Source organism: Lissotriton helveticus, chromosome 7, assembly GCF_964261635.1.
Source record: "Lissotriton helveticus chromosome 7, aLisHel1.1, whole genome shotgun sequence".
NCBI classification, from domain to species: Eukaryota; Metazoa; Chordata; class Amphibia; order Caudata; family Salamandridae; genus Lissotriton; species Lissotriton helveticus.
This window is the reverse complement of record NC_136068.1, coordinates 113,525,040-113,768,832: the sequence shown is the minus strand read 5'-3', so window position 1 is coordinate 113,768,832 and position 243,793 is coordinate 113,525,040. Positions and strand designations below refer to the sequence as shown.

General features: G+C 44.5%; 1 protein-coding gene across 1 annotated transcript; it reads left to right on the top strand.

The window, feature by feature from the left end:
• Nucleotides 1-283: 283 nt before the first annotated feature.
• Nucleotides 284-178,600, top strand: PTK6 (protein tyrosine kinase 6). Its single transcript, XM_078651643.1, has 8 exons — nucleotides 284-1,064; nucleotides 95,336-95,457; nucleotides 96,149-96,312; nucleotides 145,590-145,764; nucleotides 149,018-149,176; nucleotides 160,748-160,929; nucleotides 166,990-167,143; nucleotides 175,836-178,600. The coding sequence occupies exons 1-8, from the start codon at nucleotides 655-657 to the stop codon at nucleotides 176,030-176,032; spliced, it is 1,563 nt and encodes a 520-aa protein (XP_078507769.1). The 5' UTR covers nucleotides 284-654; the 3' UTR covers nucleotides 176,033-178,600.
• The last annotated feature ends 65,193 nt before the right edge of the window (nucleotides 178,601-243,793 follow it).

Sequence of the window (243,793 nt, the reverse complement as noted above, 5' to 3'; positions counted from 1 at the left end):
ATGCAACCCCAATCGCTCCAACTTTAGTATGCAATTTGTAATTTCTTTTTTTGTGTGAACTACTTGTAAATATGTAACCCTCACCATGAGTAACATAGCAGACATACCTTTTATCACCTCTACCATGGTAATTGGAGTTTCTTATGTAATGTACTTCGCTCTATTGTAAAGCGCTCTGACACCTCTGGAAGTATGCGCGCTGTATAAAAAACACATAAATAAATGAAAGGTGAAGTCAGGGTGATCCCGCCCCGTCGGCTAAAAATCAAAGCTGGCTGGCAGCGTGCCCTGGGATGGATTCCCCGCCCTCTCAGGTGTGTTCCGGTACCAGTGCTGACTGGGCTGACGCACCGGCTCTGGCCAAGAATTCGAGTTCTTCTTTCTTTGTCAGACTGTCAATAACTTGACCAAATCTTTCCCTCCTTCCTCGTAAGCTGGCAGGGCGGCCAGAGAGGCGGAACTTGTCGAGTGCGGAGCCCTTGGAATGAGGAAGTGTCGGTGGCAGAGCCTGGTCCGGGGCAAGAGGACAGGTGCAGGAGCGCCCTGTCCCTGAACGCCCTGGGAGCCTCGCCTCCCTACGCCCCCTAGCGGCGGGGGTATCCGTGAACCCTTCCCGCTGCTGTGCCATGTAACCTCACCCGGACGCCCCTCGCCATGCGGAGACGCTGTGCCTGCTGCCCTTGGCGCTGCTGCAAGGATGAAGAGACGAACAAACCCCTCGGGGACCTGGTCATCGTGAACCCGCTCTCGCTGGGGGAAGTGACCCCGACACCCCCGGCAAGAACAGTGTCCGCGGCCCCCACACACGCGGGGAAAACACCCCCCACCCCCTCACCCGCGGCGAGGAGGGCCGCGCTCGGCCAGCTCTACGTCTGCCTCTGGGACTTCCAGGCGCGGACGGGGGAAGAGCTCAGCTTCAGGGCCCGGGACCTCCTGCTGCTGCTGGAGCGGCACGGCGGCTGGTGGAAGGCCGAGGCGGTGGACGGGGCCGGCCGGCGCACGGGCAGGGTGGGCTTCGTGCCTCGGAACTTCCTGGCGGAGCGAGAGACCGGGGATGCCCAGCCGTGAGTACAGCGCCTTTAAATCTGCGCGCGCTTCTAGGCGCTATGACTGCTAAAACGAATGTTCTCTAGAGTTTCTGACAGGCGCGACGAACTCGAATGGCGTCCTGTGGCTTGAATAACAGCTGGCATTGTTTCCCAGAGCAGTTGCAGTCTTTTTATCAACCGTGGAATGGTGAAAGGATGAGCCTGTCTTGCTGAGCTACAACACCGTGCCTTCCAGGAGCTATAATAGAGGGCCAAATATCGCGCCAAGAAAAGGCACATTATAGGTCACATTCTCGGACAGCATTATTTCGCTATTCCATCGTTTTAACACTCAATACTGAGAGGGGAAAAGTCTCACCAAAATAGTACAGATTTGACCCTCGAATACAACGATCAAACAGATTACATACAGTAAAATACTCCACCGAAAGGTGGCCATTAACGTTTACAAAGGGTCTGTCACTTGTTAGTGCCAAGTGGGTGCACTTTTAAGTAATTTTCGATCTGTTCTAAATACCTTTTTTGTTGTAATCTGTAGATTGTGTGGCAGATGTTGGATTAGGGAGCGAGACTGTCAAACACACAATTATGCGGAAAAGATATCAGTTGCCCAGGGCAAACACTATCTCTGTATTCTTGCCTACAGGGAGGTACACATCCTTGTAGTGGTCTGACAGCCTGACGGCAGCGCCCCCTTGCTCTTCCCGTCAGGGGTCTGATCCCATTTTGGGGCGGCGGTGCCATCTTCTGACAGGGCTACTTCGAAGGTGAGCGTGTGTGCTCTTCATATGGGCCCTTCAAGCTTTGCCCTGCCTAGCATTCCAGGCTTTAAAGGTGAGGGGTCATGGGGCTCGATTCACAGAACTAATTTAAGACAAAATCCTAAACTTACTACCATTTTGGTATTCACAGAAGGCACTTACTCATTTCGGTATTCACAGAAGTTAGGATTCCTAACTTTAGGACTCCTAAATGCCTTCTGTGAAAACCGAAAGTCTTAAAGTTAGGATTTTTCTCAATTTAGGAGTAGTAAAGTTAGGACTCCTAAACTGAGAAAAATCCTCACTTTAAGACTTTCGGTATTTACAGAAGGCATTTAGGAGTCCTAAAGTTAGGAGTCCTAACTTTACTACTCCTAAACTGAGAAAAATCCTAACTTTAAGACTTTTGGTATTCACAGAAGGCATTTAGGAGTCCTAAAGTTAGGACTCCTAACTTCTGTGAATACCGAAATGAGTAAGTGCCTTCTGTGAATACCAAAATGAGTAAGTGCCTTCTGTGAATACCAAAATGAGTAAGTGCCTTCTGTGAATACCAAAATGGTAGTAAGTTTAGGATTTTGTCTTAAGTTAGTTCTGTGAATCGGGCCCTGTGTGTTTTCAGTCTCTATGCATGGGGGTCGACTGATAGTGTTTTCAAAGGCTGTGTAAAAAGCCAAGGACTCGATGTCTAAACTACAGAATCTCTAGAGGTGCGTAAAAAATGCACAATCCCACAGAGAGCGAGATGGACACCTGGTCTCAGCTGTCACCTCCTCTGCTCTACCCTGCTTAGAGGTGACAAGCATTGGTGGACACCTAGTCTCAACAAGTATTTGCAATGCAATATGTCTTGCAATTTCACAAGGTTAAGTTATTGGCATTGTAAATGACAAGGCCATTTATTTATGTTTTAAAAACAAAAACAAAAATAAAAGGAATTGTTAGTTGCAAAGTCAATAGCTCAAACTCACGTAAATATGAGACCTATTGCATTGCAAATGCTTATTAGATTAATAAATAGAAACGCTCCCTTTCGGCCCACGCGGCAAATTCATTAAATAAACAAGCACGGCCGCTAAAGTGAAAGTGAAAGTGCTTACCGACCTATGAAGGAGACCGTGTAATGCCACAAGTAAAAGATCCAGTCCTCATGGGAGATAACACATGGCAACACAGTGGTAATAAGGAGGGACTAACAAGCCTCATTATCAATCAGAAACCAGCATTTACCAAGGACAATGACACCAGCCAATCAAAAATATGGGCTGAGAGAAGGCGAGGCTAACACAGCATATTCGACTACTGAATGCCTCACAGAGCGAGCAGGGCATGCGCGCTGCCGCTAGGCTTGACCTAAAAAATGACATTTCGGATCTCTCCTTTGTTCAGCAGACCGGCATTGGAGGGCATGTCCCTTCAACTTCCTCGGATCTCTCCTCCTTAGAGTTGCTCAACACTGGTGGGTAAGTAGTCTCACAACTACCACCTCTGTGGCCCTCTCATAGTGGTGTCCAGCACTGGCCAAGGGACCATGACTTGACAGTCCCATATACACAGCCTCTAACCCGGGCAAACCTGGGCCTATCCCAGGAGTGAAGTCTCAGATCTGCATTAGGAGGTGGTATAGTGGTTACCAGGGCTGTGCACGGCGAACGCCATATTGGTCACCTCTATCCGGCTGTGCAGTTCATACTCCTTGAACAACCTCTGTGGGCCTCTGTAGTTGACACCCCATCATTAGCTCGAGTTGACGTCCTTTGAAACGTCATAGTGGTCACCTATACCTAAATTTGCAATTATGACTTCTTTCCAAATGTTATCACTTATAGCGGGCGTTGTAGTTGAGACGTGGCTGAGGCTACAAATGGCCTTTTCTGTGTCAATGTGAACAGAGACCAACACAGCCTGGCTTTCTTCAGTGATATTCTTAGCTAGAATTTGGAACATGATACAAAATCAACAAAGATTGATAAATCAGTCAACGTGTAATTTTACGTGAGCAACATGTATACAGCCCTTTTTTCCAACATAGTATGGAAGTTTGCGCCCTTCTTGTACAATCCTGAAATTTCCATGGATCAGTTGTTATCAATCCTAGTCATATCTCACAGACCGAGAATGGTGTGGACTGGATAAGCATTAACCTAACCCTGAGCAGTCTGCGAAGGACAAGTGTGTGATAGCTGGGTGAGGCCCATTTCTAGCATTCCAAGACACCACCGGTGGATATCGACCAATCCAATGCACTGGCTGTGGATTTCAACCAATCAGTCATATTAAAAATTTAACTTGAGGAATGTCACGTGATTTACAACCAATCCAAGACACAAGGCATGAACTTCAACAAATCTAAGGCAGAGATGCACAATATCAACCAGTCCAAGACATGGCTGTGATTTTTAACCCTTCCTGATTGTTTGGAACTGATAGTCCTTCCCTTAGGCTGGAATTCACATAAACATGTCTGGTTTTTATCTTAATCTCTTATTTTTAAGTGGGTGAAACTTGCAACACCTACTATCGATTTGTTCGTGTTTACACACAATCTTTGATTGATTTGGCGTTTATTTACATTTTCAGGTCGAAGCCTACCAGACAGTACAACTGTCTGGTTTTATAGAATTCTTAGGGACATTCTGAAAGCTGGCCTACAAATGCATTGCTTACCACTGGCTTTGTGGTTTGTAACTTACATTTGCTTGCTTTCTATTTTCTGGCTTTATTTGTTTTAGGGTGTCTAGCATGTCTTTGTCCCTCCCGTGGATCATAGCTGTGTACTGTACTCTTCCAAAAGTGCTTGTGTTGGGAAACAGGCCTATACATTTTGTTCTTATCTTGTCGCATTTGCTGTGCATTAAAAACAAAGGTTAAATGTCAGACTGTGTTCTGATGGCGCTTAGTGTTTACTTTTCTTTCTCTAACTTCAAAGTGAGAGGGGTTTTCTGACAATTTTGTTGTGTGAAAGGAAAAGCTTTTTTCTAGCACATAATACTAATTAAACCTGTTAATGAAATGGGCAAACATTTCAGAATATATCCGAATTTGGAAAGTACAAATGAAGTACATTTTTTATAATTCTGAAGTGTGCTGGAAACAAATATTTTAATACGATCAAAGGAAATCAATACACTAGTGATGCCAATTCCAGACATTATTGTTAGTACGCTGTATAGTTTTATCAGTAAAACTGCATGCCTGTGCAAATATAATGGTAATTCCAACTGAAAATGTTTTGTCTGTAATGGCAGTAAGCTACCACGCCATGCATACTCCACTCTTCTCCACTCTTTGCAACTCCACTCTATGGAGAGGTGTGGCGCCGCGGCCAGGGCGACTGACGCTGGAATCTGGGGATCAGGGTTCGATCCCTGGCTCCGGCGGCAGGTCAGTCCAGCACCATGTGACTCTGGGCAATAGCTTGCTTAATCTTCCTGACGGCCCCCAGCGCCTAGAGACCCTTACGGGTGATTGTGCGCTTTACAAATGTTGACTTTACTCCACACTACGACACTCTACTCTATGACGCTTCACTCTACAACACTCTACTCAACTCTGTGGTACTCTACCCTACAACACTCTATGCTACTTCACTCTAGGCTTCTCCACGACACTCAAATCCACTCTACAACACTCTATGCCCCTTCTCTATACAACACTTTACTCCACTCTCCACCCCTCCACTCTATGTCCCTCATTTCTATGCCCCTCCACTCTACCGCACTCTGCTCCACTCTGACACTCTACTGTGACCAGGGCCGGACTGGGAACCAAAACTGGCCCTGGCAAAGAGCTTGGCTGACCCCCCTGGCAGCGGCTGAGCTGTTTGCCAGGGCCGGTTTCGGCCGATTTTGTTACAGGGGCCGATTTTGCAGCTATGCTGCAAAAACGGCCCTGTAACAAAAACGACCCCCAAGCGCCCAAAATCGGCCCCCACCCTAGCGGCCCACCGGGGAAACGCCCGGTGCCCGCTATGGGCAGTCCGGCCCTGACTGTGACAATCTACTCCACTGTGACAGTCTATTTCACTCTACAATACTTGACTCCACTCTATGGCCTTCCACTCACACTCTACTCTAAGACATTCCACTCTGACACAGCGCTCTCAACCCACCCCCCATACCTCTCCACTACATGCTACTCCATGCCTCTCCTCTATAAACACTTTTCTCCTCTATACGCCCTCCACTCTACATCCCTCATTTCTACGCCGCTTCCCTGTACCACACTCTACTCCACTCTTACACTCTGCAGCACTTTACTCCCCTCTATGAACCTTCACTGCATGACCCTCCACTCTCCACCCCCCACTCTCCACTCTATGGACCTCCACTCTATAACTCTTCACTCTACGACCCTCCACTCTGATGCTAACACTACACTCTATGTCACTCCACGCCACTCCACTCTACAACACTCTAAGACACTCTTTGCCCCTCCACTCTACGACACCTTACTCCACTCTATGCCATTTGAATCTGATACTCTACTCTATGCAACTCCATCTATGCCACTTTAGTCCACTTTACACCACTCCACTCTGCGCTACTTTGTGCCACCCCTCTCTATGATCCCCTATGCCACATTCATTGTACGACACTCGAGTCCCCTACTCTCCATACCACTCCACAACACTCCACAACATTCTGCCTCATTTGTCCCCACTCTATGCCACTCTCCTCTACACCACTAACTTTTGGTCATGTTGAACTGCAGCCATGCTGGTTTACAACGTGGCTGAAACACATTGATAGAGCCAATAGCTCCTGCATATACGAGACCTATTGGATTTGCCAATGCTTGTTAAACTAGAATGCTGTTCTAGGAGACCAGATAAAGCTTAGAAAATTCATCAGTTACCCCATGCAAAATATATATTGTGGTGTGTCAAGTATACTCATAGGCAAAATATGTAATTATGGTAATATGTGGTAATGCTTGGTCTGTATTAATGCTAGCTTCGTCTTAGTAGTAAAGATTTTCTCTTTAGGATCTCTATTTTACATTATTTCTTATGTGAAGAATATGCAGTGAAGAGTGTGCACTAAAAAGGAAATCTAAAGGCACCATCTTGGATGGATTGGAATTTTCAGACCTGCGCCAGGGCCATGAATTCCAAGCATTCCACTGGAATGACTGTAAATTCCAAGCAATCCAAGATGGTGCTCGTGAAATACCAAGAAGTCAATGTCTGGTGGCCATAACATTGAACTGATGTAAGGTGTTGCAGTGCAGTCAAACAGACCTATCATGAATTTGACCCAGTCCATTAAAGGGATTGGGAATTTCATCAAATCCAAGCTTGTAGTTATTAATTCCAACTCATCAAAGACAGGCATTTCATTTTCAACCAATGTAGAGTGGGATCTTGAGTTCCAAAGAATCAGAGTTAATGTTTGTGAAGCCCGACTTAATCCTGCGTAGGTGTCGTGAGCCGATCCAGCACAGGGATACTGAGTTTTAAACAATAATAGTTAGGGGTGGTGAATTCCATCTTTTTTCATGATAGGTCTGTTCGAATTGTTGCAAAATCCAGCCAGTGTAAGGGAGGGGTCATGAATCCTAAACAATGTAAACTAGGGTCTGCAAATAATGATTAATTGAAGGTAGGACCTGTGACTTCTAACCGCTCAAAAATAAGGGTCATGGATACCGACCAATCTGAGGGAGTTGTTGTTCCCTTTAACCCGTCCCCTGCTGGTGACGGAACCACTCCGTCATCAGCTGCGGTCGCGCTGTGCGGATGACGGAGCGGTTCCGTCACGGCCCGTTCGGCGCACCTGCGCGGCGCGGATTCCGTGCCTGCGCTGAGCGTTCCATTGAGCGGGCGGGCCGTGACGGAACCGCTCCGTCATGAGCACAGCTCAACCGCGGCTGGTGACGGAGCAGTTCCGTCACCAGCATGCGGCCGCCGCGCGGCCGCCCCGCCCTCTTAGCACTGCGGCGGAATAGCCGCCGCAGTGAAGGGGTTAATCCATCCAAGGCATAGTCAGAAACTTTCAGGAAATATACAATACACACAGTAAACTCCTGAGAATTCAAAAGAGTAGCCGTGAGTTTAAGAGATTCCAAGTCTGTGCTCTCCAACCCTTTCTGTACTAAGAGCTGCTTATGTCCAATTGTAATCACCTGGAGCCACTACTAACCCAAATGATCATTGTTGCAAAGGTGGCCACATCAGACAAGATTCCATTAGTGGCCATTGCATATAGAATTACTTGCAGTCACCACCTCAGTGCATCAGACAAGGTCACCAGAATAATGTACAAAAAAAACTATATCAATTTTAATTTTGAATACCTCTACAATAGCAGTCATATACTCAATGTCCATGACACCCAATAGAGAACATTAATAAAAAGACTCCCCAATGCAGCACGAATTACCATTTAAATGTCAACCTTAAATATAATATCTCTGCAAACATCAGCTATCCGTTCTGAAGAGACACACATTTCATTTTTAAATATATCTATTGTAAATTTTGGAAACCTACCCAATTCATCAGCACAAAAACCTTTCTTCAACCTAGGATGGGCTACACATACCGAGTTACTCACAGTTAGCTGGAGAGCTACCGGTACCTCTGCGCTACTCGTCGGAGCACCCTGTTCTAAGTCGTGCGTAAACAACAGCCATTCCAAGGTAGCAGCCATGAGTGTTTGCCAGTCTAATGTTTGGAGCTTGAATTGCAGCCAACTCGAGGCAGAGGACAGGACTTGCAAACAATTTAAAGTAAACTTTGAGCGCCATCCAACAAAATCAAGGTATTCGCTTCAACCAGTTTAGGATCTGTAAATAACAACTAGTCGAGTGTACCGGTCTTAAATTTTATCCTTTTCACAGAAAAGACTGAGGAATCAGGCAGATCCAATGAAGAATGTGTACATTTCAATCCAATCTATGATTGTGAGTTTTAGAAATGTAAGCATAGTGAGTGACAACCTGTGAAAGGTGGATCCCTGCTAAGCTAAGACCAGAGTTTGTATCTTATAGCTAAATAGTAGTTTCTTAATAGGTTTTGATTTTTATCAGAAGAATAATTATAATGTCACTGATGATCGAATTAAGAAAGGTTCTCCCACATTTTAATAACAAATATTGGCAAAGCCATTGAGTAGGCTGTCACAAACATAGGTAGCCACCTTTATATGGTCAAGCATGGACAGCATTTTAGATGCTTTGTTTGCTAAAAAGTAATGTATTATACATTAGCAGCGAAAGGGAAGCTGCTGAGACCTCGCAAATGTTTAAAAAAAAAAGGCAAAATGGTATATATTTTCATTTCTCAAAAAAGTACCCATTGGTTCAATAGTGTCTTGTACTCTAGGGGCTACTTTTTGCTGAAGGGGACTGACCCAATATACCCTATTGTATAAGCTTGTGTGCTGTGGAAGAAAAATATGAATGACAGAACAGATTAATGGATGAAGTGTTCTGGCTGAAAGCCCATTTATCTAAGTATAATATTTAATTTGACTAAAATTAAAGGGACTTGGCTTAAAAGGTATCTTAGTGCATACATTGCAGAGGCGCAATAAAGAAATAGTTGTTGGTTGACAGAATTTACCTTTTGCATCTAAAATAGTCCCTTATGCTTTCCAGTGGAGGCTGAAGGATACATCCAAATTGTCAATATAAAGAAAGTAAAACTAGAAAACTCCAATTGACTGATCATAGATGTCATTGACAATGTCTCAAGCTAGTGTTTGAAGGCTCCTGAGCCAAAGAAACCAAAGGCTGTAAAAAACGGAACTAAAGCCCATGGGAGTGTGTATAGAATCAAATATGTTCGCTGTGAATGCGGCAAGTGCCATTTTTGAACATATTTTGGAAATATATTATTTTCGGGGAGTTATTCTTAAAATGTCTCAAATAAAATCAGCTTAAGCGGGGTGGTGTCGACTATTATATTATTTATAAGCCTGCCCGGTCTGAAGCCCTGCAGACAAAATCTCTTAAGAAATCAAAAATAAAGAAAAACGATAACGAAGATCAGGGGTTAAGCACAGCACAGGAAGTAATAGAAAAAAGAGGGAATGAAAGAGATGGGTGAAAGGAAGAGCGAAAGGAAGGACATGAAGATAAGGCAGAAACTGTGGACGAAAGGATGGATGTAAAGGTAAAGGGACTGCTGGATGGAAGGGTAAAACAAGATTTGCATTGGTGGGTGAATGAAAGTGGCTGGAATGATGAAAGGCCGGATGAATGGATAGATGAATAGACGGCTGAATGAAAGGGTGAAAGGATAGGTTGGTGGATTGGTTAATAGGACGGTGAATTGATGCATGGATGGGAAAAGTATAGATGAATGGTTGGACGTGTGAGTGGAAGGTTGAAAGGATGATGCAAGACTGTAAAGATGAAGGGGAGGACGGATGGAATGGAGAAAGGATGGGTGGACACATGAAAAGATGGATGAAAGGCTTAAAGGATGGAGCGATAGATGGATGGAAGGCAGGAGGAAGGAATCAAATGTACGTTGTTACGACGTGTGGTATTACCACGCATTCCGTTACAATGCGTATTTTACAACGCAAGTCGTTACCACGACTTGCGCTGTAGGTGTGCGGACTTAGTAATAGTTAATTTACTATTCCAACACCAGGGTACGTACAGTAGGGAAGGTGTTGGAATAGTAAATCTACTATTCCTTGTCCTTTAGCGCCCTCCACTGCAAGTCGTGGTTACGACTTACGTTCTAAAATACGCGTTGTAAGGGTCCTGCGGGGTAACATCCGCGTCGTAAAAGATGTTCCCCATGGAATCTCATCTAGAGTGAGTAGAGTTTAGTCGCTTCACTCACTTGATTGCTTCTAAGGGATGGAACACAGTGGGGGTTATTTACATTTTCTGGCTACTCCCTTGAATCCAGTGAATCGTGGCCAACCCAGGGGAATGTCGGTGAACCTTAGATAATCCAGTGATGGGATATAGTGTATCTGGCTTCCATCCGGCTTCCGGCTCTGCCATTCTCTGCCCCTCCACAACAGGACCAATAATTCGGAAAGAGACCTCTCTTACAACCAGGAGAGTTGACAACACATCAATAAGGTGCAACGGCGGCATGACGTATATGTATAGCTTTTTATTGGGTTGGAGACAAAGGTGTAACTCTATTGGGTCCCAAGCACAGTATTTGGTAACATTTGACAGCAAAGCCCTCTGAGCCATTGTCTAAGAGGGGGAAGTTCCAAGGCCAGGAAACCTACAAAGCCCTGGAAATCCCAGGAGGCCTGGGTAAATAGCACGCGCCCTTTCACCCTTGAAGGCAAACAAATAAATGAGGATTATTTCCTTGTAGAAGTGAAACCAGAGCTGGGCGTGCGTGGCGCCTTCTGTAATTAAGTGAAAGGCCTTGTAGGTGCAGAGGGTGCCGCCTGTTGCTCTCAGTTTGGTATGCACTGTTTGATGTGTGTTTATTTTTAGATACACAGGCTTTTTTCCGGATTGCACAGGGCCCTGACCCCTGCCTGTGTACCTGAAACGAGTGGAAGGCCCTGCACGTGAGTGGGACAGGCGTGACCAAGTGGAATCCACGTGGATGTTAAGGAAATGCCTGGGCTCTGTGTTTGCTCTTATAGGGTGATTTTTGGGGCTAATGAGCAACTAAGTTTCAGAGGCAAGTTGTCGATATTCTGGTCACAAGCTTTGCACCCCTGGCAGCTGACAGTTGTAGAGCTTGACCCCAGGGCCTTTGATCTAACTGTGTATCTTCGGCAAGATGAAAAGGATACATTTCTGACTTATTTCCATGAAATAGCGGTGAGGGAGCCAAGAAGACCTTTGAGGGAGAGATTTGGATGCTCTGATAAGAAATTTTGTTTTTTTGTGCCTTTTTATATTAGAAAGATTGTATCAGTGCTCCATATCAGACAGTATTACTGATTGAGTAAAGTTGAGTGTAGTCAGCATTGGGAACGAACGAATGAATGAATGAAGAATTACGAAGCACAACAGAGACCCCTGCGAGGTAAAAGCAACCAGAAAGATTAATTAAATGCAGGGCCACTGGAATTATGCGGCATGGGAAGACCATTACTAAATTATGCAGGAAGAGAAGTCAAATTATACGGAGTAATGTGACACTTTTCGCGAAAGTATATATCCTTATTGTGTTACACAGGTTAGCGCTGTCTTGACAAAGGCTTCACAGTCACCACTACCAATTTGACACCCAAACAGAGCAATAAGCAAAATAAAGAGGACCAGGCAACATCTTTCAAAGGGTTTTTCCCTGTGCAGCAACAAGTGTTGCCAGGTTTTAGTAACTTTTGATCTGTTTGAGGTTGAAACATGATTTTTGTTAAAAATCTGCAGATTTTTCCGCCATTGATGGATTATGCAGCAAATTCATAGTTATGTGGAAAATGATGCGATCTCGAAATCGCCTAATTCCAGTGTGGCCCTGGTGAACTACTTCATGTGTTAACAGCCAGGGGTTCGTACTTTCCCGAAAGGACAGGTGGTTAGACGTTTGTCAGAGAGATACATTGAAGGCATTTCAGTTTTTTACTGTCAGGCAGGATAATGACCTATATGGGAGGACGGGTTCACTCTATGGTTACACATAACTTCAAAAAGGGATATTGTGTAGCGCCTTCTTCTCCAGTAACACGAGACGCTACATTGTTAAGGGCCCCGGTTTCCATTTTGTTACTGATTTTGGCATAGACAATACAGCCGGAAAAACAGGCATGCACAAAGCTGTGCATATTGGTGGCATAAACAGTTCAACACATTGATGAGAATTTTGAAGAAAGATTAAATAGCAGCAGGTGTTTAGTGCTGCAAGCTAATGTTTTCATGAGTTTACTGTTTTATTATATACTAGCAGCCCGTCCCGACGTTGTCCGGGTATGAATTGCTGCCGGCCAGTAGTACATTGTTTTGTAGGATTTCGTTTTGATAGCATTTCTTATCTGTGACAGGCCTGTGAAACGCTCCGATTCACAGTGCACTGCTGATGCACTTAAGAGTGCGCGTTCAGTAGTGTGTGAACTCGAGTTTCCCTACTTTATTTTTCCTTGCAATATTATATAGCGCGAACTCGACAACTTGGCATGAGCACAATTTACATTACAGAATGACACATTCATTTGTGGTAGGCACGGGGAGACAGCGATTTGCCTGGAATCACAGGATGTTGAGCTGATGCCGAGATTCGAACGTAGCTCCCCAGCTCTAAAGTTCGCAATTCTAGAACTTGTGTCTAAAAGTGTATGTCGGTGCTGAGCATCAATGAGAGAGACCTGTGCATTTTTCAAATGGGTGGTGAAAAAATATGAGTATGTTGCTGGAGATGTGGGCCGCCGTGCCACCAATGTACTTATCGGGGGAGAGTAAACACCCATTATTCCGCAACTTTCTTTCCGCATACCATCACTCCGCATACTTTCATTACGAAAGTACCATGACTCCGCAATGCCATTATAACGCATGGCATTTCATTTTATATGCTTTTACTACGCATACATTTACAAAAAAATTCGTTGTAAATGCATGAATGGTAAAAGCATGTTTTTTTAAATGTTTGGATAAGGTAAGTATGGGTATAGGGGTATATGTTTTGGGGTACTGAGGTATATGTTTTGGGGTGTTTGGGTATTTTAAGGGTTCAGATATAGTTGTGGGTTATGGGGTACAGGGGTAGTTTTAGGGTTTAGGGATAGGTATGGGTTTTGGGGTACAGGGGTATTTTTAGGGTTCAGGGCTAGGTTTGGGTTTTGGGGTATAGGGGTATTTTTAGGGTTCAGGGCTAGGTTTGGGTTTTGGGGTACAGGGGTATTTTAGGGTTCAGGGGTAGGTTTGGGTTTTGGAGTACAGGGTTATTTTTAGGGTTCAGGGCTAGGTTTGGGTTTTGGGGTACAGGGGTATTTTTATGGTTCACAGGTAGGTTTGGGTTTTGGGGTACAGGGGTATTTTAAGGGTTAAGGGCTAGGTTTGGGTTTTGGGTACAGGGGTATTTTAGGGTTCAGGGGTAGGTTTGGGTTTTGGGGTACAGGGGTATTTTTGGGGTTCAGGGCTAGGTTTGAGTTTTGGGACACAGGGGTATTTTTAGGGTTCAGGGGTAGGTTTGGGTTTTGAGGTACAGGGGTATTTATAGGGTTCAGGGCTAGGTTTGGGTTTTGGGGTGCAGGGGTATTTTTAGGGTTTAGGGATAGGTTTGGGTTTTGGGGTACAGGGTATATTTATAGGGTGAAGATGGGTTAGTGTTTAAGGGTGTTGGGGTATTTTAAGGAGTAAGGGTGGGTTATGATTATGGGGTGCAGGGGTATTTAAAGGGAGCAGGGTGGGATTCGTTTTTAGGGTGTAAAGGGTAATAAAATAAAATAATAAATAAAAATAATATAAATAATGCAATTTAAAAGAAAATGTTTTAATTAAATTAAAAAAATTTGCGTGTGTCCATATATATATATATACTAGCAGCCCGTCCCGACGTTGTCCGGGAGCAATTAGGCTTCAGGGCCCCCGCTCGCCCCAACGTTGTCCGTGGGTCCCCCGGAGCCTTCCTCCATATCTTGCAGTATTATACCTCTATGTTTACTTTGTACGCTTTTGTAACCTGCACACGTCACTTTTTCCTCCTGTAATGCAGTATTATACCTCTATGTTTACTTTGTACGCTTTTGTAACATGCACACGTAACTTTTTCCTCCTGTAATGCACCGTTTGGCTCACTTTTGTAATGCTCCGTTTGCTTCCTCTTGCTCACGATGTACGCTTTTGTAACCTGCACACGTAACTTTTTCCTCCTGTAATGCACCGTTTGGCTCACTTTTGTAATGCTTCGTTTGCTTCCTCTTGCTCACGATTTTCATTTTTGCTTCATTTTTCCGCCGCTCACCGCTCCTAAATAAATAAATAAATAACCTACCTCATCTGCCGCTCACCGCTCCTCCCCGCCTGTCTGCCGCTCCTCACCGCCTGTCCGCCGCTCCTCACCGCCTGTCCGCCGCTCCTCACCGCTCCTCCCCGCGCCATGTCTGCCGGTCCTCCTCGCGCTCCTGGACGCCGTTCCTCCCCGCGCTCCTCATGTCAGCACGCACGTCGCGGCCGGCGCTTCTTCCAAGGGACTACTTTTTATTTTCTGTAAATTTTTTAAATAACGTATATTTATTACGTTTATATAGCCTATATCCATCTGCACACCCTGACGATTACAATGATGTATTGGGTGTGTGGATTGGCGCTGTGGTTCCCGAGTTTACCCGCCTCAAAGGTTCAAAGTTCTTCCTTTATAATAGTAGTATATATATATATATATATATATATATATATATATATATATATATATATATATATATATTTCTGTACGTCACTGCATTCTCCTCAGGAGCATCACATGAGGCGCACACAAGAGGGTAGTTTCAATTATTTATTCCACAACAAATGTCCCGACAGACGCGTTTCAGCTTCACGCCTTTGTCAAAACGCGTCCTGTTGTTTGTGCAATAAACATTATTTGAAAATCTCCACGCGAGTGCGGCCGCTTCCTCCCCTGGCTGGGGAGGGGGATTTTCGGAGCTGAATATATATATATATATATATATATATATATACACATATATACAAACATATATTTGATGTTTTAATAAAGTACTTTTACAATGTATATGACTTTACCAGACATGCATTTGCGTTATAATGGCATGCGTGATAAAGTCATATGCGTTGTAAAAGTTTTAGAAATTATGTCTTTGCGGAGTAATAGTCCCGCGTTATAAAAATTGCGGAGTGATGGTATGTGGGATGTTGGTTTGCGGAATATCATCACATATTCCCGGGGGAGGGATAGTCCCTTTCTTGCTATTTCCGTGGAGGCGGGCCTTGTGTCCGGATGTGCGTTGCGCGAGGCCTGTGCGCAACAGAAGTGGAAAATCTCCAGTGTGCGCTTCAGGCGTCACCGGAAGTTAAGGCGAGATTACATTTCCTGCACAATGGCCCCTGTTTGCGCTCCTTCCGGCCCTTGGGAATAGCGCCATGCCTGACCTCCATACAGTAAAGCAGGTGCACGTCACTGGTAGCGCGGGGCAAGCACACCCGGAGCTGGAATGTACAGAACCTGGGAAGAAAAAACAATGAAATATTGGGCACAACGCTTGCTTTTTTTCTCCGTAATCCCGCGCCCCGCACACGCCCACGCCCCCAGCACACAATATGAGACATGGCATGAATGGCGAAACGTACCACACGCCCTCAGCGTTTGTCACGCTGTAACTTTATTCAGTTTGGAATGGAGGAAAACTAAAAACAGTGTTGTGCGTGAATAGACAAGCTACTAGTCTTATGCACTCAATCATCCATACAAGCGGTTGACATGTTTCAGCCCCATAAAATGCCCAAGCGGGTCGGGGGCCTTCTTCAGGACCTAGAGTAGGTTCTGAACTGAATAAAGTTACAGTTCAGGCAATGCAAGAACCTTTTAATTCACCACACTTGAGCACCCCCATTTTTTGTCACTGATCACTACTGCTATAACCAGTGTTTTTCCTCCAGGTGGAGGATAGCTTATCAAAGAAACCCAATGATGATGTTGTCACGTTTGTAATAATTTCAAAAAGGGGGTGGTGATGGACAGAGTATCTGAGTTAATCAGAACACTCCTACCCAGTCAAGAGATCAGGGCTTGATCCATCACCGTTTTTTAGCTCACTGCACCATCCCAGTTCAGAACCTGGCTACATGCAAATTAGTCTGTCCCTGGCCCAGTGCATCATGGGAACAGGGCAGACCAAACTACCAAGCCAATTCTTTACTGGAAAGGAAACAAGCTTCCAGGGACCGGTTTCTGGCATTACAGCCGTCTTCGGCCCGGCTTGCTTGAATCCTGATGGTGCAGTGAGCAAGGGACTCATGTCTGAGCATACCCTTCCACACTTATGGTGGCCAAAATAATTTCAAAAAGGGGGTGGTGATGGACAGAGTATCTGAGTTAATCAGAACACTCCTACCCAGTCAAGAGATCAGGGTAGGAGTGTTCTGCTTAATTCAGATACTCTGTCCATCACCACCCCCTTTTAAAACGTTTGTAATAAGGCGGAGAATCAAGATATACCGCCTGACGGCCTACGTATGTGAATGAGGCTTTTTTAAGAAAAGACGGCAAGAAAACTTACCCTGGTTACACAGGTACAAGTGATCCATTCCCCATTGATATTTGTTAATTATAAAGAACGCCAGAGGCGATGCTTAATTTGAACCAGTGTTTGCAGATGAAGCCCATCGGCAATCATTTTTAGAGACCAGCACTTAGTTTTCAGCATCAGGTTTAATCTAGCACTATTGGGATAAAACACAAATTGGGGAAAGAAGGAGAAAAAGAAAAATGGTAAAAACAATGAAGGAGAAAGCAGGGATAAAAAAGAGCTTGTAAGAGTGAGATTAAGAGGAGAGTCTGGTGGGGATTAAAGAGGCACGACGTGGAATTACGACTACACAACCTCTGTGCTCTGCACCTCCCCCTGCGGTAGCTTCGGCCGCAGGATCTGGAAAAAACTTTGAGCCCTGGCACTAATTGCTTGACAAACTAAATACTGGCTGGAGGCACCAAAAAATGTAGGTGCCTGTCAAAATAGCTTTGAACGTTAAACCAAAATAATGGTTCCAACACAGTTTCAAATAATCCCATCTCGTTATTGCTTTCAGATTAATATCCAGCTGACACATGTTTCACAAAGAATTGACATTACAAGGCTATCCTATTCTTTGCTCTAGTTCAAATCAGTAAATGTGTTAGAAATGGCGATGCGGGGTGTCAACCATTACAATGACATACATTGACTGTGCAGTACCCCTTTCAGCAAACCGTGGGTAGCAGTCTACTAGGAGGTCAGATAAACCAGGCTTGAGAAGGATCCGAGGAGTGGCAGCTACAATGGAGACAGTGGGTTATGGTGTATTTTACCAACTCGTAAAAATGCTAACGGTTCATTTCTGCGTACCTCCAGATGTTACTGGCGGGAAGGGGGTCAGTTCCTATTAACTGGGGCGGAGAGTTTATCTATTTATTTCCCCTTTTGTTCTCTTGCATCACTGCGTTGCTAGGCTGAAGCATCAACATATCTGACTTTTGTAATAGACACCACAGCATTACCTTAACCCTTACACCAGCCGTTAAGGCATGTAATTTAGTATAGATTCCATTGGAAACCAAAATTTGAAGTTATATGTATCGGGGAAGAGGGTGAACTCCATCCACCTTCCTCGATCCATGTCTTTATCAATGTAGTTCCTACACTGTTATAGTGACCCAAATGTTGTGACATTCAATCAGCCAATCAATCAGGGGTTTGTAAGGCGACGACTCAAGGTGTGGATGGGGGTAGGCAAGGAAGCTGCTGGTCCTTCTGGGTGTGGAGGATCATTCGAAGAGACATGTCTTGAGGTACTTCTTGAATTGGGATAGCCTGAGGTGGATGGGCAGGGTGTTCCAGGTCTTGGCTGGGAAGTAGGAGAATGAACTTCATCCGGTTCTGGTCTTGTGGATCCTGGGGACGGAGGCTAGGGTGCGATGGACAGAGCAGAGAGTTGTCTGGTGGGTACGTGGCATGCGAGGTGTGGTTCAGGTATGCTTGTCCTATGTTGTAGTGAGCTTTGCAGGCATGTGTGAGGAGCTTGAAAGTGATTCTCTTGTTGACTGGGAAGCAGTGGAGTTGTCGGAGGTGCTGCGTGATGTGGGTGTGTCGGGGGATGTCGAGGACCAGTCTTGTGGCGGCGCCTTGAATATTCTATAGTTTCTTGAGTTGTTTCTGGGTGACGGCGATATAGAGTGAGTTGCCGTAGTCGAGCCTGCTGGTGATGAGTGTGTGGATGACAGTCTTTCTGGATTCTGTGGGGATCCATCTTAATGTCTTTTTGAAGTAGGTGTAGTGTATAGAAACAGGCTGATGAAACTGAGTTGATTTGGCGGTTCATTGAGAGTGATGAGTCCAGTATGAGGCCATGGTTGTGTGCATGGTACGTAGGGGTGAAAGGCAGTCCCAGATCGGCTGGCGGCCAGGAGTCATCCCAGTCTGAAGGGGTGGGACCCAGGATGAGTACTTTGGTCTTGTCCGCGTTGAGCTTGAGGCAGCTGTCTTTCTTCCAGGTGGCGATGGCTGTGGTAGTTGGTTCTGGCAGTTGTGGATTCATTCATGAGGGAGAGGATCAGCTTGTTGTCATCGACGTAGGAGACAATGTCGACTCCATGGCTTAGCAAAGATATTGATGTAGTAGGGTGTGTACCACCAATGCTGTCTTACCTATTAGATACAAAATCAAATCTTGAAGTAATATGTTTCGAGGAAGAGGGTAAACCCCATCCAGTTTCCCCAATCCTTGCCTTCATCGATGTAGTTGCTACATCGATATAGTGACCAAGATGTAGTAACATTGATGTAGTAGGGTGTGTACCACCAATGCTGTCTTACCTATTAGCAGTCAAATCTTGAATAATCTGTTTCGGAGAGGAGGGTGAACCTGTTGGACTTGGCCCTTTTTGCAGGGTCACCCCTGAGCTTTTTGCCTTCCTCCTGGTATTTTTTTCTGACCTGGTGTTGGTGGTTTTAGGACTCTGGGCACTTAATCACTGCTGTTCAGTGTCCGGTTCTTCAATGTGCTCTCAATGGTAAACTTGGTAAGATTGGTCTACACCTGTTTGGCATCTTTAATTTACCTATCGGTCCCTTGTAAAGTGGTATCTCATATACCCAGGGCCAGTAAATTAAATGATACTGGTGGGCTTGCAGCGCTGCTTGCACCACCCACCAATGTAGTCTTTCAAACCTGTCTCAGGCCTCTGCTATTGCAGGGCCTGTGTGCGCAGTTTACTGCCACTGTGACCTGGCACATAAAGTCAGTGCCACGTCTGTGACTCCCCTTCTGCTACATATCAGTCACCCCTAAGTTAGGTCCTAGCTAGCCCTATGGGCAGGGTGCACTGTAGGTAAAAGGTAGGACATGTGTCTTAACTGTGTGGCATGTCCTGGTAGTGACAAACAGCCTATCTGATTTCTCACTACTATGAGGGGCTGCCCTCTAATAGGAATGCATTGGGGATTTACTGATATGTGTTTCAGTGGTAATTACTGACATGAGAGGAGTAGGGTAATCAAGTTTGGTATGTTTGGAATAGTGGTAATAAATGCTGCTTGCAGATTTATTACCACTATTTTAGAAATGCCACTATTAGAAGTGGGCATTTCTGTGTGCTATATGTCTTTTTACCTGCCTGTTGTGTATTGCATGTCTGGCTCTGGGTGAGAGGGGCTGGGGAGGTGCAGTGGCTCCATAGGGGCTAGGTGGAGTCAGCACTAGGCTGAATAGGCCAATCTGCATTTGGAGTAGTGGGAGGAGTAGCACCTGACCCTGAATAGGACGGTGCCTGCTTTCTACAATGCTGGCTCCGCCTCCCTTGTGGTGTGTCTGGGACCAGAGCCTACACTAACAATGAGGGTGGTGGTGCACATGAAAACATGTATGTAAGTGCCCCCCAGAACTGGTTTGGACAGCGCACAGAGCCCTGTGCCAGGGGGAGATCAAAGACGTTTTGCAGTATAAATATTGGGGCTGTGACCCCATGTTTTTGGGACCTGCTTGGAGCTGAAGGACTGCTGGGCGCAAGTAGGAACCGACACGAAGGACTGCCCCTCTGCTGGAGGGCCCTGTGAGCTGGCGTGCATGGGCCCAGCTCTGCCCTGTGGGACTTTGGGGACTGAGCATGTTGTGAGCGCTTAAATTTTCCTGGCAAGCCATCCAGCACTTTGGAGTGCCCTGTTGTCCCCTACAAGTAGAGTGTGGCGAGCTCTGTGCCGCAGGAGCCGTTTGACTACTTGTTTCCCCACAACGGGGAGGGTGCTGGCCAATGCTGTTCTAGAAGCCCGGGAAGTTCTCTCAACTTTCCTCTATGCGGCGGGCGCAGTGTGTGTTCGCGCTGTGAGGAGATCACCTTGGATTCCCCTTGATTTGTGCCCAGAACAGCGCGTGGCCATGCTGTGTGCGTGGTGCTGCCTTCCCCAAACCAAGAAGTTGCCGAAGCTTTGCTCCGTATTCGGTGGCAGAGGACGTGAGCAGCCAGGACAGGTGGCAGTTGCCTGACTGGGGGCGGGGCTCCCAGTCAGAAGGAGGAGAGTCCCGCATGTCTGATGAAGTTGTTGGAGGCTGGGCCGGAAGCCGGTCCACAGCCTCTAGGGATGATGACTGGAGCCATAGCGATCTTCGGACCCTGAGTGACCCTGACGCAAGGAGGAGTCCCAGAGGGCGAGACTCAGCAAGAGCCGTGCCAGCCCCAGATACGGCTGTGACAGCGGGTGAGTGCGTTGGGAACCAGAGGGCCTTTGGTCCCGGGCCACGCAATCCTTTTCCGCCCCCCGGGTCCATTAGCAAACCTCACATGGGTGTGGAGGGAGCAATGATGTTAGACCTGCACTTGCTCCCCAAAGGGCAGCTGTGCCACATCGTCCCAGGCAGCTGCGCGCTTTCTAGTCTCGGGGGCAATATTTGTCCTAAGGTGGTATTGCAGGGTGAGCTCAGGATGGGCTCCCATGCTTAGGAAGGTGCTGACTTTGGAATTCACAGTGATGTGGAGGGAGTAATCCCCATGTGTACGTGGGTGCCGGCAAGGTTATAATTCTCGCAGGATCAGGATAAACGGCACTCGTCCAAGGGGTACCCTATATGTACAGTGAAGTACTGGTGATTCTCGGGAGTATGCCCTCTACAAATGCTACTGGGTGCACAACTGAGGATATGTGTTGCATAATATGCTATACGATATGATGCTATGATGTTCAGGCCTCATGCTTGGTGCTAAGTTTACCCTTACCAGTAGTTACTGGTTGTTTTACCAACTGTGAGTACTAATGGTTATGACAGAGACCCGATTGGCCCTGTCGTGTATATAATCCATGTAAAGTTATACCGAGTGCCAGGTGGTACAGTGTATATATGTGATATGTTCTAATGTGTTTTTATGCTAAAACAAAGGCTATTTTCTGTGGAGTTTCTTTTGTGGTGTGCCTAGTGTTTCACTGATGTGTGAGTGTGTTGCACAAACACTTTACACTTTGTCTCTGGGATAAGCCTGACAGCTCGTGCCAAGCTACCAAGGGGGCGAGCAGGGCTTATCCTCAGTGAGTAACTCCCTTGCCCTGACTAGAGTAGTGGTTTCTGCCTGGCTTTGGCACATGCCCAAGCCAACCAGAAATTCCATTTCTAACAGAACCCATCCACATTCCACGATCCTTGCCATCATCAATATTGTTGCTACACCATTTTAGTGACCCAGATGTAGTGACATTAATGTAGTAGGTTCTGTATCACAAAGGCTGCCTTATCTCTGAAAGCATCTGCATAACCCAGGCCTTTCCATGTGTCCTTGTTTTTGCAGGAACTTTCTTTCTCTGCAAGTTGGTGAATCTACAGCACATAATTGTTTTGTGTTGTCTACAGAGGATTCAAAGACTGGTATTTAAACGTGTCTTTGCTACGCTGCGAAGCTCAAGGAAGAGAAAATGAGAGAAAACACTTCTGTATACTCTTAGTCATGTTAGATCAGCTCTGCAGTAGGTCATTTCCGGTGCAGGAAGTTGAAATCACCAGTCTGGGTGCACGATACTGTAAGTGTACTGGCCCCCTGTGATTTCCCTTTTCTTGTAATGCAGTTTCCAAATTTGTGGTTGGCAGGCCATCTGAGGCAGTGGCGGCCACAAACTATAGTTTCATCTACTTTATTGCTGTGTACAACGTAATTGTGGTGGAGAAACATCAGCGATGTCCCAACTCATGTCGGTGCAGGACTCTGGAGTTCCTGCAGTATTGTCCAGTGCAGTAGCCAGCGTTCTCTATTGGACTTGATGGATAGTTAGATGAGTTTATGTGCAGCGCAAGCTACAAACTGGAATACCCTGTATCAGAATTTAGAGTAACTCTGCAGAGGAGGAAAGTTGGAGGACTAATGGAACTAGGGCTAGAAGTCCCTTTGAGTGTTTCAAGAGTCTGACACTAGCTCAAGGGCCAGCGCCTCACAGTGCCCTCAGGCCAGACCCTAAAACTGCCCACCTGTGCCAGCGTTTTGCTGTGGGTAGCAGGGTGAACGTTTCACAGTGTTACCCCATGAACTGAAACTTCTCACACTGCCCACAAGTCCAGCTGCCCATGTTGTGTTACCAATGAAAGCTATTATTGATGGCTATCACTACCAGCTTCTCATTGCTCCCTATCCAGTGCAGCTTCTTTCACTGCCCACCAGCACAAATTCCTGACAGTGGCTATCAGCCATCGTCTCCCATTGCTGCTGCACTGTGGTGCCAATGTCCAACATTGTCCCAGAGTGCCAAGCGCTCACATTAACTAAAAATGCAATCTCCTGTCAATGGTCGCCAGTAACAACCTCTCAAATCCATCACTACCCCAGGTTCTGCCTGCTTGCCATTGTGAGGGGACCCTGTGTGATACTTCCTCTTACTTGGACTGCCTCATTGCTGGGGGTCTGTGTTGCTTGCCTTGTTTCCCTCCCGCCGCCGCAGTGTACCATCGCGGCTGCCGAGCAGAGGGAGACTTCATTTCCCAGGTTCCCTAGCACCGCAAGTGGCGTGTCAGCGCCCGGAGGCGCCCTCAAAATCAACAGCAGCCCCGCGTCGCGGGAGCGCGCGGGAGCGTCCGGGGCTAAGCCCGGGCAAAGGGCGGGCCCAATGTGGCCCTCAGAGGCCTGAGGAGGCCGGGCAGGGCCACCCCTCTTGGCTTTTGCCACAAAAGGAGGTAAAGTGACTTAATCATTCACCGGAGATCATCTATATTTTCGTCTGGGCCTTCTTTGAGGGATTTAATATTGCTTAGCAAGAACACTCCTGGTGTCTTTTTGTTGCCTTCCTACTAAATATATAAAAGCCAGATACACCATGACTTGTAAGGGGGTTCCCAAAAATACCATCACCAAGAGGGACCCGCTAAAGGGGACACTGGACCATTACTTAAACAGAGCTACATCGACTATTGACCAAGAAATAGAGAGAACAGAACGATGTCTCTCTACAGACATTACATCTACCAAGCTATCTCCTTTATTGTCAGCTGATACAGCACAAAACTCTTCTCTCCTGGAGGAATTAAACAAGATGTGTAACACCACATACGCTTCTTTGGGACCGGGAAGTGGGCAAATCAGAGTCCCTACCTGCCCTATAGAAAATACAATTCCCCAGTCTAGTATATCTTCCCAAACAAACGATAGTCCCCTGGGTACTCCCCTCTTACCATCAGCTAAAGATAACAGGCAATCGATAGTGCTGCCTCAGGTCCCTTCTGTTAAAAGAAAGCAAAATGGGACTAAACATACGGAGAGTTCAGCAAAACACCAAAAATTAAACTCAAGCACCCCCCTGGCTATTAGTACCACCATTAAACCATCTAAGGCACATTTAACACTGGAATCTCCCCCACTTTCTCCACAGGCAACTCTATTGGTCCAGATTGAACACCTGTCTAAATCTATAATATCACTGCTGATAGAAAGAATGAACAGCTATGGGGAAAGGCTCACGGGCATAGAGGAAATGACTAAGGCAAACTCACTACTAATACAAAGCATGCTAGGATCAAAGCAATTACAGTCACGAGCTGCCACCGCAGCGCCTAAAGCTACTGCACATAGTATTACTGTACACAATCAACCACTAGTCCTACACACGTCACCTTCAAACACCCAGAAGGCTACCCTAAAACCGGTAATAGTACCGAGTTTTGCTCCCAGAGAAGGGCAGAACAAAAAACTCACACTCCACGAGGGGTCAGTTGATAGCCAAGTCAATATACCAAGAAAAACCAACCATATACACTTACCACCGGAGGCCGCCCCATTTGTGTGCATCCTCTCGGGAGTGCCTGTATTGACAAATGGAAAAGCCGAAAGGCAACAGGACCTAAAAAACAAGGTAATGTTCTGGTTAACAAAAAATAGACCCCTGCCACCAAACATTGATGGAAGAATATTAAATGTTAGAAGGGTGAGTTGGCTAGGACCCCTACCAAAGGATATAGCCGGAGACTTGGTACTAGTAAATTTCAGGGATAAGCATGTCATTCCATATCTTCAAGCCTGGCAGCCACAACTAGGAGACGGCCCTATTGTAACCTGGGAACTGCGTGACTTTTACCCCAGTACATCATACTACCCACTATTAAGATCAAACGCAGAGAGTAACTATTTGAGGGGCAGTAGAGGACATGCATTGAGTGGCTACAATATTCCCACCTCCAACCGTTTTGACTTATTTTATGGTCTAGATTCATAGCTGATTTGTTCCATTGATTTAATTCCATTTTAATGTAATGTTATTTATTGTGAATGAAATATAATGGTGTATATATATGTATTGTTGCTTTTATGATTTTTATATTGCAAAAATCGAATAAAGCTAATCTGAATCACTACCCCAGTTCCACTTTCTCATACCACTTCTACTGCCACTAGCTCACACTGTCATCCACGCAACACTGGCAAAGGATGGCACCTACTCGCACCTTTGTTAGGTGCCATCCATTGGCCAGCATGTTCCCCTCAAATTCTTACAGTGTCCACTCGTGGCAGCTCTTAACACTTCTGATGAGTACAAGCTGCTTTCGCCGGCTTCTAAAATCACCTTTTTTGATCACCTCCCCACTACCCGCTTGTCACACTGCCCACCTGCGCCAGCTGCTCCTAACAAGGACCAGGGGACTCCTAGAGTTCAGAAATTCTTTTAAGCAGATAAAGGAGCAGTTGAAACTCTAATACCCTCAAATCTTTGGCATGCCTGCTGAGAGCCCCAACAGCTGCAATAATTTTGTAGTCGTTGTATAAGTGAACTTTTTGTACAAGAGTCAGAATAAGCTTTATTCAGGTATACAAAACCATAAAAGAATACTCAATATAAAAACATAATTACAATACATTACAGTATCTACTTCTATTAAAAATAACATATCCATTGTCGTACAAAATGTAGGCAAGCAAAGTAAAGAGAGGTGTAAAGATAGACGTACAACCATGAAAACAGTAAGTTCTGCATATACAGGGTGAGTTATGGCTCATGGTGTATTGTGTGAGAGAGAGAGAGAGACAATAATCTCCTTTAGTGACTACAGTGCATGAGAGACCAATCAGCCGGGCTCGTGGAATACCTGTGAGGTGCTTTTGTAGGAGGTTTGTCTCATGACCAACCAATCAACATGCTGTCAGCCAAATGCAGAATGTGTGGACCATCTCTGAGATGCTGTTGGATTGATGGTCCTTAAGACTTGAGATCTCCTGCTCCAGTTCTTGCCATGCGCGTCAGGATCCCTGCTGAGCTGTGTCAGGAATAGCTGCTATGATGCGTATAACATGGAGTAACTATAGTTTAGAATTAAGCTTGTGATGACAATTAGAGTACACTGGGCAGGGCATGCATAAGACCAGAAGCCTGCAGTGAAGAGGGATCTGCTTGACTGGGTGAGGTTAAGTAATTTGGCCCGCTAAATTGATTTAAACTGCTCTTTTTTCACCATTTGAATGGCTTTGGGCTTTTTTTCGCCTCTTAGGTTATTTGGTGACTTTTAGCAATTTTATCCCTTACCTTTTCAAACTTTTTTTTAAGCTATTTTTCCTAGTTTATTGTGCCTTATTTAAAAATGTTTTAAAAACGTATTTTTGATCCCATGTGGTTTGGACCTGAGAGCTTTTTACATCGTATATGTATTGTCGCCTTGCAGTTCACACACACTTTCACGGAGGATGTTTAAATGAGGTTGGCGAATAAACTAAGTCTGGGTTATGTCATGTATAATATTGAGCCAGTTGGAGGCTACTTCATGTACAGGTGTCATCACATTTTAAAGAGCCAGATTGTGTTTTGTAACTCACATGCTTAGTCATTTTTTACGTTTTTTAATTTTTCAGACAATTTGCGGTCACCTCGCAAATCGCTAATATTCTTACCACAGCTAGTAATTGAGTTGTTTATCAAACTATCGTTAGCAAAAGTATTGTTTTACAGAAATGCCATGTCAATGAAGAACCGTGTCCTAAATATTGTGTATAAAAATATTGCCCTGCTTGATGTATATTTTCCGTTTGTATCTACAATGGGGCAATACTGTTAAAAACAATATTTACTTCACAATAATAGTGTCGGAGTATAATTTGGTTATAATATTCTGATGTGGTAACAACAATAACAATGGGTGGAGGGTCCAAGGGACTGCATTTTTAGGTTTCGCCTGGCGATCCGCTGCGTAGCAGCGTTCGCGCAGGCGAAATCTTTTGAGAATAGTATGTGGTGGCTGTCCCGCCTCTGTCTTCCATTGGCTAGCTCCATAAATGGAGGCTAGCCATTGGAAGAGAGAGGCGTCCGTCATTGTGCGAGGTGATTCGTGGGCGTTCCGTCGAATTGTTCTCATCCCGCCCCTTTGTGACGTTATTCCGGCGGTGGGCGGATGTTATTATTTTTTTTTTGGATGCCATGTTTTGATCATTTGCCGCCGGAAGATGTCCAGGTGAGTGCTGTTTTATTTTTCTTTGCTTCTTGTGCCCGTTCCCGCCCCCCCTCCCGCTGCCCGTTCCCGCCCCCCCCTACCGCTGTCCGTCTGCCGCCCGCGCTATGCTGCAACCTCCCACGCCACTGCCCCCCGGCCACCGTCCCTGCGAACCACAGAGACATGTTTCCAACGGTATGATTTAAGCTGCCGGAAACCCGATTGCTAAGTGTCGGTAGGAGCATAAGTTTCTAAAGACAACACTGAATTCCGCTTGTTCTTCCTCCCGGTCCCTTCGTCTCACTCTTTCACGTTCTTTCTCCTCCTTAATGTTTGCTAATGTCACGGGTGTTCGCCCCACCCCATGTTTGTCTCTTGCTCGGAGTCCGTTGAGGTACAGTAAGTGCCATTGCTTTGTGCTGTCGAGCCCTCTGTGTGTCTCACGCCCCAATCACTCTTTTTATCCCACGCGGATAAGAGACGGGCCGCCGCTCTCAGAAAAGCGCCGAAGTGCTTCAGGAGCTATGAGGGGGCGCGGGCTGGGGGTAACCATGGCGCCGTCCCACCGCCGGATCCTGCTTTCCCACAGTGCTTCCAGGGGCCCGTGTCTGTTTCTAGCCCGACTTTTCCGTAGGGGGGGGCGCACTGGTGGGGCGATGTGTATACAAAGAAGTCAATTTATCGGGCCACGCCACTAGTGTTGGCCCTCATAGATGTCGGTCTGCCCACCACAAAGCTGCCACGTTGAAATCTCCCTCAGTTGCTAAAGGAGGCTGTGACCATTGTCTAATAAATGTATGTTCAAAGCTGTATTGTGGAATGAGAAATGCCCCCCTTACCGATATTCAGGTAATAAAATACATCAATGTCTCTTGTTGAGTCTCTCTGGCGCCACTGTACAAGCTGCGCCCAGTGCGTATCGGGCGGGGGGTGGTGGGGCGCCATATACTTGCCAGTCCCCCCCCCCAACAAGTTCTGCCACCTACTACGCCACTTCTATTTACGCCCCCCCCGTTATAAGGTAAGCTCAGAAGTGAGCATGTAAAACGGGTAATTTTGAAAGTCGCCTATTGGCGCGTTTAATCGTGTGTAGCAGATTCATTCATAGGCCTTGTGTGTTCTCTGAGACTCAGTGTTAGGGAAAGGTGTTTAGTAGTTAATGGTATATTGCCTCAGTCAGTTTCACTGTATTGTTACTAATGACCACTGTCTATGAGGTCGCCCGAGTGGGCGAAGCAAAGGTATGCAGTCCCAGAGTGCGGCTGGAGAGTCATGGGGGCATTGCATCTACTTTGACTCTCATAGCGTCTGCTGACCAAGTTTTCCCCTGTCAGTTAAATACTAAACCCTCTCGCCCACCATAACAATGCAGGGTGGGAGAGGAGTGGGGAGTGGCCAGGGCAGGTGGATTAATTTACAAATATATTCGAAATTCTCCCTTCTTTATTGATGTGAGCACAAACATGCATACACTCACAGCAATGCATATTGAAAAAGAAGAACTACTCAACATATGAGCTCTTACACCTGTTTTTTCGATTATCAGGCCTCATGTCTAACAAGTAATGGGATCTTAGGTGAGAATGATGGCAGCACATTCCTGGGAGAGAATAAAAGTGACATGTGGAAATGCCATTTATTTATAAGTAACAAAGAAATGTCATGAGCAATGCCAATAGCTCTAACTTTTCCAAAGGCGAAACCATTGCATTGTAAATGCTTGTTAAGACCTGTAAGGGAATAATCCCCTTCCTATTCAAATAAACAACACCGAAATTCCTTGGATCTAAAATAACGGTGTGTGCTAGAAATAACAGATCATGTTAAAGTATCTACTCTCCCAAAGTGGGAGAAATACCTTTAGGACAAATACCCTGAATGAGGTTAGGTGCAAAAAAACTGCAGCGCAGAAAAATAAGAAAATGTGATATTAAAACTACCTAGTGACAACAAAATGATTTTTATTAGCTTGCTCTCGCTGGTAGGGTTAAAAAGCAGTGCAAACAGCAGTATGGAAATTAGACTGCTGGCTCTCAACACATTTTCTTATTTTTCTGCGCTGCAGTTTTTTTGCACCAAACCTCATTCACCACGGGACACTTAGGATCCCAGAGAGTGTAGTAGCTTCTATACAATAACACATCCCATAGCTCCTCCCTCACAGTGAGGGGGTTGTAGCCCTCAGTGGAACTAGGAATTTCCACTGGGAGGAGATACCCAAATGATGAAGCATGTCACCTATGGTGAGTGAGGGTATTCGTCCTAAAGGGATTTTTCCCCCTTTGGGAGAGTAGATACTTTAACATGAACTGTTATTTCTAGCACACACCGTTATTTTAGACCCAAGGATTTTTTGTGTACAATATTCTGATACCACACCAGTTATTGTGCTATTTCTGCGAATTTCGTTTTTAAATGGAGGTTGTGTGCAGAAGCAATCTTTCATTGAGTATTACTGTGTTGACTGAGTACCGTCCAATGATTTAATGCTGCTAATGAGTCTGGAGTTCACACACCATCCTCTGCAACTATTACTTTTTAAGCACTTATACCACATTACTATAAATAGCAAAAAGGATGACGGAGCCAAGATGGCGGCAATGTGAGACATTTGTGCCTCTCCTCTGCCTGGGTCTGCTGAAGGCATCCATCATGCGGACCCACCCGGAGCACTTTGGTTTGTGGAAGCAGTGGGGACTTGCCTCTTAGTCTTAACTCCAAGATGACAGCTTGGCAACTGCCCGACAACTCCATAACATTTGCAGCTTCCAAGGTTTACTGCACCAGGAGAGAGGTGCACAATATGGCAGCCATGAGCTGAGAAGTCATCCGTGAAGTTGAAGAGTCCACCAGGGATCTCCAGAGGATTTCTAGGTGGGGCCTAAAAGCAGAGTGCTGTGGCACAGCGGACATACATCTTGAACCGATCAAGGTAGTAGAGGAGCAGTGCGGGCATTAGCAGTAGGCAAGGATACCCAGGCATGGCAACAAATTACTTGAGTGATGCCTCCTGCAGCTAGTGGATGGTGGTTCCCTAAGAGCAACGTAGGCTTTGAGGCTGCCACTGAGATCATATAGAGGGGGCAGGAACCATGTGACATCTAGAGCCCCAAACCAAACAGCGACTTCAGAGCACCTGCTTTCTCGTGGCTTAGAGGCACTCAAAGTCTCAAGCTGCAAGCACGACCCATTCCCAGACCCAATGATACTAGAACTTAAATGATGTAAGAACCCCACTACAAGTGCTTGTCACTAGAGAAACCTTTTGCATTAAATTAAAGGGCGTATCCCGCACCACATATCTGGAGATAGCCCAGAGAAGTTCAACGGGACCACATGAGAAATGGCAGAGTCACTGACATTGTGAGGCCACAGGCAGCGATGAGGTTTTTAAGTGAGACCCACTTTGATCACTCTAGGAAGCTGATGCAAACAACATTACCACTAGGAATAGTTGTGATCACCAAACAATAGCACACAGACTTGACTTAAAAGAGGTCAGTCTCTGTAGGTCCCACCTTTTGACTCCCTCCTCTGCAGACTCTAGCAGGACAGTTGAAGAAGGTTGCAGTCGTGATAAGGAGAGGACAAGTTTGATGAGCGAAAAACATCCAAGAAAGTGGTAATGCTAGGCAGGTTGGACTAGTTCCTTACAGACGTCTCAAGTTAAAGAAAGAGGCCTCCTTGAAGAAGATGCTAACCAGAGCTTCATGCCAGCCAGTGGTCTCCCACACAAGATATAATCTTACGCCCTAGCTGGATGAATCAGAGTGAAAGAATATGATGTTGTCAGAGCAAACCACCTGTAATGGAAGAACTGTTCCGGTGTATCCACAAAGACAAATCCTGATTGAGAGATGCCACCTTGACAGACTTCCAGGATATCAAACAGGATGTGACATAACTATGACACAGGATTTCTGGGATGTGAGAAACAATGATGTCCAGACCCTGATTTATCTCACTAAAAGATCAACACCTGGACCTGTATGCTCTCCTAGAGGATCTCAAGAACCCCTTAGGCTGGCAGAATATTAGAATTAGAGAGGTACCAAGAGATGCATAAGGTGGAGATATAGAGGGCTACATAAGGAGGCTCACCAGATACTTTGACCTGCATTGATTACTTCTAGCAAAAGGAGTCAATCATGCAAATAGCTAGGGCCGCAAGCCCAATCCCATTTGAGGGTCATACTATCAGCATTTATCAAGACCTCTGCAGAGATAATTGCATCTGAAAGGACAGCTTTAGTGTCCCAGCTGCAAGATGTGGGCTCCCTGCTAACATTCCAAGCTGAATTAGAATGGCAAACTGAGTTACCTATATGTAAAAAATGGGTTAAGAGGTGGTATTGATCATTGTGGAGTTTGGGTGGCAAGTGAGAAGCTGAGAATATACAAGTGTCCGGGCAAGGGGGGAGGGGGGAACTGCGTTATCAACTGTAGGTGTGATTTGCGGTGGTAAATATTCAAGTAGGAATAAGATGGGGATTGTCTCAGGTTGCTCACTTAGTTCCAACAGTGGGGTTGAGAAGATACATTGTTGTTCATGTTTGTTTGTTGTTAGAGGGAAAGGTAAAGGGTAGGGTAGCACATCACGCATATCCGCTATAATTAGCACACTCTAGCTCTTCTAAACAGGTAACATACTCAATAAACAGTGCTAAACACACAGGACACCCAGCTGTGAATACTCATCCTCTAGGCTACAGGCAGGTGGCATTGTCTAAAATAACAACCCTCAATGTAAAAGGCCTAAAAGCTCTGGCAAAGTGACTTGCAGTGCTCTCCTGTTTGAGGGGCTCTAAAAGTGACATTGCTTGTTGCAGAAGATCCACCCCATGAAGAAAGGCTGGACACTCATGCCTTAAAAATTAGTCATGCTGGTTTGTCATCTGATCATCAGGAAAAGGGAAGCGTCAACGTTCTCTTGTCAAACAATCAAAGGTGATGCCAAAGAGGTTGATGCTGAATCAAGTAGGAGGGTCTTTGCCATTAAAATTGAATGGGAAGTGTGAAGAAATGGGGTGTATTATGTGATGTGGTTGTGTGACCTCATCGTGTAATACACTTACCAGCCCCCTTTGGACCAGTAGGTTTATCTGTTAAGCTTTCAGATGAACCATGGGCAGCTGTGGCTTTCAGCGGCAGGCTTATACAAAGGAACAAGTGTCAAGCATTTTAACATATGAACAACAATGAATATAGGCACAATGGAAACTATATTTAGTTATGACATGTCCAGCCGGACAGAGGTCTCAATTTTTTACTTTAAAAAGAATCACACAGGATACCTTCAACAATTCTTCGGAGTAGGTCACAAGCCTGTACCCTAACACATACAGATGGACATCGTGCAATTGCCAAGGAAGACACTTCTGCCCATTGATACGGCGGACTTCCCCCACCGAACGCGACCGAGCAATCTGCTGGCACGTTACCTTGAGTCTCCCGCAATATGGGGTGACGGGCCAATTTACCTTCTCCTCTCATTAATACACAACTGAGCCATTGCCGTTTTGTGTTCCGAGGCTCCCTTATTACGGGTTGTCCTGTAACTTGACCTTCCCCAAAATCCGGCTATTGAGGCTTATACTGTTTAGACATTACTTTGTCCTGATGATGATCCCTCTGATTTTATAATGGGATCGAAACGCCGTCGACCTTTCTAAACACTATATACTGTGGATGTATACCTTATGTGATATACTCGTAATGGTGTGAACTGAATTTCTGTCACTGTTTTACTTACAGAAATCCGTAGCTTTTGCTTAAAAGCCTTGTCTTGTTTGTTTGTTAAATTCTTCACGATGTCCATCTGTATGTGTTAGGGTACAGGCTTGTGCCCTACTCCGAAGAATTGTTGAAGGTATCCTGTGTGATTCTTTTTAAAGTAAAAAATTGAGACCTCTGTCCGGCTGGACATGTCATAACTAAATATAGTTTCCATTGTGCCTATATTCATTGTTGTTCATATATTACTTATGCATGGGACTACTGTTGTTTTCATAAATATGTTCCCCGAGCTCCTATGCTGACTCGTATGGGTGCCCTTGTTGCTTTTATACACAAGCATTTTAACAGCACAAGAACTATTGAAGAAGAAATCGAAAAGACACTCAAGAAATTTAACACCAATTTATAAAAATACAGTGTATTTATGAATTTTTAGACCTCACAATTTAAACCATCCGCCGGAGGGTTACAGGGATGTAGAATTTGCAAGGTATAATACAATAAAGCATTTCACTCAACCACAAACAAGCATGCAATGCGTTCCACAGGGACCTTCCAGTGGCTACCCCTCGGTCCACGAAGGGGGTGAGATAATCCTGGTCACATGGTCTACATCATTCAAAGTAATCTCAATACTGGTAGAGGTCCAGTTGCCACTGGCCTACCAGTCGCCTGATACCGCAGACACAACCAAATCCTTCCCTGGGCTTAAACTCTGCTTCTAAGTGACATAGCTGCGCTTTGATGCCTCTCCCGGTCTTATCGAGCTCGGGTGCAACTTTGAGCATCGGGTCATTGTCTCTGGTGCTACACGGCGGCAGTCTGAAGATTCCGGTATACCAACATGCCCCAGTAGGCTACATAGCTGTTGTGGCGTTGTGCTGTGACCCTTGGACTCTCTTTGCTTTGGCGGGGCTCCGGAGTTGACTTCTCCATGAACAGGACACAGCAGGCACAGTCCCTCTTCTTTAGTAGTCACCTGATTCAGCAGAATCAGTCCATGCGGGTGCAGCCTTTCTTTGCTGGCACCATGGTGCAGCAGGGCTGTTCTTCTTCGATCCTTCTTCAAGTCCAGTCGAGATCTGCGTTCTGGGTTCTCTATTTATGCTCAGAGAATGCTCTAAGAGTAGGATGTGGTTGGTAGCCAATGGGCTACCAAGTTATCTCCCTCCTGATGACCACTTCCTGGGAAATGTGCCTTCTGGCTTTCCCAGAATACACCATTCTCCCCACTCCCAAAATGGCAGAACCCCTCTCTCGGTAGCCAGAGCTCCCTAACCCAACCCAGAGATGTGGCTACCAATGGGGCTACGCCCCTGGAATACCGACCTGACAACAGGTTTCCCCTTTCCTTCTAGGGTGCCAGCTAGTCTGCCTAAAGAACGGGGTTACCCCTCTCCCAAGTGTTCCTTATTTGCTCTTCAAAGGCGGATTCAGCTTTAAAGCTCAACTTGTGGGTCAACACCCATGTGGCTTCCTACAGGAGGGAGGTAACACCTCTCTTGAGTACAGACCCCTATTGTCTCCTTTCCTGGGAGTCATTAGCACGTCTCCCACGGAGGGCAGAAAGCTGTATCAGGCTGATAGTGTAACCCTTAAAGGCACAGGAGATTGAAGGCAACAAAGTGGCTATTTTGTAAAAGTAGCACACTGCTACTTGTTACATTAATTTCCGCTGCAGAATCCAATTGGGCTACTGTAACAAATTGTTTGACACCTTGGAGAATCAACTTTGGTCACACCATTCAGAAGTTAGCACAGCGGAGAGATCAGCGTGTAACTCTGTACTCACCAATGGGGCAACCATGTCTCTCTGCAGTCAAAACAGCAGTTTTGCATTTTAACTGCCACCCAGGGTGACTCAGCCAGTTCTGCAGTCCGTGGGGTGACTCTCTAGGGGCCAAATGTAGGTAGGCTTTTACTGGTCGGTAACGGCCGAAATCGGATTATTGAGAGGTCGTCGGAAGCCTCCCTCCTTTTGTCCATCACTACTATTTGGGGAATGAAGTAGTGCTGGACAAAAGGAGCGAGGCTTCCGACGATCTCGCAGCAATCCCGCTGTGTGAGACTTACTGCTGGTAACAGGAGGAGTTCTTGGCCCCCAAAGACCCTCAGCATCCAAGGGGACTTCATTCCCCAACCGGTAGTGCACTAACAGGTGCATTTGCAGAGTGGTGGAAAAAGGGGGCAGGGCCTCCAACCAGCTCTCAGCAATCCCACTGTGTTCGACTTACTGGTGGTAACAGGAGGGGTTCTTGCCTCCCAACGGGGAGAGGATTTGGTCCTTCGGCTAGATTGCCGACTTTGGTGCTGGAAACCAGGGTTCGAGTCTCAAGGTCGCGTCCGCATCCTGTGAATCTGGGCAAATCACTTAATCTCCCCGTGCCTGAATATGTAACCTAACCGGTGCTCATGTAAAGCGGTCCAATACCTTCGGGTCAAGTTTACGCTATATAAATCTGCATTAAAAAAAAACGATCCTCAGCATCCAAGGGGACTTTATCCCCCAACCAGTAGTGTGCCAGGAGGCATGTTTGGAGAGTGCTGGACAAAGGGGGAAGTGCCTCCAACGAAATCCCAGATATTCTGATGTGTGGAACAAACTGGTGTAACAGGAGGGGTTCTTGGCCCCCAAGGAACCTCAGCAATCAAGTGGACTTCATTCCCCAGCCAGTAGTGCGCCAGGAGGTAAGTTTGCAAAGTGGTGGATAAAGAGGACGGAGCCTCCGACGAGCCCTGAGCAATCCCACTGTGTGGGACTTATTAGAGTGGTTCTTGGCCCCCAAGAACCCTCAGCATCCAAGGGGACTTCATCCCCCAACAAGTAGTGCGCCAGGAGGTGCATTTGCAGAGTGCGTGAGAAAAAGGACAGGGCCTCCAACCAGCTCTCAGCAATCCCATTGTGTGGGACTTACTGGTGGTACCAGGAGGGGTTCTTGGCCCCCAACAATCCTCAGCATTCAAGGGAACTTCATCCCTAAACCAGTAGTGTGCCAGGAGGCGTGTTTGAAGACTGCTGGACAAAGGGGTCATGGCCTTCAACGAAATCCCAGCAATCCCGATGTGTGGGACATACTGGTGTAACAGGGGAAGTTCTTGGCTCCAAAGTCTCCTCAGCATCCAAGGGTACTTTATTCCCCAACCAGCAGTGCACCAGAATGCCCGTTTGCAGAGTGGTGGATGAAAAAGGTGGGGCCTCTGATTTTCTCCCAGCAATCCCACTGTGTTGGACTTACTGGAGGTAACAGGAGGGATGCTTGGCCCCCAAGTGCCCTCAGCATCCAAGGGGATTTCGTCCACCAGCAAGTAGTGCTCCAGGAGGCGCATTTACAGAGCTGTGGACAAAGGAGGATCCATGGCCCTAGATAACTATATTTTTTGCCCTTTAATATCTCTAAAACTACTGAACAGATTTACGCCAAATCAAAAAAGCCGGCTTTCTGGGCCAAGAGCTAGCTTTCTGCCAAATTTGGTGTTATTCCGTCCATCAGTTCGGGCTGTAGTCGTGTTCGGAATCCCTATGGGAATTAACACGGAAAGCGTGTTTGCCACCACTTTTTTCTTGACCCCTGCTTCACAGATCACACTGAAACTTTTAACACAGCAGCTGAAACAAGGAAAGTATATGTTTTGAAAATGTTGTGAAGATTCGTCAAGTATATATATATTCCAAAACACCACTTCACCAGGCGGCCGAACACAGCAGCGGGTGCTTCCGTGACGGTAGGTGAACCCGTCCTGCTTCACAACAACTCCTCCAAACACACCGAGCACTCGGGGATCTTTTCAAAATGGTTTATTTCCGCAGATGCATTTCGGTATTATAACCTTCTTCAGTGCTAAAACTATATACATTTTTTTTGCTCAGCTTCCAGTTCTTTTATAGTATATTGCACTCTATTGGTGGGGGTTCAACCAACCTGAAATGGCACATCCCACATTTGGCAAGGATAACGGATTGACGGGGCCTCAATGTCTTAAAAATGCACCATCATCACAAATAAATGTCCGTTCTCCAAGTGTCGAAGTTAAAGGCTTTTTCATCATTTTGCCAATAAAAGTGTTGTTTCAAGTGTGAGACCAATTCATGTTTTGGGAAACTGTGCATAATCCCTTCGCTTCCCGCTGTTTTCAAATGCACAGACACTCGTGGGTGACCCTCACATGGTTGAGGCACCCCAAACTGATTAGTCGACGTCTTCACAAGACGACCAGCGCTGGCAGCGGGGGTTCAGGCACACCAATTATATTCCAACACACCACTTCACCATGTGGCCGAACACTGCAGCGGGTGCTTCCGTGACGGCAGGTGAACCCGTCTTGCTTCTCAACAACTCCTCCAAACACACGGAGCACTCGGGGATCATTTCAAAATGGTTTATTTTCGGAGATGCATTTCGGTATTATAACCTTACTCAGTGCTAAAACCATATACAAATGTTTTGCTCAGCTTCCAGTTCTTTTATAGTATATTGCACTCCATTGGTGTGGCTTCAACCAACCCGAAACGGCACATCCCACATTTGGCAAGGACAACGGATTGGCGGGGCCTCAATGTCCCATAATGCACCATCATCACAAATAAATGTCTGTTCTCCAAGTTTCGAAGGTAAAGGCTTTTTCATCATTTTGCCAACAAAAGTGTTGTCTCCAGTGCGAGACCAAATAATGTTTTTGGAAGCTGTGGATAATCCCTTTGCTTCCCGCCATTTTCAAATGCACAGACACTCGTGAATGACCCTCACATGGTCGAGGCTCCCCAAACTGATTAGTTGACGTCTTCACAAGATGACAAGCGCTGGCAGCGGGGGTTCAGGCACATCAATTATATTCCAACACACCACTTCACCAGGCGGCCGAACACTGCAGCGGGTGCTTCCGTGACAGTAGGTGAACCCGTCTTGCTTCTCACCAACTCCTCCAAACACACGGAGCACTCTCTCTGTGTATATATATATATATATATATATATATATATATATATATCCATATATCTATATATATATATCTATATATCTATATATCTATATATCTATATATCTATCTATCTATATATATATATATATATATATTACCTACTGGCGGTCGCCAGTAGGTAGTTATAGTTAGGATCGTTTTCCATAGGAAATCCGCAACATTCTATTGGGAATAACTTTGGCGCCGAATAAGGGATCTGCCTCTAATTTTCCTTAACTTTGCCTCGCTGCGCTCCGCTCCTTCCCTGAAAGTTTCGGGGGGATCCGTCAAGCGGGGGCCGAGATAAAAGGGGGGTCCCAAAACGTGTTTTCCCCATGTTAATTTCCATAGCGCGGTTGGACTCACTTTTAGCCCGAACGGCTGAATGGATTTCCACCAAACTTGGCAAAATTGTAGGGACTGGTACCCCGATGTGCCTTTGCTATGTCTCAAGATATATGCTCCAGTGGTTTTTACGAAAATTAACTTTGAAAAAATATATATTGGGCTACATTGGGCTATATATATGTTAGAGCCCAAATGTAGCCCAATGTACCCAATGTAGCCCAATGTTGCCCAAAGATGGCCACCAGAGACAAAAAAAACAAATGTAGCCCAAATATCAGCCAGATGTAGCCCAACTATAGCCCAATGACAGAATGTCCCAGAGTGTTCTAAAGAACAACTAGAGCGCTAACAGTCTTACTTATGACAAAAGTATGGCACACCTGAAGTCATCTTGATTGGAATAAAGTGTTAACACTTAAAACATTTATCTTGCAAAGGAACAAAATGAGGGGGTTCATTTTGCCATAGAAAGTATGATTAGTGCTGAAGAAAGAAAAATTAGGGCACATTTTGAGTGACTTCTCAAATCCTCTTATATTTCATTAAAAAAATTCTGATATGCAGTCTCCCAAGATGGCCACCAGAGACAAAAGAGCCCAAATGTAGCCCAAATATCAGCCAGATGTAGCCCAACTATAGCCCAATGACAGAATGTCCCAGAGTGTTCTAAAGAACAACTAGAACGCTAACAGTCTTACTTATGACAAAAGTATGGCACACCTGAAGTCATCTTGATTGGAATAAAGTGGTAACACTTAATACATTTAATTTGAAAAGGAACAAAATGAGGGGTTTCATTTTGCCATAGAAATTTTATATATATATATATATATATATATATATATATATATATATATATATATATATATATATTCACTGAAAAAACCATAGGTTTCACACCAGTTATAGTTAGGAATTAGCATTTAAAAAACCTATTAAATTCACTGAAAAAATCATAGGTTTCACACCACTTATAGTTAGGTGGAAATTTTACTCGCATAACACCATTGAAATTCCCACGTTATAGTTAGTTGGACTCACTATAACTTGCGCGTGCAATGCACTGCTGATGACGTCACATATTATATCACTCATGACATGGTCAGTGACATCACTCATGACATCACTGATGACATCTCAAATGACATCACTGATGACATCATCCAGTGAATGTGTATCTTTCTGAAAAAAAAATATTTTTTAAATATGTATATCTAAAGGTTGATGGAAGAATAAATGGGTAAATAAATGTCTAAATGGATGTTTTTTTGTGTAAAATTGATTGGTTAACTGACTTATTAAATGTATCTTAGTGAATACATATATTAGCGAGTAATGTTTAAATATTTAAATATCTGTATCTGTGTCTCACTTTGTGTATAAGTGGCTGCATGGGTTGGTGAGTAGCTACATGAGTGTGTATATGGGTTGTTTTTTTGAGTATCAGTATCAGTGTCTGTATGGTTCGGTGGGGGATATTACTTAGAGCACAGATGCATGAATGAGTGACTCACTATTTGTATGTATTTTGAAGACAGCATGTGTGCAAGACTGTATGGGTGGATGATTGTGTGTATGGGTGGGTTAGTGAGTATGTGTTTTTTATAATTGATTGTTTAAGAGAGTAAATATGTTTCCGTTTCTATAGAAGTATGTGTAGTGGTGTGTATATAGCAGTATAATCAAGTAAATGTTTTTTTGATAGTTTATTTGCATGTGTGAATTTGTGTGTGAGTAACTATATGGATGAGTATTAGTGTGTAACAGGATGTATAGGTGTATGAGTACATATGATGAGTAAGTACATGCATGAGTGACTATATAGAACTGTTGGTGAATGAGTGGATGTGTATGTAGATGTTGGAATTACCTAATAAGTTGTTGTAATTGGTATTGGTTTCTCCTTTTTTAAGAAGATGTTAGTTTCTATTTTTGAATGTGTGTGTCAAAGGTTATTTTATGCTGATAGGAGGTCTGCCACTTTGTCACAAGGATGTTGTCATCAGTGATGTCATTTGAGATGTCATCAGTGATGTCATGAGTGATGTCACTGACCATGTCATGAGTGATGTAATATGTGACGTCATCAGCAGTGCATTGCACGCGCAAGTTATAGTGAGTCCAACTAACTATAACGTGGGAATTTCAATGGTTTTATGCGAGTAAAATTTCCACCTAACTATAACTGGTGTGAAACCTATGGTTTTTTCAGTGAATATATATATATATATATATATATATATATATATATATATTTGCCACCAATACGTTCTTTAGAAGGTGCACACCTTGTCAGTCGGTGCCAGACAGCAGAGATGAACGTATCCCTACATAAAATCTTTTCACCAAGAATAAATATGTCTGCACACGTCCAGTTGCTTATATTAAAGGGCTTTATTCAAGAGACTCAAGGAGCCCCATTCACCACCATCATTGCAAGATAAATTAGTGAATAGTCACTTTAAAATGAAGAAAAAAGAGGACTGGTTGACTACTCAACAAAAAGGCTTCACGAAATGCTTAGTATGTAAAGCATGTACAGTAGGCTCATCCCTCAAATCCTTAATGGATCCACAAGGAAAGAGATTCAATATAGAACAAACTATAACCTGCAAGACAACTTATGTAGTTTATATTCTCGTGCTTGTGGTAAGAACTATATTGGGATGACGACCTGCCCACTACACAAGAGAATCTTGGAGCACATCCGAGCCATCCAAAATGGGGACATGTCGTATGCCATAGCGAAGCATATGGCGATGCATAGTGGAAAAACCTGGAAAGACATACGATATAGTGGGATAGCAACAATACTCCCACATGAAAGAGGTGGAAATCGGAAATTGCAATTGAGGAGATTAGAGTCACGTCTAATCATACGGTTTCAAACTAAGGCACCGAGAGGATTGAACATGGACGATGAGATGTATGTTCATCTCTAGTAACTTTGAATGGACAATTGGGAACACTAAATAGACATGAGAAATTCAGAATTGAACCTTTGAAACTTTATGAAGAATATCCCTTCTAATTTAATAATCTTTTTGTACTATAACTTTCTCATAACTCCAAAATGGGCACTGAGCCCGTTATACTAACTTACGAAATGTGGGAATATCAAAGGAAGGTGCATTATGGCACTTAGCCTAGAATGAAAATGTACTCGAGTGACATTATTTAACTAATTGCTTGTAAAATAGTGCACTATCGGTCTAAGCAACATGGAGTTGTCTTTGGAAAAACAATTTTCCGTTTAGAACCGAATTTTGTGTATTTACAGTAAACCTTCTATGATTTAACCACTTTTTCTTTACAATATTATGAGAAGGTATCATTTACAGAAAGATATAAGTAATGTTTTTGCATATTAGGAACGTTTTATTTGTGTCAAAATTGTTAAACTACATATCCCAAGATGCTTCATTATGAGCTGATTGGGAGTGAGATTATAAATAATGGAAAGTGAAAATGGACCAGTGGTAAACACTGTGAACAAGACCTGCGGTCGAAACGCGTAGGTGAATGGGGCTCCTTGAGTCTCTTGAATAAAGCCCTTTAATATAAGCAACTGGACGTGTGCAGACATATTTATTCTTGGTGAAAAAAATATATATATATATATATATATATATATATATATATATATATATTACCACAGTTTCTTCTTTCCACATGAAGTAGATCAAAGGACACGGCACAGCAACAGATGGCTTTAGCGTTCTTTTATTAACACAACAGTGCAAAAGTAACGTGCATCAAAAAAGGACGGTCTACGCGTTTCGGCTCCTGCCTTCCACTGGATATATATATTGAACCTCCCCAATTCCTACAAAGATAAGTCCAGCCACTGCAGATTAGTGGTACCATTTTATTGGCACACGAGGATTACATAGTTCGACTCCAGAGAGTCTACTTCACATGACCACAGTAGGCATTATTCAAACATAAATACTACATCAACCTGACGTGACAATATTAACAGAACTAGACAAAAGACTTTCGCTCTACACCCTTACGACCGTTACATTGTACATACACTCCACAATTAATGTACTTATATTTTGGCTTTAAAATTAAGTATGTACATTATAGTAATCAATTTCACAGTGTGAGCAGGAAACAAAGCGAGATCTTTAACAGCTTCATTTTAGGTTGTCGGTAGTCCCTTTGGCCTGGAACTATATTTCCCATGTTTACCCTCGGTATACCAGGTGGATGTCTGATTTTCTGTAAAAAGTCTTTGGTGTCTTTGGTATAAGAATTGAGATTTAGTACATAGGAAACAAAAAGTGATCAATGAAGATGGAAGTATTCCCAAAAATAAAATTTTGGGAGGAAGCAATTGGTTGGCCAGGGGGATTGTTTTATGTACCTTTGAAAGTAAGTATACAGTGGGAATGGTGGGTGTAGTGTTCTTCAGAAACTGGAGTTCATTCCAGTTTAGTAGCTGGGTATCATACCAGCCGTGCAGTAAATCATGGTATTCTCATTCTAAATTCTTTGCATAATGCATCTCTACCCTCATGTAACATTAGATTTTTCTCAGCTGTCTCTGGGCTTCTCTAATGCAGTACTCCCTATTCATTAGTACTAAATTACCTCCTGTGTCGTAGGGTTTGATTATCACATCAGGCTCTCTTTGTAATGCCATCACTGCTTCTGACTGGTCCTTGCACATCTATATATATAAAAACGAAAGTATGTCTGTCTGTCTGTTTGTCCTTTATGCACTACTACACCATTCATCCGATCGCCATGAAACTTTAGGACGTTGTTGAGTACACTCCCGCGAAGGTTTATGTCAAACTTAAAAAAGAAAAATCGGCCCCCCAGAGCCCTCATAATCTTTCGAATACTGAAATAGACAGCAAATTTGCGAGCATTTTCGACAGTTATAACCCCCAAACGGAAATCGATTGGTCAATCTACATCAGAAGCACGAAAGAAAAAGGCATTGCGAGCTTCAGAAACTGAAGAGCAACAGGAAGCAAGCTTAGAAGCTGTTCGAGTACAAACTGCTCAAGCCCGTAATTCTCAAACGAACGAGCAACGAGAATCAAGATTGGAAGCCGATCGAGTACGCACTGCTCAAGCCCGTTCTTCTCAAACGAACAAGCAACGAGAATCAAGATTGAAACAGATCGATTACGCACTGCTCAAGCCCGCTCGAATGAAACAGGAGAGCAACGAGAATCAAGATTGGAAAACGATCAATTACGCACTGCTCAAGCCCGCTCGAATGAAACAGGAGAGCAAGCAGAATCAAGATTGGAAGCCAATCGAGGACGCACTGCTCAAGCCACACATAGAAATGTTTTCAAAAATAAAATGAATAGGTTTTAATAACAATGACACAATTTAAATTTAATTTTATCATAACGAGTTTCCTTGAATTTCCTTTCTTCTGAGATCGCAGCAACGCGCGACTGGTAAGCTAGTATTAAATCATTTCCTGTTGGTTTCCCCGCTCAAGGAAAGTATGTAATATGCAACCACCTCTCAAAACACATCAATGTTGTCCCTTGGTATCTGTGGGATAGATCGCAATGGGATTCTAAAATCTGTGTCATCTGTGGTCCTGGTTTCTAGACCATGGGTCTGTGTCAAATCCCGTACATGTATGGTAGCAAACACATCCACTGCTACTCTCTGTGATGGTACCTAACCTGGCCTATCAATGTGATATAATGTATGTAGTGTCTGTCATTAATGCACAGATTAGATCTTGTAGGTGTAGGTAATGTGGGGCTGGGTCTAGTGGATTGTTTTTGTCTCAGACAATGCATTTTGAGCAATTTATGTTTGCGAGCAAACTCAATCAGGTCTACCCTAAGTTGCACAACATCTTCTCCCATTGCAGGGCAAAAAGACAGTCCTAATTTTAGAGTCTGACATTCATCTTCTAATAGTTCTCTTTCCAATAAATTAATTACCGTACATTCTGAAGTTTGTTCTTCCATTACTCTTTCCTCTGTCCTTGGCTTCTTGTTTCTCATAACAAATGTGTTTTCTTGTTTTCTGCCCTCTCTTCGTTTTTTGTTTTGGGTTGTCCGCTTTTCAGCTGACTTTTTTGTGTTTCCCCTTGATAGATTGTTCGTGGTCCCACTGTATCATCCAGTATTCCTCAGAAAAAGAAATTTGACAGATTGGTTGTTAGATACTCCACTGATCCCACGTCATAGTTGAGATCTCTGCGGTACTCTCCTCGTCCTCTGTCAAGAGCCCCCATTGTTTGTCCTTTGCTAGTTCCAATCTTGCCTTGCCAAACTACCTTGTGAAAGTTAGAATTATTCCAATCGCATAGTCACTCTTGTCCTGTTGAAATTTGTTTTGTTTTCTTTGTATCTTATCCTTTTCATGTATTTTGATTCTATTGTGCACTATTGTTAGGTTGCTGGAGACTTGCTCTTAGTTTTCTTCCATTATCAAATCATCCAGCAAGGCTTGGATTTGGGTTAGGAGGTCTTTATGCTCCTCCAAGGCATGCCGATTAATATTTCTAGCATCGTTTTGGAACACCCAGTGGTATTTTCCGACCACTCCTTCAGTAGCTGTGGTTTTTGGTTTGCTAGAGTCGGTATAAATATTTTTAGGCCGTGTGGAATGCGCCCGACTTCAATGTAGTTTGAGAGAAAGGTTGCCTACCACTAGCGGCGGGAAACAACCTTTACAACGCAACTTTTACAACGCACTACCATGACAACAAAACTTTTACAACACAACATCCATTACATCGCATGCCATTACAACGCAACCATTACAACGCATGACACTACAACGCATACCACTACAACGCATGTCATTACAACGCATACCATTACAACGCAAACCATCACAACGCATAGTACCCTTACACTATCCAACACTTACCCTACTGTTGCACCCCCTGGAGTTAGAATAGTAATTTTTACCCCTACACTATCCAACACTTACCCTACTGTTGCACCCCCTGGAGTTAGAATAGTAATTTTTGCCCCTACACTATCCAATACTTACCAAACATGCAATTTAATGGTATGCATTGTAATGGTATGTGTTGTAAAGGTAGTATGCGTTGTAATGGAATGCGTTGTAAAGGTAGTTTTTAAAAATTCATTGTAATGGCATGCGTTGTAATGGAATGCGTTGTAATGGATGTTGCGTTGTAAAAAAATGCGTTGTAAAGGTATGCGTTGTAAAAGTATGCGTTGTAACGTCATACATCCCTAGCGGCTGATTTCTCTTTGTCGTAGTTTTTAGGTCGAGCCTAGAGTGCTCGACAACTTATGTTATCACTCTGGGGGGAATGTGGACAGCAGACTGACACGCGCTTCTCCTGCCGGAGATTTGACCTCGTGGGCGCGCTTTGGCGCCTTGGCTGCTTGTTGCGCTCTCATTCATGTGTAACATGCGCGTGTCAGTTCCGCTTTCATTTATGTGTCATCAAAGGGGCTGGCGTCAACAACGCGGAAAAGGCTTGAAGAAAACGTGCTCGCACTCTACAGCCCCCGAAGCCACACCGCATGTGAGGATTCGGGTGCACAAGGCATTCTGTGAAGAATCGGGACCGGTGCATGACACACATCAGGTATCTCAGAAAATGTAGCGACACAACCCACAGGCTCTTGTTTTTTAATCTTGTGCCTCTCCCGGCCGTGTGAAAGTTGTGCGTTTGAGGCGCGCGACCCGTGGCATTTGCCTTCAAAGGCTTCAAGTTAATTTGCTTTCTCGCCCCCGGTGTTTCTGTCTTTTGTCTGCTCTGCCGCCCCTCCCCGGTGTTTCTGGCTATCGTCTGCTGTTCCCTTAGGCTCTTTACACCCCCTTCCTCTGTTTCAGTGCGCTTACTGCGTATTTTAAATGCCTATGGCCCAGCTGGACTTAAAAAAAAAGCTGCTTTACTGCCTGCAGGTTGCTGCTTAGAGCAAAAAGCCGACCATGTATAGGCACTGCTGAATGTATGTAGTTCCTACGTGCCAGGCTTGGCGCAACCCATACATAGCTGCTAGACCCCTTCATTTCCGGCACTGACTGATGAGCGGACGCCTGACCGAAATTAAACGTCTCTGTGATGGTGAGGGGCTGTCGCAACCTGCAGCTTGTAAATTCCATTCACGGCAAAGTGAGCAGCATATTTGCAGGTAGCGTGTGTTCATTCGGAGAGAGTGCCTTTCTCGATCGGGTCAGGAGTCGTGCCCCCTGCCCCTGCCACTGGGTGTGGAAAGATACAGCGGTGAATGTGTGACCTACAACTCAACTGAGAAGGCAGGGCGTGTTAATTTACACTAGGTTATTGGGTAAAATTGTCTTGTACATTTTAATGCAGTGTGTTGCAGGCCTGCCTTTTCAGCTCTGGTTACGGAGCATCTGTATAAATAAATAGGGTATCTGGTTTGAGAGCAGAGCCAGTGGCTTACTTATAATCCCCCCATATCGCTGGTGGTACTGTCCGTGAACAGTCCACGCCCTGGTGTCTGTCGGCTTTTCTCGGGCTCCGTGCTGACTGGCCCGATGGGTGGGACTGTGCAGCCCCCAGGTTAGTCTGTAGCTTTATTGAAGAACACAATCCGCTTCAAGCATGAGGTAAAGCGCCTCGGTGCTGTGCTCTACAGGGAAGGCACCTACCAGCAGATGGAGAGCAGCTTTTCACCTCAGTGGCAAACCTAGTTGTCAGAAAAGAAGCGTGACCACGACAAGATCACACATCCATATTCGATGCATACACCCATCAACTTGATGCTGAAACCTCGCCTTTTTACGAAGAAATCTCTTCAAGGTCAAACTGGTTCTTTCAACCACTCTTAATTGCAGTCTCCAGGGCATTTACACCCGTGAGAGAAGAGTTGAGAATTACTTTTGTTGTAGATATCTGTATGATAAAAAACAGAATAACATGGCTTGCATCACAGATGCTCTCCTCAAACTGCAGTTATTTGAGCTTTACAGTCACACTAGAGGAGTCATAAGTATCAGAAACTTACGTAACGAATATGAACTTTAATATCCTTTCCCTTTCACAAAATGGTTGTTTGCGCTCTAGCAGAGACTTCACAGAGCGAACATCCACTAAATTATAGTACAGCATTATTAAAGACGAAAGGGGGCAACTCGGGCACCATTAGCATTCAGGCATTTAAATTTGCAGCCTTCTATACCCTGATATATTGCTGAGGGTGAGCACTTACAAGCCACATCCCTAAACAAACTCATTAGAATTCTAATTGGCAGGAGATGCATGTGTCTTTTAGCAGATGTATGAACGGGGCCTCGCGCAGCCTGCTGGGATTTCGCCATGTTTTCACCCGTGGCCTCTAATCCCCCTCCTTTTCATCATGTCACACACTCCAAATGCCACTCAGTGCACATAATTACACATCACATAATTACACAGCACTCAATGTAACATACACTCCAAATACCACTCAGTGCCACATAATTACACGCCACATAATTACACTGCACTCAATGCAACACATACTCCAAATACCACTCAGTGCCACATAATTACACGCCACATCATTACACTGCACTCAATGCAACACACACTCCAAATACCACTTAGTGCCACATAATTTCACGCCACATAATTACACTGCACTCAATGCAACACACACTCCAAATACCACTCAGTGCCACATAATTACACGCCACATAATTACATTGCACTCAATGCAACATACACTCCAAATACCACATAATTACACGCAACATAATTACACTGCACTCAATGCAACATACACTACAAATCCCACTCAGTGCCACATAATTACACGCCACATAATTACACTGCACTCAATGCAACACACACTCCAAATACCACTCAGTGCCACATAATTACATGCCACATAATTACACAGCACTCAATGCAACATACACTCCAAATACCACATAATTACACGCCACATAATTACACTGCACTCAATGCAACATACATTCAAAATGCCACTCAGTGCCACATAATTACATGCCACATAATTACACTGAAACATACACTCCAAACAATAACACTTTATTTAAGTATTAATTATTAAAAAAAATAAAAGACATTGTTATTTGTAATATCAATACATCTAAGTCACGTAAATACAACACATATTGCATTACAAATGCTATAGGTGTCACATTTGCGAAAGTTAAAACTATTGGCATTGTAAATGACAAAGCTATTAATTACACTATTTTCAAAACCAACACGTAAATAAAAAATCTGTCATTTACAATAGCAATAGCTCAAACTTTCCTAATGCGAGACCTATTGCATTGCAAATGCTTGTTCTAGTTGGTTGCATTTCTGTCTGATTCTGGTTCCGATCACTGTTCTTCCGGTTCCCATCAGAGTGGTGATGTTATCACACCCGGATGGTATGAAAATCTTTAGGGCTGACGCCTTCCGTCCTTTCAAAAACTCATCTGCCATTGTTGTGTTTACTTCTCAGCAGTTCTGCACCGAGTTTAGTTCTCTGGTATACCCTGGTGCATGGATAGTCCTAAATCATCATGTTGGCACCCTTATGAAAGTCTGTGCGGTCTCGCACAGTTGGCCGCCACTGTGTCCCAAGTCGTAGTTTTCGTTCGAGAGTGGATTTTACCATTTCCGTGCAACTGGCGGGCATCTTGTTTTTTAGTTTCCAGACGATAGTGGTTTCAGAGTACGCCCAGCCAGACGGGTCGGGCTGGATTCAGGGCCAGACTGGCCACAGTGAGCGCCGGGCAATCCCCTGGTGCGCCGCACGGGTGTGGGCCGGTTTTTGGCCCCTGGGGGGTGTTTTTATTACAGGGCCGTTTTTGCAGCTATATATGCATACATTGTACCTCCCCAATTCATGAAAAGATAAGACCAGCCACTCCGGTACTGCAGATTAGTGGTGCAAGTTTATTGGTACCCGAGGATAACTAGTTTCAACTCCAATGAGTCTTGGTCACTTGACCACAGATGGCATTATTCTAACATAAATATGGCGTCAACCCGACGCGACAACATTTACAAAAATAGACAAAAGACTTCTGCTGTACAACCTTACGAGCTGTAATGTATTTATATTTTGGCTTAAAAGCAGCCTAAAAGTAAGTGTGAACATTATAGAGACCAATTTACAGTGTGAGCAGAAAATAAAACGAAATCTTTAACAGCTTCATTTTAGGTTGTTGGTAGTTCCTGTGGCCTGGAACTACTTTACCCATGTTTACCCTTGCTATACCGGGTGGATACTTGCTATGCTATTCATTGTAATTGTAATTGTAGGCATACTTATAGAGCGCAGCTGTCACCCAAAGGGTTTCCTGGCGCTTTGACCACAAACATTCCTACAGTAGTCCACTACACTGCTCTTGGGAAAAGGTAAGTTTTAAGATCCTTTTTAAAAGACGAGAGATCCTGCTTACTCCTTAGGGACAGAGGTAGGGAGTTCCAAAGCTTGGCGGCCGTAAAGCTGAATGAGCGGCTGCCCATCCTCACCCTTTTTATCTTGGGAACTGTCACCAAAAAGGCCGAAGAGGATCTCAAAAGTCTGGCAGCAGAGTACCAAAAAAATAGATCTCGCAGCATCACTGGGCCCAGCCCATGCAAGGCTCTAAAAACCAGTCAAGCAAATTTGAAACAAATCCGTTTTTGAACCGGTAGCCAGTGTAAGTACGAGAGCGCGAGGGAAGACGAAGCAGACCATGGCCGCGAGAGAGCTAATTTAGCTGCCATGTTCTGCACCCACTGTAACTTCATGACCAAGATGTTAGGGGCCCCCAGAAGCAGTGCGTTACAGTAGTCTAATCAACTGAGGATGATACTACGCACTGCTTCCGTCCTTGCTGAATGGGGAAGTAGCGGAAGAATCTTCCGCAGCATGCGTAACAGTAACATGCAAGTCGCTGTGGTTTTGTTGACGAAGGCATCCAGCTGGAGACTAGGCCCGAGCAGGACACCTAAGTTGCGGACAGAATCTGCCGCTGCTACTGTGCCTAAAGTAGAGGAAAGCCAGAGCCCCTCTGGCAAAGGACGGGGCGTTCGGTCTACTGAACAATAGAGGACTTCAGTCTTTGCTCCATTGAACTGTAGCGAGTTCTGACGCAGCCAATCCGCTGCTGCAGTCATGCAACGGTGAAAAGATTCCATGGAGACCGCATCCCTGCCCCCGATGGAAAAAATAAGTTGAGTGTCATTGGCATAATTGATGACAGACATGCCGAATGACTTAATCAAACTTATTAGGGGGCGAAGATATAAATTAAAGAGGATCGGGCTGATTGCGGAGCCCTGCGGTACACCCTGTTTTACATCTCTTACAGCTGATCGAAAAGGCGGCAAGGCCACAGATTGCTGCCTGTTACAGAGGTACGAGGCCAACTAGTCCAGGGCCAAGCCGGTCACCCCGGACTCCCGGAGCCTGCCGAGTAGAACCGCATGGTCAACCATGTTGAAACGCTGCTCCTCCCCTGTCGACACGCGAACGCAGGTCGTCCAAAACGGTCACCAAGGCAGACTCCGTACCGTGGGCCGGCCTGAAGCCGAATTGGGCCACGTCCAAAAGGTCATTAGATTCAAGGAAGCTGGACAGGGCCCTAGTGACCAATTTCTCTAAGATTTTTACCGAGAAAGGCAGAAGTGAAATGGGCCTATAATTGGTCGAACATAAAGGGTCCAAGGTGGCCTTTTTTAGCAGTGGGGTGACCACTGCCAGTTTCCAGCTATCCGGGACCATGGCCGTGGCCAAGGACTGGCAGCAGATGGAATGGAGTGGTGGAAAAAGCTCCCCCTGAAACAACTTCCAGAACTTATGTGGCAAAGGGTCTAGCGGGGAGCCAGATGACACGCCATTAGCCAACAAGCAGAATTCCTCCAGGGAAGGGGTGGCAAAGCAGGTCATCCGAGGTTGTACTGCTTCCTCCACAAGCACCTCCCGAGTTGCTCCACTGACCCGGTGTAAGAAGCAAGAAGCAGGGAGACTAATTAGATTGGGGGCAGAAAGTCCATTCAAGATGGTATTAATTTTTTCCTCAAAAGCTAAGGCTAATGAGTCGCACAGTTCCTGAGAGGCCGGGATGGCAGGTGTTGCGCAGGCTGGGTTTGAAAGATTTTTAACCAATTTAAACAAGGTTTGCGACTTGTTACCTGCTTTAGCCAACGTGGCCTCAAGAAACGTAGCTTTGGCCAGCCTAATCTGAACTTTATACTCCTGGAGGGTTTTTTTATAAAGCAGTTTATCTGATTCTGAATAGTGCCTTCTCCAGACCCGCTCCGCCTGTTTACAACGAAGTCTCTGTTGGAGGAGGTCACTAGAGAACCAGGGGGTGGCTTTTTGCGGCTTATCTTTCACCTTACGCATTGGAATCACCTTATCAGGCGACTCAAGGAGCTGCTGACAGAGAGTGGAATAACTCTCCTCCACATTCTGACCCAAGGCAAAAGCCCTAGGCAGAAGTGTGGGTAGATTGGAGCCCTTAAGTAGCCGAGCCCATTGCCTCCTAAGTATAGGCCTGACCGGAACGCTATTACTCAGCGAGCCAGCTGGTAAGAGAATAGAACAAGCATTTACAATGCAATGGTTTTGCCTTTGTTAAAGTTAGAGCTATTGGCATTGCTCTTGACATTTTTTATTTATTTATTTTTTAACATAAATAAATGGCATTGTCATTTACAATAGCAGGGCAGGGCACAGGGAAGGGGGCGAGGAGAGAGGAAGGAGAGCTGCGGGCTCAGGGAAGGGGGGGGCGAGGAGAGACGAAGGAGAGCTGCGGGCTCTTGTTGTAATGCTTGCATGGATGAGTTGGTGGATGCATGCATGGGTGCATGCATGGATGGGTGTATGGATGGGTGTATGGATAGATGCATGGATGGGTGGATGGATAGATGCATATATACAGCCAATCCCTCAACAATTTATGCAATCCACCAACCCATCCAACCAACAACCCATCCATGCATCCACCCATACATCATGCATACATCCATCCATCATGCATCCATCCACCCACTGTGTCCCACTCCGACCCCTCTAAATATAACTCATTTTTTTCTGTATATAGAGATGACTGTATTCACTAGTATATGCAGTAGACCTTTCTACTCTAACATTCTTATGTGACTCTTGCAGTACATCTATTCATATCCCTTCCATATGTATATAGAAATATAACGAGAATCAACAGTCTCTTCTTTGTGTGACTACATCTAGTACATTTCGATTGTTTTCCTGTTTGTATCTTTTACTTAACGCATGTAAATCAAAGTCCTTAGGTTTGGCAACTGGTTCTTATGTAAAGCGCTCTGACACCTTCGGGTAAAGTTCGCGCTACATAAAATCACATTAAATAAAACTTTACCCCACAAATCCAACCATCCATTTGTGCCTAGGCTTACATTTTACGGCCTCGAAGCACACTGAGAAGGGACAGTTTACTACGTCGAGGCTTTGTAGGGTGCATGGCAGGGGACAGTTTTAGGCGCCAAGGGAGGGTAGGGAGCAGAGTCAGAGTACTTCACGGAGGTAGGGGGCAGTTTTTTATGGTTCAGGGCAGGGGGCTGCGGTACTTTTTGGAGCATGGTCTTATTTTAAAGGGCTCAGTTCAGGTGGAGGAACGGCACAAAACACCAGGCAGACAGAGGGAAGAAGGACACAACAAGCCCCACACACTGCAAGCTCCACACACCTCATTCGTAGCATCTAGCACCGACCCATCCCAGCTGATGAGGTACGACCCTTCAACAAAAAAACACACACACACACACTAAAAGTCCGACTGCCTGCACATTTAGTAGCTGTTAAATTAACTAGATCGTCCAAAAAAAAAATCAATGAAAAGAGACAAGCTGGACCCTGTTGAGGGCGATCTGGCCTAAGTGGCAGACATTCAATAAATATACACAGAGGTAGTCAATGCATCAGGCTCCTCAAACTACCCAGAAAGTTTCTGGAAAATCACTTTTTGCAGCAGGGCTATTCGAGGGAGTTGCACCACAGGAGCGGCAATGATCATGTAAACAGAGGCTGACAAAATATGAGCAGTTACAATCAAAACAATATTATATAACACAAAACGCATGCTTTCTACATATAACATTGCACTTCCCCGTTTATATCCAAACACAGCTTTCTGAAAGGCGAAGACTCAGCATGCCCCTCATTTGAACCCAAACACGCCCCCTCACGTTGTGCAGCTGTGCTGTCACTTAAACAACTTGTAGTGTCTGGACCTAACAAGAGCCGTGTCAAAACGAGGCACTCGGGCAAAACAACAGCACGGCTTTCTCTCTCGGTACATTTGCAAGTCAAGTAGATTAACGTCAATAGGTCCCGGGAATTGACATGTCATAAAACTCTGCCCAGGCGGCTCGATAGCCTCATGCTTGGCCCCATCAACCTTCCTCCTCCTGAAGTCCCCAACCCCAACAAACCTGGTCGGAAGACAAACCAGCTGCAGTACATGCAAAATGTGGTTGTGAAGACTCTGTGGAAACACCAGTTTGCATGGCCCTTCTATCAACCTGTAGATTCTGTGAAATTAAATTTACCCGATTATCATAAAATAATTAAAAATCCAATGGACATGGGAACGCTCAAGAAGAGACTTCAGAATAATTATTACTGGGGTGCAAGTGAATGTATGCAAGATTTCAACACATTGTCGAAGTATCCCTCCTTCTCAGGGTCTGCCCCAGCCACTGCAAATCGCGCACACATGCTGCAATCAGATACACACGAAGCATGCACAACACCAGAAGGCAAACTTGTTTCAACTGAATCCTGATTGCCGTCATCTATCTGGAAGGAGTGCACTTGTGCATTTTTTGCGTTTCGTGTGTGTGTGTGTTCGTTCCACAATCCTGAACTCGATCAAACTCACGATCTTGAAAGCAGGTACGGACCACAAAAGTAGAGAATTACTTTTATTCGATGCAGATTACAAAGTGCAAGTGCAGTGTCATTAGAAAGCTAGTGCCCAGCCTATATATATTTATTTTCAGAGACCCCCGAAAATGACAAACATATTTTTTCCCAATTATACTACAAAATGTCCAGCTCTAAGCATTGCAGTTATGTTCAGCTGTCCCTTCTGAAAGTGCAATCAAATACAGGATTACTCAATATACTGTGTGCAGCCTGGTTTTCCTAAAGTTTAAAAGTATCCACACTGTGATCCTTTATCAGAAATTGCATAACTCCCCCCTTTATATCTCCTCCCAGTCAGCACATTAGTGACAAAAGATGGCGCTGATGGCCCATTACAGAGTGACTTCACTAAAAACAATCCTCTGTTCTCAGACTGAAGCTCCTCTTGCACACTGCTTGGCACCTCCACATCAATGTAAGACCCCACTAAGGGTCCCTGTCCCGCATTTTAAAGGCTCTTCCTTTTAGAACATTTCAACCCATAGTGCCTTCTAAAGGGATAGTCCCTTATCCAGACAAACCTGCAGAAGGTTCACAATGCCCATCACCTCTAACTTTTCAAATTGTATAGGTATTGAGGTAAATCATCTGTCTTATGGCCATCTAAGTCAGATTTGCTTGGTCCGGTCCATTCTGTACTCCAGACACAGTGTGAGGCCAGAACCTGTGCTGCGCCAGTGGCCTTCATCCTTTGAGACTTGCTGTTCATCTTCGATAAGCTGGCCCATTACTCTACCTTTGCACTTTATGTGCTGCACCTCCAGCTGGGTTTTATTGGCATTGATTTTCATATGAATAGATGAAATGAATGGATTTTCATGGGCATTCGAATCAAACTAGCGCGCTCTGATGACTCCATCACCAGTATCATTTGACAGTGGCTTAGGAATGGTGGCATGGCACTAATACAGGTGAGAAGATGCTCTAATGTCCCTTAGTTAGCTAAAGGCAACCATCATTCAAGTGCAATGGGCTCCTCACATCTGTGGGCCCTGGTGCCACTGCACCTGCTGCTCTGAAAGCTGTGCTCCCAGGGTATGCCAGTTAAAGAGCAGCAAGCTGGGTATTGAGTCCTCTGGGATATTGCAGCATGAAGGGAGGATCCAGACACTGAAAATTATTCCCATCTTCAGGATGTGCTGCCACATGTGGAAGACATAGATGTTACAGGCCTGAAATGCAGAGTTAATGGAGCGGTTAGCAAAGGGACCGGGATAGAGACTCAGAGGGCCTCCTAAAATATTCATCATACGTCTAGTGACAACACCATGAAATGAAGCCTACGATTATGTAGGATTGCAGTTATTTAGGCTTAGATACTGTAATGAAAGGCTCCTTAGGCGATGACACAAACTGGACAGTACCTTTGAACATATTCACTTCAAATGACATATGGCCTTCCTTATCAATGTACAAGCATTGCAAAATCCTGCTTCATAGTTTGCCATGACCCAGGATGTCTGTGCCACAAATCCAAAATGCAAACACTCAAACACGCCTCCAGCCAGAGGAGTGGTAAGGAGCACACCATGTGTGCACCAGAAGTATGGCCATGTAAACATTAAAACAAACCTTAAGCAAAGAAGCTATGTTTAAAGCACCAGAGGCATCTTAGCTGTAGCCCTGGAGTGAGGTTGAAGAGTAAACCTGGAAATAAGCTGCTCTAAGTGCATTGCAAGTCTCAAGCACAAGGAGCGCGAGCTCGCGCTACTGTGGGGGAGGGGCGGACACCGACAATGTGTCCCGGCGCCCCTCCCTTTCGTGAGCTCACTCACCGGTCGGCGGCTCTCTTCAGCCGGTGTCAATACCGGTTGCTGGGTGGCCGGCGATCTCACTCGGAGACTCACCCCCGCAGGCACGGCCTCCGTCGCGGCTTCTCTGCTCGCGAGCGGTGGTCCAATCCGGTCGCAGCTTCCACTGGCCTCCGATGACGTCGAGGGGTTCCCCGGAGTCAGCCACTCACAGCGCGGCTCCCGGGGCAGATCCTGATGACGCGGCGATACTTCAACCAATGGTGGCGCAGCTCACGGGGACAGGCCCACTGCAGTGGCCAATCAGAGCGCGCCTCTGCCGACGAGCCTCCAGGAAGCAACCAATGCGGTCGCGGCCCCTTCGTGCATCGGCCAAGATGCCGAACAGCGGAGAGTGAAACCACGCCCATGGAAAAAATCTCGGGAACGCCCCAGAATCTGGTCCGAGATTGATGGACAGAGCCTTCTCCCAATGGCTAGCCTCCATTTATGGAGCTAGCCAATGGGAGGAGGATACCCGACCCCACAGAGAAAAACATAAGATTTTGCTAGCGCATGCGTACTTCGTACGCATTGGCTAGGCAAAACTTAAAAATGGATCAATGCATGATCTGTCCAGCATTGGGCCGCAACCTCCTTAATCGAGACTAGCGGCTCAGCTGCAAAGATCATATCCAAGACATGGCCTTTAACATGAGTAGGGGCGGACACCAGCTGCGTAAGGTGCAGATTATTGCAAGCTTGGTGCAGATCTCGATATGCAGAATCATGAGGACCACTGGACCAGAGATTAAAATCGCCCAGGATTAAGAATCTAGCATGGGAGTTAGATAGATCATAAATCAGATCTATCAAGTCTTGAAGAGATGATATCGCACTGGTGGGAGGGCGATAAAAAAGTAGCCCCGCAACCAGTGTTCCACTCTGATCTTTCAGAGAAAAGCCCATGAGCTCAAAGCCCTTGACTGATTTAACTTCAAGCTGAGAAAACGAAAGAGAGACCTTAAAAATAAAGCCCACTCCACCGCCTCTCCCATTAGTTCGCGGGATGTGCCTGATAGAATAACCTGACGGGCAAGCCCAGCCAAGCTCCACACTACTCTCCGTCCTGGTCCAGGTTTCAGTCAAAAACATGATATCAAGCTGCAAAGAGTCGATAAGAAGAGCCGTCTCTGCATGATGTTTGCAGAGCGAGCGGACATTCAGTAGTCCGCAGTTTACACTCACCAAAGGAGCCGGCGGGGGGGCCAATTGTTCACCCATACTGGGGAATTGGTTCACCAGACAAAGTTCTTCCCTGGAGTATGTCAGGCGAGTTGACGCAGCGTGTCTAGCGCTAAGCGCGTCCGGAGCGCGAACGGGTGCAAACGGGCTTACCTCTGGCGCACCTCCGGCGCCCCGCCGGCGAGCCCGCTGCGCGCTTGCCTATACATCTCCTCTTATAGTGTACCGCGCGGGAGTCCTGAGAGTGAAGCCACTGGACCCACTTAAAGATGGCGCCTAAAGTCGGCCCGAAACGAAAACACCCCCACCTAAGATGGCGGCCAAACACCGCAAGCAGCGCCCTAACTAAGCCCCGCAAATGTGGGTGGATCAACAATTACAGTGCAAGTGAGTACCTGACTGTATGCCCCCTAGATACCCCCTGAGTACAGCCACAAGCACCCACAAGTAATAGCGCTGAACGCAATGACGATTTAAAAAGCTTAAAATAGGCAGTTACAGCGCTGAGGAGCGCGCGCGTGGTAAATGCAAGTAGGTCTGTCAAGGAAAGAAAGGGAGTGGTTTAAATACCCTTTCCAGTGCGCGGGAGTCCTGAGAGTGAAGCCACTGGACCCACTTAAAGATGGCGCCTAAAGTCGGCCCGAAACAAAAACACCCTGTAGCCGGGGTGCGGGATCTCGCCCTATTGAGGGGCGCCTTTTAACAATGTGCGACCCCCCCCTCTTGTCTCCACAGCCTCTTCCTACCCCGGGATGGTCACCTGCAGAAAGATACAGCTGTGACGAAGAGGACGAGGTAGGATGGGGCCCCTTTAACTGGACGGCCACCTTCAACGAGGAGGCGGAGTCAGGAGAGCCCGTAAATAGCAGCATCGACAAGCCACAGGTGTGTTATTTCACCGGAGGAGCGGACAGAGTGCAGGAGAGCGGAGAGGCGGGAATCAGTGTAGCGGAGTGGAGCGTTGGAGAGAGCGGCGACGGAGAGGAGGTGTGGAGCGGAGGACAGCGTTGGCTGAGTGAAGAGACCATTGCTGAGGAGGAAGAAGATCCCGACCGGCGCGTTTGGGACGCTGCATCTACGGATCGAGTACCGGCGGCGAGACCCCCCAGAACGGCTACTGAGAGAGAGGACACCCGACCGACAGGAGCTGGAAAGCCAGGAGGCCAACACCACGAGCCGCCCAGCCGTGCGTCTGGAGGTGTACGGCTAGCAGAGGTACGGGAACGGGTCCTGGGGTGGTGGAGACAAAAAGGCAGACGGCTAACTTAGCAGGGCAATACCTAGTGATAACCTGCCCCTCCGTTTAGCGGATCACTGTAATTGCACATTCACCGACCCTGAGGCTACTGCACCGTGTGTCCCCTTCACTGCCCTCACCCCCCCTGTCCTCTCAACCCGCTATACCAGAAAGCCTGAGCACTTACTTTGCCTCTCTTTTGTTTTACCTTCTCGGTGACCGGCGAGGGCGTGCACTACGGAGCCTCCGGAGCCCAGCACCAGCAGGAGGAGGAGCCCCGTCAGAAGGAAGGAGGAGGGAGTCCTCCGCAAGAGCAGACAAGAGAGAAGCCGATCTCCGAGGAAGAGTCATCATAGGAAGAAGTGTACCGATGACTTGTTGTTGCGAATAAAAACTACTGCCACAAAAACACGTCTTCTGCCCATTCCCCGTCCCGCGACTACACACCCCCACCTAAGATGGCGGCCAAACACCGCAAGCAGCGCCCAAAGGAAGCCCTAAGCTCTAACTAAGCCCCACAAATGCGGGTGGATCAACAATTACAGTGCAAGTGAGTACCTGACTGTATGCCCCCAAGATACCCCCTGAGTACAGCCACAAGCGCCCACAAGTAATAGCGCTGAACGCAATGACGATTTAAAAAGCTTAAAATAGGCAGTTACAGCGCTGAGGAGCGCAGGTGTGGTGAATGCAAGTAGGTCTGTCAAGGAAAGAAAGGGAGTGGTTTAAATACCCTTTGCAGTGCGCGGGAGTCCTGAGAGTGAAGCCACTGGACCCACTTAAAGATGGCGCCTAAAGTCGGCCCGAAACGAAAACACCCCCACCTAAGATGGCGGCCAAACACCGCAAGCAGCGCCCAAAGGAAGCCCTATGCTCTAACTAAGCCCCGCAAATGCGGGTGGATCAACAATTACAGTGCAAGGGAGTACCTGACTGTATGCCCCCTAGATACCTCCTGAGTACAGCCACAAGCGCCCACAAGTAATAGCGCTGAACGCAATGACGATTTAAAAAGCTTAAAATAGGCAGTTACAGCGCTGAGGAGCGCGCACGTGGTAAATGCAAGTAGGTCTGTCAAGGAAAGAAAGGGAGTGGTTTAAATACCCTTTCCAGTGCGCGGGAGTCCTGAGAGTGAAGCCACTGGACCCACTTAAAGATGGCGCCTAAAGTCGGCCCGAAACGAAAACACGCCCACCTAAGATGGCGGCCAAACACCGCAAGCAGCGCCCAAAGGAAGCCCTAAGCTCTAACTAAGCCCCGCAAATGCGGGTGGATCAACAATTACAGTGCAAGTGAGTACCTGACTGTATGCCCCCTAGATACCCCCTGAGTACAGCCACAAGCGCCCACAAGTAATAGCGCTGAACGCAATGACGATTTAAAAAGCTTAAAATGGGCAGTTACAGCGCTGAGGAGCGCGCGCGTGGTAAATGCAAGTAGGTCTGTCAAGGAAAGAAAGGGAGTGGTTTAAATACCCTTTCCAGTGCGCGGGAGTCCTGAGAGTGAAGCCACTGGACCCACTTAAAGATGGCGCCTAAAGTCGGCCCGAAACGAAAACACCCCCACCTAAGATGACGGCCAAACACCGCAAGCAGCGCCCAAAGGAAGCCCTAAGCTCTAACTAAGCCCCGCAAATGCGGGTGGATCAACAATTACAGTGCAAGTGAGTACCTGACTGTATGCACCCTAGATACCCCTGAGTACAGCCACAAGCGCCCACAAGTAATAGCGCTGAACGCAATGACGATTTAAAAAGCTTAAAATAGGCAGTTACAGCGCTGAGGAGCGCGCGCGTCTGTTACGTCTCCACTCCATATTTCAAAGAGTGACCTTGAATATTCTGCCTGTGTCAGCAAAAAGTGAGTCATTCCTGGGGGGACACACATCCCAAGTGGGGCTTTACTTGGTTTGAGTACCCAGATGCAGGTATATCCTGCGAGCTGTGACACACACACACACACACACCCATGCACACAAACACACACACACACACACACCATACATATATATATATATATAGCATGTGATCAAGGGCCCATGGGCCCGAAACGCGTCGTGCTGCTGCTGTTTTACCTGCACCATTAAAATCACCTAAAAGCCAGATCTGGTGGTCTGTCTCTCTCTTCGCTTCGCCGATCGGATCGATTGGAGGTGGCTTTGTGAGCCTTTCTTTGTATATATATCTATATATATATATATATATATATATATATATATATATATATATGTATATATATCCAACAATCCTGTCAGATCAGCTGCCACGTTTTCAATCATGCGCTGCCGCCAGCAAACAGGACACGGACCCAGTATCGGTGCTTGAATTATTTATTCCCCAAAAGTCAAAGACGCGTTTCGCAGCTTGACGCCGTTTGTTCACTCGACAAATGTTGTGGATTTGGGAAACATTTTTAAAGTGGCAGTGCATAATTAAAGTGAATCACGTGATTACCATTCTCAATCGCAATGTAAAAAATACTGTTGCGTACTTCCTTCACAATGTTGTGTGCAAAACTTTACATTATTCATGTGCAAAATCGCAATAAATAAATACATGTAAATAAGTAAAATACTATATAACATTTGACCCTATATTACAAAAATGCCTTTTGCCAAGAATGAGTCCGTTTTGGAATTACTCTACTTCCAAATCAAAGTCAGTATTCCACTTAGTGAAACACTAAATCCTGGCCCATCTCAAATGCCAAATATTTACAAATCACAATATTATGTTTATTTACCAAAATATAGTGTGACATGCCCATTGAACTTTGCGTTCATGATCGTTCTAATTTGGCCTCGCCTGTTTATTATGCTTATATAGTAAAACGCGGGTTTGAGTAATGGCATATTTGGTTGGGTCACTGCCATTTTGCTAATTACACTTGTTGATATCTTAGTTAAATACATAAACAACTTTCTTGTTGTAAGTTTAAATCTCATTGCTTCGAGGTAGTCTATAAAAGTGCCTAATGTGCTGGTGAAAAATTAAAACCAATATATTACATTTATAAATTCTTACGAACCTATTGTGCAGTCTGGCCTTTCTATATATTGTTGCCTTCTTTGATTTATGCACTTCTTTTCATAGATCACATTCTCATCATATGATTTTATATATATTCAAGTTTGATTCATGTAACAAGTTCTTCAAAGTTACTTCCCAACTGACCACTCAAAATCTATTCCACAATTCCTTTGATGAGAGACTCCATAATACTCTATTGTCTTCGCTTTAAAATGTGTTTACTATATACATTGTTGACATTGATACTTTATATCCCATTCAAATGTATCAATGTCTCAAATAAATACTATACAAAGGTAAAAATATTTAAAAAATCCTTAATATCTTGATATTAAAATTCATTCTATTTACAAGATATCTATTTTTAAAGAAATGCTGATGTTTTAGACAGTAATTATTATTCTTCTCAATTAATCTCTCTAGGACATACAGGTATGATTATAATTATGAATTATGCTCACTGTTACTCTAAGCATGTGTACATGTCCTCAGTTATATTCAAGCCCTGTGGGTGTTTAGAATCGAGTAATAAAATATATCTAGTCTCCAACCTGCGTAATTTACTTTCTCTATCTCCTCCGCGTCTATTTGGGGAAATTGCGTCAATTAAATAATAGGACAACCCTTTGTTGTTAGATCCACGGCGTTCCTTAAAATGTCTCGCCACCGGATAGGTGTTGTCCATATTGGTTATTGCGCGGAGGTGTTGGAGTATTCTAACGTGTGCTTGTAACTTTGTACTGCCCACGTATGTGAGCCCACACTGGCAAGTTAAGGCGTACACTGTATACTCAGTCTTGCATGTTAACATTTTCGTTATTTTGTAAGGTTTGGAGCTAAATGGGCTAAAATAGGTCTTGGTGTTGGCCCTATGGGTACAGGCCTTGCAAGTTTTGCATTTTCTGAATCCTTTTAAATTCTGGTACCAAACAGGATTAGATATAATTTTTGGATCGGATACCACTAGGCAATCCCTCATTGAGGGGGCTCTACTATAGGTAATGGACGCCCTCTGTGGTAGCAGGGGTCCTAATACCGGGTCGTTGAGGAGTATAGGCCAGCTTCCTTGAATGATTTTTTGAAGTGCCTTACTTTGTTTGCTGTAACCTATTATAAGGCGAAAACTCCGATCATCCTCAATCTTTACTCCTTCATTAGGATTAATGGCCTGATCCTTTTTGTTGCTTTTGGTCAATAGGTCATTTCTGACTAAAATCTCTGTTTTGGCAATGGCCTGATCTACTATTTGTTGGGAGTAGCCTCTTTCTAAAAATCTCTTTGCTTTGTTGTGCCATTTTTAGTTCCTCTGGTGTACTGCATACCCTCTTTATTCTAAGCATTTCGCCATATGGTATACTACTTACCAGGTGGCGAGGGTGAGCACTTGATGCGTGTAGCACCAAATTTCCTGCTGTTTTCTTACGGTACTAAGTGGTTTCCAGTTTATTATTGCATATATACACTTTAGTATCCAGGAAATTCACACTTGTTTCACTTATTTCTGCAGTGAACCTTAAGTTTAAATCATTTATATTAATTTGTGCCACAAACATTTTAGCTTCTTCCCTGGTTCCCTGCCATATAACAAAGAGGTTGTCGATAAACCTAAGCCAAAGCTTCACCTTGGCTGACATTGTATCTCCGTGTTTCTCCATGAGGACTAGCTTCTCCCATTTGCCCATATGGAGGCAAGCGTAACTTGGGGAGAAGCTAGACCCCATGGCCACACCCTGAATTTGGCAGTACAGCAAATTATTAAACATAAAGATGTTATTGTAGAGGCAAAATTCTATCATGGCCAAAAGCATTTCATTGTGTTGTTTATAAATTATTTCTCTTGTCCTTAAATAGTACTTCACCGCCTGGATACCATCAACATGAGATATACTCGTGTATAATGATGACACATCCAATGCCATCAGTAAATAATCAGATTTCCATGCAAAGTCTTTGACTTTATTTATAAAGTCACTTGTGTCCCTTACGTATGAGGGCAAAGATTTAACATAGTCTTGCAGGAAATAATCAACATATACAGATGTCTTTTCCAAAATGCTATTCCTGGCACTGATTATAGGACGTCCGGGAGGTGTTTTGTTGTCCTTATGGATTTTTGGGATGAAATATGTCGTGGGTACAACCGGATTGTCATTTTTCAAGTAGTTATGTTCATCCTCACTGATCAATTTCTTATTGCGCCAACTTGATAGTTTTTTGTAGTATATTAGATACATTTCTTTCAATGTTTTTGCATCCGTACGTGTGTAGCATTGTCTGTCATTTAATTGGCTCATGGCCTCCTTTGTGTAATCTTCGTGTGCCCATAGGACTATATTTCCGCCCTTGTCACTGTTTCTTATTACGACATCTTTGTTGTTTTTTAATTTTTTCATGAATTGAAAATACTTGTGGTCCTGATTGCTGTGCTTTTGAGTGGTCATGCCGATTTTTTTATTGAGTTTTTTAATTTTATTAGTGACTAGCAGCCCGTCCCGACGTTGTCCGGGTATGAATTGCTGCCGGCCAGTAGTATATTGTTTTGTAGGATTTCGTTTTGATAGCATTTCTTATCTGTGACAGGCCTGTGAAACGCTCCGATTCACAGTGCACTGCTGATGCACTTAAGAGTGCGCATTCAGTAGTGTGTGAACTCGAGTTTCCCTACTTTATTTTTCCTTGCAATATTATATAGCGCAAACTCGACAACATGGCATGAGCAAAATTTACATTACAGAAGAACACATTCATTTGTGGTAGGAACGGGGAGACAAAGCGATTTGCCTGGAATCACAGGATGTTGAGCTGATGCCGAGATTCGAACGTAGCTCCCCAGCTCTAAAGTTCGCAATTCTAGAACTTGTGGCGGGAGGTGTGTCTAAAAGTGTATGTCGGTGCTGGCCATCAATGAGAGAGACCTGTGCATTTTTCAAATCGGTGGTGAAAAAATATGAGTATGTTGCTGGAGATGTGGGCCGCCGTGCCACCAATGTACTTACCGGGATAGGGTAAACACCCATAATTCCGCAACTTTCTTTCTGCATACCATCACTCCGCATACTATCATTACGAAAGTACCATGACTCCGCAATGCCATTATAACGCATGGCATTACATTTTATATGCTTTTACCACGCATACATTTACAACGAAATTCGTTGTAAATGCATGAATGGTAAAAGCATGTTTTTTTTAATGTTTGGATAAGGTAAATATGGGTACTGAGGTATATGTTTTGGGGTGTTTGGGTATTTTAAGGGTTCAGATATAGTTTTGGGTTATGGGGTACAGGGGTAGTTTTAGGGTTTAGGGATAGGTATGGGTTTTGGGGTACAGGGGTATTTTTAGGGTTCAGGGCTCGGTTTGGGTTCTGGGGTATAGGGGTATTTTTAGGGTTCAGGGGTAGGTTTGGGTTTTGGGGTACAGGGGTATTTTAAGGGTTCAGGGCTAGGTTTGGGTTTTGGGGTACAGGGGTATTTTAGGGTTCAGGGCTAGGTTTGGGTTTTGGGGTACAGGGGTATTTTAGGGTTCAGGGATAGGTTTGGGTTTTGGGGTACAGGGTTATTTTTATGGTTCAGGGCTAGGTTAAGGTTTTGGGGTACAGGGGTAGTTTTATGGTTCAGGGGTAGGTTTGGGTTTTGGGGTACAGGGGTATTTTAAGGGTTCAGGGCTAGGTTTGGGTTTTGGTGTACAGGGGTATTTTGGGGTTCAGGGGTAGGTTTGGGTTTTGGGGTACAGGGGTATTTTTAGGGTTCAGGGCTAGGTTTGGGTTTTGGGGTACAGGGGCTTTTTTAGGGTTCAGGGGTAGGTTTGGGTTTTGAGGTACATGGGTATTTATAGGGTTGAGGGCTAGGTTTGGGTTTTGGGGTACATGGGTATTTTTAGGGTTTAGGGATAGGTTTGGGTTTTTGGGTACAGGGTATATTTATAGGGTTAAGATGGGTTAGTGTTTAAGGGTGTTGGCGTATTTTGAGTAAGGGTGGGTTATGATTATTGGGTGCAGGGGTATTTAAAGGGAGCAGGGTGGACACCCGGAGCTGGAATGTACAGAACCTGGGAAGAAAAAACAATGAAATATTGGGCACAACGCTCGCTTTTTTTCCCCGTAATCCCGCGCCCCGCACACGTCCACGCCCCCAGCATACGCCCACAGCACACGATATGAGACATGGCATGAAGGGCCGAACGTACCACACGCCCCCAGCGTTTGTCACCCCCCCCAGCACACGCCCACAGCACAATGCAGACACGCCCACAAGGGACTACTTTGCTGGCACGGTTCTTTTACCTTTTAAATGTGTATGGTGGGCGTCTGCATAGCCTAGGTCCTTCTGCTGCAACTGCCCTTTCCAACGCTGTATTGGGTGTTGAGATTGGTGCCGTGGTTCCTGAGATTACCCGCCTCAAAGGTTTGGGCTCTCTCTTTATTATATTAGTATAGATTATTTCGTGAAAAGTGTCAATGGCATCGTGCAAAGTGATGAGACAAATTTTTGATTTCTGCTTGAACTTGGTCCATCCCGCTCCCCTAGTTTCCACATTTCCATTATGCGGGTTGGCAGTTCCAACGGAATCATTCTCCTGATTTCACATGTCTTCAAGTTCTGCAAAAGTGTTGGATCCCGGGGGTGTGGATTCTATTAGAGGATCCACATGATCGCCTGCATCAGTTTGTTTCTTTTTGATTGCATATAATTTCTTTAATTTTAGTTTCCTTATTCCCTTGTACACGTCCATCCGGACGTTGGGATAATCAAAGTTGTTGGGTGGACAATAAGACAAGCCAAGACTTAAAGTGGTTTCTTCGTCATTTGTTAGACTTGTTTTTGAAAGATTTACAACTGTTTGAGTCATTTTTTTCTCCAATAGTTCCTTTTCTTTCTTTGGAGATTTTGGTTTCCGTCTGGCTGCTTTGCGTCTCTGTTTGCGTTTGACGTTTGCCCGCTTCCGTTTGTCTGAGATCGAGTTATTGGTCTCAAGGTTGCCAGTCTTTGAACCGCTAAAAGGTTCATTTCTTCCCCCGGCGATGATTTTGCTCCACTTGTACCACTTGGGGGGTTCCTTAGGTCAGAGTCTTCATCACTGTTAGATGTTAATTGGTCACTAGATGTTGTGGCTGTATCTTCTCCTGCCCTTCTTTGATGGCTGATAGCCCTGATATTGGTGGCTGGACCCTGTTTCTGTTGAGATTTTTGGACGTCATCGTATTTTCTGGCAAAGGTGAATATTTGCCCCACCTCATAATCAACTTTGTCACGTTGAAATTTATGTGTCTTACGATCTTTAATTTTCTCCTCTTCTTTTTTCAAGCGAGCTGACATTTCTTTACGCAGTTTACTTATTTCTTCCTCCTGCCCCATTGCTTCCAACTCTTCATTTAAAGTGTCTATTTCAGTCAATAGACGAGCCCTGTCGATATCTGCATATTTTATCAACAATAGGGATGATCTTTTTGAAGAGTCCAAATTGAATTCTTCTCACTCACGCATGAGATCAGGATGCGGTTCCTCGTAAGTAGGGGCAGTTAAAATTCGTAGTCCCCGTGGGATTCGTCCTACCTCAATGTAACTTTGGAGAGACCTAGATTCCCACCATTTACTCATTTCCATTTTCATCTTTTTTTCAAGAATTTTCATTTTGTATTGTACCGAGTCAGGTTTAGCCGTGCACACTGCTTCATTAGGTTGTGAGGTTAGGTTCACGTGAGGGGTATCTTTCGACATTCCTGTGGCTGTCGCCTCCCTCTCTTTCACGATGTTGCTCGACATCTTGGGGTTTTAAATATATAGATTTTTGTTCGCTTTGCAAGAGAAACGGGCAGTTTATATTGCCGATTTGTTTCTTGCTATGACTTTGCACACTCCTCCGCCCCACAATACCGATGTCTCTGTACCTGGTAGACGCTTGTACCGGGGCTTCTTGCTGTGTGGGCTTGAATCGTCCACTCAACCGTCTTCCTCGTACTGCTACCGGTTAGTATCTTCGGTGCGGGGGGGCTTGGCGGTGATTCCTTCGTGGATTTGGAATTGTCTTCCAGGTTGCCCCGGAAGGAGTTTCCGTTGTGCCGCTAGCCCAAATGTGAAGGAGGGGTCAGTGATAAATCGATTAAATCCAACAATCCTGTCAGATCAGCCGCCACATATTCAATCACGCGCTGCCGCCAGCAAACAGGACACGGACCCAGTATCGGTGCTTGAATTATTTATTCCCCAAAAGTCAAAGACGCGTTTCGCAGCTTGACGCCGCTTGTTCACTCGACAAATGTTGTGGATTTGGGAAACATTTTTAAAGTGGCAGTGCATAATTAAAGTGAATCACGTGATTACCATTCTCAATCGCAATGGAAAAAATACTGTTGCGTCCTTCCTTTACAATGTTGTGTGCAAAACTTTACATTATTCATGTGCAAAATCGCAATAAATAAATACATGTAAATAAGTAAAATACTATATAACATTTGACCCTATATTACAAAAATACCTTTTGCCAAGAATGAGTCCGTTTTGGAATTACTCTACTTCCAAATCAAAGTCAATATTCCAATTAGTGAAACACTAAATCCTGGCCCATCTCAAATGCCAAACATTTACAAATCACAATATTATGTTTATTTACCAAAATATACTGTGACATGCCCATTGAACTTTGCGTTCATGACCGTTCTAATTTGGCCTCGCCTGTTTATTATGCTTATATATATATATATCTATAAACAAATCCTGAAAGACACCACTTCTCCACAGTGCAGAAAACAGGTACGGACCACTCAGGGGACAATGTTGATGATTGAAGTGCTTTTATTTATTCATTTTGGCATCCAGTCAGTCCTGGCCAGTGCCCCAGCATGACGCGTTTCGACAGAACTAGTCTGTCTTGTTCATATATATATATATCTATACTACTATTATAAAGCAAGAACTGGGAACCTTTGAGGCGGGTAAACTCCAGAAGTACACCACCAATCACAACACCCAATACAGCGTTGGAAAGGGGAGGTCCACGAGATGGACATAGGCTATACATTTGTACAACATATACATTACAAAGGGCAAACAACATTCGGGCAAAAGTAGTTCCTTGTGGGCGTTGTTCTGCTGTTAGGGAGTAGCATGGGCGTGGCAAACTAATGTGGGCGGTAACATTGGCAGAGGGGCATGTCCCAAAATTCATGACACTTCACTCGCTTACAGGGGCTGCGAGCTTCAACCACACATAAAACACAGCCCCTTCACAAAACACAGCGACTTCAGGAAGTTCAGGAAGAAAAATTCAAACCTTTATACACATGTCAGTGGAGACATAAACACCGTTTTGTACACAGCGAATTCAAAAACAAACCTTTATACGACTGCCAATGGTGACATAAACAGTGTTTTTGCCATGTTACTGAGGACCGTGTCCATGTGCAAGTAAACATGTTGGCGAATACATTGTGATAGGGGCATGCCTAAAAACATTACAAGTTCGCTGTGTGGCATGGGCTGGGTACTCACTTCAGTCCCAACATCGCTAACACATTCCGCGATACATTCAGCAGGGTTCGGATCCGACATAAACAAAGGGGCGCGGCTTCGTAACCAAACAACCAATCACGCTACAACCAATCACGCTACATTAAACAACCAATCACGCTACAACCAATCACGCTACATTAAATAAATGTTGCACAGTACTTCCCAACAACAGTATGCTACACTTTCACACATTGGTCCAACACGCACGTGACTAAAGAAAAAAAACACACGGATTGCTTGACGCACTCGACACATTATTGCTGTCGTAGGGACAAACGCGTTCGAGGAAGGGAGCACTCGATTAGCTGCGCAAAAGCTGAGACAGTTTCACAGTTTGCAGTACAACAAAGTTTAAACCAGGGAACACATTACTAGTGTCGTAAGGACAAAGCCGTTCACGGACGGCTCAATGAAATTCATGCAACTAAGCCGACACATTTTCACAATTTAAAGTACATTAAACGTTCGCACAGGGGGCGGCCAGGAAAACAAAAAGACGCCGATTTTAATTAGCATCATTTACATTGCCGACGTGATGTATGGTAGTTGAAGCCTCATTTACATTGCCGAAAGAGGCATGATGTATGGTAATTGACGCCGCTTTCCGTTGCCGAGCCAAAATTGAATAAGCCTCATTTACATTGCCGAAAGAGGCATGATGTATGGTAATTGACGCCGCTTTCCGTTGCCGAGCCAAAATTGAATAAGCCTCATTTACATTGCCGAAAGAGGCATGATGTATGGTAATTGACGCCGCTTTCCGTTGCCGAGCCAAAATTGAATAAGCCTCATTTACATTGCCGAAAGAGGCATGATGTATGGTAATTGACGCCGCTTTCCGTTGCCGAGCCAAAATTGAATAAGCCTCATTTACATTGCCGAAAGAGGCATGATGTATGGTAATTGACGCCGCTTTCCTTTGGCGCACAGTTAGGTCGCAACAAGCCTCAAACTTGATTGTAAAAGCACAATCAGTGCTTTACTAAGTGCGCACATCATTTAAAGAATAAACACTAAAACGTTTGCGCACTCATCTGTGTCATTGCAGCAGAAACTAAAAAAAAAAACGTTCACACTTAAACATACATCAAAGGTTCTCGCAGGGGGCTGGATAAAGGCGTACTCGGAGGCCTCGCTGTAATTGCTACGCATAGGTGGACAGACTTGCACAATTTACACTTTCACACCATATATAATGCACACTTCGGCATGCTCGCAAACATAACTATTAGCCCGTACTGACGCTGTTTGGGGGCAAAGTTTAGCACTTCTCTCTTTATAATAGTACTATACATATTGCTTTTATAAAGGACATGCCTTTAACATACTGTACTCTACTGCTAACAGCCACTGTACTACATTTGCTACATTCGACTGTTTCATTACACTTTCACATCAGAGCGCAAACTTTAACAGTTCTCTCTTTATAATAGTAGTATACATATTGCTTTTGTAAAGGACACACCTTTAACATACTGTACTCTACTGCTAACAGCCATTGGACTACATTTCCTACATTCTACAGTTTCATTACACTTTCACACCATATCAAAACCACACTTAGCCTATTCCAAAAAAGGTGAACAACATCAACATTCAATACCAACTACACTATTGCAAAACACTATTCAAGTTAACTCAAATATCAATACACTTTTTTCAACAATTACACTCACTTTGGGAAAATGGTCAAGAGGAAGACACAACTATCAAGGCCAACATATAAAACATGGGCACAAAGGAATAAGCGCATACGACAAACACAGCTACATGATCAGGAACAGTTAACAAACATCGCTGAACCATCTACTTCTGAGGTTTCACAGCCTATTCAGCACAACACTGACCAGCCCTCAACATCCAAAACTATACACAACAACACATTTGAAACACGCATACCTCACATTTACCATCATCCACCACAACTAAACAATGATGACATACCTCATACTTCAACTTTACAAATGACAACAATAACACCTCAAACACAAGTTACAGAACAACCTTTACTACAGCTTCCACAACCAGTACATAGCCTCAGATCAGCATTCAACTACAGCCCACTTATTGAGTACATCAACAATGCACATGTTATAATTGGCAACATGGACAGTGTCTGTAGCAAGTGCTACGCACAGAAATTGGAGGCGGAACCTAAAGGCCCTGGTTGCGCATCAGGAAAGATCACTATCAAAAACATACAAGAACCACCTGTAATCATTAAACTACTACTTGATGGCACACACCCACTTTCTAATCATTTCTTAACAAACACACGCCGTTACAATTGTGTAGGGATCTATGCTTCATGGAACTGTGAGCAAGTTGCTAGGAGCTTAGAATGTTATGATGTGAAGGGGAGTCAGTAAAGAGGAAGCTGTGGAAGGAGCTGGAGGTCTCTTTACTACTGACCATTAAAGATAAACTTTAACTACTAAAACAGTGTTGAAGTCATCTTTACATTGGCGACGAGGACCAAAGAACTCTGGCAGGGGACAGATGCCTTGACCTCCACCCCTGGATGATACTACTTGGTAGTAGTATACATTTTTACTCCTTCAAACTGGACTTACTATGAATAATGGATGTGGATTCTTTCTGGTATGTACATTTTCATACGCTATTCTGAGGATTTTGAACCCATCCTTTGTTTATTTACAAGAAAAAGCTCTGATTTCTTAACTTTTGCCGTTTGATGGATTCATTGAGATTCTTCTTGGATCCTACATTGTGAAGCTGCGTTTTTTACTGTAGACTACCACTTGAATTATTGGCTATTATTTTTCTTGTGATTTTTCGTGCTATTTATCGAAATTGCACCTTCCGCGACTCATGCGCATCATTCAAAATCTTCAGCCGTCTTACCAGCTTTAGCGTATCTCTATACATGGGCAAGCTAGTAATGTCTATGAGATGAGTATGCAAATGTTAAAGAAGAGATTTGTGACGAAAATCAACACTGTTTTAGAAAGGCATACATTTTTCTGTTGTGTACAGAAAAGCGATGAAGATATAGCAACTTATGTGGCAGCCTTAAGGGGCTTATCTCTAAATTGTCAATTCAAAGATTTAGGTGATTCCCTCATTTGTGACCAGATCGTTAGGTGCACCAATAATAAGAGGGTAAGGGAGAAATTACTTATAAAGGATTGTACATTAGAAGAAGCAATACAAATTGCTAAAGGTTTAGAGAATACTGACTTGTGGATTAAAGAGATGGATAAGTGCACCAGTTCTATAGTGTCAAAAGACAGTACGGTGAAGGAACTTGAGCTTAATACAAAAAGTTCTCAAGTTCAAGCTTGTGTTGATGAAACAAAAATTGTTAAGGGGAACGGGAAGTTTGATTTTAAACCCATGAATAAGCCATCAGGGTATCGTCCTATTAATGTTGGGCAGCAAAGTAGCCCTTGTGTGGTGAAAGGTTACAGGTGTGGTGCTCCCGGGCATATTGCATCCAGTACACGCTGTACAGCTAGAAATGCTATCTGCAGAGCTTGTGGAAAAAGAGGCCATATAGCTAAGGCTTGTAATGCTAAAACACAGTATGTTAATGAGATTGATGATTGTTGTGAAAATGTTGAAAAATTAATGTTGTGTGTTGATGGATTAACTTTGAGTGAGGATAGTGTGTGTACCCAGAAGCCTGTATGTCTTGTTGATATAGCTACTGAGAGTTCAGATAAGTTAGAAAAACCACATTGCTTAATCAAATTTGTCTGTAGAGATCCTAAGCATCCTGAGACTAAAAATGTCAAGATGTTAATTGACTCAGGAAGCTTATACACATTATTATCTAAGGATATGTACATCGAAATTTGGGGGATTGACAACGATATTAATTTTTGGATTGCACCAGACATAAAGGCAGTGGGGTATGGCGGTAAGACTATAGACATTCTAGGGCTAAGGTGGATGGTAATAACTTTTTGTGGTAGAAAGGTATTTAGACGAGTTTATTTCACAAAACAAGGATCCAACTTACTTGGTTGGCGTCACCAGAAGGACTTGGGTATTACGTTAAATCCTAAACCAGTTTCTTTGCTATCTGTCCTTAATGTTGACAGTTTTGAAACTGATATTATGGAAAAATTTCCTAATGTCTTTTCTGAGAAGTTAGGAAAACTCAAAGGGTTTTCTCACAAAATCATCCTCAAGAAGAATGCGGTGCCGGTAGTCCACAGAGTGAGAAATGTACCACATTTAATGAGGGGGCCTCTGAAAGAAGAATTAGATAAGTTGTTAAATTAAAAAATTATAGAACCTATTGAAGCCTCAGAATGGCTCGTGCCCATTATAGTCTGTGGCGGATCAGAAGGAGGGACTGAGACAACTGGACTGGGTAAACGCGGTTTTATTTTTATGAAGGTCTTTTTCTTTCTCTGGGACTGTCTTTCCCTCGCTAGGGTAGCGGGGTCCAACGTGTCGGCTAGGGCACGGAATCTGCGGGGGCTTGTTCGTCGCCTTTCCTCCTCTTCGGGCGCTTCTCCACTTCGGTCTCGTGCCGGGTCCCAACGCCACATGCGGGAGATAAGAAAAGGCTATTAGCGGTCTATTTGTTTAGAGCGTACCCAGGGGAGGGAACCCTTGTGTAAGTGAGGACACCAGTGGCTTGCACTATGATACAGTCGGTGCACGACTCGTGAGGGGCAGGTGAGGAGAGGGAACAGGCTAGGGTGAAGGGCGGTGAGGAGGACGGGAGAAGGGTGTGACAACAAGCAGGGGCTATGTACACGGCTATTTACACAACTAACGCCGTCCCAGCCAACCCGATACCCGGTCACGCACCTGGGTAAGCCACACTCCTCCGTGGGTGTGGCTGGGCGGTGCTTGAGAACGTTGGCCTCCAGGCTCAGCCGCTCCTGGTCCTGGCTCCTCGGGGACGTTCTTCCTCGGCTCCTCTGGCTCTTCGGTATATCCGCTCCGATCTCCGTACTCCCTCCAGGTGTCGAGACACACCTTCCTGTTTTCTTCCGGACTTTTGTGTCCGCCTTCCAGTGAGGGCGGGTATCTGTCCGCCAATCCGATGCCTTGACCAAACAGAGCGTCATATGGGGGAGTGCCTTCGTCGTCAACCTCGCCTTCCTTAAAGGCACAGTCTTCCCTAGAGGCGTGTCCTTGGTTCCACCATGCATCGGACTCGGTTTCCCATGTCTCCTGGGGCGATGAAACAGAAGAATTATCGTCGGTAAGTTTCCACCAGTCTTTCTTTTCCTCTGTCCCCGCCACCCCGCTACACTCCTCCCCCCCTGGATTCTCCCGTTCGGGGAGAGGGCTGACTCTGGAGAGGAAGTCGGCGTTGCCGTTTTCTCGGCCCTTTCTATGATGGATGGAAAACGAGTAGGGCTGCAAAAACAGGAACCATCTAAGGACCCTCTGATTCTGAGACTTCTGCTTGTACATCCACTGTAGTGGAGCATGATCTGTATATAGGGTGAAGTGACTTCCTTCAAGGTAATATTTCAGTTTCTCAATAGCCCATCTTATAGCTAGACACTCGCGTTCGATTGTTGGATACTTCATTTCTCTGGGATGGAGCTTCCTGCTGACATACAGTAGGGGATGTTCTAGCCCATCTTTCCCTATCTGTGACAGGACCGCCCCTATTCCCCTGTCGGAGGCGTCAGTAGCCACAGAAAATGGTTTGTTGAAGTCTGGGGTTATCAAGATAGGGCTGCTGGTTAGAGCTGTTTTCAGCATTTGGAATGCTCTTTTGGCTTCTTCAGGGGGTGTCTGGAAGAGAGAGGGCTTTACTCCTTTCTGTAGGAGGTTGGTCAAAGGGGTTGCTACTTCTGCAAAATTGGCGATGAACCTTCGGTAATAACCGATCAGGCCCAGAAAGGCCCTCAGTTCTTTCTTGTTGCTGGGGAATGGTGTCTCTCGTATTGCTCTCACTTTCTCCTCTTGTGGTGCTATAGCCCCCTCCCCCAACATGTAACCCAGGTACTTGACCTTGGTGTAAGCTGCTCGGGATTTTTTTGAGTTTATGTGCAGGCCTGCCTCTCTCAATGCCACTAGAACGGTCTGCAACTGTTTCAAGTGGTTCTGCCAGGTGTCACTGAAGATCACAATATCATCCAGATACACCGAACAGAACCTTCGAAAAGGAAGGAGGATTTTGTGCATCAACCTTTGAAAGGTTGCGGGAGCCCCGTGTAACCCGAAGGGCAACACGTTGAACTCAAATAGACCCTCATCCGTGGAAAAGGCAGTTTTATGGCGGTCCTCCTCTCGTAATGGCACCTGCCAATAACCCTTTGTCAGGTCTAAGGTAGTTATGAACCGGGATTCGCCTATGCGCTCAATCAACTCATCTACCCGTGGAATGGGATAGGCATCAAAGGTGGAAATCGCGTTGAGAGCCCTGAAATCCATACAAAACCTTGTGGAGCCATCAGGTTTGGGTACCATTACGATCGGGGAGGACCAACTGCTCCGGGATGGCCTGATCACTCCCAGACTCAGCATATCCTGTACCTCTTTTCTTACCGCTTCTCTCCTTGCTGCGGGTATTCGGTAAGGTCTTAGTTTTACCGACTTTCCTGGTTCTGTGTCTATTCTATGCTCTATCATAGATGTGCTTCCGGGTTGATTAGAGAATATGTCTGCGAAAGGCAGTAAAGTCTCCATCAACTCCTTTTTCATACCGTTAGTGATCTCCTCGCTGATAGGCAGTTCTTCGAGGGTAGTGGTCTTGGTTTGAGTGGGCAGACTCAAGTGAGCGTTCCTGGGTTGTGGCCCTATCCACTTCTTGAGCATGTTAATATGGTAACATTGTTTTCTGGCCGGGGAAATCTGAAGCCTATAGGTAGTGGAACCCAGTACCTCAGTCACCTGATAGGGACCTTTCCATTCACGTTGGAACTTGTGGGCCGTGGTTGGTAACAACACCAATGCCCAGTCACCTACGTTTAGAGACCTCCATTTTTTTCCCTTGTCATAACAGGTTTTCTGTCGTGTCTGGCTTCTCACCAGATTGGAATAAGCCAGATCTCTTAACTTTCCTAACTTACTACGCAAGGCTTGCGTGTATTCCAGCAACGACCTAGTCTCACTCTCTTCTTCTTTTTCCCAGGCATCTCTCGTGATCTCGAGCAGGGATCTAGGTTGTCTGCCGGTGAGGAGGACGGGAGAAGGGTGTGACAACAAGCAGGGGCTATGTACACGGCTATTTACACAACTAACGCCGTCCCAGCCAACCCGATACCCGGTCACGCACCTGGGTAAGCCACACTCCTCCGTGGGTGTGGCTGGGCGGTGCTTGAGAACGTTGGCCTCCAGGCTCAGCCGCTCCTGGTCCTGGCTCCTCGGGGACGTTCTTCCTCGGCTCCTCTGGCTCTTCGGTATATCCGCTCCGATCTCCGTACTCCCTCCAGGTGTCGAGACACACCTTCCTGTTTTCTTCCGGACTTTTGTGTCCGCCTTCCAGTGAGGGCGGGTATCTGTCCGCCAATCCGATGCCTTGACCAAACAGAGCGTCATATGGGGGAGTGCCTTCGTCGTCAACCTCGCCTTCCTTAAAGGCACAGTCTTCCCTAGAGGCGTGTCCTTGGTTCCACCATGCATCGGACTCGGTTTCCCATGTCTCCTGGGGCGATGAAACAGAAGAATTATCGTTGGTAAGTTTCCACCAGTCTTTCTTTTCCTCTGTCCCCGCCACCCCGCTACAAGTCGCACCTAAGGATGGTGGTACTAAGATTCGGCTCTGTGTAGACTTGCGCGTTTGAACAAGAACATATGGGTTGATAGACAACCGTTGCCAAACATATCCGAAATGTTGAGTGCAATGGGTGGAGGTGTGCTCTTTAGTGTAATCGACATGTCTGCAGCCTACCACCAGATAAACTTGGATGAGAAGTCTAGACATCTTACCTCGTTTGTAACACCGCTGGGGGCATTTCACTATTGCAGAATGCCTTTTGGTTTGGCGTCAGCATCAGCGGTGTTCCAGAGAGTGATGCAGCAAGTCTTGGTTGGTATCGATAATATTCTTTGTTTTCCAGATGCGATTTTCACAATAATGGTACCACCAGTACCATTACACTCTAGCCGACTATAGTCTACCCACCATGCACTATAGATCCGGCCACCTATATGTTTTTGACCTTGTGCCTTAAATGCCTTTTGACTCTCCTTTATGTACATGTCTTGTCCATGTCCTAAATGTCTGTATGTACAGGTATGCATGAGAACGGAATGCCCCTTCCACTCATAGATAAACACCTTACGGAGTGTAACACATAGTCTGCATTACACCCCCCACTTTCATTTTATTCACCACCACACTTATTTTTAAGGTTCTGAGGAAAGCCAGAATAATTTAAGGCACTGGCTGAAACATGTCGACCAACTAAAGGATGTAGGTGGTAGTAACTCGCCACCCTATAACGTCCTGTAGCCTTAATTTTAACCGCTGACGACGGCCCAGTCATTAAAGTCTAATTTACCCTCGGGTACTGGGACCCTCGCCAAGCCGTTTAAACCGACACTTCACCAAACACCCCACACTGCATTCTCAGTAACATACCAGCTCCGCTGTAATCAGGCATCGTAGCACACCCGGGACATACTAGGTGTCACTGGGTGGGCCCGATGATGAAGCATGCCACCAACTAGGTTGGTGGGTGAGGGCTTCATGATCACACCTAAAAGGTGCCCGTTACATAATAAGCAAGAGTCCTTTAATTAATGGTCATTTTAAGCTAGTCTTCTTTGATTATTACATATTGTCTTGTGGCGCCTCGGGGTCGGGGTGAACGTCTAGGGGGGTCGGGTCTACCGCCCCCTCAAACAGACTCACAGAGACCGGTGTGTGGGGTAACGCAGGTTTTATTGTTTTAAATGTTCGTTTTCGAGGTGCAGTCTTTCTGTAGTATGGCAGCGCGGTCTCCGCCTCCTCTGTCAGTCTCTGTAGGCGTTTCTCCGCGGCAGCTCTTCGCACGTCCCGGTGGCTTCTGGGACTGGGAGTCCTGGAGCCGTCCTCCACGATGCCAAGTCGTCCGCCGTGCAAGGGAGAAAGAAGAACAGCGTTTTAGCTGACTGCCGGTGTCGCAATCACGGGGAAGGGAGTGAGGGCTCACACGTGCACAACTCCTAAGGACTACGGTGGTGAGAGGTGAGGGAGGGGTAGTGCGGCAGGATGTGAGTGTGTAACTACTTTCGTGGTTTAAACCACTTTAAGCCCGCCCAACCTGGAAGCCGTGCACGTACCTCTGGGAGCCACACTTCCCTTGTTGAAGTGTGGCTGGGCGAAGCGCCTTCCTGGTGGCCTCCTGGCTTGTCGGTTTCTCCCTTCCGATGTCGACCCTCCGTGCGTCCTTCCCTCTCCTCGTCTGGGTTCACCTCCGCGCTTCTCCTCCGTTCTCCCGCTCTTACTTCGGCCTCGGGTCTCAGATGTTCTTTGGTTTCCCGGCTCCTCTCTGCTCCGATGCCTCCCTCGCTCCTTTGCTCTCGTCTCTCCTCCGCCTTCGTGCTCCTCTCGCCTTCGTCCTCGCCTCTCCAACCGTCCGCCTCTCCGTCTTCACCTCCGGGTGTGTAACACACCTGTGTGGTGTCTTGGGCGGCTTTTACCTGCTCAAAGGGGGCGTATGAGGTGACGTCTTCACTGTCCAGCTCCGCCCAATTAAAGAAGCAGGACTCTCCAGCCTCCTCGTGATCCAGACCGTCCGAGTCTTCCGCGCTCCTCCAGGCGTCGGTATGCTGCACAAAAAGAGGGGAGACAGGTGACTCAGGCCACCCCGGACCCACCCCGTCACATGTCTAAACATACCACAAGCAAACTGCGCTAAGAACAAAACTGTTACATGCATGCAGTACTATGCCTATACTCTAATGGTTAGATCCACAACTTTCAATACCTTACATTGGTTCAGAAAACTTTTTAATCAATATATTGTGGATATGATGGCAAAAATGATCACCGAAAGGCTCGACTTCATACGCCGCAATCAAACACAACTACGTGCAGAAAACTACATAAATTTAAAAGATGCACTCAATCAAGATCACCACCTTCAAGCGTCGGATATTGGACAACACGTAATTTTACCGGCTACCTTCACTGGCTCACCAAGGTACATGCACGGAAAAACACAAGATGCAATGACATAAGTTAGGCACAATGGGAGACCTGATTTGTTCATCACTTTCACATGCAATCCAGAGTGGCCAGAAATTAAAAAATAATTATTTCCAAAACAAAGATCATGTGATAGACATGACATTGTTGCACGTGTATTCAATTTAAAAGTTAAAGCACTCATGAAAATATTAACACAGAAACATATTTTTGGATATGCCAAACCTTACATATTTACCATTGAATGGCAAAAGAGGGGACTACCACACGTGCACATCCTATTGTGGCTTGAACCTAAAATACAAGCAGACGAAGTGGACCTCATTATATCCGCTGAACTGCCAGATCCTGTCAACGATCAAGAACTATTTATGATTGTTAAAAAAAACATGTTGCATGGCCCATGTGGTGAACACAACGTTCTTTCACCATCTATGAAAAATGGTATTTGTAGTAAGAAATACCCACGCACTCTCAGTAATGAAACGGAAACTGGTGTTAAAGGTTATCCCATTTACCGTAGAAGGAGCCCATAACATGGCGGACATACAATCACAATGACTGTTAGAGGACAGGAAATTATTGTCGATAATCAGTGGGTGGTTCCTTATTTACCTGTACTGTGTCGCACTTTTAATGCACACATTAATATTGAATACTGCCAATCTGTGAAAGCTATCAAATATATTTGCAAATATATAAACAAAGGCTCGGATCAAGCCACTGCTACTATTGAAAACAAACATAATGACATTGAAACATATCTCAATGGCAGGTATATTAGTACTTCTGAGGCTGTTTGGCAAATTCTTCAGTTTAACATTCATGAAAGACATCCAACGGTCACACATCTAGCTGTTCATCTGCCAAATGGACAAAGAGTATATTTTAATCAAAATACCATGACACGCGTAGCGCAAAATCCAACACCCACAACACTTACTGCCTTCTTCCAATTGTGTGCCACCGACACTTTTGCTAAAACATTGCTATACCAAGAGGTTCCACAATACTATACCTGGGGGAAATATACATTTACACAGAGGAAACGTGCTAATGACGTATTAGGCCACCCTGGTGTAAAAAAGGACTCAGCTCTTGGGAGAATGTACACTATTCACCCAAACCAATCAGAGTGCTTCCATTTACGCATTCTTTTACAACATGTTCGCGGACCTACATGCTTTTAAAGTCTTTTAACCGTTCATGGACAATTAATGCCTACCTACCAGGCTGCATGTAAATCACTTGGACTCATTGAAGACGACCAACATTAGAAACTTACTTTAGGTGATGCTGCCCTTTCAGATTGCCCAAATCAACTATGGCAATTGTTTGTTACTATTCAGTTGTTTTGTAACCCATCGGATCCTATGTCTTTATGGGAGGAATACAAAGAACATTTATGTGAAGATATACTACGCAGTAAACGACAACAAACACATAATGACTCAATACCATTCACTAAAGACATCTTTAACCAAGGACTCATAGCAATAGAAGACTCCCTCTATGAACTAAATGAAAAATCTTTAAAAGATTTCAAACTGCCAGAAACGTATCGAACTATACATACCTCAAACAAAGACACTGAAATACTAAATTCAAATTATAACATCCATCAATACGTTGAACAACATTTACCAAACTTAGTTCCGGATCAAACTGTTGCATACAACACCATTGTTCTTAGTGTGGAAAGTAAACAAGGTAAAATATTCTTCTTAGACGCGCCTGGAGGAACAGGGAAAACTTACTTAATAAACCTCATACTAGCTAAAGTCAAAGTCAAATAAGTCTTTATTTCGACAATTAGTCATAAAAGACAACACAATAAAAACAGTAAAAACAACATTTCATACTTGTTACATGCATTGTTCACAGTTTACAGGGAAAATTCATTAATTAATCTATCCAATCGTTGCTATGTACACGGTGTTCCAACACTACCATTTAAGAAAATAAACACTGTGTGAGTATAAAATACATTAACATTGTAGTACCATTTTTACCTATCATTCATTTTTTGGGTTTCAGGGCCAGATTAAAATAGTGCAGACTACAGTAATTTCAATTTATTCCTGCGTATTGACCACATCCATTTTAAAAATTTTGCAAGTGCAATTACCATGCTATCAGTGCAATCTGTTTTAACAATTCTTAGTGCCGCAGTACCACTTTGGATGCCTTTCTGTATGCAAATTGGTCTGATCCATTTATGGCGCGGGGCTTTATATGCTGGACATATAAACAGAACATGAGCTAGACTCTCAGATTGGGCTACACAAAAAGGACACAGATGGTGATCTTTGTTACTTGACCATTTGCTAGTAAATGTATTGATAGGAAGGGTTCCCACCCTGTATTGATGGAAAAGATTCCTATCATTTGGGATGGTGATGAGGTCCCAATATCGCTCGTAAGCAGGAGTGTGTTTTTGTTCCAGAAAAGCCCTAGTGAGTGATGGATCAGTATGTTTCTGAAACTCCCTCTGAGTTATGTACGCCCAGTACAACTCTTTTAAGGTCTTTTGAGAGGGAAAGATATTTTCTGAAGGGTTTTCCCATAGTTCCATCATTCCTAAGGCTTTGAAAAGCGACTTGACCTGTCTGAACCATAGTATTTTACCCCCTGAATCCATATTTCTGGTTTTGAGAAGCGCTAAAGCATAATGGGAAAGTTCGGGTGTAACCCATAGCCTCCTCCAATATGCGATAGGTCTAAAGCTAGATATGTCCTGTATTTTCCGACATCCCAGATCCATGTACAGAGGTACCAATGGTGTAGATTGCGGAAGCCTTGTTAGGCACCGCAAAAATTTGTTTTGTGCATTAGTCAAGGCTGTAACGTCGGAAACCCCCCACAGTTCAGCCCCATACAGCATTGAGGCCCTAACTTTTGTGTCGTATATTTTAAGGGCTGGGGCTATTGGTTGTGTGGCTGAGGATTTTAACTCTCTCAGTAGGACACCAGCCAACTGTGCATGTTTAGTGGTTAAATAAGTCATGTGTGGCTTCCACTCTAACCGAGACCCCAGTGTGATACCCAAATAACTGAAACTATCTGTTTGTTCTAAGAGCTCGCCATTCATAAAAACTGTGCCCCTTACTTTCTTGTGTCTATGCATTACCATAAATTTTGTTTTCGACACGTTAATGACTAAGCCATAATCATTGCAGAACATCTCAAAACAACCAATTGCTTTCTGAAGCCCTTCTTGCGTTTTGGAAACTATAAGGGTGTTGTCTGCAAACATTAATAGGGGAACTGGGATGCCATTTTGTTTGGGTGCATCTGTGTGTACTTCCCTATAATATTCGGTGACCCTGTTTACATATAGCGTAAACAGTGTTGGTGCCAGGACGCACCCCTGTCTGACTCCCCTTTCTGTTGCAAATTTATCAGTAACCTGGCCCTGGTTTCCCCACCTAACCTGGGCGTAGTTATTTTCATGAAATTTGATCAGGAAGGCAAGGAGTTCATGTGGCATACCTTGCTCATGAAGCGCTCGCCACAGCCTAGTGCGTGGCACAAGATCAAAAGCCGAATTTAAATCGACAAAGGCTGCGTAAAGAGTGCCCCCTCCAAGGATAACCCATTTCCAATATATGGCAGAAAATCTAAAAACTTGATCCACGGTACTCGTAAATGGGCGAAAGCCTGCCTGAAGTGCAGACATGACCCCTGAGTCGTCTATCCAGTTCTGGATCCTAAGGAGCACGAGCCTGGCCACCACCTTCTGTATACATGCAATTAGGCTAATTGGCCTATAGTTCGCAGGATCGGCACGATCCCCTTTTTTAAAAATTGGAATTATTTCAGCTCCCCTCTAAACTTCTGGTAATGGGGAGCCCCTGAAGATGGCATTCGCCAGCAGCTCTATATACGGCACCCAGACCTCTTTACTTTAAAGAAAAAGGTCTGCCAGAATCATATCCGGACCCGGGGCTCTTCCTCTCGGTATTGTGTTTAGAGCTTGTTCAATATTTCTCCGACTAAACACCAGCGGGGTAGTAGCTGTGTAATTTATAGTAGGATCCAGACTTTCTGCGCTTACCCCATCGGGCGTGCAAACTGTAATTTAAAGTGCGATACCCAGCGTTCAGGAGGGACAGAATTTTCTGGCTGGGGCCTATGGTTCTCTTTGGCCCATCTAACTAGATTCCAGAAGCCTGTCATATTTCTGGACTTACTTGCCTCATATAATTCTTCCCAATATTTATTGTCCCAGGATTTTTTTGCTTCCTGCTGGGTCATTTTGTAATGGCGCCTAGCATCGCGTATTAAGAGCCTGTCCGTTGATCGCACTGCTAGTGCTAGGGATTTGTAGGCAATTCTACAGCTTTTGCCATACCAGGAGTCTTGCTTCCTTCTACCTTTACGGAGTGGATCATTTCTTACCTTAATAAAAAATGTACTGAGATTTTAAAAAAAAGAGTTGTATGAATTGGAACCACCCTGGTCACATAATCATCATCGGATAAGCAGCCCTGTAACTCAGAAATTGCACCCGATACCAATGCATCCATTTCTGTGATGCAGTGGCAATCACCTAGACATTCACCCCATTTTAGTCGCCTTGTATCGTTAGCAAGAACGATATCGTTTGTTGTTTCCCTGGCGACTTCTCCCTTACCCTTGAGGAGCTGAATCTCTAAACTGAGGGGATTATGGTCACTCTCAATTCTTTTAGTAACGGTCATGTCCCGGATAGCTGACCAGAATTCCAGATTAACTAGAATATAATCAATCCTACTTGAGCTATTGCCATTGTTAAATGTAGGACTTCCGTGCTTATCCCCATTTGTTCTTCCATTTACTGCTCTAAGTCCACACTCAAGACTTAAGGTTTTGAGTTGGAGAGCTGCTTGGGTCCACCTCTTTATGGGGGGTATGTTTAGTTGGGGGATTTGCCAGCTATCGTCTTCTGCCTCTGTAAGATCGATATCAAATTGGTCCAGGGGCTCAAAGGAGCAATTAAAATCACCACATATCAATACATTTGCATTTCCCCTAAGCGTTTTTACATGGTGACCCAATTGGTCAACTGTCTCTGACGATTTACCTCCCGGTTTCCCCCTTGCGTACACATTGAAAATTATTAAATCTCCAAACATAGGGGAATTTAGTTTTACAATTAGAATATCCTTGGAATTGGAGTCTAATTGCGCAGCAGTATACCTATCATCCTGCTTAACCCAGGTGGTCAGGCCCCCCATTGGCCTTCCCCTGTTTGTGTGGGTTGCTGGTAACGAAAAATTTAGGTAGCCCGGCCTATACTGGGATTCCACTGCCCAGGTTTCCTGCATGATGATTACAATATATTTGTCAATAAAGTTTGACCAATCCCTGGAAGCCATCTTGTTCCTAAGACCAGCTACATTCCATGACACTAAAAACTGTCCAACCTGGTCTTTACTTATTTCTCTTGGGGCCTGGTCATACTGTAAATACACTTCCCTCTCAGAGATTGTAAGTCCGGGGGTGTGGTTGGTCTCAGCAAACCCATGACTCTGCAAACTATCGTTGGGTCCTATGATATCTACTTCTGTTGTTCCTATCACCCTCCTAGTTAGTTTGTGAGACACTAAACCATGTTTAATTGTATCTTTCACTATTCCCCCCCTGCTAACTACCTGAGGGTATATTGTAGTCATGTCATATGGTCCCACTGAAGCTTCTTCCAAAGCCGGGACTTTTTGGGCCATTTGTGTGCTTGAGAGTTTGGTATGTGATGATTCCTCATGAGTATCACCCTCAGAATAGGGTGAAAATACACTGCTGTGTTTTCCCCGGTTATAACTGGCTACATTGATTCCCCCCAGAGGCTGATGTAACACCAAGTTTGATGTATTTACCATGGAAAACCCACGATCTTTGACTGCTGGGCTGATAGTGTGTGTTCGACCACCCATACCCCATGTAGGCTGTAGTCTTCAATCGCAATCTTCCATACCAGTAAATACATCAAACCTGTTGGCTGTCTCTAGGGGTGTAAAGGGTCTCAAATGATCGATGCTCCTATTAACATTTGTATTAAACCTGGGAGGTACAATATTCCATCCAAAGGGATCAGCAGCGGGTACTGGGTATTGTGCATGTAATTGATGCCTGGTGTTATATGAAGTTGGAAAATAAGTATTGGTAAATAATTGACCGCTTGTGTAAGTTGGGGCGAACACTAGGGATCTAGGATAGAAATACGTCAGGGCACGAGGGATGATGTACTTATTGCCATTGCCTGGGGGCCAGTTTAGTATAAAATTGACCGCCTGCGGGTCTCTAAAGTTAACTACAACTACATCTCCCTCAATGTCTTTGCCTCTGCCACCCAGCCATTGAAGTCGGCGAACATGTACTATTTCACCATCGATGTTATTTGCAATTGGTCTGTATAAACTGAGCCAATGCATAATTTTGTTCTTTAGCTGGGCCTACCCTTCCCTCTTGTTTTCTGCCAATTCGGGGACCCCTGTAAGGACAACTACAAAAGGCACAGCTTCAGGGGGAAGTTCTGCTAGTGGACCCCTATTCATTGGAACCCCTGCATACCTAGTGCCTCCCCCCTCCTCTCGTGATTTCCCCATGCGCACCTTAGCTAAAGTACGCTCTTTGGGACTATTGGCTCTTGCCGTTGCATCTTCAGGAATAGCTGCTACTTTGCTAACTGGTGGTAAAACTGCACATTCAACTTTTAAACTGCCTTTAAATGTTTCCGTTGAAAAAGAATCTACGTGCTCTTTACGCAAAAATGGACACTTAGGAAAACTGCTTCAAAGGGTCTCTCTTATCATGTGGGACGAATGTACTATGACACACCGCGCACATATAGACGGCGTCAACAAAACTCTCCAAGACATTCGAAATGTGAATACCATAATGGGTGGTGTAACTTTTGTGTTTGCTGGAGACTTCAGACAAACTCTTCCTGTTGTTCCAAGAGAGACACGTGCGGACATACTAAAAGCATGCTTAAAAGCATCACAACTCTGGAACTGTGTTCAAACTCTCACATTACGCACTAACATGAGGACACATTTGGGAGGTGGAGATAGTCACTTTGCTGATCTTCTACTCCAACTTGGTAATGGTGAGGTTCCTAACAATAATGGTAATATTAATATTGACAACTTTGGTACGCCAGTGTCTACCTTACAGGAACTCATACAACATGTATAAACTTTGTACTTATATAGCGCACAACTACCCAGAGGTTTCTCAGCACTGTACTCATACCGCTGTAGGAACCCTTCCTGGTTTTTCCCTGTGAAGTGTCCACTCCTGGGCACCCCCATGGTGAAACCAGGCATCCCAGCGCTGTTGGGGCCATTGTGGAGATTAAGCAAGCTATTGCCCAGAGTTGCAGCGTGGGACCCATGATTAGAATAGGCACTGAGGCGAGAATATCACGTTCGAGATAATTTTGAGCCCGAGACCCGCCGAGGCGGGAATCGAACCCTAGTCCCGGGCCAGAGTTCTGCATCAAGGTTTGCCACTCTAATCATTGAGCCACACTTCTCCTACATATATACCCGGACATAGAGCATATTCTTACAAAAGACTTCCGTTGGATTTGCGAAAGAGCTATAGTTGCACCCAGAAACTCAAGTGTCAACCATATCAATGAACACATACTACTACCAATACCAGGAAACACAAAACTCAATAAATCCATTGATACAGTATTAGAAACTCAAGACGCCGTGCATTATCTTCAAGAATTCCTACACTCACTTAACCCATCCGGACTTTCACCTCATTTACTAAAAATTAAAGTTGGGATTCCCATCATGTTATTACGCAACCTAAACCGCCTGATCTATGCAATGGGACACGACTACAAGTTATAAGTCTTTTACCCTATGTCATTAAAGCAACTATTCTCTCTGGGCCTGCCGCAGGACACTTAGCTCACATTCCACGCATACCCATGATCCCAAATGATCTACCATTTCAATTTAAATGCTTGCAGTTCCCTATTAACATTGCTTTTGCTTCTACTATTAACAAATCTCAAGGACAAACATACAAAGTTATAGGCATTGACTTACGAGAAGACAGCTTCACTCATGGGCAGTTATATGTTGCTCTCTCTAGGACTGGAAATGTGCAAAATCAATTTATTCTACGTCCACAATCAAATCAAACCAAAAATGTTGTATACCGAGAAATATTGAAAGCTTTATAATTTTTTTTCACACATTACTTTTCTCCCCCGAACAACGTCGGGACGGGCTGCTAGTATATATATATATATATATATATATATATATATATATATATATATATATATATATATATATATATATATATATGTACCAAAAAATGCCCAGCATTTGAGGCCGCACAACACTGCGATGAAGGAAACATCCTTAATTAGAAGAAACAGGCAGCTTCCGATTCCGTAATACATCCTGTGGCCTGACGCGTTTCGATGGACTTTCACCATCTCTTCAGAGGCCTCGTGAGCAGGAAAAAATGACGTGCATGACTCGCCGCCCATTTTATTAATTGGCTTCCGAATGCCGAATTTGTTGCATTTTGGGCAGCGTAGTCCATTTAAGCACTATTTATCCCCTCCAGTGGGTAAAATGCCCACGATTGATTGCAGGATAAATGTTTTTCAAGCCCTCCATTAGGCTTCCCGAATCGGACTTTGCCTGTTAAATTACAAATCACAGTACCATTTACAGGGGGAGGGGTTCCCCCTGTCCGCATCCATGAAGTTCTTCAGATGGTGCGATCCCTCTACGGCGTGGAGCAGCCGTATAAATATGTACCAAAAAATGCCCAGCATTTGAGGCCGCACAACACTGCGATGAAGGAAACATCCTTAATTAGAAGAAACAGGCAGCTTCCGATTCCGTAATACATCCTGTGGCCTGACGCGTTTCGATGGACTTTCACCATCTCTTCAGAGGCCTCGTGAGCAGGAAAAAATGACGTGCATGACTCGCCGCCCATTTTATTAATTGGCTTCCGAATGCCGAATTTGTTGCATTTTGGGCAGCGTAGTCCATTTAAGCACTATTTATCCCCTCCAGTGGGTAAAATGCCCACGATTGATTGCAGGATAAATGTTTTTCAAGCCCTCCATTAGGCTTCCCGAATCGGACTTTGCCTGTTAAATTACAAATCACAGTACCATTTACAGGGGGAGGGGTTCCCCCTGTCCGCATCCATGAAGTTCTTCAGATGGTGCGATCCCTCTACGGCGTGGAGCAGCCGTATAAATATGTACCAAAAAATGCCCAGCATTTGAGGCCGCACAACACTGCGATGAAGGAAACATCCTTAATTAGAAGAAACAGGCAGCTTCCGATTCCGTAATACATCCTGTGGCCTGACGCGTTTCGATGGACTTTCACCATCTCTTCAGAGGCCTCGTGAGCAGGAAAAAATGACGTGCATGACTCGCCGCCCATTTTATTAATTGGCTTCCGAATGCCGAATTTGTTGCATTTTGGGCAGCGTAGTCCATTTAAGCACTATTTATCCCCTCCAGTGGGTAAAATGCCCACGATTGATTGCAGGATAAATGTTTTTCAAGCCCTCCATTAGGCTTCCCGAATCGGACTTTGCCTGTTAAATTACAAATCACAGTACCATTTACAGGGGGAGGGGTTCCCCCTGTCCGCATCCATGAAGTTCTTCAGATGGTGCGATCCCTCTACGGCGTGGAGCAGCCGTATAAATATGTACCAAAAAATGCCCAGCATTTGAGGCCGCACAACACTGCGATGAAGGAAACATCCTTAATTAGAAGAAACAGGCAGCTTCCGATTCCGTAATACATCCTGTGGCCTGACGCGTTTCGATGGACTTTCACCATCTCTTCAGAGGCCTCGTGAGCAGGAAAAAATGACGTGCATGACTCGCCGCCCATTTTATTAATTGGCTTCCGAATGCCGAATTTGTTGCATTTTGGGCAGCGTAGTCCATTTAAGCACTATTTATCCCCTCCAGTGGGTAAAATGCCCACGATTGATTGCAGGATAAATGTTTTTCAAGCCCTCCATTAGGCTTCCCGAATCGGACTTTGCCTGTTAAATTACAAATCACAGTACCATTTACAGGGGGAGGGGTTCCCCCTGTCCGCATCCATGAAGTTCTTCAGATGGTGCGATCCCTCTACGGCGTGGAGCAGCCGTATAAATATGTACCAAAAAATGCCCAGCATTTGAGGCCGCACAACACTGCGATGAAGGAAACATCCTTAATTAGAAGAAACAGGCAGCTTCCGATTCCGTAATACATCCTGTGGCCTGACGCGTTTCGATGGACTTTCACCATCTCTTCAGAGGCCTCGTGAGCAGGAAAAAATGACGTGCATGACTCGCCGCCCATTTTATTAATTGGCTTCCGAATGCCGAATTTGTTGCATTTTGGGCAGCGTAGTCCATTTAAGCACTATTTATCCCCTCCAGTGGGTAAAATGCCCACGATTGATTGCAGGATAAATGTTTTTCAAGCCCTCCATTAGGCTTCCCGAATCGGACTTTGCCTGTTAAATTACAAATCACAGTACCATTTACAGGGGGAGGGGTTCCCCCTGTCCGCATCCATGAAGTTCTTCAGATGGTGCGATCCCTCTACGGCGTGGAGCAGCCGTATAAATATGTACCAAAAAATGCCCAGCATTTGAGGCCGCACAACACTGCGATGAAGGAAACATCCTTAATTAGAAGAAACAGGCAGCTTCCGATTCCGTAATACATCCTGTGGCCTGACGCGTTTCGATGGACTTTCACCATCTCTTCAGAGGCCTCGTGAGCAGGAAAAAATGACGTGCATGACTCGCCGCCCATTTTATTAATTGGCTTCCGAATGCCGAATTTGTTGCATTTTGGGCAGCGTAGTCCATTTAAGCACTATTTATCCCCTCCAGTGGGTAAAATGCCCACGATTGATTGCAGGATAAATGTTTTTCAAGCCCTCCATTAGGCTTCCCGAATCGGACTTTGCCTGTTAAATTACAAATCACAGTACCATTTACAGGGGGAGGGGTTCCCCCTGTCCGCATCCATGAAGTTCTTCAGATGGTGCGATCCCTCTACGGCGTGGAGCAGCCGTATAAATATGTACCAAAAAATGCCCAGCATTTGAGGCCGCACAACACTGCGATGAAGGAAACATCCTTAATTAGAAGAAACAGGCAGCTTCCGATTCCGTAATACATCCTGTGGCCTGACGCGTTTCGATGGACTTTCACCATCTCTTCAGAGGCCTCGTGAGCAGGAAAAAATGACGTGCATGACTCGCCGCCCATTTTATTAATTGGCTTCCGAATGCCGAATTTGTTGCATTTTGGGCAGCGTAGTCCATTTAAGCACTATTTATCCCCTCCAGTGGGTAAAATGCCCACGATTGATTGCAGGATAAATGTTTTTCAAGCCCTCCATTAGGCTTCCCGAATCGGACTTTGCCTGTTAAATTACAAATCACAGTACCATTTACAGGGGGAGGGGTTCCCCCTGTCCGCATCCATGAAGTTCTTCAGATGGTGCGATCCCTCTACGGCGTGGAGCAGCCGTATAAATATGTACCAAAAAATGCCCAGCATTTGAGGCCGCACAACACTGCGATGAAGGAAACATCCTTAATTAGAAGAAACAGGCAGCTTCCGATTCCGTAATACATCCTGTGGCCTGACGCGTTTCGATGGACTTTCACCATCTCTTCAGAGGCCTCGTGAGCAGGAAAAAATGACGTGCATGACTTGCCGCCCATTTTATTAATTGGCTTCCGAATGCCGAATTTGTTGCATTTTGGGCAGCGTAGTCCATTTAAGCACTATTTATCCCCTCCAGTGGGTAAAATGCCCACGATTGATTGCAGGATAAATGTTTTTCAAGCCCTCCATTAGGCTTCCCGAATCGGACTTTGCCTGTTAAATTACAAATCACAGTACCATTTACAGGGGGAGGGGTTCCCCCTGTCCGCATCCATGAAGTTCTTCAGATGGTGCGATCCCTCTACGGCGTGGAGCAGCCGTATAAATATGTACCAAAAAATGCCCAGCATTTGAGGCCGCACAACACTGCGATGAAGGAAACATCCTTAATTAGAAGAAACAGGCAGCTTCCGATTCCGTAATACATCCTGTGGCCTGACGCGTTTCGATGGACTTTCACCATCTCTTCAGAGGCCTCGTGAGCAGGAAAAAATGACGTGCATGACTCGCCGCCCATTTTATTAATTGGCTTCCGAATGCCGAATTTGTTGCATTTTGGGCAGCGTAGTCCATTTAAGCACTATTTATCCCCTCCAGTGGGTAAAATGCCCACGATTGATTGCAGGATAAATGTTTTTCAAGCCCTCCATTAGGCTTCCCGAATCGGACTTTGCCTGTTAAATTACAAATCACAGTACCATTTACAGGGGGAGGGGTTCCCCCTGTCCGCATCCATGAAGTTCTTCAGATGGTGCGATCCCTCTACGGCGTGGAGCAGCCGTATAAATATGTACCAAAAAATGCCCAGCATTTGAGGCCGCACAACACTGCGATGAAGGAAACATCCTTAATTAGAAGAAACAGGCAGCTTCCGATTCCGTAATACATCCTGTGGCCTGACGCGTTTCGATGGACTTTCACCATCTCTTCAGAGGCCTCGTGAGCAGGAAAAAATGACGTGCATGACTCGCCGCCCATTTTATTAATTGGCTTCCGAATGCCGAATTTGTTGCATTTTGGGCAGCGTAGTCCATTTAAGCACTATTTATCCCCTCCAGTGGGTAAAATGCCCACGATTGATTGCAGGATAAATGTTTTTCAAGCCCTCCATTAGGCTTCCCGAATCGGACTTTGCCTGTTAAATTACAAATCACAGTACCATTTACAGGGGGAGGGGTTCCCCCTGTCCGCATCCATGAAGTTCTTCAGATGGTGCGATCCCTCTACGGCGTGGAGCAGCCGTATAAATATGTACCAAAAAATGCCCAGCATTTGAGGCCGCACAACACTGCGATGAAGGAAACATCCTTAATTAGAAGAAACAGGCAGCTTCCGATTCCGTAATACATCCTGTGGCCTGACGCGTTTCGATGGACTTTCACCATCTCTTCAGAGGCCTCGTGAGCAGGAAAAAATGACGTGCATGACTCGCCGCCCATTTTATTAATTGGCTTCCGAATGCCGAATTTGTTGCATTTTGGGCAGCGTAGTCCATTTAAGCACTATTTATCCCCTCCAGTGGGTAAAATGCCCACGATTGATTGCAGGATAAATGTTTTTCAAGCCCTCCATTAGGCTTCCCGAATCGGACTTTGCCTGTTAAATTACAAATCACAGTACCATTTACAGGGGGAGGGGTTCCCCCTGTCCGCATCCATGAAGTTCTTCAGATGGTGCGATCCCTCTACGGCGTGGAGCAGCCGTATAAATATGTACCAAAAAATGCCCAGCATTTGAGGCCGCACAACACTGCGATGAAGGAAACATCCTTAATTAGAAGAAACAGGCAGCTTCCGATTCCGTAATACATCCTGTGGCCTGACGCGTTTCGATGGACTTTCACCATCTCTTCAGAGGCCTCGTGAGCAGGAAAAAATGACGTGCATGACTCGCCGCCCATATATATATATATATTAGACAAATAGGGACCCTTGCTTCTAGTCAGAGTAAGGGGGATACACTTCTAAAATAACCCCTGCTCACCCCCTTGGTAGCTTGGTACGAGCAGACATGCTTATCTCAGAGGTAGTGTGTAAAGCATTTGTGAATACATACAGTAATACAGTGAAAACATAACAATGGACACCACGCCAGTTTAGAAAAAAAAGTAATCTTTATCTAAACCAAACAAGACCAAATGACAAAAATCCAAAATACAGTCATAAAAATAGGACTTTCAAATGGTAAAAATAGTTCAGTTCAAAGCAAATTACAGATGCAATACTTTTCACACAAAGTACCTTAGGTGTGTCACGCAAACAAACAAAAAGGGCTGCAGGGAAGGTGATGCGTCGGTTCCTTGATCAAGGGAAGGCGATGCGTCGGTTCCTTACTACTGCGCAGGGGGCCCGGGAGTGGATGCATTGGTTCCTTACCGGAGTGTGGATGTAATGCGTCGATTTCTTACTGCGTGGAGAGGTGATGCGTCGGTTTCCTACTGCGTCCCCCAATGATGTGGTAAACTTGGTGCCTTGATGCGATGCGTCAATCTGGAACGATGCATGGATTCTTGCAGCCAAACAGCAGGCCTGGCGGTAAAATCGGTGCAGTGATCCAAAACAACAGCAGGTACCTCTGAGCAGGTCAGAACTCCCAGAAAGGAAGTTCAGGGGAGCTAGTGGTGATGTCTTTGTGCTCCTGGGACTTCAGAACAGGAGGCAAGCTCAATTCAAGCCCTTGGAGATCTTCCTCAAGCAGGGGACATAGCAAACAGCAAAGTCATTTTCTTCTTTCCTTGGAAGCAAGTAGCCACTACAGGCCAACCCCAGACAGCAAACAGCACAGGGGCAGTATTCCTCCTCAGCTTCTCCTGCTCATCTCCTTGGCAAATGTTCTTCTTGATTACCAGAAATTATCTAAAGTTCTGCGGTCTGGGGCCCAATATTTATACTACAAAATCCTTTGTTCTCTGGTGGCAGAGAAGCCCTGTGCTTGGTCAAACCCAGTTCTGTCCTCTCTGGTGCAGCTTCCCGGCAGGAGGTAGAGACAGCATTGTGGAAGGCAGACCAGGCCCATTCAGTTGAAAGGAAATCTCCTCCCCTTACTCTAAATGCAGCCGAGGTCTATTCAGCCCAGCAGTGACTCATCAGACTCTCTGGAGCCACTGCTCCTCCCAGTCATTCAAAGCCAGACAAGCAATACACAAACCTAGCAGATGCACACTGGATGGTTCAGCAAGAAAATACCTACTTTCTAAAAGTGGTATTTTCAAACACAGATTGTAAAAATCACCCCACTAAAAGATGCATTTTAACATTCTGAGTTCAGGCATACTAAACTTTATTTGCCTACCTTGTTACCAGGGGTAGTTATGCTTATTAGATATTATAAGCCAACTCCCCATTCTATCCTATGGGAGCAGGTAGCCTTGCAATAGTGAAAAACGAAATTCACGAACAGGACATGCCACACACATCAGGGCATGTCCTACCTTATACATACATTGGACCCTGCCCACAGGGGTACCTTGGGCCTACCTCAGGGGTGACTAACATGTAAGAAAAAGGAATGTTAGGGCCTGGCAAGTGGGTGCACTTGCCAGGTCGACATGTCGGTACCAGACTGCACACAGGCTCTGCAATGGCAGGCCTGAGTTACATTTACAGGCTGCTTATGTGGGTGGCACAATCAGTGCTGCAGGCCACTAGCAGCATTTGATTTACGGGCCCTGGGCACACACAGTGCACTATACTAGGGATTGACTAGTAAATCAAATCAGCCAATGATGGAAACACTAATCCATAACAACAATTTAAAAAGGGAGCATTTGCACTTTGGCACTGAACAGCAATGGCAAAGTGCCCAAAGCATCTAGACAAGCAAAACAGAGTCCAGCACACAGCAAAAACACGGGAGGTCAAGGCAAAAATGCAGGGGAGACCCGCGCCAATGGTGCCAAGTCTAACAATATGTATATATAAAAATATTCATTTGATTGCGCAATTGCAGCACAACTATGCAGGAAGCTGATTATATAATTGCAATGTTTTGCATCTGTCTGTTTTTAACGCTTGGACTTTCACACCTGTACATTGTGTAACTATCATCTGTTGCAATTATAAACATGAGGGGGTGAAATATTTTACCTGATTCACCGAGGTAACTTGCACTTTTGAGTAAATGTACACATTTGAATACGTTTAATACTTTTTAGTTTTCACAAACTGCACTTTTGTTGTAACTTACACTTTTGTAATAAGTCCAGCACTACACATGGCCTACCACTGGTACTACAACACCCTCTCATAGAAAATAATGAAGGTACGGACTTGTTACAAAAGTGCAAGTTACTACAAAAGTGCAGTTTGTGAATAATGAAAAGTAGTAAACTTACTCAAAAGTACAACTTTGTGAATAGCACTTTGTATTAAGTTTTGTAGTACTACTCTTCTCCTACAAAAGCTATCACAAAATGCAGTTTGTGAATCAGGCCCATGTGTGGAGGATAAAGTTGCTAATATTCACCAATTTAGAAAATCAACAAATATTGAATGTTAACCTTTCTGTTGGCTTACAGTATTACTCTTTACAGAATAGTAATGTTGTACTTTTTTGCACAGTAGATTGTTTTTGCAAATTTGCTATAGAATTCACTATAGTATAAGCTGTGTGTTTCGCTTAGTATGGTGTGTATAATTAATCTATTTTTTCTACAGATGGTTTTTTGGAGAGCTGAGTCGTACAGAAGCCGCTAACATTCTAATGTCTCCAGAAAACAGGAAGGGAACTTTTCTGGTCCGGGCAAGCGAAAAAAATGGATTTGACTATGCTCTTTCTGGTAAATAACATTTAGCTTGGTCTGGAAACTGCTCAGCAAAACAACAGATTTTTAATTATTTTGTTAAATTAGGTGTATGGTGCAGACCTAGCCATAAGGGCAATAAAGTGCGTCACATAAAGCAGGAACAGTACTGGAAAAAAGTAGACTTAATCAAGTCAAGAAAGGAGGAAAGGGAGAAACTGAATTAGACACTGAGGTACATTCTGAACAGATGTATTTTTGAGTTCTGGAAGTTGGGGACCTACAAAAGGCCACCCTGCAGCCACTGCTCATCTTCATCAACTCTGGTTCCATCATGTGGCAAGCACAAGTCTGAAGGCTTTGCATGCTCCTCTTTCTCTGGTCCTTTCAGCACTCCTTTCCTTAACTCACATCTTTCAAGTCCATTCATGCACTTAACTGTCTCAATGTAATGCCCCCAGTTTCCATCATTTATGCAGAATGGTATATGTGACTGGCAGTAGCCCAGCCCAGTTGGTCTTTTAAAGGCATAGCCATGCTGTTAATTCCCCAGAACTTCCTATTAGCAAGTGAAATTCTGGCCCCAGGTGTAGTACAATGTAGGGTTTGACAGGTAGGACCTGTACATTATCTTGCCTTGCTGTCAGCCCATCACTTCCACAATATCACCTGCAATCTGTTTATTTTTACAGTCTTAAGGTATTCTTCTGTCCTCTTTCCTTCACAGTGCGTGATGAGAACTTTGTGAGACATTTTAAAATCATGCAGAACAAACAGGGACAATTCCATGTGAACTCCATGTCCTTCTTTCAGGATCTGGAGAGTCTTCTCCAGCACTACAGAGAAATAAGCCTGATGGGTGGCCTGGTGCTTACGACGCCATGCATGAAGGTACGGGTTGGTGGGTGGAAGGGGTTGTTGAAGAGGAACCACCAAATCAGTAAAAATAGCAAAAGTTGAATAAAAGTATCATTCAGCATTTTTACTTACTATAGTTGATTCACTTTTCTTCAGCCAACCATGTCCAGTTCTTTCTCATTCGTAGGCTCCAGTGGGTAACTGAGCAATAAAGATACCTCTTACATTTTTTGTTTCTTGTCACTGAGGTCAAATATAAGGCTCTGTCTTCTGACAAAGTACTGCTTATTCTTCCAACATGGAGATTGGTGTTTATTTTTCTTTCTCGGACTGCAAATTGAGAGGATTTGGTAAAGTGAACTATGTGACAATCTTCCAAGCATACATCAGAAGAGATAAAATCAAACTTTATCTGGGGTTACTGAGCAAGCTGCCACAATCCTTTCAGGTCTCAGTACCTCTCACAGGTGCACAGGTGCATCTCCAAAAGCTCGTCAGCTCATTGGCTCAAGGGAGCCTTGTCAAACAGAAGGTGGATGGGAACACACTGCTTCACCTCCCAGCACAGTCCACCCCTAAGCATTATGGTAGATGCAGTTCATTTAAGATGCTTACTTGAGTCTATGCTGAAGGGTTTCAGCAAAGTTGGTTGTTCTGGTGTGCTTCCTAATCCTATGTCAAGACCAGAGGTGCAGTTTAGACCTTTTTACCTTTATTTAGCAGCTTCCCAGCCATTTAAACAAAAATTAAAAATACCATCAAGAAACATAAGACTCAAGTTCCATGAGTCTTTCGTATATTATGTCACAACATCCAAACGGGGTACCCAATCAGGGTGTGGCGAGGCACATAAAGAGCTCCACAAAAACCCAGTCGTTCTGTTTTCTAGCTGCTCTGCAGCTGCGATAAGTGGTGTGTTTTGTGTTCTTATTTTCTTTGTATTTATTAGCATGGTTGGTGTGTGCTTTCATATATATTCTTGTTCTCACTACTTTTCCCACAGCTGTTCTGTCACCCCTTGTCTGTCAGGAGGGCTAGCCCTAAATCGGATTGACCGGGACAGCAACCCGGGCAGAAATAAAATGTGATGTTTGTTATGGGGATGCGGGTCATTGCAGTGTGATGGCAGGAGGTGTGAGGAAGATGGGAGGAGGGCAAGGGGTGCTAACAATTACGCTGAGGTACATTAAGGGCTGATTACAAAGTCTTAAACAAGACCCGATTGAGACCAAGTGGGATGGATGAGCGGCTGTTTGCATAACATTGTCAGGCAGTTCCCTGCTGCGCCTCTCGGAATATTGATGCCCCTGGCCTGGGCCCAGGTCGACCCATGCCCAAGGCCATCCCCGTCTGTCAGCGCAACCGCGCGACATTCAAAGCAGGTGGCCCTTGTTTTGGGGCACCCACTCCCACCTCCAGAATCCACCTTGTCGCAGGTAAATAACTGCTCATTTTCCTTGGGACTCTTCAGCCCATCAGTACCTGGATGTGTTTTGGTGTGCTGGGGATGCTGGGCCAGCCCAGTGGCTTAGTGACCCCTTAGGGCATCCATCCCACTGATGTGTGCTGTGCATTTCTCCTTAGTACGCGGGTTTATTTAAATTGTCGCAGGGACAGAGGAGCGGTAAGATGCATGGTGGACTTGCTACTCTGAACTTAGGCTCTGTGATGCTCTCTGAAGGTTGTGAAATCTTGACTTGTAATGCTTCAGAGAGGAAGGGAATATGGGCCAGCGACCCCACTGTGAGGTTCTGCCTCCTTACAGCACCTAATGTCTGGGACTGCTCTTTCCCCATCCTTCTGTAAAGGTTTCAAGCAGAGACTCCCATATACCTAAGGGGTGTCAACTAATTTATTTCTAAATTGCTGGTCAGGGCACAAGTTCTACAAAAAGGAGTGAGGGTGGGGCTGACCAAGTAAGGCAATATACAAGTCAAATCATGCCACAAGATATCACGCATGACATTACAGGAAATGGCGTCACGACCCATGACCTCACAGGAAGTGAAATTATAAGAAGCGACCTCAGATCTTAGGACCTCTCACATATGTTTAGCAGGTCTATCATGAGTACATTTGAGCACATTACAAGATGTAACAAATGAAAACTGATCAGTACTTAAGACTGTTTCTTGAGTTCCCTGTCTGAAGAAATCAACAGCCTAAATGTAGATGAAGTCTGGTGTCTGACTAACTACAATAGACAAACCACTAAGTGCCACAAGCTAAGCTTGTGTCCTGGGGTCACCAGCCCGCCTCTCGCATCACGTCGACCCCCCTCAGGACATCCTCCATCTCGGCGATGGCGAGCATTCTCTGGTTTCACCGCATGCAACCTGGCTTCGGACTCGCCCAGCAACCTCATTTTGCGCCTTATTGTGAACGCTCCCTTCTTGAACATCGCAGCCATCTTATCAGTGGGGATCGTTTGGTACGTGATAGCCATTTTGTCTCCATCTACTGTCCCTCTCTGCAGCCTGGTCTCTCCTACCCGGTGAGGGTTGCCCGCCACTGATGCTGCGCTGCCGTGATCCAGACCTGATCAAGGCTCTGCCCACATGATCTGATTGAGACCCTGATATTCTCCTTTTTTATTTACAGGTATTGTGGGACTCTTTTTGAATTAATGCCTTCTTCAGCCTCATTCCACATCCCCCTCCACCCCTTTGTACACCGTTTTCCTGCTTTTATTTTACCACTGCATTACTTTTGTCCTTTATATATTAACCATCACTGGCTAATCATGTGCTGTTGTCTTGTATTCCACTCTTTCCTATTTATTTCATCTACGCATATGTAACTATTGTAACTTTTGTCCACCTCTATGTAAAGCGCCCCGATACCTCTGGGTCTAGCCAGCGCTACATAAAACTCTGCAAATAAATAAATAAATAGATAAATAAATAAGCACACACAATACTACCAGAAAGTTGTCACCTCTACATTTAGCAGCAGATATACTTCATGTTGTTATTGCTGGCATTACCATATCTAAACCACCCTCACATTCACCAGTCCTACCGAAGAGTGCTCACCCTACACTCTGTACCACCAGAATACCCACGCAAAGATTGCCCACACAGTAAGAGGTTTCAGCTCCACATTAAAGTACATGTAAGCCGCTTAGTGTCTAAGGATGAGAAGGGAATGATAATAAAGTTACCTCACAAGAAAAGAACATCTACAATTCCAGTACCAATTAGCACTTTAAAAAAATGTTGGCCTTTGCAAAGAAATATTGCTAGTCTGCATAGAAAAGCTACGCTAGTGTGGAAATGTAGGAACAGTGAGACACCCCAAGCTACAGCCATAATCAATATCTACATTAGACTGCGCTCGCTAATAAGAAGTTTGCACATCCTAAAAATGTTCCACTACCATCAAGTGGCAAGGGAGAAGGTCTACTTGTTTACAGTAACACTGCCCTGTTGGCTTGCCTATTCACTGTAACCTCAACAAGAAGAAGCCACCCCTGTGTAAGCACACCTGATCTTTCATCGGATACATAGCATAGCTCTGAAATACATCAGCCGGCCAGACCTAACAGCATCATAAAAGCAAAGCTACCCTGTATTACTGCATTATTATACAGTGCATCATGAAATGTGCACCATCACAGCAGTAGGTAGTGGCAAGACGGGCAAAGAACAAAACCACCCACACACCATGGCGGGAAGCAACCCGGCAAACTTTAATATGGCCATATCCAACACTCTCACATTTCCAGAGTTATAAAAGAGCAACTTGTCTTCCTTTTAAGGAAAACAGCTCTTCAACATTCTATGATTGGAACTGGTAAATAGAGCACATATTTTTAAATGTTTGGATATACATTTTTGGTGTGTTGTGATGGTTTTAGATACTTTTGCACAAAACTGAAATGTTTGGGTCATGAAGGAGAAAACAAGATTATGTGTGACACTTCCTATTTGAAGGGGAAAATGTACAGATGTAGCATAGATAAGCGAAGACATGAGCACATGATTTCCACAACTGATGCTGCAGTCGGAATCACATAATTTAGAAGCCAACTTCAATTGCTGAAGCACTTCACAAAGCGTTAGAGGGGCGTGTAGGTCTAATATTGTGCATTTATCAGATCACTGTAGTCAGTATCCCAGGAATAATTGGAATTGAAATGTTTCACTTCTTAACATTTGAGACTGAATTACACATTGCTACTATCTGTGGAAGGGGAAGTGGACTTCAGAGTGTCTAAGTCACTTCCGGTCCCTTTTGCAACACTTTCTTCTGCTGTCTGTCACCAGGTTAAACACTTCCTTTCTTTTTCTCTCCACATCTTCCAGAAATCATCTATGTGCATATCTCACACATAATGATGTTAGTAAGGAAGGTTATAAGCGGACCGATGCAAATATAACTGCACTTTTTGTGTTTGATATACTTGCTCCAAAGTATCTAAATACAATATGGGGACTGGTCTTCATAATGCACCGGTTCTCACAAAGATAGTGTTTGTCTGGTTCTGTCATTGGTTAACCCACTCTACAAGGACCGATCAAGTCCTCACAGTGTGGATTACACACACTCACACACAAAACAGGCAAGATATCCATCTGGTAGCTGAATTGCACAATGCAGAACCAGAAACTTTGGGATAAATCCTGCCTTTTCCGCTTGAAAATAAATGAAATCCAAGACAAATATTTCATTTTTAGCAAGCCATGATTATCATATGTGGGAGCACCTTCAAATGTGTGAATTTAGGAAGTGTGCTGCACAAAAACATCTTGTGTTTGATTTAACAGGCTATAATGTTGCTCCATCTGTAGTAAGAATCTAGGCCACATATCAGGTACACATGACAAATGACTTGTCTCTGATTTTACTAGTGTATACAAAAAGTGATGGATGGAATGCTTAACATCATCTCAGCCACTGGTAGTTACTTGGAGCCACGTCCCAGTCCATCATTATTTTCTACACCTTGCCACCTCAGTTTGAACCGGATGTATGATGGAACCACGCAAGCCTTTTCAATCCATGGCTTTACAGCGCGGTCTTTACAACTACTTGTATTTATCACAGCCACTTTGTTTTAGGGGAATATGCTGGACTTTGGCATGGTATAAATTACTTTTCCAACTCCAGTCTGCCCAACGGTAGGTAAAGTGTTGGACTTTGAAGCCCGATGCCTATGTACTGATCACGTTGTAAAGGTAGTGCATGGGTTAGACTTCATGTTAAATGATGTTTCCCGTTTGAACCCAGTCATATGTAAATCAGCCTTGACCCTGGTCCACCAGGAACAGTCAGTCCGAAAAGTCAGGCCAGGTCTCTCTGAACCAGAACAGAAGCAACCCAAGTCCGGGTTCACACTTATTAGGGTTCATCAGTCTTACTTAGGGTGTTGCAATGAAGTATACAAAAAAGTGCTGGAAGGAACGCTTAAATTAATCTCCGCCACTGGTAATTACTCCAGGCTGCGAGGGTCCCGTGCACATTGTTCGACTGGAAGTTCGGGCTGGCCTGTTAACACTGTAGCAGAGTCAAGACTGATTTGCACATGGCTAGGTGCAAAAAGAGGTTGCATGGTGTGCAAAATGACAACGGACTGGGATGCTGTCCGAGTATATACCAATAGCTGACATTAATTCATGCGTTCCATCCATCACATTTTAGTATACCTCAGTGTGGTGCCCTATGTGGGACACATAAGCCCAGACGTGCGTCCCATGCACACTGTGCCACTAGAACCAAGCTATACCGGACTGATGAGTCATAGTAAGTGCAAAATCGGTCTTGGGTTGCTTGTGTTCCGGTTCGGGGAGGACCCGGCCAGGCAGTTCATGCTTGACTATTGCCATTAGGGCAGTGTCAATACTGATTTGCATATGGGTATGTCCAAACTGAAATGGCAGGATGGGCAATCTAATGATGGACTGGGATGTGGCCATAAATTACCATTGGTTGAGATTAATTCAAGTATTCCATCCAGCAGTTTTTTTTGTATACTTCAGTCTGATTTCACTAGTGGCATTATCATCAGGATGGGGGGAGTTGTCAATATTTCTTAAGTTCATGTTCTCAAACTATCACTTTTAAGAAATAAAGTGGGTATAACCTGAAGTACTAAGGTGAAAAGCTTCAACATACTACATGTTTTAAAAAAACATTTTCAAGCAATCTTACCATATTTTTACATGATGTTTGACACATGCTTTATTTACGTGGCAAATTTTTTTCATGGCTGTGCTCATGTGGGGTTACTTCAAAAAAGGGGGAGAAAGAGGGAAAAGAATAAGGCCAGGTTCACCCTCCTATCATTAGCAATAAACAAAAACACTTTTGTGAAACAAAAGTCAGAAACCTGGCCTGTGGGTAAATAGTATTTAGTATTCACAACACTCGTTGGGGTTGGAATATCTGTGTGATGTAGATGGAAAGAAAATGATATTTCTTTTTTGAGTCCCCTCACTCACCAGGGTTTTCCCACGGTGACATGCTTCATCATTGGGGCCATCCCAGTCCTCTACGGACTGAGGCATGCTACGACTTGCAAACTACGTAGGAGAGCTTTAAGTGATGGACTATGTGTGGTGTAAGTGGTGTTTGTGAATCTGGAGTGGTATGTTCTATGTGGGTTAAAAATACCTGCCTAGTGAGCTATAAATGATTTATTCTTGCTCCTAGGTGGTATATTAAGAGTGGGGTAGAGAACTAGGGATCCTACTGTCAATGAGTTAGGTATGCCTATTCACTTGTGCCAACATGTTTCGAGATTCCCCTATCTCTTCATCAGGACTACACAGGGACCAGCCCTGTGTACGCCACTCCTAAACCGTGCTATATTAAGGAAAAAGTGAATAAAATCAATTAAATTAATGCTGCAGTAATAAGGCATGCATTAGTACATACGTCCTAATGGTCACGTTGTACATTGATCGGGACCTATCTGTGCCCCATGGTGTGCAGAGGAAAGCTCGTATCCTGAACAATTTGGTTATCAGGATTACGTGGCTCTATCACCTACAAGGCTTCCTCCGGACCGCATCCTTCTCAAACCAAGCCAGACCCTCGGCTCAGCAAATCCTATTAACATAGTGGCTCAACCATCACTACCCAGTCTGCAGCAACAGTGATTTGATGTCACAGTTGCTGCAGGTGGTAGATTAGACTTTCTCTGCCAAGCCAACACCTGACTAAACAAGCATTTACAATGCAATAGGTCTCGCATTTACGCGAGTTTAAACTATTGGCATTGTAAATGACAATGCCTTATATTTATGTTTAAAAAACTAGAACATATAATAAAAGGCATTGTCATTTGCAATGCCAAGAGCTCAAGGTCGCGTAAATGCGAGACTTTGTTGCATTACAATGGCTTGTTGAAAATGCGAGCGAGGGGCTTTGGCTGGCTGTATGGCGTAGGGAAGCAGGGACAGTACCCAGGGGGTGCGCTGTGCCAAGATTTCAGCCAATCAAACGAGGCGCACTAGGAGCACGTGGAGATCCCGCAGCCAAGCTAGCGCGCGCCGCAGCACTCAGGGCCAAGAGCACTGTCAATGGGCAAGAGGGAGCCAGGGCTGCGCGCGCTCGGCAGGACGAGAGGAGACATAGAAGAGGGACGACACAAGCTGTGACTACAGAGACCTGAGGACGCTCATTTCATTCACATAAACATACTAGGCTGCGCCCATGCACGCGCCCTGGGCGTACTGACGTCAGCGCCGTAGTAGACCAGAAGAAGAAAAAACAAGCGTGAGGGAAGCCCCGCGTATGGTGATGCACCGAAGAAAACACCAGAGGAGTGCGGAGCCTGTAGAGCACAGCGAGGCGACCTGACAAGAGCACGGTGAGTGGAGGGGGGATATGTGTGTGTGTCTGTGTGCGTGTGTATGTGTGCGCGAGAGCCCGTGAGTGGGGGGGTGTACGCGCGTGTGTCTGTGTGTGTTCGAGTCTGTCTGTGCGTGTGTCTGTGCGTGTGTCTGTCTGTGTGCGCGGGGGTCTGTTAAAGGGGGGGTGCGTGTGTGTATGCAGTGTGTGTGTGCCTGTGGATGCGTGTGGCTGGCACGAGAGGGGCACGGCACCGTACGCGCCATAAATGACAGCGCAACAAGCAGCCAAGGCGCCAAAGCGCGCCCACGAGGTAAAATCTCCGGCAGGAGAAGCGCGTGACAGTCTGCTGTCCACATTCCCCCAAAAGTGATAACATAAGTGCCTCGCTTGACGCCCTCATTCCTATTAAAACAGTACAAAAGAGGGAGAAAAGAATTGGTTCCGCTCCATGGTACACGGATGAGCTTCGCCTGCTTAAAAAAGGATGCAAAAAATTGGAGAGGGCTTGGAGGAAGAAATTCGATGCAATTAAGCGAAAGGAATATTGGGCAGCGATGCGGGGCTATAAAGCTGCCCTTCGACTGGCAAAAGCCCAATTCTTTGAGGAACGCATACGATCAGCATCAAATTCTTCTAGGGAAACCTTTAAAGTGGTGCAAGAACTCCTTAAAGTTCCCGAACCGATAGCCACGCATGACATTCAGAAGTGTAAGGAGTTGGCAGACTTCTTTCATACAAAAATAGAGAGGATACTTAATTCCCTACCCCAGAATACACGACCTCAAGTAACCCAGGAAGAGTACTCCTCAACTCAGCCGAGAGAGCGATCTATCTTTCTGGATACTTTTGGCCCAGTCTCAGAGGCTGAAACATTGAAAGCTCTTGTCTCCATGAAAAGTGGCTCCCCCATGGATCCGGTCCCTATTAAATTTTTAAAGCAAGTAGCAACCTCCATTGTGGCGCCCATCACGGACTTGATGAATGCATCTTTCTCCCAGGGCTTGGTGCCACCAAGCTGGAAAACAGCAGTGGTAAAGGCACTGTTAAAAAATCCTAATTTGGACATGGCGGAGTTGGCAAACTATAGGCCTATATCTCTGTTGCCAGGCCTCAGCAAAATTGCTGAGAAGCTAGCAAATTACCAACTGTCAAACTTCTTAGAGTCGAATGGTCTGCTCCGAGACTCGCAGACCGGTTTTCGTCCAGGCCAGAGTACTGACACGGCCCTCCTGGCAGTCGTAGAAGAATCCAGACGCATCATGGATTCGGGAGGATCAGTGGCAGTGATCCTCCTGGACCTGAGTGCTGCGTTTGACACCGTGAATCACCAGGTGCTCATTCAGCGACTGTCAGAGGTGGGGGTGGCAGGGGCCGCCTTGAAGTGGCTTAGCTCATTTCTTGACGGTCGGTCATACCAGGTTTGGGAAGGCAGCAATCGGACTACATCTATCCCCCTCCAGTGGGGTGTGCCACAGGGCTCCTCCCTGAGCCCGACATTGTTTAATGTTTATATGGCCCCCCTGGAGGATGTGGTGGCCCCTTACAACATCAAGATCATCAGCTATGCTGATGATACTCAGTTAGTGGTCGCCCTTCCTCAACTGGTAGATAACCCCGATTTGTTGCACTCATGCCTGGTGGAAGTCCACACCTGGATGGACGAATCAGCTCTTAAGCTGAACAGCTCTAAGACAGAGATTATGCTGTTAGGGAATAAAGCTCCCTCATTGCCATTGACCTGCTGGCCGAGCTGTATGGGTGATCTCCCCATTATGAAAGAGGAGATTAAGAGCTTGGGGGTCTGGCTGGAACAAGATCTTTCCTTCAGGACCCAAGCCAAAAAAACGGCAGGAGTGTGTTTCGCCCTGCTACGTGCAGCTCGTAAAATCTTTCCGCTTCTCCCCTTTCCATCGAGGAAGCTGCTGATTCAGGGGCTTATAACATCTCGCCTTGACTACAGTAATGGCCTTTTTCTGGGTGCCCCTAAATCCACCTTTAACAAATTACAGCAGGTCCAAAACAAGGCGGCCAGATTGCTCATGGGCATTCCCAGAACTGACTCAGCTAGACCCGCCCTCAAGGCGTTGCACTGGTTACCAGTGCGTTAAAGAGTAAAATTCAAGGCACTTTGCATAGCCCACAAAATTCTTCAGGGTACAGGACCACCTATTCTAAGAAATCTAGCAGTGCCTTACAAAGCGAATAGAACGCTGAGATCCGACCAGAAACATCTCCTCCTTGTCCCCAGAGTAAAGAGATCGCGTACGGACGGGAGAAGATTCTCGGTGAACACAGCTACGCTCTGGAACTCTTTACCTTTAAAACTTCGCGCCGAGACCGGTACTTTGCGCTTTCGCAAAGGTCTGAAAACTTATCTGTTTCCTGCGTGATTTGTCCTGACTAACTGACTGTTTTATCTGTTGAAGCTCTGTTCAAGCGCCGGGATGCCCAAGGGTAACTGCGCGCTATATAAAATTTTAAATAATTTAAATAATAATAAGTTGTCTCGCCCTAGACAGCAAAAGCTTCGCTTTTGCTTTCGTCTAGGCGAGACCTAAAAATGATTAATGGGTGTTCCATTCCATAATCCCCCTTGAAGCTACGCCCCAGTGGGCGGACACGAAACTGGTCTGTAGCAGTTTTCTAGCTTTGCTACTGCCCTATGCGTGATCCTTACAGCAGGGCTGGAATTGGAGAATCTTAACTTTCAGAACACCTTCATTTGACGGTGAAGGTGTGACAATGAAAAGGGCGTGAAGTCACAAGGGGCAGAGTCATGGAAATGTGCTCTGACAGTCATCTAATACATTTGTTTTGTTTTTTAAATCTGCCACAAAAATGGCAACAAGGAGAAATGTAACAGTAAATCTGCTCTGGCTGAATTGGTTGCAAAAGCTGCATTTTTAAATACCATAGGAGGGTAAGGCACTGCTGGAGAGATCTTTGCGTTCGCAGTAAATCTCAGGGAGTAATAGTAATGGTGAGATAACTCTAGTGGTTAATGCACTTGCTTAAGAGATCTATGTATTGTCTAGTCACAGTTTTGACTCGAAGTAGCATAGAGGGTTAATGTCTTTCCTGTAAAGCACATTTTGAAACGCGCAGATAACAGATTTTTATTTTATGTAAATAGGTAAGTGCGTTACTGATTTTAACACAGAGATTCTTTTGTTACATGCCCTTCTAATATACCACAATCATCTATGATGGACAATATGTAACTCCTACACCCTGTAACCCCTACTGTCTTATGTACAGGGCCACTGGAATTAAGCGTCAGGGGGCACCAATTACGCAGCAGGGTTGATTAAATTATGAGGCCAGAAAAGGCAAATTATGCTGCCTAAAAAGCTGCACTTTTTCATAATATTACTTTGTTATTTTGTAATTTTAAAACCTGGTAATACTGCCTGGGCAACATTTTCACTTCATTAGTACCAGTTTAACAACCAAATACCAGAAATAGCAACCAAAAGATCACCAGTTAACCTTTGTAAAGGGCCTTCCACTGCACTCCTACTCAAGTCACCACTTTTTTAGTAACTTTTGATCCATTTGAGCTAGAAACAAAGGGCCCGATTCACAAAAGTAATTGGAGACAAAATCCTAACCTTAAGGCTGTCAGTATTCACAAAATGCATTTAGGAGTACTAAAGTGAGGAACCCTAACTTTAGTAATGCATTTTGTGAATACCAAAAGTCGTAAAGTTAGGATTTTGTCTCAGACTACTTTTGTGAATCGGGCCTGTTATCTTTGAGGGATAAAATCTGCAAGTTATGCAGCAGATGATAGATTATATGGCAAGTGCAGCCAATCCATAATTATGCAAACAAGTTGTGGCTTCGCATAATTCCAGTAGTAGCTTTGCTGATGTAAGACATCATGTACTTTGATCTATAGCCTTGTATGGTTTATTGCCAATTCAAAGTGTGTGTATTATTTAAAGCACTCAGACACTCTAACTGGGATGAGTAGTGCCATAAAAGAATTAAATAAAAAATGACATTTTAATTTTTGTGTGCAAATACTTGCTAGACTGATATATCTGCCATTGCTACAGTAGATGCATATCTCTTAGATACAGCAGTTGAACAAAGTCAAAAATGTGCCCCCAAATCATAGTTTCTTTTACATAATTATGAAATGATAACAGGCTGGCTGCCTTTGTTTGGATCCATTGGAATGGAATGGAGTGTGTGAGGCTTAGACAGCTCCTAGCCAGGATCACACTGAAACTTGAGAGCTGATGGCCCCTCACATTCTTCTTTTGTTTTGGACCCAGCTGAAATACTTAAACATGAAAGCCCCCTCGCTCCCTGCATGTTGCTGCTGGGAAGGAAAAATACCCAACGTGCAGGCGTTTGACTCCCGGTGGCGGCAAATTACAGCGGGACAATTTCATCATATTACACTGGCACCAAACTTCTTGACGGGGGGAGGGTGTGTGGGGGGGGGGGTGGGTGTGGGAGGGGGACTGCTTCCATCCTGTGAAAATAGTGGGTGAACGCGCATATGCCCTACTGTTGCTGGTAAAGGCATAGCTGTTACTCTGAACTCACGGATTTGAAGAAAAAGGAGGATTGGTCAAATAAAATATTTGCCTAAGATCACACAATTTGGTTAAGCAAGGAAGTTGCAATCATCCATGTTTTCGTGTTTCACTTTGTACAAATCAGCAAGTAAATGGGCATCTATTTGTTTCTCCTTTTTACCTCAAATTGTAATGCTTTGTTTTACCTCTTTGTTTATGAGACTAGAGCAAGGGTTTCCTGAGTTTTTTATTCTAAAGCCTGGTACCAGCTATACAGATCTTTGAGATTTGTGGAGAATTAATCTATTTTATAGAAAAGTTTGAAAACCTGGCTCTTTTCCTTACCTGATGACTTATGTAAACGGCTTACTGAATGACTTTAGTTGTCTATTTTTATCCTTGGTGTATGAATCTTATTGTATATTTTTTTCTCTGTAGATTAAGTAAATCGGCCTGATATCTGAAACAGTGCCAGGAAGCTCTGGTTTGAGTGACATATAGAGACTAAGTATGGGCGAAATTTGTGAATTCGTGGTACGCTAAATCCGCGAATTTGCGAATTATTTTTTTTGCGTGCTCGCGGGGCTTTTTGCGTGTTCGCGGGGCTTTTTGAATGTTTGCAGGACTTTTTGCGTGTTCGCTGGATTTTTTCAGCGCGGCTACCGCGAGGTTACCCATGCGGTCGTACATGGGCTAGTTGCATGCTCGCGTTGTGCAATTGCGTGTTCGCGTCCGTTTTTGCGTGCTCTCGGACAAAAAGTCTCACGACCAAGCAAAAAAATCCGCAAGCTTGCGAATTGCGGATTTTTTGACAAATTTGCGCGATTCGGGGAACGCGAATTTGTCAAAAATTCGCAAATTCCGCGAGCGGAACGGATTTTACACCCATGCTTAATAGAGACCTCCATTCCATTCCATTTCATGAAAGCTCGGGTCTTCATGGGCTTGAAATGCCGGGGCCTAGTGATGAGCCAGAGCCAAGCTTCAAGTTAGAGCTTAACTCGAGCTTTTAGCGGCTCACCCACCTCTACAGAGGAGATTTGGCAACTTGTTCCATTCTTGGGGATGGAGCAACGGATGTTGATTCCCAAGAGGGAATTCCAGAGGGCCTAACAATGGAGTCTACATTGAAGGACTTATAAGTGAGTATCATTCCGTATTCACAAGTGCGTCTGGAATGTCGGGCGAAAAGGTTTGTGCATCGTTGCCGAAAGCTGACAGCAGATGCATGGGTTTTGCAGACTATGCTGTTTCTTTTTTTGCTGGAGTTTCTGGGTTCTCCACCGCAGTTCTATCGGCCAACACCAATGAGCTTTGCTACTCCCCTGAAGAGTGCTCTCTCTCAAGAGGTCAGACAGCTCTTACTCAAGGGAGCTATCCAGAAAACACTATCTCATCCCTCTGTATTCTTAAGCAATATTTTTGTCATGGACTAAAAGGTAGATATGCACAGCGTGGTCATAAACCTGAATGAATTTAACTCCTGGATAAAGTAACAACATTTAAATATGAAGGGAATTCATCACTTAAGAGACAATTTGCAAAAAGATGACCGGATGGTTCCTCTTGACTTGAACGGTACTTCACTGGCCATTTCTACTTTTGAGCCCCATTGCAGATTCCTGCAGTTTCTGAGGGGTAATGGTATGTATGACGTCTCAGCTCTCACATTCGGCCTCTCCTCTGCCCCTTGGTGCTTCACCAAACTATTCAAACTGGAAACTTTGAGGGCAAAAGGGGTAAAGAGTTCCACTACAAAAGCATAAAAATACCTAGGTATGTGACAGGTTCACCAGGACGATAAACTTCGTCATCACATCCACTGAATGACTGTGTGCAACAATGCTGCAGTAGCAGTTTAAGTTGTGACCCTTTATCATGAGCTCCATAGCCCAACACATTCATCTATATTAGCCTTATAAGGGCCAAAGTTCATTTAAGGCAAAGCTGAGCTCAGATTCTGAAAAAAATGTTCTCTGCAAATAGTCACAAGATTTTCCTTTTTCTGAAATGCACACACCATTGCAAACTAAGACTGAAGTTTGGCTTGATGGCTCTCGGTTCCTTGAGGGATCTCCAGTTTCTGGAATATTGCTTCAGTTTGAGATGTACAGAGGGTGAGTCCTTGAATAATCTCCTTTGGAGGGAATTGAATGGTCATGCCAAAGTGTGTACCTCCAATGAAATTGTCTGTTTTCACAAGTTAGAAGACTCACTGCCCATTCAGGAAGAATGGCAGGGTAGTACTCAATGTGATGCTTTCACAATAATCGCCAGAATGGCAGCTATTGTGTATTCTCATAATAAAAATGTGATTGACCTCCGCAAGCAGTCACATGGCACATTACTGTTGCTAACTTATATGTCTCTAACTGTCCAGCCTTACATGTAGGTGCATTTGAAACATAAGGTTAGAAACGTGTTTATGAGGTTTAGTTTCCTCCTAGTTAAACCCTCCTCCCTGAAATATGGCTAGAGTACATTTCAGTTCAAGAATTGAATATGTTGTGGTTTCTGTAAAGAGTAGGAGCACATTATTTGTAATTGTCCATATTTGGTACACCTGCGTCGAAAACATCTACGTCCCTGTTTTCACAGATTGGGCACATGAACAATTGGATCTGCATTTTTGATGTGCCTGCTGGGCATCGATAGTCAGATGACCTGCTGGTTAGTGCCGTCACAAAGCTCTATCACCATGGTAACTTATTGCGCTGTGTGCCTTGCAGAGAAAGGTAATGCTGCTTGAGTGGTTATTAAGCTGCGGGCAAACTATGAGTCACAAACTCGCAGCTCTTCAGCTTAGATTCTGCCTAGACAGTTCAAATTTTGGCTTTTATTGAATTAAAGTGTTGGAGAATTTGTCTTTTAAATATATTGGATTACTAGACATTTATTATAACTTTTTAAAAGGTTTTTAAGAACTAACATAGGGGTGCGTCGGTTAAGTTTGAGCACCGTATGTAAAGTGAAGTTAATTTTCATATAATATTATGTTGTTGAGTTTGTGGTTTTTATTATATTAAATGAACTTTGTATTGATTGTTAATGAAATTTGTAATTTTCTTCTTTTTTTTTGTTTTGAATATTTTTATTTTATTTTCTGTTAGTAACCAAACAATCAAGAGGATACACCAGTGATATGTTGACTACAGGAAAATTAGTACATTTTTGATCACAAGATTTGTCAACCCTTTTTGGGTGCTGCAAACTCAACATTGATCGCAGCATGGTCATAGTAAATTAATGCATTGGTCGTCACACCTTGGTAAATTTCCATGGAAACCCTCTGGCTTAATATGTGACTTTTTCAGCTGCCATGAAGAGGCCCATCCTGGCTTTACATTCTTGGAGTGTGGGGGGACTAGGTATACCCCAGTGTTGAGCTATATTACATTTAGCTACCACAAGGCCTAAATTGCTAAACAAACATTTTGCCCTGGGGAGGTCTACTTCCATGAGGATGCCCAGTAATATGTATTTTAGATCCATTGGTATTGTTTCATCCACTATCCCATTGAGCTCATCCACAATTTCTGCCCAGTATCGTCGAATGCTAGGGCATTCCCATATTGTGTGCATATATGTCCCATGCTCCGCCCGCAACAAAGGTAGCTAGGTAAGTCAGTTCTGACGAAGCTGTGCAGACGGGCCCTATCGTAGTAGACCCTATGAAGAAGTTTGAACTGGATCAGGTGAAGCAGTGCTTTAATTGCGACTTTCCTCAGGTGCATTAAGGGGGAATTCAATATAGATCTTCAAATTACCCCACTTTGCCTTCCCATCATTATCTTCGCTTCATCAGGTATTTTCGGCTATTATTAGTAATCGTTGTAGATCGGGTAATGCTATTCCCCTGTTATATTGGTTACTTCGTAGAGTATTTAATGCCACTCTGGGGTGTCTTCCATTCCAAAGGAACGTCCTGACCTCTCCCTCAATTTTAGCAAATATTTCTTTTGGTATTTTATTATACATATTTTTCAATGCTTAGAGGAGTTTCGGCAGTCTTATCATTTTAAACATTGCTGCTTTGCCTAAGATCATCAGGGGCAGTAACTTCCACCTCTTTACGTCTTCATGAAACTCTTTTAGGATTCTGCGGATGTAAAGGTCTAGGCTTTCTCAATTTAAGGTCACATTTATCCCGAGGTATCTTCCAGTAATTTTCTCTGGACTTACTGGGGTTCTAGTTGTCTATCTGCTGGGTGTAGGCTAGACTTATCCCAGTTGATCCAGTAGCCTTCGTTTGGCCTGTATGTGTCGAATATGTGGAAAAGCCTAGGGAGAGTTTGCAAAGGATTAATTACGTACAGTAATAGGTCATCGGCTTATAGGGAGATTCGTTCGTCACAAAGATTGCCATCTTGTAACCAGAAACCTTTGAGGTTCGGGTGAGTTTGTATGATGCATGCAAGTGGTTCCAGCACTATAGCAAACAGCAGCGGGGACAAGGGGCATATCTGACGGGTGCCTCTCCCGATGGGGAGTTCTGATGATATTTCTCCATTTACCTGCAGACTGGCAACTGGATCCTTGCATAACAGGGCTATCCAAGCTCAGAAACATGGGCCGAATCCATATTTCACTAGGGCTCGCCTCCGGGAAATCTGTAATGATTTTTATTAATCAAGCAAATAAACGTCTAAGGCATTGCCTACTTGATGATATTTCCCTGAAGTTGCACAGTTGGGAGCTCGTCATCCATCACCTTTACATGATGATTAATCTTTTTGTTTCCTAATCAATATTTTGAAATCCAGGCCTTTATGGAACAAGAGCTGTGTTTGGGATTTCAGATTGATCTAATGAAAGCATCCCTCTCTATTCCCATTTCAAAGATTTCACTCAATAAAAGAGATAAGAAGAGTCTTAGTGAAATAGCAGTCTTCTCTGAGACAAATTGCAAAGATTGTCAGACTCATCTCAGCTTCGATCAAAGCTATTGCTCCTGCCCTCTTCATTGCGGAGCTCTTCAGCGATTGAAGATGGCTCACTTCCAAAAAGGCCTTTCTTATGGTGATCGGATTCCACAGTCGGAAGATTCCAAGCACGAGTAAAACTGGTGGCTATCTTGCATGGAAGCATGAAAAGGCTGTCACTCCTTGGTACTCTCCCAGCCTGGATGCCAGGTGCATGATACTCTTCACATGAGGGAAATGGTCGCCAAATTAGCGGGAAATACATATTAACTGTCTGTAGTGCCAAGCGAGATCTTTTGAAGTGAAGTCTCAGACAAAAGGCAGGTTGAAGTGTTGTGGCCTTCTAAAGATGGACAATATTTTGGCGGTCAGGCAGATATTCACATTTTAAACTTTCTTTCAAAGCCGGCGTATTTGAGCACGATGCACAGATTGATAAATCATTTTTTTATCAGCCATTTTAGCAGGTCATGCTTCAATCTCTCATGTTCCAGTAGGACAGCATCCCTTGAATTGCAAACTTCTAAGAGCATTTGGATATACACTCTCACTTCAACCAAGTTACACTAGGCTCTCTGATGTTATTGTGGTGCTACGGTACTTGCAAAAGTGGCCCTCGAAGGATGATTTGTCTAAAAAACAGTAATCGGTTAAATTGGCAATGCGGCTCTGCCATATTTTCCACAGGGGGATTTCAGACGTCAGGGCATTGGAAATCTCAGGTTGAATTTTGAGTCCTGAAGATGGGACTTTCAATTTTGGAAGACAAACATCTAGATTGATTTGCTCATCTGAACGTCCCAGATCGGAATCTCTCTGTGGTTTGATGCCTGAAGTAACATGAAGCATGTACTAGTGATTCCAGACCGCGTCATACAAAAAAGCTGATGATATGCTTCAGGACACCTTTCGCTCTGGTGTCGGCAGCCATGTTAGCCAGGTGAGTAAGATGGATCATATCTGAAGTAGACTGTCATGCCTTGCTGTACGCACTCAACTAGGGTCACCATGGTTTCAACATCAATGATATATGGTATCCGTCTAGAGGATACAATGAAATGTGTGGTTTGGCGGCGGTCCTCAAGTTTTTCTGCTTTCTGTTTTTCTGAAACCACGATTGTCGGAATTGGCAATTTGAAAGCTTTAAATGGGCATAACCCTCACCTCCAGTCCTGAAATAGAATGAAAAATGTGTTCGCTTTCACGTCTGAAAGTTATCATTCTTATTTAGGACATATAGGCGAGGTTTGTTTCTCCCCCAGTCTCCCTCCCAGAAGTTCCTATGGCCGAAAAGGCTTGCTACAGGAGTGGTTTTAGAGTGGTTTTAGAGAGTGGTAGATTTTCTCTAGGTCAGGGATGGCAATTACATTGTTTTATTACAGTCAAGCTTCTTGGTGATGGATGATATGTTGGTCCTGGTTCTTTAAGTTTAAGCAGTTAGGGATTGAACAGTAAACAAGAATGTCCTCTTCCTTTCTTCATTGTTTGGCTGTTTCACAGAGAAAAGAGGACAATCTGAAACTTAAGGAGCCCTTTATGTGCCTCATAACGTCCTGATTGGCTACAGTGTTTGGATTTTGTAAAGTAATGTACTTTAACCAGTGCCAAGCGCACCAGTGCCAGCAGGAGCGTAAAATTCACAAATCTCTGTCTTACTTTATTATTTGATTTTCTTGCCCCTAAACAGACATGTTTGTGGGTCCCAGCAAAGCTCCTGGTGGAACCCCTCCCGATATATGTCAACTACGTGTAAGAAATATGCGTGTATCAATCGGCAATCCCACGTCTGGTGCAAATACGTAGTGCCTGTCTGCCGAAACTTGGGATGGGCCTGCGGATTTGCAGTGCTTAATTTGTCATCATCAAAAACTTTATTACGATCACCAGGATCCAAAAAGTACACACAGCAGAGGTATAAAAACGAAATTTAAAATTTGGAAATACATTTTTTAAAAGTTTTAAGAACAATTTCATTAAATAAATGTGCAAATAATAAGTGCCAGGGCACTGACTAGCAGGCCATTGCAGCATGCACCACCCCTTGCCCTGTCATCACTGCCTGTGATGGTACCAAAACCAATATTGACCTTCTCTTTCCTGCAAGTGTGACATTTCAGGCTATTCCAGGTCTTCAAAGCTATTGAAATGGCTGGGAAGGACAATATTGTATTTATAAACAACCGTTATTGCTCCCATCTGTAAATTATATGAGCTGTGCCACTATGTGACAGAGTGTCATTAAGTGCCAGTGTTGACAGTTAAATGCTGGTGCTTAGCACTGGAAACCACTGACCGGCTCAAATTACCCACTGGGGATTTGTATGATCTGTCCTGTGGAGCATTGCAGGTGTGACTTATGTCCTGTGTATGAAATTGAACTCCAATAACCAGAGCCTGCATTGCTGGTGGCCGTGTGTATTGGTATACATGTTTCGCCCCATTGTTTATCACTAAAAGCAACATTGCATTCCGCCTCCCATTTTGTCTTCGTTTTCAATGGAGGTTTTTGGATATCTGCCCATAATACTAGGTATGCCTGAGTTATGACTCCCTTACTGCAATCCGCCTGTAATAGGAGGTCAACTGTATGCATTCTATGTGGGATTTATTTGATTGTTACTCATACAGGGGTCGATTCCGATCTCCGTTCTGAAAGGCTCCGAATTGGATCCGGGGCCCTTGTTTCTGACCGATTCATTACAAGTTCCGAACGACAAGTATGATGCGTTGAAATCCTTAGCACTGACCGAATCAGTTCCGAAGGGCATCCGGACATAACAAGCCTTTCCAGAGCTGATTTATACCTTTCTATGAACTTGGTTTCCTAGCGAGCATGTACGATGACTGATTCGGACATCTTTTCCGATTCGATTTTCTTGGAATGAAAAGGCTGCTGGGAACAGTCTTTGGTCCCCCCTTCACCCTGGATCCTCCAAATCGGGCCCATGGGGGTACTCATGGGTCCCCTCTTCCCAACCATGCACCGTGTGGCAGGCACCATGGGTTGCCCGCCACAGGGTGCAAGATTTTCCCCAACCACTTATTTCTTCAATGGGAGCCTGTGTTCACGTTCGGTACACAGGCTCCCATTTAAGACCATGGGAGTCCGGCCGAAACGTATCCGGATGCATAAGGATGCAGTACTCGTTCCGTCAAACTCCCCCAATCCGAGTTATATGGAAAGCATTCCGGAACCGAGACGTTCGGTATGCTTTCTGAACGAGATCGGAATCAACCTCAGTGTTTTTTTTGTTGATGGCATTTTTCAATATTGTTTAAGGGCCAGATGTACGGCGGTTTTTAGCGTGCGCAAACGAGTTTTAGACCCGTTTGCACATGCTAAAAGTCTTGGGCTCATGTACAAAACCGATTTTGCGACTCGCTAATCAATTAGCGGCTTGCAAAACAGGTTTTGAGGCGTTCCCTTCCTAATAGCGACTCATGAGGCATGTAACACTCGCAAATTACCACCTACTTCAAGTAGGTGGTAATGCAATCGCAAATGGGAAGGGGTCCCCAGGGAACCCCTTCCGCTTTGCAAATGCATGCAAAAATATTTTTCAAGGGCAGGCAGTGGTCCCAGGGACGACTGCCGGCCTTTAAAAAATGTAACAAAAACGTTTAATTTTTATTTTTTTAAATGCATCCCGTTTTCCTTTAAGGAAAACATGCTGCATTAAAAAAAATAACTGCTTTATTTAAAAGCAGTCCCAGACATGGTGGTCTGCTGAGCCCAGCAGGCCACCATCTTGCAAAATGAGAGTGCCTCATTAATGTTAATGAGCCTCGCATTTTGAGACCCCATTGGGAATTGCAATCAGTGTCTTTGACACTGTAGTACAAAGTAAATTGTGACTCGCAATCAAGCGCAAATTGCGAGTTCCTATTTACTATGGTCATACATCTGGCCCATAATGTCTGTGGGGTTTCCAAAATAAAAAAGAGAAGCACCATCCTCATCTCCGTGACCTTAATGGAAACGAAAACTTTCAGATGCGAAGCTAGGAAATTTTGCACTAGTAATTGCCACACAAATAAAAAAAAAAACATTATGTCTCCAGCGAAGAGAAAGCCACAACTAAGAGACGTTGACAATTACAGTAAAACAAACGTTTTGTGTATTTGTAACAAACAACTTTGAATTTTACAATGGTCCTTAATGTGGCAATTACTACTTCATGCTTTTTACAGATAAACATTACTTTTTTTAAAGAACTAGAGTGATGGTTAGCTATAATGTATGTATATGGCATTAATTCAGGGAGTAATTTCACAGTTTATTGAAATGCAGCTGGTTTCTTAGCATACCCTTGAGAACATCGTGAATTCTGCTTTTCGTCAAATCTGCACTCATGCGGGAAGCCTGCGCCTCTCCCTTCACTGTTTCCTGCACCCTTTACCCTGTGCTGCTCCAACCAGATGCTGTACTGCTCCTGATATACTATACAACAAAACAACTGCCAATACTGCAAATTTACTTCTGCTTTTGGTTTTGAGAAACACATTGATCTCAAACAATATGTATCATAGACTTCTCTTTCTGTCTGGAGTAAATCTTATTCTTTTAATTCAATTTTTACATATCAAAATGTACACATTTAATACAATTCTAACACATAGTTGACATTTGCACCTCATAACATCATCAGATTAGCTAAAACATTATTTGTTTTGTCATTCTCTCATTCGCTCATAATCTTTAGACACACTCTTACATTCCCCACTCAACCTTCCCACACACTCTAAGTCTTGAATTCAAAAAGAAGTAATTTGGATTGTGTTATTTACAAAAAATAGCCATGGGAAACCAGATCACAATATATCAAACAATGTTTTAACAATTAAACATCATTGAAAATTCCTAAGGCTGAAAGAAAAACTGGTCTACGCGTTTCGAACTCTCTAAGAATTAAGAAGTTCTCATCAGGACCACGTAGCTGGAAGACAAAATAATAATAGTATTATGTAAACTATGGATGCCCTCGATCTCTTATTTCTATTTGGTGGCAGATTAAAGAACCGCTTACCTTAGCACTGTTCAAATCAACGGACTCTCAGTTGGAGAAACTATTTTAAGAGACAGAAGTGCAAACTCTCAATAAACCATTTCTACCAGTTGTACCCGACGCTGAACATATCTCAAAGACATGATCAACTTACAAAGATGTACTGTCGAGGTGTCCATGTCTTTGAAAATGTGGAATGGATGCTGTCTGACCTGAAATTAAAAAAGATTCTATCTGAACTCCGATTTTCCTTGAATATGCATTTCATCATAGCGATTATTTACATGGGTTAGAACTTGCTCAGCCAGAAGCTCTCTTGGAGTTTACCACTTCCATTTTTTTAGTAGAAGCCAATTTCTTTATTATAAACGTCCCCAAGGTACCTGTAACCAAAATTGATACGTTAGACAGAGCGGCTCCCTAGACGACCAGTTGTCTAACGCTCTTAAATCTATTGGTGACATAATCTGGTGTAATAATTACCTTAGTTTCCTTTCAGGGATGGATTTAGCGTGCCGGACTCGATCCTTGCTTCCGCGTTCAAGTGGGACATGCGTCATTCGACTCGACGTTAGTGCACGTACTAATACAGACGTTTTTGCCTCAGGGCTTGCTGGGAAATGTTGTTTCTCATCTAATAATCTATTGTAACAGTGAATTTAAATCAATAAATGTGGAGTTTAGGGGGCGTGGTTGCGCGCCGCTACGAGATGGCGGGTCGCGCTTGAGCTCCGAGACGAACGAGGGCCGTCGGAGGTTTTCAACCGCTTCCAGTTACCCCACAGTCGTCCAAAGCGAGTCTCATGTATCTGAAGCTGCAGAGTGCTGTTTGGGGTACCTTTCTGCGACCTGGAGCTGCTGGTGCCTGATTTTTTGCCGTTTTGAGGTGGCGCTCGGTGTTTCTACGGGCGGCCGCCATTTTGTTTTTCTTCACTGACGAAGTTCCGATTTTCTTCACAAAACGGCGGTGCCATTGCCAAGAACTTGCCAGGAATGCGGGTAAACAGGTGCTGGTGACTATTATTAGCCTTTATAAACCTATAACGGTTTTTGTTTCACTCTTCATGCTGTGTAGCTGCTTAAAGTGAGACTTTTTTTTGGATTACATTTTACTTTACCTTTCTTCAGAGCGCCTCCATTGCCTTTCAATGGTACTTATATGCTCTTTGGTACCCTGCTTTTTGGTTTCTTGGTTTCTGAAGGCGTCCTCTTGATACCGGCAGGGTCATGCTATTCCTGTGAAGATACTCCTCTCTTTTTGCGTGTAAGTCCGCCATTATTTATTACTCTGCTTTACCTGCTGGACGTGCGCTCTCCTATTTGTGCTCATATCTTTTTTTTGCATATTGAGTACGCCAATATCCTCTGGCCTTTTGATTTCCCTCATTTATCTGAAGTGGTTGCTTCTTCTCTCTCTGTATTGTGGGCTCTATGGCTGCAAATATGGGCTTGTCACCAACTGCTAAAGATGCAAAAGATTCCAAAGCCTCTCTTAAGAGGTCCAAACAAGTATCTCCTACACCTGAATCTTCTCAAAAAGATACCAATTCCACTCTGGAGACTATTCTGACGCCTCTTAATGATGTACATGACATTGCGCAGTCTACCAAAACTAATACAGATGTGCCACAAGTGGAGGTTTCATCCATCAGGAATGATCTTAAGGCTCTCTCCCTCCGTGTCTCTGCCACGGAGACACGTATCAGTGGTGCAGAGGATAATATGCAAAAGCAATCTCGATCTCTTGTGCAGTTAGAGCGCTCAATGGCGGCATTGCAGAGGGATCTCACTGAGCAGGAGGACCGTAACCGCAGATCCAACCTGCGCATTTTTGGCCTTCCTGAAGAAGCCGAGAAAGGAGCACCGTCTATGATTGACTTTTTATACCAATGGTTGCCTTCTACCCTACAAATTTCTTTTCAAAGAGACTTTGAGCTGGAACAAGCACATCGTGTCCCCACCTTTCATTCTAAATCTGCTACGCAACCAAGGGCGGTCATTTTTAAACCGCTGCGTCATCAACATACGGAGTAAATTTTGGCTCATATGCGGAAGGTTAAAGCTGTCTCCTGGGAAGGTCATCGCATCTCAATTTCTCAAGACTTTGCCAGAGACACGGTGATAAGGAGGAAAGGCTTTCTTAATCTCCGAAAACGTCTATCAGAGATGAATATTCCCTTTTCCTTCTCTGGCCCTTCAAAATTTCGTATTACCTTCAAAGGTCGCTCCAGAATCTTCGATGAACCTGCTGATTTGGCGTCTTTCTTAGACAATCAGATGGAGCTACAGATGGACCTACAAATGGAGGCTTCGCTTGTTCATGGTGCTTCTGGCACTTGATGTGATTCCTATCCCTGCAATGCTTTTTTTTCTCTTTTCCAGATCTATTGAGCTTGTCTTTTTTTAGATCTGCGTGGTGTTTTTTCTAGTCCACTGTTGTTGGTGCGCCTTTGGTGGTTTTTTTGTGTGCGTGGTAATGTAAGTTAAGTTTTTGGTAGTGTCTTCTCCTTCTGCTTGGTGTGGTCTCCTTTCCATCTCTATGATGTCGTTCATTGGCGCATTAGGTCTTTCTAATTTTTGTCTCTTTTTCATTATTGTAGTAGTGCCTTTTTTCTTTTCGGTTGTCCTTATCCTTGCCAAGGTCTTTTCGCTTTGGTAGTGTTTTACTTCTTCCCCATGGTTTGTTCTCCTTTCCTTCTTTATAATGTAAGTGATTGTTATATTGGACATATCTCATTTATGTTCCCTTTTTCAATTTGTAGTAGTGTCTTGTTTCCGGTTGCCCCTATTCCTGCTAGGTTTTTTCGCGTCTACCTGTTTTTTTTTTGTTCTATTTGTAGTTTTCTGCAACGTCAATTTTCTTCACTTGTTTTTTACTGGGTTCTTCCGTTTGGTGTCTCGTTGTGTTTGTATGTCTTTATTGACAATTTGCTTGAATATTTCTTGTACTGTTTATTGTTTGGTTACAAGACTTGTTCGCAGTTTTCTATTATCTTTTTATATATAGCTAGCATTAACCTGTTCTCACCATGCTACAGTTATGGTCTGTTCTATTTATTTTTATGCTTACTTAATTGTTGCTTCACTGATTAGGGTGCTTTCCCATTATTAGGTGCTTTTCTCTACTAGGTCTAAATTATTCTATTTATATTGCACTTTATTACTATCTTGTCTAGATATTATAGATGCAATTGATATCTTTAAGATGTTTTTTCTTTTTTCCATTAGATTAAATATAACACAGTTTGTATATCTTATGAACAATGATTAATTGCTTATCCGTGCCTTTGAATATTTACTGTATACTTAGTTTTTGTACATATCTCCATTGCTGTTTCATTGATTGTTCTGCTTAACAACTATTTAATGTTTCCCTTTACTAGGGCTAATTTATTGTAATTTATTGTATTTATATTGCATCTTATAGTCTTCTTGGGTAGTTCGTTTCTTATTATTCATTTTTTCCTGATGCATTTGAGGTTTGCTCTTGCTTAGTTTAATTTATCTTAGCATCTATTTAAGCTATTTCTGTACTTTTTCCATATAATGGTCCTATACCCTTTAGAGTCAGCTACTGTTTTGATACATTTTAGTTTCTACCTATTTCCTATGTCATTGCTTCTTGCCCTTTTCTATTTCCATTTCATTGATTGACATGTTTCACACTTATTTGATGTCTTTCTCCCTTCGGTTTCATTCACTTTTTCATAGTGCTCTTTCTCTCCTCCTATGTAGTATTTGATACATGCATATTTGTTTTTTTTCTATAGACTTATCGATTGACTTGTTCTTATTGTAATATTCCTCTTACTATCAATCCATATTTCAGATGTCTTCCTTTTCCTGTTTACTCATACCAAGTTATGTGTTACATTGGGGTTGTTCAAGCTGATTATTTTTATGCCTCATGACGCTCCCTTTGCTCGTCTTCCCATGTTCCCCCTAGTATGAATTTGGTCTTTTTCAGACCTTTCTGGTTAATTTCTTTTCCCTCCTTATCTTGCCTTTCCTTGACTATCTGTCTTTATCTTCTCTCACTTTCATCCTTTTCTTTCTCTCTTCTTTCGTTTCTCTCTTTGGATTTCCTCATAGGATTCTCCCTTTTTGGTCTTTCTGCTTTGTGGTTGGCTGCTTGTTTTGGTGTTGCTTGTTTGCTTTCTCCCATCCATGTATTGTATTTGCTTTTTTCTACAAGATTATGTCTGGCCTGAATGTGTTGTCCCTTAATGTTAAGGGTTTGAACCATCCAGTCAAGAGGTCAAAAATCTTAGATTATTGTGAATCTCTCTCCTCGGATCTAGTTTTTTTCAAGAAACGAAGGTCTCTACCAGAGAGGCACTCTTCCTAAAGAAGGAGTGGGTATCGGATGTTGTCTGCTCCGATGCTTGTGGTAAAAGAAATGGGATTATCACTTTAATCTCTAAAAAGTCGGCTTGTCCATAGTCTCTTCTGAGCACGATACCGAGGGTCGCTGGTTATTAACTAAGCTGTCTGATGGCAATGCTGATCTTTATGCCATGAATATTTACGCCCCTAACAAGGATGACCCGTCTTTTTGGAAAGCAGTTACCAAAAAATTGAACGACACACCTCACTCGGGTAATCTTATTGTTGGTGGGGATTTCAATTTACCAATGGATCCCATTCTGGATAGAAATTCAGCTTTTCAGTTTCGCTCTCCTAAATCGCATAAACAATTAATTAATATGTGTTCTATAGCCCATCTTGAAGATATATGGCGTCTACATAACCCCACTTTGCGTGGCTGGTGGTCGGAGCTGCTGCATATTTTAACTCACCTCGTTTTTGTATTTAGTTTATTTTTTGGTTTTACTTTAACCCTGTTTTTAAATTGTTCTGGCCCCCACTTGCACTGTAAAACTGAAGTAGCCACCGCTGTTGGGCGGGTCCGCATCCCGGCGCTATTTTCTTCTACTCGCGCCATTTTGGGAGTAGATTGTGCCGCTTTTCGGCGCCATTTGGGCAGATACTACGTTCTAGTCGTCAGAAGACGCTAGACGTAGATAAAAGGGAGGTAAACCTGTTGCTCGGTCTTACCTGCTGACATCAGATCCCTACCTGCGCTTTGCGTGGCTGGTGGTCGGAGCTGCTGCATATTTTAACTCACCTCGTTTTTGTATTTAGTTTATTTTTTGGTTTTACTTTAACCCTGTTTTTAAATTGTTCTGGCCCCCACTTGCACTGTAAAACTGAAGTAGCCACCGCTGTTGGGCGGGTCCGCATCCCGGTGCTATTTTCTTCTTCTCGCGCCATTTTGGGAGTAGATTGTGCCGCTTTTCGGCGCCATTTGGGCAGATACTACGTTCTAGTCGTCAGAAGACGCTAGACGTAGATAAAAGGGAGGTAAACCTGTTGCTCGGTCTTACCTGCTGACATCAGATCCCTACCTGCGCTTTGCGTGGCTGGTGGTCGGAGCTGCTGCATATTTTAACTCACCTCGTTTTTGTATTTAGTTTATTTTTTGGTTTTACTTTAACCCTGTTTTTAAATTGTTCTGGCCCCCACTTGCACTGTAAAACTGAAGTAGCCACCGCTGTTGGGCAGGTCCGCATCCCGGCGCTATTTTCTTCTACTCGCGCCATTTTGGGAGTAGATTGTGCCGCTTTTCGGCGCCATTTGGGCAGATAATACGTTCTAGTCGTCAGAAGACGCTAGATGTAGATAAAAAAGGGAGTCATGCTGACGCGCAGCGGTTACGCGCAGCGGGGACGCCGGATTGACGCCGGAGTTACGCCAGAGTTCAGCCCGTCTGCGAGCGTCCGCGCTGAGGATGGGCTGCAGGGCGGGCTGGACCCTGGGACCTTGGATAGTTCTATCCCATTGCCCCAGGAATATTTGTTACACGACCTACTGTCTTTCAAACCTCCTGTGCTTTCATGCCATCATCGGTTCCTTCCTGAGACTCTGCGTCAGGCACCGGTATGTCCTTCATGTAAATCCTCTTTTAAATTTAATACACAGGCTGGTAGGAAACCTGTTCCCCCTTCCTTCGGTGAACGGCGGACTTTTCAATCTAGACAGGGCTTCTTGATTAATGCACGATCCCTCATTAAACATAATATAGAGTTCCATGACTTCGTAAGTGCGAGGCAACCTGATTGGGTCTTTGTGACCGAGACATGGGCCTCGGAATCCTCTGGCCATGATCTTCTTCTGGCTATACCTGAAGGATATGCACTTCACAGGTTGGATAGAGTGCGACGCAGGGGAGGTGGATTGGCAGTTCTCTATAAGACCACTCTCTCCTGTACTATAAAACCTTTATTAGTCCCTTCGGAGTCCTTTGAGGCTCTATACTTTTGCATTGTGTGTGCTCCTTCGATCTCCTTCACTGGAATTCTTGTATACAGACCTCCGGGACCTAGAACCAATTTTTGCCCTGATCTTCTTAGAATTATGGAACCCTACTTTGGGAAATCTCTTTTTACTATTCTTGGGGATATGAATTTTCATTTAGATGATCTGGCATCTATAGACACATCCTCCCTGGTTAACGCCTTGGATACAGGTGATTTTGCCCAAAGGGTATCCTTTCCGACTCATAGGGCTGGCCATACCCTTGATGGGGTGTTTTCTAACGACTCCAGGCTAACAGTCGGAGTTCCTTTCCCGATAGTATGGTCTGATCATTTAGCAGTACCGTTATACTTAAATACGCCCATTATGGAGGGTAACTTGGCTATTACTAAGAACTGTCTCAAAAGAAGCTTTAGGAATATTACTAATGAGACGTTGGCCCCTTTTATTCAAAATGTTAATATTACATCTCAGCGGGTGGTAGATGAGGCAGCACAAGAACTGGCCGACTCTATCTCTAAAGCAGTGGATGAGCTAGCTCCCGCCTCGTTTAAATATGTGGCGCGACAAAAGCCGACAGCCCCCTGGTTTACTGAAACCCTGAGGCTTCTTAGACAAAAATGTAGAAGGAGGGAAAGATGTTGGCGTAAATCCTGGGATCCGACTGACCGGTAACTGTACAGGTGCCAGATACGAGAGTATAAAAGCAGAATCATTAAGGAGAAACAGGACTATTTCACCAACCTGACTAGTTCTCCTACATCATCTAAAGAGCTCTTTAAGATCGTGAGCTCTCTCTGCTCTCTTCAGGCCCCTGATCCCGTGGTAGTCTCACAGGAGTTATGTAACAACATCTCGGACTTCTTCTACAAAAAAATAGATGACATCTACCTAGCTCTACAATCTCAGAGGAGTTTCCTGAGTGAAGAGGACTCTTCTCGAGTCAAACAGTTGGAATCTTGGGATGGCGACTCTTCCCAAGTTCTGAATCACTTTCCTGTGCTTTCCATGGATGGAGTAAATCTTTTGCTGGATAGAATGAAGTCTGCCTCTCCCTTGGACCCAGTTCCTTTGAAAGTACTAAAGGACTGTAGGGATATTATTCTTCCTCCCATGTTGGAAATAATGAATGGAGCGATGGAACAGGGTATCTTTCCTATGGCCTGGAAGAAAGCCATCGTGAAACCTTTGCTTAAAAAGCCTACTCTGGATCCAGGGATCCTGCAGAATTTTAGACCTATATCTCTTCTGCCGCCACCTGCTAAGATGCTAGAAGCTCATCTGAACTGCCATCTCTCTCACTTCTTGGATGCCTCGGGGTTCTTGGATGGGTCCCAGCATGGCTTTAGAAAGCTTCACGGCACGGAATCTGCCTTGACTAAGGTCACGGATAACATACGCCGGAAAGTAGATCTGGGCCAAACCACCGTTCTAGTACTGCTGGACCTCACAGCAGCGTTCGACACCCTGTCTCCCTTTACTTTAACATCTAGGTTAAGGGAGGCAGGGGTAACAGGACCGGCCCTTAGTATCCTGAGCTCTTTCCTACAACAAAGAGAGCAGCGTGTGATGCTTGGAGATCTCCTCTCCCCTGCTAAGTCTTTGCAATGTGGGGTGCCACAGGGGTCGGCATTGAGTCCGACCCTGTTTAATATCTATGTGGCCCCCCTTGCTAGACTAGTAAGATCTCAGGGGATGGAGGTAGTGTCGTACGCTGATGACACGCAGATTATGGTGTCCCTGACCCACTCTGTGAGTGTCACCGCTTACAACTTTAGGTCCTGCATGCAACTTGTTGCAGAGTGGATGATCCTCAATTCTCTAAAGTTGAACGGTGACAAAACAGAGGTCCTGGTCTTTGGTAAAGACCAGGACATGTGGTCAGGTGAATGGTGGCCTCCATCTTTAGGCAACTGCCCCACTCCTACACAATCTGCCAGGAATCTGGGTGTCATTTTTGACACTCGGCTATCCATGGAACTCCAGGTCAATAAGACTGTGGCCACCTGCTGGGGTGTTATTAGGACTCTGAAAAGAATCCTTCACTATCTTTCCCCTCAGGCACGTAAGCAGGTTGTGATCGCTCTTGTTGGCTCAAGGCTTGATTACTGTAACTCACTGTATGCCGGGGCCAACAAGGGCTTTCTACATCGCTTACAGGTCGTACAGAATGCGGCGGCACGATTTGTTTTGGCCCTGCCTTGTCTGTCTTCAGTAACCATGGCAAGGAAGAGCCTTCATTGGCTCCCCATCATTTCGAGAGTTTCTTTTAAACTCCTCTGCCTTACATACCGCGCCCTCATGGCTGGCCCAGCTGATGCGCTTGGATCTTTGCTTACTCAATATGTTCCGAGGAGATGTCTACGCTCCTCGGAGCTTAACCAACTGGTAGTTCCACGCTCCAGGAAGGTTAGATGGGGTAGTAAGGCCTTTTCCATCTTGGCACCCCAACTATGGAACTTACTTCCCCTGGAGATTAAATCACAACCTACACTGGATCTTTTTAGGAAAGCCCTGAAAACTTGGTGATTTATTAAAGCGTATCAGTAAGCTCTACCCACCTGGTGTTTCAGCTAGTTTTGAGCTAGGCGCCTTGACGCCCATTGGGCTAAGTCGCGCATGTGTAAATCCCACTTCATTCATTCATTCATTCATTCATAACCCCACTGGTAGTGATTTTTCTTTCTTTTCTACCCCTCATTCTTCCTTTTCACGTATTGACTATTTATTGGTACACTCCTCTTTGGTTTCTTCTTCTTCCTCTCCGCTTATTCACCCTATTCTGATTTCTGATCATGCTGCGGTTACTTTTACGTTGCTGTCCTTTGCTCCTAAGACAAGACCTCGCTCCTGGAGATTAAATACTGAAATTTTGCATGATGATTCCCAGATTCGGGAATTCTCCAATGAAATTGATACTTTTTTTCTTGAAAATGAAGGCTCAGTTACTTCCCCAATTGTCCTCTGGGATTCGTTTAAGTGTACTTCCCGTGGTCAGGTTATTAAGTGTATGTCGAAAAGGAATGCTGCTATCAAAAAGGAACTTACCGACTTGGCAACTGAGATAAAAAATTTAGAAGCTCTTTTTCGACATTCTAAAGATAAATCCTGCCTACAGTCAATTAAGCAATTAAAATATAAATATAACACCATAGTCACCAAGAGAGCCCATGTTGGAGTTCAGGCTCAGAAATCCAAAAGGCTACTGTTAAAAAACCGAGTTGGTAAGATTCTTGCGACTACCTTAAAATTTCAGGAATCCTCTTATACCTCTTCTCAGATTTCTTCTATTAATGATCACCTTGGCAATAAAAAATTTCAGACTGAGGAAATTCTTGAAGTTTTTCGTGGGTTTTATAGTAACCTATATACTCCCTCTAATCAATCCTCTTTTGAGCAATGTCAAGAGTTCTTAAAATCTGTCCCAGTAAAATCTCTTTCTGTGGAGGATAGTACTTCTTTAAATGGACCAATGACGAAATTATCGCTGCAATTAAAGCCACTCGTTCTGGAAAAGCTCCAGGGCCTGATGGATACCCTATTTTGTTTTACAAAACCTTTCTTCCTTTGATTGTTCCCAAGCTTCAATCTGTTTTTGATGCCTTTATTAAGGATGGTTCTGTTTCTGGTTCTGCTGCTGATGCCACCATTGTAGTGATTCCAAAAGAGGGAAAATATCACTCTGACCCCAAAAGCTTCCGTCCTATTTCCCTTCTTAACATGGAAGCTAAGATTTTTGCTAAAATCCTATCTAAGCATTTGGAATCCTTCATTCCTAAACTGGTGCATCCATCTCAAACGTGTTTTGTAAAGGGTCGTCTCGCGCGAGATAATATCAGAACCTTTTGTCATATTCTCGGTTCAGCTAAACGCTCCTATCTCCCGGCCGCTGCTTTGGCTCTCGATGCAGAAAAGGCCTTCAATAAGGTCTCCTGGCCCTTTCTACGTGCTGTATTATGTGCACATAATCTTGGTGACTCCTTTACTCATATGGTCATGTCCCACTACTCACAACCCCGAGCCAACATAAAAGTCAATGGAGCTACGTCGTCTTTTTTTAATCTTCGCCAGGGCACTAGACAGGGATGTCCTTTATCTCCACTTTTGTTTTTATTATCCATTGATCCCCTCCTTAGACTAATTGACATACATCCAGATATTAAGGGTTTTTCTTTTGGCCCTCACTGGATTAAAACTGCAGTTTACGCGGATGATGTCCTTATTTTCTCGGATGATATTGCTTTGGCCATTCCTGCTATTTCTGATATCATCTCTCTTTTTTCGAAGGTTTGAGGATACACCTTAAATAAGGACAAGACTGAGATGTTCCCACTGAATGCTTATTGTTTCTCTACGCATATGGGCTCTGCTGGCTTTAAATGGCAATCTAAGCAATTGAAGTATTTGGGTATCTATTTTTGTTCCACCTTGTAAGTTGCTTATAACGAAAATCAGACTATTCTTAAAGTACGGCGTTTGCTGGATGTCTGGTCTCCGAAACACATTTCATGGTGGGGGCGCCTTCAGACTCTTAAAATGATGATTACGCCTATTATTAATTTTGTCTCTTCCATGCTCCCAGTGAAGTTATCTGCTTCCTTCTTTCATGACATTGATGTTCTTACTTCTAAATTTTTATGGAATAATAAACGGGCTGGAATTGCTTATAAATTCTTACGACAACCTTGTGATATGGGAGGTTGTAACTTTCCCGATTGGGAAAAATACCAAACTGCCTTTCTGGCATCTCAAGGTGCTCTCTGGTTTTCATCCCCTCCTATTCATGTTCCATCTTGGTTGCTAATAGAGCAAGAACTGGCTTCTCCTTTGCCGACTGCTTCTTTCTTAACTACGTCTACCTTGTTTATTCCTTTTTCCCGATCTATTATATTGGATACTATTGCTGCGGTAAGAATGGTGGACAAGAGTGTGGCGACTCCATTACAGAAATCTAGGTGGTCGTCTATTTGGCGGAGTTCTAAAATTAAAATTCCTATTTCTTCTTCTTTAATGTCTTATTGGGCTTCTAAAGGGATTTCGCTTGTTAATCATCTCTATGATTCCAATAATGCTCCATTACCGTTTTCCTCTTTAGCTCAACAGTTTTCTTTATCTAATTTAGATTTTTATACCTTTCTCAAGATCAAAGTGGCACTGGCTAAGATGCGCCTTCATCCTACTTCCCCTACGATTACTCTCTTTCAATTATGGATTAGGACTGGTCACGTAGCTTCTAAAATGTATACATTTTTACAATCTACTTCATTACCTACCCCTACTGTAGCTCAGCAAAAATGGTTACACCATTTTGATCAGAGTGTCACGGACCATATTTCTTCAGATACCTGGCAGATGATTGGTAAATTATCTCTTCGTAATAAAATCGCCCCATCGCTAATGCAATCTAAATTTTTCTCCGTTAACCTTCTCCATTGGACTCCTACTCGCTTACACTCGTTGAATCTCAAGGAGGACAATCTTTGTTGGAGTTGTGGCTTATTACCTGGCGATTTTCCTCATATGTTCTTTGACTGTTCCCTTCTTCAACCCTTTTGGGATCTCATTCACAAACACCTCACGCTCATTTTTGGTATTCAGTTCCAACTATCTTTTCCATTAATCCTATTAGGTCCTTTAGCATCCCCAGTCCCTCTTCCCTTAGATTCCATGGAATTACAGCTGTTAGATCTTTTATTGACTGTTGTAATTAAAGTAATTTTAATGGAGTGGAAATAAGTTTCTTTAGTTTCTTATCATACTTGGTGGGCTTGGGTTTCCTTTTTACGCAGTGCTCACACTTCGGTTGATCACGCCCATCTTTCTCCGTCTATTGCTAGTGGTGTTTGGACTGCTTTGGATACCTACATGGATTTATCTTCCAAAGGGTTGGTTGCACAATACCCCTTTGATATGTCTGGTTGAATAGTGTCTTATCTGTTGGGATGATCCGGTGGAAATCCTCCTCTCTCTTTCTTTTCTTGTTTTTTCTCTCTTTCTCTTTCTTTTCTTCTTTTCTCTCTTTTCTTCTCTCTTCTTTCTTCTTTCCCTCCCTTTCTTTTCCGTGGGTACTCTAACTGATAGTGATACTCTTGATTCTTGTTTCTGATATATATTAATTGTTTTTATCATACTTAATTTATTTATCTGATTCTGGCGTGCTACATTTGTTACAGATGTCTCTTTTACAACGCATGCTTGCCTACTATATTTTGATTGTTTTATACTATATCAATTGTATCACTGACACTTGTATTGTGTCTCTTCATTTGCGTTTTCATAATAATAAAATTCTTTGAAATGAAAAAATAAATGTGGAGTTTATGTCATAATGTATCAATTTCTTATAGGCAAGAATGTTTTTTGCCAATATCTTCGTAAATACTAAATCTTCTTGAACTTCTTAATTCACTTATTGGTTCAGCGTGATATGCTGGAAGTTGTAGTTTTTTCAAATCTTTATCGCTATGCTGTTTCTGAACAAGGGCAATCTGCAGATTAGGAATTTAAGTGGAATGAACTTAACCACAACCCTCAAAAATGTCACGTTGAATATTCATCATAATATTGGGTGAATTTATATTGATACGGTGTGGATGTTACATGCATAAGTCTGTTAGCGAATTGAAGGCAAGTTTTTTGTAAATGCTTTCTAGGAGCTTGTTCTTTAGGACGGGGGGGGGGGGGGCTTCTGTACATGTGATGACCCACCTCTTCATTGGGGCGTGGTCGGGTTAGAGCGTTTTTTTGGATTGGATCAAAGTGTATACTCCTTCTTGGGAGAGATGGACTTGGGTGTTCTCACATTGCAGGAAACTGAGGGACATATGGCCGAGGACTTAGTGGTCCACGTTCTTTACAGTCGCCTGTAGCGGTATAATCAGTTTAGGTTGTTTCTCTCAGGTGGTCCTAACAACCAAATGTGATGTCGGGTCCTGGCACAGTGAGGCAGGAATGACATCCTTTTGTTCTCTTCCCACACTTTGTAGAAGGAGCAAACTCAATCTGTAAATTTCCGACATTTTGTTTAGGCCATCTATGGCTGTATTAATCTCAATTAGCATTGCCTCTCTCCTGGACAATTTCTCTTCTATGTCGCCCCCTCTGGGGTCCTGTTCCACTTTTGAAATGACAGTCCATCTGACGTTTTTTACGGTATGATTGTTTAATTTCCAATGGTTGACCAATGGTGCTGTCTGGATGTTCTTTTTTATTCTTGATTTATGTTGAGTAATTCGAGTTCTTATTTCTTGATTTGTTTTGCCAATATATAGCATATCGCATGGGCATTTTATTCCATATACAACATTGCATGATTTGCAATTTGTTAATGTGTCATGTTTTCAATGTATTTGATTATGTTGGAACAGGGCTCCTTCCTCTGTCGTTGCACAACAAATGCAGGTCCCACATTTGTGGTGTCCCTGTATTGGAGGCAGACCTACAAATGATCCTACTGTAGTTTGATTTTTTTTTGCGGTAATGCTGCACGCACTAGTTGGTTAGCAACACTTTGGTCTTTCTTGAAGGCAAACATCGGTTTGTTATTCAATGTCTCGTCCAAATTTTTGAACAGGTGCCAATTCTGATTAATTACTCTTTTAAGAAGATTCAAATTTGGACAAAAGGTGGAAACATACACAATTCTCTTAATGGGAGCCTTTTCTTTCTTTCCACCAAGCTCGCTTCATTTACCTTTTGAGAACTTTCTTGGGGTACCCACGTTCTTGCAAATTTTCAGTCAGTTTTTTGGCATGTAGCATATATTCATCTTTATAGTGGGAGTTTCTTTTTATTCTGAGGTATTGGCCATACGGCAAGTTTTCCCTCAAATTCCTGGGGTGATTACTTTAAAAATGAAGTGCTTTGTTGCGATCAGTTTGTTTTTTGAATAACGTTGTTACAGCTCCTGAGGCACTTTCTCTGCTGCCTCGACCCTATACCAAGTGCTTCATCTTGGATCCGGCTCTGCTACCCAGGCCAGTGGTGGGGCTTCGCCCCCAGTGGGTTCAGTGCTGCCTTGGCACCCTATTCTTCTTCCCAGGATGCACCCTCTACAGAATCTGTACTACTTCTGCAACTCTGTATTTCCAAACTATGCTACCTCCCCAATGGACCTGCACCAGCATCCTACACTTCACAGCTCGCGAGTTCCTCCTCCTTCGCTGTGTGCTGCACACTTAGGGGTATATTTACTATGAAATGGTGTGGCGCGATAAATAGAAGGGGTAAACAACAAGGCAAAATATAAGGATCTCATGTTGCGCCACTCTAATGCCTGCTTTTGACTGGCATTAGATTTTGGCAATGCCTCAGATTTGCAGATTGTTGTAAAATGGCCCATATAAACACCCATTGCACTCCCGTTTCATTCAAAGTGATCCCTGAAAAGGGGCCGTATTTACAAGGTGGCATTACGCCGCTCAAAGTGTCTTAGCGCTGCTTGTAAATATGGAGCAGGGCATAGCGCCACTGGAGCATCAGTAAAAGTGACGCTCCGGTGGCGCTATGCCCTTGCCCTTTGGAATCTAGGCTGCTCTTGTCATCTGCCCCTTCTCCTATGGACCCTTGCATTACAACCTTAAACTACTCATGCTCCCCCTCCCCCGTGCCCCAACAGTGCCAAGCATTTTGGCTTTTGTATGTCAATAAGGTCTTCTGTAACCTTCTCTAACACCACATAAGAAGAGCTTGGGTAGAACCACAGCAAACATTTGTCTGGACCACTTATGAAGATGAATGGTAAATATGTTGGAAACAGCTGATCAGGTAATACGGTAACCACCACTCCTTACCCCCTGTATTGAGTTATGAGCCTTGAGCCGATGGCCACTGGAAAATATTGTGTCCGCCAGTAATTCCTCCAGCTTTATCAGATGGAAAAAGGGTGGCGGATACATGTCTTAGAATTATTGGAGCTGAGTGGTATTACCCGGAAGGCTTACAATACCACTGTATCTACCAGTAATACCCAAGATGAAGTGATAAGGGAACGCATGTGTAAAAAAAAAAAGGAAAAAGTGTCTGATTCACAGAACTAATCTGAGACAAAATCCTAAATGCACTACTTTGGTATTCACAGAAGGCATTTAGTAGTAGTAAAGGTAGGATTTTGTCTTAAATTTGGATTTAGTCTTAAATTAGGATTTTGTCTTAAGACAAACTTAAGTTTAACTTAAGTTTAATTTAAGACAAAATCCTAAATTAAGACAAAATCCTAATTTAAGACAAAATCCTAATTTTAGGCAAAATCCTAATTTATAACAAAATCCTAACTTTACTACTACTAAATGTCTTCTGTGAATACCAAAAGTAGTAAATTGTGGATTTTGTCTCAGATTAGTTCTGTGAATCGGCCCCAAGGTGTGTAAACTGATCATTTTCATTTCTCTGCTTTTACCAATTTTGTGTGGGAAATCACGTCCGACCTCTCCCCCGCCTGGTCTCCCATCTACATTCCACCTCATGGGTATATTCTTGTTTTTTGTCCCCCTCACACTCAGTTGTAGGTCGGGCAAGACCATGGGTGAAATGGGGAGGTGGTGGAATGATTAGCTTTGCAGTGACCTTCTCTCAATGAAATACTCTTGCAGTCAGTCTGAGAAATAATGAACTGAGGTTGGTCTGGTTACAGCTAAAACATGCTCACTACAGCCAGCAGAACAGAGCATCAAACTTGCAAGCTTTCAGTGTCAGTCACACCCCCATCTTGAAGTTGGGGTAGGAAGTTCCCTTACTATAACTAATGGGAAACTTGTGTTGTATTTCTTTGCGTCTTTGAAGTGTTGAAAATCAGCAAAGATTGTTTTGAGGATGTGAAAACCAGTTAGCAAACCTGTAACCAGATCTAAATGGCAGATAATTTACGAGCAGGGCCACTAGATTTATTCGAGTTTGTAGCTGCGGCATTTTCTCTGTAATTATGGATTTGTTTACACTAGTCACTTAAAAAAATCACTCTTTATAGATAGTATATTTAGACAGAAAAGATTTTCTTGCTCACGCGGATCAAAGTTGCTTGAAAAAGCTGTGCACATAGTGAGTGCAATGCACAGAGACACATTATAAAAGCTTTCTGGTCTCCTTCAGAATTTACCTTCTGCATTCAGGGACTAAAGAAATGTCTAAAAGGAGTTAATATCTCCAGTTAATGTCTAGGGGAAAGGTTCTGTCCGTCATGTAAAAAAAAAAATATATATATATAAATATAATTCAAATGATATGGATTGGATGATCCCTTGATTGTTATGAAACATTTTCAATTCATTATTAACATTAATTCATGTTTGCGTTGTAAACACCGCTCTCAAAGCTGCAGTTCTTTCAAGAGACTACTCAAAGCTTAGAAGAATCCCATAAATTCGTTACCTCTTTTTCTGAAGTCTAATGTGCATTTTAAAGGAGGTGCACTTTGTAAATAAAGTGGCCTACCCGTGCTCCCATTTAAGACAAATTCAGAATTCTATTGAAGAATGTTTTGATGGAAATGTATATTTTTTTAAGAAACCTGTGCATGTTCTTTAGCAATGAGACTCGGTTTGTATGAATGTATTTAAATGGTTAAATAGTAGAAAAGTCTACAGATGTACCCCGGCGGCAGTGACCAATAGACTCCAAGTCACTCAAAACTGTGCTGCCCGATTACTATTCAACATTCCCTGTTGGCATTCAGCCAAGAAGGCCTTGAAAGAACTACACTGGCTCCCAGTGGCTGACAGAGTACATTTTAAGGCCATGTGCATTGTGCATAAATCCTTTCATCGCACGGGTCCTGCCATCTTGCTCCCCTTGGTTGTACCCTACACTCCCTCCAGAACCCTGCGTTCCAGTGCACTTCATCTAGCCACCACAACTAAAATCAATAAAGCCCGTTGGGACGGCCGTTCATTCTCGCACATCGCTGCGAGAATGTGGAACTCTCTCCCGCTGAATCTTAGAGAGAACAACAATCTGATGGCTTTTAGGAAAGCTCTGAAAACACACCTGTTTGCAAAAGCGTGTTAACCCATCCCGGCCCTCGCCTCAGTAATCAGTCAAGCGCTGCGAGGCCTCCGGGTAGTTTTGCGCTATATAAATATAATTTTTCATTTCATTTCATTTCATGTGAATTACCTCTTTATTCACAAAATTGGTGCCTACATAGTCTTTTCTTTGCCCAAACAATTAAGTCAACCTTTCCACATGTTTAGGTCATCCGCTGCCACATATTTACTTAGAGGCCATGATTAGGGATAAAATGTGCTGCGCAAACAAATGATGGATGGAATGCTGAATGAATCATACATTCACCTCCAGTCAACTGATCTGGGTTAAATCCATCGTTCTTTTGCTCACCATGCCACCCCAGTTTAGACCCAACCATATGCAAATCAGTCTTGACCCTGTGCCTCATGGGAACAGTCCAGACCAAACTGCCAAGCCAGGTCCTCCCTGGACCGGAAACAAGCATCCTGGGACCGGTTTCAGTGTATTATCCTTCATCAGCCAGGCTAGTTTCAATCCAGTGGCACAGTGATCAAGGGAGCCATGTCTGGGCATATCCATCCCACTTAGGGTGAAAAGTGCTATGCAAGCAAATGATGTACGGAATGCTAAATGAATCATACATTCACCCCCAGTCAAGAGATCTGGGTTAAATCCATTGTTCTTTTGGTCACCCTGCCACCCCAGTTTAGACCCAGCCATAGGCAAATAAGTCTTGACCCTGTGCCTCATGGGAACAGTCTAGACCGAATTGCCAAGCCAGGTCCTCCCTGGACCGGAAACAAGCATACAGGAAACTGCCGCTAAAGCGGCGATAAGGGGCTTGATAATAGGCCCTTGAGAATTCCCATAGAAGCCCACGTTTTATGTCCTTCACACCAGAACCTGCAATCCTTCTTGAATTGGTAAATTAGATCTAAAGCGGCGATAATGTTATCGCCGTTCTTGATAATATGGCCTGTAGTTCCCTAAAAGTGAGCAGAGGAAGCATAGCAGCCAGTCAATAAAAAGAGAGGTGAAAAGAGTCAGTGCTCCATTGCAGGACAAAGACAAGAGTGGAAAAAAAAAATAAGAAGCAGCCAAATCAAAGTCCAACCAACAGGCAATAGGCGGGCTCCAAACCCCTTTGGTTCTTGCTAAGCTCACAATATATCTGCCGCAACCAAACAGCTTGCTCTGTCTGGTAGGCTCAGCCGAATTTTAAAAAGGCACCTTTTTTAGCTGCTACCATCTGCAGAACCGTGGATGGCACCTAAAACATTAAGCCTAATTTTTTAACAAAAAGCTGCACTCTTAAAATGTTTTACTGTCGCTGACAAGTGGCTCCATGGCGACCCCTTTCACCATTCCTGGCTGCTCTTGCCACACTAGTATGCTGGAACTGAGAAACCTATACCCGCAAAGGCAAAAAAGAAACCAAAAGTTACTGATGGCAATTACCTGCTGGCTAAAAAGCCAGGACCTGCAAAAGGTTTCGCACTCCCTTTTTACGGTCAACCTTCAGTTTTGGACTAGCGTGCTACTCACTGCAAAGCGCTTCAATGCTTTGTCAGGGGTACGAAGCACTACGTACATACATCTGTCCACACTTAGCAGCTTTGGGTCTGCATCTGCCCCACATAATACAACAAAGACTAAAAATGCTTGTTGACTTCCTAAAGCTCTGAGCAGGAAACTGAACACCAATCAGGGACGTGCATGCAGGAGCACGTTTCTATGACCAGTGAAGGACTCTGTCCAATGACATTCTGTTAAGAGAATAACGCCTGTGGGCCACCCCAGTGGGAGATTTGATGCATTACTTGAGAAGAGATATTTATGATTATCAGACAGATGACCGTGAGGTTCCTCTGACAGTTTGGAGCTTTTGACCCGTCTCCTGTGCATCAATGTCAATTCACCAAAATTCCAGGAGTAGCAGAAGTGACATCGCACGCCATTTGACCTTTACTATGACTCACACACATACTTATACATACCAACACATACACACTTTCGAGCACGTGAAGACACTGTCAACCGGAAGCATGCATACAACATACATTTAACAGCATTTTTTATCTACCTTAGCTCCCAGATAGGGTCATATTCCAGCTAATGTAAACCAATTTTTTACTAAAGTAATAGTGAATAATATTCAATATTAGTGTAATAAAAAAATGACTGAAACAAGGCAAGTGGAGCTCCAACCAGCGTCCATTAGGAAGAGCTGCCCCTGTGCTCCAGGCACAGATATTGCCACTTCTGAGGCCAGGGGTCGCAAAAGCAGTGCCAGGGGTAGCAAGGGGCAAGTCAGGGTTCGCAGCTGCGACCCCTAAATGATGTCTATGCTCTTCTGTGAATGCTAGAAGTGAAAGAGGGAGGAGTCTTTGGAGGGAGAACCTTGACGTGTAGTCATAGCTCAGATGCAGGGTGCAGTGTAGTGCTAAGATAGCTCAGTGAGCTAAGCACTCAATTCTGCCATTAGATTGCAGTCTGTCTGCAAATCTAAGCTTTAATCCCGGAAGGGGACGACCGAGCATTTCATCCTTGGGACTACGCCCACATCATGCGAAGGCCAGAGCTGGTCGGGCTTGGTACAGGGAGCAACATTCAGTGCAGTGCCATCTGGTCCTCCTGCCAGGAAAAAGTTATAGCCAGGTAAAGGTGCTGGAAGTAAGGAAAGCGTACAAAAGGGGGTGGTAATGGACGGAGCATCTGAACCAATTAAACACTCACACCCAGTCAACAGATCTGGGTTTAATCCATCACCATTCTTTTGCCCACTCTGCCACCCCAGTTCAGACATGGCCATATGCAAATCAGTCTGACCCTGTGCCTCATGGGAACAGTCCAGCCCGAACTGCCAAGCCATGTCTTCCCTTGACCGGAATCAAGCTTCCTAGGACCCGTTTCTGGCATTTCAGCCGTCTTCAGCCAGGCTTGCTTGAATCCAGTGGCAAAGTGAGCAGGGACTCAACGTCTGAGCATACCCTGCGAACTTATGGCAACAAAGCGGTACAAAAGGGGGTGGTAATGGACGGAGCATCTGAACCAATCAAACACTCACACCCAGTCAACAGATCTGGGTTGAATCCATCAGAAGTAAGGAAAAGCTGCTTTGGTAAGAAAACCACATTACTATCAAAGTCTAAATTTCTGTTTGAGAATTAGCCCAAGGCAGGTAGCAACTGGCAAGAAGAAGGGAGTGGTATACCCAACTACCAATGACAGCTTGTGGTGGGAAGGAAATAGTCCCCTGGGCGGAGACAAAGACCACTCTATATTTCAAAGACTTGTTAACAACAGAGTTGCTGACACAGACCTTAGCAGTGCTTAATTTGAGCAGGTGCTTTCAGGTGCTCAGCACCAGCACTTCTTGCACAGGGCCGGGGCTAGGATTTCTGGTCCTGCAGGTGGTGGTCTCAATATTAATTGCCCAATTTAAAATAAAAAGAAACACATACCTTGTATGGTGATGGGCTGGTATGTTTTCATAGGCAGGCAAACATCTGTTCAGGCAGGCATGATTGTGTATTATCACTTTAGTGATGATGTCTTCACGCCTGGACCTTTCAGCCGCCTTCGACACCCTACGCACCCGCCTCCACAACGCAGGGATCTAAGGCAGTGAGGTGTTGAAAGTTGGGCACACCGGAGGTAGAAGTGGGCTGTAGCCTCATTGGCAGCATTTACAGCCCTGGCAGTTCATTTTTTTTTTACAAATTAAGCACTGGACCTTAGATTATAATTATATTGTCAGAGGTCTTCACTGGTACTAGCATTTGTTACTGACTCAGAAATTCGTGGCGCTATTCTTATCAACTCCTAAGGGGTAAAATCAGCCCAGATGTTCAACATGTAAGTTGTAGGCTTTACTCCGACATCAGAAGCATGTATAATAACCAAGACGAGGCACTGAAATATATGTATTCTTCATAAACGGTCCTCTCGATCAGCACTGCTAGGCTGCTTCTTGGCAATTGGTTGACAAGTGTTCTCCTTACCCAGCTCAGGGGCGTCGTGAACCCCTGCTATAGCAGCTACAGTGGGGTGTTTTTTATGGGCCTCGTTTACCTGCAACTTGGCACATAAAAGCTCATAATTAACACAAGAGGGATGGGCTTATAGAAAACAGAAAGAAGGATGAACAAGTTGATGCATGAGTGGGTGAAAGAAAGTATGGCTTGGTGAGTGGGTGAAAGGATGGGGGATGGATAGATGAGTGGTTGAAAGGATGGGTTGATGAAATGATGAATGAGTGGGTGAAAGGATGGATTGATGGATGAGTGGGTGAAAGGGTAAGGGGTGAAAGGATGGGTTGGTGATAGGAGGAGTGGGTGAAAGGATGGGAATGAGTGGATAAAAAATGGGTGGCTGAATGGGTGAGAGGATGTGTGGGTCAAGTGATGAGTGGGTGAGACAATTGGTTTACTGGTGGATGAAAGGATAGCGGAGTGAATGGAAATCTGGGAGGATAGATGGATGTGGGTGAAAGGATGGCAGGGTAAATGGAGAATTGACAGGATGAATGGGTGGTTGGGAGAAAGAATGGGTGGCAAAGTAAATGGAAATTTGAGAGGATCGATGGGCGAGTGAAAAGATGGCATAGTAAAGTGAAATCTAAGAGGATCGATGGATGGATGGTTGGATGAAAAGATAGCAGAGTAAATGGAATCTAAGTGGATGGATGGCTGATGGATGGAAGTATGGGTGGAAATACAGCAGACTAAATAGGATCCAGATAATGAATCAAAGGATGGGTGGGTGAAAGGATGGCAGAGTAAATGGAAATCTGAGGGTATAGATGGAGGCAAAGTAAATGGAAATCTGAGAGGATAGAAGGATGGATCAGCGGGTAAAAGAAATCTGAGAGGGTGGTTGGGTCGGTGAGTGGTTGAAAGGACGGCGGAGCAATCGTAAATCTGAGGGGATGGATGGGTGGGTGAAGGACGGCAGAGTAAATGGAAAGCTGAGAGGGAGGCTTAATGGATGGATGGCAAAGTACATGGAAATCTGAGAAGCTGGCTGGGTGGATGAATGGATGAACAAAAGGATCAATTGATGGATGTCTAAGTCAAATAATGGATGTATGAGTGAATGTATGTATGTATGGATGTTTGCCTAGATGATGGATGTGTGACCGGATGGTTGGATGAAATGGTGAAAGACTGAATTATGGATGAAAGAATGAATGTATGACAGAATGTAAAGGCGAAATGGTGGATAGCAACAGGTAGATGGAAGGGAGAAAATATTAATGGATAGAGGCTTGGATGGAAGAGAGAAAAGAGCTTTTTTTTAGAGCGGTTTAAGCTCATTTGCTTGGTGCTATTGGAGATTTGGTTCCAAGTGGGAGGTATTTTGATTTTATGGCTACTCACTTGACCCTGCTCAATGGTACTCAGTTCATCCATGGAGCACATTCATACATGACGTGGCCTCTAGGGTGCAACTTACAGTTTTTGGGAAGCTGATTTTAGGAATTTTACAGAAGAGTGGGTAGCTCCCAACCTGCCCCACATCTGCTCGTAATTGTTGGCCTGTTCCTTTTTTTTAGAAGAGACACCAGTGCGCACAATGACCTGTGCCGATGCTCACTGCTGTCTAAACACTCTCAGGGCCTCATTTATGAGGCCTTGCGTCAGTTTTGCGCTTCTGATTCGTCACTTTTTGTGACGCATCGGCAGCGTAAAACTTGCCTTCTGTTCCGCACTATTTACAAAGTGACGCATCTAAGCAGACCCCTGCGCTACAACAACCTGCGTCAGGTATAATGTATGCAGGGGGGGCGTTCCCCCACAAAAAGCCTAGTAGAAGTGACGCAGTGAAATCTATGAGATTTCACTGTGTCACTTCTAGGATGCCGTTGCGTCAAAATCTTGTGCCTGCCTCAGAGCAGGCGTAAGACTGACGCAGGCCCATGTGAAAGGATGCATTGCTGGATTTGCGTCACTTTTGTGACACACTCCAGCAATGCTTGACTTTTGCTCTTACAGATACGTCAGAAACACTGACGTATCTGTAACTCCTTGCGACATGATGCGCCATACATTAATTATGACGCATCAGGTATGTCGCAAGGAGTGCGCACTGAGAAGTGATGCATCGCTGCTTTCACGCAGTAATGTGTCATTTCTCTTAAATGAGGCCCTCATTAGTGAACAGATACATCTCAAGACAGTTTGTGTATTTCATGGGTACTCGGGCCAGAACAGGACGTATGTAACCGTATAGAGAGACCGTCAGTCTGGCATTTTACTATAGGGGTCTATTTTATCCACCTCAAAGCGATAAAAGGCAGAGCCTGGGTTTTATTCTCCGTGGCAGGTATGTAATCTGTGTGCTGTTTCACTGGTATAGCGCCCAGTTAGTAGCATTTTAAGTGGAATATGGTCTATCCCCACAGAGTCCCTGGGGCTTTGTTAAGAGAATTGTTTTTGCGGAGACTATAGGAAATGCGTGTCAACCAATGTATCAAACAAGTCCTGCCTAAGGGCAGTGGAAAACGTTTCTCCGCTTTCTCATTCTTTAACAAGCATTGGTAAAGTCAACAGGTCTTTACTTTAGGAGCTTGTTGGCATTGATAATACAAAATTAAGTGGCTGCATCATTTTGTAGATGCACATGTTTGTTAGCATTAGCAAGGTCAATAAGTAGTTAAGCCGAAACCTGTTGACTTTTCCAGTGTTGTTCCTTTGACTCTGCATCATCACGCCTACTTTTGGGTCGAAGACTTCCAGACAGCACAGCTGTCTGGTTGCCAAAGACTTCTAGGGGGGCCTTCTGAAAGCTGAACTAAGATTGCATTTCATCCATTGCTTACCATTGGCTTTGTAACACTTGTTTGCTTTCTATTTGCTGGATTTATTTGTTTTAGGCTTCCCAGCATGTCTTTTTCCCTCCTGTGGAACATAGCCTGTTTAGGAAAGGCTTGTTTCTAGCACACACAAAATGTAAATGTCTGTAAATGAACTGTGCAAATATTTCAGAATATATCAGAATTAGGAAACCACAAATGAAGCATGTTTTTGGGTAATTCTGAAGTGTGATGGAAATTAATATTTTAACATGATCAAAGCAAATCAATGCACTAGGTTATGCCATTTCCATACATTATCATTTGTGTGCTGTATAATTTTATCAGTAAAACTGTATGTCTATGCAAATGTAATGCTCATTTCAATAAAAAATGTGTTTGTAATGGTAGTGCTGTACCACATCATGCATACTCCACTCTACGCCACTCCACTGTATGACACTCTATGCCACTCTATAACACTTTCTGCCACTTACACCACTCCACTCTACACCACTCTACTCCATGCCAATCTAATCTACTCCACTCTGCATCTCTACTTCACTCCTCACCACTCTACTCCATGCCAATCTAATCTACTCCACTCTTCATCTCTACTTCACTCCTCACCACTCCACTTGATGCCATTCCACTCTACTCTACTCTACTCCACTATATGCAACTCTGCTCCACTCTGCTCTCCCATTCTGATACTCCACAACACACTACTCTACTCCACTCTACAACACTTTATGCCACTTCAATTTATGACTCTCTACCACAACACTCCCTGCTATGTCATCTGTGACACTCCATTCTGACACTCCTCTCTATTCTACTCCACTCTACAACACTTTGACAGTCTACTCCACTCAAGTCCACTCTACACCACACCACTCCACTCTATGCCACTCCAGTCTATGCCACTCTACTCTATGCCACTTTACGCCAGTCCACTCTACAACACTATACCACTTCACTCTAGGCCACTCTACTTGTGTCTACGACACTCCACAACACTCCGTGCCCCTCCACTCTGCGACACTCCACTCAACTCCACACAATGCCACTCTCCAACATCCCACTCTACGCCACTCTGCGCCTCTCCACTTCACATTACACCACTCCACTCTAAACCACTCCACTCTACACCACTTTACTCCATGACAATCTACTCTACTCCACTCTATGCCTCACTACTTCACTCTACTCCACCCTTTGCCACTCAACTCAATACCATTCCATTCCACTTCACTCTACAACTCACTATTCTACTCCACTCTATGCCATTCCACTCTATTCCACGCTACGACACTCCACTCTACGACATTCCACTCTACAACACTCTATTCTCCAACAGTCTACAACACCCTATGCCACTTCACCCTGACACTCTAATCAACTCTTTGCCACACCTGTGTGCAACACTCCTCTCTATGACACTCCACTCTATTCTACTTCACTCTACAACACTCCATGTTATGCCATTCTATGCCACTGCAGTGTACGCTACTCTACTGTGCCACTTCACCACTCCACAACATGTTATTCCACTTCACTCTGACAGCCTACTCCACTCTACTTTATTCCACACAACGCCACTCTCTGACACTCCACTTCATTACACTCTAGGCCCCTGCACTCTATGACCCCCTCCCCCCATCCTAGGCCACTTTATGCCACTCTGTACCACTCCACTTTACTACACTCTGCGCCACTTTACTCCATGACACTCTCCGCCACTCTGACGCTCCATCCCGTGACATCCCACTCCACTCCCCTCCACTCTTTGCAACTCCCCTCTGTGACACTCAACTCTCCTTTATGCCCCTAACTTTTAGCCAAGCTGATCAGCAGCCACTCTGGTGTATAACATGGGGTCGGGAGAGAGGAGGATAGAGAGAGACACGAAGCGGGGCGTCAGAAGCACACAGGGGAAACTGGCTAGTGGAGTGCAGTGTTGAAAGCAGCATGGAGGGCATGTAGTGGACGTGGGAGATAAGCATAACAGGGAGACAGCAGGAAAACAAACGCAATCGCATGGAGTGCTCCATATAAAAGAAAAAACAAGTTCCCGAAAAGTGAGCACCGGTGGAAGGATAGGAGGATCCAATGAGACTTGGTAAAGAGGCCATGATTCATGAGAGGGATAAATATATGCTGGACAGACTGAAACAAATAAAGCCAGCAAATAGAAAGAAAGCAAATGTGAATGACAAAAGACAAAGCCAATAGTAAGCAATGGGTGAAATTAATTCCTAGGTCTGATTTCAGCCTTTTCCCAACATGTCTTTGCAGCAGGGCAGCTGTGCTGTCTGGTAGACCTGGACCTAAAAAGCATTAGCAAAGCCAGTAGACCACACATTGCTTTTAAATGACAGGGCCAATTGTATTGCCACAAGTTGTGTTACTTGTAAACACATTCTCGTCCAGCATAAGCTTCTTTTTGTCTATGAAATTGAAGTTACTTGCTCAGAAATAGAAGAAGAAGAAGTTTATTAAATAATGGCTAAGATACTTAAAACCATTGCAATAAAAATGTGACAGGATATAATACAAGGATACATGATGTGCTCAGAAACAGAGGTTAGTGACATGAAGCTCCCATGATCTTGTCTCTGTTGGCAATAGAGGGAAGACCACGTGATTTCACATTATTAGTTCATAGAGCACATTCACAGACTACCTTCTGTAGCTGTGGAAATGTGGGGGTATACTTAATGGCATTTTTTAAGTCCTCTCCTTCGTACTCATTTGAGGTGTAGTAGAGGTGTAGTAGTGACACCTTAAATTAATTATGTAGAGTTTCCTGGTTGCAGAATAGTGGAACTAATGGTTACCTTTGGAAGAGAATCCACAGACAGAATCCACTCTGGTTACCACCCAACACTAAATCAGTTTCTGATGGGCAGTCCAGTAGAGGTTGACCACTTGAAAGAGGTTTGACTTTTTTGTGTATTTCATTGTCTATTAGAAAGAACCAGATGTCAATGATTTCTCCGAAGATGCTGCTGATATCTGGGAAAGACCAAGGGAAGAGTTCGAACTGGGCACGAAGCTGGGGTCAGGCAACTTCGGGGATGTGTACGAGGCGATGTGGAAGAGCAGTCGCGTCCCCGTCAAGGTGGCCATCAAGGTGATAAAAGCGGGTGAGTAAAGCACTGGGCAAGTTCCCCAAAGCATTTCTTCAATGAGTAAGATGCAGCTAAAGAAGATGCTGTTATTTAAAATGATCAGAGGTGCAGGGCCTATCATTTGAAGTTAAATCACATTGGGCCAGAGGCATCAAAGGGTTTTGCCCATTCTGTGTCTATGGGAAAATGTGTTCATGCATATGGCCCCTTGACTTTTTGAAATATTTTCATTTGAGTCCCCAAACCATGGATAACCCATCTCTATTGTTTAGGTGCCTCGAGGCTAGTGATATGCAAAGTTGCGTAGTTTTATTTGCGCAAAAATCTGAAGTTTGCCAGATTTTTGGTCGCACAGTTTGTTTTTTGAATGTCATTGTCAAAAAAGCCCCCTAGCAACCATTAAAAGACTGACAGTATTTTAACTCTACTGTGCTGCAAATAAATACACCTGATTAGGCCATAAAAAAACAGTCACAAAAAAAATAATGTGACTGAATAAGCGCCATGAATGGAATGATTCTGTGAACTACAGGAAAATTGAGTGAGGACTCCTACTTGAGAGTATGCTTGCATAGCTCAAACAAGCATTGGCAATTCCACCAGGTCTGGCTTTGAAAGAATGTGGTATGGTAATGTGAAGCATTACAAGTAAATAGCATGGGAATAGATATGTATTTGTGTGGAAGCAAAGAACTGTAGAATAATATTAATTTGGTTAAAAGGTCCGGTGCCAGATGCACTGTTAAGCCAGACCTAAAAATACATGTACATTATTGGCTGCCCTCCTCCCATCTGTTGTGCTGCTAGAGAAAAGCAACATAAATCTTCTAGTTGTTATTTATGGCTCTCAGAGAGAGCTGTTATCATTTACTTCCATTTTTAAATGTCATAACTCACTGCTGACATAGCAAAAGTTGATAACGAAACTCATTGCACAGTGTTGCTACATCATATGAGCCTTGCAGGCAGTGGTTAATTAGTAAAATAATATATATCAGGTCTCTCGTCAGGAGGCAGCTTGCACCAGCCCATTTCTCCTGTTAGCGCTGCCTAAAACAGAGCCAACTACTATCGTTGAAAGGTGGGAGAGGATGTGGCGTAAAGGCCAGAGCTATCAGGTTTGTGTCTCGGCTTCAGCTCAACATCTTGTGATTCTGGGAAAATCACTTAATCTCCAAATTCCTACCATAAATGAATATGTCCTGGTGCTCTTGAAAAGCACCGGTGTTGATGATTAAGCGCCGGTGCTAAGCACCGGAAACCACCAGCTCAAATTAAGCACTGCTTCCAGGCCAGGTGATGGGGCTAAATGGAAGCCTGTTGGCACAATTATGCTTGTCTGCTTTGAATGAAAGTAGAAAGCACAGCTGCAGGAAGGGGAAGGAAGTAAGTGGAGGGTTGGGCTTTGATTAAGGATTGTAGGTAAGGCATTTGTTTTTACATTTGCTTCAGGGAGGAGAGGTTGTGTTATGTATAGCTCTCCCATTATCCTCTCCCTCAGCACAGCAGTTGAAGGCAGGGGCAGATTATTTTGAGGGCCATACATAAAATAAAATTATAGTTGGGTAAAAAATGAATTACAGGGATTATTTTCACCCCGGGAATCTGAACCCCTCGGTGAAAAACATCCCTGTAATTCACAGGTACCCATCTATAATTGTATATATCTAAGACACATTAATAGCAGTCCAATTGCATGTGTATACCTCTGAAAGTTCAAGCTTAGGCAGCTAGATAGTTAAAGAAAGTGATTCCAGCTGCTTTGAGTGCAAACACTTTTTTTGTGGAAACATGGAACTTCTGCTCAATCAAAACATGTATTCTTGGGTCCCAACATTTGCCCCTCACTATTGGTGTTCACATAAGTACCTGGTGACAGCTGCTTAGTCAAGCCAGACCATAACTACTACTAGAGCCATCTCCATTGGGCTACATAAATACCCCTGCCCTCCTCTCGGTAGTGAAAATATGAATAAATTAAATATAACATTATATGAATTCCAGCAAAATGTAGGATAGTTGGCAACCATTTCATTTTTGTTACTGACAATAAAAATGGTGAATAATAATAGTACCATGTTCATTTTAACCAATGGGCGACCAACATTTGAAGTCCCGAGTGTGGCCACTAGGTGGCCCTACAAGCACACTGCTTTCATCCAAAATCCGTGTTATCTCTAATGTTTACGGGAGGCCTGCTGTTTCTAAAGCCCATTCAGGGTATTGCATGGCTATTCTGACAGGGCCAGTGGAATTCTGCCTTTTCTGCATTATTATTTATTTACACCACCGGCCACATAATTCACAAACTGCTGCATAATTATCAGATTTCAACAAAAAGTTGAGAGAGCAATGAACACTACCCACAGATCAAACTCTAAGGGGCCGATTAGGATGGCGGACGGACTTGCGTCCGTCCGCCACCCCTGAGTAGGAGGGACCGTCCGCATGGGCAGCGGCGGTCCCTCCATGGCAATTAGGATGTGACCGCCAGGGTGGCGGTCACATCCTCTATTTTTAACATTGCGGCGGGTGCAGCTTCAAGCTGCACCCGCCGCAATGTTAAAAATGCATGCATTGCATTTACATGCACAAAGCGGCAGGCACCGCACGGTGCCTGCTGCTTTGTGTACGCAAATGCAGGGGGGTACCATAGGTACCCCCCATGTGCACCCCCCACCCCCCATTCACCCAGGGGGCCCGCAACGGGCCCCCAAAGTGAATGTCCGTATGCTTTTCCATGGCAGAAAAGCCGCCGTGGAAAAGCATATTTACACCAACATCATAATATGGCGGACGGTGTCTCATAGACACCGCCTGCCATGTTATAGCTTTTCCGCCGCGGTCGGAAGCCGACCGCGGCGGAAAAGCGGCGGACGGAATTCCAGACCCACCAGCCATCCTAATTTGGCGGTGGGTCTTTGGAGTCTCCGCCGCGGTTTTTCCGCATCCTCCAGGCCGGCGGACACTTCCGCCGGCCCGGAGGATGCGGAAAAACCGCCATCCTAATCGGCCCCTAAATGTAGTCCTGTTGTAAAAAAAAAAAAAAACAGGACAGCAGCAAGGATGTACAGAATCAGATGTATTTGCTGACCTCATATTCTCCTGAGTCCTGAACCCAATATGTGTGCCTCTGTCACCCAAAATATGCTACCCAGTGTGTGTGTTCTTGTGGTGTCCTTGCTCCAGTGCATGTCCCCCGTCCATTGTTACTGTGTCTCTTTGGGGCTTTGAATCTCATCCTCTGGCTCCTTCTGCTCTCACGTAGACATGATGTGCCAAAAGGACTTTAAGGCAGAAATACAGATCATGAAGAGGCTGCAGCACCGCCATCTCCTGACGCTGTACGCGGTCTGCTCGCAGGCGGATCCTTACTACATCATCACGGAGTTCATGCCGAAGGGGGACCTGCTGAAGCTGCTGAGAGGTATGTGTCGCTGACAGAGCTGCTGAAGCTGCTGAGAGGTGTGTGCCTCTGATAGAGCTGCTGAAGCTGCCGAGAGGTATGTGTCACTGACAGAGTTGCTGAAGCTGCTCAGAGGTATGTGTCACTGACAGAGTTGCTGAAGCTGCTGAGAGGTATGTGTCACTGACAGAGCTCCTGAAGCTGCTGAGAGGTATGTGTCACTGACAGAGCTGCTGAAGCTGCTGAGAGGTATGTGTCACTGACAGAGTTGCTAAAGCTGCTGAGAGGTATGTGTCACTGACAGAGCTCCTGAAGCTGCTGAGAGGTATGTGTCACTGACAGAGCTGCTGAAGCTGCTGAGAGGTATGTGTCACTGACAGAGTTGCTAAAGCTGCTGAGAGGTATGTGTCAGTAACAGAGCTGCTGAAACTGCTGGAAGGTAAGTGTCACTGACAGAGTTGCTGAAGCTGCTGGAAGCTATGTGTCACTGACAGAGTTGCTGAAGCTGCTGGAAGGTATGTGTCACTGACAGAGTTGCTGAAGCTGCCGAGAGGTGTGTGCCTCTGATAGAGATGCTGAAGCTGCTGAGAGGTATGTGTCACTGACAGAGCTGCTGAAGCTGCTGAGTGGTATGTGTCACTGACAAAGCTGCTGAAGCTGCTGAGAGGTATGTATCACTGACAGAGCTGCTGAAGCTGCTGAGAGGTATGTGTCACTGACAGAGTTGCTGAAGCTGCTGGAAGGTAAGTGTCACTGACAGAGTTGCTGAAGCTGCTGAGGGGGTATGTGTCGCTGACAGAGTTGCTGAAGTGGCTGAGAGGTATGTTTCACTGACACAGTTGCTGAAGCTGCTGAGAGGTATGTGTCACTGACAGAGTTGCTGAAGCTGCTGAGAGGTATGTGTCACTGACAGAGCTCCTGAAGCTGCTGAGATGTATGTGTCACTGACAGAGCTGCTGAAGCTGCTGAGAGGTATGTGTCACTGACAGAGCTGCTGAAGCTGCTGAGAGGTATGTGTCCCTGACAGAGCTCCTGAAGCTGCTGAGAGGTATGTGTCACTGACAGAGTTGCTGAAGCTGCTGAGAGGTATGTGTCACTGACACAGTTGCTGAAGCTGCTGAGAGGTATGTGTCCCTGACAGAGCTCCTGAAGCTGCTGAGAGGTATGTGTCACTGACAGAGTTGCTGAAGCTGCTGAGAGGTATGTGTCACTGACACAGTTGCTGATGCTTCTGGGAGGTATGTGTCAGTGACAGAGCTGCTGAAACTGCTGAGAGGTATGTGTCGCTGATAGAGCTGCTGAAGCTGCTGAGAGGTATGTCTCACTGCTAGAGCTGCTGAAGCGGGTGAGAGGTATGTGCCACTGATAGAGCTGCTGAAGCTGCTGAGAGGTATGGGCTGCTGAATCGCTGATAGAGCTACTGAAGCTGTTAAGAGGTATGTGACCCTGACAGAGCTGCTGAATCAGTTGAGAGGTATGTGTCCCTGACAGAGCTGCTGAATCAGTTGAGAGGTATGTGTCCCTGACAGAGCTGCTGAATCAGTTGAGAGGTATGTGCCACTGATAGAGCTGTTGAAGCTGCTGAGAGGTATGTGTTGCTGTTGGAGCTGCTGACGTTGCTGAGAGGTATGTATTGCTGATAGAGCTGCTGAAGCTGCTGAGAGATATGTGTCACTGACAAAGCTGCTGAAGCTGCTGAGAGGTATGTGTTGCTGTTAGTGCTGCTGAAGCTGCTGAGAGGTATGTGCCACTGATATAACTGCTGAAGCATCCAAGAGGTATGTTTGCTGATAGAGCTGCCGAAGCTGATGAGTGGTATGTGTCCCTGACAGAGCTGCTGAGGGGTATGTTAGCTGATAGAGCTGCTGAAGCGTCCGAGAGGTATGTGTTGCTGACAGAGCTGCTGAGAGGTATGTGTCTTTGACAGAGCTGATGAAGCTGATGAGAGGTATGTGTCCCTGACAAAGCTGCTGAAGCTGCTGAGAGGTATGTGTTGCTGTTAGAGCTGCTGAAGCTGCTGAGAGGTATGTGCCACTGATATAACTGCTGAAGCATCCAAGAGGTATGTTTGCTGATAGAGCTGCCGAAGCTGATGAGTGGTATGTGTCCCTGACAGAGCTGCTGAGGGGTATGTTAGCTGATAGAGCTGCTGAAGATGCTGAGAGGTATGTGTAGCTGACAGAGTTGCTGAAGCTGCTGAGAGGTATGTGTCGCTGACAGAGTTGCTGAAGCTGCTGAGAGGTATGTGTCACTGACACAGTTGTTGAAGCTGCTGAGAGGTATGTGTCACTGACAGAGTTGCTGAAGCTGCTGAGAGGTATGTGTCACTGACAGAGCTGCTGAAGCTGCTGAGAGGTATGTGTCCCTGACAGAGCTCCTGAAGCTGCTGAGAGGTATGTGTCACTGACAGAGCTGCTGAAGCTGCTGAGAGGTATGTGCCACTGACAGAGTTGATAAAGCTGCTGAGAGGTATGTGTCAGTGACAGAGCTGCTGAAACTGCTGAGAGGTATGTGTCGCTGACACAGTTGCTGAAGCTGCTGAGAGGTATGTGTCGCTGATAGAGCTGCTGAAGCTGCTGAGAGGTATGTCTCACTGCTAGAGCTGCTGAAGCTGCTGAGAGGTATGTGTCCCTGACAGGACAGAGCTCCTGAAGCTGCTGAGAGGTATATGTCAGTGACAGAGCTGCTGAAGCTGCTGAGATGTATGTGTCACTGACAGAGTTGCTAAAGCTGCTGAGAGGTATGTGTCAGTGACAGAGCTGCTGAAACTGCTGAGAGGTATGTGTCGCTGATAGAGCTGCTGAAGCTGCTGAGAGGTATGTCTCACTGCTAGAGCTGCTGAAGCGGGTGAGAGGTATGTGCCACTGATAGAGCTGCTGAAACGGCTGAGAGGTATGGGCTGCTGAATCACTGATAGAGCTACTGAAGCTGTTAAGAGGTATGTGACCCTGACAGAGCTGCTGAATCAGTTGAGAGGTATGTGTCCCTGACAGAGCTGCTGAATCAGTTGAGAGGTATGTGCCACTGATAGAGCTGTTGAAGCTGCTGAGAGGTATGTGTTGCTGTTGGAGCTGCTGACATTGCTGAGAGGTATGTATTGCTGATAGAGCTGCTGAGAGATATGTGTCACTGATAAAAGTGCTGAAGCGTCTGAGAGGTATGTGTTGCTGACAGAGCTGCTTAGAGGTATGTGACCCTGACAGAGCTGCTGAATCAGTTGAGAGGTATGTGTCCCTGACAGAGCTGCTGAATCAGTTGAGAGGTATGTGTCCCTGACAGAGCTGCTGAATCAGTTGAGAGGTATGTGCCACTGATAGAGCTGTTGAAGCTGCTGAGAGGTATGTGTTGCTGTTGGAGCTGCTGACGTTGCTGAGAGGTATGTATTGCTGATAGAGCTGCTGAAGCTGCTGAGAGATATGTGTCACTGATAAAAGTGCTGAAGCGTCCGAGAGGTATGTGTTGCTGACAGAGCTGCTGAGAGGTATGTGTCTTTGACAGAGCTGATAAAGCTGATGAGAGGTATGTGTCCCTGACAAAGCTGCTGAAGCTGCTGAGAGGTATGTGTTGCTGTTAGAGCTGCTGAAGCTGCTGAGAGGTATGTGCCACTGATATAACTGCTGAAGCATCCAAGAGGTATGTTTGCTGATAGAGCTGCCGAAGCTGATGAGTGGTATGTGTCCCTGACAGAGCTGCTGAGGGGTATGTTAGCTGATAGAGCTGCTGAAGATGCTGAGAGGTATGTGTAGCTGACAGAGTTGCTGAAGCTGCTGAGAGGTATGTGTCGCTGACAGAGTTGCTGAAGCTGCTGAGAGGTATGTGTCACTGACACAGTTGTTGAAGCTGCTGAGAGGTATGTGTCACTGACAGAGTTGCTGAAGCTGCTGAGAGGTATGTGTCACTGACAGAGCTGCTGAAGCTGCTGAGAGGTATGTGTCCCTGACAGAGCTCCTGAAGCTGCTGAGAGGTATGTGTCACTGACAGAGCTGCTGAAGCTGCTGAGAGGTATGTGCCACTGACAGAGTTGATAAAGCTGCTGAGAGGTATGTGTCAGTGACAGAGCTGCTGAAACTGCTGAGAGGTATGTGTCGCTGACACAGTTGCTGAAGCTGCTGAGAGGTATGTGTCGCTGATAGAGCTGCTGAAGCTGCTGAGAGGTATGTCTCACTGCTAGAGCTGCTGAAGCTGCTGAGAGGTATGTGTCCCTGACAGGACAGAGCTCCTGAAGCTGCTGAGAGGTATATGTCACTGACAGAGCTGCTGAAGCTGCTGAGAGGTATGTGTCACTGACAGAGTTGCTAAAGCTGCTGAGAGGTATGTGTCAGTGACAGAGCTGCTGAAACTGCTGAGAGGTATATGTCGCTGATAGAGCTGCTGAAGCTGCTGAGAGGTATGTCTCACTGCTAGAGCTGCTGAAGCGGGTGAGAGGTATGTGCCACTGATAGAGCTGCTGAAACGGCTGAGAGGTATGGGCTGCTGAATCACTGATAGAGCTACTGAAGCTGTTAAGAGGTATGTGACCCTGACAGAGCTGCTGAATCAGTTGAGAGGTATGTGTCCCTGACAGAGCTGCTGAATCAGTTGAGAGGTATGTGCCACTGATAGAGCTGTTGAAGCTGCTGAGAGGTATGTGTTGCTGTTGGAGCTGCTGACATTGCTGAGAGGTATGTATTGCTGATAGAGCTGCTGAGAGATATGTGTCACTGATAAAAGTGCTGAAGCGTCTGAGAGGTATGTGTTGCTGACAGAGCTGCTTAGAGGTATGTGTCTTTGACAGAGCTGATGAAGCTGATGAGAGGTATGTGTTGCTGTTAGAGCTGCTGAAGCTGCTGAGAGGTGTGTACCACTGATATAACTGCTGAAGCATCTGAGAGGTATGTTTGCTGTTAGAGCTGCCAAAGCTGATGAGTGGTATGTGTCGCTGACAGAGCTGCTGAGAGGTATGTGTTGCTGTTAGAGCTGCTGAGAGGTATGTGTTGCTGTTAGAGCTGCTGAGAGGTATGTGTTGCTGTTAGAGCTGCTGAGAGGTATGTGTTGCTGTTAGAGCTGCTGAAGATGCTGAGAGGTATGTGTAGCTGACAGAGCTGCTGAAGGGAAGGAGGTAAAGCTTGAGGTCATGGGCAGTCACCCCAACTCTGGAGATTACAGGGGAGCAGGGTGCAGCTGTCATTATTCCAGCTTTATAAAATAGGGCAGAACAGGACTCCTCCCGCAGACCGGATGTCTGAACGGTTGGAGTTATTTTCAGGTCTGAGGTGAGTCAAGAACTTTTGAGTTTACTAAAATTATACATACATAATATATAGTTATAGGAGATTTCAGCCAGCCCTCTTCATTGATTGGTCTATTGTTATGTCATTCATATATTATTCTGCCCGCTATAGCATAGTAGAGTGGGTTTGCCCGGTCATTGGCTAACTGCACTGAGATTGACGGCATTCTGCTCTTTCACAAGAAGCACATGCACACACAAAGTACTAGTTTAAATACAAAAGCTGACTTATGTGTATTCGCTGCTAGATTTTGTTTTACCATATTTCTGTAAAAGGCTAAATAGTTTTCCACGAGTGAATCCCAAAGGAAATATTTTTTTAAATGACAATAATAATGATAATATCTGGGAGCAGGTAGTTCTCTCCTGGGCCAGTGCCTGCTCCCCTTGGTGCCACCAGCTGTGATTCACAGGTTAGAATATATATATATATATATATATATATATATATATATATATATCTGTATTGCTTGATTAATAAGAAACATTGCAATCAAAACATCTTGGAAAGGTTCCACTTCGGGGAACAGCGTTTACAACGCAACTTTTACAACGCTGTGACTTTACGACGCAACTTTTACAACGCAAGTCGTTACAACGACTTGCGCTGGGGGGCGCTCCGGGATAGGGAATAGTTTAATTTACTATCCAACTCCTTCCCTACTATCCACGGGGACTGGAGTTGGAATAGTAAATTAAACTATTCACTATCCAGCGCCCCCCAACGCAAGTCGTTGTAACGACTTGCGTTGTAAAAGTTGCGTCGTAAAGGCATGCGTTGTAAATGCATGCGTCGTAATGACATACATCCTTCCACTTCGCCTATCAGTAGACCTGCTTTGACAGGTCGATGACATGTCAATTGTTTCTGACTGTAACTGCAGTTGCAAAAGAATTGATACATTATCAAGGAGGAGGGGGAGCCTCTTTAATGCCCTCTGCCGCTTTGAAGGTATGTATTTTGTGCGCAGAAATGAATTTTTAGGTCGCTAAATATCTTTCCTACATTGTGACTTCCTGTTTTTGCTGTTGCAAATCCTGTAAATTTGTGAATCGTAGGCTTTGGCATTACAAAATTCTTAAGTACACTTGGCTCTTAGCTAATGTTGAAAAGAACAAAAAAGGTAAAAGTGAAACTTATTTTAAACAGGTTATAAAACCACCCAATAGACTGTTTGAACCACATGGCATAACAAGACTTAGCAAAGCCAACAGGTCTGGCGGTGACTGCCATCCTTTTACCTTGTCAGTGGGGATTTTGTTTGGCATGGATTTTGTGAGGACCTTGTCAATGTAAAAGATAAACATGGGCAAAAAGCAAAAAAAAATTTTGCCTCATGTGGCACACTTTGCCATACCAAGTAATGGTAGTAGTCAAAGGAACTACTTTGTTTTGATGCACTCTTTGTGAAAGGGCAGAATGCTGTCACTCACAGTGAAGTTAGCAAATGGCTGAAGTGGGCTGACCCTTTGCACTATGCTGTATATTGTAGTGAACAGGAGGGAAATGTGAATGACACAACAACAGACCAATGGATGAAGAGGGCTTGCTGAAAGTCCCTAAAAGCAATCACATTATACATATACAATTAGTAAAATCAAAACATCATGACTAACACTAGATCTAAAATCAGAAAAATACACAATTCTATAGATGATGCAACAGTGCCAACTACAGTTTAAAAATAGATTGTGGTATTAGAATCTGAGTTTGTTTTGCTCACTAAGGGCCAGATGTAGGTAATCCCAGATTACCGATTCTTAAATACCGAATCATACCGATTCGGTATTTAAGAACAGGCAAATGGGATGTAGGTAATTTTTCCTAAACAATTACCGAATCAGTAAATTTCGGTAATTACCGAATCGGTATTTACCGATTCGGTAATTGCCATTCATTCCTATGGGCCTGGGGGCCCATAGGAATGAATGTCAATTACTGAATCGGTAAATACCGATTCGGTAATTGGGGGAAACATTGAAGGGTGGCAGGGTGTCACTTTGACACCCTGTTGCACCCCTCAATTGTGCATGGGTGCAAATTCGGTAATTTCGGCCGTTACCGACCGGTATTGGGCATCCTACATCTGGCCCTATGTTAGTAAGTTTCTCTCTCTCATTTCAAGCTAAAGGTGGGCAGGCCAACAAATTAACAGGGAGAGCAGAACCAATCTGACTTGAGGTCTGGCCTGGGCTCTAAGAAGCCGTGCACGAGGTGAGCTCTCATAATGTCTGGCATGTAAACTGTGCAACAAACACCAGTTAAAAATGTGCATTTCATTAACATGCATAAATGTTTCTGCTAAGTACATCAGATCACTGCATTTAGATGCATTCATTTAATGTGACAGCTATTAAACTTGAACTTAAAAATATTTAACTCCCCCGCCATCCCATCAGTGAATTAAAACGTGAGTCCGTTGCCCTATGCAACCTGTAAACGGCCTAGATTGTTACATGGAACAACCTTATAGTCTATTTAAATCATCCACTAGATGGGTATTTATTTCCCTCTCCTGTTTTAACCCCTTCGCTGCTGCGGCTATTCCGCCGCAGCGCTAAGGGGGAGGCGGGGCCGCGCGGCGGTCCCGTGCTCGTGACGGAACCGATCAGTCACGGCCCTAAGGTGAGCTGTGCTTGTGACGGAACGGCTCCGTCACGGACCCGCCCGCCCATTAGAACATCAGCGCAGGCGCGAAATTCACGCCACGCAGGCGCGGCGGGCGGGCCGTGACGGAACCGTTCTGTCACCAGCACAGCCCACCCGAGGCTTGTGACGGAACGGTTCGTCACGAGCATGGGAGGGGTTAAAATAAAACTAGATGTCTTTTTCTTTAATTCTTGGTGTGTTAGGAAAGAACATTGTGGCTGGCTGAAGCCACATTGAAGCTCGGCTTGTTTTTGGCTTGAGGGCTCGATCCTGACTTGAGCTTTCAGTGGCTCACCCACCTCTACCCAAGCATGATACTATCTCCACTGAGATAAAGATATCTTAATACCCAGCCTTATCCTTCTGAAGGTAATTTAGGAATTCCCCATTAAACAGAAGTTTGTGGTCAATTCCCTCTTCTGCCCATCCTCTGGCTACATAGCTATCACAATGTCTCTGAAACATTACAGGATAAGACCATTGTCTCTAGGTCCTTATCACATTAACTATTATCAGTTGTGTCTCTCAAAATATCAGTTTCTACTCCTCATCAACTGATTGGTGCAGAGTGGCTGGTTTTGCTCTCCTTTGGATAGAGCCAAGGCACATCTCTTGGTTCCAACATCACGCCACCGCGGGTGCGACCTGCATGGTTGGCACGTCATCTTCTCTACATCCATTCTACAGAACTATGCTATAAATGCCGGCTCACAAGCTCATGCTCACTTTGGTCAGATTCTGCAGTAGACACAGTTTAGCTAAACGATGCTAACGGGGTCGCTGTTCAATCTTCCCATTGGTTAGTATGAACGGGACCAGGACCTTCTCTGGGAATATCAGTACTAGAGTAGTACTGGTAATTCCAGCTAAGGCCTGTGTTCAGATAAACCCATCCATTAGCTCACTGTCTGTCTGCATTGCATGCTATAACTGTATAAACGTAGGTGAGGTGTGATGGCCTCTAGACACATAAAGGAACTCAACATGTTGATGCCAAAAAAGTTAACCCTTGCTGTGCAAGATACATTCAAGCATTGATGCCAAAAAAGTTAACCCTTGCTGTGCAAGATACATTCAAGCATTTGGTCAGGACATCTTATGGGGAGAAGACAGACTCCTGCGATACACGTAGAAGAGTCACTTGTGCAAAACATGGACTTCTTATCTGAATACGCCCGGCCAAAAGCTAACCTTTATGATCCTAGAGGTGTGAGTAAATTAGCTTCCCTTGGGCTCTGGTTCATATCACAGCCTACTTTAGGATTCTTCTGCTGATCGTGCATCTTTGGGCCTCTCATTTTTTGGGTTCTCCTCCTTCCTGTGCCTTGAGGGCAACATGTGCCCCGCAAGTGCAGCAGAATTCCAGCACCTTCTGGGTCCCAGTAAATTGACTGAGTCCCAGTAATCTTTGATCCACTCATTGCTCCCTTTTTTCTGAGAAGCTCATTACTGTGAATGCCACAAGCCGGAATATTGTTGAAAGTGAAGGCTTTCTTTGGCAATGCCCTCAACCCACTCCTTAACATCAGTGTCTCTCTTCCAACTCCTGCAAAGCCAGACAGACAGCCTGGCCAGCCTGTGATCAATAACATCTATTGTTCCAAGGAAACATTATCAAAATCCCACTCAAAGAAAAATCAGTAGGGCCATTCTTCTCCAATATTACCCAGTCTGGATTTAGACCCCAATAACACTAAGACTGCCACCACCCACAAAGTCGGAAACACACTCCACATCACAGATAACGAAGACACGAGTCCCCTATTTATTGCAGTATCTCTCTGTAGCCTTCAACACTGTCCATCACTAGCATCTTCTTCAACTTTCCATTGCTGACTTTGTCTGAATTTGCTCTTCGTGATGCTCCGTGCTTGATTTGTGCTGGTAGTTGCCTTGCTGCTGGTGGGGCTTGTTTTTTATCATCTGAGCTTGACCAAGAGAGAGCAAGCAGTGGTTAATTTGTAAAGAAATAAGTGCCAGGGCTCTGGTCCGGAGGGCACTGTAGCTTGCACCACACATTACCACTCCCAGCTCTGCCAATGATAGTAACAACACAACTACTAACCATCACATTCCTACAAGCGTGACAATTCAGACTACTTTAGGCCCCCAAAGCTATAAAATTGGCTTGGGCGGCACATAATAGGCATTTTTTATGTAGATTGAATTATTAATTAATTGTTGTTGTGATCATCTCAAAATTAGCCGGACAGCTCCACCTTGTGGCAGACTGTCAAGCGCCGGTGTTGACAATTAAGTGCCTGTGCGGAACACCGGAAACCACCGGCTCAAATTAAGCACTGAGAGTAAGGCAGAAAGAAGAAGGAAGAGACAGTTTGGAAAACCATGACAAAGGTTGAAAAATCAGGTATGAAAAAGAATTTTCACAAATGGGACAAAGAGACCGGATGTGTAGGGTGGTGAAATGAAAACTTGGCATTAGGCACCCTCGGCATTATTGCAACACTGGGCTCTTTAGTAGAACAATGGACCTCTGCTCATTTAAAAAAATAAAATAAAAAAAGCACTAGTGGTGCAGACCTTTCCTACTAAGAATACTTTAAGCAATGCATGCTTTCCTTTCTACTGTGTAGGAAATGCAAACAGATGCACTTTTCTTAGGTGTGTCTGTAATGCAACTGGAGCTCTTGCTATATAAAACTGAAAAAATAATAGTGAAGGTATAATTACATAATCACTTAAAAACCTGACCTAGAGTGTGTAGGTTCACTTGGATCCAAGCTCTAAAATCAACTGCACTTCCCTCCAATCTTAGCACTAGCACCATTTTGGACAAGACCTACACAAACCAAAAGGTACAATGTGAAGTAATAGCATCTGCAAAACAGTAAGATAGAGGTAAAAGTAAGTGCAAATGTACACTATTTCTACAACCTATTCCCTATTATTCGATTCAGAAAAGGGGGTGGTGATGAACAGAGTGTCTGAATTAAGCAGACCACTCTTACCCAGTCCAAAGATCAGGGCTTGATCCATCACCGTTATTTAGCTCACTGCCCCATCCCAGCTCAGAACCTGGCTATATGCAAATTAGTCTGTCCCTGGCCCAGTGCATCATGGGAACAGGGCAGACCAAACTACAAAGCCAATTCTTCACCAGAAAGGATACAAGCTACCGGGGACCGGTTTCTGGCATTTCAGCCTCTTCGGCCCGGCTTGCTTGAATCCTGATGGAGCAGTGAGCAAGGGACTCATGTCTGAGTATACCCTGCCACACCTATAGTGGCCAAAATCGATTCAGAAAAGGGGGTGGTGATGAACAGAGTGTCTGAATTAAGCAGACCACTCTTACCCAGTCCAAAGATCAGGGCTTGATCCATCACCGTTATTCTAGCCCTGATCTCTTGACTGGGTGAGAGTACTCTGCTTAATTCAGAGACTCTGTCCATCACCACCCCTTGTTGTAAATATTCCCTATTATTAGCAGTGATTTCTGTATCTGATAAGCATAAGGAGCAGCTAACACAATGTGATTTGCACCCGGGTGTTTTACGTTCAATTTTAGTGATTCAACTAAAATGATATTGATAGTGTAGGAAGTTATGATGTATATGCAAGAAATGATGATCTTGGATATGTTCCTATAAATTATATCAGACCTTTGATACTGCTGTACAATTAATACATTCAATGGTATGCTTCCTCTTGCCAGGTCCCCAGGGTCAGCGGCTGCAACCGAGTGATCTCCTGGACATGGCCTACCAGGTGGTGGACGGCATGCAGTACCTGGAGTCCAGGAATTACATTCACCGGGATCTGGCTGCAAGAAATATTCTTGTTGGGAAGGACAACCTCTGCAAAGTGGCTGACTTTGGGATGGCTCGCATTATCAAGGTACGGGAAGTGGAGTGGGTGGGATCATATGTATAGCTCACTCTGGTGGCCCTGGAGTTAATGTTGAAACAGGCCATTATGTACATACTTCTATCAAGTGTGGGAACAATGTCTAACCTGTAATGGTAAAAAGTATCCAGATGAATACCTTGTACCTGCTTCAGACATGTTTGGCTCTAACTCCACTGAGAAAACATTTCCTCGAAAGAGCAAGACACGGGTTTGGAAGTCTTGCTACCTATTTCCGTTCACTTGACTAACACATCACGTGTTATTGAACCAATGTAGTGGGGCATCCCGTTGATTGGTTTCTGGACTTGTCGGATGTGAAGATCACCAGGTCATACCATGTAGATCAGTTTTACCCAGTGCAAAAATTTAAAACAAATTCTGCTCCAGTGCTCTTGATGTCTCACAGTTCCAAAGTTGCTCCCTCTTGCACACAACCTTGAAAATGAATGCTTCAATGCATAGGAAATTCAGTGGTTATCATTTTGGATAGCATTCAGCTCCAACTTTTTTGCTTATCTGTGCTATGATAATAAAGAAAGGACTATATGGAATTTGACTTAGCCTTGTACATAAAGGAGCAGTGCTGCCTAAACGACTGGGCTGATTCTCACAGGTGTATTCAGCCTTATAAGACTTCAACAGCGATTTTTTATCTTGATTCCCTATGCACAATGACCTATTGGACCAATAGCTTTGCACGCTCATGGCTCTTGCATGCCTGTCACCTTTCATATTCCTGCCACTCTCATCTCTCTCGAAGCAGCCATATGTGCATACATTTTTCTTTAGCTCTAATACACTTCTGTCCTGTGATGCTTGGTGACTCTTTCTGTTTCAATGCAAAAATAGGCTTTAAGCAGTGTCTGATCTTCAATTCCCTTAGCAAGCTTCTGCTTCAGTTTTTGTTGGTTTTTTTTCTTATTCTTTTAGCAAAGTGTTTATATTTTTTATTTTGTTGAATGTTGTACGTGGTTTCACCAGATGTTCTTACCAGGATTTCCCACTGGCGCTTACACTGGATTCCTCACTACAGACATTACTGGTAGATCTTTTGTTGACTAATATCATCATGAAGATATTTTTATAAATCAGGGACCTTAGGTCAGCGAATGGGCTTTTATGTCGATCTGCTAGAACTGATAGCAGTCCGATTAGCTTTTAAAGGGGTTGTCCCACAAAATACCTACAATCCAATCCTGACCAAAATAGATCATATCACCATGAGGCTAAGCATTAGGAAGCACGGTGGAACAATATAAACCTACCTATCCATAGAAGTTTAGAAACTGGATACTGAATACCAAACAGGACATCAACCTCTTTGTGGAACCTCTTATCAGCCTTAACATTTAATGTGATTTACCTATGCTGAACCTCGAAAACATACAAGGTCAAAACAATGAACTCTAGTCCTTCATTGTGTCACGTCATCCCTGGATCTCTTTACACAAATACGCAACACATTTCCTTCACCTTCAGAAATCCTTAGGAAGAAATGATGGACGTATTTTCAATCATTTATTAAAAATAGTTGCCCGGAGTTTTCCCAGCCTTCATCCTGGTTCCCCCTCTGATAGACAGATAGAGATATCATGATGCCAGATTATTTTGGTAGTCTCCAGATTATTTTGATAGCCCCTTTGTGGACCAGATAGAAATACCAACTAGGTCTACTACTGAGGTTCCCCACAATTTCTCAAAGCTCTTTGCAAATTGTTGTCTAGAAACAAATACAGACTTCTCCACTATGAGCCTAGGTCTTTGAATCTGACCATATGGCTCCTTATATCCTGGAATCTGGTTAATGCCTCCTGTCTCAGGAGGGGACTGATATAGTGGTTCAATCTAGAGATTTGGCAAGGAGTACCCAATACAGGAGTCAGAAGTATTGGATAATAATGTGAATGCAGTCACATACATATCAAGAAAAGTCATCTCATACCTTCTATATCAGGCCTTCTGAGCTCTGCAAAATGTTAATAGAGTGCATCTACCTGCAGGTTTTAGATGTAGAAAGATGTTAGAGAATGGAGTTTCTTGAACTGATTCTAATGTGAAATTCTTCCAGGGTGGCTTTTTGAGATAATGTCCTCCCATCAGGACTCCTCATGTTTGGGATACTAAAGCACTAATTTTGCATTTGCCAAAACGCTCCTCCTTATGCATTTGTGTGAACAAAAATGCTTGATGTGTAAAATAGATCCCTATGGGATAATCCCCTCAGCCAGTAAAATGAATGATATTCAAATGTTCTCAAATGATAAATTCCACCTTGATTTTCACAGTAACCCAGTAATCCTCAGGACTCACCCTAGGTTCGCTCCAAAAATATTTTGCAAATTTAATGTTAGTCAAATAGTTGCCAGTTTTTTACAAAAGCCCAGAGAGGGGCCCTCATTTCAATAAACATCAAACTGGCTTTCTGCTACAATGTTTGAAGACCTAAGGACTATTAAGTGGCTCTGAAGTTGTTTGGAGTAACAGATTTATCCAAGAAGGAACATGCATTGACAAAAGCTAATATAACCAGATGGCTTGTCGATTGCATCAAATTAATATACTTTAATATTAACAGCTAATTAACAGGGTTTGCCAGGGCCATATACCAAAGGTACATCTGAATCAGCCACATTTCTGTCAAATATTTCATGGGTGGAACCAGCAGAAAATGCTCAATGTAGTGCCTGTCTTCTTGATGTTAATCCCTGAGCAAACACTGGTGGCTATGTTGTAGAAGATCCTGGGGGCATAGGATCTTTCTCTCCTTTCTGTAGTGTTTTATCTGCAATATAGGAGCTCCTCGTCTGGCCCTGACCTGCAGATATTGCCTGTTTGTTGCTTATGTAGACAGTGGTCTTGCTTTGGCCTGTTCTGTCAGATGGGGTGTGAAGCCCAGTAGGATTGGATCTTGATGCTGCTCTGTGCAAGGATGTCTGCAAAGACTTCTGTATAAATGTTGAAAATAAGGGACAAAGGACAAGGCGATTACTGGATCTGGTAGTTCCTATCTGAGCTAGTTGCTGTCAGTTGGTGAGATAGGATGTGAACAGCTTTAGGATTGTGCCAGGGCCATCAATGCAAGTTTTCAAGGTGTGGATCAATGCTGGATTGCTGACTGTGTCAAAAGCTGCAGTGAGGTTGAGCAGGACCAGAAGCAAGGTTTCTTTTTGGAATTGAAGAAGAGAGCATTCTCCACTACTTGAAGTGCAGCTATTTAAATACTGCAGTGTGTTGTGAACCCCAATTGATAGTTTTGAAGTAGGTTATTTTCGCGGATGTGATCCTGTAGCTGAGTAGTGATTGAATTCGGAATAATTTTTCCAACTAATGCGAGTTGGGTTATGGTACAGGAAATGGCAAGGTCAGGTGAATCTAGTGTAGGTGTTTTCAACATGGGAAGGTTCTATCTGTTCTTGAGGCAATCCATAAAACTTCCCTCCATTGATGAGAGAAACATGTGAGAACTTCTACTTCTCCTAGCAGAGACTTGATGATGAGGAGGGAAGCATGTTATCATTGTGGGAGTTAGCTTTGAATGAATTCAGAATGCTTGAGAGGTAAGTGTGGGAGATTATGTTGAGGGATGACCAGTTAGCAGCTGGGTTAAGGTGATGGGGTGGATTATGATGAAGAATTGGCGATGTTTAATCTGATTTTGTTGGTTTTCTCTGTGAAAAAGAGGTCGATAGCATTGCATCCATCAACTGATGGTCGGATAGCTGAATCTGGAATGGAGGTGGCACACCCTTTAATATCCTTAAAAAAGGCTTTTTTTCTCTGGTGCTTGGTCTGTTGATCTTGGCCTGGCAGTAAGTGGATTCTGCTGTGTGGTGGTGAAATGTTTCAGATGGGGAATGTCTACCTGACATTTTGCTCTTCTCCATAATTTTTTCCTGTTTTCCTAAGGTGTGATTATTTTCTGTGAGTTCTTGGGTGTACCAATGTGCTGATGGCTAGGCCTGGAGATGCAAGTTTTCAGAGGATAATAGGTACAAGGTCAGTCACAATACATATAAGTGGTTGTGCTCTGTAATTTGTATATAGCTATATTATATATGGGGGAATTTTTTCTTCATATAAGATATACACTGATAAATGGCACAGTGTTTTACATAGAGCACGCCAAAATAAGGGTATATTTCTTAAATACTGTGGGAAGACTTTTACGGAGGTGCTGACTAGGTCTCTCTTTGCCACTGCCATTTCCATTTTTCCTAAATAACCTTAAATTCCTATTAAATGGGATAGGGAGCTCTCCAATAAGCAGCCTTCATTTATGCAAAATATTCCCCTTTTCCATGAGGTCAGATCTCTTTAAACCCCTCTTGAAACTAGATCAGTTGTTGCGCGTCACCTGTCTCCGCCTTTGTAATGGTGCCTGTATTTATACAGCGCTTACTACTCTAGACCCTGATGAGGTGTTGAAGCACTCCACTCCGGAACCCAAGGATAGTGGTTAATCCAGTGGTTACATTTTGGTTATGGCGATTAGTGATGGCTCTGAAGAGAAAACACTGCTTGATATACTCCAGTTAGTTTGTGGTCGATTATGTTAATGCTAGTTAGGTGTGATTGTTAATGGGGGCTATGTGGTTTCAGGTGAATGGTTGGTGAGATAGATAGGCTGGGGGAGATTAGGTGATGTTAGGTTGCAAGGATAGGGTGTTAGCGCAGGAGAGGTTGTGATGTAGGAAATGAGGAGTCAGCCTTTTGCAGATTTACAATAAGAGATACGAAAGACTGGCGTGAGCCTGAGAGGAGGCTATACTCAGCAATAGAAAGCATGCAGAGGATGGAAATCAGGAAGAGGGTCACTTTGAAGAAAGAACAGAGAGGACTCAGGCCTGAGGATTCCAGTGGAATTAAGTTGTTCAGTTTGTTCTTGCAGGGTTTTAGGAGTGTAGTGGAAAGTGTCTTTCTGAGATAGCAAGCAAGTCAATGATGTAAGCTGTAGAAAGCAATCTAAGGATGTAAGCTGTTCAAAGAAAGCATTATACATTGTGCTCCATATCCGGGGAGACAGTTTAAAACATGCTTCAGGTTCGAGTGTACACATCACTTAAACATTAAGGGGTCTATTAGTATGGCGTGCGGCGGTGGCGATCCGCACGCCAAAACATCCCGCCGGTCAGCCTTTTACCCCCACCACATTAGCATGGCGGGGGTACTGCGGCGGACAGAAAGATCCTCCGCCACTTTTCCGACGGTAAGCAATCGTCACGATTGCCTACCGGGCAGAAATGGCCCACAATATGGTGGTGGTGCCTTGCAGGTACCGCCACCCATATTAGCATGGTGGCGGTTTCATGCCTTTCCATGGCGGAGACTCTGCCATGGAAAGGCATGCGGAGTTCTCTTTGGGGGCCCGTTGTGGGCCCCCTGGGGGGTGGGAGGCTGCACTTGGGGGTGCCCATGTTACCTCCCAACATTGGCATGCACAAGGTGGCAGGCACCGCGCGGTGCCTGTCACGGTGTGTATGCCAATGCCCAACATGAATATATTGCATTGTGGCGGGTGCTGCTCACAGCACGCCTGCCACTATGCAATATAGGCGGGATGCCACCGCCACCGTGGCGGTGGCATCCTAATTGCCGGTGCGGGACCCGCGCACCACTGGCGGCTGGTCCCAGCACCGCTAGGGTGGCGGGCGGACTTAAGTGCGCCCGCCATCCTAATAGACTCCTAAGAGTCTAGCCTGCTATATCCCAACCCTAGGACAGCCCTTTTAAACATAGTCTGGAGTATACCAACCTTGGTACAGGGTCGCTGCACAATGCCATAGTATAGTTTATAAACCTTCCTTGAAATGGAGACATATTTTTAAAATCATCACTTCATGGATATAAGGCGCTACTTCAAATATTGACTAATCAAAGGTACTCCTAGTCAGACACCTTCCGAGCAGCGTCTTTCCTTTTCTTATTTTCTTTTTTCCTTCAGTTGGAGAAGGTATAAACCTTGTCAGGTTCTATGTATTTTTGTCTGGCTGATGTGTGATAATGCTCTCTCCAATGACCTTCTCATACTTTTGTCCGTCTTCTTTGCAGGATGAATTCTACTTGTCTCAAGTGAAGAGTATCCCCTATAAATGGACAGCCCCTGAGGCGCTTTTATTTGGGCGTTTCTCCACCAAAGCAGATGTGTGGTCTTTTGGGGTTCTTCTGTTTGAAATTGTTACCCGTGGTCAGACTCCCTATTCAGGTGAGTCCTAGCATTACACTTTGCCTTGCTCGCACAGGTTGGGATGAGAGCTAGAATATATCGAGGGATAAATCAGTACTGGAATTTTTTTGTTCACTTTGGTAAGTACTGCATGAAATAAACATGCAAAACCTGTCTGTAGAGAACAATTCAACAAAGGATCCCTTGACTGGTAAGAATTTGCAGTTAGCAAAAAGATGGCCCACTACTTTCTGTTCCTACTGAACAAAGGTTCATGCAGCTAACAACTAAAGGCATTTTTTGAATAGGGTTTTACTGTTCCTCCCTCCCTTCATGAAAGTTCCATCAATGTGCTGGTTCTATTGAAAGTATTCTTTGTCACATCTTTAAACACCTAAAGTTTCAACTCTGTATTTCACTAGTTTTGGATCCATCATATCACAATCACACTATGCTGAAGGATTTCACATTGGTCTCCTGATGTACCCCTTCGCTAAGTCTAATATGTAGGGGGCTGTGTTCTAGCTGACTGGTTGTGCGGCCTGCGGGACCCTCGCTACTGCTAGGTAGTTGCCCAGGTGAAATTTAAGATGATGTTTACTAGCCAAGGGGTCTGTTGTATTCTAGACTTATCTTTCACCTTATAAAAATTTCAGAAACATATTCCCTCACTTGTGTTGCGCTTGACCCTTACTTTCCCCTCTCAGAGCACTTGACCCAAGATTTTCATCTTAGTGTACTAGACCCATGCTTTCAAGGTCAAAGTGTCAAAAATCAGAAGGGAATAGCCAGGGGAGGGTCCTCCATTTTTTATTTGTGTGCCCACTTTTGGCAAATTCCTCCACTCTAAGTTAGTGATATATAAATTCATTTAAATCTTTTAAGGGAGTGAAGTCCTATTTGTTACCAGAACTCAACTCTCACTCAGTGATCAACAGTCAGCTGCCTGTGGAAGTTTTCACTGAGTCCCATCATGCCATTGATGTGCTAACCATGCGTCCCCTTTCCTACTTAAACTTGTATAGCTATTTTGTTCCCTATCACATTAAAAAGTACATTGTTCTATTTGATCTTCTTCCTGGTCCCGTTAGCTACTAGAAAGCAAAACCTTGACGTTAAAAAGAAAAACCATAAATGGGAACCGATATTTGTAGTGTTAAAATGTTGTCTCACGGTTCTGGTGACAATTACAAAGTTTTGGTCTCAAGATTCATTATGTCAAGTCAAGTCAATAGATCTTTATTTGGTATTTAAAAAATACCATAAAAGTACATGATAAACTGTTAAAATCTATAAAATACAATTCATGTGCCAGTAGTTAAACAATAGACAAAAGAGATACATTCAACACTGCCCTCTTGAGTTCCGTAGCCTTATAGAAACCTTAATAAAATTCATAATACAAAACAGAGTGTGAGGATCATTGGCCCTTTGCAAAAACAATAAAGCAACTTCGGTGTGTTTAAACTTTGCCTGTTTTAAAATTCCTTCTAAAAAACTACGCCTCGTAAAGTATAAAATGAACATAAGAGTACAAAATGAAGGGTATCCTGCGGAGACCTATTGTCGCAGCCGCAGGTACCCTTCTGCTCAACCGTTGAAGTAAAACCTGGTGGATCAGCCAGTATGTGATGTAAAAGGTTGAGCCTAAAACGGGTCATTAAAAATCTGTCCTGTGATTCATTATGTCATTATGTCATCAGAACCGTTTAATGGAATTAATACTAAAGTATCTGAATACCCCTAAAAAATTGCACCCTGTATACATAAAGATTTCAGATCAGTGTTTTGGCCATGTCCTTGAGCTGAGTGATTCCACCCAAAGTTCTACTATCGCATTTCCGTCCAACTGTCCACCAGAACGTGATCCTAGAAGAGGTTGAGATATTATGAATGTTGTTGTTCTCAGTCGACCTTAAGATCTGTGAAGTCAATGACAGCTATGCCTTCAACACTTTGTTCAACATTTGACATTGAGAGAATGGGTACACCTATCAAAAGTTAGTATTTTCCTGGAAACCTCACTCTCTTTATACTTAAGAACATACACTCAAACAAGAGAGGTAATCCAGTGATCAAACTCTCTGATTCTCCATCGCCATCTCGAGCTATTGCTTCTAATCGCTCTCCTCCTAGACAGACTTTGCATCCTTAGATGTTGGTTCCTACAACGCCTCTCAAACCTGTGTCTCTCACTACCTCACCTACTATAGCTTCAGTAGATACAACCTTGAGCTCTATCCCAAAAAGCCTCTGGCTGCTCCTAGAAGGCCCTTTACAGGTCCTCTCAGGAACTGTTCTTATCATTCCAGTTCCCATGGGCCATGGCACTCACATAAAAGATCCTATCTCCCGTCAAGATACTGCTTTGGTTGAAGAAACTTCATTCCTCACAGGGCAGGCTGATCTCATCTGCGTTGCACTGCCACCAAAAACCCACACCCTAAGAACAGCAACAACTTCATCATCATCTTCTTAATCCTCTATCAAGAGGAGGTGAATAGGGATTCGCCTCCTTCGCGGATCTCTACTTTTGAGGACATTAACACCTTTCATGAGGCACTAATCAAAGGGGCAGTAAAGATGAAAAATTTTAACACCATCACTGTTGGCTAATAATTGTCATACATTAAAGCCTCTTTTAAAAGAGTTCATCACATCCTATGCTCCTTTTGGTTCCAGGCCTCCTTGATCCAGTCACTGTGCAGTTTCTTGATTCAGCTTCTGCAAAAGCTGTACTGTCTCATCTTCAAAAAACTGTAGGTTTTCTAAACAGGACCCTCTATTTCTCCAATCAGATCCTCTTGATTCTGATATTGTTTTAGTTGCAAAGAAGAGTCATGCTACTACTACCGTCTTTACGGTGCCTGCAGACAAGCAGAGTAAATGTTTGGACTTGGTTTATCGAAAAGGATGTGGCATATCTACAACACCTATCTGGTGCCCCTGTTTTATTATTTTTTGCTAATTTTATCTGTATTTATCCATATTTATTTTAGGTTTTGTGAAAAAAATTAAGCTTAACCTTGTGTATTTCAACATTTATTTAACCGATAAATAAAAACTCTTACCTTGAATACCCACCGGGTTTCAGTGATATGAAGACCCTTAGAACATAAATCAATGCCCTCATATGAGACTATTCAAATTTCATTATTAACCGTGTGCATATCTACTGTCGTTTAAGCCTTTTTATAAACTTCATTTCTTTTTTAACCCCCGTTACCTATCAATCCATACAGCTATTGGCCTGTCAGTCATGGTATACAGTATTTAGAATCACTCAAAAAGCAACCCAATATCCGTTTTTATCCACATTTAAAAATAAATCCAGACAAGAAAATTAATGTTTTTCTTTCTGTATTTATGTGTAAAAATCCGTAAAAACGGAAAACAGGGAGCCTTATTTATAAGGGAGGTGAAACAAATCCCTATTGGACCCTCTACAAATCTGCTTCTTACTAATTGGAAAACAAAGGTCTGTCAAAGAATGTAAAATCTCCCTTTGTCTTGGAGCAACATTTTTGTATCATAAGCAGGTAGGGAGATATGCAGAGAGGCAAACCAAAGATGAAGAACCTAAAGGTTGATGGACTAGAGAGAAAGAAGCAATACCTAAAACACCATTCTAAATCCCACCAATGCTTCTACTAATGGAAAATTCAATCCCCTTGCGGTCATCAGCCAGGACTACATTACCAACAGCACAAGCTAGGAAGAGGAGGTCAGCTATTGCTGGGAGTCTCATGCTGGAATGCAGTTACTTCTTTTTTGCCCTCTTCTATGCACCATGTAAACAGAGATAATCAACATTAAACATCTAAAAGAGCAGTTAAAGATCACAAAAGACACATGAGTATTGAATGTGGTTGGAAATTGATAGAGTCTCAGGATCCAGACGTTCAATATCTTGCTGTAAAAGCAACCATGGATTGTGTCTCAAGCTCCCAAAAGGAAGGGAAACGTATTCCTTTTATCCGCTAGTTCAAACAAGCAATGGCAAAGCCAATAGTATATGCCTTTGTGACCTATTGGCTTTGCCAGAGCTTTTTGACGATCTTATCCTACATTTGTAAAATGCAAAATCTTTTTGGCTGATGCTGCACAGCATGTGCAAAAAAAACCAAAATAGAAAAAGAAATAATGTGGTGCCATGTGGGCATGAGTGCATATGCGCCATGAAACTGCTGACGCTGGTGCCATTCAGTAGATTTTTCCATGTACAATGAGGTATGCACGTACATGCACATCCATGCTCAATGACCTGGGCCCAATTTGATTCATTTTATTTTTACTGACCCAAGATATCGGACGCCCCTTGGAGTGATAAATAAAAAAATCAATTACGCAAATGCCATTTCTGCAAGTGACCCCACAGCGAATCAAAGCCGCAGTGGCAACCAAAATATGTTAAAAAAATATTTATTTATTTTTTTAACCTACTAGGGGTGGAGGAATGGAAGGGAAATAGGTTGGGGGAAGCAAGAGGGAGGACAGGGGGGATTAAATACAAAGAGAAAGACAAAAAAGCTAAATGAGGAGAAGAGAGGAAAGAGTTCATGTTATCGACTGGATCAGCAACACACAAAAAAAGAGAGCATGTAGGGGAAGGAGAGAGGAACATGCATCGGGGCTTGTATGGGGAAGAGAAGCACACGACAGCGAGAGCTGGAAAACCCATGCACTCTCATGGAGTGCCCAACGAAAAGTAAAGCTTGGTTTCCTAAATGTGAGCACTGAGAGGAAACAAATTAGCATATCAAAAAAATAATAAAAAGGATATGCCCATTAAATTGACATACTTCAAAGCCAGGCTGAACTCCATAGCTCCAGACTGGCCCCAGCAATGGTGGTTCGCTGATCTACTTCACTAGTCAGAACCTGTCACACAGGAGCAGGAGGCTGCTATGCCTATCGGGTCGGGTTAGAAGGCGAGATCCTGCACCCAACCTTTAATTGATGGCTGGGATCCTGAGCTCAAACCATACGGGCATCGGACTCTCCCTCAGGTCTGTGTGGATTCAATGGGGAACTTACACTTTTCGGGGGAAGAGATTCTGCATCTGGATCAATCAGAAACACTTGAATCCTGCCAACTTGTGAAGAAGAAGCGCTATTCCAATATTTTCTCTGTTTGTCCTGATCAGGGCTGCAGTTCTCCCCTACTAAGGTACCACTTTCATCCATTACTGCTTATAGAAATTTCCTTTAACAAACCTCTTTTTTCCAGTCATCATGAACTTTAAAGGAATAAAGGATACTTACCCTGGTCAAGAGACCTTGTCCTCCATGGGGAACAAACATAGTCCTCTGAAAGCTGAAATCCAGGGCTGTTTCAGCGATTCCCAAGACTTCATTTCAACATCTGGGGCCAGATGTAGGTAATGAAGATTTACAGATTCTAAAATACCGAATTTTACCGATTCGGTATTTTAGAAACGGTAAATGGGATGTAGGTATTTATTCGGTAAGTATTACCGAATCGGTAAGATTCGGTAATTCCCATTCAATCCTATGGGCCTGGAGGCCCATAGGAAGGAATGTGAATTACCGAATCGGTAAATACCGATTCGGTAAAAGGGGAACACATTGAAGGATGGCAGGGTGTCACTTTGACACCCTGTTGCACCCCTGAATTGTGTATGGGTGCACATGTGGCACACATGCCACATGGCACAGTAATAAGTTGCAAAAAGTTGCTTCTTTTGGGGTTTTCGATATTTACCACCAACTTGTAGTTGGTGGTAAATAATGAATCCTAAAGTGGGAAAAGCACTCATTTGAGTGCTCCCTACATTAAGGATTCAGTAATTTACTGAATCGATAGTTAAGAATTGGGGGCCATATGTATCAAGGCCAAATGGATTCGCAAACGCCGAAATTCGCAAAAATTTCGGCGTTTGCGAACCCATTTTTGCAAAATGGTATGTATAAAACAATTTGGGTGCAAAATAAGGAATCACAAAATATTGCCATTCCTTATTTTGCGATTGCATTTAAGGAATTGCATATTTTGCGATTCCTTAAATGCAATGTATCAAGGAGAAAAAAAAATCCAAAATGCCCTTAAGGAATCGCAAATTACCACCAACTTCTAGTTGGTGGTAAGTTGCGAATTCTTTTAAAAAAGCATTTTTTGGAAAATCCAATGGTGCCATGTGACGCTCATACATGCCCTTAGGGCATGTATGTGCGCCAAATGCGCACACATGTCATTTTCAGGGGTGCAGCAGGGTGTTCTTGAGACACCCCTGCACCCTTGAAATTATTCTCAATTTGCGATTAGCAAATTGCGATTTGCAAATTGAGAATAATTTCCCATTCATTCCTATGGGCCTCCTGGCCCATAGAAATGAATGGGAATTTATTCCTTAATTGCGATTAGCAATTTGCTAATCGCAATTAAGGAATTTTAAGGAATCGCTAAAAAATAGCGATTTTCTTCATACATACCATTTTGCGATTTCTAAATAGTGATTCCTTAAAAATTGCTGTTTAGGAATCGCAAAAGGGTATGTTGATACATATGGCCCTGGGTAACTTACCGATTCCTTAAATTACCGATTTGGTAAATTACCAAATTCTTAAATTAGGCCCCTACATCTTAAAAGCCTAATACCGGTCGCCCGTTACCGACCGGTATTAGGCTTCTTACATCTGGCCCCTGGTGTGGAAAGCTGCTTTCCTTGCAGCTGTTGCTTCCCCATGCAATGTTATCAATATCAAGCCTCACGTCTTATAAACCGTAGTGGTATTCCATTGGAGAAAGGTAGCCATGTCGGTGTATTCAAGGTTCCTACCCATAGTGTCTCTGACTTCTGTGTTACCCAATCCATTTCATTTCAAGTGTTTTTCTGGGATTTCTCCTCCTCCAGCACACTTAATATGCCAGACTTTAGGAGACGTCTGACTGACATTTTATCTAGACAAAACCAAACAACTTAGAAACAATAACATTTGTGATCCATTATTTCGAAAATGTTAAGCAACATCAAAACAATGTCTTGACATTATGGGCCAGATGTAGGTAAAATTATTTTACCACCTCTTAAATACCGATTCATACCGATTCGGTATTTAAGAAGTGGTAAAATATAAGTACCGAGATGTAGGTAAATACAGATGTGCATTTACCGAATCGGTAAAATTCGGTATTTACCGATTCGGTAAATACCGACTGGTAAATGCCCATTCATTCCTATGGGCTTTGAAGCCCATAGGGATGATTGGGCATTTACCGGTCGGTATTTACCGAATCGGTAAATACCGAATTTCACAAGGGTGCAGGGGGTGTCACTTTGACACCCTCTAGCACCCCCAAAACAGGTTCAGGTGCCATGTGGCAGGCATACCTGCCCTAAGGGCAGGTCTGCCTGTCATATGGCATAGGTGTGCATGCACACATGTGCATGCACACCAGAATCGGTATTTTACCATCAACTTGTATTTGATGGTAAAATACCGATTTTGTAGGGCTTGTGGGACTCAGAAGAGTCCCACCTACATCTCGATTTTACCGATTCTGTAAATATACCGGTCGGTAAATTTACCGACCGGTATATTTACAGATTCGGTAAAATTACCGAAATGGCCTGTTTTCAGGCACCTACATCTCAAAAGCCAAATACCGGTCGGTAACGGCCGAATTCGGCCGTTACCGACCGGTATTTGGCGACCTACATCTGGCCCTTAGCATTATACCACACTACCAGAAAAGCTAACAAGGCTTGGCTGGTACAGCAAAAATTACTCGATTAGAGGCAAAGCTTCGAGTAATATACTTTTTGCGTAATTCTGCAAAGCAGACCCCTCTCGCGAGATCTGTCTGAGATTTAGCAAGCCTGACTGGCTCAGAGTCCAGGCCCAATGTCCCCCCTGGATGTTGGTCAAGCCACTGTCATGAATGTTTTTGCGTAAAGCATATTTCCTCTGTCATTCCATCACTTTAAGGGATGGAATAGCTACTGTGTTCGGTTTTTATGACTATAAATTGTATGTGCACTATCACCCACAAGGGTACCCTTGCACTGTAATGAAATGGAGAAACCTTTTAGGGAGAAGGAAATTTGACTTACTAGTAATCCTGTTTCTCATTCAGGAAATCTTCTTTGAATTAATACCCAACCTCCCCTCCTCCTGGGTGGAAAGTATGAAGGATGAATTGCATTTTAGGCAGGCTCCTAAGACTTCATACAAAAAGAATTGCGATAGCTGCCACTGCAGGACATGTTGGGATGATAGTTTTTGGTTTTCCTCACATGAACAATGTCGGATTTCCAGCCTGTGCAAGTTGCATTCACTAGAAGTGATGTTTTCTATACAGTTTCATTAATATGCATATTTAGGTGTTTCTTTAACCCCTTCCATGCCGATGACGGCCCCCGGCCGTCATGCATCACGGTGGGCGTGTGCTGATGACGGCTGGGGGCCATCATGAACCCGCCCACTCAATAAAACGGCCGCACTGGCGCAGAATCGCGGCCACGCCCAAGGGGTTAATGAAAGTTTTGTTTTTTGTATGATAAAATATCCTATCAAAGGGCTCTGGGGGTCCCATTCTTGTACGGAGATACCCTAAAGTTATAGTTTATCACAGAGAAATTGGATTAGATGTGAGTAACCTTTCCTTTTCCCATCAGTTTCAGTGCCTACACTGCCCAGAAAGGCAGCTACTGATGATCCGCAGGCATGGTGTCTTTTCTCTCACTTCCTCGCTTTATTCTGTTTTCAGGAATCTCTAACGCCGAAGTCATGACTGAAATCCAGAGAGGGTATCGAATGCCGAAACCTAATGATTGCTCTGACAAGGTTTACAAGGTGATGCTCAGCTGCTGGGAATATGAAGCACAGAACCGACCGAGCTTCGCATCTCTGACTGGGAATCTTGAAAACCTGATTTGCTATGAAGAGACAGAATACTACCCTTAAGGGGCTAGCCTTTGGACTGTCCCACGTTTGACTGCACAGCCTTCTCTGAGAAGGGTCCAAGTCTTGCCTCCTAGACCAAGTTCTTTTACAAATGGATGCTGGGTCATTGCTGGGGTATGGGTCAGGGGATATCTTCACAGATGCTGTATTTTACTTGAAGGATTCTGAAGGCTTGCACACCATAAGGTTGAAGGGTCTTTAGACCATGTCTCTTCCTACCTTTCCATAGGTGCAAAGCTCCCGGCGGCGCTTGGATGCAGTTTGGAAACTTAGATCAAACTCTGCGTGCATTCAGGTCTTTAAACTCAGACCCCCACCAGTGGCATATTCATACTTTTGAATGTTTTATCTTGATACCACCAAAATGCCCTCATACTGAAAATCATGTTGGGTCAGGGGGAAGCCTTGTCTGTAGTAGTGGACGTGACTTTCCTCATAAATAAACTCTAGATTTATTTAGAAATTGGTCCGAGACAGGCACCTGGTACACCCATGTGATGCTTTTACTAATGATACCCATGACCAGCGAATGGTGGATCGATAGCCTGGTAAATGCCAGCTGGGTACCAACAGGGCGAATGCAAGCACTCTGCACTTTTGGAACCATAGGTTCTTAGAATCATATGAATACACCAGAGTCTGCACTTTTAACAAAGTATTAGAGAATTACTCAATAATCTTTGTTCATTCTATGTGCTTGAGGGGGGCGGGTTAAAAACTACTGTTTTTAACTCACAGCTGGATTGGTAGACTTTAGTATATTATGATGCATCCGGCTAAATGAAGAAGTAAACTGATGAATTAGATGAGCGAAACGCGAATGCGTGCTCAACCACAATGTGGCAGTTAGGAGAAAACTGGTGCATCCTGAGCCAAGTTGCAGCAACAGTAGAACACGCCTACATCCTCAGCCATATTGTGGCATGTAGCAAAATACTGATGCACTCTCAGTCATCTGCGGCATGCAGCAGAACACTGATGCATCCACATCCATTCTGCTACATCTAGCAGAACACAGATACATCCTCAGCCATATTGCAGCAGAGCAGGACACAGTTGCAATCTCAGCCATATTGCGGCATGTAGCAAAACACTGATGCACTCTCAGCTATTCTGCTGCATGTAGCAGAACACCGATAAATACTCAGCCATTCTGCCGCATGTAGCAGAACACCGATACATCCTCAGCCATATTGCAGCAGTAGCAGGACACCAATGCATCCTCAGCCATTCTGCTACATCTAGCAGAACACAGATACATCCTCAGCCATATTGCAGCAGAGCAGGACACAGTTGCAATCTCAGCCATATTGCGGCATGTAGCAAAACACTGATGCACTCTCAGCTATTCTGCTGCATGTAGCAGAACACCGATAAATACTCAGCCATTCTGCTACATGTAGCAGGACACCGATACATCCTCAGCCATATTGCAGCAGTAGCAGGACACCAATGCATCCTCAGCCATTCTGCTACATGTAGCAGGACACCGATACATCCTCAGCCATATTGCGGCAGTAGCAGGACACCAATGCATCCTCAGTCATACTGCGGCATATAGCAGAGCACGTTGCATCCTCAGCCATTCTACGCCATGTAGCAGAACACTGATGCACCCTCAGCCATTCTGCAGCATGTAGCAAAACACAATACATCCTCATCCATTCTGCTGCATGTTGCAGAGCACTGATACATCCTCAGCCATACTACGGCATGTTGCAGAACACCGATGCATCCTCAGCCATATTGCGGCAGCTGCAGCAGCAGGACACCGACACATCCACAGCCATATTGCGGCAACAGCAGGGCACCGACACATCCTCAGCCATATTGCGGCAGCAGCAGGGCACTGATGCATCCTCAGCCATATTGCGGCAGCAGCAGGACACCGATACATCCTCAGCCATTTTGCGGCAATACCAGGACACCAATGCATCCTCAGTCATACTACAGCAGTAGCAGAACACTGATGTATCCTCAGTCACATTGCGGCAAGTGGCAGAACACGAAAACATCCTCCAAGACACAGTGTATTTAAGTTGGGCCATGAGAAATCAGTATAAGTGGCATTGGTGTAACATAGGGAACATCAACATATGGGGGGGGGGGAGGTGAGCAAGATGGCGGCTAGAAGGTGAATTTCTAGGAAGGGCGGAGGAATGCATGCAAGAAGGGGTCAGGCATTTTGGATTTTAATCAGAAAAGGAAAGGTCTGTGTGTGTTCAAGTCCACACCACCAACTGGCACCATGGAAATTGATGTGCTAAAGAGAAAACGCTGAAATAATGTGAAAATCGAAATATTTAGGTGCGAAGAAATTCTGATAAAAAAAGGTTCGATTAAATGAAGTACTGTATCCTTTCTCATCTTCATACTGTGCATAATTCACTATGCAGCTTTCAGCTGGGCGAGGGGACGGAGTCGACTCCGGATTCGTCTGTGTTTTCCTTCTTTGTCTATCTCTCTCCGCCATATGCTTTTGGAGGAATGTTTGTAATTGAACTGCCCAGAGATTATAAGTATATATTTTATTTAAAAATAAATGATGACATAAAGACGATCATAAAACAGTATTTATTTTTTGGTCACGACTGTACACCCCGTCGCACAAGGAAGCTTCAAGCAGCAGAAATATTGGACGGGAGATTCCTGGGGGTACCAGGCCCCGGGTTCTAGACTGCCCTGCTGCACCTAAACCTGTAAATTGAACCAAACTACATGAAACTCACACAAAAATTAACAAGCATTTACAATGCAATGGTTTCGCCTTTGTTAAAGTTTGAGCTTTTGGTATTGCTTTTGACAAATGGTCTTTTCTAACTTCTTTGAATTATGTGTAAAACGTTGATGTGTTTAACTTTACACAGAAATATGGATTGCATTTATAATGCAATTAGTTGCAGATGCACAGTGAATTAGAATACACGTTATTTCATAAAGCATGTTAGCATGCTAGTGAAGCCAGGAGTGTGAGAGAAGACAGGAGAGAGAGGGCAAGAAGGAGAGAGTGTAAGATAAAGAGAGAGGGCAAGAGGAAGAGAGATGGAGACTGAGTGCAAGAGAAGAAGTGATAGATATAGAAGTTAAGGAGAGCAGGAGTAAGAAGGAAGAAGGAAGAGAGGTCAAAAGGAAGAGAGGGCAGGAGAGAGAGGGAGGGCAGGAAGGAGAAGGATGGCTAGAGGAGGAGAGGACAGGAAGGAGAGAGAACAAGAGAGAGATGGAGGACAAGAAGGTGAAATAGAGCAGAAGAGAGAGGTGGAAAGGGAGGGCAGGAGGGAGTAAGAAGGCAGAAAAGAGAGGGATAGTAGAAGAGAGAGCAAGAAGGAGGGCAGAGGGAATAGAGTGAGAGAAGGCAGAAGGGATAGGGAGGACAGGAAAGAAGAGAGCAGGAAGGAGGGCAGAACCGAGAGAGTGTGAAAAGAAAATCTGAGGAGTGCAGGATAGAGAGTGAGGAGAAAATGGGGAGGTAGATGGAGAGTGACAGGCAGGAGTGTGAGAGATGTAGAGGGAGGGCAAAAGGAAGAGAGATTGAAACAAAGGAGAGAGAACAAGAGAGATGGAGGACAAGAATGTGAAAGAGCAGAAGAGAGAGCTGGAAAGGGAGGGCAGGAGAGAGTAAGAAGGCAGAAGAGAGAGGGATGGCAGAAGAGAGAGAAAGCAAGAAGGAGGGCAGAGGGAATAGAGTGAGAGAAGGCAGAAGGGATAGGGAAGACAGGAAAGAAGAAGAGAGCAGGAAGGAGGGCAGGAGCCAGAGAGTGTGCAAAAAGGAAAGATAAAGAGAGAAGGATAGAGAGTGAGGAGAAAATGGAAAGGTAGATGGAGAGTGAAGCCAAGAGTGTGAGAGAAGACAGGAGAGAGAGGGCAAGGAGCACATGTGATAGACACATTTGGAAAGGAGCAGGTGAAAAACATCAATTGAAGTGCGTGTTAACACGTTCTTTGCATCCTCAGGGAAGAGCTGTCTGAAACAGCAGTGTCACGGCATTCATCATCATTACATCAGCAATAGGGAAGTTCATACTGATTGCTATCAGCATTCAAAGTGGCCCAATCACCGGGCCAGCTAACACTGCATGCTTCGTTTTCAGGGGGAACCGTGGGCATTTTGGGCGGGTGTTCATGTGCGCAACTTTGATCCACGCGACAGGAAGCAGCCTTTGGGGAGCAAGTAATCCTCAAGCAGGGAAGCTGTGCAAAAGTGGAAAACACAAGGGGGAGGCCCGAAGAACAAACAGGAAATTACCATCCCTCTCTCAGCCATAAAGAACCCTTTATGAATGTTATCAAAACGTGTTTGCCAAAGTCTGGAGGGAAACCACAGATATATAAGAAATCAAAAGCACTTGTTCTGCCCCAGACACGCTTAGGGCTACAATTGCATAAGATAATTTCAGGCCAACACACAAGAGGTGTATTATGCCACTATGCTAGGTTATATGGTTTAGACTGCCAAACACTAGCACTTTTTTAAACAACTTTTAACCATGCTGCACAGCATCTATGCTGGTCAACAACATTGCTAACAGACATTGGCAAAGTCATTAGCTCTTGCATGGACGAGACCAACTGGCTTTGCCAATGCTTGTTTTGCTGTTTTGCTTTTCTTAGCATTGTGCAGTGGTTAACCAGCAGCTTGAAAATCACCAGCTGAGAGCGAAATCCATGTCAGGGCCAGGGTCGGGCTGCGGGCATCACGAGTTTTACCTCAGTCTGAGAGCTCGTTCAGACTGTGGGGAAGCCTGTGACTCTCTCCCTTCACACATATTAGGTTTGCTTTAAGATGCAATTGGTGGGGTTGGCAGAGGGACCCCTGGGGTCAGGCTTGCAGTGCATACATCTAAGAAAGTTAATCTGCTTTCACCTACACAGGGCTGTGTGCCACAGACTGGCTGACCTCTGAGTGAACCGACCGTCCATCCCTGGCAGCCTCTAAAACATAGGTGTCTGACCCCAATGAATGTCTTAGACTCCTCGCGGGCTTGGAGCCCGGTTTGCACTGAGAAGTGACTAGAGACCACTGCGGCCTCCTGCCTCACCTCCTGAGATAACGCATACGACCCGTGGGATACCCCAACAAGCTAGTGCTTTTTTTTGCAATTTTATGTAGCTCGAACTCGACCTGAGGGTATAAAGCCCTTTACATGAGCACCAGGTCACATTCGTTTTTCAGGTACAGGGAGATTAAGTGATTTGCTCAGAATCACAGGATGTTTGAGCATCCCTGCTCACACTCGAACCCGGTTCCCTATCGTCAAAGTCAGCCGCTCTGGCCGTTACGCCACACCTTCTCTGCGACCCATGTACCTGACGCCCGCGTGACAGCCCGTGTCCCAGCTCTTCTGGCACTCCATGGAATACACGTGCATCGTTTCTGTCCATCCATTTCTCTCCGGCCCCCGTCTCCATGCCTGGCTCTCTCTGTTTGCGTTTCCAACCCTAAGCCAGTTATTCTAATGCGAAAAAGTCTGTTTCAGAGGAGGGGGAAATGTGACGGAACTGGTGCGGCGGGGGGCTCTGAAAGGAGCGCAGTCCTGTCACGGGCCGCTGTATAAACACAAGTTTTCACCAGCCAATTAGTGAAGTGTAAGTGCCAATGTTGATGCACAATTCTCAATTTGCGCTTTGTACAAGAAGATCATTGTGCTACAGCTGTAAACACTGTTGAAGGCATGCAAATTTCCTTACGCTTGTTCTCGCTCTGCTTACAACCGTGTCAAATAAAATGTTTTAAATCTGGTAGGAAACACCGATAGGAAGTAAAAATAAAAAACAACTGGAATGTATTGCCCACTCAAAAATATAAATATATTCACATCGATCTTTGCTAGATGCATTCGAAAAGGGAACTCCCCGGACAGGGCTCCGCCTCTCACCCTACCTGCTTCTCGCCAGCCGGGAGCACCACGGCGTCCGCCGGTGAGGCCCGTTTGCCGTGCCCCGCCTCGGCTTTCAGGCTACGTTGCAGATGCAGGATCCGGTAGCTGAGCTTCTCGTTCTCGGCCCGCAGCAGCTCCAGTCCCGGGCTGCTGGCCGCATCTTCCTGCCGCGTCAGACGGCTGATCTCCCCGGTCAGCAGGCGGATCGCCTCCTCCTGAGCGGCCATGTGGGCTGCCATGTCCAGGGAGGCCTCCAGAGCAGCAGCCGGGAGCCCAGCCGGAGACGACAGAGGCGGGGATCTGCTGTGGGAGGGGAGAGGGAGGCGGGGATCTGCTGTGGAAGGGGAGAGGGAGGCGGGGATATGCTGTGGAAGGGGAGAGGGAGGCGGGGATCTGCTGTGGGAGGGGAGAGGGAGGCGGGGATCTGCTGTGGAAGGGGAGAGGGAGGCGGGGATCTGCTGTGGGAGGGGAGAGGGAGGCGGGGATCTGCTGTGGAAGGGGAGAGGGAGGCGGGGATCTGCTGTGGGAGGGGAGAGGGAGGCGGGGATCTGCTGTGGAAGGGGAGAAGGAGGCGGGGATCTGCTGTGGGAGGGGAGAGGGAGGCGGGGATCTGCTGTGGGAGGGGAGGGGGAGGCGGGGAGAGCGGGGCCGTGTTACATCGGCATCTGGACCGGCTGCGGCTCTCACGGGACGCCCACCGCCGCGATGACGACATCGCAGAGGCAGAGAGCGAAAAAATCGCGGGAACGCCCCCGAATCTGGTCCGGCCTTGACGGACAGATCCGGCACCCAATGGCTAGCCTCCATTTATGGAGCTAGCCAATGGGAGCCAGGGGACGTTCCTGAAGTCCTTATTGTAATCAATGGATTTCGCCTGCGCCGAAAAGCTGCGCAGAGCGCAGCCTTCGGCAGGCGAAACCCAAAAACGACTCTTTTCCAACATGCTCACATCTGCACACAGACTAGGGGTGACGACAGATGAATATCGGACAAGGTTTCAGCTCTCCAATCAGATTCAAGTACCCACCTTAACGACCAAAGCAAAAAAAAAAAATCAAGATTTTGGTAATCTGATGAAATGGATGTGTGGTATCTGCACAGCTGTTCTTGGATCTCCCTGTGACAGTACCTTTCGGTAACCCCCTTTAGAGGCAACAGTGTATGTATGCATGCATGAGGTATTTATTTAGCACAACCCTAACTGAAATCTATCTCCAGCTCCTTGCTGCAGGAAATGCTGCATTGAAACTATCCACCAGAAGTCTTTCAAAGGAACGCTACATACTTGAGGATTGTACGCTGAGACCTTCAGTCTCAGAGATATAGTAGTAATCGCTCTTACAAGGGCACCATTTCCCCCACATTTGTGCCTGTGGCTTCCAGTGGCGGCCGACAAAGATAAAGAGTGGTGAGGGCGCGGTAAGGGGGTGAGGGCTGCAGGGGGGTTAATAATAAAAATTTGAAAGACTTACCTGGTGCTGTGGTTGTCTCACATTCCTCTGCATCCAGTTCCTGGTCCCAGCAGCCCCTGGGACAGCATCACGGACTCCCCATCCAATTCCCACGCTGATCTCAAGCATTAGAGCAGCATGGGGATTGGCCTGATTGGCTAGATTAACGCTGGCTCAGGCACAGGGAGTCTTTACTGTTTCTACAGGTCGGCTGTGCAACAGGTGGGTGGGAGAAACCTAAGTGTGCATGTCGGTTTGGCCGGCCGGCTCGGCGAAACTAAAATTGCACTTAAAAGTGGACCTACCACTCCTCCTCCTCCCCCCTCCCTCCCCTAATAGGATGGCTCTTGGCAGGGTGAATTGTGCATTGCAGTGTTATTTTACCCAGCATTTATATATAACACACAATCACTGATTATTTCACCACTTAGTGCTGCATATTGTTTTGTGGGGTTTTGCTTGTGAGTTTGCTGGAGGTGCTTCAGTATGCGGCCTCTGAGTCCAGCCCTGTACTCAGGGAATGAGTGAAGCATGGGCTTTACATAGAGTTTTGCTCTGTGGGGCATGAGGAGACCATCTTACCATCAGATATTGTATGTAGGTATTGCATGTTTTAGTGACTCTGTGGGGTAGATTGCAGATTTAGGTCTCCCCTCTGGCAGCGATCCGGGGGATGCTCTCCTCACAGTCGGTCTCTAGCAGGGATCCAGGGTAGAGTCGGATCCGGAGAGCGGACTGAGGGCGGGAGAGGAGCCTCGGGGGACGGGGATCCACCGAGGAGCGCCAACGTTCCCTGCATCACAAGGTAGGAGATCCAGTGCCAGGCCCCGATAACGGAAGGAGGGACGCCAGGGCACCGGAGAGAACGCCGCCGCCATATTGGTAAAGGCGGACCGGTGCCGAAGCTCTGAGAGGGTCAGTGGTGTGGAGCAGGACGCAGGGAACAGCCACAGCCCGGAGGACAGGGCAAAGCAGAAGGCCAGACACTGTGGGGTTGACTCCCACGGCGGCCAGGACTGCTCAGTGAGGAGCCAGCATGATTCGCGCCGGTACTGCCTGACTCTACAATGGCGCCGTGTCTGGAACCTGATTTAATCGGAGCCTGTCCCCCTGCAATTGTTGTTCTGTTCAAGGGGTTCTCTGTTCTGATTTGGAGCCCCCATGCCAAGCCATGGCTGCTGCTCTGTTTAAACCCTCCCAAATAAGTTCAAGATAAAGGATTCCCAACCCATCACCCAGTTCACCGCGCCTGATCCCAAAATGGCGGATGAAAACAAGATTCACGTCAGCGTTTCTCATGCTCCTCATGTCCTGAGCCCACTTTTGCTGCTTCAGCATCACCTTTTGCCCTACTAAGCGGTGATCGAGCCTGTTAATTGCTGAGCGCCACAGGACGGCGGGAAGACTCTCACTTTCTTCAGCGCAGCAAGTCCTCTGCTGATACACCATTTTGGCCTTTTACAACTGCGCAGCAAGTAGTGCCAGCTGCTCCGCTTAGGCCTTCTACAGCTGCGCCACTTAGGCCTTCTACAGCTGCCCAGCAAGTGGTGCCAGCTGCACCGTTTAGGCCTTTTTACAGCTGCGCAGCAAGTAGTGCCAGCTGCACCGTTTAGGCCTTTTTACAGCTGGGCAGCAAGTAGTGCCAGCTGCACCGTTTAGACCTTTTACAGCTGCGCAGCAAACACTGCCAGCTGCACCGTTCGGGCCCGTCACAGCTGTGCTGCAAGTAGCGCCAGCTGCACTGTTTATGACACCTTTTTACTTGGGGTCATTTCTGATTGAGGCAGAACTCTCGCTGGATTGGCAGCAACCTTGACATTATGGTTTCTAATTAGAGTCCATTAGTGGTCCGCTGAGACTATGGGCGTACAATGCGGTTGGTGCCGAATGTGCTTGTGTTTCAGGCTGATGCTATGTACTGTGATTACCAATAGTCACTGGGCGTTTGTCTGTGATCTGCTTTACCTTGACTAATTGTGCATTGTGATGGTTTTGACAGTGACCCAGTTGGTTCTATCATATGTAATCATGTCCCTTGTAAATATTATCTTGTGCCAGTGGTTTTCATATACACCTGGATGAAGGGCCCATCAAACACCCACCTCTCTTCCCGAACTACACATTAGTCCAGTTTTCCACTCCCGATGCCTGGAATATGTGCCCCCTGTTAGTCCCTATACTTCTCATCTGCACCGCTCTCCTAGGTACACCCGTCTCATACCCTCCTAGCACTCTCTCTCACGTCCCCAACATGGCCACCTCTCGAGTTAAGGATGGAATTAACTGTTACAAAATCATCTATCCTCCTGGCTAAACTAAAGCTTCAGCTAAACGATTGAAGCATGAGACTATTGAACGTTTCCCTGATTCCCTTTTTGTTGACCTTTTTTACAATTGTAGTTCTGGGAGGCGCAAAAATGATTTCATTTTCTTCACTCACAACACCCCTTCTTGGTCCAACAGCTTATCTAATTCCCTTAACGTCACCTCCTCCTCCTCTATCCCTCATGGGAAACAACTAAAGATTTCCCCTTCTGCGTATTTCAAAGGCTTCCTCACCATCTCAATCTATAACAATGGTACTGTCTTGATCCAAGGCAAAGACACCTCTCTCTCTCTCTTTGACCACCTCTTCCCCTCCCTACTCCCCTACCTGCGACCAGATTTTCCCCCACTCTCCATCTAACTCCACCCTTTACTCCCTTTCTCCTCCCCTGACCCCCCTACACTCCAATAGGCTGCACCCTTGGGAGGCTCAGGTCGGCCCTCTTCCCTCCCCCTCCCTTGTGCCCTCCTCTCCCTTTCCTCCCACTCCACAGTATGCCCCACCCTTCATCACGTCAGCCTTACCACTAGGCAATACGCTCCTCGTCCAGTCGGCACCGTCTCGGTACCCCAATCTCATCTCGTCCCTATTCCTTTCTGCTACTCCCTTTTTTAGTCCACCCCTCCGCCAACCTCCCCACCCAGCTAACTTTCCTTATGCTCCCCTCATCCCTCCCTCTCCCCCTCTTCTCTACCCCCTCCTCTCCTCACCTCTTTCCCCGATTTCTTCACAATCCCATGGCATCTCTTTCTTTCCCCCCACTCCGCTAGCAATGCTGTGCTCCCCCCCTTTACCCCCCTGGTACCCCTTTCCATCCCCCCCCTTCAGGCACAGCAGAACCATTTCCTGTCGTCAACTTCCCCTTCTCACAACCCCCCCCACTTTACCAGATACCGGCTCCCTCACAGCCACCGCTCCTATACCAACAGGACCTCTCCAACCACCTCCCCCTTTTTTCCTCCCAATCCTCCTACACTCCTATGACTCCTCACAGTCCTCCCCTCTCCCTCCTCCCCACCATCTTGTTCCGCACCCATCCCCCCTAAACATGTCCTTAATTCCTTCCCTTCATGCAGCACCATCAAATACAACTCCCCCTTCTCCTCTGATACCCCAACCCCCGCTCTCAACCTCCCCCTTTCCCCACCTATGAACCCTATACCTCAACTCTCCTCCTGTCCTCCCACCTCTCCCTGCCTCCCACCACCTATACCACCCCATCCCTTTGCCATCGAGACACCCAACCATCCGTGTTCTGCCCTACTCTCTCTCGAAAATAAGATATGCTCTCTCATCACCTCCATCTTCCAGCTTGTAGCTTCCATTTCACTATTAAGCTCTAAGATTTCAACTTTCCCATCCTCATCAACTCCACTGGAAAACTCTCACCTTCCCACGAGATGCACCTCGACCCCTCACACCATTATAGCCAAGCATAACCTGTCGTCTGCAAACATCGCTCACTCACACAAGCCTTTGAACGCCACCCTTCTTCAACCAGCACCTCCGAGTAACCCAATTACCGACTCTATTCCAACCATCTCCTCTGTCAGAACCAAGCATCCACCTAGACACTCCCGTGCACCCCCATATAGGTATAATATCCCTATCACCCTTCTTTGCCCAAGTGCCCCCGTCACCAAAACAGTCTCGACAGAACTGCGCTGCATGCTCCACAACTGCAGATCTGCAATAAAACACAAACTCGAAATCTCTGATACCATCACCCTTCACAATATTGACCTGTTCTTCTTAACAGAGACCTGGTTCAATGATACCTCTCATTCCATGTTTGATCTCCTCCTACCCACTGGCTACTCTATTTTCAGGAATGACAGACCTATCAAAGTTGGGGGAGGTGTTGCAGTTATCTTTAGAAACTCCCTTCAACTCAAGGCTTTTCCCATCAGCGCATTCCGCACTATTGAATGTCTATCTCTTGAGCTTCAACTACACCACCGCTCACCCCTTAGATTCCATGTCATATACCGCCCATCTGGCAGTGGCCCTTCATTTATGGAGGAACTCACTGACTTCATCAGCGACCAATACACACAAAGTGACAATCAGACCTTCGTGAGTGATTTCAATCTCCACTGGGGCTCCCTGCAAGACTCTTCCGCAAACGGGCTGGCCTCCTTCCTCTCTACAAACGATTTTACCCAACACTGCACAGAATCAACACACTCTAAGGGCTCTATCCTGGACCTTGTTATTTCTAAAGCAGGCATGCTTTCTATCGCTACCCCTATTCACGTAGACTGGTCTGACCACCTCCTCATTCCATTCTCTCTTCTCCTAGTACACTCTATCACTCTTGGCCAACCTAAGAGGGCTACCTCCTGGTTCCGTGATGCTAAGAATATTCACACTGTTTCCCTCTGTGAATCAGCTTTGCTGTCACTTCCAAGGCTAGACCCGAACCTAGATGTTGATGATCTCACCTCACAATGCCTCTCAGTCCTTGCAGTCGAAATCAATAGCGTTGCTCCTCTCCAAAGCAAAAATAAAAGGCCCATTCCCTCAGCACCCTGGTTCAGCAAATCCCTATATGAAGAAAGGAAGCACCTAAGACGCCTGGAGAAACAATGGAGGCAAGCACCCTCCACCGATAACTTGGCCACGCTTCGTTCAGCAAGATCCGAGTACCACAAGCACATCTTCCTTGGGAAAGCATCACACTTCAGAACCCTCCTTGACTCAGCCAAAAATAGACCCAAAAAACTATTTGATCTCATCAAGACCTCTAACTACTCTCCCCAACCTCCAAATTGGAGGATTCTACAAAGAAAGCTGCTGATTTCGCTGTATTCTTTGACGAAAAAGTGAAATCACTTGTGCTTCAGGTCGCTCATCCTACCCCTCCAGAGGAGCGCAAATCACTAGCCATCTGGCAGAACTTCGACCCCATCTCTGAAGATGTCCTCCTCAAGTGCATCCTCGAAACAAAGCCCTCCAACCACTCGCTCGACCCCATCCCCAGTGCCATTGCCATTGACTTCTATACCCTTTCTCTTCCCTATTGGACCACTCTGGTCAACCCCTCCCTCTGTCAAGGCTCCCTCCCTGTTCCCTTCAAATCTGGGCAGGTCACCCCTCTGCTTAAAAACCCCACTGCGGATGCGAATGACCTCAACAACTTCCGCCCCATCACTAACCTACCTTTTCTTGCGAAGATCACAGAAAGATGTGTTGCGAAACAACTCTCACGTCATATCAAGGACAATGATCTTCTTGACAATTTTCAGTCCGGCTTCATCCAAAACTGCAGCACTGAAACTGCCCTGCTGCAAGTGATCAATGACGCGCTGAGAATACTAGACTCGGGGGGGTCTTGTCTTCTAATTCTCCTTGACCTTTCGGCAGCCTTTGACACTGTCAACCACAACACCCTTCAACAGAGAATGGGCATGGAGGGCACCGTGCTTAAATGGTTTGCTTCTTTCCTTTCTGATAGATCCCAAATGATCAAAATAGCGGACAGTCTTTCACCTCCTTTGGCGGTGGGTCAAGGTGTTCCCCAAGGCTCTATTCTTGCACCCACATTGTTCAATCTCTATTTGGAACCTCTGGGAAATCTCCTAAGTAAATCTGGGGTCAACTATCACCTCTACGCTGACGACACTCAAATCTACCTCAAGGTTGCCTCTACTCACGATCTCTCTGTCCTAAGCTCTACCCTCGACTCCATTCATAACTGGATGTCAACACATCAACTGATTCTGAACCCCTCCAAAACTGAGTTCCTCCTCCTCTCCTCCTCACTTTCTCCTCCCCCGGTGCAATCATGGATGGACCAGATGAATCTGCTGAACACTAATCCCATCATTGTCGACAGCGCAAAATCCCTTGGTGTCATACTCGACACAAAACTCAATCTACTCTCCCACATTAATTCAATTGCAAAGTCTGCCCGATACCAACTGCGCCTTCTTTGGGGGATTCGTCGCTTCTTCCCGGTGCATGACCTCAAAACCCTGGTCCAATCGCTGGTCCTCTCCAGACTGGACTACTGCAATTCTCTTCTGGCTGGCCTCCCCAAATCCCACCTATCCCCCCTTAAGTCTGTTCTACATTCAGCAGCTCGTTTCGATTATGGGGCCAAAAGAAGCGACCAGATCACTCCCATGTTATCCTCCCTCCGCTGGCTCCCCATCGAGGCTAGAGCTATCTACAAGACTGCCTGCATCACCCATAAAGCCTTGCACTCCTCTCCGCGCTACCTGGTGAATAAACTGAAACTCTCTGGAGGCTACAGACCATCACGAAATGCGGAAAATCTACTGCTTGAACCTCCCACTTTCAAGAAGGAGAGATCGATGGCCCAATCCTTTTCAGGCAGCGCAGTGAGAATCTGGAACTCACTTCCGCCTCAGCTCCGGACCACCTCCTCCTCCCAAGCCTTCAAATCTGACCTCAAAGTTCTCCTTCTTCAAAGACATTTCCAAATGTAATTCATGCCCTCTCTGCTATCTGAAGGAAGCCCTTCAACTACTGAAAAATCTACTTTACATGACTATGGAAGTGTCTTCCCAGTGTGTTCTTGTGGTTTGAGAGTCTGCCTCTTATTGCAGTATTGTCCTTCTTCCTGTGTCTGGGACTCGTGGGTAACTTGCACCCGTCACTTTCTCCTGTAACACACTGTTTTCTACCTCCTACATTTGTTTGTTTCGACACCTGCGCAAGTGCCACCAGTGCCTACGTAACGTTTGTTCTTGTGCTGGAGTGTCCTCCGTATATTGCAGTATTATACCTCTATGTTTATTTTGTACGCTTTTTGTAACCTGCACACGTCACTTTTTCCTCCTGCAATACACCGTTTGCTACCTCTTGTATTTTGTTGACTCACGATTGTCACTTTTGTAATGCACCGTTTGCTACCTCTTATATTTTGTTGGCGCACAATTGACATTTTTGCTTCATTTAATGTAACGTTTGCTTTTGTATTTTGCTCACTTGTAATGCTCTCATGTATCAGTTCTGTTCCTATTGTGAAGCGCTCTGACACCTTCGGGTAAAGTCCGCGCTATATAAAAATGCATAAATAAATAAATAAATAAAATAACCTGTGTAAGTAGCAGTGGTCTTGTGTGTCGTTCCTGGGTCTTGGGCATCTCTACAGTAAATAAAATAACCAGTTGATGGAAGGAATGCTTGACTTAATTTCAGCCCCAGGTGCATTACAGGGAGAGGTGTGGTTCCGTGGCCAGGGTGACTGACGCTGGAATCTGGGGATCAGGGTTCGATCCCCGGCTCTGGCGGCAGGTTAGCCCAGCACCATGTGACTCTGGGCAATAGCTCGCTTAATCTTCCCGATGGCCCCAAGCGCCTGGAGACCCTTACGGGTGATTGTTTGCGCTTTACAAATGTGGATTTTTATTATTATTACAGTCTGTTGTTTTTCACCCACAGTGCGGCTCTAGGCAGAGACCAGCCATATGTAAATCAGTCGTGAACCTTGTCCTTGACCAAAAGACACCGATGCGCTAAAACTACTGGTTCCCCCTAAGTGGAACAAAAGTAACCCCAGATTGGTATGCTGTGGATTTGCAATGAATATCATGATGATTAAGTTTCCTTAGGAACCAGAGTAGTGTGCTTTAGTGCCAGGGTGTGGAATCGTTTGTGGGTGAGCTGCTATAGTTGTTGGCGTTCTGTGACTGTTGGCTATCGAGAGGCGCAATGCTGATTCCAGTAGCCTGGTCTGTTTTCTTGAAGGCTGTGCACATTTTTCTGATCTTACTTGTTTAGTCCCGTGAGACTATTGTCCTACTTTGATTTCCATTTCCTGTGTCAACTTGCCCTCATGTTTCCCTACCCAACTTGGGTTGGCACTAATGCTTAGAATTCACTAGCCTTCTGGCTCCTATGTCTGTTATTTACTTGCAAAAGGGGCCAAGGTTCTTTGGTTCTTCTGACACAGCTTTTTCACGTACTTTGTTGATATTTGGCCAAGAAGGTTTGTTGTGGTTGGGGGTTCTCCGCCACCTGGAAATACGTGGTGAGGATCACTGGACCCCTTTAATGGAAGAGGCTATGGCTCCCATTAGGATGGCGGGAGGACTTTGCCCGCCCGCCATCCTCGTGCAAAACGGGACCGCCCGCCATAGGAGCAGCGGTCCCGCCATGGGCATTAGGATGCGCCCGCCACACTGGCGGGCGCATCCTGTATTTTTACCATTGCGGCGGGCGGTGCAGGAAACGCCGCCTGCCGCAATGGTAAAAATGCACGTTGTGCATTTCAAAGTACAACATGACAGGCACCGCGCGGTGCGTGCCATGTTGCACTTTGAAATGCGGGGGGTTACCATAGGTACCCCCCATGTGCACCCCCCACCACCCGGACTCCCAGGGGGCCCGCAACGGGCCCCCGCAGGGAGTCTCCACATGCCCGCCACGGAAAAGCATGTCAGGAAGCCCATCATAATATGGCTGGCGGTGTCTCATAGACACCGCCACCATATTAAACATTTTCCGCCCTGGCCACAAGGCGACCGGGGCGGAAATGCGGCGGATGGTGTTTACGTCTGTCGCGGCCCCCCCGCCATAGTATTATGGCGGGGGGGAAATGGGTGGCGGGCGGGCATTAATGTCGGGCGGATCGCCACCCCCACCATGGCGGTGGCAATCTGCCCGACATCGTAATGAGCCCCTTAGTGTTTGGGATCAGTATGCACTATGAAAGGCGTGCCTCATCCGAAGAAACATAAAGTGCCTGATAGCCCAGAAACGGATAAATGCATCCATTTTCAACAACTGAATCATTACATTCTGAACTTTTTAAGGACCTGGATGCAAAAATTAAAAACCTGTTCTTATCCATTCACAGCGTGAGACAGTGTAGCTCCGAGTCCCTTTAAACTGGCATTGGTTGTGAGAAGAGTCTTTCTTCTGACATCAAATATAACCCAAAGTGAGTACCTTACTAAAGCTGTCTTTGATTTCATTGAAAGCCTTGTGGCACTCATCAAATCATAAGAAAACAATTTTCTTTTGAGGAGGAATCTCAAGAGAAAGGCAGCGCCGGCAAAGTGTTTTACAAACTTAATGTAGTATTCTGCAAAACCAATGAAAGATTTTATGTCAGCTTTTTTTGTTGAGGATAGGCACCTTGTTCACACCTCTACAAGGTCAGTTTGGAGTTTGATTCCATATTTAGAGATAATTTTTCTAAGGTGCCAGGGAGCAACAGCAATACCACACACCACTTTTGATAGATATTCTTGAATCTCTTAATGTCTCAAGAACACACCTAATAGTATTATCATGCACACTTGCATCTTCCCCCAAAATTAAAATTTATCCTGAAAGTACACAACATTGGTAATGCCTTTAAGACTGAGGGGCATATTACCGAGGGTGGCAATAGGGAATTTTCGCCCCTTTAGCGGCCGTTTTCGGCCGCTAAGCGGCGATAATTCTATCGCCCTATTAGCAAGCTGTCGCTAACAGCAGTTAGCGACAGCTTTTAGGTGATAGCGAGCGGTTTGGGGCCCGCTTTGCATGTTAGCGATATTTATCGCTAATGACATGCAAAGTGGGCATCCCCAAACTGTTAGCGGCTGAAAACAGTCGCTAACATCGCTATCGCCTATTAGCAAGGCAGGTGTAGCGATGGAAATATTTGCGCTAAGCGCAAATATCTCCAAATACTAACGCCTGCCCAGAACAGTTCTTAGCCATTATATCCAATGGGAGGTCGATAACATGGCTAAGAGCATTTCATCACTAAAGCATGAATATCGCTGTATTCTCAGCGATCGTCACGCATTTCGCCACTATCGCCGGAAAATGTATCGCTTTGGAGATAAACGTTGCTAATAGCACGTTATCTCAGTGATAAATTCCGGCGATGCTCAGCGATAAAAAAATCGTCGCTAAGCCTATTTAGCGATAAATATCGCTACTTGTTGGTAATATGCCCCTGAGTTGTATCATACGCTGAAATACGGAAGCAGCTGACACTAGCCAGAAAGGCATGCGTCTGAATATATAGGCACCTAACGGATTGATAAACGAGGAAAACAGACTTGAAATTGAATGGAGCTCGACTTGGTGGTAGGCTTATGAGAGATCAATTACACTGAAGCATGTGGCAACTATTGCAAAGTAGACCCTGGAATCTTAATTGAAGTCAAACAATCATCTTTATTTCACCTTTCAAGTACCTCAGAAGCACAATGCTCAGAAGTGTCCTACAGGAAAGGTGCGCACATCACCAACTATCAACATTCCCTAACATTCACATCTACTGAGGAGTATCGACCCAAGGGATGGGAGGGGAGATGCAATAAAAGATGGACATGCAGAAAAGAGGCAAGGCTAAAATGTGAAATCCCCAAAATGATGCTGTTCCGCCAAGTTGTGTAAATATGGCATAGTTGGTGGCAAAAGTATCGCACAGGATGCGGGGACCACACATACAACCAAAACCTGAGTGGCTGTTGCTCGCAGCAATTGTGTTATTCATGCTTTTTTTTATAATGCAAAATTCGCATACATCAAAAATTGATGTAAGGATACATTTTGCACATAGATATAACAGTAAATGATGGATGCATGTTGTGTAATTGCACATTATTTCACGTTATTTACGTGAATTTTCAAATCATTACGCACAAACCCCCAGATGCATCAACAACCCATTTTGCGATTCTTTAATAGCGAAAAAAAACGATTCGCTATTAAGGAATAGCAAAATGGAATGCATCAAAAAATCACTGACAAAATAGCGATTTCTTAGAATTTCTTAATTGCGTTTCGCAAATTGCGAGTCGCAATTAAGGAAAACCTCCCCATTCATTCCTATGGGCCTAGAGACGCATAGGAATGAATGGGAAGACAATCTCAATTTGCGAATCGCAATTAGCGAATCGCAAATTGAGATTGCGATTTCAAGGGTGCAGGAGTCTCCAAAGGACACCCTGTTGCACCTCTGAAATTGATCTGTGCACATATGTTGCGCACACACATGCCCTTAGGGCATGTGTGTGCGCAACATGAAACTTTGAAAAATGTACTTTAGTGCATTTTTCAAAGTTTTTGCAAATTACCATGAAGTTGTACTTCATGGTAATTTGCGTGCCCTATTAGCGAATTCGCTATTTTTAAAACTTTCATGCATTGCATTTAAGGAATCTCAATTTGAGATTCCTTAAATGCTAATAATCGCAATTTAGCGATTTCTCAATTTGCTATTTTTGCATTTGGCATGATGCATCCCAAATGCAAAAATACCAGTCGCAAAGGGGCAGATTCTGAGAATCTGCCCCTTTGCGAGCGGATTTTTGTTTGATGCATCTAGCTGAAAGTACGCAACTATTGCATAATCTAATAATATTACAATGGGAAATCACTGGAGGGGCCCTCTTGGTTACCATTATGATGACTTCATTTGCTCAGCAGTCGCCTGCCATTTCTCACTTGCATCTCCTATGCACTGTTGCACTTCATTTTATTTCTGGTGATATCTGTTTTACCGTCTCCAGTTATTAAGGTTCAGTCCCCATGTTTTGGATTATATGCATCCAACGTAGTCTGTCACTTCCATACGTGTACATACCTTTGATATCCATGTCAAAGCAATCTGTACATATTATATGTGGGATAAATTGCCCCCTGCTGTACATATGAGTATATTGCAAGCAGAGGTAGCTTCTCCGCAATGGCGGAGGCGTGTCGCCTCACTGGCTCAGAGCGAGCAGCTGCAAAATAAAACAATATTCTATTATCGCTTTATTTTTCAGCTGCTTGCTGAGCCAGCGTGTGTACTAAAGGGCGGGCTGGGCCATTGGAGGGAGGAGGAATAGAGTGGTTTGGGCACGTCTGAGTGCGCATGTTTGTTTGGCTGGCCGTCATAGGCAGGCCAAACACACATGCGCAGTTAAGTTTCTCCAACCCAGCTGTTTTGCACAGCCGGGCTGTAGAAACAGCACAGACTCCATGTGCCTTATCAAGTTTTAAACCAGACCGCACAGGCCAAGGCCCCTGCTGCTCTCATAGCATGAGAACAGCTCAGTGATTGCACAGGGAGTCTCTGGAGCTGTCCTAGTGTCTGCTGGGACCAGGAAGCAGAAGAACACCGAGGCATAAGGCAGCCAACAGCTTCAGTTAAGACTTAAAAAATATATATATTATTAACCCCCCCGCACCACCACTGATTGGAAGTCACTGGTGAATTTTATTACCATATAGAATGTGTTCCTCTATAAGGTAATATACTTCCTCCTTTTTTCCTACATTTCCTTGCGCTGTACATGTTATGTCCAGTTCTCCTTCAGACATTCTCTTACCTGGTAATCCATCGCATGTGGCGTTCATTTTATTTATTTCCTGAGGTTCATTAGAGCATCCGTGAAATCTAAGGGTGGAGCCCTGTTGCTACCTAAAGCGCTTCCCCTTACAATAAACTTAACGCAATCACAGATATCTCACATAGATACATGAACTGTCCAGGAAAACAAGAATCCTAACAAGCGCAGCCGGTATCCTTCAATGTGACTTCTTGTAACACTACGTGAGGGACGGCACCTAGCATTTGAAATGCCTTACCTACTCAAGACCCCCCATACGACCACCCCATCCCAACTGAAAAGCATTAATCTAAACTAAAGGAACACCTACTCAGCTAGAATTAACATCTCACATCCCCTTCTGATGTCTCTTTCTCTGGAAATTTACCATATGGCATTAAATGCTCCTAAGGATATTCAATAGCATGCACTATCCCCTACCATTACTCTTCCCCTCACCAACCTTTGCGTAGTGGCCAGGCATATACTCCCTGGTTGTAGTCCCCCAACTCTCTGTCATCCATGCACACACCTGATTATTTATCTAGACCTCTGAATATTGATGATAACTACAGTTTCTTCTTCTCTGTTATTTCTCTAAATCTCTTACTAAGGTACCTCTGTTGTAAATCACTCTGCCGCTTCTAGGGAGTTACTAGCACTAGATTAAAAATGATTAAACAAATACTTCTAACATTTGTCTTTGTGTTTTAGAGAATTTTACTGCTGCTTGCCACCCAAACTCAAACCCACTCCATCTTACTCAATTATACCATGCTCTCCTGCCCTATCCATCACCAGGCGCTACTCCGGCCTGTGTAGCCTCCTCTTGCTCTGATCCACTATTGTTTCCAGTCCTTCATAATCCCTGGGTACCACAACTCAGACATTTTGTCCCACTGATTGTCCCATAGTTGGGTTTCGAGTTATCACTAGTGGCAGCTGCTGACTTTAGAAAGTGGAGAGGCGTAAGCTGTTTGTGATACTTTTTGTTGTACTCACCAGACCGTCTGAATTTTAAGGGATAACTCGGAATTATTTTAATGCTTTCCTTGAATATAGAAAAAGAAACACAACAAGTACTTTATAGTTAAATCCTTGATTCTGCATTGGATTCGGAGGTAGGCAGTATGTCCGTTTCACGTGTCCAGTGCTGTGTGACAAGTAAATGAATAAATTACAATGGCGCACTCCTTATTCTGTCCAAATTCTTTATACGTAAACCTAAAAGTCCTCTAGCTAAACAAAATGTTATGCATGCTACGCAGTATCTGAAGGCTGCCAATCCTCCATATTCAATTGAGAGTGAGTTTTCAAGTAACAATGTGCCTGATTAACTGTGTGCACAGCAATGTATGTCTGATTTTAAATACTACTTTTCCAGTCGCGGCCGGCATTACGGGCGGGTGGGGGGGTGGAAATGGGTTCGTCGCGCCCCGGAGGGGATGAGGGGAGAGGCGGGAGGGGTTTAAGGGAAAAAAACGAGATAAAATAATTAGTAAAACTTACCGTCCTGGAGACTCCCGACTCTCGCCGTCCTGGTTTTGAATCCTGCATGCTCGTCATCAGGGAGGCTGCAGGCAGCCTCCCTCCCAACTACCGCAGCCTTGTGATTGGTCAGGCCGCTGCCCCACCCGCGTTTTTTTCTCTATGTATGCTGAAAGCATACATAGAGAACAGGGAGAGTGGCTGCCCAAACAGTCAGTATTAACAACAGTGGGCAAGCCACTCCCCCCTGCCCCCGAGAAACACCGCCCACCCCCAACCAGGAACTTCAGCTTTCTCGCCGTGCGAGAAGGCAGAAACAAATGGTAGTTATTATGGTAATAACAACCATTTGTTTCTGCCTTCTCGCATGGCGATAATGCAAGGGGGCGGTGCCCAAACGCCCCCATAGAGGAGCCGCCACTGGTTATCACTCTGACATTCCTTAAGAATGGTGCACGCAGGCAGGTTTTTGTTCTCAAGGCTGTAACTCTCCAATTCTTATATCACTATCATTTTAATATTTGCGTCTTGCATTTTCAGGTCAGAGCCATCGAGTTTTCCAGATCCATGCAATAAAAAGCTCATGTGCTCGGTTTTTTGTCCTTGCATTGTTGTTCTTGTGGCTCTCGTTTCATAATGGGATGAACAAGACTAAAATTGGCAAAATATAGAGAATAAACAGGAGTGGATGCGACACTCGTTGATGGACTTGAAAAACTTAAGATTTGTGTCATATGTTCTTTTTTCTTTGCAACCAGACAGCTCCATCGCGGTTTCTACACATCATCCAGTTCCTGATGACACCTTTATCAGGTCATCATTTATTATTGTTAAATAAAGCTGCCATATCACATTGCCCTAACGTACTAGGGGCATATTAGCACGAACCTCATTCAAATTATCGCCGTTTTAGCGGCAGGAAACTGCGCTAAAACAGCGATAATGGGCTTCCTAATATGCGTTATAGAATTCCAATAGAAGCCCAGGTTAGATGTGCAGGACATCTAACCTGAGCTTCTATTGGAATTCGATAACACATATTAACAAGCCCATTATCGCCGTTTTAGCAGCAGTTTCCAGCCGCTAAAACGGCGATAATTGTAACGAGGTTCTTGCTAATATGCCCCCCAGTTCCCATCTGCTATACCAGAATTGTTTATTTTGCATTCTCAGTAGGAATGTTCTATTCTTTTAGGGGTCCCTTTATCGTTCCATACAAATGCCTGGGAGCAACTCTCTGGTGGAGCTTGATCACTCATCAATTTTTCCAGACCTTCTTGTACTCCGTGTTGTGCCTAAATACAATGCCTCTCCAACTCTTGTATAACAGTAGTTGGCTTCATCATCTGATCCAAAAACTGCCTCTATCTCAGGAAGTCACTCTAGTGTCTGCTTTAACTTGTAGCCTGCAACATATCATTTCCCCTCCATTTTGCATACATTACATGTTAAGACCCTTTGTCCATATGATTTATATCTCTGAGCTTCTTCATAAATATTTAGGTCTTGCCTACAGAACTTTTTTGCCATCTGTTGTTCGACCTATTGTGTACAAGTAGTTACAATTCACTTTCGATAAGCAGGTTTTTTGGCTGTCTTGACAATCTCCTTTTCTAGCTTCTTATTCAATAAATGTTCTTCCTCTTCTTGTGTTTGTCCCTCCACTGGGACTATATCTTGACTCCCATCCCTTTGACTGGATGACTAGAATCCTTCCACTGCTTACATCAAGGGAACTAATTTCTGATTTACTTTCAGCACTCCATGGGAGTGCATGTGTTTTTTTTATTTCTCCTCCTCCTGTGTGCTGCTGCCAGTGCCACCTTGTCATCCATACTCCTCACATGCTCTCTGTATTGCTCTACCATCTCCCATCTGATCCGTTGCTTTCCCTACCCCATATAGCTCTTTGAGTACCCTACCCGGCGTTTTGAGATGCAAACTCCTCACATCATGCACATAGCATTTTGTTAGGAGCATGTATCTTACTCTGTGAGCCATCTATGGACTAAACAAATGGAAAGTTGAATGGCACCTAGACTCCCTATCTATGACACTCTTTACACATCCCCACTCCTGGTATTGGTGGTTAGGGGAAGGAGGCGGGGGCTCCATTGCTTTCATCTTGCCTCTTGCTGTCTCGAGATGCAGGAAAAGGAAATACCTTGGCTCGCAGGGATGCACTGTACTAAGTCTGATGCGATGAAAGGGAAGGTGCAACTCAGAGCATTATTAGAACTTAATTGCATGTTACTTTATTTATTGATAAGGTAGTTAGTCCTATTAATATTGAATAAATGACCACAATGGCACATGGTGTTTAAAACAGGTCCAAAGTTTCAAAACAATGCTTCTGGATCTGGGTGCATTAATTAGTGTCGACTAGTTACTTTAAACTCACAAATACCCCATGGCTTATGGACAACATAATGGCTTTGTTCACTTAATGGAGATTTCAAGTGAAGATGCGTTGATTGTAATGGAAGTGTGCTACCACACCATGCATATTCCACTCTAGACCACTCCACTATACTCTGCACCACTCAACTCAATGCCACTCCACTTCACAATGCGTCACTGCATTCTACTCCACACCACTCTACACCACTCCATTCTACGCCACTTCACTCTATGCCTCTCTACTCTACACCACTCTACTCCATGCCAATGCACTCTACCCCACATTACTCTACTATGCACCAATGCACTCTTCGCCACTTTACTCTTTGCTACTCTGTTTTGCAACACTGCACCCTGTGCTACTGCAACCTACACCAATGCACTCTACTCTGTACTCCTTCACTGTATGCCAGTGCAATCTATGCCAATCCACTCTACCCCACTCTAATCTACTCTGCATTCTATACCACTCTATGCCACTGTACTCTAGCGGGCACCACTCCACTCTATTCTGAACCAATCTACTCTACGCCACTGCACTCTGCACCACTCCACTCAGCATCACTCCACTCAGCATCATTCCACTGTGCTCTGCTCCACTCCACTCTGTACCATTGCATTCTACTCTGCACCACAGCACTCTGTGCCACTATTCTGCAACACTTCCCTAAACGCCACGGCACTCACCGCCATTGTACTCTAAGCCACTCTATTCTACTCTGCACCACTCTACGCCACCGAACCACACACCAATGCACTTTATGCTGCTCTACACAACTCTACACGACTGCACTCTAAGCCACTCTATTATACACCACTACATTCTGACAGTCCACTCTACGACACTGCACTCTGCCACTGCACTCTACACCACTGCATTCTACACCACTGCACTCTGCTCTGCACCACTCTATGCCAATGCACTCTACCCAGCTTCACTTTACACCACTCTACTCTGCAATAATGCACTCTACACCACTTTTATCTCCACCACTGCACTCTACTCTGCACCTATTTATGTCACTCTACCCCCCTCTATGCCAACGCACTGTGCACCACTACACTCCTCACCACTCCAATCTGCATTGCTGTAATCTATGCCACTGCACTCTATGCCAATCCACTCTAATATACTCTGCATCACTGCACTCGACGCACTGCACTCTACGCCGCTGCAATCTGCTCTGCACTACTCCATGTCAGTCTATTCTATACCACTGCACTCCATGCCAGTGTACTCTCCACCACTTTACTCAAAACCAATACACTCAATTGCACTGCACTCTGTTCCAATATATTTTGCACCACTGTACTGTACCCCATTATACTCTACACTGCAACACTCTACATTAAGCCACTACACACAAAGCCACACTACACTACACCATTGCACTCTAAAACACTTTACTCTGCCCCACTTTATTCCACTGCACTCTACACCAATGCACTCTACTCTTCACCACTGTACTCTACAGCACTCTACTCTGCAATACGTTACTCTCCGCCCCTGAATTCTATGCTACTCTGCACCTCTCTTCTCGTGCTGCTGCACCACTCTACTGTACACCAGTGCACTGTACGCTAATGCACCCTACACCAATGCACTGCACACCACTTCACTCTACGCCACAGTGATCTACTGTGCACCACTTCACTATATGACACTGCATTCTATGCCACTTAACTTTATGCCACTACTCTGCACCACTGTACTCTGTGCCAGTATGCTCTACCCCACTCTACTATGCACCACTGCACGCTTCATCACTGCACTCTACACCAATCCAGTCCAGCCACTTCACTCTACTCTGCACCACTCTACGCCACATTACTCTGCAACACTGCACTCTATATCACTAGTCTATATCTTTGAACTCTACCTTGCAGCACTCCTCTGTACCGTGCACAATTCCAAACCATGCTACTTCACTCTACTCTGAAACAATCTACTCTACGCCACTGTACTTTACGCCACTCTACTGCACTGTGCTCCATTCGGCTCTACGCCACTTTGCTCTAAACCACTGCACTCCATGCCAATGCACTCAACACCACTTTACTCAAAACCAATGCACACTACTCCAGTGCACTCTACACCAACCACTCTGCACCACTGCACTCTATGCTACTATGCCCTACTCTGCAACACTCTGTGCCACCGAGCTCTGTGCCCCTGCACTCTATGCTGTGCCATTCTATGCCACTCTGCTCTGCACCACTCTACTCTAAACAAATGCACTCTATGCCAATGCACTCAATACTACTTCACTCAAAACCAAAGCACTTTATGCCACCGCACTATATGCCAACTACTCTGTGCCAGTGCACTATATGCCACTGCACGCTATGCCACTCTACACCATTACGCTCTACGTCACTGCACTCTACGCCACTACACTCTATGCCACTCCCCTCTATATCACTTTATGCCAATCTAATCTGTTCTGCCGCACTGCACTCTACACCACTGCGCTCTACACCAATTGACTCCACTGCACTCTACCCCCACCACTCCACTCTACACCTCTTCACTCTACTCTGAAACAATCTACTCTATGCCACTGCACTCTATGCCATGCAATCTACTCTGCACCACATCACTCAATGCCACCGCTCTCTGCACCACTCTATTCTGCACCACTCTACTCTTTGCCACTGCACGCTACGCTGTTGCACTCTACACCATCTGCATTATACAAAACTCTGCAAGACTGCACCCTCTACCACTGCACGCTAAGCCACTGTACGATACTCTGCATCACTCAAATCTATACCACTTTACTACACTCTACACCAATGCACTCTATGCCACTCCACTCTATGCCACTCCACACCATTCTAATCAATTCTGCACCACTGCACTCCACAACACTCTATAATACTCCACTCTATGACGCTCTACTCCATTAAACTCTACTCTACTCTGACACTCTACTCCACACTGTCACTCCACTAGACAACACTCTACTTCACCCTATGCTACTTTACAACACTACTCCACTTTACAACACTCTATGCAACTGCCTCTATGCCACATTACTCCACTCTAATTTATGGCACACTACTCCATTCTATTCTACTCCACTCTACGCCACTCCACTTTATGCCACTCCACTCTACATCACTTGACTCCACAACACTCTACTCCACTCTATGTCATTCACCTCTCCAACACTACTCCACTCTAAGGCAATGTATGTCACTCTACTCTACAAAACTCTACTCCACTCAAAGCAACACCCTCAATGCCACTCCACTCTGTTCTACGCCACTCCACAACACCCAGTGCCACTCCACTCTACAACACTACTCCATTCTAACATTCTACTCCACTCTGCGCCCTTGCACTCTGACACTCTACTCTTTCCATGACACTACACACCACTCTACACCACACCACGCTATGCCAGTTCACTCCACTCAACTCTAGCCTATGCCACTCTACGTCACTCCATAACACACCATTGTACTTCCCTTTATGACATTCCACTCAAAGCCATTCTCCTTTACCCCACTAACTTTAAGCCATGCTGAACAGCAACCAAGCTGGTGTACAACATGGCTAAAACATATTAGCAAAGCAAATAGTTCTTGCATAGGAGAGACCTATTGGATTTGCCATTGCTTGTTAAAGTGTGATTGGGAATGTTACCTCTCTCCTGAGAGTGTTTTCACAATACACCACTAGAGGGCGCATTTGACCTATTACACTCTAACTGAAGAGAATCGTTCGATTCGTAAATTGTATGTCATTTTGTTACCAGGTAACACCACCCCCCAATTAATACTGTTTTACCTGTCAGAAGTATGTCACTAAAGGTCATGCTGAGAAAATGTGCACATAAAAGCAGTGCTTGCACCCTTATGCATAATGTTTGGGATTTTGACTGCAGAAATGATAAGAAAGTAGAGATGTTTCACCATTATGAGTCCACCCTCCATACCCTTTTAAGGAAAACAGTAACAACCCCTCAAGTGACCTATTAATTATTTATTTTTTTATGAGAGCGCAGCTTCTGGTCGGCTGTCTGCACAGCTTAAAACCGCACCCCTGCATTTAGGGAGGTATGTCTCAGGCATCTCTGTAAGGGCTTACCTTCCTGATGCCAGTCATGTGGTGGCATTACTCTTGACCTGTCTGCCCCTCTTTAACTGGGCACTCCTCTCAGCAGTCCTGTAATTAGGAAAACAAATACTCTGGGAACTTATAAATTGGGGGTCAAGGTGTGGCAGACGAAAGGGGATTGAGTCATGAGGGGCGGAGTTTGGAAAAGCATAGTCTCACAGCCAATTTATACATTCATTTTTATAAAAATCCGCTGTAAAGAAATTTAAAGCATACAAAAAATGATGGATGAAATCCTTGAATTAATCTCACCCACTGGTAATTATTTTGGTCGCATCCAAATCCATTGTTATTTTGCACACTATATACCACCTCAGTTTGGACCAAGGACACATCTGATGGTAAATATATTCTAGAATACTCAATTGGTCACAAAGATGCTGCAAAGGCCATTGTGTGCCTAGCAAATTTGAGGGGATTATAAAAGAGGTGAGTGAACTCTATTAGTTAACATAGTTCTGGGAAAGTTCTTTGTTTTGTCCAGTCACAGTTTTGACTCATACGGTAGCATATAGGGTTATTGAGCCTGCTGCGGAGCACAATGTATAGCATGCGACTCACATATTTAGATTTTATTTAGATAGGTAAGTGGGCCACTGCTTTTGACACTGAGATCATATTGGTACTTCCAATTCATAAATTGCAAGCTTTCTATTATAGTACAGTAATCTATTTGCCAGCATTGAGGAGCTGCATTCAAGCTGTAAGTCATGGGTTTATATCCTTTTTGTTTTTTTCCCAATATCTTTTTACTCTAATAGTGCAAAGAAGGGTTCCTTTGGGAAATTACTACAGACTTGTTAGCACCGACAACCACATTCGTTATGTTACATTTTATATCCTGACTTTGTTTCTCCAAACCATTCATTCTCAACATATAATGTGCACAAGTATGGATGATATGTGATTGCTACACTTTATAACCCTCGTTGTCTTATGGAACATTTTCTGTACATTTATTTATACATGTGCACCATTTATTGTGCCGTTGTGTGTGATCTAAAGAGATCTGACACCCTACCCTACACTCGGATGAGAATCGCTATAAAAGAGGTAAATAAACTAATAGGTGCCATTTAAATCAATATTTGTTTAATTGCTGATACAGACAGAAATCTTGCATTCTCACAGAGCAAGCACATCTCTTAAATAGGGAGTTGGACAAAGTTAAAAATGAAGTGATACCAAGCTATGTGCCTTTGCTTCCTTCTATTCCATTGGTGCCTAGGTATTAGGCTCCAGATGGCTCCCAGCCATGATGAAACCTGAACAAGGGAAGGGCTGATGGCCCTTTGAATCAGGCCTTTGTTTTGGGTCCAACTGGATGTTAACATAAGCAATTCCCCTCCCCGCCTACAGGTTGCTGCTCCGAATGGAATGCAGATAACATGCAAGTGTTGCTGCAAGGTGTCAATGACACCAGGACAAAAAATAGCCCTGTTTTCCCGGGTCGGACAGACGCCAGATCCAGCCCAGAAATAACTGCCAAAACTAGGATTCGGCAGGGTCTACCTACTTTTCAGCACTGCCTTTCAGCTGCCACACTGGAAGTGGATGGTTTCCACTCTCTTTTTAGCAAGGCATATTTACTTAAGCTACCAGAAGACACCATGTTAGAAAAATCACAATGCTCCAATCGTGAGCTTTTTTTTTTTAAAAACAAATCATTATTTCCAGATGTGTTAGGGCAACTGGATCTACTGAAATGAGCCACCCTGCACTGTGACCCTAAGAATGATTTGGGTCGTTAAAATAAATCTAGGACTAGGGCACTGCGGGGCATATTATCAAGAAAGGGCGTTACATTATCGCCGCTTTTATCGGCAGGAAACTGCCGATAAAGCGGCGATAATGGGCTTGATAATATGCTCTATGAATTCCAATCGAAGCCCACGTTAGATGTGAAGACATATAACATGGGCTTCGATTGGAATTCATAGAGCATATTATCAAGCCCATTATCGCCACTTTATCGGCAGTTTCCTGACGATAAAAGCGGCGATAATGTAACGCCCTTTCTTGATAATATGCCCCTGCATTCTTGGTGACATGGAGTCTAACAGGTATCCATAAATCTATAAAATGATCATTTTTAAGCATCATCTTGAAAAGATGTATTAAACAATGCTCTGGCGACCCTGCCCCGAGCTCGCATGGTTCCCAGATCCATGTGTGAATAGCTCAAGCTATTTTACTATATATTCTGGGTCGTCTAGCCCTCTTCTATCCATTACAAAGTCAGGACCGCAAATCTTGAAATGCAGAGCAAAAACTAGACTGTATGTGCTACTGGCATGGCTCAGAGAAACTTGAAAGTCCTCCGTTGCACTGAGCGAGCCAATATGCAATTGCATTTGTGAGGTGCTGTATATAAATTGCCCACCGTAGTCTATGCGACTGTTTGTTTATTGCTTTTTTGCAAAGTGTATACCAGTGATACTCAAAGTACGGACCGTGGGCCGCATAGGGCCCCCGGTTGAACACCAGCACTAGGCTGCTGTTTACTTTTGCAAAGCACTAACATTCATAAAGATATTAAAAAATGTCAAGCATTTCTTTACTGGTGAACTGAAGTTAAAAAGAAAAAAAGAACAGAAGGTGCCCTGTGCCACTCAACTTTAATATCACCTTCATTTTTAAAGATATCTTGCAACAAACCGGTAAAAATAAGTTAAGTCCCTTCAAAATTCAAAAAAGTGTCTTTCATTAACATAGATTAGTACATCAGATGAAAATCAGTGCATTGAGGAGTTTTTTTTGTGATAGTGTTCAAACGTGACTTTAGAAACATCCATGGCTCCTCCCAACCAGACTACAATGCCAATGGTGAACTATGAGGCAAGTCAGTTGTTATGTGCACCTTCTGATTGACCAGGGGTTCCTATTATACATGGGCAACATTATAGTTTATTAACCCGTTTGCTGCTTCGAACTTTCCGCGCCAGTGCAGAATGTTCTATTAAGCAGGCGGGGCCCACGTCGGCCAACGGACGTGCGGAGCACTACTGAGTTAGTGCTTGCGATGGCCGTTGACCGACAGAAGCAGCAAAGGAGTTAAATCAATCACAAGAGAAGGATTTGGATTAGCCACATCCTGAAGTCATGTAATTCGAGGTCCTCCTTCCTATTTATTTATTTATAAATATGCTAATGAAGAAAAAGGAAGCAAAGTGAAATAAAACAATTGCCTAGGATCACACAATTTGGTCAAGTGGGAATGCCTGAACACAACAGGGATGGGAGGGTCCAAGGGAATATTTACCGACCACAACAGCTATAGCCCCCTAGTAATACAGTTTCTAACAACAAAGAATAGCAGTGGGTAAAAAAAAAAAAACACAGAAATTGACTAACTAAGCATCTAGTAACGTGTACTACTGGGCAGTATTTAGTGGCATAATTCCACTAAAAGCAATAAGGTACTTCATTCGTATGAGAAGAAAAATACCCATCAGTAGTCAACCTGTACCGCCCTTTTCATCATCTGGGTTCCTTCTTACCACGAAGGGAAGTAGTTTTCGCCAATACTTAAAGTATTAGACTAAAAAAGGAGCCCAGTGGCATATGAACAATTTTTATAGGTGGTAGGAAACAACTGTTAAGCAGTGCATAAAAAATAAGTGATGAATAAAAAAGTGACAAAAGTGCTCTTTGAGACTAAAATTAGATAGACAGGAGGAAAAAGTATTTTAATCAAGACCTCTCTGCTTCTAAATCAATAAAAAAGTAGTGCAATTCTAGTAGTTTTAACTAATAGCTACTATTAATTTCTGAACTGGTCGACATGTTTCTGCAGATTTAAAGGACCCCAGTGGTATCCACTGCTTTCTTCAGGACCAGTAACGCTACTGCTTAAAAACAGAGTGAAAAATGTAGAAATTATAATGAAAATGTATCACCTGGGTATTGTGAAAGAATCATTCTCCCAGCTAGTTGTTCCACATTCCAGACGAATAGGACACACATAGATAGTTGCAAAGAGAGACAAAGACATAGTTAGTTAACAAGACTTGGTGTTCAATATATCACATTATTTGATACATCAAGACCGCCTTAGGAAAACGATAAACCATTCGTTTTGCCTGCGTGCTATCAATAACAATTTAACAGAGATACCCTATTCTGGTATCTACACTCTCACTTACCGAGTTGAGCAGGAGAGTAAAGCCCCACCTCACCTGGCTACGGCGCAGGTAGTTGAAGCACCGCTCTAGTGGGGAGAAAGTAGGAAAGATTCACAAAGACATGTCAGCAGCAGCTGACTTCGCAATAAACATTCTCGTTAGCTGAGCGTGCACTGAGTTCATCATGGTATGGCCATTTTCGACTGGTCTGTGCTTAGTTCACCAGTCACCTGACCTGTTTTTTATAGAGATGGTCGTTAGGTAAAATATCACGAAGAACAATCTCATTACGTAGGTATGGTAAAGATTCGCAAGATTTTACAAACCAAGTACTTACATGTTTTTAGTGAAGACCGGATGGGTTAGATATAAGTGAGACATTCCGATCTTTTTTAACGTGCATCTACAGCCATTTATAGCGGCTCACTACGTGTTTGCACTCCCACGTTTAGTTACGGTTTACAGCACGAAGCCAAAGAGCAGAAAATATACAAGAAAAGACAGAGAGTAGCTTCTCCTACCTCACCGTCGGTACTCCGGGCGTCCCTCTGGGCCGTCTCGGGGAGGTACCGGACCGGTGAAGCGCTGTTGTATTTACTTCCTCATTCTGTCCGACGTAGTGACGTCAGGCGCGTACTGCCGTATCACGTGCCTTAAAGTATCGTGGGAAATGTAGTCAGAAAAGCTACTCTACGATGTTAAACTCCATCAGTGATGATGAGCCCGATGTATTATAGCTCTATAGTCGTATATTACATTATTTCCATCACGTGTGGTAAAGCCAGCTAGGAGTTTATCTTATCATGTTTATAATGTTATGTTCATGATCAAATCATGGACAAGACCCATGATAGATCATGTCATTGTTGTGCATGCGATACATTAGTAAAGGGGTGCCCGTAAGAGAGGGAGGTGTATTGTGGACAACATACACTGAACAATTTTTACTATAACTCAAACACAAATTCAAAAACTGGTTTGCAATTGGTAATTTGATTTATTTCCAATATTCTGTGATTGCCGATTGGCAACAATTGAATCACACCGATTCATAAATAGTAGAGCCCCGAGGGGGAGAAAGGGAGGGAAGTGGTGCTCAGGGGAGTGTTAGAGTAAGAAAGAATGACACAGTGTCAAAAAGGGTAATACCAAATTCAAACATAGATCACATACAATTATAAAACAAGAGCCATCATACAGGCAAAATTCGAGAGAAGTTCATGAGAGAAAATTCAACGGTCACAGCTAATTATTAGATCAATCGTGGGTGTGCCGGATTTTCAACAACAGGGAAACAAGTCGACGTTTCGACCCCTAATAGTAGGCCAAATAAAGTCCTTTCACGGGGTCTTCATCAGGACGTCACAAAGGGAAAAGGGAAGGGTGGGGCAATTCTGTATGAAAAAATGTAAGGGAAATTATACTTTAGTGTATATCAAACTAATGACAAGAAAAAACCAATTATTTCTCAAAGAATAATTTCTCAAATTTCATTTACCATGGAGTACGGCCCAGCCGGGCTCTGTACATGGAGAGACACGCCACGCTAACTGTCGTGGTCAAATCTAATAAAAGTGGAAACCTCAAACAAAGAGGAGAAGGAGTAATCAATAAGGTTCTTAATAAGTCAAAAGATAAAAAACTGGTTGTAACTTCACTTACATACTACACTAGTAGAGGCTATGAGTTATCCAGAATTATACTTCAAGATTTACCAAACACTGTCGTCAATACCATTAAAGACATGAATAATCATGGCGGTGTTTGAGAGCAACAACAGATTATGTAAGTTTATAAAATGTACCTTTAGGTCAATAGCACTCAGAACATCAGGGGTCCAAGGCGTTTTAACAATAATAAGGCAGAAACATATTCTGATTAAGGAAATGTCCTCCTACGTTAAACAGAGTGGGGAGAGATTGTTTACCAAACACTATTATCAATACCGTCCACATCATGAATAGTCATGGCGGTGATTAAGAACAACATCAGATTATGTTAAAAGGTACCTTTAAGTCAATAGTACTCGGAACGTCTGGGGTCCAAAGGTTTTAACAATACAGCCGATACAGAGTTCTGGTTGTGAAATTAGCCTCCTATGGTAAACAGAATGAAGGGAGATTGTTTACCAACTAGTGTAAGGCAAACCAGTTCTCCGATTGGGGTTTTATCAAATGTGTGCTACCGATTACTTACATCAAATGTAGCAAACACGCAGTCTACTTCAGGCGTTTAGGCAGCCTTAATGGCAGAAGTCCGCCGGATGAAAAGTTCGTCATCCGACTCAGGGCGGGAAATATTTCGAGTGCCTGTCCGACTGTTGGTTCTTATACTAGAAGGAAGGAGGGAAAGAATAAATTGTTTGGCCGAGGTGCGGACTACTAAAAATGCACCGCACCTAGGATTACTCACAGAAAAAGGCAAGCGGGCAGATTGTTGTACATGCGGCTGGGTATTCCGTTGCACCTGGCAGGAACCAATCAGAATTCACTTATGGGTCTGTAGGGTTGCCACAAATTGAGAGTACTAGAAACAACTACGGAGTATCATCATATAAACATTCCTACTCCTGAAGGAATTTACATATAAGATGTTGTGTTCATGATCATATTGTGACCAAATCATGGTATCTAGTATCGTTATAGTCAGACATAATGTACAAGGTTATCACATTCCGAGGATAAAAGTTCAAAGTGACATCCACGGAATATCATCATTCAAACCTTCCTTATCCGAATTTAGTGTGTACACCCACTTTTGCTCTTTCTTGAACAGAAACTTGTTCACATCTCACACATGATTAGGGATCAGAGGTTGTTCAATTATAGTCCATTGGAAATCACTTGGGACATGTCCTACCTCAAGGAAATGGTTAGTCAGTTTTGTTAATAGTTTAGCTCCACTTGTAATGGATCCAACAGTGGATCCATTAAAAGTGGAGCTATTTCCAGTCTACAACTATCCCTCGTTGAAACGTAGGTTTTAATTGGCAAAGACAGCCGCTCCAGATATCCAGAATGAAAGGAGATAATGATGAATACTAAAAGCCAGAGAATAAATACTCCCCAACCTGTTCCAACACATGAAAGGTCCACTTCTGACCAGGGAGCAGACAGGCACGAAATAGAGGATTATATCAACAAGCCAACATAACGTGCACGACATTTAGACTAAGAGACGGATTCCTATTTGGGAAAACGGTGAACCCCTTTAAACAACTGTTTTGTCCTGAAGAAGGTGTTCTCGCATTCAGGGTGCTAACACCGAAACGCGTCGACGCATTTGACTAATATACAGAATCCAAGTGGAGCCTAGGGAAAAACAGATACTCATGAATTTTTGATACTGTGACTCCCAGCTGAATAGACAAAGGCAATTGGATCAGGCAATGTTGTAGCATAAATACAGAAAGCTACCACTTTTTCTAGGGGGTTGTTTGCAGTTTAATGTAATGTATTTTTTGTTAATTGATTAGGAATTTGCCAATGTTTTTATTGTATTTTATTTGTGTCCATAGTGTATGAAATTATGTGGATAATTGCACTCAAATTTCATGAAATAACATGTACAATGTGGTTTTAAAAGTATTGTTTTATTTAGATATGTTGTCAGAAAAATCCTTTTTGCTGAAATTTTAAATTGTTGTGTATAAGACATTGGTCTACCCTACATTTCTTTTAAACAAAATAAAAAGATTGTAAACGTTACATTCTAGTGTGGAAACTTTAACTGTATGCTTCTACGCGAATAATGAATGTTGGATGTATGAGACACCAATAATTCAAAATTTGCAAACATACGTGACAAGAATTTTCAATTCTATTAAGGACAAGGAGGCGAGGATTATGCTTTTCTCATTTCTTTAATGAAATGCTCAGCAGCCAATAAAGTAACAAAAAACTACATTTCCCATGAACACTAGGGAATAACCATAGAGTATACAGTATAAAAGGTCACAATGCTAGTCCTTATTCCTCTTTCTTTGTTGAGGAAACAGTTCAAGTCCAGAAGGCAATCCAACGTAGACCAATAGGAACAGAACAAAACACGCTGCAGATATCCAAAGGAACTGGAAGCAGGCAGTAGAAGAACACTTGGTCCTCGAACCAGGAAAGAGAGGAAACGCAGACAGACGGGACCGGCAAACACTACTTCGGGTCGGAACCTGAAAGAGACATATAGCCGTAATACCCAAAAAGTGCAAGAGAATAAGAATGCAAACTAGGGGGGGGGGAACAAGGAATAAGAGAGTTTTGCAACAGTATCAATACAGATTACAGCAAATAACAATGCAAATCAATTACAATGGGTGGGAGAATCCTCGCCTCCTTGTCCTTAATAGAATTGAAAATTCTTGTCACGTATGTTTGCAAATTTTTAATTCTATGTCAGGACAGGAGGCTCCGATTATGCTTGTTTAAAGCTGATCCACCACTACAGAAACAATATGATCTATTGGTTTATAATAAAAACGTTTTGAAAACTGAATCAGAGGACCAATCTGCGGCCTTCATAATATCAAAAAGTGTGACACCCAAGGAGAAAGCTTTAGAAGCCATCGCCCCACGTGCAGAATGTGCACCAAACACAGACACATCAATGCCAGCCTCTGACATGAGCCATCGTACCCAGCGTGCTAAAGTAGCTGGGGTTACAGTGCGAAATGGTTTCTGTAAAGCAATTAACAATTGACCCTGCATATCTGAACGTAAAGAAGCAGTACTTACTTCGTAATCCTTGAGACACTGCACAACGTAAGGTTGGGGTGTGTGGGAAAAGATGGATACGTAATCAAAGCAGTATTAGACTTAGTACGTCTGGAGAGACGAAACGTAACACCCTCAGGCGTAAAACTGCGACCCGCAAGATCCAATGCGCGGACATCCGACACACGTTTACAAGAGACAAGACACAGTGCTTAGAAATATTTAGAGGTCACGGCAACAGCGTTTGGAAGCAGTTTGACAAACTTGTTAAGAAAACGCCGGACTCAAGGTACGAACTTGCGAAAGTGACTTGAAATAGAGCTGGCGTCTAGATAGCAAACCAACAACAAGTAGCTAAAACAAACAAAACAGGATATTATAGCGCTATTCTCTACCGACCATTAGCGAACTTGAAGTCTGACAATTGAAGGTGTGTCGAAAACAAGGGCTGGTGTAATAGTTGAAATAGCTGAAATAAAACTGCTGTAATACTGCCAATACAGACTAACTTTTCTGAATTGGGCATTGTGATATAAAGCTGCCCACTATATTCTGGCTTGGTCCTAATTTAACAGAGTGAAAGATTGAACCTCGCTGTGTGTTTAGTAATTTATTTATCATGGGCCCCAAAACAGCCCGTGGCGGGAAAACAAGACCCAGTGGTGTGAGCCAGATTGGAACTCGGGCTGCCCTGGCCCTGGCGGCAAAATCAAAACAAAATGGAAACAATGATGAAGTTGATGCTAGTCAAATAGGTACTCCGAAAATACCACAAATGTTCAATACAAAAGCGAAAACCCCAATGGTAAACACTCTGTCAGCTGGAGTCGGAGGTGGAGGGGGGAAAAATAAAGTAATTGATGATCAAGTGGTATTAGATGCTGAAAATGAGCAATATAAGACTTTGGTGGAGGCACTTGAACAACTAATAGTCTCACCGGTAGTCTCTCCAGCTGTCTCACCTACTATAGTACAAAAAACTGTGGCTCACGATCACATTACTGATGTTGCCGCTAGTGCTGAAACTGATACTGATCTTGAAGCGGATCCCTTTAGGATTGAAGCGGCAGAAGGGGCGGAAGGAGTGGTGGAAGGAGTGGAAGGCGATACAATTAGTAGCAAGGATAGCGAATTTTACTCAATTTCAGAACACTCTGAGGGCTCTGATCTTGAGGGCGGCTTAGAGGACGAAGTGGAGACTTCCTCCCTGGAAAACACAGCTAATTTACAAATGGATAGCAATTGGAGTGAGGAAATATCTAATGGAGATATGACTGCAATAGATCTGGATCAATGCCGCCAGGAAGATCAAGCAAATGCCACTGAACAAAATAGCTTTAGCCCTGGAACTCCAAACCAAACTCCAGTAGACATTATTTTGAAAGCCATTTCTGACCAACGCCTGGAGGCTAAAGCTGAACATTTGAAAACACACAATGCCTGCAAAAAACTTCAAAATACTGTGCGACGGCTGGCGAAATCATGTAACGATTTTACTGAGAGAATGGTAGAAGCGGAAGGTCGTATTTCTTCATTAGAAGATCAGGTAACACTTAATAGAACTGACATCGATGGAATAAAAGCTCAGAAAGACGACGTGAATATAAAATTGATGTATTTGGAGAATCGGCTACGTCGCAACGACCTGCGAGTTTTGGGTGTACCTGAAGGACGCGAGGGAGAGGACATCCAACAGTTTGTGGTCGAACTTTTTGAAGAAGCTTTCCCGGAGGTTAAAGATTGGCAGTGGTCTCAAGAGTTTCAAAGGGCACATCGCTTTCCATTTCGTAAGCAAACAATACGGGGCAATCAAAGTCATCAATACCCCCGTGCAATTCTGATATCTTTAAATAACTTTTTGGCAAGACAAAAAGTATATGATCTTGCAAGACCAGATAAAAAGTGCTCTGGGAAGGGTATTGAATTTTTTGTACGCCCTGATTACTGCCATGCTACCGTAGAAAACCGCTGGAGAATGCGCCAGTTAATTACTCCATTTCAAAAGAAGGGCGCTCAAGCTTTTCTCCTTCAACCATCTACACTAAAAATGATATATAAAGGACAGAATCGGTTTTTCACAACTGAGGCTCCAGCGAAGGAATATCTAAACTCTTTAGCATGAGGGAAAATTATTAATTTTGAATATTCGATTGTTTATATGGTCTACTCCTCATGCTATTCTCTTATAGGTTAACGGATACGCCCAAACTTGAGAGACGATCTCACACGCATCAACGGGGCGATAGGCCCCTTTGCCTTAGTGTTGGGGGAGGGTCACTGGGGGTGGGGGGGGCCTTTGGTGGGGGGGGCGGGTTCGGGGGGGCACGTGGGGTGTGCTGGGGAGAAAAAGGGGGGAAAAATTCAGTCAAAGCCATAGAATGTTTAGACTAAATATACAGTTTTTTTTGGGGTGTAAATATGTAAGGTACCTATTCAACAGCCATGACTAGCTGCAATCTTCGCATATGTTCATTTAATGTATGTGGCCTTAATAACATTCAGAAGCGAAAACGAGTGATGCATGAGATACGTTTGATTCAACCAGATATAATATGCCTCCAAGAAACGCATATACCATGGTCAAATAGAAAAGTTTTGTATGATCTTGGGTATACAGTATTTGCGGCTTCTCAGCAATCTATTATGAATCGAGGAGTGGCTATATTGGGGCGACAATCTATAGCCACGACAGGTAAAATCAAAGTGGATAGTCTGGGGCGTTGGGCAATCGTTGAATGTGTCATAGGGAATGTTGTGGCTACTATATGTACGGTATATGGATCTAACATTGATGACACTGCAGTGATAGAATTTTTGAATGTAGAATTGGCTTTATGGGGCACTCCACTATTTCTCCTTGGTGATTTTAATATTCATGGCGAGCTGAATACGTGGGACTGGGGGTTTGGTCGATACTTAGGTAGGAAGCCTAAAGTATTTAAAGAATTACGGCAACTACTATACCAACATGGTTTGATTGATGGGTGGCCCTTTGCTAATCCGAGAGATCCTGGATTTACCTTTTTTTCCTCACCTCACAAGAAATTTGTGCGTCTTGATTATATTTTTTTACCTCGGTATATGGCAGAAGGATCTAGAATGTTTGTAATGCCACGTATCACATCTGATCATGCTCCTATTGTGATAGACATGTCCTTGCTTAAAATCCAACGTATAATAAGGTCTTTTACATTCAATAAGAAACTGCTTTCAGATTAAACTTATTTGCAACAAGTTTTAGTATGGGCTCAACAGTTTTTTTATCTTAATAGGGGTTCTACCTCCTATGCAATGGTTTTGGATTGCTTTAAGGCAGGCTTACGCGGCAAAACTTGTAGCTATGGCTGGAGTCTTCAGCAGGAAGGGGGAAAAAAATGGCACAACTTTTGAAGGATTTAACAAATGCAGAGAGCGGTTTAATACATGAAATAAGCCTACACCGAGATAGCAGTGTAGCACAAGACAAGGTTGCTAAATGTAAAGCTAAGATAAATGGGGTGTGGAGCCAGGATATAGCACGCCAATATAAATGTTATCGTGCTGAAAGATATGAATATGGGGAAAACGTCGCCAGACAGCACAGTGGATAAATTCTATAGAAGATAATCAAGGTATTTTAGTAGAGTCATCAAAAGGTATTATTCAGGTATTTCATGACTATTATACAGATTTATATACCCAAGAAAAATTTTCTATTGATTTAATTGATCAATATATAGATAGACTTGACTTAACTCAGCTAGACTCTGTGAATAAAGAAGATTTAGAGTTGCCAATTACAATGCAAGAACTTGAAAGCGCCCTTAAAGAACTGGCGCTCGGGAAGGCCACCGGCCCCGATAAACTTCCTTTAGAGATATACCATATACTGTTTCCTATTATCAAAGACGACATGCTGGCAACTTTTTTAGATGCCCAAAATGGAAATCCCCCCCCATCATGGGACGATGCTAGTATAATTGTATTTAAAAAGAAAGATAAACCGCCACATCTTCCTGGGTCATATCGACCCATTTCTCTTATTAATGTAGATGCGAAACTCTACTCCAAAATTCTTGCGAATCGGCTGATTCAAGTTGTTCCGGCACTTGTCTCCAATCAACAACATGGCTTCCTTCCCGGGCGGGGCACTATTAATCACATACATCGTGTCATTGCAACTCTAGATTATGCAACTGCAAAACGTACAAACGTTGGTTTGGTGTTTTTAGACGCTGAAAAAGCGTTTGATCGCATTGCATGGGTATTTTTATGGGCGATCTTGGGAAAAATGGGGTTTGGGCCACGATTTATATACGCTTTACAAGTGATGTATAGACACCCTAGGGCCAAGATATGTTTGTCAGGTCAAGAATCAACAGCAGTTAACATCACTCGGGGGACACGCCAGGGGTGCCCATGCTCACCATTACTATTTGCCATGTACATAGAACCACTTTTAAAAATGCTGATGACATCTCCACATATACAATCTATGGTTTTACCCGGGGCAATATACGTGTGTTAGCTTACGCCGATGATGTAGCAATTATAACATCTGATCCGGAATCTGCATTACACGAGATCGAAAACCTGACTCGTGAATTTGGTAATGTGTTGGGGTATAAACTCAATATCCAGAAAACTCAGGTTATATGCTCACCAGGACTTTGCCCTAATGACAATCGGGTTACTGCAAAGGCTAAATATCTTGGCATCAAAATTAGATTGTCGCTTCAAGAGTTAGTCACGGTGAATTGGTCAGATATATTACAATCAATTAGAAATCAACTTGAGAAAATTGAATGCTTACACTTGTCATTGGTTGGGAGACGCAATGTTCTAAAAATTTCTATTTTGCCTAAAGTTTTATATTATTTTCGATCAGTACCATTGGAGATACCTGTATTACAACAGAGGAAATTACAATCTATAGCCGATAGATTTCTATGGGGTTGGAAACCGGCACGTAGGGCGTCCAAATTTATGACACTACCAATATTACGTGGGGGTTGGGGAGGTCCAAATTTTGCATTATATTATTTGGCGTGTCTTATGCAGAATATTAAGTACTTTGCGATTGGTGAAACTCCCCCCTATATTTGAGAGCCCGGATATTTTTTCTCTTTTACTTGGCTCACAATCCCAGCAAATGCTACTTCGTTTTTAAGAACCCAGTTATTATAAAAGAACCAGATTTAAATTGGTGATGGCTGCAAAGGATGGCGGTCCATACGGAAGCTTATATCCCTTGGGCGTATTAATTTTTATACTTCATGTAATTCTATAGAACTGCTTCCGTCAATATTCTGGGACTATACTATGGGTACATGGGGGCAAAAAGGCATGCTAACTTTAGGCAATATGGTTAAAGATGGTACTCTTTTCAGGAGTTAAAAGATATTTATAGTCTTTCCCAACATGACTTTTTTAAGTACTTACAAATACGGGATTTTATCTTTAAACACCCAAATGCTTTACCGCTTTGTCATAATGATTTCATCGATATGTTCAAAAAACCCTTTCGTATTGGGACTATATACAATCATTTGGTGAATTTACAACGAGATGATCTGGAATTGCAGAAATCCAAATGGTGTAATAGTATGGGCACACTGGCTGTGCCCTTTCAAGAATCAATTTATATAGCTGATAAAATTATCTTGTCGGCCAATTTATACTCACAACACTATAAAACTTTATTTAACCTTTATCATACGCCATTTAAAATGATGAAATGGGGTAATGCTAACAACGGGAAATGTTATAGATGCCAATCTGATCAAGCAGATATTGTACATATATTTTCAGATTGTCCAGTGTTAAAATCTTTTTTTATATCTATAGAAAAATGTCTAGCTTATATCACAAAGTGTGATGTCGTAATTTCAAGAGAGATGATTGTTTTCGGTTTATCTAATGATAACAACTTGTTTTCAGGATATCAAAAGAATAGATATGTTATATTAATGGCTATGGCGGTTGCTCGCCTATGTATATCTTCAATGTGGTTGAAGCCAGAAGCTCCTATATATGAAATGTGGCGAGCAAAGTTTTACAATGTTTTTTACTTAGAATTTAACCTTTATCGGATTAAATCTGTTAGCAAAATGCAAAAAAGGTATAAAATTTGGCAGGTGATGATTGATCATTTGGATCCATGGAAAAAAATGACCGCTTTCTCTATTTATTTATTTTTGTTAAATACGATCATTTCGTTGTTTATATATTATGTTTTTGATATTGCCTTTCTTTTTTTCATATTTGATTATTTTTGATTGTGTAATTGCTATATAAATCTGTTTGTTTTATACAGCTTTGAACTGAATCAATAAAAAAAAATAATAATAAAAAAAGAGACAAGACACAACAACATGGTCAACTTAGCAGACAACTGCTTGCGGGACAACAACGGATTAGAAGGCCAAGCCTCCAAGAACCGCAAAACGATGGAAACATCCCATAAAGAGACATACTTAGGAGTGGGCGGTTTCGAGAGACGAATACCTTTAAGCAATTTGGAAATGAAGGGGTGCTCACCAGCAGGCTTACCATCAATCTGGATGTGGCCAGCCGAAATAGCGGAACGGAAATTATTGACTGTCCTATAAGCTAGACCTGAAGAGGCTAAGGACGCCAGAAAATTAATGATCAAGGAGACATCTGCTGAAACAGGATCAACTTCCCTTTGAACACACCAATCACACCACCACTTCCAAGCACCTTTGTATCGTTTGTGAGTATTGGGAGACCAGGACTCACTAATGAATTTGGAAGCGTCGCTAGAAATGCCTGGGATCGTCCAGCGGTCCCCGAGATCCGCCAGGCCAGCAACTGAAGAGACCCGGACAGAATCAGGGGATGCGGATCTCCGTGAGGATCCAGCAAAAGATTCCACTTCTGGGGAAGAAGGAGAGGAGCCTCGCAACACATTTCCAGGAGAACCGGGAACCACGCTTGAGCCCTCCAGAGCGGAGTAATCAGAATCAGATCAGCTCGAAAGCGTTTGGCGTAAGCCAGAACCCTGGGGATCATCATGAATGGGGGAAACGCATAGCACAGAGTCGATGGCCAAGCCTGAAGAAAGGCATCCGTGGCTAGGGCCAGCGGATCCGGTCTCCAACTGTAAAATAGCGGAAGTTGCGTGTTGAGGCGAGAAGCAAACAGGTCTAAGTGACACTGGCCCCAATGCCGAAGAAGGGAGCGGAACACGCGAGGGTGAAGCCTCCAGTCGCTGAAGTCCCGAAGATGTCGTGAGTGCCAATCCGCTATTTGATTGTGGCGACCTGGAAGATACTCCGCAATAACAGTGATCTTCTGCTGCAGGCAAAAATGCCAAAAGTCCTTGGCTATCTCCGCAAGGATCCTGGACCGAGTCCCGCCCAGCTTGTTGACATAGCGGACTGCGGACACGTTGTCCATCCGGAGAAGAATGCAGCAATTGGATTGGTGGGGTGAGAAGCACTTGATCGCAAAGGAACCCGCTAGGAGTTCCAGACAGTTTATGTGGAGAGATAACTCCTGAGGAGACCAACGACCCCCCGTCGAGACAGGACCGCATCGGGCTCCCCAACCCCAGCGACTGGCATCGGATTCTATCACTAGTTCCGGCGACGCACCGAAGACAGCTCGACCATTCTAGGCCTCCATGTGGTCTAGCCACCATTGCATCTCCCACCTCACTTCCTCCGACAGAGGAATCTGATCTGAGTACCTGAGGCCTTTCCGGAGATGTTGGATTTTGAGACGCTGCAATGCAGAGGTCCCGGAAAGATCGCCTGAATGGAAGATGCTAACAGACCTACTACACGTGCCAACGATCTCAATGACACAGTCTGTCTGGAAATAACAGACGTCAATTCCCTCTTGATGTAACAAATCTTCTGGCCGGGCAAGAGAAGCTGGCAGGCAACCGAATCTATTTTGAAACCCAGAAAATCTATTGATTGTGTCGGTGCCAAAACCGATTTCTGAATGTTGATCAGAAAACCGAGAGATTGTAAAAGACCGATGGACCACTCCAGATGAGTCAGGAGCCTGAGCGGGCAATCCGCCATAAGGACAATGTCATCCAAGTAAATAATCAGCCGTATACCCCGAGCTCGAAGATGTTCCACAACCGGCCTCAGAAGCTTCGTGAAGCACCACGGTGCTGACGAAAGGCCGAACGGGAGAACCTGATACTCGTACCAAACACCCTGCCACTGAAACTGGAGGAACCGACAGTGGGGCTTGAAGATCGGAATCGACAGATAAGCGTCATTGAGATCCAGACGGACCATCCAGTCTCCTTCGCGAAGGAGATCCCGCAAGAGATGGATGCCCTCCATCTTGAAGTGCCGGTACACGACCCCCCCGTTGAAGTCTTTCAGGTTGGGAACCAGGCGAGACCCGCCTCCTTTCTTCTCGACCAGAAAGACTGAGCTGGCAAACCCCGTCGGATGACGGACGGTTGGAAGAATCGCCCCCTTTCTGAGAAGAACGTCGATTTCCTCGGAGAGGCAAGCTTGATCTTGAAGGGAAAAACTTAAAGGAGGGGGAGGACGGGTCTGATGCAGAGGGTGATAGAACTCTATCTTGAACCCTTGAACGGTTTCTAGCACCCATGCATCGCTGGAGATCATGCGCCAGTTGTTGAAGAAAAACTGTACTCTGCCCCCCAAAATCACATCGCAAGCATGAATCAGGCTCACCTGCAGAGTTGGAGTCCTGGTAATGGCCCTGTTGTCCTCCGGAACGGCCCTTTCCATAGTTTCCTTTCAACTTGCGGGAGGGATAAAAGTTTGCTCTGGTGGAGTATCCCGAGTCATGGCCTCCTCCATGTTGAGAGGTGTTACCTCGTTGGGACTGTTGATTTGACCCTCGGCCGAACGAGCGTCCACGATGTCGTCCGGCCCTCGCAATAACCGGACGCATAGCCCGGCGCAATGAAGCCTGCGCTTTATCGATGCCACTGAAGGTGGAAACAAATTTGGTAAGCTCCTTCAAGAAAGGCTGCCCAAACAAAAGACCTTGCGCCTCCGGACCCGACTCAAAGGACGATAGCTTCGCTAGCTTCGGGTCCAATTTCAAAAGTATTGACCGGCGCCGCTCCGAAGACACAGCACAATTGGCGTTACCCAATTGATAGACAGCCCTCTGTGCCCATTCTATCAATTCATCAGGGTCCACAAGAGCCGAGGCCTCCTTCGCTTGGAACCCAAGATCCAGGATTTTGGTCAGTGGACCAAGCATATCAAGCAATTTGTCTTGGCAAGACCTCCAAGACCGGTCAAGGCCCTTTTTTGGGTCCTTAGCGTACTTCTTTAAATAGGTGACCATCATAGGATCGACCTCTGGCGTATCCGCCAAGTGATCCGCGAGATCAGGCCTCGGACATTCAGAGCGGAGTCTGGCTCGAACAGTGGCATCAAAAGGCTGACGAATGTGAGCCTGAACATAAGCTGCGACTGCAGGCGAAGGCAACCAAGAGGAGGAATTAGGGTGGAGGATATCGGCGGGCTCAAAGTTCAACACCGGGGGACGCTCAGGAGCGTCAACAAAATGTTCCTTGCAGACACGCTTTCTAGGCGGGGGAGAATCATGATCTGAAGAAGTTGAAGTATGAACAGTATCAGATTCGTCGGTATCCTGAGGCGCAGAAGGCTTGGAAGCCTCAGCCGCCAAAGTTTTCGCCAGTTTCTGGAAATCAGACCTGTGGGGATTGACAGGAGACTTGGTGGACTTTTTAGTGGTAGGCAACCAACCCTGTTGTTGCGCATATTTGTTCAAATGACGCTTGAGAGGATTAATGGCACGTACGAGCGCCTTATTTACAGATTGTTGGACACCTTTGTCCAATTCCTCCACCAAATTATGTTCCAAAGAACCATCATCCTCGTCCCCATAATAATAGTCATCACCAGCATCATAATAGTCTGCCATGATACACAAGTGTAGTAAAGTAGAGCCCACAAGATGACTTTAAGAAATATGGAGTGTCAAAGACACAATGCAGGGGGAGTGTGAGAACCCCACAGCAGGCCAAAAGAGCAGGCACAAACATGACTCCAAACGAAGTAAAACGTGGAGGGAGATAAGCCTGCCAAGACCAAAGCCTATGCTACAAAATAACTACCGAAGCCCTCTCTGAACTCCAGCATCATACGGGGTTAAACTGCACAGGCTGTGGGCGTGGGCGTCGAAAAAACGACCTTTCACTCAACCGGCGCTGTGAAGAATGTCACAAACCGGAACTTTGGCAATGCGCATGCGCGACACTGCCGCCCGTGAAGACACGGCTCGAGAGCGCTCGCGCTCTCCGCACGAGCCGGCAACCCCTTCTCCCGCTCCACAACCAGCAACAAGGCAACACACAGGCGCCCAGGCACAGGGAGGTGAACACACGCTCCCACAAGGAACACGCACAAGAACGGGCGGAACGAGAAAGGGAACTGCAACGAAGGCAACCGGAGCCGGAGCGCTCTAACAAAGCGCAAACACAGCGCGCTGCAAGCGCCAAAGCAATAGTGCAAAGTAAGTGAACAAAACGCAATATATCAGCGACTAAACAGTAAAAGACATGCAAATACTGAGAAAGGCACTTAACTGGCTGCGGAGCAGCAAAGAAAGAGGAAGAAGGACTAGCATTGTGACCTTTTATACTGTATACTCTATGGTTATTCCCTAGTGTTCATGGGAAATGTAGTTTTTTGTTACTTTATTGGCTGCTGAGCATTTCATTAAAGAAATTAGAAAAGCATAATCGGAGCCTCCTGTCCTGACATAGAATAGGGAGTACTTTCAGCCCAACAGAAAAAAATTGTTGTCTCCAGGGATTCTCCTTTGACTTTCCTTGTCTATAGTACCCTGTTCCCTGGAACACCTGGGGTCTTCTCTCTTTTCTTAAATCAGCCCGGGCTAAGACCGTTTCCCCGGGCACACACACAGCCCCCACATCCGAGTACTTCACAGGCCTTTAAAAGACCATTTACTTGCTAACGAGGCTTTGTTGTTTTTTCACCTCTTCTTAGAACTCCTGCATCTCTACTATGACAGTCACTGGAAGAATTAGCCCCCCCACCCCTGAAATGTTTAGAACACCACCCCCCGAAATGTGGCTCTAGTTGCGCCTCTGCTCTCAGTCACACCACAGACCGAACATTTTGGCCCCTGGAAAAATGTTTGCGAGTACCCAGCTGTATACTCTGAACTGAATGCATTCTGACGGATCCCAAAATCTGAGGTTAATGAAAAAAGTGAGGTAAAATGGTTTGCCCAGGATCACACCTGTTGTCCAAGTGAGAAAGCTGGGTTTTACGCCTTGTTTTCTGGTTGTACAGCTGGGATGCAGACCTATCTTTTCCTGTCTCCAATATCTCACCATGCGCTGGGCATAGTTTACCAGAGCTATATTATGAGACAGCGAAATAATGTGTTCCGCTGAATAGAAAAAACACTAAAATAAACTCCCTTGCGTTTTGCCCACTTTCTTAATACTACATTTCAGTAGGGTCCTGGAGAAAGCATCGCGCACCAATGTCTGTCCCAAATCAAAAGGTCATCTTAGCCTTCTAGTAATGGTGTGAGATGTGTCCGTGCCTCAGCTGCGGTCACGCGCGCCCTCCTCGCGCTCTTTCCTCCTGTGCCCTGCACGTGATCCCTGCCCGAGCTCACACATTAGTGAACAAAGCGCAGGCCCCGCCCGGGCGCCGCCGACAATGAACTCTCTGTGAGAGCCGAGGGAGCCGGAGCCTGCCCCAGAAAGGCCAGCTCAGCAGAAGCAGGCAGCTGACGGAGGGGGCGGCCGGGGCCGCGGGCTTATGTAACAGCTCCCAGGGCCGTGCTTACATAAGCAGCGCCCCCTTTCATTCCGCCTGTGTCAGGGCTACACCCCTCCCCCTCCGCGCCGAGCACCTGGCCAGTAATGACTCTCCATTCAAGACATTTATTTTTCCATGTTTGCCTAGGCCTGGATGTTTCCATTTTAAACAAACTCCGGTTAATATTTTAACCCTGTTAGCCGCAGCTGTGTCGTCTAGGCTCGCGCATGACACATCCCATTTTGGATTTTGTTTAAACTTGCTGAAATAAGCTAGGTTTACATTCACCTTTCTTGTTCCAGGACCGGAAGAAGACACTTTTAGTGTCAAACTCAGGTTCAAGGATCAGCAGGCTGTAAAAGTGGCTGTAAGGAGCCCGCGCGAGACCAGTGAATTGTAAAAGTGATGCTGGAATACTAGGCGCTTTAACTCACTTTTAAATGATTTGAATGATGGGCTCATTCTGACAGTGGAGGTATAGAGTTCCAAACTCTTGGAGTGCACCCTGGAAAACATGGGTACTCGCAAACATTTCCCAGGGCCGCAAAGTACTGTCTGTGGCGGATGTACGACAGTACAATGCGATCATTTTGATTGCGGTACTTTACATCGCGGATTTTACAACGCAAGTCGGTACAACGACTCGCTTTGGAGGGTGCGGATTGAGGAATATTATAATTTTCTATTCCAACACCTGCCCACGTAACAGTAGGGAAGGTGTTGGAATAGAAAATTACAATATTCCTTAACCAACAGCGCCATCCAGCGCAAGTCGTAGTAACGACTTGCGTTGTAATGGCAGCGTGGTAAAGGTCGTGCGGTGTAAACACCGCGTTGTAAACGATGTTTACCGTCTGTGGCATGCCCGAGGGCCGCACCCATGCCAGCAATGCGAGGGACGGGTGAAGAAAGGTGGGCTTAGGCGGGCTCGAAGCAGATGCATGCTGTGGATAACAAACCGAGCATTCACATGACTTCTGTCTGCCACCAACGCTCTATTCTCATGCACCAAGAATTAAATTCAAAGCATTAACCTCTCAAGTAAAACATGAGAGGGAAAGAGATTCTCAATTTGTGGTTGAATAGCAAAATGTGAAACCAGAAAACCTGGTATCAGTCCCGGCTTCTCCACTTGACAACAGTGTGTGATCCTAGACAATTGGTTAACTTCACTTTGCTTCCTATTTCTTCATTGGTACATATAAGAGCCACTGAAAATATACAAGGAGTTCACGATGTGTCCTGTACAAAACCCAATTGTGTTTTATTTAATAAACTATAATGTTGTTTCAATTATATATCAACCAATGCTACACACAAGTTGCACCTGACAAATGACTTGGGGCCATATGTATCAAGCAAATTCGCATTCGCAAAGGCCGAAATTCGCAGAATTTCGTCCTTTGCGAAGAAATTCGCAGAATTTCGTCCTTTGCGAATGCAAATTTGCTAAATGGAATGTATTAAGCAAAATGTGGTGCAAAATAAGGAATCACAACATTTACAATTCCTTATTTTGCAATTGCATTTAAAGAATCGCAAATTGTGCGATTCCTTAAATGCAATGTATGTAGCAAAAAAAATTTGCAAAATGCCCTGAAGGAATCGCAAATTACCACCAACTTCTAGTTGGTGGAAAGTTGTGAATTCCTTGAAAAATGCACATTTTTGCATTTTTCAAAGTGCCATGTGACGCACATACATGCCCTTAGGGCATGTATGTGCTCCACATGTGCACCCATGCATATTTCAGGGGTGTAACAGGGTATCCTTTGGACACCCCTGCACCCTTGAAATTATTCTCAATTTGCGATTAGCAAATTGCGAATCGCAAATAGAGAATAACTTCCCATTCATTCCTATGGGCCTCCTGGCCCATAGAAATGAATGGGAAAGTATTCCTTAATTTTTATTCGCAATTTGCTAATCGCAATTAAGGAATTTTAAGTAACCGCAAAAAAAATGTAAAATTGCTATTTGGGAATCGCAAATGGGTATCTTGATACATATGGCCCTTGCTTCTTTGTTCACTAATGGCAGTGTTTTCAGAAGGGGGGCGGCATGAATGTTTCGAAGATCATGGTTGAAAACTATCTCTGCTAATAAATGCCTCACAATGCAGTGATATACTCCAATCTACTAAGGTTAAACACTCATGCATGTTAATAAAATGCACTTAAAAAAAATTGCAGAGTTTATCATGTTTTTATATGTTTAGTGCAAGATGTCTTCAAAACTAAAGGTGTTCCTAAAGATAGGCTGTCTATGTCACCTTCTTTTCTTATTTACTGTTACTCTGGTTAACGTGTAATTATGTCGGTTTGTTTCATAGCTTTCTGAATGTTTCTGCTCCGTCAGGTGAACAGCAGCCCAGTGATGTTGTTCACCGGGGGCTAGAAGGGCGCAATTAAAGGTCAGGAGGGCTGCATGTGCCCCAGGTTGTACTGTGAGTATCACTGCTGTAAACGATTGCCGGACAGTCTCTTGCTTTTTGCTGGTGTGGAATCCAAGCATGTGTGTGTCCCAGCTCCATAGACAAAGCTGGCTGCCAGAGATGGGCAGTTTCCGGCAGTGATTAATTTGTAAAAAAACATAAGTGCCAGGGCCAGCTAGTTTCTCATGAATCCAACAGGTCTCTCATTAGCCACTGCCCCTGCTGGGTCTGCTAAGTGCCAGTTCCAGCACTTAATACTAACCATCAGACTAATACAAGTGTGATATTTTACACTATTCCAAACCACCTAGGGGCCTGATTACCAGTTTACCTGTTATTCAACACGCCTAATAAATACAAATACTACGGGGTACATTGTTTATTGGGTGCTATAAATAACAGCTATTATGAGCTTGTGGGGAATAAAAAAAAGAAGATGATTTTGGTGTTGGCGTTGCAGCGAGCGCAAGGTAAATAGTTTTATTTATTTAGTTACTTACTTTACTCCTGGAAGTACGTCTGACTCCACTACCCCCCACCCCACCTCACCAACTCGCAGCACTCCCTCTGCGAGCCGCCACTGCTTTTGGGAGGAAAAAAACGTGTTAGTGTGTCTGTGCTTCCCTCTGGTACCCAGGTTTTCAGGTTTTAAAGTCTTTATTTCGATTTTTAACAAATCATAAAAGACACATATAAATACAAAAGAATATAAAACAATACTATAAAAGAAGTTTAAACACTAACAAAAAAAAAAAAATAAGTATACAAATAAGAATAAAGAGCATTTCGTAACAAATTGATAAAACAGGATTAAATTACAATTAATGAATAAAAAAAAAAAAAAAAAAAACCTGAATAATTTTGTACGAGAATAAATTACATTACATTAAAAAGTCAACATTACGTTTCAAAATTACAGTTCAAAGTCATTGTGAACGGATCCTTATTATGGCAAAAAAGAGAAAGAAACAAGGGATGCGAATGATGAAACAAAGTCGTGAAATGATTATCAGATACATAATCAAACAGATTATGGCTATTTGCAAATCACCTTTGTACTTGGTGCTAAGGCATGCTAGTTTTTAGTCTTAGGAGCCAAGCCCATCCCAAATACTTTGCCAAAGTTACCACAAAGAGTTCTGAGGTGTTAGTCCTAAGCACCCATATGGCCTCCATTTCTGTTTTAAATGGTAGTTTTTGGAACAAAGGTTTTAACCATTTCTTTCGGGGTGCGCCATACCTTGGGCAGGCAAAAAGGAAGTGACCTTCAGATTCGATATGACCTGGGCAGCATGTACAGTAGGGCGATATCCCTGTAGACCGTTTATTTAGAAAGGTGTTTAAGGGCAGAGCGCCCACTCTAAATTGGTGGTACAACTTCTTATCTAACGGTCGAGATATAACATCCCAATATGGCTCTCTTGATAGGTCAAGTTTGAATGTTAAAAACCTGCCTGTAAGGCCATTTTTGTTGGAAAGCAGAACTCTTTTTAGGCGAATTGTGGCCCAATATAATGATTTGAACTCATCTTTAGATGGGAAAACATTAGATTGCGGGGATGTCCAGAGATGTTCCAAGCCCATATCTTTAAGGATTGATTTAACGGCAGAAAACCAGGGTATTTTCCCTGAACCCCTAATAGACCTGACTTCCAACAATTCTTTTGCAAAGAGGGATAGATCTGGGGATGTCCATATCCGTCTCCACAATGCCACTAACCTAAATCTTGCCATCTCATTAATAGGTGGGGAACCAAGGTCCAAACACAGGGGGATCAAGGGTGTGGACTGTGGGAGGCCCACAAGATTTCGAAGGAATCTACATTGAGTTTTAAACAGGTTAAGCAAGTCCATATGGCCCCACAGATCCGCGCCATATAAGATGGCTGTAGAGATTTTAACATCATAGATCTTAAGGGCCGGTAGGACCCGTTTTGTAATCGATTCCTTCTGCTCTTTAACGAGGCAACCAGTCAGCCTAGCAAGTTTAAGATGTTGCATATTGATCTGGTCTTTCCATCTTAAACGGCTATCGAGGGTAACCCCTAAATAGGTCATGGTGTCGACCTGTTCGAGGTTTACTCCATTCAACTTTACTGAACTTCGGACTGAATGGTTTTTTGTAAAAACCCTAAATTTTGTTTTCCCCACATTAACTACCAAATTATTGATGGCACAGTACTCCTCAAAGCGGTCGAGAGCCCGCTGGAGTCCGCTGCGTGTTTTTGAGAGGATTAAAGTGTCATCTGCGAAGATGAGTAAAGGGAACCTCATCCCCGCCAGCATTGGTGCATCAGTGGGGGTATCCATGAAAAATTTAACAACTTGGTCGATAAAAAGGAGGAAGAGGGTAGGGGCCAGGACACACCCCTGGCGGACACCTCGAGTTACGGGGAATGTTTCCGTCACTTGTCCCTGACCCCCCCACCTCACCCTCGCAAAGTTGTCCTCATGGAGTCTTACAATGAGGTCCAATAATTCTAGTGGACACCCCAGATTTTTCAGCACACCCCATAGCCTGTCCCTAGGCACTAGGTCGAAGGCGGACCTCAGATCGATGAATGCAGCATAGATGGTGCCACCACCCAACCACACCTCCTTCCAATAAATCAGGCAGAATCTAAAAACCTGATCTATGGTGCTCATTCCCGATCTGAAGCCCGCCTGCATGGGTGACAGAATGTTCTCAGTTTCCATCCATCCCTGGACCCGTCCTAGGACCATGCGTGCCACTATCTTTTGAATCGAATCCATTAAACTGATAGGGCGGTAGTTGCCCGGAATGGATTTATCACCCTTTTTATAAATTGGGACAATTTCGGCCCCTTTCCATGATTTCGGGACTGTAGCTCCAAGGGCCAGAGTGTTAGCTATCCTGGTAATATACGGAAGCCACAAAGTGGGATTAGATTTAAATAGATCAGCCGGAATCAGATCCATACCGGGGGCTTTGCCTCGGAGAGTAAATGCCAGCGCCAACTCAACCTCAGCAACTGTAAAGGTGAGTTTTTCACTTTGTGGGGTCAGCAAGGGTGCATTGCCCAAGAGATTTATAGCCTCATCATCACCAGCTCTAAATTGGGCCGAATAGAATGAAACCCAGTCCTCGAGGGGCACATTATTTCCCGGGGTAGAAGAGTCTACGTTTTTACCCCATTTAACCAAATCCCAAAACCTTTTCTGGTTGTTAGTGGACGATGCCTCCAAGAGGTCTGTCCAAAACTCATCCTCCCACTCCCGTTTAGCTTTTACAAGGGTTTTTTTGTAGTGGAGCCTTGCAGCTCTCACTCCAGCCACATCCCGAGATTTAATGGCTGAAATGAGAGCTGCATGTGCCTCTCTGCATCTCTTGTTATACCATTTTTGGGGCAAAGGATTAATTTTAGTAGTAGCACTCCCACATGGCTTGGATAGGAGAGTTTTTAAGCGATCAAAACAATTAATATGGACACCCATCACATTATTGGCTAATCCAATATCCACCCCCAACAAATCTATTTGCGACATTTCATTAAGCGCATCCTCCACCACAACATTAATATTGTCAAGTAAACACTCATCTTCCATGACCCGTGACCACTTCAATCTCCTCCTGTCATTGGTAAGTTGGGCGTCGCCTGTATAGGTGGCAGATGGCTCCTCGTGTCTATTTAGACCCGGTATCTTCAGTGATAGAAATAGTGGATTGTGGTCACTTTCCGGGCGCTCTAATACTACCATGTCTATTAGCAAAGACCAATGTTCCATGTTCAGTAAGATGTAGTCAATCCGGCTCTGCCTCTGCCCATTGTCAAAAGTACAATTTCCCTTCACATCCGAGGCAGAGCGGCCATTACATGCACGGAACCCATTTTGTAAGCAGAAAGCCATCCTGGAAACTGCAGCCTCTGTTGCTTTAGCCCTCTTCTCCACTTGTAAATCCGGGATACCCCATACCGAATCGTCTGCCATAATCCAGGTATCTCCCATATCTAGCACAGGTTCTATAGTACAATTTAGATCGCCAGCAAGAATGGTAGTAATGCCTCTGTCCATTTTCGTAACCATATGATCAACAAGGTTCAGCAGGGGTGAGCTTCGGCCACCAGACAGACCTCTAGCATAAATATTAACAATGTTCATGATTTGCTTGTTCCCTTTGTTTATTATGATGGAGAGGAGATCCTGACTCTCCACCGAGAATTCCGTCGGATAAAAACCCAAGGATTGTTTCACCCAGATCAACAAGCCACCAGCGGCCCGCCCTTTGCCTCCTTTTATTGCGGGTTTGAAGAAATTAATATAACCCAACTTATAAACCGGCTCCGTTGCCCATGTTTCCTGCAACAGGATAATATCATAATTGTCCATAAAGTTCGACCAATCAGTGGACGCAAGGCGCGCCTTAATACCCGCTATGTTCCAAGACAGAATTTTCAAATGATCTTTCAGGTTGTCTGGCAACATAGGGTATAGGGGCTGTACAGGTCCATGAGACGCCCCTGTATCATCATTAACCACTAAATGCTTAGCGCGATCTGCTGGGACTGTGATTTTGTCCTCGGTCAAAGACCCCTGAGTAGCTACATATGGTAAAGAACTGGTTAACAAAAACATTTGACCTCCTTCCCCATCTACTCGATTGGTGATTTGGATTGGGCAGGCCATATTTTGGTCAATGGGCTCTTGGGCTACTACACTACCAATCAGAGACTCACTAGATGGAACATTGAGTCAGTCTATAGCTTCAAGGCCAGAAAGGGGACCAAAATGATTAAAAAGGAAGGGACGCTGGCAGTCAAGCGGGGTTAATGCCAGGGGATGTCTTGCAGCAGGACCTTTACGAAACAGGGGATAAGACTGAATGGGTATTTGCCTGTGCGGATAAAAATAGGATAGAGCTAATATTTGTACATCCCCCTGCCTAGCAAACCTGGGTTCTCGTTTGATAGCCTCTACCACCCATGAATCTTTGAACGAGATAAATATACAATCTCCTTCTAAATCTTTTACCTCCGGCCCCACCCAATCTACTCTCCTCACATATAGTATCTCCGTGGGGGTAGAGGGGGGTAGCGGGCGATTTTTGTTCAACCAAAAAATGACTTTATTGCGAAGGTCACTATAAGATTCCCTTGCACCCGGTTTTAATGGTGCTACACCTGTCAAGACGATGGTATGTAGGGCTGCTTCAGGTGGTAAATCAACACTGGGAATATTTGGTCTTTTACGCCCCCCCTCCCTATAGTTAGTGGAGGCGGTACGTGGGGCTCTTGAGGTACTGGGGGGCGGAAGATTTAAATTAGGTTGTGTGGGTGGTCCCATTGTTTGACGTCCACCAGTATTTTGTTTAGCCGCTGGTTTCAATTGGGGCTTTGGTACCTGAATGTGAGTACTAGCTCCTATTTTAGAGGAGGTAGTAAGGGTGGTATTAATTTCTTGGCCCCCTTTAAGTATGGTACTATTCGTTCCTATGGTTTTATTAGGGAGATTTTTACCCTTTTCCATATGGTTGTTACTGGTGACCTTACTAGATGCCTTACTGGATGCTAATGGATTTACAATAGCGCCCGTATTATTTGGGCCAAGTAATGTTTGAAGCATCGTATGGTTTGAATGGATCAGATCCTCCATACTATCAATTTTAGAGGTCATGAGCCTAGTCCGCTCCAGGACTGGTAGGAGTAATGTTTTAATCATGGCCTCCATTTTTGCCAACAAAACCTCGTCACTATTAAGGCACATAGGACAAGTACTTGAGGAGCCCAGAGCCAAAAGAGAGGGGCATAACATATTATTAGGCACAGAGGGTATTAGTGGATTTAAGTGAGGCTCAGACCCCTGTCCCCCTACCTCTTGGACTTTATATACTTTACTGGTTTTTAGGTCTCTTTCCCCTGACAATCTAGAATCCCGTTTTCTCTTTTTGGTATTGGGGCCAGGATTGGATATAGGGGGATTAACACTTTCGACAGGGTTGGACATGTTGGACTGATTGAGGAGAGGAGATCCAGAAAACTGGCTAAAATCCTGCTCCTCACTAATCACGGAGTCATTATCCTCCTCCCCATCCCCCTGAGTGTCTTGGGAAGCATTTATACTATTCCTTTCTTCCTTAGTTTTATCCATTGTTGGGCTGCCCCCAGTATTTTCTAGATGGACTATTGCGTCCGTAAAGCTAGTATGGACACAATTGAAGGCAGCATGGGGTGCAGATGGTGCAGGAGAGATAGACGTGGCTAAAGCCCCCAGTGAGGATCGCTTTCCACTAATTAGATCTATTGACAGTCTTTTCTCAACCATGGCAATTTCCTTTTCCAGAATACCAGTGGCCCGTGTTATAAAAGCGTCAAGGGGACCAGAAACGACGCCCCTGGTGGTATTAATTTGGACAGTACGTTCCTTCCCTGATCTTAATGGCATTTTCTATGGTCTTCTTAGCGTCCAGGGGGGGTGGGCCTAGGCCGGACTCTGCCGGACTCGAACGGCCCGCTCTTTGCCCGGTCTTCGCCCCGGCCGTGGCCCCGCGCGCTTTCCGCGTGCGCGTTGCTGTTGCTGCTTATCAGGCAGGAGGAAAGGCAGAAGGGGCGGGAAGAGGACCAGCTGCGGCCGATCAACGCCGCTGGGCACGCTGGTCCTCGCAGTCCCGCCTCAGTGCTTGCAGTCCTGTGGTGCGCTCCTTGAGGTGGCGATGGTGCTCCTAGCACGTTCTGGACCGGGGCTGGATCCCCAACAACAACAAAGTCTCTCGCCTACGAGCGGCTCCCGCGGAGCGGGGGCCGCGAGGCGTGGCGGCGAAGTGCCCGGAAAAGACGCTGTGCAAACAGGCAGGCGGAAGAGAGCACAGCACTCCCGCAGGGTCGACAATGAATCCCAGGCAGCACTCACACCGCGGTAGCTTTACGGTGGAAGGGGCGGGAAGAGGACCAGCTGCGGCCGATCAACGCCGCTGGGCACGCTGGTCCTCGCAGTCCCGCCTCAGTGCTTGCAGTCCTGTGGTGCGCTCCTTGAGGTGGCGATGGTGCTCCTAGCACGTTCTGGACCGGGGCTGGATCCCCAACAACAACAAAGTCTCTCGCCTACGAGCGGCTCCCGCGGAGCGGGGGCCGCGAGGCGTGGCGGGGAAGTGCCCGGAAAAGACGCTGTGCAAACAGGCAGGCGGAAGAGAGCACAGCACTCCCTCAGGGTCGACAATGAATCCCCTCTGGTACCCAATATTTGCTCGACGATCATCGAAGGTGTATGCAACCTTTCTTAACATTTGACTCATAGAACTACATGCACTTTATTCTCCTTATGTATCATCTCAACATATTCCACAGACTGGTCACCTTTCCTAAGTACAATGACTGGTCGTTCAACTTAGTCCCCTGTCCGTGCAATCAGGAGTCATTCCAAAGTATTTACATGTAATGTTTTCTTGCACTTTTCATGCGGCTCATAGAGCTAAGCTTCTTAAACCGTTTTTAATTGACCACTCCCTGTGCTGTTGTATACCTAACATAACAGGTGTATTTGTAAAGCGCACAATTATCTGTAGGTGTCTTGGTGCTGAACAACATGTTTATTGTTACCCAACTCAATGGTACTCATTTTATCGACCTCAGATGGATGAAAGGCTGAGTGGACCCACCAGGATTTGAACCTGTGACCATGAGGTCAAGCACAGGCCCCTTTAGTGGCTGCTTTAGTCCACTGAGCCACCAGACCCCAACTATAGAAACCATTCATCTTTCACAATCTGTGGGTTCCGAAGAAATTGCTTTTATTGTGTACTCTTTCTTGAGACCGGTGCTTAAACCAAGAAAATGGTACAGTTTGTTTGGCCAATAGTAATAATGTTTTAGTGTTATTCCACCTGTGACCTTTTTTTTCTTTCCTTTCAACCAACCTCTTGGTCTTGACTGCATGGCTTCAGGGAAGATTTGTTTTTAATTTCATGTATTGTTACCCTTTTAAGATAGATGATTGAACTTTTTGAATCTGTATATGGAACTGACTCATCGGAACCTTCTCTGTGCACCATGATTCCTATGAGGGGCTACTGTTTCAATTGTTTAATGCTTTTGTTTGATATACTTTTTTTTTCGCTTTTATGGTCTATTTATTATAAACGAATAAAGTTAATTTGACCTTGATTATTTAACCCCTCTGCTGCGCTGAACGTTCCGCGCTGGTGCGGAACATTCTATTGCGCGGGCGGGGCCGCGACGTTCAGCGGACGTGCGCAGCACTACCAAGGTAGTGCACGCGACGTCTGCTGATCGTGCGCAGCACTTAAAGGGTTAAAGGTGTCAACTATTCTTGACCGGGGTTTATCAGTAGCCAAAGACAAAAAATCTAAGATAGTAGTTGACACCGTGGACTATTAAACAAGAGAAGTGTCTCCAAAAACAAATGCACTTAAAGCCATTGTTGCTATATCAAGCCCCAAGGATATTGATCAGCTGTGGTTCTTCCTAGGGCTGGGCAACTTTTATTCAAAGATCATATCCTTGTTTCTGACAAAAGCATGCACAAATAAACTTGTAAAAAATGCTAGATTTGAGTAGTATGAAGGTTGCAAGAATAAATTTGTGAAACTGAAGAAGGAACTTGCAGCTGCTATTAATTTGAAACCTTTTGACACTCAATGTAATTAAGTCATTGCCACCCATGGCAGCAATGTTGATGTGCAGACAGTATTATTACAGTGAAGGGAGATCGAATTGTGACGGTATCGTATTCATCCAGGCCTTTGCTTGGAGCCGAATCCAATTACTGAACTTTTGAAAAAGAAGCCCTATTATATTGATTTGTTCACCACGATAGGAAACAGCAAACTAACATTCAGGAATGTTAAGTTGGCATTCAAATTAAAAGAATACACATTTTATTTATTTATAAAGTTTTATATAGCACGAATATGACCCTTGCGGGTTATGTTATTGTTATGTTATTTATTATGCTTCTATAGCGCAAGGCCACTCCACGGACTATCCCGGCGCTTTATCGAAGGTACCCACCAAGTAAGGGAGAAACATAACACTGAAGGGACATGTAAAAAAACAGAACAAAAGCAGCACCAGTTTAAGGGAAAAGCCATGTTTTAAGGGCCTTTCGGAAGGACAATAGGCTAGAAGCCTGTCTTAAAGAAATTGGAAGGTCATTCCAAGCACGAGGAGCCAAATAACGAAAGGACCGTCCTCCTGCTCTGGCGCGCTTGATGATGGGAACCTTCATTTTAGATAGCGAGGAGGATCTAAGAGATCTAGGGGGCTGATACCAAGACAGTCGTTTTGAGATATATTTAGGGCCAATACTATGTAAGGCCTTAAAAGTCGTGGTCAGAGTTTTAAAAAGAATCCTCTTGGCAATAGGTAGCCAGTGTAAGGTTGAAAGAAGAGCAGTGGCTCTGGCTCTTCTTGGAAGGCCGAAAACAGCTCGGGCCACAGAATTCTGAGCAATTTGTAGACGCCTAACCAAATATTTAGGAAGTCCCAGAAATAAAACATTTGCGTAATCCAGCCTAGAGCCGACTAGTGCCTGGACAATGATTTTCCTATGCTGGATGGAGACAAGAGGGAGAAATTTACGAAGCATCCGAAGGATGCCAAAACATTTCCCAGTAAGAGAGGAAATATGTGGTCCAAAGGATAAGTCGCTATCAATGATAACTCCCAAATTTTTGGCCTTCAAGGATGAACTAGCGGGAGGGAACATATCCTGCGGCCACCAGGGTTTCCAATCAGGCTCGGAAGTACAACCAAAGAAGAGCAACTCCGACTTGTCGGAGTTGCATTTCAATCCAATATGTCCAAACCACTCAAAAACCGCACTCAAACAACCCCTAACCTGATCATCGTCAAACAGACCATCCCTGTTACTTACAAACAGGAGCTGGGTGTCGTCGGCAGAGGTGACAATCCGGGCGCCGAAGGACTCCGCCACCACCGCCAGAGGAGCCATAAAGATGTTAAAAAGGAGGGGGCTCAAGATGGAACCTTGGGGAACCCCCACTTCTAGCGGTGGCATCTCGGCGGAGTAAGGAGGAGCCCAGATTGTCTGCCGGCGGTCGGCTAAGAAGGATTTGAGCCAACTCCACACCGTTCCCCGCAGACCAAAGTCCCAGAGTCTAGAAAGGAGAAGCGCGTGGGGAACGGTGTCGAATGCCGCCGACAGGTCAAGCATGACCAATACAGCTTTCCTTCCAACATCCAGCTCTTCCCGGATGGCGTCTGTGACTTCGAGGAGCGCAGTCTCCGTGCTGAAATTCGCACGGAAACCGGATTGGGTATTATGCAGCAGATCATTTTCCTCGATGAAATTAGAGATTGATCTGTGGACAAACCTCTCAGTCACTTTCGCTAGAGCAGGGAGTAAGGAAATAGGCCTGTAGTTGGCATGGACTAAAGGGTCGAGTGCTGGTTTTTTCAGGAGTGGCAGGATCATGGCGCTCTTCCAAGCCTTTGGAACTACCCCGGATGAGAGCGACATATTCAAGATGGGATTAACCAGGTCGTTTAGCACAGGTGCCAAATTTGCTAAACACTTGGCCGGACACGGATCCTGTGGAGATCCAGATTTGAGGTTGGACAAGATGTCAAGAGAGCTCGCATGATCTAATGAAGGAAAATCACACAACAAAGGACCATGATCAGACATGGGACACCCCAGACTCACAGACTGCTGCTGGGAAGTAGATTGGAGGGAATCTTGAATAGTGATAATTTTCTGTACAAAATAAACAGCCAGATCTCTCAGCCAGGATTCGGAGTGAGTATGGATAGGGGTATAAGCAGAGGGAGAGGTAAAGTCTTTTACCACCCTAAAGAGTTCTTTACAAGAATGCTCCGCCTCATTTATTCTAAATTCCAAGTAAGCTTTTTTCCCAGCCCAAATTGATTTATGGTAGGCTCTAGTTAGTGCCTTAAAATTCTGCCTCTCAGAGTGATCGTAAGATCGCCTCCATGCTCTTTCAGCTTTTTTGAGATCTTGTCTAGCTTTTTTTAGCTGAGGAGTAAACCATGGGGCAGATGTCCTTTTATTGGCAGAATTTTGAGTCTTGGCCGGAACCAAGCTCTCCAGACACTCTAAGAGCCATTTATGGAAAAGAGCGGTATAATCCTCTACATTGTCAGATGTCAGGGTATCAGATCGCTTTGCAAATGTTCAGTGGACAGGTAGAATAAACAACAACATCATCAAGAATGGAACAAGGTGTGACGGATTCCCATGAAGACCACCTCAGGGACCAAAATGGACAAATACCAAAAATAAGAAAATAGCACACGAGAAATAGACATGAGTCCAGACTATGGGGCAAATCGTGTCCAGGAGTAGAGTTAGTGAGTTCTAAAGCAGCAATTTGTTCATCAGTATCACTTTAACTTCTTTCTTGAATGAATCAGTTGAGGGGTTCAGTCTGATTTCAGGGGGTAGGGAGTTCCAGATGCCGAGAGGGCTTGCTCCATTTAGTATATGTTGCTTTGATAAGTACTGCTGGGCCTCATTTATGAGGCCATGCGTCACTTTTACGCCGCCGGTGCGTCACTTTGTAAACCCCTGCGCCACATTATACCTGCGCCAGGTATAATGTATGCAAGGGGGGCGTATTGACGCAAGAAAGGGTCGTAGAAATGACGCAGTGAAATCTATGAGATTTCACTGCGTCACTTCTAGGACACAAATGCGTCAATTTCTTACGCCTGCCTCACAGCAGGCGTAAGACTGACGCAGGCCCTTTCACATGGGGCTTGCCCCATGTGAAAGGACACATTGCTGGAGTTGCGTCACTTTTGTGACACACTCCAGCAATGCGTCACTTTTGCGTCATACAGACACGTCAGAAATACTGACGTATCTGTAACTCCTTGAGCAATGATATGCCATACTGTAAATATGACGCATCGTTGGTGTCGCAAGGAGGGCGCAGTGAAAAGTGACGCATCGCTGTTTTCACGCAGCGATGCGTCACTTTTCATAAATGAGGTCCTGCTGTTTCTGATGGTTTATCCCTAATGCCAGTGAGGGTGAATGAGGAAGGGGAGTGATGGATGAAGAGTAAGGGATTTTGAGTTCAGTTGCTGAAGTATCTGAGTGGGGCAAATTAAAAGAGGAATGGATTGAAAGCCACTGAATAGAGGGATGCAGTGGCTTACAGGAACATCTGGGTACATCATCGCCTAATAGGGGAGACTCGAGGATGACCTTTGGTCGTAGTATGGTCACCGAATTGTCCTGGTGTGATGGAATATTAGAGGAGTGTTATTTATTGTTCCTTATGCACTGTGAAAGGGTACTAGCTTCCTCTCACAGAGGACGTCCTGGGATGAGTCATACGAAGAGGAGCAACTCCATGGACGTCATTTAGGGGTCGCCAGGGGTCGCTGCTGCAATTCTTGGCATGCCCCTTGTGACAACTGGCACTACCTTTGCAACTCCTAGTGCCAGCAGTGGCAAAAGTAGTGGCAGCAACAGAAGCATCTTGTCCTTATGGACGTTGGTAGGGGCTTCACTCACCTCCATTTTCGTACATTTTTTATTATACAAGTGGTGAATAATACTACATTATTCTCTATTAGTTAAGTAAAAAAAATGGAGTACAAGTAGCTGGAATATGACTTTCTCTGGCAGCTGAGGTAAGTAAAAAAATGCTTAAATCTATGCATGTTGTGTGCGTGCTTGCAGTTATGAGTGTGTTTATGTATGAGAGAGTGTGTGTATGTGTCAATGTATGTGTAGGCAGAGTGTGTGTGTAAGGTTGAGTGTGTGTGTATGTGTGAATGTGTGTATATGAGTTTGCCACTGTGCCTATTGGTTATTTTTCACAATGCCTATTAAATGTGTCACGCCGGTAAATACCAGTGAGGTGTCAAGAAGTAAAAAGTCCATTATTCATGGATTCACGGGAGAAGGTGCACAAAGAACTAGTCACACTGTTGTATCAGGGAAGAGAACATATATTTACAAACTGGTGTCCTGCATCACAGCAATGGCTTGGTAGAACTCTGGATCTAATTTCTTGAAGAAGGGCTGCAGTTAGCTCTGTTAGCAAGCCGGTTGGTATTGACAAGGGCAAACCACATCCTCCATCTATCACCCAGTGCTTAATTTGAGCCGGTGGTTTCCGGTCCCCAGCACCAGCACCTAATCATCAACACCGGTGCTTTTCATGCACACCAGTTAAGGACACAATTATTTATGGTAGGCACATGGATATTGAGTGATTTGCCCAGAATCACAGGATGTTGATCCAACGCTGAGACTCGAACCTGGTTCCCCAGCACCAAAGGCGGCAGATCTGGTCATTACACCACATCCTCTACCCACTTTCATGGTTATTAGTTGGTCCTATTTTGGGTGGTGCTAACAGGAGAAATGGGTTGGTGCAAGCTGTCTCCTTGACGAGACCCCTGTCACTTTTTTTTTTTTTAAATTACCCACTGCTGTCACCAGGTTGGCAAATTTCCATTTGATAAACGGAGAAAGGAAATCATGTACTGGTTTGAAATCAGCCTGGATGGGAAGTAATGTCAGAAATGTTGTGCATGAGCAAAGAGTGATTTGCGTGGACTGTGGAGTCTAGGAGGGTGATTCTGTGACAGGGAGGTTTGTGTCAGTTTGAACCTGTAGCAGACCCATGTTGTATGATATACTGCTTGCTCTAGATGGAATTCTGAATCCTCAACCAGGCTGAATGAAGCTAACAGATTGCAACAAGTTGTGTAATTGTTTGTGTCCAACTAAGATTATTGTTGAATAATGAAGAGGGCATGATATCTCCTCCCAGTCCTTTAATTTTGTGTTATGTGCATCACTTTGATTCTCCATGTTATATCTCGGAAGGCGATAGTGTACCACCAATAGCGCCTGTATTGTTATCGGCCCTTGACTATTGTAAGAAGTGCCTTTCTTTAGTTATTATAGCATTTGTTGTGCACTCAATACTTTGTGTAAACCTAGTCATTTGATAGGACTGTAAAATTCCAGTGGAGTTTTGACCAGGATGATACTTACCAGTGTTTGTTAAATGTAAAAAAAATCTTGATGAAAAATAATGTCTTGTCAGTTAGTGAAATAAAAAGTTGGTCTAGCTTTTCTGAGCCCTTGGAGGTGGTAAGAAGAGGGACACATGTGGTAGAGTTTAGAAAGGGCACTGTGTGGCACAACGGGAAGGTGGGTTGTGTGCCTAAGTATATATTTTTGATCAGGAAAAATGACATGAATCAAATGAATTTGTCATATGATGAATCTAGCAACAAGGGAAATAATAAAATCATTGATAGAATGCAGTCTAAAGACAAGGAAGTAAGAATCAGGAAATTGTCAACATGGATGCAAGATTATTACAGCTCTTAATTGTCTTTGCTTACTCTTAATTGTAAACATGATAAGAACATTAGAATCTTGGGCTCTGCACTGAAGACCAGGAAGTGACCCTGGGCATTTAATGTCAATTTCTCTTTTGCTCCAACGTTCTAATACTTCCATTTCGGTTTCTCCCGGTTTATTCTGGAACATTCTGCCCTGAGTGAATGGAATGTTCTAATGGCATTACTGCCTTTTGACTCTGGCTATACTGACGGTTAAAGGTACTCTTCCTAGTGAAGGGCCCTCACTTGTGGCCAGGGCCGGACTGGGATCCAAAACCGACCCTGGAAAAGTGCTTGGCCCGCCCCCTGGGGGGATTGGGGGTGCGGCCGAGCTGTTTGCCATGTCCGGTTTCGGACGATTTCGTTACAGCGACCGATATTGATGCTATGCTGCAAAAACGGCCCTGTAACAAAATACCGGCCCCAAACCTTGTGGCCCACCGGGGAACTGCCCGGTGCCCGCTACGGCCAGTTCGGCCCTGCTTGTGAACCATCCTATACCTCAAGACACATCTTTAATAATTATTATAGTACACTGCAGGAGGCTATAGTGCAATCCTAATTCTCTGTGTGGTTTCTACTCGAGTAAATATTCTGCTTAAACGGCATTAGAACATTGGAATGTTTAGAGCTCAATTGAAGGCAATGGGAGTAGCTCCAGGTTTATAGTGGCTGTAATAAGGCCGGAGCTCCAACATTCCAATGTTTGTCTTCATATTTATCCCTTTTTAATTTAGAAAAATTTGGAACATTCTACTCTCAGTGGGTGGAAGGTTCTAATAGCCTTATCACCCTTCTGCCTTGGACTATACCAGTTGTTAAAAGCCCTCTCCTTCGTTATATGTATAACTCGGGCAGTGGGGTAGCTAACCCTTATGCCGCTCGTGGCGGCCCTGCGTTAGTCTCCTGCGGCAGCCGAATGTAGAAGCAGGCGATGGTGATGCCGGCCCGCGACAGCCGCAGGTAAGAGCGGTGGGGAAAAGCTACCACCCCAAAAACTCATGCCACCCTGGGCAGACCGCCCCACCTCTCCCTTGCTACACAACTGAACTCGGGTTCACGGCCTTTAACAACCGTTATAGCCACCAGCAGTGGGCTATATAAGGACACAGCAAAGTATGCTGGAATTTTTGTCATGTCTTTATAATGTAGCTTTAAATTTGCTGGCATTTTTGCAATAGAGGGGTAGATGTGGGGTATTCTTGTTTGGGTGTAGTTGTGACTATTGTGATGTAGTCTTTTAGCTTGCACTACCTCTCCCAGCACTTTCATAAATTGCAATGCTTTTGCCTTCGATTGGGGGGGGGGGCACTCTCAGAGCCAAGGTAGACTTGTCCTTCAAACAGGAGTGTATGAAGTTTTCCATTTGCAGCTAACGTGTCAACAAAAAAGTGGAAAACACTCTTATCTTGTGCGGTTGTGTGCCCTTGGAAAACAAAGTGTGTTCTTTACCATGAGTACTAGATGGAGCGGTAGTCGCAGAAACATTACTCATTTCCTGTTTCTGCTCCCCAATCTGAAAAGCAGTTTAAGCCTCACAGGGATTCTGGAAGGTGCTAGATAAGTAACCATGCAATACATTGCGGAGATACCAATAAGACATAAGGACTACCACCCCTTTCCATGCCTGATGCATCACCTTAGGCACAGAGTTTCAATGCTGTGAGACCCCATTAGCAAACTTTTTTAAAGTCAGGCCCCACCTACAAAGCTTTATGGGTTGGGAGAGCAGGAGCGTCAGGGCTGAATTCAGGGGGCATGGTTTCTAAGACCATTTCAGGGTATTTTTTTCTGTAGCTCATAATCCACACTCAATTTGAGACTTATAAGTAATTAAATACAACAAATAAAAATAGATATAGACATTTGTCTACCCCCCCCCCCCTGTCATCTCTCTGAGGCAGAAGCTAAGATGTCACATCTATTTACATTCTCCCTCCCTTGGGTTAGAGGGCCAAGGTTGAAAGTCAAAATGGCACAACAGGGGTACTCTAGGCCACACTGAAAGTAAGGAGAGATGGTATAACAGTCATAATTGGGGTTTAGTTGACCCTTCACACCCTTGGGCCCCCGTGCCACTCCACCTGCAGCACTAGTGATTCTTATTCTCACTCCACTAGGCCATCACACCAAGGCACAATTACTAACCATCACACTTCTAAAAGTATGACACTTCAGACTATTCCAGTCCCCCAAAGCTAAAAGAATAGCTTAGATGGCAGGTGTTAGTCAGTTTGAATGTATATTGAATTAATAAAGAACTGTTGTTATGCCAGTCAATAAAAACAGCGCCACCGTGTGGCAGATTGTCATAAGTACCGATGTTGACAATTAAGTGCTGGTGTGGAGCACTGCAAACTACCAGCTCAAATTAAGCACTAAGCATAATCATGACAAAGATTTATTCTTTATGAAAGATAATGTG

Excerpts from the sequence above, each read along its gene's own strand:
- PTK6 (XM_078651643.1), top strand. The coding sequence starts at position 655 with ATGCGGAGACGCTGTGCCTGCTGCCCTTGGCGCTGCTGCAAGGATGAA. Across the intron at positions 1,065-95,335 it reads GAGACCGGGGATGCCCAGCC|ATGGTTTTTTGGAGAGCTGA; the intron begins GTGAGTACAGCG and ends TTTTTTCTACAG. Across the intron at positions 149,177-160,747 it reads CCTGCTGAAGCTGCTGAGAG|GTCCCCAGGGTCAGCGGCTG; the intron begins GTATGTGTCGCT and ends TCCTCTTGCCAG.